At 45.9% G+C, this 275,591-nt stretch overlaps 5 protein-coding genes across 20 annotated transcripts; 2 read left to right on the top strand and 3 right to left on the bottom strand.

Moving 5' to 3' along the window:
- The first annotated feature begins 78,139 nt into the window (after nt 1-78,139).
- FOXN4 (forkhead box N4) lies at nt 78,140-97,923 on the top strand. Its single transcript, XM_031948720.1, has 9 exons — nt 78,140-78,361; nt 91,171-91,328; nt 93,075-93,193; nt 93,276-93,371; nt 93,684-93,811; nt 94,882-94,978; nt 95,735-95,942; nt 96,220-96,585; nt 97,420-97,923. The coding sequence occupies exons 1-9, from the start codon at nt 78,276-78,278 to the stop codon at nt 97,677-97,679; spliced, it is 1,518 nt and encodes a 505-aa protein (XP_031804580.1). The 5' UTR covers nt 78,140-78,275; the 3' UTR covers nt 97,680-97,923.
- A 2,850-nt stretch (nt 97,924-100,773) lies between these two features.
- ACACB (acetyl-CoA carboxylase beta) lies at nt 100,774-218,584 on the bottom strand. 9 transcript variants are annotated; one of them, XM_031948760.1, is made up of 53 exons: nt 218,566-218,584; nt 193,821-194,449; nt 175,709-175,841; nt 171,943-172,081; nt 171,196-171,305; nt 170,902-170,983; nt 170,618-170,716; nt 169,651-169,760; nt 169,443-169,553; nt 167,195-167,404; nt 164,069-164,239; nt 161,788-161,949; nt 161,107-161,270; nt 160,206-160,356; nt 159,831-159,934; nt 157,507-157,588; nt 155,971-156,116; nt 154,105-154,255; nt 148,997-149,131; nt 147,336-147,482; nt 141,670-141,858; nt 138,148-138,248; nt 136,366-136,454; nt 136,141-136,265; nt 134,208-134,321; nt 133,886-133,999; nt 133,011-133,100; nt 132,184-132,302; nt 129,863-130,000; nt 129,556-129,652; nt 128,790-128,897; nt 127,723-127,779; nt 127,503-127,544; nt 126,936-127,151; nt 125,215-125,370; nt 123,654-123,857; nt 122,814-122,969; nt 121,680-121,802; nt 121,321-121,590; nt 120,346-120,443; nt 119,219-119,339; nt 118,307-118,417; nt 117,113-117,256; nt 116,067-116,187; nt 114,092-114,188; nt 112,533-112,629; nt 108,751-108,886; nt 107,545-107,722; nt 104,517-104,629; nt 104,218-104,372; nt 103,809-103,979; nt 102,931-103,067; nt 100,774-102,376 (listed from the first exon to the last, which is right to left on the bottom strand). In XM_031948760.1, the coding sequence occupies exons 2-53, from the start codon at nt 194,438-194,440 to the stop codon at nt 102,250-102,252; spliced, it is 7,341 nt and encodes a 2,446-aa protein (XP_031804620.1). In that variant the 5' UTR covers nt 194,441-194,449; nt 218,566-218,584; the 3' UTR covers nt 100,774-102,249. The 9 variants fall into 9 exon arrangements, with proteins under 9 accessions (XP_031804620.1, XP_031804617.1, XP_031804625.1 ...); XM_031948757.1 differs by lacking the exon at nt 218,566-218,584 and adding an exon at nt 217,499-217,626; XM_031948765.1 differs by lacking the exon at nt 218,566-218,584 and adding an exon at nt 217,499-217,624 and having other exon boundaries at nt 194,353-194,449.
- On the top strand, nt 217,645-239,409 carry ALKBH2 (alkB homolog 2, alpha-ketoglutarate dependent dioxygenase). Of its 6 annotated transcripts, none has more exons than XM_031948773.1 (5): nt 217,645-217,725; nt 222,965-223,142; nt 235,619-235,974; nt 237,970-238,168; nt 239,080-239,409. In XM_031948773.1, the coding sequence occupies exons 3-5, from the start codon at nt 235,698-235,700 to the stop codon at nt 239,384-239,386; spliced, it is 783 nt and encodes a 260-aa protein (XP_031804633.1). In that variant the 5' UTR covers nt 217,645-217,725; nt 222,965-223,142; nt 235,619-235,697; the 3' UTR covers nt 239,387-239,409. The 6 variants fall into 6 exon arrangements, with proteins under 6 accessions (XP_031804633.1, XP_031804631.1, XP_031804634.1 ...); XM_031948771.1 differs by having other exon boundaries at nt 217,689-217,862; XM_031948770.1 differs by lacking the exons at nt 217,645-217,725; nt 222,965-223,142 and adding exons at nt 229,066-229,123; nt 229,687-229,799.
- Nucleotides 218,883-228,967, bottom strand: UNG (uracil DNA glycosylase). Its single transcript, XM_003761151.4, has 7 exons — nt 228,763-228,967; nt 227,874-228,074; nt 227,168-227,263; nt 224,191-224,288; nt 222,594-222,682; nt 221,703-221,881; nt 218,883-220,316 (listed from the first exon to the last, which is right to left on the bottom strand). Exons 1-7 carry the CDS (start codon nt 228,886-228,888, stop codon nt 220,176-220,178), a joined length of 930 nt encoding a protein of 309 aa, XP_003761199.1. The 5' UTR covers nt 228,889-228,967; the 3' UTR covers nt 218,883-220,175.
- Nucleotides 239,410-239,415: 6 nt separating the features above from the next.
- USP30 (ubiquitin specific peptidase 30) lies at nt 239,416-263,435 on the bottom strand. 3 transcript variants are annotated; one of them, XM_031948768.1, is made up of 13 exons: nt 263,350-263,424; nt 260,597-260,706; nt 256,531-256,713; nt 255,437-255,552; nt 251,875-251,973; nt 251,117-251,162; nt 246,963-247,057; nt 246,192-246,251; nt 245,465-245,551; nt 244,809-244,889; nt 244,498-244,717; nt 242,226-242,337; nt 239,416-241,761 (listed from the first exon to the last, which is right to left on the bottom strand). In XM_031948768.1, exons 2-13 carry the CDS (start codon nt 260,694-260,696, stop codon nt 241,515-241,517), a joined length of 1,446 nt encoding a protein of 481 aa, XP_031804628.1. In that variant the 5' UTR covers nt 260,697-260,706; nt 263,350-263,424; the 3' UTR covers nt 239,416-241,514. The 3 variants fall into 3 exon arrangements, with proteins under 3 accessions (XP_031804628.1, XP_031804626.1, XP_031804627.1); XM_031948766.1 differs by having other exon boundaries at nt 239,652-241,782; nt 263,350-263,435; XM_031948767.1 differs by lacking the exon at nt 263,350-263,424 and adding an exon at nt 261,687-262,246 and having other exon boundaries at nt 239,652-241,782.
- Between the last annotated feature and the right edge of the window lie 12,156 nt (nt 263,436-275,591).

Here is a 275,591-nt window from a genome sequence, read left to right as displayed (position 1 = left end):
ATAAATCATGAATCCTTACCAGAAATCCCTGAACTTTTAAAATAAAGTTTTGATAATTATATCAATCTGATTGGTTTCCTATGTAATCCTATATTTTGGTTCTATGCATTTAATAACATGATTCAGAGAAGAGGCCCTCCCACAGGTTTTCTCAGTCTACAAAATCTGTGATAGCAAAAAAAGGTGAAGCTCCACACTCGAGGCAGTTTCCTAGAAATAGTCCTTGGAATATGGAGACAGTTCACCATTGTGATGAAAACTACCTCCCATTATGTTAACAGAAAGTAGTCAAATGAAAATCTGGCCAGTGAAAAATAAATCTGCAAACCTGGGAATTGCCACAGTGTGAGGTATTTGTTTAGTCATTTTTCAGTTGTATTTGAACCCAAATGGGGTTTTCTTGGCAAAAATACTGCAGTGATTTGCTATTTTTTCTCCATTTTATAAATTTCTTCTCATTTTACAGATGAAGAAACTGAGGCAAACAGTGAAGTGAATTGCCTAAGATCACACAGCTAGTGTCTAAATCTGGATTTGAACTCGGGTCTTCCTGATTCCAGAGCCAGTGCTCTATTCACTGGCATGCCTAGCTGCCCTCTGGGTTGGTGGAACTTCATAAAATTATTCCATTCTTGTACTGCTAGTGGACTTATCAAAGATTCAAGGTCACTGACTCACACTTAGGGAAGTCTGAGTCAGCACCATCCCACAAAGAGGCACTGGGGGAAACTTTAACGTGAAAGACAGCTTTATATAGAAATGAACAGAAGGTTAGTGCTCCCTGGTTAGTTCTTAAACTGTAGGTTGTCACCCTTCTGCGTCTGCAAAGCTGAATGTCGGGGCTGTGAAAAATTTGGCAACAGGAAAAATTTCTGAATATTCTATATTTTTCAGTATTAAATATCCAACCAAGATTTAATTCCTTATGTAAAAATAATCAAGCAATCTATCTCATTAGAATGCAAATTGGCTTTTGTCTTTAATAAATGGTAAAATATGTATACTAAAGAATTTTTTAAATTTATAATTTTAAATTTTATTTAAAAAATAAATTTCTTTATGATTTATTATCGGTAAAGGTTTTATTTGTATGCCTGTGTTATATACCTATATACCAGAGTGGCGTAAAAATTTCTTGGTTGAAAATGAGTGGGGAGCTATACCCAGAGAAAGAACACTGGGAAATGAGTGTGGACCACAACTAACATTTCCACTCTTTCTGTCAGTATTTGCTTGCATTTTTGTTTTTTCTTCTCAGGTTATTTTTACCCTCTTTCTAATCCGATCTTTCTTGTGCAGCAAGATAACTGTATAAATATGTATACATATATTGCATTTAACATATACTTTAATATAGTTAACATGTATGGGTCTAACTGCCATGGGGGGGGGGGAGGAGAGGAAAAGTTGGAATAGAAGATTTTGCAAGGGTCAATGATGAAAAATTACCCACGCATATGTTTTGTATATAAGAAGCTATGGTAAAAATAAATAAATTAAAGAAGAAAAAAGAAAATGAGTGGTGAGTGGAAAAAATTTAAGAAGCACTGATGCAGACAATGTAGAGGTGAAAGCTAAGTATGTAATGATTCATCCAAGACTATACAAAGAAAGGAGAGGGGAAGAGGAAGAAAAAGGCTGAGATTCCCTGAGCAACATGAACATTCACATTTCTTTAAACTCCAACTCGGTTGTGCAATACCAACGGTTACCAGGTCTTCTGTTACCAAAAGAAACTCTCTCAAAACCATTAAAACTCCTTTGCCTACATCCCATGCTCTTCAAGCAACATCCAGGTTAGTAATTCTTGCGTATCATGATATCAGGAATGGGATGCAGGAGAGTGAACACAAGGATTCAGAATCTCTCCCTCTAAACCCTCCCTTGTTCCAAACTTGCTCATTTCTTTGGATTGCACCAGCATCCTTCCATCTTCCAGACTCTGGGCACCATATTGGACTCCTCATTCTCCATCACCCATATGGCCAATCAGTTGCCTAATCCTGCTGAATTATCTTCACAGCAACGTTTGCATCTGACTCTTCTCCATTCACGGTCTCAAATCCTCATCTCCTCTCACCTAGATTATTGCAACATTCTCAAAGGACATGGCCATTTTAGTCACTCTGCTTAATTCCAAATTACTTTCCAGAACAATTGTTCCAATTTATAGCTCCACCAACAATGGTGACATGAGGTGAAACCTTGGGGTTATTTTGATTTGCATTTCTCTTACTATTAGTGATTTGGAGCAATCATCTTTTCCGACTCCACTCCATCCTGCTGACAGAGTAATCAGATCAGACCATGTGACCGTGAATTAATCAATTTCCTATTGCTTTTAGAATGAAATATAAACTCTTTTGTTAATATTGCTTCCACCATCTGGTCTCAATCTATCTTTCAGATTCATTGGATGTTACTCCTTTGAGAGTTCCCTCCAGCACGGGATCTGGAGAAGACCTGTTCAAATCTGGCTTCAGACAATTACTAGCTTATGTGACCCTGGATAAATTACTTACTTCTATTTGCCCTAATTTCCACATTTGTAAAATAAAGCTAATGATAGCCCCAATCTCCCAGGGCTGTTATGAATATCAAATGAGATAAGTAAAGTATATAAATTGCTTTGCAAACTATATAGTAGCATTATTTTTTATTTTAATATGTTATTTATTATTTTTATATAAAATAAATATATTATATAAAATAAAATATTTAAATATTTTATTTATTATTCTTATATAAAAGCATTATATAATCAAGAACTATCATTATTATTATATCCATTATAACATTATCCATATGTTTATTGTGCTTTTACTCTCAATATTCCATAGTCCCAGAATGTGATCAGTTTATGTTCCCTGTCTCCCTTCAAAATAAACCATCTTCTACATGAAGACAAGAGGCTTTCCTGATCACCCCAACAAGGCTCTTTCTCTCAAACTACTTTGTATTTAAATACTTTGATGTATCCGTATTTTTCAATTTATAATTTGCTGGACATATTTGTGTATGAAGTTATTCTTTCCCCCATTAGAACATAAACATCTTGAGGGCAGTAATTGTTTGATTTTTTGTATTTTTATCCCCAGTATCTGGCAAAATGTCTAAGTATTTAATAAATCCTTGCTGAAATTTATTCTACTCCCCATATAGAGCACCAACCCTAAAGTCAGGAGGACCTGAAGCTGTGTAACCCTGGGCAAGTCACTTAACCCCAATTGCCTGAGCAAAAAAGCAAAAAAAAAAAATTATTCAATTCCCCAGAAAAGATCCCTGTCAGGTAAATTAAGCTGATGCTTGTATGAAGCCACTTTTTATGAGTTTGGTTACCAAAATTAATTCTTAGACTGTGATCTCTCTTGAGTAAATGGATAAAATTAAGTTTCTGAAACTAAGCACCTGATGCAAGATCAGATTTTCCTCATACAACCCAGTCTGAAAAAGTTGCCTGGCTTTACATATTTCTTTATTGGAATCACATTTCCTTCCAGTCATCAAAATCCATGCTTCAACCTACTGACCAGGAAGTCAGAACCTCAAATTTATCATCTCAGTTTTGTCATTGAAGAAAAGCCGTATGAACGATAAAACCTTTTTAAGTTACTATTTTCCATCAATGAAGTTCTTTTCTAGCCATTCCTAATGTGAAATCAGTGAGTGAAAGCTAACTTTTGTAGGTTATTGTTGAGTCCCAGTTGGAGATTTTTCTCTGATGAGATATTGGAGTGATTTGCCATTTCCTTCTTCAGCTTATTTTACAGGTGAGGAAACTGAGGTAAACAGGACTTAGTGACTTAATCAGGGTCATTGAGTTTTGAATCTGAGTATCTGAAACTGAATTTGAACTCAGGTTTTGCTAACCTCAGGCCTGGCACTAATATCATATTATATTAATATGCTACAATTTATACCATTTCCCAGTCAATGAGCCTCTTTTTTGTTTCCAGTTCTCAACTATCACAGAGTACAAAATATTTCGGTGTACATAGAACCTCTCTTTTTATCCCTGTCTTACTTAGAGTAAAAGTCCAGCCGTGGCTTTCTGGGGCAGAGGAGATGGACATTTTAATCACTTTATTTGCCTGATTCCAAATTGCTTTCCAGAATGGTTGTTCCAATTTATAGCTCTTCCAACATGTCTTCCCACAACCCCAATGCCCACTATTTCCCATTCTCTCATGTTTGCCAGTTGGCTGATGAGGGGAAACCTCAGAGAGGTTTTGATTTGCATTTCCTCTTATTATTAGAGATCCGGGCATTCTTTCACATAGTCACCGATACTTTGGAGTTCTTCTTTTGGGAATTCTGTTCATATCCTTTAACTATCTGCCTATTGAGTGACAGCGCTTGGTCTTTCATATTTCTGATAGTTGTCTATATATCTTGGATCAGAGATATTGGATAAAAAAGATCCTCTCCAGCTGACTCCGTCCCTTCTTATCCTAGATGCATTCATTTTGTTGGTGCAAAAGCTTTCCAAATGCAGGCAATCAAAAGGATCTAATTTTTCTTTGTAATTGCCTCTATCCCTTGATGGATTAAGAATATCTCCTCTCTAGGATTGGGAGAGCTAAGTGATTTCTTTCTCTGAATTTTTTTATGGTGTAATATTTAATATCCAGGGTGTGTATCAAATTTTCATTTTTGATGAACTGGGGTATAAAAGGTTGGTTTAAGTTGTCCCCCTCCTCCAGAACTAGAATTCCAAGAAAAAGTCAGCTCTTTTCCTAAATTCCCCTCCCAGAGCGTCCCTATTAGCAGACACTTTGTGCCCAATTTCTTCTGGTCACTTGAATTTTGCCTCAATCAAAAGAGAAAAGAAGCCAGAAATTATCTAGAGATATCAATAAATGTAAATTTAAGCAGAAAGATCTAAAGATTTTTTCTCTCTGTCTCTGTCTCTTCCCCTTTTCTGCCCCTCTGTCTCTGTCTTTCTCTGTCTTTCTCCCTTCTTCCCTCCCTCCCTGTCTCTTTGTGTCTCTCTCCTTTCCTGTATGTCTGTGTGTGTGTGTGTGTCTGTCTGTCTCTCTGTCTCTCTCTCTCCCTTCCTCTCTGTCCCTGTCTCTCTATCTGTCTCTGCTGTCTGTCTCTTTCTCTCTCTCTCCCCCTCTCTTTCCTTCCCCCCCTCTCTCTCCCTTTTCTCTGTCTTTCCCTTTTCTCTATCTCTCCCTTTTCTCTTGTCTCTCCCTTTTCTCTTGTCTCTCCCTTTTCTGTGTCTCTCCCTTTTCTGTGTCTCTCCCTTTTCTGTGTCTCTCCCTTTTCTCTGTCTCTCCCTTTTCTCTGTCTCTCCCTTTTCTCTATCTCTCCCTTTTCTCTATCTCTCCCTTTTTCTCTCTCTCCCTTTTCTCTGTCTCTCCCTTTTCTCTATCTCTCCCTTTTCTCTTGTCTCTCTTTCTCCCTTTTCTCTATCTCTCCCTTTTCTCTATCTCTCCCTTTTCTCTTGTCTCTGTCTCTCCCTTTTCTCTGTCTCTCCTTTTTCTCTTGTCTCTCCCTTTTCTCTGTCTCTCCCTTTTCTCTATCTCTCCCTTTTTCTCTGTCTCTCCCTTTTTACTTGTCTCTCTTTCTCCCTTTTCTCTGTCTGTCTCTCATGGATTTCATCGTGCCGGTTCCCAGCTCTGCGCAGTCCCAGTGTCTGGTGGGCCGCGGTTCCCCAGCACCACACGCTTGCTGGCGGTTCCAAACCGCTCTTCTCAGAGAGATTTCACACTCATTGCGCCCCAAACAGAGCCGCTCATCTCCCGCCCTCCTTCCTGCACAGGCTGCGAAATGTGGACGCAATCGGCCTTTTCTGGGAAGTTCTGCTCAGAAAGCTCTTCCCAAGATCATTTACATTCAGCACAAAGCGTTTGAAACCGAACCGCCACCAGATGGCGCCCTCGGGCAGCGAGAGTTTGGGGATGTCCCGACCAGCAGAGGCTCCTCCAACTCCTTGAGGTTGTTAATTGAGGACCCAGCACTCGTTAAACCCTCCGTTTGTGCCGGGAAATGTGGCAGGTGCTGGGAAGTGAGACAGACCCACCCGCAAGGAGTTTCCATGCTGAGCAAGGCAACAAGAACATAATGTGTTACCCACAGATATTTGTATATACATAGAGATACATAGTATTAGATTGCACCATGTGTGTTACATACACGAACATTAACACGTGCACTTGTTGCCTCCCTCATTGGGATGGAAACCTCCCCAGGGCAGAGTGTGTTTCATTTCCCATCACCCCATGCGCTGCCCAGCACATAGTGAGTGCGTGATAAAATCTTATTCATTGATGATCGAGTTCAAAAACTATGGGTGGGGCGGTGCAGTGGCTAGAGCCCCAGCCCTGAAGTCAGGAGGACCTGAGTTCAAATCTGCCTCAGACACTTCACACTTCCTGGCTGTGTGACCTTGGCCAAGTCACTGAACCCCAATTGCCTCAGCAAAAACAAAACAAAAAAAGATATGTGCATGTGTTTGTATATGCTTCTATACTTGGATTTATATGTACATATAGAGTGTGTGTGTGTGTATATATATATGTACCTTTATTTTATATATACTTATATACCACATTGTTTATAATACCCATGTATTATCTGTATTTTATATATGCATGTGTGTATATGTACATACACCATATATATGTGCATGGACATACAAACACACATGTGAAATGCGTATTATGACAGACTAAAGATCTTAGCGCACAATCTATACACAAAGAGAGGGACACAGACGGACACACTATGGGCCGGTGTGGGTTGTTACAGAGCTGGGGAACGTCCGGCTCCAAGAGACTACGGGGCCTTTTGGCCCACTTGTTTCTAGTAACTTAATCAAAAAAGAAAAAAAGAGAAATTATCTAGAGATAACTATCAATGTAAATTTAAGTGGAAAGATGGCTCTCCTAAAGGTTCTCTTCTTCCCTCTTCTGGTCCCTTGAATTTTGCCTCAATCAAAAGAGAAAAGAAGCCAGAAATTATTTAGAGATCTCTCTGTGTCTTTGTGTGTCTCTGTGTCTCTGTTTCTGTGTCTCTGTCTCTCTTTCTCTCTCTCTCTCCCTTTTCTCTGTCTCTCTCTCCCTTTTCTCTGTCTCTCTCTCCCTTTTCTCTGTCTCTCTCTCCCTTTTCTCTGTCTCTCTCTCCCTTATCTCTGTCTCTCTCTCCCTTATCTCTGTCTCTCTCTCCCTTATCTCTGTCTCTCATGACCTCATCAACTCTCATGGATTTAATTACCACCTCTATGCTGATGGCACCCAGATCTGTGCAGTCCCAGTGTCTTGTGGGCCGCGGTTTCCCAGCACCACATGCTTCCTGGCCGTTCCAAACCGCTCTTCTCAGAGAGAGATTTCAAACTCAACATGTCCAAAACAGAACCGCTCATCTCCCACCCTTCTTCCCTACAATATTTTGCACATGTTGCAAACTTTAGAAGGAACCAGCCTTCTTCTGGCCTCCCAAGGTCAACAACTCTGAGATCATCCCTGGCTTTTCCTTCTCCCCCAGTCCCCACAGCCAATGAGTTGTCAGATCTTGACATTTCCACCTCCTTGACATCTCTCCCTTTCTGCTCACACAGCCCCTCCCCCTTAGTCCAGCCCTTATTCCCTCTCACCTAGAATACCTCTCCCTTGCTCCAAGTTTCTCCCCTCCAAGCCCCAGTTTATCCTCCACACTATTGTTGACAGAATTTTTCTTAAGTACCCACCTAACCATCTCATGCCCTTACTCAATAAACTGCAGTGGCTCCCTAGTACCCGTAGGATAAAATATAAACCCTTCTGCTTAGCTTCTCACCTCCTTCCCTTTCCCAGTCTCACTGGATAGACAGGGCTTTTTCTTCTCCACCTTACTATACAAGTGGCATCCCACTCAGAACAATATTTCTAAATGCAGAAAATAAAATGCCTAGGATTTCTAAGGAAACCAACCATCCAAAGTGTAGGTCTTAGTGTAGTTTTATTTTCATTTCAATTTAAGGTGCGCTCAGAGCTTTAGTACAGTTTGAAGCTTTAATAATTGGTTAAAGCTTATTATGTAAAGCCTTAATCACATTTTAATTTAATTAGTTTAGTCTGTTGAACTGTTTTAATTTAATTATTTCACTGAATGGTTATTTACTTCGTTTAATTAATTAAAATTTTGGTTTTTTATTTGCTAGCTTATTAAAGCTTCAAACTGTACTAAGATGTTTAAGACGCCCTGTATTGAAACGTTTGTCAAAAATTAAAATTATAACAGTAACCTCAAGCATATAAGGGGGGATCGGGTATGAAGAATGGATGACAATTGGTGGACATTCTGAATGATATATAAGTGTTCTGAAGATTAAAGCTTAGAGAAGAGGAAGGACTCCCCACTGGACATCCTGATGCTCTAAGAACGGCTGGTGGACAAACACCACAAGACAAAGGATGCCTTTGATCTCCACCTACAGAGGAAGCAGACTTAGCCAAGAAGGCCCACACCCTGTAAAGTACCAAAATAAGAGAGAGGGGTGAGTGTGTAATGGAGATGTCCATGGGACTGGGCGTGCTCAGTGCAAGGAGAAGTCCCACAAGGGTGGGGAGTGAGAGGAGGGAGGTCATGAAGATGGTAGCTAGGGTTGGGGAAGAAGGGGGAGAACATTTCAGTTTATGGAAGTCAATGGAAATGACAGGATGGAAGCAGAAAGACACAGAAAGTGTTTAGTAATTGGCACACTGAGTAGAGCGTATGAAATATGATTATTTAATATAACATGAAAACTTCAGAGCTGGAAGCACTATTAAGGCTGTTGATTCACAAATGTGAGAGAGAGAGAGAGAGAGAGAGAGAGAGAGAGAGAGAGAGAGAGAGAGAGAGGAAGAGAGGGAGAGAAGGAAAGAGGGAGGAAAGAAGGGGGGAGGGAGGAAGAGACAGACACAGACAAAAACACAGAGAGATAGAGAGACAGAGAGACACAGAGAGAAAGATAAAGACAGAGATAGACAGACACACAGAGAAAAACAAAGACAGAGACAGAGAAACAGACACACACATACACACACCCAGAAACAGAGACATACACAGAAAGACAGACAGTTAAAGTTATAGAACATAAATTCTAATTCTCTCATTTAGCCACAGCTGTTGAAATTAAATGCTATAGATAACAGGGCCGGGCAATAGAAGTCATACCACCTAATGCAGGCTATCAGACTGCCACATCCCCAAGCTGCTCTCCTAGCAAGTGGCCACAGTATCTGGAAATCTATAGATTTAGAGATTTATTTTTTCAAGGTAAACAATGTCCAAACCCAAAATACAGCTGTTGTGAGATCAGTAAACTTTTATTCAGGGAAAGGAAGAAGAAGGGAAGGAAAAATCGAGAGCACATATGTAAGTTTGGTGGAGGATGCTATGGGGGGAGGTTTTTGACAAGCTAAGGAACATCAGATACTTAAGGAAGTTGAGAGCATTAAGAAAGGGAAGAGAAATGCAGATTGGGAAGCCTAGAAACCACCAAGACCTTGAAGGATATTTAGCTATACAGTCGGGAAGCCCATTTTAAAGATGAGGAAATTGAGGCCCAGAGAGAGAAAGTGTTTTGTCTAAGGTCAGATAAAGAGTAAAAGTCACAGTTGGGATTCAAAGGGGGAAAATAATAGCTCCTACCTCCCAGAGTTGTTGGGAGGATCAAATGAGTAAAGCCCTTAAGTGCTATGTAAGTGTTAGGTGGTGCAGTAGAAAGAGCATCTGGCCTAAAAGAGTTCAAATCCAGCCTCTCAGTCACTTACTAATTGTGTGACCCTGGACAAGTCACTTTACCTTGTTTGCTCACTTTCCTCAACTGTTAAAAAAAAAAAGCAGAAAAAAAATGGCAAACTACTCTAGTATCTCCGTCAAGAAATCATGAAGAGTCACTAAAAAGTGACTGAACAAGAAGTGCTAGTTATTATTATTGTTATTAATTATATCTAACGCATATAATACTTTACATTTTACAAAGATTTATATAAGTTATTTCATCAGGAAAATAACAACAAAGGTTTTTTGCAAATTACAAGAAGTTTGCTTGGAAACAAATAACCTTACTGAAAAATCCCACTGGTTACGTGAGCTGGATCCATTTTGCTATTGTGACCTGGGTCCTATTATTAGACAATTGTGCAAATCAAACAGCAAATGAGTGCCGAGCTCATTTTCAAGGCTGCCAAATCGTGGGGAACTGGAAGTCCCACAGGTGTTTCCTTTGAATTGTTCTTCTTACTTGGTCACTAAAGCTCCTCATCATCCCAAAGCATATAACAAATCTCTCTGATTACACGGACCTGGTCACCAGACCCATAGAAATCATTCCTAAATAAAGAAAACACTCACGGTCACACCTCGGAGCAAAAGCAGTAACATATAATTAAGAAATGTTACAAGAGATTGATTTCACTCGCTTGAAGTTTTTTTTCAGTTAAAGATTGTTACTAAAAATATGTCTTGATCTACAAGGAAAGTTTTTTTATTTCAGTTTAAAAAGTACAACAGCAACAATCACCTATAAAGATTTTCATAATTTTTTTCATTATTTTCATTATAATATATTATTATAATTATAAAATATATTTTTTTCATTATAATTTTCATTATTTTGGAAATATGGCATTATGTAATTTTGTTGTATTGCATCCTCAAGAAATACAAACCCCCAAAAAAGAATCTATAGGGGGCAACTAGATGGTGCAGTAGATAGAGTGCCGGACCCGAGTTCAAACCCTATGCTTCCTAGCTGTGTGACCCTCGGTAAATCACTTATTATTTATTTAATTGCCTCAGCAAAAAAAAAAAAAAATCTAGGAAGTCAAGTGGAATGGTTCTCTTTAGAGAAGACACTCAACTTGGAGTCTGTGAATTTATTTTTTGAAAATATTCGGGTATCTCTATATAATAGGTTTCCTTTATAAGTCTCTGTATTTTATTTTTTGCATTTAAGAACATGATTCTGAGAAGGGGTCCACAGCGATTCGACCTGACTGCCATGGGGGTCCATGAAATCATAAAAGTGAAGAAATCTTTCACTAGAAACAAATTTGAATGTTAAGTTTGGAAGGAAAAAAGTTTCACAAGATATTTCTGGGGGAGTTACCTCATGCCCTTTGGTAGAAGCATAGATTAACCTCCTTTTACCTCTTTGAACGACTATAAAATTTCAATTTAGATTGTTCTTAGCTCAATTCAGAGAGTTTCATGCTAAAAATTTTTAAATGGGGGAGATCTAAAATCCATTGGTGAAAAAAAAATTCTAGTTCTCCCTCTCTGAATTTTACTCTTAGACTGTAGCAAAATAAAGGCAAAAATCTGTTCATCCCTTCATCACCTTCTTGTAAAGGCTCAACTTTCCAGATTTTATACCTGACTTCTGCCCCAGGAAGACAAATGATGAGGGGAGTGATGACCGATACATTTAAAACGGTTTTCATTTGATGCTCTGAGTCTGTTCTCTCTCTAATTATGTTGGTCTATTCCCTCTTAAAAATGTCATTAATTTGATTGGGGAAATCCCTCCTTTCCTCACTTTTAGTTGTAGTCTATATGAATATGAGTCTCCATGCTGCTCTGTACCACTACTGGAATCGGGACCATCTCAGAACATTTTCTATATTCCTGAAACCCAGGGGAGTATGGTTAAACCTAGACAAGAGTTCTGGACGTGTCTTGTAGTCGATATTCCTTAATAGCAAGAAACAATCCAATTTCAGGTAAAAGTTGCTGAATTGGTTATAAGACCCTAAGAGAAATCTGAAATACACTGAATTCTCATATTTATCCACAAACATCTAGGAAAAAAAAAGGTTTAATCACAAGCCGAGAGAGAAAACGGAGCCATTCTTCGGGGCTCTTGTTTGTTTCTAGGGAATAGTATCCCATGGCCTTGTAAGAGGCTGACCGTCCGTCCTTCTGAACAGGACAGAGGTCAGGGCAAACCACTTTACTTTCCCGAATCAAAAGGGGAAAAAAAGTGAGAAAATCTCCGGAGTTCAAACATTTCTTTAAAACTGAAACTTTAAATACTAAATGTGTTTCATGGCTGCCATTTTGAAAAACATTAGTTTGCCAAAAGCTCCCTTTGATTTCTATTGGGAATGGAAATGCTCGCAGATAATCCATTGAATCAAATCTACACAAAAGACTTTTTGAAACAATTGCAGTGCTTGTGAAGGACAACATTTTTGTGCGCAAAATAAAACATTTTCATGCGCTACAATCCATTACACATATAGTCCTACATTTCCTTTCAGTAATTATTCATTAGAAAACATTTAACGTCACTGCAGATTTCACACTGGGCAGTCTACACACAAAAGAGAAGAGTTGGCCCATTTATAAGGGACTGGGGCCTTCTTTTCTAATCTGAGAAACTCCAAGGAGGTGGGGCCTACAGGACACAACAGGCAAGCTAAATTGTGCGGTTAACGGTCAAAGCCCCCCTGCCTACTTTGACACTCATTTAAAGATGACAAGGAACAATAGAGATTTGTTCTTAGCAACTCTTTCTTGTTATGTGGTGGACATCAGCTAAGCCTGGCTGCTCGATACAGGGAACTGGTTCAGATATTTTGTTCCACCTGCCATCTCTCTCTCCCCTATCCTCCTTTGCTTGTCCCCACTTTAACGCAATGAGACAGGTAAAGAATATCATTAAAAGAGTCCATTCAGCATGTCGGCTTTAATAATACAATTGCCTGTCGGACTAATATGAGGAGCTCAAACTTTTGGGTCCCTGCCAGTAATCCTGCTCCGCCGTAATAGGTTAGTAAATCATTCCCCCATCACCTACCATCCCCTCCTAATAAAAGGTCATTCCCAGATGAATATAAAAAATAGAGTTTGAGCTCTAATTTTAACTCACAACCCCATGGGACTACATTCCAATTTCTGATGGAATGCATAGATTTAAAAAAAAAGAATGCTTTTTTTCCCCAATCGTAAGAACATAAAGAATATGAAATAAAAAGATAAACAAGGATTTGTGAGCTAAATTTCCCCTTAAAAAAAATTTCAAGCTGGTATAAGTACTGCCTGAACATATTTCTCAAAACTGAAAATAAAATTTGCTTGAAAATGATTACTGGATTAGCTCTGAGAGCCGTAATTGAAATTCACACCAAAATGTTATTAACTGCTCTATGAATTCTTACTTTCCTGTTGTGACACCTAGAGTAGGGGCTCTTAACCTGAGGTTTATAGATTACACAGGGGTCCACAGATAGGTTTCAGGGGGAGACCCATGAACTTGGATGAAAAAAAAACACATCTTTATTTTTACTAACTTTGAGCTGAGATTTCCTTGAAGACCTTAAAACCATTATTCTGAGAAAGAGTCCATACTCTTTATCAGATTGCCAAAAGAGTTCAGGACATGGAAAAACAAAGACCCTTTGGGCTAAAGAATACACATTTCCTACCACTCCCATAATGCTCTGATGACAAAATAGTAAATGAAAGCCAAGAGTCTGTTGAGCTTTCCAGAACTGTCCTTTATCTCCAAGATTTCGTTTGTGAAAATAAACAAACAGGAAGATACTTGACACTTATTTCTATAATGAAATTGATATTTCATAGTCTATTTCAGGACACTGCAAAGTCAATGATTTTTTAAAAAATATACATATACAGATATATTTTTTTGCTGAGGCAATTGGGGTTAAGTGACTTGACCAGGGTTACACAGCCAGGGAGTTTTAAGAGTCTGAGTCAGATTTGAACTCAGGTCCTCCTGACTTCAAAGCTGGTGCTCTATCCACTGCACCAACTAGATGCCCCCAAATTTCCTGTTCAAAATTCAATGATTTTGAAGCAAAAAAAAAAATCAGCTGTTACTTCTGAAATGTTAACTTTAAGACATAATCTGTATGTGTTCCACTGGAAAGTTTTTGGAAACAGAAAAGTGGGAAAACCTTAAGAGAGTAAGCAAGTCTAATGTCTAGAGCCCCTATAGTTCCATTCCTTTTTTCCCCTAAGGAGAGGAAAAGGTGCTATTATTTGGCAGGAGAAGCAAAATAGAATTAGAGTCCTTTTAATATATGGCCCCTTTTGAGCCCTTTCTCAAGATTTGGTTAGTTCTTCCCTCTTCTAGAACAATAATTGATATTAAGTAAAACACTTATTTTTGGAAACTGGCACTCCCTAGACTGAGCCTGATTCTACTACTGATTAGAACGGAAGCTTTACCCTCTTCTGTTTCTCAGACCCAGGCCAGGCTGAACCTCCTTATGAGGTAACGGTAGCAGGAACTCATTGCAATGGTGTTGGAATGGATATGGACATCCAATTGGCTTTAACCCGGCTGCAGTTTAGAACTCTAGAACTCAAGTAATCTACTGCCTCCAGCCTCCACCACCGTCACACCAATTACGGATGATTTTTCATCTGTGTTATAAGAAAACAGTTTAATAGAATTTCATCATGTGAATACAGGCTCTCAGACACCACAGAAATAATGTCATTTTGAACATCAACAAGTGAGAGTAACACAGTAGGGGCTATTGATAAAAAGAAAACAATGAGGGCTAAAATTACTTCAGCACAGGAGCTCTTCACCTGGAGCTCACAGAATCCGTGGATGGATTTCAAAGAGTCTGTGAACTAACCTGTCACTGAAATCTAGAACATTCTTCAATTATTTAAAGATATCAATTCTGAGAAAGGGTCCCAAAGGGTCCAACACACACACACACACACACACACACACACACACACACACACTCAAAACCATTACAAACCCCTGTGTTAGATATTAGTGAACCAAAGAAAATTATTGTATCGTAGTCTCAATTGCAGAGATAGAAAATTCACCCTGAAGTCACCTACTGCAATAAAAAATGAAAAAATTATGGGTTTTGCTTAGTAATAAGAAGTTTAAACAAATTTAGCATAGCTGATTAAGCATCGGCTCTGGCTACCTCCAAAAATGAGGGACAGAGGAAAAGTTGTATTTTATACACCTTTAATCTATTAGAATTACTCTTCCCTGGAGTTCCTAGAATTACTAGCATCCTCTGTCTCAGAGTCTTGGAAGAGATAATGGAGTGCTGTAGAAAAGCATTAAGAAAGAAATACTGTACCTCTGAACTCTCCTAGTCACCCTCAGTTACCTCACGTCTCTTTCCCTATGACAAAAAGCATTTCACGGTCTAGGAGCCTTGCAATAGATCAGTAGAAACTATCGTTGGACAATCGGTTACCCTGAAACATGTTTTGGACAAGAAAATACGAGTCTGATCTGGCATTTCCTCTTGGTTAATTTTACCTGATTCGGCATCCCTTTAGTTGTGAGAAAATGAACTGGATTCACCTCCTTGACAGCTTTCCACAGACAAAGTTTGGTTGATAAGTTTCAAGGAAAACAAAGTTTTCTTCTTTGCAGTCATTTCAATTTTTCATAAGGAAATATGGAAAAGGTAAGTTGAAGAAGAGATAAAAGGAGAAGGATCCTACGATGTTGGGAATATTGGAGCATCAAGAAAAAGAGAAAGTGTCCATCACTCCAACCTTGAGATTTAGTGGAGCTATGGATAATCAGTGATTTACAGTTAGCCAGCATTTATCAGGTGCCTACTATGTAAAAAGCATTGTGTGGAGCAATAAGTATAAAAAGGCAAGAAGATAGTTTCTGCTTTTAGGGAGTTCCTCTACTAATAGGGAGACAAAATGTAAATAGTTGGGTACAGACAAGAAATAATACAGAATAAAAGGAAGATAAGCAACACATGGAGCACAAGCATTGAGAAAAGGCTTCTTCTCGCAGGATTTTAGTTGGAACCCGAAGGAAGCAGAAATGTACATTGAAAACATTAGTAGATGGCTTTTGCCATGCTGAAGGAAGGAGCTCCTCAGCACACACTTGAACACAGGTCCTCTTGTCCACAGCTAACAAATGAGAGGTTGTGGAGTTCTTTCCCCACTGCTCAAGAAATCTATAACTCCTTCCTTTCTCTTTTGTAATACTATTATTATTGTTCAGTTGTTTTTAGTTGTATCCAACTCCCCATGGTCCCATTTGGGGTTTTCTTGTCAAATACACTGGAGTAGCTTGCCATTTCCTTTTCCAGTTCATTTTACAGATGAGGAAACTGAGGCAAACAGGGTGAAGTGATTTGCCTAGGATCACACAGCTAATCTGAGCCTGGATTTGAATTTGACAAGAGGACCAGTGCTCTCTGCGCTCTCGCACCCCTAGCTGCACGTCCTCATTTATGGATGAGTAAATTCGATGGCAGAGGGATTAACTCCCAGAGTCACATAGGAGACAGGGTTGGAACTGCATTCTTCTTAGTTCAGAAGTCACAGTGTTTGCCCATCTCATGCTGATTCCTTTCTTTTCCTGGCAAATTCACAGAAAAAGCAACAGGATCGACTTGGGGGCCAAAAAACTAAGAAAGCACTTCTGAGTCATCATTTGAGTTGCATATACCGACTACTGAAATGGTTTCTGGTAAAATTTCCCAGTCACTGAGGCAGGTTTACACATTGCTGGCAACTTGCTTCATAGGTAGCTGGCCGTCCCAGGAGGGCTCAAGCCCACAGTGATGAGGCTGTTCACTCAGCTGCAGAGACTGTAGTTTGTTATTAGAAGAACTACTTTAAGAAAGAGAGGGAAATCTCCTTAAATACAACATACTACTGTACTACATACAATTATGACAAATGACCAATTTGGAGATTATAATTTGTTTCTCTGTACAAAGAAAAGCTCCGTGCACTGAATTTCTGCTTTTATGGTCACAAAATGTTACCACTGCTATCATACAGCATTTAAAAAAAATTTTTAAGTAAAAAATTTAATATTTTTAAAATTTGTATATATTTAAAAATTATAAATATTAAAATTTTGAATATTAAAAATACAATCTACTAGGGAAAACAAATTCAAGTTATTACCTAGTTAATCCCCTCTCACTCCTGGGGATCAATGGTTAAAACAATCCTTGGATGAACCAAAGTAAGGGGAGAGAGGAGGATGTACAAGTGATGGTGGTGGTGTTGATAGTAGTGGTGGTAGTAGACAATTATTAGCTGTGTGATCCTAGACAAGTCACTTCATCCTGTTTGCCTCAATTTCCTCATCTGTAAAATGAACTGGAAAAAGAAATGGTAGTGATACTAGTAATGGTTTTCCAATAAAGAACTTCTAAAGACCTCTAGGCAAACTGACTTGTTAGGTTGATTTTTTTTTCACATCTTGCAAAAGTTTGCTCATGAATCTATCAAACATGGTTAAGCAAGGTAGAGGCAAATGATTAAGCAACCTGCTTTTGAGGGGACATGATTTTTTTTTTACTGATATATATTATCTGTTTTTTAAACTATAGTTTTTTATTTTCAAAATATATACATGGATAATTTTCAATATTTACCCCTACAATTTTTCTAATTTTTCCCTCCCTTCCTCCCACTTCCTCCTCCAGTTGGCAAGTGATCCAATATATATTAAACATGTGCAATTCCTCTATACATATTTCCAGAAATATCATACTGCACAAGAAAAATTGTCTGATTTTTTAAAGTATAGACTCCTGCTTGAGAATCATGGAATCCATGTTGGAGCCAAAGAAAGAGTTGATAAAACCAGAAAGTTAAGGTTATAAGAAGTATTAGAGAGTCCTACCTTTATCTGACAAATACTAGGCATCCATACTCAAATCCTTATATTTCTTAGATATTTTCCAATAAAAGGTGATCCACCAGAGAAGGAAATGGCAAACCATTCAAGTATCTTTGCCAATAAAAACCCATGGACAGTTTTGATCTTTGATGATCATGAAGAGCGCACAACTGAACAATTGAACATTTACCGAGTAGAATAATATTATGTTAGACCTTGGAGAAGAGGGGTAGAAAATCTAATGTTGAGAAAACCTAGTCCCTGACTGTACTAAGCTTATGTTATTATTGTTTGTCTTAGTTTTCAAAGAGAACCAATGATATCATGTAATGGGTGATGTTTTGACTTGGGCATAAATTAAATATTCTAATTTTTACTTATAATGCTTAAAGGAGGCAGAATTGCTTAAAGTCATCAGCCTCACTCCTGAGGCATCAGAGTTCAATGACAAGACAAAAATCAGGGGATCAGTGATGGCCGGGGATAGAGTGATGACTTTAGCGTTTTCAGTATCTGACCAAGCTCTGGGCACTCCAAGTATCTGCCTTCAGCTTCAGCTGCCTTCATGACCACTGGAATAAATTGTTCTCATTCACTCATTTTGCTGGAGGAAGTCTTTCCATGCATGAAGTAGACACTTGTTTAACCCATCTGCTACAGTGGTTTGCTGGGGTATGGTGGCCACAGTTTTTTTGGAGCCACAGGTGAGATTTGGGTGAAAATAAACTCTAAAGATGTATGAGCGGCCCTGAAAAAGGCAAAGTTTTATAATGAAGTAAGTGAGAAGTAATAAGCAAAGTAGACTCCAAAGTAGCAGATAGAGTTCTGACTGCTCTGTCTAAAAATTGATATCCTTGTTTAGGATAGGTTGGCCCCTTGGTGTTGTTTTCTTTAATCGTAGCCACTTACGAAACAAAGAAAAATATACAATGCCATCCAGTCTCACACATCCATTTCTTCCGCTTTTGCAATGATGGCCCAAGAAAGATGGAAAAGTGAATTCTAGGAATCATGACTTTTAGATTGTCTGCGAGGTCTTGGATTTCATCTCCATGACCCTAAGATTCTGCTAAAAATAAAAGGGTTGGATTAGATGACCTCTGAGATCCTTTTTAGTACCAATTCACCATTCTCTGAGCATATTATCAATTAATATTAACTCAGCTGCTGCTAATCTACATCAGATTCTTGTCCAACGCCCAATGAGTCACCTTCATACTCCTGGAGAAATTAAACCATATGTCTTGATATTCTTGATATAAACAAAACCAGATATGGAGCGGTTTATCATTTCCTTCTCCAGCTCATTTTACAGATGAGGAAACTGAGGCAGACAGGGTTAAGTGACTTGCCCAGACTCACACAACTAGTAAATGTCTGAAGTCAGATTTGAACTCAGAAAGATGAATCAGCCCCGTGCTCTGTGCACTGTGGTTCCCTAGCTACTCTAATAACATTAGAGATGGTCTAAAAACCACCTCACTTAGTTGACCATTTTAAGAGATATGGAGGCCAAGAACAGCTCTACTTCAGAATGAAAAACTTACAAAATTTTATAGGGAAAAAGGATGCGAGAATGGAGCCAGAAAAAGAAATATAGCCAGAACATCCTTTAAAAGCTTTTAAAAGACCCAGCTAAGAAAAGTCATCTCAAGGTTACTTAAGGATGAAACTGGACAACAAAGAGGTGAAAAGCAGAAACAGTCTGTAAAGGTTTTTCGGCAAGTTCTTCTCATCAATAAGGAGGAACCATCACATGTGCATTTTATCATCCCAGTGTAGCCAGGAGAAGCAGCTGGAAGAGACCAATTATAGACAGAGGCTGTCTGTGGTGGAAGCAATGTGAGCTTCTGAGTGTTGAGGGACTAATATTCAGTTTCTGGAAGAGAGTAAGATACCAAAGGCATGGGGGAGAGGGGGATCTCTGATCTCATTATTTTCCTCAAAGCCAACTGAGGGAATATCAGCAGCTCAAACCATATGCTTGCTTTCCTCTCTGTATAAAAATTTTATGAGAATATTATCCAAACACAACATGGCTTATTTTATGAGAGTATCATAAGGGGACGAGCAGGCTTTTTTCAAGCAATGTTCCACAATAGAATATATCTTTATCATCTTCCAATTCACTTAAGGCATCGAGAAAAAAAGATCCCAGTGAGCTCACTGTTTGTTGACCATGAAAAACTTTTGATTTGGTAGAAGTGAATACTACCTTAGAGGCTCTTCTCCAAAATATGTTTCCCATGCATGTGTCAAAATTATTAGGATTCCTTGAAGATATAGCAATCAATGCTGAGTGAAATGAGCAGGACCAGGAGATCATTATTTACTTCAACAACAGTAATATATGATGATCAATTCTGATGGACCTGGCCATCCTCAGCAACGAGATCAACCAAATCAGCTCCAATAGAGCAGTAATGAACTGAAGCAGCTACACCCAGGGAAAGAACTCTGGGAGATGATTAGGAACCACTACATAGAATTCCAATCCCTCTGTTTTTGTCTGCCTGCAGTTTTGATTTCCTTCACAGGCTAATTGTACACTATTTCAAAGTACGACTTTTTATACAGCAAAATAACTGTTTGGACATGTATACATATATTGTATTTAACTTCTACTTTAACAGATTTAACATGTATTGGTCAACCTGCCACCTGGGGGAAGGGGTGGGGGGAAGGAGGGGAAAAATTGGAACAAAAGGATTTGCAACTGTCAATGCTGAAAAATTACCTGTGCATATATTTGTAAATAAAAAGCTATAATATAAAAAAAGAAGATATAGCAATCAAAATAACTCTGATGACTGTTGGATCATTCATATCAGTGAAGACATAACACACGGTGTTATACTTGCCAAAAGGTGTCCACCATTGTCCTGGGGAGTTCTACTGTACATTCCAAGTTGAAGAGAAATTTATTAAAGAGGATGATGGTTCTAGTTATAGATATCATTGTGTTAATCACACCAACCTTTGGAACATGGCAGAACCTCCTAAATAAGATGTATAATCACTCAAGAATATATGATCTAATTATTCACACAGGAAAAACCAAAACTAATCTGCCTCTTATTCAGATGGCATTCAACTGGTTAGCCAACCTATATGATTCACACATCACATAGATATTGATATATGTTATTATATATAAGATTATACACACGTGTATACAGACATATATACATACCTATATAGTTGCACAAATGTAGAGAGGCATGTGTGTATATTTGTCAGGGTGTGTGGACAATGAGTTGGATCCAGAATTGAATGTGAGGAGACATGCAGGTTGGGTTGCCTTTAGGGAATTAGAGAGCTCTCTTAATAACCCCATCTATTCTCTGGAAAAGGTCCATCTCTTTAACACTAATATCCTTCTGGTGGTACTATATAGTTATATAACAAGACTTACTTAAGACATGGATCACTTTCATCTCTGAGGAATAGAAGTTAAAAATCAACCAAAATTCAATGGAGAGATGCATGATGGCCATGAACAGATTTCAACATTATAAACAAGAAAAAGAAGAGAGCAAGAAAGAGTGAGAGTGAGAGCAAGAAGAGGGAGCGGGAAAGAGAGAGAGAGAGAGAGAGAGAGAGAGAGAGAGAGAGAGAGAGAGAGGCAAATGGATGATTGAACAGAGAAATAGACAAATGGGGATAGATAAATGACAGATAAGATGGATGAAAGATGTAGATGAATGGATGGATGGATGAACAGAAACTGATAAAATAGTAAGCACTTGTGTGAGGCACAGTATTAAGCACTGGCAATATAAATATAATAAGAGACACAATTTCTGGCTTCAAGGACCTTACATTCTAAGGGGGGGGGCAGGAAGATAACACATAAAAGGGAGCTGGAAAATTGAGGTGAGGGGGAAGTAGGGAGAGAAAGTACTCTGTGTCCAACATTATGAAAGTGTATCTGTAAGATTACTATACTTGAGTTTTAAAAAAAACCAGGAAGTTAAATTCAATTCCTGTAATTTTATTCACTGAAAAGTATCTCAATCCAGGTCTCCCAATATATCAATTTAGCATGAGGGGCTGTACTAATTGAATGGAAATAAGCTTTACCCATTATTTATATCATAACCTAAGTGTAGACAAACAGGTTCAAATTTTAGTGCAATTAATAAATAGCAGTATGGCCCAAATCCCTCAGCTTACCAAAACCCTCGGCAAGCTTCTCATAGTTTGAGAACTCATATCATCATCTTTGACTCTTCCTGGCCCATTACCCTCCCTTTCCTCCATGTGCACATTTATTGTGATCCCACTAAGTACCAGGTCCTGTGAGATTTGCCTCTATATGGCAATAGAAATTACTCTATATGGATGGGGGCAGAGAGGGTAAGAACCAGTAACAGGGGGAGCTAAATTCTGTGAAATGGTTGTAATTCTCTTTTATGAAAAGGTGTTCCGATCAGATTCTACCAAAGTGATGCCATATTTTGATTTAACATTAGACTATATTGATTTTTGATTCATGGTCAAGGATGGTTCTGTTGAGGGGACTGAAGTATTCCCAGTCATACCTGGCTGTTCTGTCTCCATTATTCCCCACATTTAGTCACTTACTAATTCTTGTTAATTTTATCTCCCAAATATCTCCCATATAAGCTCCTCCAATAGACTGTAAGCTTTTTGAGCTCAGGGCCTGTTTCATTTTTGCATTTGTAGCCTGGGGCAGTTAGGTGGTACACTTTGCCTAGAGTCAGAGAGACTCATCTTCCTGTGTTCAAAGCCAGCCTCAGTTGGCTGGGTGACCCTGGATAGGTCACTTCACTGTTTGCCTCAGTTTCCTCATCTGTAAAATAAGCTGTTAAAGGAAATGGCAGACTGTTCCAATACCTCTGCCAAGAAAATCCCAAATGGGATTAGGGAGAGTCAGACACAAGTTGAAATGACTCAACTACAACATATAAATGCTTATTCTTTTCCATTTTCCCTCCACCTAAGATACAGGTCTGACTTTGTCACTGTCATGCTCAAAGACCTTTAATAGATCCCTTTAGGAGAAAATATCAACTCATTTGCGGTGTTCTACAATTAGCCTCCAGTCTCCCCTTCTAGCTTTATTTCAAATCATTCCTTTAATCTTTCTCAGTTAGTTGGTGTAGTGAATAGAGTGCCAGAGCTAGAATCAGGAGACTTCTTTCTCTGAGTTCAAATCTGGACTCAGACAGTAGCTGGGTGACCCTCGGCAAGTTAATTCTACTTTTTTGCCTCAATTTCCTCATCTGTAAAATAAATTGGAAAAGAAACTAATAAACCATTGCAGTATCTCTGCCAAGAAAACTCCCTAATAGTAACTGAACTGAATATGATTTATGATTTATGAAATCACATGGGCTATGATTTTATCAGTGTGAAGGAACTTCCAGCATGGAAATGCCTTCTACTGATGGAGATCAGCAACTCATTTGTAAATGGTAGCTTTAGAGTTCCCTGGAGACACTTAGAACTTAAGGGACCTGTTATTAGTCATATGACTGAAGTCGGAAGGCTTACTGTGCCATGTCTTCTCCTCTGCTATATTGCCCTTTTGCTTATTGTCAGTGTGAAGAAAATTAGTGCTTGGAGTCAGGGAGAAGTGAATTCAAATCTTACCTTTCACAGTTTCTAGCTATGTGACCCCCAGCTGATTTAACTTCTGTGTGACTCAGGCAACTCTCTTGGACTTATTGACTAATTTATCGACTAACATTTGATGTGTTGTGGGAAGAGAAGTTTCCACACTGGGAGCTCCCTCTTCTTTCATATATTCATAAATAGATAATAGAGACTTAGGTTGCATGTATGGCCACTAAGGAGCTTATCTGGGGTTCACAAAAGCTCTGCTAGGAAAATGAAAATTAGATTGGTCTTTTCATTGGTGTTCACTCATGGCTAACTCTTCCTGCCCCCACTTGGGGTTTGCTTGGCAGAGAGTAGAATGATATGTCATTTTCTTCTCCAGCTCATTTTACACATGAGGAAACTGAGGCAAACAGAACTAAGTGACTTCTTGCCCACGTTCACATAGTGTCTGAGGCCAGATTTGAACTCAGGAAGATGAGTCTTCTTGACTGCAGGCCCCAAGCTCTATATCCACTGCAGCACCCAGTTATCCTTATGAGGATGTAACCAACTCAAAATGTTTGAATCATGACCCAGGGTGGGATTATGTCCCAAGACAAATCTGAGAGGCTCACCACTAGCTAGTTCTCAGGATGCTTAACTCTTTGGCCACCGCAACTGGTGAGGGTCATTTACAAAGCCATCTGTGTCAGTGGGGGGGGAGGGGAAGGCCTATCCCAATTAAATTACAGACTATCCCCCCAGGATATTAAAGTACCAGTGAAAAAAATCCACATGCATGTAAAAATTACATCGATGACAATGAATAATGACATATATGAATAGTTATTACACCACTTAGAACAGAAGCTTCCCAAGGGCAGGACTTGCCACTTTCCTATGGCCTCTGTGTAGAAGCTATTTTATCCCAACCCCTCCTTACACTGGGCTGTCGAGATCAATCGCCCAAAAGCCTTTCTAACAAGAGCCTGTGTCCTTCCTAGAATTACCATTTAGAGATGTCATGGAAGAACGCCAAGTATATTGATGACCCCTTTCCTGTATTTTTCATAAATACATTAATGCTTGGGAGAGTCCTATTTTCTCCCCATCTCTTTGACTTCCTCGTTGCCTAGGTTACAGTAATAGGTGCTATAGACATTGAATGGATGGATCGGTGACAGGCCGTAGCTTGAATTTCCTCTTAGTGAGTGAACCTTCTGTTGCCTGCTACTAAATTATTCTAACCAAATATAGAAATGTAAACTTATCTGCAATCTATGGAGGAGGAGAGGGCATGGGAGGACAAAGGCCACATTCTCTCAGAACTTTTTCACAAAAGACTCCGATGAACAAAAAATGTCCCGGACAGACTTTCAGAATTGGATTAGGTTCTAAAAAAGGCAGTCATTATAACACTGAAGTCCTTTCTTTCATCTTCCCAGTAAAACCTTTATTATCATTTACATACCCATGAAACCATCTCAGTTTTCACTTCTTAAAGTTATCGTTATCTCGGCCAATTTTGGGTGACTGAATTAGTGCCCCAAAGATTAAAAGAAATTTAAAGCCTAAAGATCACAAACACGAAGGCCAATTAACCCCCTAAGATTTTGTTCAAGATTAGTTTAACATCTAATAATCAAAGCACAAGACCTTTTGGAAGACTCAATATCCTTTGCTTTTTTCTGGCCATATTGTCAGGAGGGAAGTTCAACTGAGTTTCTACCCAAAAGAACAGTTAACTATCTTAATTCTGAATCTTAACCATAAGCAACTTTTTTTTTTTTCCATGCTCGCCTGTCCTATCGGCTATCACCTCAGGAATTCTTTCATTTAGCTCTCTCGCCATCCCAGCAGAAGGTTAACGACATTGAGCTCAAAGCCTCTAAGAATTCACCTTACCTTGGAATCCATCCCGAACGCCGCAAAAGCCAAGCTGCCAATGGAGATTCTCCCTAAGCCATGGAACGCTCGTTTGAAGCCCAATGAGATCAAACGCCGAGTGACAAGGTTGTGGGCTCTGCCTTACCTGGGTGAAGCGCCGTTAATAATTCAGAGCTCGTCAATGACTTCATCCTATGGATACCTGTCTCCACACCTCCTCCGGCTGCTTCACGGAGATAAGATCCGAAAACCTAACCTTGAGATTACGTTACGGCCACTGCTGATCTTTGATTAGTCAGCTACAATACTCGTTACAAACTACTGAAGTTAGCACGGGCGCCCGACTGTGCTATATTTTTAAAAATCTCTCGGGCTCGGGGCCAGGTTTACAGAGGATGGAGATAGTCTCCTACTACGATCTCTTGGCTGTCTTTGGAGAACCTTATACCCTAGACCTTCGAGGAACAGCGTGGACTGGGCAACTTTTAGCTTAATAATAAATAGACTATGGGATACAATGTCTCTTTTTTTTTCCCAGGCTTACTTCAGGTTACCCTTAAAAAGTTAACATGTGGCTATATTTCAGACTCATGAAATCATTCGTAGAAATCACAGGGGAGAGTTTAATAATTTGTTATCATTCAGTCATTTTTCAGTCATGTCTGACTGTGAATCCTTTGGGATTTTCTTGGCAGATATTTAGAGTGGTTTTACCATTTCCTTCTCTGAATTATTTTGCAGATGAGGAAACTGAGGCAAATAGGTGAAGTGACTTGTCTAGGGTCATACAGCTAGTATACCAAATTTGAGTCAAGTCTCCCTGACTCCAGGTTCTGTGCTCTAGCCATTGCATTGAATATAATAATTTTATATTATTATATTATAATAATATTACTATTGTTGTTATTCTATATTTATATTATAATAATTTACTTTGCATTTTTTCCTGAGACAATTGGGGTTAAGTAACTTGCCCAGGGTCACACAATTAGGAAATATTAAATGTCTGAGACCAGACTTCAGGACTGGTGCTCTATCTACTGCACCACCTAGCTGCCCCAATAATTTGCTTTGTTTGTCCAATTCTTCATGATCTCATCTGGGGTTTTCTTGGAAAAGAGTATAATAATTTTTATCTCGTTTTGCCCCAAATGATGAAATATAAAGAGATTAAAATGAACAAAATAAAACTGTTATAATGAATGAGCCATGATTTTTTTCAGTACCAGCATACACACGTTTAATAATGCCCAGTAACTTTAGTAACTGGATAACTATAGGAAGGGGTTGTAATAATTCACATCTGTGGGTATAACTTGTGTGATTGCTCTAATTTAATTCAATTCTAAAAACATTTATCCAGAAAGAGGAAGGGAAAGGGGAAAGTAACAAGCACTTATCAAATACCTACGATGTGTCAGGAACTGTTTAAAGCACTTTACAAATATTATCTTATTGGATCCTTACAACAATCCCAGGACATGGATATTATTCTTCTCCCCATTTTACTGAAGAAGAAACTGAGACAAATAAGAGCTTAAGTGATTTGTCCAGGATTCCGCAGCTAGTAACATCTGTGGTTAAATTTGAACTCAGATCTTGAATTCAGAGGCAGCATTCCATCCACTGCTCTCTTTGGCTTAAAGAGAGATGGGAAGCTGAGTAGAGAGAGCACTAGAGATGGAATTAAGAAGGCCTGGGTTCCAATGCTGCTTTTGATTCTTACTAATTGGGGCAGGCAGGTAGTATAGTGGATAGAACATCAGACCAGGATTTGAGTTCAAATGTAACCTCAGATACTTCCTAACTGTGTGAGCCTGGCAAGTCACTCTACCCTATTTGATTCAGTTTCCTCATGCATAAAATAAAGGAAATGGCAAATCACTCCTGAATCTCGGCCAAAAAACCCAAATGGGGTCATGAAAAAAAAAACAAACAATAACAACAAAACATAAAAATACTCTGCTTTGCTCCATATTCAGCTTCCATAGTTCTCTTTCTGGGTGTGGATGGCATTTTCCAACCTTACCTTAAATCACCTCATTGTTGAAAAGAGGCATGTGCATCAGTTGACCATCAATACAATTTAATTACTGTGTACAATGTTCTTTTGGTTCTGCTCACTTCACTCAGCATCAGTTCATATAAGTCTCTTCAGGATTTTCTGAAATCAGCCAGTTCATCATTTCTTATCAAACAATAATATTCCGTTACATTCATATACCATAACTTATTCAGCCCTTCCCCAACCATGGAGCAGCTACTCAATTTCCAGTTCCTTGCTATCACAAAAAAGGGCTGATACAAACATTTGTGCACATGTACAATACAAAACAATCATTTTAATAATAATGATAAAATATGACAATATTTATATAGTGCTTCAAGACTTGCAAGATACTTTACATCTATTATATCATTTGATCCTTCCAATAATCCCATGAGGTAAGTGATGGTATTACCCCTATTTTATAGATGAGGAAATTAAGGCATTCAGGTTATGTGACTTGTCCAGGATCACATAGCTCACAAATGTCTGATGTGGGATTTGAACTCAGGTTTTAGTGACTTCAGGTTCAGCATTTTATCCACTGTCTCATTTTCCCAAAATCACACAGCAGATAATGATCATCAGATTCAGATCCTCTGTCTCCAGAATGAGTGCTTTTTCTCTCTCCAAGGTTTAAGGGAATATTTTAAAGTAATAACAGCAACATTAATAACAGCTAACCTTTAAATGGCACTTACTTTGTGTCAGGTGGGCAGCTAGGAGGCATAGTGGATAGATTTCCAGGCCTGGAGTCAGGAGTTCAAAGACTGGAGTCTTCTTGAACTCAAATACAACCTCAGATATTTACTAGCTATATGACCCTGGGTAAGTCACTTAACACTGTCTGCCTCAGTTTCCTCATCTGTAAAATGAGCTGGAGAAGGAAATGGCAGAGCCCTCCAGTATCTGCCAAGAAAACCCCAAATGGGGTCACAAGGAGCCGGACATGAATGAAAAACAACTTAAAGCAACAACAATGTGTCAGGCATAGTGCTAACTAAATACTTTACAATTTTCTCATGTGATTCTCACAACAGAACTGGGAAGTAAATGCTGTTATAACTCTCGTTTTACAGAGATGGTAACTGAAGCAAACAGAATTTAAATGACTTTTCCAGGGCATAGTGTTTGAGGCTGGATTTGACTCTAGATCCAGTATACCACTTCCCATATACCAAACTAATCCATCCCATAAACCAAACTAATGGTGAATTTGTAGTCATATTTTGTATTCGTCATTTTGTTCCTTTAATTTCATAAAGTCATAAAAATGACTCCTGATTTACAAAAATAAGCAAATATAGTATCATTCAGCAAGTACATTTAACCCTCACTAGGTGAAAAAACTATGGCTTTTTTTCCCAACCAAGAAATTGTCATTACCTATATTTCCATTGACTTCCTGGTTACCACATCCAATGGGCTTTTCTAGAAAATCAGGGGAAAAGGAAGAAAATAAGATATCATTAAGGAAGGAGATTAGAAATAGGAAAGAGTAAAAAATTACAATGGGCTAGGTGAGGAATAATAAGAGATTTGATGGAGAAAGTTGGGGTAGAAACTGATCTTGAAGAATGACCTTGTACCCTACAGAGAGAACTTTAGATATGACACAGTAACTGTAAAACTGTATTCTTGAAAATATATTTATCTATTTGTTTCATTTAAAATTTCCCTAATTTTTTAAAACTTCAACATTCATTTTTAAAAACGTTGAATTCCAAATTCTTTCCCTCCTTTTTGTCCCTCCTTCATGCCTTAAGAAGGCAAACAATATGATATCGATTATACGTGTGAAATCACGTAAAACGTATTTTCATATTGGCCATGTAGCAAAATTAAAAACCCACAAACAAAAACAAGAAAAATTCAATCTACACTCAGTTCACCAATGTTCTCTGAAGATGGGAGAATTTTTCATCATGGGTCCTTGGGAATTTTCTTGGATCATTGCCTTGATCAGAGTAGTTAAGTCTTTCCTACTTGATCACCATTACAGTAGTTCTGTGTAAATTGCTCTTAAAGAGGGAAATTGCAAGATTAAAAAAAAAATTCCTGAAGGTTATTCTTGAAGTGTACGCAGGATGAATAGGAGAGAGAACTCAACCAGAGATAGTGTTCGGGGGGTGATGGCAAAGGGGTATACGCCCAGAGCTATGAGGGACACAGCTGCCCGAGGATAATTTCATATCTACTCTCACTCATGTACTGATGGGGTTTAAGATACGGATGGCTACAGAAACTGGTCCCTGAATGAGGGGCAGAGAAAGGAAACATAGGATCTCACAGGCTAAAAATACAGGAAGACTTAAAGAGAGACTTCCAATGAGAAGGAAAAGGGACTAACGGGACCGATATGAATGCAGCAATCCATCAAGATTTCTTGAAGACAAATAGAAGATGAAACATGGGCAGATCACTGGATAAAATAACAAGCATGAGGCGGCTCTGTAAGAATCGTGTCCAGAATGCTAAAGCTCATGATGAGCGGGGGTTACTGAGGGAAAGCTAATGAGAGCGGAAAGGGGGGTTAATGGGGAGAAGAAAAGGTTCAAAGAAGGGACAAGGCCATTGCTGGGGTTGAATGAGACAATCATGACTGAAGATGAGAAAGTAAAACTACTTAAGTATTTTACGTGATTTTCTTTTTTCCTGTTCAATATTTCACTTTTTTTCTCCAATCACAGGCAAAAACAATTTCAACATTTTTTTTTCAAATTTTGAATTACAAATTCTCTCTTTTCCTCCCTCCCCTCTTCTCATTCAGTGAGAAGGCAGAAATTTGGAATTTATACCTATGTATTTATGGGATTTTCTAGATCAGGAAGACCATCTTTGCACTGGAAAGAAGAGAACAAAAATGACTTAAAAAGGAGTGGATACCCAAGGCTATAAACAACTTGGGGCAACCAAAGCTTTGCCCAGGGAAAAGGAAGCACAGAACCTCCTTGCAATAGGAGCAGCAGCTATACCATATAAGCAAGGTTAATATTATTTTTTTCTTAAAAGGTAGGAGAATCTTTTTTTGAGAACTAATTTTTTTTTGTTTTTAATATACTTTGCTTTATAAATTCATATTGGGAGAGAAAAGTCAGAACAAAAGGGAAAAAACAATGGGGGGGGGGAAACAGAAAAAAGAAATTAATATAGCATGTGTTGATTTACATTCAGCCTCCTTAGATCTTTTTCTGCATGCGGATGGCATTTTCTGTCCAAAGTCTATTGGGATTGCTTTGGAGAACTGAACTACTGAGAAGAACCAAGTCTTTTGTAGTCGATCATTGCACATTCTTGCTGTTATTGTGTACAATGTATTCTTGGTTCTGCTTGTTTTTCTCAGGATCAGTTTGTATAAATCTTTCCAGGCCTTTCTAAAATCAGCTTGTTTATCATTTTTATGGAGCAATAATATTCCATTATCTTCCTATATCATAACTTCCTCAGTCATTCCCCAATTGGTGGGCATTTACTACTGATTTTCCAATTCTTTGCTAAAGGAAGGGAAATCTTTTTCTCTAAAAAGATAGGGAAGGAACAGCTAGTTGGCTCAGTGGATACAGCACCAGCCCTGAAGTCAGGAGGACTTGAGTGCAAATCCGGTCTCAGACACTTAACACTTCCTAGCTGTGTGACCCTGGGCAAGTCACTTAACCTCAATTGCCTTCGCAAAAAACAAAATAAAACAAAAGATAGAGAAACCTTCCTCAAGACTTAGGTGGTTCAAGGGACTAAATTCTTAGGACCCTGTCTAAGTGATTAAAAACCCCAATCCATGGGAGTTGGCATTCTTTAAAGTTGTTGGACAACCTGCCATTGTGAAAATCAATTCGTCTTTCTCCCCAGAGGTACCACCATGACCAACATGGAGATGGAAAGAGCTACATCCCGGTGAGCTGAATATTCTCTCCTTGCTACAAACATTAGGTGGTCTATAAGTTTCTTATTCCAATCCAAAGATTGGACCATTAGAGTTAGCCGAGTCATACCTGACCCAGAACCTTCTTAAACCAAGAAGATTACGGTCACCATCATGTCCCTCTACAAGGCCCATCTCCCCTCCCAGGGCAAACGTCAACATGTTGCATACATGGAGACTCAATTGTCCGGGATCAGTCACAATAGTAGCATGTAGCAGATTTGGGATGTCCCAGGACCTCTGTAGCATCCTTTCCTCCTCCAGATCAACTGAACATATTTCAAATGGTGGAATTCCCACTTCTGGCTTTGTTGATTACCTGAGTAAAGGATGAGATAGTAAGAGAACACCTCCCTACCCTCAAAGAGTTCAAGTCACCTGGCCCAGGTGAACCACAATCAAAAGATTCTTGTTAATAAACTTGAAGAACTGAAGGAGGAAAAATGGAAAGAAAACAAGGATTTTCCAAAAAAAAAAAAAATGGCATCCAAACTTAAGCCAAGGCCCCTAACTTTGGGGCCATAAAAAATTCTAGGGTGTGCCATCAAATCCGTTGTTATTGACCACCTAGAAAAAAGAAGTTCTGATCGCAAAGATCCAGCCTCGTCTCATCAGGGAGAGTTCATATTACAGAATGAGCTCATTTCCTTTTTTGACAGTGTTACTGGACTGTCACGTCAGGGCAACAGTATATATACAGTTTAACTGGATTATTGGAAAGCATTTAAAGTCTCTTATGTTATCCTAGTGGACAGGATGGAGAGAGGTGGAGTAAGCCATGGTGGATTCAGACCTCATTTTGAATGACCAGAACTCAAGGGTGATTATTGGTAGTTTGATGGGATCTTAAAAGCACCAACACACTGAATGAGCCAAGATGCAAAAGAGTTGCTGACTTCTTGAGCATTGGGTGACTCTGAGAAGCTGAAATTCCATGGAGATAAATGTAAAGTCTTATAGTTTGGTTCCAAAAATCATATTAGCAGAAGTTGGGAAAGGTCTGCCCAGGTAGCAACTCATCTGTCAAGGAGCAGAGGATTCTAGGTGACCACAAGCTCAATGTGGATTAATGGTTTGTGATAGCAAACAAACAAAAGCTAAGGTGACCCTAGGCTGCCTTTAGGGAGGTTGAGTATCCAGGACAAGGGAAGTAGAGTTCCCAATGCTTTCCCTGCAGATCCCATCTAGTGCATTGCCTTCTGTTCTAGGTACTGCATTTAAGGAAGGACAGTGATAAGATTGTGGGAGAGGGCTGTCACCTCTCTGCATCTGGCCAATCATGCAGATGGGGAGACCCTATGAAAGTTCTGGCTGCTGCGACAAAGTACCGATATGCTGAACATGGAAAAAACTTTCAGTCAATCCATCAATTAACAAGCATAGATTAAGTACCTACTATATGCCATGCTACCTACTGGAAGCACAGGATTCTTGTGAGGAAAGGACTTTGTAAACCTTAATGGAGATCTGACTTCAAACATCATATACTGACTAGCTATAACCAAGGACAAGTTGTTTTAACATATTATGTCTCAGTTTCCTCATCTGTAAAATGGGTATGATTATAATAGTACCGCCCTCCCAGGACTGTTGAATCAAATGATATGATATTTGAAAAGCACTTTGCAAACCTCAAAGTGCTACATAAATGTTAATTACAATTATCATTATTTCATTGGTTTTGAAACTGGCAGGGACCTTAGAGAGCATCAATAGAGTCCAAAGGTTCTTTATATAGAGTTCATGATTTTTTAAAATAAAGTTTCTCTGAGTGCAGCCCATCAGTTGGAGAATGGCTGAATAAGGTATGGTATATGAATGTTATGGAATATTATTGTTCCATAAGAAATGATCAGCAGGATGATTTCAGAGAGACCTGGAGAGACTTACTTGAACTGATGCTGAGGGAAGGGAGTAGAATCAGGAGATCGCTGTACATGGCAACAAGAAGATCATATAATGATCAGTTTTGATGGACATGGCTCTCTTCAACAAGAGGATTCAGACCAGTTACAATAGATTTGTGATGAAGAGAGCCAGCTACACCCAAAAAGAGAACTGTGGGAACAGAGTGTGGATCACACAACATAGTATTTTCACTTTTTGTTGTTGTTTGCTTGCATTTTGTTTCCTTTCTCATTTTTTTCCTTTTTGATCTGATTTTTCTTGTGCAGCATCATAATTGTGGAAATGTGTATAGAAGAACTGCACCTGTTTAACATATATATTGGATTACTAGGGATCTAGTACTATCACTAGTACTAGATCTAATTATTTTTGGATCTAGGGGAGGGGGGAAGAGAAGGGAGGGAAAAAATTTGGAATGCAAGGGTAAATGTTGAAAATTGTCAATGCATATGTTTTGAAAATAAAAAGCTTTAATAAAATAATAAAAAATAAAAGTAAAAATAATTGTTTCTTTTTCATTTCTCTCTCTCTGTGGTGTCTCTGTCTCTTTCCTTCTCTGTCTGTCTGTCTCTGTCTCTGACTCTGTCTCTGTGCCTCTGTCTCTCTGTTTCTGTCTCTCTCTGTATCTCTCACTCTGCCTCAGTCCCTGTTCCCGTCTGTGTGTGTGTGTGTGTATGTGTGTGTGTGTGTCTCTGTTTCTGTATGTGTGTGTGTATGTGTGTCTATCTGTATGTCTGTCTTTCTCTGTATCACATTTAGGGGGCACAATAGAATTCAGGGCCTGGAGTAAGCAGGACCCAAATTCAAATCTAGCCTCAGACACTTACTGCCACTTAATCCTGCTTGCCTTAGTTTCCTCATCTATAAAATGAGCTGGGCACAGGAATGGCAAACCACTCCAATATCTTTGTCCAAAAAACAACAACAATAACAACAAAAAAACAAACAGTCATGAAGAATCGGACACAAATAAAATGATTGAGTAACAAACAAATATATATGTGTATTGTGAATGTACATGTATGTGTGTGGGTACATATCTGTTGTATGTACACATAATATGCATATATGTGTGAAAGCATGCACCGCAACACACTTATATGTATCTAAGTGTACGTGCATATTTGGGAACACTGGCTCTCTGTATCTTGCCCAATCTGAACGTGTGACGGCCACTCGTGGGTCTGCCCTGTTACTCATCTGCAAAACGTCTTTGACCTGCCCCATTTCCATATGGGGGCCCTCTGCCCCTCCATAGACAACTTAGTGGCTCCCTACCTCTGCTCCTGGAGGCTCACCATATTAGTGCCAACTGGAGCCCACTACAAGTCAAAACTCCTGAGCTTAAGTGCTCCACAAGGCTCAGTCTCCCTGGTAGTTAGGATTACAGGCAAGTACCACCTTTGACTTCTTTTTGAATCCTATTTATTTGTATGCACTTAATAGGTGACTGTGAGAGAGATATAAAGGTTCCATAAAATGGCTAGAAGAGGCCCATGACCCAGAAAAGCTAAGAACTCTTTATTCTAGAGCAAGTCCCCAATTTTTTTAATCAAAGGGGACACTTTCTTTGGGGCATACAAGAGAAAGACAGTGAGCTGGGATTTCTACATGCTAGTTTCAGACCACCACAAGACATCCATATAGAAGAGAGTCTAAAATCATGGCAGAACATTAGAAATGGAGGCTAAAGCTCTAGATTCATTCTCCCTCTGCTGCCAGCCTCCTTTCCTTCCACTGTTTACCTTTCCTTCTTTTTTAAATTATATTTTACTTTACTTTTAGATGTCCTCCCCCTTTGTCCCCTGAAATTTACCCTTCCTTCTGAAACCATCATACAGCTTTCAGCTCATTTATAAAGTCTTCAGAAACTTAATTTAAGGTGGTTGTAAACATCTCAGTGTTTGAGAGAAAGCTAGTTACATTTAGAATTGGAAGTGATCTCAAGAGCTCGATTAACTATAAGCCCCAACTATAGTACAAATCCAAGATTAAAAAGTCCATCCACAGAGAGTAGGGATACGGTAGATTAGCCTCTCAGACAAGGTTCAGTTATAATGAGAAATTTAACCTATCATCTACATCCAAGGCAGAGTCACCCTTCAGTTCTCTGGCGCTTAAGATGTACGACTGAAGAAGCAGACATTATCATTATCATTATTATCATCATCATTATCATCTCTTAATTATAAGGACCACTTGTAGGCTGAAGGGTAAACCTTCAATTTACTTTATTTAGATGGCCCTGGGTAAAACTCTCCTGTGGATTGATACAAAGGATACTCATTCTAGGATTCTTATCTCTTAAAGGCATCGGTGTGTGAAAAGAAAAAAATATATTAAAGTTGGGATTCCGTGTAGACCATCTTTATCTCTGTCATTTACCTCCTGGCTATCCCCTGTTTCTCAGACTAAGTCTCAGAAAGACTAAGAATTCTGGGTGATAAAACAAGAAGGAAGGCAACTCTCGTTTCCTCACCATGCCTATGGATTCTGGGATTCCCATATAGACTGGGTCAAATGGAGTTTACAATCTCTGTCTAAAAGACAGGGATGGGGTCGGTCAAATTCAGTATTTATTATGTGCAAGTAGCTGCATTAGAGACACAGGAAAAAAGGCAGATAGAAGACCAAAAAGGTATGAAGAATGAAGGATGCGAAGGACTATAAAAACAGAACCAAGGATCTTTTACTAGAAGGAATGAGTTCTTGGAGTTTATTGAGTAGGAGGAGTGACATTTGCTTCAGAAAAATGACTTTGCAACTGAGTGGAAAATGGATTGGAATAGGAAGAGACTTGAGGTAGGGAGACCAAAGTATTACTATGGGAGGCTGGTACTGAATTTCGTTTTTGTTTGTTTGTTATGTCCGACTGACTTTTCACAGCCCCATCTGGGGTTTTCTTGTCAATGATTTCCCATTTCCTTCTCAAGCTCATTTTACAGATGAGGAAATTGAGGCAAATAGGATTCAGTGACTTGCCCAGGGTCATACAGCTAGTAAGGGTCTGAGACCAGATTTGAACTTGGAAAGATTAATCTTTTTGACTCTACTGTGCCATCTTAGATTTTCTTTAAAAAGGAAAGATTATCAGGAGTACCTAAATTCAAATGTGGCCTCAGTTAACACTTCCTAGCTGTGTGACCTTGGGCAAGTCACTTAACCTCAATTACATATATATAAATGTTGATCTTCCCTCCCTTTCTGGACTTTAAAATCAGACTTCCACCATTGTCTCTTCCCTCAGAATCTGAAACTTCCTCATCCTTGAACATCCTTTCCCATTCTCCCATTGATGAATTCTCTTCCAATGGCTCCTCCATTTTTTGAAAAAAAAAAAAAATCCAAACAACCTGCCTTGATTCCCTTTCTGGTCCTCTTACTCTCTGGACTGAAATCATACTCCCAGGCTAGGTACCCTCATCCCTCTATTCCTCTTCTCCCTTTTATATAATCTTCACCCATTAGAATATAAGCTCCTTAAGGGCAGGGTCATTTTGCTTATATGTGTATCTCTATAGCTTAGTGCAGAGTCTTGCACACGTATGCTTCCTTCTTTCCTTCCTTCTTTTCTCCCCCACCAAGATCTAGTGTTGCCATGGATTTGCTATTAATATTTATTAGTTAATACTCATGAATAAAATGCAAATTGGGTGGAATGATCTTGCCGTGCCAAGGCCCCAGTTGTAAGAGGAACAGTCAAGCTGAGAGATCTTGTTGCCAAGATTTAGCTAGGCTGGACAAGAGCCAAAAGTCTGGGCGCCCGGCAAAAGCAGAGCATAAACGGTCCAGGAAGAGCGAAGCTGGGACACAGGGGCAGAAGCCTTGCTCACAGGGCCGATGCTCCGGCTACCTTATCTCTGGCTTCCCTGCTAGCCAGCTGCTTCCACAGGTATTGGTTGTGTCCCCAAACAGGACAGAGATGTGTAAAGGGATCTTGCTTCTGTTTGTGCTAGAGGTGGGAAAATTAGGCTTTTAAAACACTGTACATACTGAGCTTTCAACAATGTGTCTCTCTCTCCCCGTCTCTCTGTCTGTACCCACATGGGTGGGCGAGAATGGCTGGACAAGATTCCAGTGTGGAAATTTCTTCTACCAATGAAGCTCAGAACCTTGCCTGTAACTAATGGTCTTTATGAATGATCAAGGTCCCATGATCAAACACAACAAAAGTCCACATTAGAGACAGAGATGAGGGGATTCTGTCTCTCCTGCTTAAGAGTAACCACAGTGCTTAGCATATTCGTTCAGTCATTTTTCAGTTGTATCCAAACCTTCATGACCCCGTCTGGGGTTTTCTTGGCAAAGATACTGGAATTAGTTTGCCATTTTCTTCTCCAGCTTATTTTACAGATAAGGAAACTGAGGCAAATAAGGGTAAGTGATTTTCCCAGGGTAACACAGTAACTGTTTTAGACCAGATTTGTTTCTTTTTTTTTAAAATTTAATAGCCTTTTATTTACAGGTTATATGTATGGGTAACTTTGCAGCATTAACAATTGCCAAACCTCTTGTTCCAATTTTTCACCTCTTACCCCCCCACCCCCTCCCCCAGATGGCAGGATGACCAGTAGATGTTAAATATATTAAAATATAAATTAGATACACAATAAGTATACATGACCAAACCGTTATTTTGCTGTACAAAAAGAATCAGACTCTGAAATATTGTACAATTAGCTTGTGAAGGAAATCAAAAATGCAGGTGTGCATAAATATAGGGATTGGGAATTCAATGTAATGGTTTTTAGTCATCTCCCAGAGTTCTTTCTCTGGGCGTAGCTGGTTCAGTTCATTACTGCTCCATTGGAAATGATTTGGTTGATCTCATTGCTGAGGATGGCCAGGTCCATCAGAACTGGTCATCATCTAGTATTGTTGTTGAAGTATATAATGATCTCCTGTAGAGCAGATTTGAATTCAGGTCTCTCCGACTCCAGGCTCAGCATTCTCTCCATTACCCTACCTCTGCACAAAATAATCTTCAGTCCAAGAGGTAAAAAAATACATGGTCTTCTGTAGAAAATCTCTTAGAAAAAAATTACCCATTTTTTTCTGTATATTCACCAATTATGGCTTAAATGCATACATAATAATAAATAATAAAGGCTAACATGCATTTTAGATTTGCAAAGTATTTTACAAATATTATCAAATTGTCCTTCCAGTGCTGGGAGTAAGTGAAAATTGCATTCCAGAAAATGAAATTGAGAAGCACAACTACATATGAATAAATTTAAACAGGGAATCCAGTCTGAAAGCAACAGAAGTGTTATTGTTATCCCCAATTTACAAATGAGGAAATTGAAACAGAGAGAAACGAATGACTTGTTCAGAATCACACAGTAAATGAGAATTTGAACTCAAGTCTCCCTGCTCCATGTCCAATGCTATGGGCATTATGGTACCACTTGGCTGCCTCTAAAGATGAGAAATGCATATAGATAGGCAGTTATCATGTCTTCTTTGCCTAGTTGGGAGGGAAAGATAACACCATTCTTGATATTTTGGAATATTCCATTATTTGAGATGTTATACATCTATTCCCAAATGCCTTTAACATTCTGTTGCTCCCAGACCGGATTCCCCCATATGAATTTATTCACGTGTAGCTGTGCTTCCCAATTTCATTTTGCTGTAATGCAAATTTTCACTTACTCCCAGAGAAAACTGGGTACTGGTGTGAATGAATTCAACAGTGATTATTCCACTTTCATCAATGAAGAAAATCAGTCAATTCAGACATGAGAGCAGTTTTGTAGCAATTCACTTCTATTTGTTTACATCCTTCCAGTTTTATCCATTCATGATTTCTGGATGAACTGGTTTTAGTTGTGTCATTCCAATATTCTTCAAGCATATTGTCCCCTTTTATTTTTATTATTTTGTGAGGCAATATTGTTCCTAATTCTTAGTACTCCTTCGTATAATATTTTGTAAGTGAATTTACATTCTTACTTAAGTCATCTTTATCACTCTCCAGTTGTCAAAGAAATTAAATGTTTGTTGAACAGGCAGTTTCCGAGAGCTCCTCCATCTCCTCATTGTGGAAATTGTTAAATGTCTCAAAAAATATCGATAATCAGAGTCAATATCTTTACCTTAATCCATTTCCGATAAGTAATAAATTGCTTGAATAGCTCATAGAGGAGCCATAGAATTGAAATGCAGAGTCTTCTCATCTGTATTGTTTCTTTTAACTTGGTCTTAATTTTTACCTTGGTTTTCCTCAGTTAAATATCTAAGTAGATGTAACCAATGGCCCTTTGATTCAGATCACCCAGACTAGATTTAATTTTAGGTGTTACCCCAAAAGATTCCTCCCTCCTTGGTGTCTTACTATCTCCATTCAGAATTTACTATTGAAAAATCTTCAAAAATAGCTTGTATCTAGGTTTGCCAAATACTCAGTTCCCTTACCAGCACCAAAGAGATTTTTTTTTTTAACAACGTGACAAATATGGAAACATGTTTATAAGGATTGTACACATTTAACTTGTATCTAAATTGTCTTGGGGAGGGAGAAACATTTAAAACACAGTATTTTACAAAAATGAATACTGAAAACTCTATTGGAAAAATAAAATACTACTGAAAAAAACAAGCACTAAAGATAAAAATTATATTGGGGTATAGGACAGCATTTAATTGTCTAATTTCTGGATTTGAACAGAGATCTTTCTAGCCCTATATAACACCTAGATGCCCCATAAACCATTGACACCAAAGGATTGACATAAATGCAAAGTATTATGGAGAGTGTGTAACAATGTTGCATTTATGTTATTCCTTTTCCATAATTTCATAAAGCAGTCATAAAAATTTACAATAAGGAAGATGATGGCATCTATACATGTCTTAGACCCTAATTATATGATAATATATATGATTATATGATAAAAAATAATAAAGAAGGTAGAGAAAAAATTAGGGAAGAATATTTGGGCTTAATGTCAAATGAAGGCTATAAGGACCTTTCTCAACGATTTGTCTGTTGATGCAATCCATCCACATGTAGCACATCTAAAATGCACTGCCCTTATGAAGCGGTCTCTGTACTGTCACCCCTTGAGGTGGGGAGTGTACCCATCACCGTCTCACAGTCTCCGTTTTACAAATTGGAAAATAAAGGCTCAAAGAATGACTGACCCAGCTAGTGTGTAAAAGGAATCAGGGTTCGGTTTGATTCCAAGTCTGGAACTCTTGACTATGTTACAAAGCCTCCAATTTGAGAATCAGCCAGATGACAGGAACTCTCCAGCTGGGAGAAAATCCTAAAAGAACATGATCCTCTTATTTTATGGGGACAGAACCTCCCAGAGAACAGGAAAGGGAATGGAGCAAAGGAAGGAGGGAAGGGGAAAAGGCAATTGGAAGGTTGAAGGAGAGAGAATAGGGAGTGAGAAGGTGAGGAAATGAGCACCAGGGAAAGATCAACAATGGAGCAACAACAGAAGGACCACAGGCTATCAGCAGGATGTTCTTACACTTGGACCTTCTTTAGGTTACAGAAGCTAGAACTTATCCACCCAATAGAAAAGGAAAGAGAGGAAGAGAGTTTTTCATGTACAATCATTTTTTTATTATACTTTATTGTAGAAATGCTTCTTTTATTCCATAAATTTTAAAAAGTATTAATTTACAAACATGTGTGCATATATATACATGTGTGTGTATTATGTAACCAATTACTTACATATTATCTCCTCCATTAGAATGTAAGCTCCTTAAGAACATGGTCTGTTTTTGTCTTTGTATCCCCAGAGCTTAGTAAAGTGCCTAGCACATAGTAAGTGCTTAATAAATGCTTAGTTGGTTGACTTAAAGTCATGGACAAATGTCCTGAAGCTCTTATATTGCTCTCAGGGAACCCAGCTGCTGAGGTTGCTGCCAGAGGTGATTAGGAGACTATTTGTCAGCTTCATTGAATAACAGCTGAGGAGATGTTAATTATCTCTGCAATCCCTAGTCAACCGGGGCACTGAGGCAAAGGGCAGGCTGAGCCTTCTCTGGTTCATTAGGCCATGAACCTACATGGAGGAGACAAGCCGGAGAGCAGAGTGAGGGGAGCCCATTCCCTTCTCACTCCTCAGACTGTGTATAATCCATAGTTAGCACCTTCCCAAGTCCTGAAGCAAACAAATCCCCTAGGTTGATTTTAGAAAGTATTTCCTTCCCATCTGCCCAAACACTCCACCAACACTACTGAATATCCAAGATCCACGAAAGGCATCCCCCTAATCAAGTTATTTCTTGTTGACAGCAAATCTACTGCATTTCCCCCATTTCTCCCCATTCCCTCATTCATCAGATATAAATTTGGCAAAAGCTGTGACAAATCTTGGCATTTTAATAAGTGAAAGTTGCTCAAAGGATCCAAATAACATCTTACCATAAGCAAAAAGGATTTTTAAAGGATCGTGCTGTCAGACACAGAACAACCCTCAAGAACGTGCCTGAAAATTATACCATTAATTTGACCTTAAAAAAATTAAATAAGAGTCCAAACTCAAACCAAAACACTTCTCCCTCCCATTTGGTGGAACATTATAAAGTCGCTGGTTCCAGCAGGTGACATAATTGTGACTGTACCTCTCAGGTCCTCTTCCCATTCAAGGCAGACTCATCTGTGTGTTTCTCTGTTTCTGAAAGGTTTTAGGAGATATCCCTGACAGAGAAAGGCAAGCAAAAGCTGCTTCTGGAGTCTGTTCCAGGGTGGTCTCCCTTCCTCCCAAGAAGTTTTTGGCTCTGGGAAGGCCAGGAATGTTTTGCAAGGGGACCGCCACACTGGCCTCCTGAGAGCAAATGACTTGCTGAACATTAATCTCAAGTGGAAATAAGTCCTCAGAAACACTTTGAAAAGAGAGCTAGTCTCTCCCAGAAACTCTAGTGTTTCCATTAGCAAGAGTTGCAGGGGTAAAGTCCCGGGAGAGAAAGCTTTGTGGTTTTAGAAACTTTTAAAGAAGCTTTAAAAAAATTTTTTTTTTTGTTTAGAAACCAGGAAAACCGGAAATCCAGCTTCTCATGATGTATATTTCCTAGTTTCAGTGACTGAGAAAAACCAATGCAAATCATAGCATTTGAGGGTATTTAAAAAAAAAAAGAAAAGCATCATAGCAAACAAATAACTTTCTAATTTTTTTGTGCATTTAAAGTATTTTAAAATGACGTTAGTGGGAAACCTGTCAAATGTTGTAGATGAATGCAGTGTTCTTTCGTGCCTTGAAAAGAACAGATCAGCTGTTCAAAAAGTGCCATTGGTTGCTATAAATCCACATTCAGCATCTTGTTTCCAAAGAGAAAGTCTTAGAACTGCTAAATGAAATCAGTACAGAAAACATCAGTCTCTTAAAAATCTCACGTTGCATTTTTACTTTGAACTTCCCACACAAATGTATACGAGTTATTGGCATTAAACTGCGTATAGTTTAACTCTAGAACTATCCGGCCCAATTAAAAATAATGAGGCCTGTCTCCAACTGCCAGACCCAATTAGGGATAATGGGGACTGATAGCTCCTAAAATAGATTCATTTTTCCCTGATGGACGAATTGGGACAGGGGTCTTGGTAGGGGTCATTGGGATCGGCCACAGCAACAAAACACGGGTCATTCAAGCTTAAAAGGCCTTTAAGAATCCAGTTATTAAATAAGGAAGTAGGAAGTATCTCACCTCCCAAAAAATCCCCACAAGATTTTTTTATTGCATATGATGTTAATTCATCATATGTTACATTCTTTTGCCCTCAGCTAAATATGTTTTCTTTAAAGATGAAAACTTTTTTCCTAATGATCAGACATAAAGAGAAATACAGCAGACTTCCCCATGCAGCTACTGGAACTCGTGAATTTTAGAATTTTTCTATTGAGATATTTACTAGTTATTTACAGAATCTTAATTTATTTCTTATTTTCTCATATTTCAGTTCCGAGTTGTCATCATATCAATGAGCAAATTACTTTTCTTTCCTCACTGCGCAATAAGACTTGAAATGTTCTAACTTAAATATAGCTATTAAAACAAAACACGACTAGACACTCATTTGGATTCATAGACCACAGAACTAAAAGGGAGTTGAGTGATCAAGATTTTCTATCTAGGCTGACCTCTGAAAGTTTTCCAAGATCATACTGTCAGTCTAAGATGATTTGGGCAGCACGGGAGAAGGCAGAGTTTTCCAAACTCTAAAGGAAAAGATTTCCCTGGGGAGGCATTAAAGGAATGGCTAAAACATTTAACTATTTAAAAATATAATTCCTGCCTAAAAACATTCACTTTTTCAAGGAAATCAAAGTTCAAATGATAAGTCGACAAAAGCGAGATTGACGTGGCAAACCAACCCCAACCGACAGAATGCAGGACGTTCTTTATTTAACATGGCATGTGCAAATTAGGTCAAATTTTAGTCAGCACTTGTCAAATCTCCATGCGGGTAGAATACACTTCCTTCACCATTCACTCCTAACACAGATGAGTCATGACACCAGGATTCTTATACCAACTTGGAATCAAATACTAATTGCACAAAAGTTAGAATTACCAGCATGTGTCAGATTGTTCAACATCTTTCATTTGGGCAAGTGTGACAAAATGAGTTAGTTGCCCCTAAAATGCAAATTTTTAAAAATTGAAATTACTTAAGAACTGTTTGAAATATATAATTTGAAAATATATATAATTTTAAATTTTAACAATTAAATTCAGGATATGTCCGAAATGCTGTATTGCCTAATTTTTCAAAAATCTTATCCCTTTATTTATAATGGATAAATATGTAATGATTGGGAAGAGAAATCCAGAGCTGATGGAACTGGTGAAAGTAAAAATAAAAAAAGATGGTTTAAGTAGCAGAATATGAAATCCAGAAAATGAGATCAAGTAGACCAACAGACAGATGAGTCAATAAAAATATATTAAGTACTTATGATGTGCCAGACATCGCATTAAGTGCTAGGGATACAAAGAGACAAGAACAGTCTCTACCCTCGAGGAGCTTACAGTTTAATGGGGAAGGCAATACGCAAACAACTATGGACAAACAAATTATAGAGAGGAGAAAATGGAAATAATCAGTGCCAAAGGAAGGCACTGGAATTAAAGGGAGAACCAGGAAAGGGGAATTTTAGCAGAGACTAGAAGCCAGAGAAGCCAAGAGGAAGAGATAAGGACGGACAGAATTCTAGACCAGTAAAAATGGCAGCAGTCTTAGCTTGATGAGGAGAAAAGGTCACCATGTTTGTTTTATATAAACGCATTAGATCAGAGTGGTCAAAGTACATTTGGCAGGCCAAATCTAGTCTTTCATCCATTTTTGTATAGCCATGAAAAAATGGCCACAAGCAGTGGACCAAATTTAGCGACTCCTGCTTTAGGTGCACATAGTCCCAAACCCACTCAATTGAAATGATATTTTAAAAGCATATAAGCTATCGGCAAGACATGATTTTTTTTTATTAAATAACTTTATTGACAGAACCCATGCCAGGGTAATTTTTTACCACATTATCCCTTGCACTCACTTCTGTTCCGATTTTTCCCCTCCCTCCCTCCACTCTCTCCCCAAGATGGCAAGCAGTCCTATACATATTAGATTACAGTGGATCTTGGATACACTATGTGTGCAGAACTGAACAGTTTTCTTGTTGCTCTGGGAGAATTGGATTTAGAAGGTATAAATAACCTGGGAAGAACAGAAATGCAAGCAGTTTACATTCATTTCCCAGTGTTCTTTCTTTGGGTGTAGCTGCTTCTGTCCATCCTTGATCAATTGAAACTAAGTTAGATCTTGTCTTTGTTGAAGAAATCCACTTCCATCAGAATGTATCCTCATACAGTATCGTTGTTGAGGTATATAATGATTTCCTGGTTCTGCTCATTTCGCTCAGCATCAGTTCATGTAGGTCTCGCCAATCTTCTCCGTATTCGTCCTACTGGTCATTTCTTACAGAGACATGATTGTTTTTCCAGCAAAAATTGGATTTCTTAAAATGAGGAAAAGAAAGCTTTAAAACCTATTTGTGACATCAAAAGGATTGTTTACATCACAGAATCCCTCAGCATAAAAAGCCTTGTTTTATAAGGGCAAAACATTGCCCAGGAAGCCAGCTTCATTCCTCTCCAGCTTTTTCCTCCTGTGTTCTCACCCTGGGATTTCCTCAATACCTGGAATGTTCTCACCCTGGAAAGTCCCTTTTCACACCCATAATCTCGTGAGGTCTCCATTTGGGGATGGACCCAATTTAGACATCTTTCCTTGCTAACTACTCCTCAGCTCCCTTTTGTATACCTCTCACCCAGCTTCTACCCCACCTCACCTTTACGTTATAAGGTATTACATTCAGGACGGAGATTTCTTTTTTCTCGTATTGTATCCCCAATGCTTAGCACAGTCCCCAGCAAATAATACTTTATAAATGCTTGCCTAGTGCTGCTGGGCTATGAATATAAGCTACCAAAAATATACAAAGCAACTTTGAATGCTCATTTACAGATAAGGTAGTGAAAAGAATTATCCATATTTAGAGATCTTTTATTAATCAATTAATTGAGAAATTAAAATCTTCCTATTTTGCATTGCATATGGATGAAGCAACAGCTGTTAAAGATGCTCATTTAATTACATGTACAATATGTTGTTGACACCGATTTCAGTTTAATATGCTTGACAGATTTTTAAAATGAAAAAGAAATAATGTACATGAATTTTGTTGGAACTGGTACTATCAGAGCCAATTGGTATCAAGCCAAAACACAGGTCTGAGACTTAATAAAAAAGGCGACCCTTCCTGAATTTGGACACGACCAGCTGTACCGAGGAATATATCTCATGTTTACGTAGATTGAAAACTCAGGCTTTGTCCTAGATCAGACCATTCTGGGACTGAAAACTTGAAATTTCAAGTCTGCCCGGGATCCTGGAAGAACACAACACTCAGGACTCCAATAAAGCAGCAACAGACCAGCCTTTCCCTCCGAAGTATTGCCAAGACCAGCCCTAAACATCCAGGTTGAAGTCAGGAAGCAAGTTGGACAGATGCACATACCAAAAAGAACCAATATAACGTGCTACCATGGTGACAGGGACACTCAAGATGGAAATACAGAAGAAAATAATTTGTGTGTCTATAAACATTGCCTTCAAGAGGATTCTGCTTGGGTTCACACTCAACTAGAATTCCTGCAAGAGGTGAAGGAAGAATTAAAGAATTAAAATTGCTTTTTAATAAAAATCAGAGAACTTAAGAAATGAAAAAGAAATGAGAGCCGGGGTAGCTGGGAGGCACAATGGATAGATCGCTGGCCCTGGAGTCAGGAGCATCTGGGTCAAATTTGGCCTCAAGCACTTGAGTTTACTAGTTATGTGACTCTGGGGGAAGGGGAGGCAGGAAAAAGATAAAGACAGAGAGAGGGAGCACTATGGAAAAAAGATTTAGAAAGAAAATTGTTAGCTTAGCCCAAGCAACAAACTCCCTGAAAATTAGAATGAACCAAATGGAAGCCAATGACTCTGAAGTGTTAAGACAAAGATGAAGGACTCAAAAATATATTTAAAAAAATAAATTCTCTCAGAGCAAAAACTACTCGCTTAGAAAAAGACTGAGGAGGAAAATGTTAATAATCATTAGGCTACCTCAGTGCTATGACTGAAAATAGACCCTAGATATTGTTTTTATAAAGCCTTAATGACAGCTGTCCAGATCTCTTAGAAAGTCCAAATCCAAAGTAGAAATAGATGGAGTTAGAGAGCTGAGGTATGAATTTGGGGTCTGATATTCAACAGCCATGTGCCTCCTAGAAAATCATTTCCCTTTCCTTCAGTTTCCTTATATGTAAGATGGAGATATTAAAACTTAGGCTATCTACTTCAAAGAATAATTGTGAGGAAAGGAGCTTTATGAACCTTTAAATTAAAAGGTCATAGTATTGGGGGAAAAAAAAAAAGAATAGAAAAATTTCTACTGGTCATTTCCTGAAAAGAAATCCAAAGGTTCCATGTCAAAGGAAAAAATACTGCAAAAAGCCAGGGGGGGTATAAAAAAAAAAAAAATTCAAGCACCAAGAAGCCAAAGGTAGGATCACACACGATTTAGTAGCCACTACTATAAAGAAGCAGGGAACTTGGAATATAATATTGCAGAGGGCAAAGAATATGGGTTTATTTACTTAACAAAACTGAGCATAAGGAAAAAAGGGAAAAGGCCTTTAATGAATTAGAAAAATTTTAAGCATTCCTGATAAAAGTACATAAGAGTTAAGAGAAGAATAAAAAGGAAACATGAATGAATAATAATACAAAACTAAAGAATGATAAATTGCTTACATTTAGATACAGGGACATGATACTCTTTGTCATCATGATTCATAAGAGGGATATATAAGGGTATAATATCCCTGTAGAGGGAATATAGATTAAGAGAAACAAATTAAGCAAAATCAACTCTGGGGACATAAAGATATTTGTAGCTCTTTTGGAAGTAGAAAAGAATAGAAATTTGACAGTGACTAAATTGGAGAATTGATGAATAAGTTATAGTTCATAAAGGCAATGGAATACTGCTATGCAGAACTATCAGTGTAATAGACAATCAGAATTCTAAAGGACTAATGAGGAAATGCGCTACCTCCAGAGAAAGAAGACCTAGAAAGCAGAATGAGACATATTTGTTTTAAATAATTATACATATTTGTAATGGGTTTTATCTTTCCTATTATTTTCATTTGGGGGAAGTGGTAAGAAAGGTAAGAAGGCAAATCTTGGCTGTTAAACAATTTTTAAGGAAATAAAATTAAAGAAATTCATTAAAAGGGAGAGTTATTTGCAAAATTGTGTGATGATATGGAAGCAAGGGATATTATTGGGGGGGAAAATGCTTGAACCAAAGTATTTTGGAAGATGTTTGAGTTAAAAGAAAAAGAGCCACATTTTTCTTTATGATAATAAAGCATGAATTGGATCGATTATAAATGACAAAAATATTTTATAAGAAAAATTTCCTCCTGAAATTTTCATATTTGATGGGAATTTTTGAAAAACTAAGAATTCTATATAAAGAAATAGAAGGTCCTCAAATTAATACTCCAAACCCAAAAAATAATGTAACCCCACAGGAAAAAGTTAATGCTATAGACATAACCAATTTACAAAATCATTTTCATATTTTTCAATCTAAAAAATATTTACTTTGCAAAATAAATCACTCGACTAGTATATAGAAGCAATGTTCACTTTAAAGACCTAAATATTTCTCGATATGAATGGATAAGTGTTAGAATTCTTACAAGGTGCTGAGTCAGTAGAATTGCTAGACAATGGTTATTTAGCAGGGTGCTTAACAGTTCTCTAGATGTACTTAGTACTTACTACAGTTCCACAAGATTCACACCTTTAAGAGCATCTATAAGCTAGGAGCCTCAAGCAGGATGCACTTCGGGAGATTCACAAGCCAGGATTCAGTCGCAAAGATTCACAAGGCAGAGAACACAAGCCCACTCTTCCATCTTCCACCTTTGTGCTGGCTGGAGGCTGAAGCTGGCAGAGGCAAAGGACTAGCGGCAGGAGCTCTTGGAACCAAAGAGAAAACTAACTAGGCCCAAGGAAGGAGACAATAAAGGATTTGAACTTTAACAGCTGGCTGCATTTGAGGTGATTATTTTGAACCAAAAATGCTCCCAGAAGCCCCCAAAGAAAACTGCTCCCAGAGAACAATTTATTTTAGAGAAGAACATTACAGATAAGGAGTCCATTTACCCTGAGCAAATGTGACATATTTGATCTTAGTTCATCTGAACAAGAATGATTTACAGGTACCTGTGAGACAAGATCCTAAAGAGCTGGAACAGGTTCTTTTTATGATCTTTATATCTTTAATACCATAAACAATGTTTGGCACATAATGATTGCTTAATAAATTCTTGTTGATTTGACTGATTATATATATGTTAAAACTGAAAAAAAAATTCTGATTGGATTGGAAGAAGAGCTAGGGAAAGAGTTCTCTGGTATGTTAAACAAGGCAATATGTTTTCCCACTATTAGTAAAAACAAGTCAAATGAGAATTTCTGTGTAATTTAAAAAAGATAGATAAATATAGATATTTATTCATATGTACGTATATCAATTAGTGTTTGAAAAGGAATTACAAGTAACTATGAAAACACATTTTGGGAAGTTTTGCTCTGATAAATAAGCCTACCCATCACAATATTATGATGAATATATTTTGTTATGAAAAATATAAAAGTTTTTTTTTTTTACTAGTACATAAAAGCCTGCATATTTAAAACTGGGTATAGAGTTAAATCGCCATTCCAGAAGTACAAGGACAAGATATAAATATGTACAGAATTTTAAATAAAAGACGTAACGGTTAAGACAACAATATTATATTACTTTTATAATCAAAATAAATTTGGTCATTTGTATACCGTTATGACAATATGGGCAGCTAGGTGGGAGTCCTGGATCTGTAGGAAGATCTTAGTTCAAATCTTACCTCAGATACATATTAGCTGTGAGACCCTAGGCATTCACGTCACCCTGTTTGCCTCAGTATATTCATCTGTAAAGTGAGCAGGAGAAGGAAATGACAAAACCTCTCCAGGATCTCTACCAAGAAAACCTTGAATGGGGTCGTAAAGAATTGTACACAACTGAGCAGTTTTTTTCTTCTAGTTTTTAATAGCATTTCATTTTTTTCCCCAAATACATGCAAAGCTAGTTTTCAACATTCATTTTTGAAAACTGTGTCCAATTTTTTCTCCTTCCCTTCCTTGCCTCCCCCCTACCCCATTCAGCAAAGCAATCTTATATAGGTTAAATATGTGCAATTCTTTTAAGCATATTTTCATGTTTGTCATGTTTGGACAGTTTCTATTGAGAAAAGACAGACCAAACTACCTTTAAAAGAGTGAGGAAATGAATCAAAAAAAGAAATCCAGAAAAGTACAAACTAGTGTCTACCCTTAGCACTGAGAACAATTATGGGAAGAATTTCGAGTAGGAAAGAACATTTGGGCAGGTACAAGCTGGCCAAAGACAGTGAACACCAACTCACAATGCAGAGAGGTCATGCCTAACAAATTTGATTAACTTCTTCAGGAAAAGCACAATGCAAAGTGACAGGGCCAAAGGAGCCATCTCCTCAGACTGCACGAGAACTTCTGATACCACAGCAAAGAGAAGACATTTACATAAAGCTGGTAAGACAAGAAAATAAAAATAAAGAATGGTTATCAATGATGCAGTTCAATTTTAAAAGTCTTTAAGGGACAACCAGCCGAATATTCCTTAGATCTGAAAGTAGAATTGAAAGGCTAATGAAGTCGATCCATATCTATAACCAAACATACTAGCAAATTTTTGATGTGAATTGTAACCCCATCATTAAGGGCTGATTAAAAAATACAATGAATATTCATATAAAAAGAATATTCATATTTTTAATATATTTTTTAAATTCTTAAAAGAAAAATCCTAAAGAAAAGGGGGGAAAAAAGCATTTTATTAATATGGCTTTCCCTTTAGCATGATGTTCACTTGGCATGTGAATACCTATCTTGAAAAAACACCTACTGAGGCACCCAGTTGGTACAGTACATAAGTACTGAACATGACATCAAGAGTAAAAGTTCAAATTCAGATTCAAATACTCACTAGTTATCGGACTCTGGGCAAGAACCTTGCCTCAGTCTCATCTGTAAAATGGAGATCACAATGAGCAAAAAAAGGGATTTGTAAAAATTGTCAATCTTAAAGCTCTATGCTAAACTAGCTATTGTTATCACAAGTGTGATATTTTCACATTGATTAATTTTCATGTGGCTGTAGTACAGCAAATATTAGTATAGGAAAGCAACTGGGAACATAAAGGAAAGAAATAACCTCACTGCCTACTTATTATAAAACCTGATATGATAACCAGTAAGAAAAAAATCTTAGATGATCACAGCATCACAGATAATTGTTCTGTATACCAGCCTGCTCCTCATGAAGAAAAGCAGCGACCTGTCTATAAGAGAGAAGACTCTGTTGGACCTCAAAGAACTGGCTCTGTTTCATGTCAACAGTCCTCCATGATGAACTTAGAAAACTAGAAAATCTCAGTTAGCCATGGAAAAGCATCAGCCAGAAAGTTGTACGGTGCAGGGACAGCTTCCGATTTAACAAGAGATTGTGTTCTAAAAGCATGTAACTCAATTACCTGGCATCTCAGAAAATTATATTTTAGGTGGTACAGTAGATAGAGCACCAGATAGCAGAGGACCCGAGTTCAAATCTCATCTCAGACACTTAACACTTCCTAGCTGTGTGACCCTGGGCAAGTCACTTAGCCAAAAAAAAAAAAAAAAATACATAAATTCTTCTTTAAAAAATTCAAATAACTCACGCTATAGCCTTAGTGTACTTCCCCGAGTTGCCTCGAGTTGGGCCATGGGATACAAAATATACAAAATCTATTTTCTGGATGCTGGAGCAGCCACAGCATCCACTACTTAGCTTTCTGGGTTCACCCTTCACCAGGCTCTCCAACCCCAATGTTCTCAAACTTTCTTAAATCCACTACAACAGCCACATCCCTAGACCAGCCTCCGGAAAACAATCCATTTCAATCCTTCCTGTCTCTTCTTCATCCCTCTTCCCTTCTATAACCAGTTCAGTTTTAATACAATTATTCAAAATTGCATATTGGTAAGAAAGCACTAAACTGTATCGATTCATATTCAGGTGCTACCAAGAGTTCTTAATGAGAACTGAAGATTCAAAGGCAAATGCTTAGTAACCTAATAAATCTCTAATGGATGGAATTTCAGGCAATTATTGCAGTAGTGGGAAAGATTGATCGGAAGATGCTTCTTTGTCTGCCAATTACTTATCCAGTCAGGAGAATAGCTTCTCTGGCTATTCCCTTCAACCCCCGTAAAACGAGAGTTATACTAGATGAGATGACCTGTAAGGTCCCTTTCTAGCTCTAATATTTACAAGCTTAAGATATTTGGGAGTGGAACCTTGGAATCAACTCCCCAGTTCAGTTCTTAAAGTTCTCATACCTTCTTTCCTTTTCCCCAACACCCAAATAATTCAAAAACATTTTCTCCCTTCTCTTTCCCCTCCTCTTGTCCATTAGGTGTTTATTTCTCTCTTGTTTTTTTCCCTCACTCTGTAGGGTGACCTGTTATCTGCTGCTCTTGTGGTTTCCAGAATCCCGACACCAGTACCTGGAATTGTTCTCTTCTCGTGAGCGGATGATGGTGACACAAGGAGACTGAGAGGCTGTTGCATTGTCTGAACTCTCTCCTCTTCCCTCTGCCACCAATTTATTTCATTCCCAGTCCACAAGCAACACCTGTATCAGCAAAGGCTGCCCTGAAACTCCTTCAGATGCTATGATCCACAGCTGTGGAGGCTCCCGGAGAATTGACCTGCCCCTTACAATGCACTTAGTCCTTAACAGCGACCAATTTTCTTGGAACAATTATGGCACCAGATATTTCTTACAGGAGAGTCTGACCCTACTATCTTTTGCCTACAGCCCCTTATCTTAGCCTTCTAGTCACCAGGCTCATTTGGTCTAGCAGCCTATTATAATTCTCATGTGAATTACACTTCAGGCAATTCTGCCTTAAATTTACAGCCTTCTCCAGCTCATTTTCCTTTCTCTGGGCAACTAAAAAGTGACCTTAATCACAGTTAATGAGAGTAAGAGTAGTGCTAGTTATAAGTCTTTTTCATGGAAAAGAAAAACTATATGCATCTAAAATCCATGTCTGGCTCAATCAGTCTTCTTGGGAATCTCCATTAAAATGCACATTATCTCTTTAGCCAGTCTTTATCCAGAGGTAAAACGATTTAATTTTGTGGGGTTTGTTTCTTTGAATCACCTATGTCCTCACCTGATCCCAAAGAATAAAATGAGATGGAGAGAAGGCGAGACGCTATTTAGTTACACAAATCCACCGATCCCCTGTGTTTTCTTCCTCACCCTGGAGGATCTCCAATCAAAAGAGACACACAGAGAAAGAGAAAAATACAGACAGAAACAAAGATTTCAGCAGCACCCCAAGACTTTGCCTTCAGTTAGCGAGAGCAGAATGGTACAAGTACAGGACCAGGGTTACAGTAAGGGACTGTATTATAAAAAGAGATCTGAGTGAATAGGAGCTCTTAAAATGGAAAAAGGGCAAAATTATCTCTTTTCCCAGCATATCATCAGGGAACAGTTATAGCCTTCCCCCAGCCTTCTCTTTAATCCTTCTTAGACTAAATGGGATGGAAGCATGGATGGTCTTGTTCATATGAATGTAGACAGCTGACAAGCCAAAACTAGAGTGGAGGGAGTGCTGTGCCTGATTTTTGGTCTGGAAATGATTTGTGCCCTCAGTGCAGCCTCCAAAGCTGAGACGTAACAGAATACGAATCGATTGTCCACTGATTGAGCTAATTTTGGCCCAACACCACCCAGAAAACCCAGGTCCTCCATCAGCCAGCACCGACCATCGGTCTGGGGAGCCATAGTTAGAGCAAATGGTAGAGTTATGAAAGGGGTAGATAAGTTCCCTTCCCTCAGCAGGAGACGTTCCAGGGATGTCCACACTGATGAGGAGACTGATACATGCTCCGCCAGAGCTAGCTCAGGGTCGGAGAGGTTCTGAAGGGAGAGGAGAGGGACTGGACAGTCGGACATTTCCCAGGAGTGAGGAGGTGATGAGCCAATCAAGATTTCCATCTTTTTAATACTTCATTTGCCATTTGAATCGGAGAAGTTGGGAAGAAGTAGGTAAGCACCCTGGGGTGACCAGGGGGACACCCCGACCTCCCAGAAGCTGCTCATCTCCAACCCCACCTGGCCAAGGCTGGAATCTAGCACCACCTGGTGGACGGATTTCACAGCCTTATTCCTTCCTGGTTAATTAAGTGGTCGCCTGCTTTTCTCTAGGCTGGAAAAGTGGGGTGCTCCTGCTCCGGCAACACCTCCATCTGCCCCTGGAAGAAGCAGCAAGGAGCACACCTTTTCTCGTTGCTTTGTTGCTGAAGTTGGGGGAGAAGGGCAAAATGTGGCAGGTGTCGAGCCACTTACACTAGGTAGTTTTTGTTACCCCAACAATTCTAGCAGTAGAATTGTTTTTTTTTTTAATTTAATAGCCTTTTATTTACAGGATATATACATGGGTAACTTTACAGCATTGACAATTGCCAAACCTCTTGTTCCAATTTTTCACCTCTTACCCCCCCGCCTCCCCTAGATGGCAGGATGACCAGTAGATGTTAAATATATTAAAATATAAATTAGATACACAATAAGTATACATGACCAAAACGTTATTTTAGCAGTAGAATTGTTGTCTGCCATACACAGCAGCGCTCCCACTTTATCACATTCTGGCTTACCTTGCATTTGGGGACACTATTTCAATAGGAAAATGCATGGCAAGAATCCACCATCTTGTTTATAAAACTTTAGAAAACATATGCTCCATTTGGAAACTGGCAGTTTTTAGTCAAAGAGCTTCCATGGGCACAATTAATAGTCAAATAAATGGCAGTGACAAGAACACTGCAACTTAGGACTCTAGAGAAAATCCTCATAGAAAGATCACTGGAAACGAAAAGCTGTGGCCAGCTTCCTGCTCTGCTCATGGAAACTACTTAAAAATGTTTCCTCATCTATAAAATGTTTGCTCTTTCTACCTCATAAAAGTGTCTAGAGAAAAGGGTTTTATAAATTTTCAGGTGCTAAGCTGAGTTCTGAGAGAGGGAGTTCACCATGGGCTGTTATTGTTTGTCCTTTGTTTTCCCTTTCCTTGACATCAAGGATTATGACTTGACTAGGGTGGTGTGAGTTGGACTTAAGTGAAGTTCGCAGTCGGACAAAGCTATTGCTGTTCAATGGCAAGACAAAAAGTCAAGATAAGAGGCAATGGCCTGGGATGCAAGAGATGCCCTTGGGGTCCTTGATATAAAGCATGCCAGGAGTGTCTCCTGGTCACTTTTTATCTTCTGTAAAAATTTTTGGTTTGAAGCCATGAGATAGTTCTACTAAACTGGGGTGTGGCTGCTGCCCATGCTGCAACTTCTTGAAGCCCAGATGAGAGTTGGGTATGAATTAATCCCCCTTGGACACTAGAGCCATATGGAAAAATTTGATAAGAATTATTTAATTAATTGATTAATAAGAATGATCCAATGAGTCTGAGAGTGAACTCATACTTACAGATGTAAATAGTGAGAAGAACCTTGTCAGTTCCTTATTAAAGGGTATTACTGAATTAGACATCAGCTAGACCATTGCATCCCATTTATATAAGAAAACTGAAACCTAGAAAGCCTCCTGATTTCAAATCCAGTGTTTTCCTTTTTTAAGTTAAATTTTGTCTTTTTCAATGAGCAAAAATCTCTTTTCTTTCTTCTTCCTCCCCGTCACCTACTGGAAGGGAAAAGAAAGAACAATAAAATGCTTATAACAAATATGCCGTGACCAAAAAGTATATGTCTCATTCAGCACTCTGCACTCCCTGCCAGGAAGTAGATGGCATATGTCATGACCTCTTGGCTCTTGGAATTATGTTGGGCATTGCATTGGCCAGAGATCTTAAAGATATTTAAATGTTGTTATTATAGTATATTGCATTTTTCTTGTTCTGCTTACTTTACATTAGTTTGCACAAGGCTTCCCAGAGTTCTCTGAAATCATCCCTTTCATTATTTCTTAGGCACAAGAGTATTCCATTATATTCCTATACCTCAGTTTGTTTAGTCATTCCCCAAATGAAGGGTAACTTTCCAATTCTTCACTACCATGAAAAGAGCTGCCATAAATGGTTGGATCCTTTCTCTCTTTCTTGGATCTCTTTGGAGTATGAGTGGATTTCCCAAATGAATGGGTACAATTTGCAAAGATGCAAAGGAAAACAGAAAGTAGTCTCAGCCAAAACAGATTGGAAACACTAGAAGAATGATAATAAAGTGAGAAGGATAATAATAATGATGATGATGTTGATGATGATGGGAGATTGAAGAGGTGTGCTGTGGGCTTATAATGGTAGAAAGCCTTGAATGCTAAGTGAAGAACTCAGATATTATCTTCCTTATTATTCTTAAGCAGGAGGCTACTAAATTCAAATATAAATTCAAAATTATTATCCATTAACAGACTACAAATTAAGCATAAAATTAAAAGCTTTTGAAGATCAATACCATAATGAAAATGGCGCTTAAAAAAGATTAATGTTGTACCTAAAAAATAGGAAGGATAGATCTGTGAAGCAAGAACCTAAATTCTGTGAAATCATTTTAGTATGTTATTGGAGTGAAGGGGACCAACCATAGGTCCCTGAGATACTGCATTGGAAATTTAGTTTTCAGGAAATGTTGAGAAATCAAAAAGTGATCCTGGGTTCTCATTCCTAGTGGTCCCTGAGTTGTCACTTGTTACTTGCCAGGCAGTCTCAGAGCATTGTTTTTTGCTGTTGTTGTGGGGGAGAGAGAAGAGGGGAGAAGGGAAAGGTGTGTGTGTGTATGTGTGTGTGTGTGTGTGTGTGTGTGTGTGTGTGTGTGTGTGTGTAGGGGGGGGGCGGTGTTAAGCTACTTAAACTAGATAGATTGAATGTCAATCTATACCCAGGTCTACAAATAAATAGATTCATCCCAAACAGAAATGAGTAAATACAATTTAGACTGTTTCCTGTAGGAATTTGTATGTCATCTCCTTCCTTAGCCCAGAAAAAAAGTAGCTGTTCCTTGCCTTTCTTTGCATCTTTAGTTCTTAGCACAGTGCCTGGTCCATAGTAGATAATTTTAAAATGTTGGTCGACTGATTGATTAATGGTAGTGGGAATGCAGAAAGAGAAATATGAGAGACATTAGAAAGGAAAAATCAACCAGATTTGGTGCTGCTCATTTAACAATCCATTTCCTTTCTCTCTTGGTCAGGCCATCTCCCAGGCAAGGAATATATTCCCTTTCCTCACCTTACAAGAGATCTTTCCAGATCCCCAAAGCTAAGTGCCTCCTTCCTAGCCTCCCAGCTCCTTCTCCAATTACCTTGTATTTATTTTGCATATATTTTTAAATCCACTCTTAGGTAGATTCCCCTAATAGGATGTAAGGCCTTAAAGTCAGGATCCTGTTTTATATTTGTCCTTGTAGCTCACTGTGCACAACACCCATCATGCTGGATATAATATTATATTAAATATAATATTAATATTATACCAAATATTAAAAATATTTGGGGCATGATCGATTTGATATAGGAAAACAAAAGAAAGGAATGAGTCAAAGATAACTTTGAGGTGCTAAGTAAGTCATTACATAAAATAAGCTTAGTGAAAATCACACAACTTTGTAAAAAAGAAAAAGAAAAATATAACTGGTTTTGTGACATTAAATTTAAGCGCTAGGAAGGAGAAGTAGTAAATGATGTCACTAGAGAATGAAAAAACCAGACTGGTCACTTAATAAGACTGAGAAATGCCCCTTCAGAAGCTGTCAAGGTCAACAGAATTCCAAGAAGGGGCCCCAGTGTGTTCACAAGGTGGATGCTCTGTGGGAAATTTATAAAAGAACAGGAACAAGAATGGAATATTATGAGAAAGGGTAGATAATGACTTGTACTATCAGAGGAAATACCCAGATCCACTGGGATAGGAGAGTAAGAACACAGATGGATAGCTAGATAATTAGATGGATGGATGGATGGGGATATATAGAGAAACAGATAGATGGATGGAGATATTGAAGGGGGTACAGCTTCTAAGGGAAATATAGCAGTAATCCGAGGCTCCCCTAACCTTAGAGTGCTATTGTTCTAACAATTTGTCTGTCAATGATTCTAAAGTCTCCCGGCCTTACGATAGTTCTGCAAACATTGCGGTCAGATAGATAACCTGCTAGTCAGTGATAACCAAGATCCTGTGACAATAGTGAATAAATCATCCCTCAGACCTACCTGTAAGCCATAAAATTAGCAAATAAGTAACATGAAACTCTAATCTCTCTAACTTTGTCCTATAAATTTATCTTCTTTCTCTGGTTCTTTGCTAAATCCTTTTGGAACTTAGCCCACTTCAATTGCCTTTATAATAACAGTAAACTTTGCCTCTTGACTTGGAGATGGGTTCAAGCCTGCAAAATTTTTGGAGACCTTTCACAACATCGATCTGTGACCCCAATCTCTTGGGGTCTTCTTTTGAACCTCAACAATCTATAGATACAGATATAGTTATTAGGAAATATATACATACATATGTTGTACATCCTTCGTTTCAAAAAAAATCAATGACACCATAATTTTGTGATTGGCAGTGAATTGGATTTAAGTGAGGCAGAAATGTGGGAAGTTTCCAGCCTCACTCTTTCAAAGTCAAAATATCAGGACAAAAGTCAGAACTGTGGATAGTCCCGGGAAGCCATGGGTGACCCGGGCATCTTGGAAGTCTGACCAAGCTCTCAGCACTCCAGCGCATCTCCTTCAGTGGCCTCCATGGCCGTTGGAACAAGTGGTTTTCCTCTGCCCGTTCTGCAAGGGGACGTCTTTAGCCCACCTGCCAAAGCCGGGCTGCTGCACAAGTGCTGGTTTCTTGGGGCCACAGGTGAGACCTGGGTGAAGGTGGACACTAAAGATGGATGAGCAGTTGTGAAAAGGGCTCAGCAAGCCCTCCCCCAGGAATATTCCCAGCACACCTCATTTATCTCATGTACATATATATTATACCTCCCAGCCACTCTTGCATCCATCTACAATGGTCTTGTTGTTCCTCCAACTGCCAAATCTGGACATTTTCTATGGTGGCTCCTAACCCCACCTCAGCTTCCTCAAATTCCAACTAACATCCCACCTTCTGCCAGAAGCCTTTTCCAATCGCTCCTAAATCCAGAGCTTTCCTCCAGCAGATTATTTCCAGTGTATTTCTCCTAAATAGAGTTTGCACACAGTGATTTACATACATCACATACATATATTACACATACAATTTACATATTACATATATTACCCACAGTCTCCCTCATCAGAATGTGAACTTCTTGAGAACAGGAACTATCTTTTTTTTTTTTCTTTTTGTATCTCCAGGGCTTCTTCTGTCTTTGATGCCTTTTTGAAAACGCCTAACCTGGATTTTCAGATTTTATTGTACTGGGGACAAAGGATTTTCTCAGGAAATATTCTATAATTCTCAACTTTTGCGATCCAATACTACTACTACTAATAATAATAATAACAATAACTCCAAGAACAAACCTGAAAATAAGACACTACTTAAAGTCCAGAGCTTAAGAGAAAGATTTATAACAAGGGACCAGTCACAAAGCATGTGTCAAACAATTCTGGGAGGCTCACAATAGGTCGTTCTTCCCATGACTTTGCTTCTGGAACTCTGAAAGTTTCCCTAATAAATTCAAAAAAGTGGAGTCTGGTTTCTTATTCTTAAGGTGAGGTATAATGCCCCAAATTCCCAGAGTCAGAGAAAGGTAATGTCATAGATATTCTTTGCACACTGTTTGGAGAGAGAAAGACAAAAAAGCATCACATTCTCCTTCCCTTTCCCCTTCCCCTTCTACTTCTTTTCTTCTTCTTTTTCCTTCTTTCTTCTTCTTTCTCCTTCTCCTCCTCTCTCTTCTCCTTCTGCCCCTTCTCCTTTTTTCCTTCTTCCTGTCTTTTCTTCTCCTTCTTCTTTTCTTCTTCTTCATCATATTCTCCTTCACTATCTTCTTTTTCCTTCTTTCTTCATATTTTTATTCCTTCTTCATTTCTCCTCCTCTTCTCTCTTCTCCTCCTTCTCCTTTTCCCTTGTCATCTTCTTTTCCTCCTCCTCCTCCTTTCTTCTTCTTCTTCTTTGTCTCTCTCTCTCTCCTCTCTGTCTCTTCTTCTCTTCCTCCTCCTGTCACTCTTTCCTTTTGTTTCATTCTCTCCTTCTCTCTGTTTTGCTTTCTCCTTTACTCTCTCTCTCTCCCCCTTCTCTGTTTCGCTCTCCTCATTCCCTCCTTCCTTCTCTGTCTGTCTTTCCCTTTCTCTATCTCTATCCTCTGCCTCTGTATCTCTCTTTTTGTCTCTCTCTTGCTGTCTCTGTCTTCCCATCTCTGTCTGTCCCTGTATATGCTGAATAATGATTATGATTTAGGATGAGAGAAAAAAAATCTGAGTGTCAAATAACACAACACAAATGTTTTGTGCTGGCAACCTCTAAGCATCTGGGAGAGCTATATTCAGTTCTTCTAGCTTCCCAGAAAACAACTGATTTTGTGAATGATCTGGATTATTCTAAGTTCTTCTCCTTTATATCCACAACTGAGCGATGAAGAAAGATAACAGAAAAAAACTGGTTATTTGTATAGAAGTTGTGTAAGAATCCCATAACTTTGGAGGTGTTGTATAATGTGCCTGATGTAGACACCAGATGATAGGAAGCACCAAAGTTGGGGTCCGGTCATATGAAGAATTCACAATGGCCAGGTTTATGTAATAGAAGAAGGTACAGACAAAATGAAGGGATACAACAGACATCAGGAGTGGTCGATATAAAATAGAGTTGGGAGAGCATAGAAAAAGGTTTTAATAATTAATGATGGAAAGAGCAAGTTCTCTAGAGGAACCTGCCATTTCCCTGGAGAAAGGAAGCACCCCATGAGATTAGGGCATGCCCTTAGTGGCAGGCTAAACCCCAAAAGGGACAAAGTGCTGCCCTGGCAGAATGACCCAAAGGAGGGCAGTGGCCATGGGATGGGCCATAAGTAAATTTATAGAAAGAATTGAACCTCAAGGACTTGATATAACTTGGGATTTTCACTGGATGGTTTCCAGAGAATGAAACCACTGAAATAAACTGATTTTAAGTGTCAACAGATCCTAATTATCAGAGCATTCTCTGCCTCAGAGAATAATTTTTATTCTTCAGTTTCTCTCTGTCCAATACATCCCACATTCTGGACCTCATCACGGTAGTATAAAAGGACATAATTAAGCAAAGAATCTACTTTTATTTTTAAATGATCCATGGCATAAAACAAACATTAGCTTTAACATGCTTCTTAGAGTTGTGAGGAAGAAATCATGGGTACCAATGTATTTTTTTTATTTTAAACATTACTACCTTCAAAAATACACAAATTGGTGTCTAAGTAGAACGACAACTTAAAAAAATCTCAGTCAAAGGCTTCATTTTCAGCAAAGATTAATTTCTTATGAAGTGAATGCCTCGGAGCCCATGCAGAGAACCACAACTTTGCCCTTAATGAATTAACGACCAGCACTTATTAGTTTTAGTAATTAGTTGGCTGCTACTTACATCTGCTAAATTACCATCACCAGAGTCATTACTCTTCAGTGGCTTTTAAATACAGACCTAAAAATAAATAAATAGGAATTAAAATTTAATCAATGGAAATAATTTTCACATATGTGTGTATATATATATATATATATATATATATATATATATATATATATATATATATATATATATATGCTTGTCCACTATTACAATTTCATTTTTGCTGGATGAATAAAACATAGGTATTCTTAAAAGCTGAATATTCTGAACAAGTCAGGCACTAGGACCTCCACTGTATTTTTCAAGCCTTAGTTGTGAAGGTCTTTTTGTCCGTTACATCCATGCATGTAATCAGTGATTGTTCCTATTGTAAATCTCAGATTCACCATCTGTATGCGCTAAAGGGGCTGGACTAGTGTTAATACCTAGTCCCTATGGGATTAATCCGCAATTTCACACTAAATGATTTTTAAGTATCATTTGTTACAATGATACAATATTATCATTTCTAAAAACAAACAGCTTGCATTCTGAACATTTTGATTTTTAAAAAGCGGGGAGAGTGACTATAGATTGCTATATTTAAGCAAGTTGCCACGTTGGTGCAATTTACATTCATTTTACTTTATATACAACTCTAAAAGAATATGGGGCAGAGGAAAGCTTTGCGAGCAGAAACTATGGAAGAAGCATTCAGTAACCGAAAATGCCACTTTTTGTTATGGAAGACTGAGCTCTGAACACATATTGTTAACAATACTAAAGGCTAATTCTTTGAACAATTGGTCAAATCCATCCTAATTAAGAGTTTGCATGATGAAGTCTCTGCTCTAAAGTGAAAATACAATGTTCTGCATCTGTTTTGGGCAAATGAATTGTTTAAAAAGGCCCGGTGTCAACAAAGGAAGAGTCATCAATTCAGTGACCAGCATTAAACAAAGCTGGCTTGAAGTGTGCAAAGAAATTATTCCTTTTCAAGAGGTCTTCTGCTTTTTTTTTAAGTGCCTTATTTTATTAAATCAAAGGTATTGTTCCTATTGCGTATTATGGTCTTTCTCTACGTTTTAATCTGCAACAAAAGAAAGAGGATACTTAAGTCTAAAAATCATGTCCAATCAGCCAAGGAGACAGAATTATTTTCATCTATGTTTCATGGAAAAGATCAAAATAAACGTGATGCTCTTTCCCATAGGTTTTGACAAGTACTATTCATTTCATATTTTCCCACTTCACCAATCACAAGTCTTTATGGTAGGTGAAAATGTCCTTTCTCCATAGACCATATTGTTGAAGAGGCTAAAAACTAAGAATTATGGATTTGGACTCAGTTGAAGGGAAAGTTTCCCAAAGATTGGACCTGGAATTGAGGAGGGGAGCCCCGAAACTCTCTCTAAAACTCCTGAGGGAGGGTACAAGGAGAATTTCTCCTTCAAGGAGCCTCTCAAGTGCTTTATCTCATGGCTCATCCCCAAAGTCAGAGAGAGAGAAAGTTTCAGGGCTCCCCTCGTCAGAATGATGGCTTCTCTTCAAAAGGAGGGAGAAATATCAGCAGATTTCTGGAGGTGATTAAGCACAGATTGGGTGACCACTTGTAATCTGTCATGATTTGGACAGCAAGTTGAATTGGATGATCTCTGAGGTCACTTGCAGCTTTCAACAAGGGTCAGCTATTTAGAAGCATGCTTACAGTTGGCAATACCCATTCTTTCCCTGTTTATCCCTTGAATTAAGTTGGAGTCCTTTGAAGGATTAAAATAAATAAAGGGTTTAAATAAAATAAAATATATAAAATAAAACAGGACCAAGGAAGTCATTCTCTTTAGCAAAGCATCTTCCCTAATCACAGGCTGAAACTCCTAAGGATCGGAAAATACTAAAATTTTCTCTGTTTCTTCATCCTGCTGGTCCAGAAATGGTTTCCTGTCATTCTCCCAGATGCCACTGCCCTCTCTATCTCCTCCATTGGATTGTGAGCCCCTTGGGGACAGAGACTACTTTTTTTTTGCCATTCTTTGTATCCTCAAAGCTTAACATATAGAAGGCTCTTAGCAAATGTTTGTTGACTTGATTTCAGTGTCATTCCTTCCACTCCTGGAAGAATGATATTGGTTGGGGCTACACAATTCAAACCAATGTATGAAGTTGGATTTTGTTTTGTTTTGTTTTGTTTTATTTGAGACCCTGGGATGTTCTTAGTGGATGCTTCTCAAAAATGCAAGATCCTGAAAAATAAATCCTTAACCTGCTGGTGGGTTCACTGGAATGAAAACAAGTTAAATCAGGAATTTTTAATCTCTTTAATATTTTGACAACCTTTTTTTTTTTTTTGCTGAGGCAATTGGGGTTAAGTGACTTGCCCAGCCAGGAAGTATTAAAGTGTCTGAGGTCACATTTGAACTCGGGCCATCCTGACTTCAGGACTGGTGCTCTATCCACTGCACCAACTAACTGCCTTAACTTTATTTTTAATATAATTCATTTCCTTTGTAATCTTATGTATTTTATTTTATGAAATAAAAATATTTTGTGAAAAGGGGTCACTAATGGTCTACCTCCCAGATCTGTGGAGAAGAGAGGAATTTATGGCCAAAGAAGAACTAGAGGACATTATGAAATGCAAAATGGATAATTTTGATTGCATTAAATGAAAAAGGGTTTGCACAAACAAAATCATACAACCACGATTAGAAGGGAAGCAGAAAGCTGGGAAACAATTTTTACAGCCAATGTTTCCGATAATGACCTCATTTCTAAAATATCTAGAGAACTGACTCAAATTTATAAGAATACAAGTCATTCCTCAATTGATAAATGGTCAAAGCTATGAATAAATAATTTTCAGAAGAAATTAAAGCCATTTATAGTCACATGAAAAATTCTAATTAAGACAACTCTGAGATATCATTTCATACTTCTCAGATTGTTTAAGAAGACAGGAAACGATAATGATGAATGTTGGAGGGGATGTGGGAAAACTGGGACTATAATTCATTGTTGGGGAATTATGAACTGATCCAAACATTCTGGAGAACAATTTGGAACTATGCTCAAAGGGTTAAAAAACTGTGCATCGCCTTTGATCCAACTGTGTCTGTCCCGGGTCTGTATCCCAAAGAGATCACAAAAGAGGTGCCACGTGTGCAAAAATGTCAGTGGCAGCCCTTTTTGTAGTGGCAAGGAACTGGAAACTGAGTGTTTGCCCATCCGTTGGCGAATGGCTGAAAAAATTGTGGTATAAGAATGTTATGGAGGATTATTGTTCTATAAGAAACGATCAGCAGGATGATTTCAAAGAGGCTTGGAGAGACTTACAGGAACTGATGCTAAGTGAAAGGAGTAGAAAAGGAGAACATCACATATGGCAACAAGATTATGTGATGATCAACTGTGATGGACTTGGCTCTTTTCAACAATGAGGTGATGCAAGGAAATTCCAATAGACTTGTGATGGAAAGTACCTTGTATAACTAACCAGAAAGAGAACCCAGAGATTGAATGTGGATCAAAGCACAATATTATCAACTTTTTTGGTTGTTCGTTTGCTTGTTTTTTTCTTTCTTATCGTTTTTTCCCTTTTGATCTGATTTGGATGACAAATATGGAAATATGTTTAGAAGAAACAACTTGAGGAGGGAGGAATGGGGAGAGAGTGAGGGAAGGATAAAAATCTAGAACACAAGGTTTTTTCAAAGGTGAATGTTATAAACTATCTTTGCATGTATTTGGGAAAATAAAATATTATTGAAAAAAGAAAAAGAAAAGGAGTTCCTGAGTTTCCCTCACACTGTCAAAAAGGTCCAATACAAATTAAGAACAGAGGTCCTAACTTAAGCATCAGATATTGATGCATCCTCCTAGAAAAGGGAATTGAACCTTGTAGGATAGAGAGACTCCTACAAGGTTCAATTCCCTTTTCTATGTTGTATTCTTCCTTTAAAAAGTAAGCTCCTGTAGGGAAGGCATTGTCTTTCTGCATGTAAACATATCCTCCATAGTTAGCTCAGTGCCTGGCACTTAGTAAATGCTTGTTACCTGCAGAACATGGCTAAAAATGCAAACATTTAGAAAGAATATCACAAACTAATCCTCAAATATGAATCACTGAAAGGGAGAAGGGTTTTCTTATTTGTTAAATGAGAACAATAATGGAACAATAATGAAAATGTCTCCTCCATCTATCTGTTGGGATGCTCAAATGAGATCGTCTATCTGAAAGCCCTTTGCTAAACTTAAAGTATCAGGAAAAATATTTCTTGGTGCTATTAGTTGCTACGGCTTAAATGAATGAAACATTAGTAAAGCAGGGATCAGGAGTCCTAGTGGCTGCCACCTTATCTCTAAATTGCTTATTGCTGAATCCAGTTTTGTGATTTATACAGACATAGATCAATACATAAATAGATACAGACAGACAGACAGATAGACAGATAGACAAATAAAAAGAATGAGGTCCTGGGTAATTAGGTGGGATTGGCAGAGAAAGCCTGAAGTACTGATAAGATTACTCCCTGAGGGGACTGTTAGGTGGCGCTATAGTATAAGAGGACCCGAGTTCAAATCTGACCTCAGACACCCTACATGTGCTAGCTGTATGATCCTGGGCAAGTCACTTGGCCCCAATTGCCTTGCCCCCCCCCCCCCAAAAAAAAAAAGTCAGTAAACATTTATTAGGACAGTGGCTTTCTCTGCTATTAGGAAGCTTCCATTCAATTTAGCTCTAATCCTTATCTATATGAGCTTCAGCCCCAAATGATGAGATTTAGGAGAGCAATAAACACCAAATGATGGGGTTCTGTAGCAATTCAGATATGAATAATTCACAGAGGCTTGCTCCTTTGCCAAAAGGTAGGTTTATTTACAAGATTAACTTTTTTTTTGGACGATTTACTGTCTTGTTGAAGTTATTAATTGCTCTAATCATGATCTGAAAGGATTTATCCAGCCTTTCTCTTGTGCTTTGGGAAAATTTAGCTAATCTCTCCTTATAGCAGTTTGTTAAAGTTTATTGACAATACTATTCTATTCAGAGTTTAGTGTTAAAGAAAAAAAAGTATAGTGACTCACTATAGTTCTTTATTTTATAGGAGAAGTAGGAAGGAAGGAACGAAGGAAGGAAGGAAGGAAGGAACAAAGGAAGGAACGAACAGAGAGAGGGAGGGAGGGAGGGAAGGAAGGAATATTTCCTCCTGGACAACCTTATAATGTAAGTAGTATGAGCATTATTAATTCCATTTTCAAAGGACACAGAAGCACAGAGGTCACATTGACTTAAGTGACAGAATCATGACTCAAATCCAGGTCCTTCATCCCATCCTCCCTTTCTTCTTATCTTTATTCCTACATTCTCTTTCTTTTTCCTTCCTTCCCTTCTTCTCTCCTTTCTCCTTCCTTCCTTCCTTCCTTCCTTCCTTCTTTCCTTCCTTCGTCAGTAAACAAATCCATCAATCTTCTCAAGAAACCCTCCTCTGGAGGTAGGAGAGGTCTAGACATCAAACTTTACTACTTAAAGTCACATAACTTTAGACAAGTAACTAGAGCCTTCCTGGATCTCTTCATCTCTAAGCCAGTGAGGCTCTACAAAATGACCACTGAACTCTTCAAGTTCTAAATTCAATGAATGGTGAAACTCTAACTATGCAATTGGTTCGTGTCACAAGAGACTAGTGTGGATATTAGCATTTACCAAAGAATTATGGTGGTGGTCATGTGAATGGAGAGAGGACAGATACAGGAGGTTGTGAACCTGGTTAACTAGAAAGATGGTGGTATTCTCAACAGAAATAGGGAAGTAAGGAAATGGAGTAAGTTTTAGGAGGAAGAAACTGAATTACACTTTGGAGAGGCTGAGTTCAAATTGCCTGTGGAATACTTAAATCAAGATATGGCAGGTAGGGCTCCTTCATGGCCAGGTCCCAGGAGAGAGATGAGGGGCTGATGTGTAAATTTGTGAGTTCTATGCAGATATAACAGAATCGAATGAATCTGAAGGTAGACAGAGAAGAGGACTCAGAACCCAAAGCCAAAAGTTCTGGGATGCACCTAGGCAAAGATGAGGGAAAGAGTAATGGATGATGATCCAGAAACAGAGACTGACAGTGGTCAGAGAAGGGGAAGGAGACGGCAATGTCATGAAAGCCCAGGACTGATGGGAGAGTCAGGAGTGTGAAATGTTGCAGAGAGATTAAGAACTAGGACTGAGAAAAGATCAACCCATTTATCAACTACAAGGTCACTGATAACTTCTGACATAGTGGGTTCTTTCAGCCCAGTGGTTAGTGCCAGATGACAGATTAAAGGGAACAAGAAGTGACTGGGTTGTGAGATTCAAGTCAAGGAAATTGAGAGCTTTTCCCTAAGAGCCTGACAATGAAAGAAAGAAGAATTATGAGACGTAGTTTGAAGGGACGGTAGAAGTAGGTGAAATTGGGAAGCAGAGAACTATCAAAATACATTTGCAATAGGAAAGGAGTCTGTGGATTAGAAAAACACCCTGAAACTTGCAAAGAGAGAAAGGATGATCAAAAGGGTGATCATGGGAGATGAGACAAAGGGCCTAAGCAGAAGCTTTGGCAAAAAGAAGGAAGAAAAGAAGAACAAGCATTTATTAAAACCTATTATATGCCAGGCACTGTGCTAAACACAATGACAAATATTATCTTTTAAATCTTATCTCATTCTATCCTCCCAACAAATCCTGTTAGGGAATTGCCACTACGATCCCCATTTTATAGTCACTCCAAAAAATAAAAGGCCAGATGACTTGCCCAGGCCACACAGGCTGGATTTGGACTCGGGTGCCTCTCCCCAAGCCACTGGGCCCCAGTGGTCACCTTTTCATTGAAACTGAAGAAAAGAACTTGGGGAGGGAGTACTGTCGAGTGGATTTGGTTTACAGATTTGGGGGAAAGAATTTATGATGAATGGTCTCAAGTTACTGAGACGTCCCCTACTAAGGAACTGAGTGAAATAGTTAGCTTATTGTTTTGTCCTTTGTCTTTGAAGACAATTATAACATCAGGGAAATGAGGCCATATGCAATGGAATTGGATTTCAGTGAGGGAGGGTTCCAGAAAGTCACTTTCTTCTCCAGAACCATCTGGATCCAATGACCAGATTTAGATCAGGATGATTGGAGATAGTGTCAGATGCAAAGGCACAAGAGAAGGGTCCAAAAAGATCCTGGAAGATTAGAAATTGAACCAAAACAAATAATATAAAACATAATAGTATGAATGTAAAAACCGGAGTGCCAAAGTCCAAAGAATCACAGATTGGACACAGCTGAACATTAAAACATAAAGCTTTAAATTTGTGTTTAAAACGTTTCTTGATTCCCAAATGCCCAGATTGCTAATGTCCTTGTTTCTTACATAAATTAGTGTAAGTACTTACATAAGTTATACCTAAATGTGTGTGTCAATTTTTACCTGATAAAAGGTAATGTCTTTGAGGAGGAATGGTTTATTTCTCTGTTTTTCTATCCCTGGCACTGCTACATAAGGAGCTTAATAAATGCTTGATTGATTTAGTGAGAAAGATCTGAGGACTTTATGGGGCTATTTAGGGATATACCCTGCCTCAGACTTAGTATGATTTCAAGCATGAAAGCTGCATGCATGGAGTCATAGCAGACCAAAAAAAGGGAGGTGACAGTCCTACTGTGTGCTCTGGTCAGACCACTCAGGGTCATACTTTAAAAAGGACATTGACAAACCAGATCATGTTCAGAAGTTGGTAATAAGAATAGAGATCATCTGTGCTATAGTACATACGACAAGTGGTTGAGGGAACTGGGGATTTTTAGTCTGGAAGGGATGAAGTTTTTTTTTTTAAATAGCTTTTTATTTTTCCAAACACATGCAGAGGTAGTTCCCAACATTCACCCCTGCAAAACCCCATGCTCCAAGTCTCTCTTCCACCCTCCCCTTCATCCCTCACATAGTCAGCTAGCAAGTCAATACAGGCTAAACATGTGCAACGCTTCCAAACACATCCCCATATTCTCTATGCTGTGCAAGAAAAATCAGATCAAAAGGAGGAAAAATACACACCAAAAAAACAAGCAAAAATGATCAAAAAAGATGAAAATACCATACCTGATTCAGAGTGTCCATAGTTTTCTCTCCAATGCAGATGGCTCTCTCCATTATGTCAGTAGAATTGCCTTAAATCACCACATTGTTGAAAAGAGCCAAGTCCATCACAGTTGATCATCACATAATCTTCTTGATGCTGCTGTGAATAGTGTTCCCTTCACTCAACATCAGATCATGTAAGTCTTTATGGAAACCAGCCTGCTCATCATTTCTTATAGAACAATAATATTCCATTATATTCATATACCATAACATATTCAGCTCTTCGCCAACTGGATGAACAAGGAATGAAGTATTTATTAAGCACCTACTATGTGCCAGGCAAGTGCTAAGCACTTGACAAATATTGCCTTTTGGTCTTCACAACACTGGGAGGTAGGTGCTGTTATGATTCCTGTTTTATAGTCAAGTAAACAAAGGTTAAGTGGCTGTAGAGCTAAAAAATGAGGCTGAATTTGAACTCCAGTCTTTGGGGCTATAGGGTCAGTGTATTATCCATCACATCACCAAATTACTTCCATGGAGAGAAAGCAATGGGAAGATAACTGTTTTTTAAGTATCCGAAGGGTTGTTGAGTAGAAGAGTTAGAAAGACTTGTCCTTGGGCAGAACTGAGACCATTGGTAGAATTAATTCACAGAAACCAATTCGGAATTTATTTTAAAACAATTGTGTAATCCTTGGAGCTGTCCAAAAGTGGAATGGATTTCCTCAGAAGTTGACTCAGCATTAATGTTTCTACCTTTGAAGATCTCTAATAGATCTCATCTATTAGATCTAATAGATCATCTAATAGAATAGGTTCAGGTCTAGCTTAGACTGGATGATCTTTGAGATCATGTCTACCTTAGAAGCTCTGTGACTGGGAGTCCATTTATTCTTTTTGTTTAATAATAGCTTTTTTATTTTCAAAATATATGCAAAGATCGTTTTCAAAATTCATCTTGCAAAACCCTGTGTTCCAATTTTTTCTCCCTCCCTTCTCCCCACTTCTCCCCTAACTGCCAAGTAATCCAATATATGTTAAACATGTGTAATTATTCTGTATATATTTCCACAATTATCATACAACACAAGAAAAATCAGATCAAAAAGGAAAAGAAAATGAGAAAGAGAAAAAAAAGCAAGCAAACAATAGCAAAAATGGTGAAAACACTACCTTGTGATCCACACTCCCTTCCCACAGTCCTCTCTCTGGGGGCATATGGCTCTCTCCATCACAAGAACACTGAACTGGCCTGAATCACTTTACTGTTGAGAAGTGCCACGTCCATCAAAGTTGATCATCACATAATCTTGTCGCTGTGTACAATATTCTCTTGGTTCTGCTCACTTCACTTAGCATCAGTTTACGTAAGTCCCTCCAGGCTTTTCTGAAATCATCCTGCTGATTATTTTTAATAGAACAATAATATTCCATAACATCTATATACCATAACTCATTCAGCCATTCCCCAACTGATGGGCATCCACTCAGTTTCCAATTTCCTGCTACTATAAAAAGGAGCCCATTTATTCTTTATGGTTCCTCTGACTAGAAAAGTTGCCAGGAAAAAACCCAACCTAAACAATAGGAAAATTGAAAAAGAAAGGAGAAATGGAGATAAGTTAAGTGATACTTCCTCTGATGACCTGCAAACCCTTGTTTTTAAAGTTGCCATAAGATTTATTGGGGTTTATTCTTAAACCGGTATCAATAAACCATAGCATTGATGTCTCTTTGTTATGCTCACCTCCTGGCTACTTACAAACCTCAATAAAATTCCCACCTTCTACAAGAAAACTCCTGGATTCCCTCCTTACTTCTGGGGCCTTCACTGGGCACGTTCCCTTCAAATCATTCTGCATGCAATGTTTTTTTTTTTTTTTTTTTTTTGTGCATGTGATTGATTGCATGCTGTCTCTTCCTAGATGTTGGAGCTGGGATTTTTTTTTCTCCTTTTTTTTTGTCTCTTTTTGTATTTCTAGTACTTAGTATAGTACCTGGCACATAAAAGATGCTTAGTAATCATGATCAATAACTAGTGTTTACCTTGTTAAGTATCTGTTGGTTTTAAAGCTTAGAACAGGTATTGTAGTAGAAAGAGTTTGAAACTGGGAAAAAACAAAACAAAACAAAACTCACCATTATAAAATAGGGATTTTATAAACTTGAGTAGCAAATATAAAGGGAGTACAAAAATTATGGAACAAAGACAGTGATTTTGCATTATATGCAACTGGATGGGAATAATAGAAGACACATGCTGTTTCACTTTAGTGGGCGGGATTTTAATCATTTCTGCCTCATTGGGGAAAACTTCATGTAAGATGGGGACCTTTTGTCACCCACAAGATTTCCTTTAACTCAGAGCTCCAATGAATTAGATCAGTCCTATTAGGCCCAGGGGAAATCTTCAGGGAGGCAGTTTGGGGGCTTTTTCTTCCAGAAACAAAAGGCATCAATAAAATTTATTTTAAGAGCAAAAAAAAAAAAAATATCGAGGAGGATAGGGCTCCAAATCTCTAGAGTGAGTCACTTAAAAATTCACAGGCTTAGAAAAATAATTTAAATTACTTGAACTTATGATGGAAAGGCCATATGGATACATCAACTTCAAACCAAACCAAAATGTTTCTTTCCTTTGCCCAAGTTTTCTGAAACACAAGAGAATTTATAAATTGGACTCATTTGACTTCTGAGCTTTGTGGTCTTTTTTTAACAAGTGCCCGAGGATCTAGAATTTATCCATCAATATGTTTTCAAAATATAGTTGTAAAATTACGTTGTGTTCACTTTTAGGCATTTTGAAGATTAATGGAAGTAAACAAAAACCATTTGCATAGTTTAGGAATTATTTAGCCTTTTCCTTTGTATATAAAGACCTAGGTGTTTACTATATATTTTATATAAAAAGTACCTGTTGATCTGCTCAGTTTAAAATATTGGCAGAAGAATGGATTGTATGTATGTGGGAATCTAAGATATATGAAAAAGGGGAATGGAAATCTTGTCGTCACAACCTGAATTTGACACTGGCACACCTCTTCTTCCAGGGAATGCAAGGGGGTGTCTATTTCTGGAAAAGGAACAGTCAGGGACCGCTAGTTCTCTGAGAGGGGAATTCACAGCGAACTGGAACTGGGCCAAACATCCCAGCCCGAGTTTCTCCTCCTTGCCGCCACTTTGGTGAGTGAAAAATGAAACTGTGCCTATCCTGAGGGTCCTGGGTTCTTCTCCTGGTTAACAGATGGTGGGACCATCAGCAAGGATGAGCCACAGCCCATGGTCCTCCCATGACAAGGTAAAAGTTCTCAGTCGTCAGTAAAACGCCAGTGCACAGGAGGGAGACCGGGCTTTTGTGCTGGAAGTTGGAGCTCTGGTTAAACTCAAAAGATGGCGGGATCGCAGTCACAGATCTTTCACAAACTCTACTTTTCCAAGGGAGAGAACAGCCACAGAAGCTATCCTCAAAAAGCAGCTTCCCCGCTGAAGCTTACTACCTCATTATTTCACTTTTTTTTCTCTAATCTACTATCTTATTAAATTAGATGATCTCCATGTCTTTACCAGCTCTTAACTTTGTGGTCCTGTGGGCTTTCTGATAAGGCAGAGCCAAGCTAATATAGCTCCACACATCCTTCCACTGGGGAGGAACAGAGTGGGCACAAAGGTGAAATCAGTTACTCAGGAGGGACGACATTTCGGTAGCAAGTGCAGAGCGAGAGTCCAGTGCCAGGTTTGACCCCAAACATAGTGTGAGGAATTAAGTGAATGGAGATGCTCTCATGGGAACGTAGCCTTATATCTCTTTTTTTTAAATAGCTTTTTATTTATAAATTTTATGCATGGGTAATTTTACAGCATTGACAATTGCAAAACCTTTTGTTCCAATTTTTCCCCTCCTTCTCCCCCCCTTCCCCCCATGGCAGGTTGGCCAATACATGTTAAATATGTTAAAGTATAAATTAAATACAATATATGTATACATGTCCAAAGTTATTTTGTTGCACAAAAAGAATCGGACTTTGAAATAGTGTACAATTAGCCTGTGAAAGAAATAAAAAATGCAGGCAGACAAAAATAGAGGGACTGGGAATCCGATGTAGTGTAATCTTGTATCTTACTTGTGACTTGAGACTTTATAATAACAAGCAGAGCCACAGCTCAAAGTTGCAGGTGTTTGTCCCTCCCGTTTTCCCACCACCCCTTACTTAGTATGTAAGAAATACTTCTTTTCTGCTTTGCACTGCTTTGCTGACAGCTTGTCAGATGGAAGATGCCCTTTCTCGAGAGATCGCAATAAATCCCTTTTTGCTTTTTCTTACTCTGAGTCTCTGTTTTTGTGGATGCTGTTGCCCCACACAGTTGGGAGTTTTCTAAGGGCAGGGAAGGCAAAGTATCAGTGACAAGTGCTGGAAAGTAGAAAAAGGCACTGGATTCATTGGAGGGGACCCAGAATGCAATTTTATGTCCATTCCTCACAGTCTTACCTTAAGAGAACTTCTTCCTCTCATCTGTAAAGGATTTAGCACAGAGCCAGGTACACAGTAGGTACTTAATGAATGCTTATTTCCTTCCCTACCTCTTTCCAAACAGGCTGGAGGAAGGAGATGAGAGGGATTGGATTAGATTTTCTATAAAGTCCCTTTTAGCTATGATGAGGCTTCTACCAATCCCAGAAATATACGTAAAACCTCCCAGGATCAGACCATTCAGAGTTTATTAAATCTAATCTGCTCATTTAGCAGATGAAGTGGCCCAAAGAGTGGAAATTACTTGTTCAGAATCACATAATCCATACAGAAAAAAATTATTTAATGTCTATCAGGTACAAGGCAGCGTATTAAATACTAAAGTTATAAAAATGAAAAAAAATGCCCGCTCTCAAGAAGCTTCCAGGCTACTAGGGAGTGGAGTACAGGATAAGGATGGCAGATTTCATTGGCATGGGGGCACCCAGGTGAGGAAGCAGATCTGCAATTTACAGTCTTCAAGCGTAGTTCTTCCCCTTGTTTGTGGCAGGGACCCCTGAGGCAGCCAGTCTGGTAATGCTCATGACGCCCATGGAGGGGCCCTTTCTCAGAATCATGTTTGCATAAAATACATCGAATTGCAAAAAATGAGAGAAAATACAGATGCAACTGTTTTTAGGGGATCAGCTGATCCCCTAAAGTTGATTTAAGGGTTTGAACCCCCATCTTAGAGAGCTGCCAGGAGTCACTGGCCAAGTCCGCAGCACAGAACTTGGGGCTCGGAGGCCAATTTTCTTTTTCCGCTCCATGCCTCTGCTTCCAGGAGGAGGCTGTGAGTAGCAGGATAAGCTCTTAGACAATTTGAGGAGGGAGAAAACACAAGGGGGAGGGGGGGGGGCACATGAGCTGAATCTTGAAGAAAGCTAAGGATTGGGAGCAGCAGAAGGGAGGCAGGGGTGCATTCTGGGAAGAAGGGACACTTCCAGCGCCTCCCCAGGTGTGCCCTTTTCTGAACTTCTCACTGGGTTGGAATGTCAATCAGCATTTACCGAGTGCCCTTATGGGCCCAGAACTGGGCTGGCTGCTCCGTTCTATGCCTGCATCCTCTCCCCCCGAGCTCTTCCTGGCTCTCTGCTGACTCTTTCTCCACCTTGTGCTGCTCCATCGCCCAGCTCACCCCGATACCGCTCAAAAAACACAAGTAGGGCTCTGGATATCGGCCAAGGCCTCTTCGAGTCTAAACCCTAACACTCGATAAATGCCCCCGTGTTCGTTATTCAACCACCCCACCTCCTCGCTCAGGTTCTGCTGCCCTCTCACCTTCAAATCTCCTCGGCCTCAGCTCGGGCCTCACTCAGGGCTCCCTAAAATAAAGGTGTCTGTGAGTAATCTAGGCACAGACATGAAACAAGTTTGCAGAACCGATAGTCTCTGTGGTTAGGTTCAGCAGCTGTTCTCAGAAGCGGGACCAGCAGGACCTACATCTTGCCTCCGACAGGATCGCGGGCAATTCTGGGAAAGAGGGATAAGGAGCGTCCTGGGAGGCCCGAGCTTCGGCGGCTTCCTCTCGCCTCTCCCGACTTCCCCGTCCGTAAAACGGGCACAGACCAAAGGAAATCATCACGGAGCCCTTTCTAAGTCCTGGCTGCGGGCGGCGGGCTGGGGGGGGGGGGGAGGGGGGGGTTGTTTGTTTGTTTTTTGTTTGTTTGTTTGTTGTTTGTTTGTTTGTTTGTTTTGCCCTTCGGAGTCCCCAGCGGCTTAGCGCGGCGCCGGGCCACGGTGCAGGGGTTCGTGGGGCCGAGGAGGCTCCGGGAGCGCGAGAAAAAAGGCCGCCTCCTAGTGGGATGATCTTGGTCAAGTCACTTCCTACCTGGAAAAGAGGGGCCCCAACGGCCCCCGGCTCCAGGAAGTGCAGCAAGCCACCGCACTGAGGGGGCCCTGGCTGGCAACACCCCCTCCCCCCACGCTAGGTGGGCATCAGCCCCGCAGCCTCCCGGCCTCCCCGCCTCCGGGCGCTCAGCAGCCGAGCCCGAGAGCGCACGTGCGCGCGGCCCTTCCCCCCAGGTCCGCTGGCGACCTCTGACCTTCCCCAGATCTCCCCTCCCCCCAGACCGCCGCGCGCCACCTTTCCCGCGGAACAGGAGCGGGCGAGGCGCCAAACCAGCGCGGGAGGATCCAGGCCGCCGCGGGCGGGGGGCGGGGGCTCCCTCCCACCAACGGCTCGGCGCCCGCACGCCCTCCGCCGCAGCCGCGCGCCGGACGGGCTCACCGGGACCTCGCAGGCCGGGGGTGGTGGCGCCCCCCTCCCCGGCAGGTGGAGGCGTCCGGCGCGAGCGCTTCCCCTCCTCCCCCCGGCCTCGAGCTCCTGGGCGGGCGCCGGGACCCGCCGGGCGCTGTTCTCTTAAAGGGGCCGGCGCAGGTGGTGCACCTGCCCCTCCCGCGCCCGGCAGGTGGCCCCCTGCAGTCGGTCCCTAGGGGGGCGATGAGAACAGAGGGTACATTTAATGCTTCTCGGGGTCTTAGAGATCATCTCCCCTCCTCCTCTTCCTCCCATTCTCCTCCTCCTCCTCCTCCTCCTTTTTCTTTCCTCCTCCCCTTCCTTCCTTCCCCTTCCTCCTCCTCCTCCTCCTCCTCCTCCTCCTCCTCTCCTCCTCCTCCTCCTCCTCCTCCTCCTCCTCCCCTCCTCCTCCTCCTCCTCCTCCTCCTCCTCCTCCTCCCTTCCTCCTCCTCCTCCTCCTGCCGGGAACTCCGGTCCGGAAGTTTGGGCCATCAGGGTCTTGACCCTGCCTTGACCTGGAATTCCCCTGGCTTTGCCGCCCTCAAAGTCCCCGGGAGCATCCTCTTGCCCTCCCCCTCCCCCTCCTCTACCGGCTCCAACCCACTGTGGGAGTGGGAGTGGGAGTGGGGGCGGAGCGGGTCTCCCCCGCCTGCCAGAAGCCGCCAGCAGGCGCTCCCCGGAGAGGCTGGGGGCAGGGGTGGGGGTGGGGCCTGGGAAATCAGCAATCCGCCCCCCCAGGCGCCCTGCCCAGCACACCCCCCTTCTACCCACTGCGCATGCTCTCGGGCTGGACAGCTCCTGAGAGGGAAATTTGAAAACGGTTGGGAGGCTGAGCGTGCAAAGCCGGGTCTGCGAGAGCGAGCTGGCGGGCGAGCGGGCGAGCGGGCCACAGGGCGAGCGGGCGAGCGCGGAGGGGGTTCCCTTAGAGGCCACAGTGGTGCAGCCGCAGCCGCCGCCCAGCTCGCAATCAGGTACAGCCTTTCGCCCCGTCCCCTCTGCTGGCTGCCCCGCCCTCTCGCCGGGGGCCGGTTTTCCGCGGACCCGGCTCTGCTCGGCCCGGGGCGCTTCGTGCAAAGTGCTCGGGATGCTGCGGGGCGCGGGGGGCGGGCGCCGCTCCCCAGCCGCCGCCTTTCTCTTTCGCGGCCGCCTCGCCGCAGCGCTTTGGGAAACCTCTTGGTCCCCCCTTTGCTTTTGAAATGCAGGGCGGTCTGTTCTTTTGGGTTCCCGGGGGTTGTTTTGTTTTTGTTCTGGAGGGAGTTGGAAGTGCTCCCCGCCTGGGGCGCATTTCGGGCTCGTCGCAGAGGATCCCCGCCCAGACGGTGCCTGGCAGGTGCCCGTGTCGCTCCGCAGGACTGGACAGTGTTTGTATCTGTCGGGATAGCAACGGCCCCGGTGCGCCGGCAGCCTGCCTCGCCAGCGGACGTGGGAACCGCGTCGATGGGGGGCCCGGGGCCGAGAGGTGTGGACGGCACTGCGGGGCCAGGGGCGTCCTGGGATTGCCGAACATCTTCAGGTGCTGCCCGGGGTCCGCCTTGGAGCCAGGAAATTGGGGCGCCCCTTCTCCTGGGCGTCCTGGCTGCGCTTGCAACCCCCCTTTCCTGGGGCCGGGGTATAGTGGGGGCAAAAAGTTTTTGACGGCTTCCAAAGGTGGGTGGGCTCCCAAGGGAATGGGGGGCGTCGAAGAGCTTCGACAGTGCGTTCCGTAGCTCCCCTCTTCTTCCCCTCCCTGACTCCTGTTTCAGTCTGTCTCTCTCCTTTCTCCCCCTCTTCTTTTCTCTTTCATCTTTTCTCCCTCCCCTTCACTTTTTCTTTTTCTTTCTCCCCTCATCTCTTTCCTCCTCCCCCTCTCTTACCTCTCTTTCTCTTCTCTCTCTCTTTCTCTCTCTCTCTCACTTCCTACCTCTCCTTTCTCTTTCCCTTTCTCCCGCCTCCTTTTTTCCGTTTCCCTGCTTTTATCTATCTCCTTCCATTTCCCTCCCATCTTCTCGATCTTTTCTGCCCTCTTCTCTCACCTGTTTCTCCTCTCTTTCTTCCCTTTTCTCTTTCTTCTCCTTTTTCTCCTCTCTTCTCTCCCATTTCCCCTGTAATTTCTTTTATTTCAATCTCTCTTCCTCATTTCCTTCTTTCCACTCCTTTCCCTCTTCTTCTACACACACACACACACACACACATCCATCCTCTTGAACAGCGAATTATTCATCATCTCCCTCACCTCCCTAACCAAGTTTTTGTCTTTCTTTCCCCTCAAGGAGATGATAGAAAGTGACATTACAGCCATAATGTCAGGAATCCTTAGAAATTCAGGACAGAATCTTCACTCTTCTCCGCAGGAATACAGGTGAGAGATTGTTTCTGTTGCCTTTTAGCTCTGAAAAGCCCCAGATCAGAGGTGCTATAGCATTTCCCTGCCCCCCCCCCCTGCCAAAGTGATTCCTTACTGTGGCTACCTATGGTGGTGATGCTGGGAAGGAGTTGCAGGTTTGGGGGCTCAGCCTGCTAAGGAAAGCTGTTCCTCGCCAAGCTAACCTTCCAGGCTCAGGGGTGGAAATCTCATCTGGGTTCTGGGTTCAAATTGTGTCTGGAGCCTCCACTTTTGGATTCTTGGGAGTGCTTCAGGCTTGGGACAACCTATTATGTGTTTTTAAAAGCTTCCCCAATATGTTTAATATGATTATATGTGTTTAACTTACATTAGGTTGCCTGCTGCCTTGGGGAGGGGGGAATACAGGGAGGGAGAAGAAAAAAATGGAAACCTTGTAAAAGTAAATGTTGAAAACTATATTTACATGTAATTGGAAATGACATACTATTAAGTGGGGGGGGGGAGCTTCTGCAGGTTGAAATTCCCTCAGAAACAGCTCCTCCCCTGTTCTGGGGGTCACAGGGCACCTCCCTCCCCAAGATCTGGGGGGCAGCAGAGATCACCCTGTTGTGATTGGGAGACTGGGGGTGGGGAAGTCAGTCAGACACCACCTGGGCAGTGCAAAGTTTCGAATCAGACCCCAGCCACTTCCTCCAAGTGTGTGGCTGGGCAGTTCCTTGATCCTTAGGCGTGGTTGAATTAGGAGAGTGATCAGAGAGCCTAGCTTCATTTCTTTAGTATTTGGTTTTTTTATATTTCTTTAGTATTTGTATGAGTCCCTCTCTTTGTATCTCAGTTTTACCATCTATTTTAAAACAACAGGAGGGGTCTGGGCTAGATGGTGGCTGAGACCCCTTTCCCTGTCTTTAATACTTTCTGTGGAACTCTTAGGCAAATCATTTAACCTCCTTCAGCCTCAGTTTCCTCATCTGGAAAATTGGGATAATCATAGCACCTCCCCTCAGAGGATCATGTTACCTAATATGCCTAAAGTGCTTTGGAAACCTTATAGAACCATGTAAATGTTAGTTATTATTATTGTTATTGTTGTTATAATCCCATGATTGTAAAATGGGTCTGATAATACTTGTACTGCTAATCTATTGAGAAAAAAGGACATTTACACCCCAGGGGCAGTACAGAAATAGGATCGTTTCTCTCCCATCAGCTGGGGTTGGGGTCTTGGGTGAGAGAACAGACTTCTCCCTTCCTCCACCTTTGACATTCATCTCTCCATCTTGAAGACGAGACCAAAGGGAAGTGAGCGGTGTGTCTGTGTGTGCATATGTCTATATGTGTGTGTGCCTGTATTGTGTGTACGTATGTATCTGTGTATGGTTATATGTATGTGTATCTTTGGGTATACAAATTGTACACGTGTGTGTGTGTGTGTGTGTGTGTGTGTGTTGATGTTTGTTTGCAGGGACACAGGGACCAACTCCACCATAAGGACTGACCAGGGAGACCTTGGAAGGGCTCAGGACCCCTCCCTTCATGGAAGCACCCCACTTTGGATCTGGGAGAGGGACCTTAAAGGTTGCTGGGTAGCGAATCAAGCCCATTCCCCCTTCGGCAACATCCATGATGCTTTGGTGTAATGCAAAGGCACTGGATCTGGAGATATTGAGATCTGGCCTTGCCCAAGACAAGTCCTACCTCTCTGGGCCTGTAAGATTCTAGATCCCCAGCTGGAAGGGCCTTCAGGGGACAGCTTGTCCAATATTTCATTCATCAGAAGAGCCAGAGGTCCAGGTGCCCCAAGCAGAGGAAGGATTTGAATCTATGCTTTCTGGCTCTAGAGAAAATAAGATCTTTCTAAAGGGGGCTCTTAGTATAATTTATATTTCAGTATATCTATCTATCTATCTATATATATATATATACATTCAGAAATAATATATATTTCAGTATAAGTAGCCGCCACTTAATCCTGAGAATTTTGGCTTGTGCCATTAAATACATGATTCTGAGACAGGGTCCCTGGACTTCTCCAACACCCCTGAGGGAGATGATCTCTGAGAACTCCCACCCAAAAACATGGATGAGAGTCAGGGCTGAGGATGGGGCTTAGACCCTGGGAACCGTGTCCCTTCCTTGCAGATGGATCCTGGCCCCCAGTCGTCCTGCTGGAGTGCAGATGGAGGTTAGGGGTGTCTGGCTCGGGGCCAGGGCACAGCTGTGGGAACCGCAGCCCGGGCGCTGGCCCCACGAGCCCGTGGCTGGAGAGGGCCTCCCCTGACCTGGTTCCTCTTCCTCCGCCTCGGCCCTGGGAAAGCCTGGGGATTCCGGGCGAGGAGGTTGCCCCGGGTCAGGGGAGGCTGCCACAGGCGCAGGGAGCACCAAGCGGGGGGGATGAATGAATCTGTCAGCTCCGATCAGCTCCGTTTACTCTCCCGCTGTCTGCTCTGGCGGGCCTGCCCAGGGAGGGGGTGGGGGACCCCGGCTGCCAATTAGCAGCAGGAGGGGCTGAGCACAGCCTGGGACAGGGAAGCTGGAGCCTGAGCCTTGGGAACCTCAGCCCCTGGACCCGGCCAAGCCATGGGCAGCCAGTCATTGAACACCATTTCTGTGGGCTTTGGGCCAGATGAATGAGGGCAGAGCAGGGAGAATTGGGAGGGAGATGGAACCTGTGAGCATCACTCGAGTAAATGTACGGAAAGGGCTTTGCAAACTTTTAAAGCCCCTTAGCAGTGTTTGCCATTACTGGCTGATTAATCCCAGTCTCAATAGTGATAGCTAACACTTAGGCAGCACTTTATGGCTTTGAAAGAGCTTTACCAGTATGATCAACCCTGGGAGGTGTTCTTATGCCCATTTCACAGAGGAGGAAACTGAGGCAGGCAATGTTAAGTCACTCAGAGTGACTGTGGGTTCTGGCTGCACAGGCCTGGGAAGGTTTCACAGCCAGGACCTGATGACACATTGATAGGCTGAGCTTGTATAGAAGCCAGGAACCCCAATCGACGAGTGTAGACTCGAACGTCTCTGAGACTCTCTGATCACTCTCTTCCATTGGATGAGAAACTGAGGTTCACAGGTGGAGAGTTAAAAGGGCAGAGCCTCCATTGGAACCCTAGTTCTCAGACTCCCACTCTCAGGGGCTTTCTTTTGTACACTTTGCTTTCTGTATTCGAGAAAGGAGCGCCCCCCAATAGCATCCTGGATCCTTTCAATATTATATCCCTCCTGGAGGAGAGGGCCAAGCATTGGTCTTAGAGTCATAAAACCCTATATTCAAATCCAACCTCTGAGTCTTAATAGCCGCTAACAGCCTCAGTCTCCTCATCTGTAAAATGGGACTCATGCTACCTTGAGAACCTCACCATGGGACAGCTACTGTGCTAAGCCTTTTCTCATTTCATTCTCACAATTGTTGGAAGGAGGCACTATTATAATCCCCATTTTACATTTAGGGAAACTGAGGCAGACAGATTTTTTTTTAAAGGCACTCTTACAGAAAGGTTTAGGACAAGCATTTATTAAATACCTACTATGTGCTGGGCACTGTGATAAGTACTTTACAAATATGATCTCGTTTGGTCCTTGTAACAAGTGTTGGAGGTAGGTGCTGTTATGATCTCCATGTTACAGTTGGAGAAACTGAGGCATACATGGGTTAAGGAACTTACTATTATTAGAACAGAAGGGTTTAGGACAAGTACTTATCCAGCACATAGTAGGTATTTGGATAAGTACTTGTCAAATACCTACTATGTGCTGGACACTGTAATAAGCACTTTACAAATACTATGTCATTTGACCCTTTTAACAACCCTGGGAGGTAGGTGCTGTTCCGCTCTCCATTTTACAGCTGGGAAAGTAACTCTGGCCTTCAAAGAACGGACCATAGCGGAGAGAGTGGGATAATCAAAGCGGGTCTGTTAGCCAACACTTATTAAAGAACCTACTGTGTGCCAAGTGACGGTTGTAACTTTCCGGCAGGTTGTGGAGTCCCCTCCCCTACCCCATTTCACAGAGGAGGAAACTGAGTCTCAGAGGACAAGAGTGGCCTGCCCAAGGTCAGGCGGCTTGTGTGTCTAAGGCAGCATTTGCGCCCAGGTCTTCCTGGCTCCCCGACCGGCGGGTTCTTCCGCTGGTACCGTTGGCAGAGCGGGCAGTTCTCCTGCCTGACCAGGGGAAGGGGGCGAGAAGGCAGGGCCCGCCCTTTGGATCCGGGCCTGGGGCTGCTCGTCGGCCGCGGCCGGGGCAGGGCAGCCCCCTCTCCCCCCCCAGCCTGGGCCCCAGCGGACCCTCCCCCAGCCGGCCTCTTCAGGCTCGGCCGTTATTTTCAATTGCCCTGCAGGGAGTGCCTGGCGGCAGCTGGCCCGGCCGGCGGGGGCCTCCCAGGAGCGATCACGGGAAGCTCAGCGCTTCTCGGCCTCCCCCGTGAGGCAGCAGCCGGCCACCCGGGCCGGGGGAGGGAGGGAGAGGGGGAGTGCCCCCCGCGGCCAGCGGGGGCCGTGCCCAGAGAGGCCCAGCTTCGGGGACGGAGCCCTGGACTGGGCGCAGGGGGGCTGCCATCCGCCCTGGGGACCTGGGCAAGGCTTCCCCCCGGGGCCTCGGGGCCCCGTGAGATGAGAGTTGGAGGCCCCTCCCAGCCCCGACACCCCGCGGTCTGAGGCCCCTCCCAGCCCCGACACCCCGCGGTCTGAGGCCCCTCCCAGCCCCGACACCCCGCGGTCTGAGGCCCCTCCCAGCCCCGACACCCCGCGGTCTGAGGCCCCTCCCAGCCCCGACACCCCGCGGTCTGAGGCCCCTCCCAGCCCCGACACCCCGCGGTCTGAGGCCCCCCCCCGCCCCCACCCCGGTCGAGGCCCCGCCCCGACACCCGCGGTCTGAGGCCCCTCCCAGCCCCGACACCCCGCGGTCTGAGGCCCCTCCCAGCCCCGACACCCCGCGGTCTGAGGCCCCTCCCAGCCCCGACACCCCGCGGTCTGAGGCCCCTCCCAGCCCCGACACCCCGCGGTCTGAGGCCCCTCCCAGCCCCGACACCCCGCGGTCTGAGGCCCCTCCCAGCCCCGACACCCCGCGGTCTGAGGCCCCTCCCAGCCCCGACACCCCGCGGTCTGAGGCCCCTCCCAGCCCCGACACCCCGCGGTCTGAGGCCCCTCCCAGCCCCGACACCCCGCGGTCTGAGGCCCCTCCCAGCCCCGACACCCCGCGGTCTGAGGCCCCTCCCAGCCCCGACACCCCGCGGTCTGAGGCCCCTCCCAGCCCCGACACCCCGCGGTCTGAGGCCCCTCCCAGCCCCGACACCCCGCGGTCTGAGGCCCCTCCCAGCCCCGACACCCCGCGGTCTGAGGCCCCTCCCCGCCCCGACGCCCCGCGGTCTGAGGCCCCTCCCAGCCCTGATACCTGTGGTCTGAGGCCCCTCCCAGCCCCGACACCCGCGGTCTGAGGCCCCTCCCACCTCTGACACCCCACCCCCATTGTTCTGAGGCCCTCCCCACTGAACCCTCCCCTTCCGTTCTGAGGCCCCCCCCCCTGACACCCCACCCCACCCCGTTCTGAGGGCCCCTGAGCCCGACGCCCGCCTGTAACCCCTTTTTACGAATGAGGCCCTGTTCCAGGGGCGGGGCTGAGGACTCGAGTTTCGGACCCAGAAGGCCTGTGTTCAGGTCCGGGCTCTGCTGCCCTCCCTCCCCCCGGGCGGTTCCGGGGCGGGGTTCAGGGAGCCTGCGACACTACCCGAGCGGGCCGGCCCCCACCGCGCCTTGGCCCCTAAGGCCCCCGCCGGGAAAGGCCGGGGGGGGGCAAGAGCCCCCGCGGCAGGGGCCAGAGCACCGCGGTGGGACACGGGCGCATTCACTGAGCGTGCGTGGGTGTGCGCGGGTGCGGGCGGTGCTGGGGTGCGTCCAGGTGCGTGTGGGGCGCGGTGCCGGGTGGGGGGGCGGTGTCAGGTGTGTGGGTGGGCGGTCAGGTGGTGGGGGTGTGTGCGCGCCGGTTGGTTCGGGCCCCCCTGGGGAGCGGGCGGGACGAGCCCGGCTGAGGGCGCCCAGGGTCAGTGGGCCCTCACCCCGGGCCCCGCGGGGAGCCCGCCGCCCGCCTGCCCGCGGTCACCCCTGCCCCGAGGCTGACTTAGGCCCCCCATGCGGAGTCCGGCTCGCCCAGGCGCCGGCGGGCCCGCCACAGCCGGCCAGAAGAGCCGGATCCAGGCGCCCGCCCGCCGGGCCGAGGGCACCTTAGCCGGGGGTGCTGGGCGGGGCTCAGCGGGGGCGGCGGGTCCCTAGTGCCTAGAATGTGAGCTCTGAGAATCAGGGAGGGCTTCCTGGAAGAGGCAGCCTCTGAGCGGGGCCTCGCAGGGGGAGGAGGGCCTCAGGGGCCGAAAGGAGAGTGGAGGGAAGAGGGGCCTGGGGTCCTGTGGGGCAAGGCGCTGACATCAAGGAGAGCCCAGGTTCAGAGCCCAGCACCCGCACTGAGCGCAAGCTGCGCAGGTCACTTAGCCGCTCTGGCCTCAGCTCCCCCAAGTAAGTTTGGACCGGAAAGCCTCTGAGCCCCGTTTCCTAAATCCATGGATCAGATGAGGCATTTTTTAAATTCTTGGCGCAGTATGGTATACAGTAGGCACTCAATAAATGCTTATCTCCTGCCCCTGCTCCCTGTAATTTATCTCTAGATCACTGGGTTTTACCCAGTGTTGGCTTTCCCTCCAAAATCACTGTGGTTAATGCTTGTGGAGGTCCATGAGAGCGTGACAAAGGTCACAGTCCAGTCTGGACCTGCTGGCTCCAGGCCTGGGTTAGCCTCCCCCTGCCCAGGCAGACCCTGGACCCCTGACAGCGGGTGCACGGCCTGCACCCAGTCAGCGCAAGGCTTGTAAGTGCTCTGAGGCTCTGCTCTGAGTCAAAGCGGCCACACGGAGAGCTCCGCTGGGGCCCGGGAGGGAGAATCCAGGTCTCTTCTTTGGCTCCAGACCTCCCTCTCCCCTGTTTCCCTCCCTTCTTTCCCTGGCTCTCCCTCCCTCCCTCTTTTCTTCCTTTCCTTTCCTTCCTTCCCTCTTCTCTCCCTCCCTTCTCCCCTCCCTTTCTCCCTCCCTCCCTTCCTTCCTTTCCTCCTCTTCTCTGTTCCTTCCTTCCTGCCTGACTTCCTTCCTTCTTTCCTTTCTCCCTTTCTTGCTTCCTGCCTTCCCTCCTTCCTTCCTCCCTTTTTCCTTTCTTTCCTTCCTGCCTGCTTCCTTCCCTGTTATCCATATTTAAGGGGAGCTCAGAAATAGGTAAAGGCCCTGGAGGTACAAGAGCATCCCCTCATCTCTAATTTGACAGAGAAGGAAGTGGAGCTGAAAGAGGAGGATTTGCCTAAGAGTGCACGGGGTCATGGGTGGGATTTGAATCCAAGGCCCTCAGTCTCCAAACGTATCCACCGTGCTGCCTCTCTGAGGAATCTGAGCCTCCGCTATCTGTGGGAATCGCCTAAGACCGAGACATTCTGTGCAGCCTCCCCAACCCCGGTGGGGCAGGAAACCTGGCATGGGGGAGGGGACGAGATGCTGCGTCCGAAGAAACCTTGAGCATCCTCTAAATGTGGCCCCTGGGACACAGCCCCCATGGTCCAGGCCTAGTTGTGGCTGCGCCGGGAACTAGAGTGTCCATAAGGGAGTCAGTGCTGGAAGGGGGAGCGAGTCGGGTCCCTTCATCTTGCATGAGGAGCCGAGGCCCGCAGGGGAGAAGCTGCTTGTCCTTGACCAGGCAGAGAGTAGGGGGGCAGAGCATCTTCCTGAGGGCCCCGGAGACAGGAAGGCTTCTGGGCCTGCAGGCCCTGCAGTCCCTGGCAGAGCTGAGAGGCAGAGGGGGGTCCCTGGACTCCAAAGCTCGCACCCTTTTCCCTGAGTCACCTTCTTCCACTTCATGATTCCCCTCTCAATACAAAAGGTCAGGAAGTTTGTGGGAGAAGAGACAATGGGCAGCTTCCAGAGGAGGAAACTCCCTCCACTGTAGGGGTGGGCAACTCCTCTGCCACTTGGAAAGCTGCCCCGAGCGCCCATCAGGGAGGATTTGAAGCCAGGTCTTCCCAGCTGGACCCCCATGTCTGTTCCTATGGAGTCAGTGGGAGAGGGCAGCCAGAGGCCAGGAAAAGTAAAGAACGGGTCCGGCCCTGGGACATCTCAGACCCCTGTTTCAGGCCCCGGAATCTCAGGCCCCTGGGATATCCCCAGGCCCCCAGATCCTGGTGAGGAGGCCTGAGCCCCTCTGACCCCCTTTTCCCACCCAGAAAGGCAAGAGCCCCCAGGTGTTGGGAGGACTGGTGGATTGAAAGCCAACACTGAGTGGGCGCCTGTTGGCCCGGTGCCCTGCACTTTGTCTCACCGTTCTCCCCCCGGGGGGGTCCCCTGGGCTTTCAGCAGGCCCAGAGCCTTGGGCTTCATCTGGGAAATGGGGCAAGGGGTTCCATAACCCCTGCGGATCCCAGAGGAAAGCATTTGGGAATACTTACAGGGTGGACGAGAGCCGGCTTTGGAGGAGGGAGGGGGGAGTCCGGTTCCCTTTGCCCCTGAGGGACCCCGGGGCCAGGGGGGTGAGGTCTTCCCGAGCTGTGATAGTGGAAACTTAAAATGCGGCTCTGAGGGCCAGACCGGACTGCAGGGTTTGGGAGGAAGGGGGGTCCGCCCCTCAGATCCCTGGCCGGCCCTAGCCTGTTTGTTGATTTCTGAGAACTGAGAAGGCGGCCGGGCTGTGGCCCGCCCTGCCCTTTCCTCCCAGTCGCCCAGTTTTACAGGTTTTCAGGACTGACCCCCACCCCCAGTACCCAAGGGCCCCAAAAGGAAGGAATGCCCCCCATTAAATGTTGTATCTTTCTAGATGAAGCAGGTGGGTAGGAATAAGGGAAGGGGACTGTTGGATGGGAAAGGAAAGAAGGAAGATGGGAAGGGAGAGAGGGAGGGAGGAAAAAAGGAAGGAAGGAAGGGAGGGAGGAAGGAAGGAACAGAGGGGAGGGACAAAGGTAAGGAAGAAGGGAAAAAGAAAAGAAATAAGGAAAGAAATGAGGGAGGAAAGAAGGGAAGGAAGTAAGCAAGGAAGGATGGAAGGAAGTAGGCAAAAAGGAAGGGAGAAGGAAGCAAGAAAGAAGGGAGGGAGAAGGAAAGAAAGAAGGGAAGAAAGGGAGGGAGGGAGGAAGGAAGAAGGGAAGAAGAAAAGAAGGAAGGAAATAAAGAGAGGAAAGAAGGAAGGAAGAAGTGGAAAAAAGGAAGGGAGGGGAGGGAAGAAGAAAGGAAAGAAGGGAGAGAGGGAGAAAGGAAGGGAGAGAGAAAGAAAGAAAAAAGGGAGGGAGGAAGAAAGGAAAGAAAGAAGGGAGGGAGGAAAGAAGCAAGGGAGAAAGGAAGGAAGGGGGAAGAAGAAAAGAAAGAAGGGAAGGAAGGAAGCAAGGACAGAAGGGAGGGGGGGAAAAGGAAGGAAGGAAGGAAAGAAGGGGAGGAAAGAAGAAGGGAAGAAGAAAAGAAAGAAGGGAGAGAGGAAGGAAAGAAGGGAAGGAAGGAGGCAAGAGGGAGGAGGGAAGGAACAAAGGCTGCCCAGGTGCCAGGTGCCACACTGGATGCCAGGGATACGGGGACAAGGCTGAAGTGTACCTGCCCTGGAGAGACTTCCATTCTTCGGGGAGGAAGTCACAGATGCTGGGGTTGGTGACTGAGGGAGGTGGGGAGGCCATGACATTGGGACTTTCCCATGAGCAGGGTGGGATTTCTTGGATGATTCCCCCCAGACCCACAGGTGAGAGGGAGCTTGCCCAAGCTGGGCAGGCCCTTGTTTCCGGGGGGCAGTGCAGGAGAGCAGAAAGAGCAATGACTCTAGAAGCAAGGGATCTGGGTTCGAACCCTGCCCCTGTGGTCTTGGACAATCCATTTCCTCTCTGGGGCCCCTCTCAGCCTGTAGAATAAGGATGGGCTGGTCTTGGGAATGGAGGGGCCTTAAGGTCACCCCCCCCCGGCCTCAAAGGCCCACAGTCCTGGCAAAGCAAATGAGTGCAGGTCCCGCCGGCCAAAGACAGGGTCTGGGTTCGACAGCCCAAACGCCCATGTGGCCTGGGCCTTCCCACCCTGTCTGCCCTCTTCCCATGTTTTGGGGACCATGGCACCCCCTTCCCAATCCTTGAAGGCAAAGAGGTAATATTTGTAAAAAGGGCAGAGTACACAGTAGGCACTCTGTAAATGCTGATTTCCTTTCCCCTCGTTTGCTGGACCAAGCTGCCTTGGTAAGCCTCAGTTTCCCCATCTGTAAAACAGGCCCGGTCACCCCGCTCCATCCACCTCCAGGGCTCTCCAGAAGTTTCAGGGAGAGCTGTCTGGGGCGGCGCCCACCCAGCCCCCGGCCTGGCCTTCTCTGCAGAGCTCGGGCGACCTTTGTATGTCCTTCGGGGCCACCAGGCGGCACCTGCAGCCAAAGCTCGGAGCCATGCCGGTCCCACCCACCCCCGACCAGGCCCACCCACACACTTTGGCCTCTGCCCCGGGGGGAGGGCCCGGACCCCCCGCCTCCCCGGGGGTGCACTGAGCCCCGATGACCTCACCGCCCCTGACCCGGGGGGGAGGGGGGTTTATCTGGGGGGCCCCAGTGGGGGAAAGGGCCGATGGTCCTGGGGGATTCCCGGTCAGTCGCCAGAAATTTGGAGCTGGGCAGAGGCGGTGAGGGTGGGCAGGGGTCAGGAACAGTTGGGCAGGAGACCCTGAGACAATGGGGGCCACGTGCCGCGGGGGGCAGCAGTCGCTCCCAGCACAATGGAGAGGCGGCCCGCACCAGCCAGGGCCAACTGTCGTGGGGGCCACCGGGGCCCGGCCCCCCTTTTAAACACGCCTGTTTAATTTTGATCCAGAACCCTGGGCACCCATGCCCCTTTCCTGGGATCGCAAGCTTTAGCCTGGACCAAATAACTGAACAGGGGTTGCCATGACAACACTAATTATGGTCCCAAAACTACAGTAGAGAGAGCGGAACAGAGAGAGAGAGAGAGAGAAAGAAAGAGACAGAGACACACACAGAGACAGAGACACAGAGAGAGACAGAAAAGGAATAGGGAGACAGAAAGAAAAGCAGAGACAGAGAGGGGGGAGAGAGAGACAGAGAAAGCCACAGAGAGAGGAAGGGTGATGAAAGATGGAAAAGAGGAGGAGGAACAGGACAGAATAGTAAGGAAACTGAGAGCTCTTCAAGGAAGGCAGAGCCAGGGTAGGGACTGTCAGATCAATTCTCCCCCCTCCTCTCCAATACAGCTTCTTGGCCTCTCCCCATCTTTTCTCCTCTCCCTCTCCCCCCCCCCCCCCCCTCTGTCTCTATCTCTTTCTCTTTCTGTCTCTTTGTTTCTCTATGTCTCTATCTCTGTCTCTTTCTCTTCTGTCTCTCTCTGTCTCTGTCCTCTGTCTCTGTTTCTGTCTGTCTCTGTCTCTCAGTTTTGGCCCTTTGTTCTCATGTCCGTCTTTGTCTCTCTTTCTTTCTTTTCTCTCTTCTCTCCCTCTGTGTCTGTTCTCTGTCTCGCCTTTTGCCCCTTTGTTTTCTATTCTCTGTCTCGTCTGTCTCCCTTTTTCTGTCTCTTTGTTTTCTATGTTCTTCGTCTGTGTCTGTCGCCTTTTTTTCATGTTCTGCTCTTTTTTCTATGTCTGTCTGTCTGTTCTGTTTCTGTCTGTTTGTCTGTCTTTTCTTTCTTCTCTTTGTCTTGTTCCCAGGTCTGTCTGTCTGTCTCTGTCTCTCTCTCTCTCCTTTCCATGTCCCCCCCAACCCTTTTCCCCTCCCTTTATTACCAGAGGCCCACCTCGGTGAATACTAATCAAAGATGACACTGATAAATGACCCTATTAGCGATGTCATTGCGGTCGAAAAGTTCTTTCGGATTTTCCCGGGTTCTCCCAGGAAGCCCAGTCTGTGCTTTACCCCCCATTTTAAACCAAAACGAAAGTCTTATAAGGCCCAGCTCCTGGCACATAGTAGGTGCTTAAGAAAGCTTGGTTCCCGGCCCTTTCTCCTTCCCAGAGGAGGAAGCCCAGGGAGTGGGCTCCCGGGCCCTGCCCAGCGTCACAGTATCTGAGGCTTAACCTGAGGCCCCGTCCCCCCAGCTGGCCCCCCATATCCCCGAACCCCCCTGCCTCCGCCTGTGTATGACATACTGAATATTTTGGCCTAAGAAGTTGAAGCCCCCGTGGATTGGGGGGCCCCAGAGGGGTCAGCCCAGCATCCCCACTTCCCAGATGAGCTGGGGAGGAAGTAGCAGAGCCGGCGCTTCTCCCTGGGCTGCTCCCCCTCGGGGGCACTGGTTTTGGGGGGTCCCGAGCCCCGGGCAGCCGGGCTGGGAACGTTCACGGAACCTTCCCAGAAGTATTTGGAAATGCATAAAACAAAAGGCTCCGGTTCCAAGGAACCAAGCATACTGACCTACTGAGCTGGGTAAGAAGTCCTCTGGGGCTTCCCATGAGCCACCTGTTCTTGGGAGCCCTTGGGAAGGAAGCCGGTCTCTAAGTCCATCCCAGCCCTGGTTCTGCCGCTGTGTGTGAGCCCGGCCTCTCAGGCCTCAGTTTTCCTGTCTGTTAAAGTAAAGCAGTAGCAGGAGAGGGGTTCTGTCCTGGGACCACTCCCCGTTCTGAAGCTGCTGGAGCTGAGCCCAGAGAAGGGAAGTGACCTCACCGCTGTGATCGCTGGGTCTTTAAGGTCTACGGAGCCCGTGACACAGCTTGCCTGGTTGGAGGCAGGTCCTGTTGTGGCCATTTCACAGATGAGGACACTGAGTCACGTGGGGAATGAGCCCAGGGCGCGGGCACTTCGAGGCGGTGTGTGCCCCCTCCCCACTCTCTACTCTCTTGGCCCCCGCAGGCTCATGGCCTCCGACCCCTCCCGGGCTGCCGAGGAGGAGCTGCCCAGTGACCTGCAGTCCCTCTCCTGGCTGACGGCAGTGGACGTGCCGCGGCTGCAGCAGATGGCCAGCAGCCGGATGGACTTTGGAGGCCCCGGTGCCTTGCTGCAGCAGACAGGTAGCCCGCTCTCCTGGAGGGGCCCTGAGCCCCCCACCCTGGGCCCCTTCCCCCAAACACGGGGCCCCAAAGCTCCCGGCGCCCAAGGCTTCTTCAGGGAGGAGGAGAGGCCCCCTCCCATGACCCCCTGCTGGGACGCTGGGGAGCCCCCATTTTCTGAAGTCCCGCCGGGCCGGCCCCTGCTCTGAGGCAGCAGGCCACAATGTCCCCAGGGGCCCGGTCCGACCCCTTTTACAGACGGCTCAGTGACTGAGCGAGGGTCACCCAGCCCAGGCTTCCCGCTGGCCCTTTGCCCGCTGGCACATCCCCGTGGAAGGGCCTCCTGCCGAGAGTCTCGGGACCGTTGTGGGGTCAGGGTTTGGGCCTGAGCCGGGCCTGGCTCTGGGGGCAGCGGCCCGGCTGCAGAGCTGGCCTTGGGTGTAGGGGCCCAGTGTCTTCAACTGTAAAATGGGTGGGTTTTGCTGGCCCCTGGCAGCTCAGGGGTGCCCCGATCCCCAAGGGGCTTGTGGGTAGATTTCAGGGGTTCCGTGGACTGAGATGGGACCCATTATGGCGCCAATATTTGGCATTTCATTTACTTAAAAATGTGATCAGGCCGTTCAAGAAATTCACGGCATCAAATAGCCTTGTGCTCTGGCTGGGCCCCCCAATCGGTGACCTCCGGAAAAATCACTGACCCTCCCAAGCCTCAGCTGCTTTATCTGTAAAATGGGGAGGTTGGACTCTACGGCCCATCTCTGAGTCTGGGGTCTGGGAGTCTCCTGAGCCTCTGTCCTCCTGCAGTCAGGCCCCATGCCCCCAGACGACATGTCCTGAGGCGCCATCCTGGTCCGTAGGTGGCCGGAGGCGGCTGGAAGGGTGCCCGGGGTCCTTGGGCCAGGTTGGCCAGGCCCTGTCTGGGAGCAGAGGGTGACTGAGGGCGTCCTTGAAAGTCAGGTGCGGGAGGGGCCCTGGGGCCCAGCAGAACCCCCACACTGTGGCTTAGGGAGCTCCGGGGGAGGGAGAGATGGCTGGGGCCATCCGGCCTGGGGGCCTGTGCTGGGGACTGTCTGACCTGGCGTCCTACATCAGGGGGCCCGTCCGGCCTAGCAACTTACAGGGGCCCATCCGGCCTAGCGACTTACAGGGGGGCCCATCCGGCCTAGCAACTTACAGGGGCCCATCTGGCCTAGCGACTTACGGGGGGCCATCCAGCCTAGAGACTTATGGGGGGCCATCCGGCCTAGCGACTTATAGGGGGGCTGTCTGGCCTAGAGACTTATGGGGGGCCGTCCAGCCTAGTGACTTATGGGGGGGCCGTCTGGCCTAGCAACTTATAGGGGGCCATCCCAGCCTAGTGACTTACGGGGGTCCATCCGGCCTAGTGACTTTCAGGGGGGCCGTCCCAGCCTAGTGACTTATGGGGGGCCATCCGGCCTAGTGACTTTCAGGGGGGCTGTCCAGCCTAGTGACCCACATTGGAAGGGCCTGTCCTGGCAGCCCATGGTGGGAGCCATCTAGCCTATGACCTACGCCAGGGAGCCCCATTAGGGGGTCCATCTGGCCTGGTGAGCTAGGTCAGGGTGCCTGTCTGGCCTGCGTGCCTGCACTGGGAAAAGGCCTCGGCCCCCAGCCCCCCTGGGATGCCGCCGCCTAGAAGAGCCCCCAGAGTGTCCCCGACGGCTGTGGCTCCCTCCCCACCCCCGTGGCCGTGCCGTGAGGAGGGCCCCCAGCCAGCGGTCGTTCTCTGCTTCACCCTCTCCCTAGGTTCCATGGCAGCCAGTGTGCTCACGGTGGGCGCCCCGGGCGCCATCAGCCACGTGCCAGGCAGCGTGCCCCCCCAGGGCCTGCTGGGGCTTGGCAGTATCGGGTCCCACGGAGCCAGTGTAAGTGCAGCCGAGGAGGGAGGGGTGGGGAACGAGGTCCAGGCCCCCCCTGATCCCCGGTGCCTTCTCCCTCCTCCCCCAGATGAGCCAGTACCCCATGGGGGGCCAGCAGGACCAGCCCCAGCTCTACCCGGCGCCCTCCCAGCCGCCATTTACCCTGGCCCAGGGGCCACATCAGGTACTGGAGGGGCCCCTGCAGGGCTCCCGGGGTATTGCCCCTGGCTAGGGCCCGGATACCGTCCTTCCCAGAGGTCCGAGGGGCTGGGGTGGGGGAGGGCTTGGCTAAGGCCTGTAGCCCCCCCTTAGCTGCCTCCCCTAGCTGATCCTCCTGGGGCCTCCGCCTCCAGGAAGCCTTTCCTGGCTGCCTACCTGCCTACCTCCAGCACACTGGCAGCCCCTTAGGGCCACGGAGTTTAGCCTTTTGTGGGGGTCCCCAGGTCCCGGCTGGTGACTGTCTCTCGTCTCCCCTCCCCCCTCCCTCTCTGATCAGTGCCCCCCTGCCGGAATGTACAGCGTCTCCTTCGGGGCACAGCCTCCGTTCCCCCAGCCTCGCCTCCCCGCGCACTCAGCCCAGGACCTGCACCCCAAGCACTACCCCAAGCCCATCTACTCCTACAGGTGAGCTGGGCTCCCCTCCCCCGGCCCCCAGAGAGCTCCCAGGGACACTGTTTGGGTTTGGGGGCCCTGTGCTCCCCCACAGTGGTCCAGGGGGAAGAGGGACCCTCCCCCACAAGAGCAGGCCTGGAGACCCCCGGGGACCCAGCCCAAGAGCCCTGACTAAAGCCTGCTTGTGGCCCGGCAGCCACGGCTTCCACTGCTCCTCACGAGTCCTGTGGGGAAACTGAGGCCCAAGAGGGGGAGGCGAGGGGCCCAGGAACATTCCTTAACATTTGGCATCGGTGGTGGAGGACTAGGAGTTGTCCTGGTCTGGACCCCAGAGACTGAGTTCGAGTCCTGACTCCAATGCTTAACGCCTGTATGTCTTTGACCAAGCCAACCTCCGAGCCTCAGTTTCCCATTTTGTGAAGATGAGACTCGATGGCCTCCGAGCCTCACCTGGCCTCCACATCCCGTGAAGAGCAGGGCAGGGGCGGGGGAATGTAAGAGAGGCGCCAGGAAGTAGGGGGCCTGCCAGGCCGCCCAGTCTGACCCAGGGCCCAGATCCACTCCCCAAAGCGCCCCCGACCCCCATCCTGGCTCTGGCTGAAGCCCCCAGGGAGCCAGAGCCTCAGCTCTTGGAAGGGGTACGGGGGAGCTGAGTGAGCGAGAGCATCCTGGAGGAAGGGGTAAGCATTCATATGGCGCCTACTGTGTGCTCAGCAGCGCGCTGAATGGTGTTTGAGCTCCACAACATCCTGAGAAGTTGCGCTGTTGTTTCTGAGGACGCTGGGGTCGGGGTCACGACTGGGGAAGCACCTGAGGCCGACCTTCCTTCAGACACACTTTATTAGGGCTGTGTGGGCCGGCTGGCCTAAAGCCGGCTTTGGACCTGGGGGCCTTCCTGGCTTTGGGGCTGGCTCCCTCCTGGGCCTCTCCCCCTCCCCCCATCACTGACTGGGCCGGCAGCGTCCCCGCCTCCAGCTCCCCAGGAGAGGGTGGGAGGGAGGGCAGGCTGGCCAGACGGGCCGGCCAGGCCCCGGCCTCAGACCCGAGGCCCTCTGAATGGGCCGGGCGCTCTCCTCCTTCAGCTGCCTGATCGCAATGGCCTTGAAAAACAGCAAGACGGGCAGCCTCCCGGTCAGTGAGATCTACAGCTTCATGAAGGAGCACTTCCCCTACTTCAAGGTGAGGGCGGCGGGAGGCTGGGAGCCTGAGCCGGGGCTCGTGGGCCTCCGGGCCTCTGGGCCTCCAGCTGCTGCGCATGGGCCTCTGCCTGTGGGTCCTGCCTCCCCGCCTCCGGAAGCAGCCTGTTCCCCTTGGGCACAGCCGGTCCCTGGGATGCTTTTCTTGTGAGCCACCGGGCCCCGGTTCAAGCCCTGCCACCCCCTCCAAGCTGGGGCCCCCACGGTTTGGTTGGAGAAGCCGGAGGGGAGATCAAGGCAGCAAGTGTTTATTAGGCACCTACTGTGTTCCAAGCACTGCTAAGTGACGGGGGTGCAGAGGCCAGAACCAGGCCCTCCGGGAGCTGCTCAGGCCCCGGGGAGAGAAAGCTCAAACAGGTGGATTAGTGGGAGAAGCTGGGAGTCTTCCATGGGGAGAGGCAGGAGCCTTCGGGGCAGGAAGGGGCTCCTGCAGAAGGGGGAGGCCCGGGAGGCCGGGCCCAGGGTCTTGTGGCAGGCTTGTGCTTCAGGTGGAAGCGGACGGAGGGGAGGCAGACCCGGCCGGCCCTGGCGCAGCGCTGGACGGGCCTCTGTGATGAGCAGGAGCTGCTGTGGGAAGGAGGGAGCCCCTAGCGGTGGGCGGGCGGGGGAGGGGGCAGGCAGGGAGGGAGACCCCCCTCCCATCACGGGCAGGGAGGAGCCCCCGTCCCAGGCGGGCCGGCCGGTTCTGGGGCCGGTTCTGAGCCCGGTTCTGAGCCCGGCTCCGGCCCCCGCCCGGCAGACGGCCCCCGATGGCTGGAAGAACTCGGTCCGACACAACCTGTCCCTGAACAAGTGCTTCGAGAAGGTGGAGAACAAGAGCAGCGGCTCCTCGCGCAAGGGCTGCCTCTGGGCCCTTAACCTGGCGCGCATCGACAAGATGGAGGAGGAGATGCACAAGTGGAAGCGGAAGGACCTGGCCGCCATTCACCGCAGCATGGCCAACCCGGGTAGGGCCCGGCTCCCCGGCGGCCCAGGGCGGCGGCCCGAGCTGCGTGCCGGGAGGGGCGGGCGGGTTCAGTGCCCCGGCGTTATCAGCTTAATGTCATGCCCCCCCCCCCAAATCCCTTCCCTGTCCCGGGGCATTCGGGCCAGACCCTTCCCCTTACGGGGCCTGTCGGAGGGGCCCCGGCCGCGCCTGGCCAAGCTCTCGGCCCTGCCCCGCCCCGGCGCCCCCGCGGCCCCCGCCCGGGCTCCGGGGCGCTGAGCTCGCTCTCCCCCTCGCAGAAGAGCTGGACAAGCTGATCAGCGACCGGCCGGAGAGCTGCCGCCGCCTCGGGGAGCTCGGGGAGCCCGACGCGCCGGGGCCCGGCCGCCTGGCCGCCCCGCGCCTCCCGCCGCAGCCCGTGATGACCCTGTCGCTCCAGCCCCTGCCCCTGCAGCACCAGCTGCAGCCTCGCCTGGGCCTGGCCCCCGGCTCCCCGGCGCCCGCCCAGACCCCGCCGCTGCACGCCCTGCCCGACGTGAGCTGCAGCCCCCTCCCCACCCACCACGCCCTCAGCAGGGCTCCCGTGGACTTCCTGAGCGTCGTGGGCGACGTGGGCGCGGAGGTGGACGCCCTGGACCCCAGCATCGTGGACTTCGCCCTGCAGGGTGAGCGGGGGTCCCCGCCCGCGGCCACGGAGGCTCAGAGCTTCCGTCTGTGGGGAACGGCTCAGGGTGGAGGCAGTTATAGCAGCTGAGTCCTTCAGAAAGAGCTTGGGGAGCCCCCGAAAGGGGCTCGGGGACTTAGAAGTCTCTGAGAACTGCTTAATTCTTAAGGATATTCTACTGTGTTCCCCCCTGCTCTAAGCCCCTCCCAGCCCTGACCCCCCCTGCTCTAAGCCCCTCCCAGCCCTGACACCCCCTGCTCTAAGCCCCTCCCAGCCCTGACACCCCCTGCTCTAAGCCCCTCCCAGCCCTGACACCCCCTGCTCTAAGCCCCGCCCAGGCCTGACACCCACAGATCCAAGGCCCCTCCTTGCTCAGAGGCCCCACCCACTCTCCCTGGGCATCCAGGACACAGAAGCCCCAGCTAATGGTCCTGCAGAGCACCGGGAGTGGATGGGGCGCACCTGGCGGTGTCTGGTTCTAGCTCCGCCCTGCTGTGAGGGGGAGGCAGTGCAGGCTGCCACAAAGACTCGGGATTGGAGACAGAAGCCGTTAAATTCTGAGGCTGTGACTGGCTGCCGAGTCACCTTGGACAGCTCCTTGTAACTGGGGGCCCGTTCAAGGTCCCACGAAGGGAGGGGCCGGGGCCTGCTCTCCAAGGGGACGGCCGGCTGCTGCAGGGGGCCAGAGGCCACAGACCCAGCCTGCCCCAGACGGGTTGGGCGGGGCCGCCAGAGCCCTCCAGGCTGGGAAGAAGGGCCTTGCCCTTGCCCCCTGCCCCGGGCTCTGCAGGGCAGGGAGGAGGGCATCGGGATGACGGTCCGCTTGCCTCCGCAGGGAACCTCTGGGACGACATGAAGGACGACAGCTTCAGCTTGGACGCCCTCGGGGCCTTCAGCAACTCCCCCCTGCAGCTGTCGGACTGTGACCTGGGCGCCTCGGGGCTCACCCCCGTCTCCAGCGGCAGTGACCAGTCCTTCTCAGACTTGCAGGTCACCAGCCTGTACACCGCCTACGCAGCCGCAGGGGACGGCGCGCCTTCCTCCTCTGCCCAGTACCTGGGCGCCCCAGGCAATAAGCCCATTGCCCTGCTCTGAGCGCCCGGGCTCTTGGCCTTGGTGGGCATGGGGGCCTGGCCTTGGAGGCGGAATGGGGGGAGGTCTGGTGCGTGGGGGAAATGGCGGGTCAGGAGCTCTGCTCTGCTGGAGCCCACCAGCCCAGTCCCTGCCCACGGGCGGATCCCCAGCCCCAGGGGGCCGCTCCTGCTGCTCACATGGCCCTTAGGAAGATATGGAGCTGTGTGTGTGTGTGCGTGTGTGTGTGTGTGTGCGTGTGTGTGTGTGTGTGTGTGTGAGAGAGAGAGAGACAGAGACAGAGACCCTGAGAGGGATGCAGATTGAGAGACTGAGACAGAGGAATCAACATAGAGATTGGGGGGAGGGGGCACCCACTGCGCTCTCCCACCCCAGGACCTTTGGGTACAATGTCTCCCGAGGGTGTCCCGGACTGTCACTGACCACGACTGTGTGACCGGACGAGCCTCTTGTTTCCACTCTGGGTTCAGCTGGATCTTGGCCCAAGCTGGGCTTCCAGACCCCTGAGGGGCCCAGTCGGATTTCAGGGCCCCGGCAGCTCTGTCACCCGGGCTCCATCATCAGCTTCCTCCCTTCCTCTGGACAGTCTTAATTTATTCTTCCGAGAAGCCTGATGCCCCCAGGGTGAGACCCCCCGGAAGCCTCTGGTGGATGGAGCCCAGCGGGGGTTGCTGGGATGGAGAGCCCAGAAGTCTGAAGCGGGCCTCCCCTGGGAGTTGGGCTCATCTTCCTTGAAGAAGACGAGACATTCCCTAGATTTCGTAGACTAGGTCCCCAGGGCTGTGCTAGACAGTATTACTGTTTGTAAATTTATTTATATTTATTGCTACCAAACGAGACCAAAGGAGCCCCAGCTCCTCGAGTGACCGCCCCCGAATCGCCTCGGACACAAATTGTGGGTGAATCAAGCCCCAAACTTGTTCTTTGTCCCCTGTAGTCTTATGGTTTTTTTAAAAACTGTCCTTCGCATACCATGAAACATCCCATTTTCTTGTGACCCGTAGCCACATTCAAAAAACACTCATTGTACAGTATTGATTGGGAGCACTTCCTCCCTCAGGAATCAAAGGGGCGGGCCTTCGGCCTTTCCCGTGTTTTTCAAGCTGTTCAGTTAGCATGGGGCCGAGCCATGGGAAGTCAGATCTGAAGCCTTGGACAGAGTCATGGTGCGTACAGCTTTACCCGTGCCAGAGAAGGGGGTAACCCACAATCACCTGCCCTGTTTAGTTTGCCTTCCTGTCTCCCACGATGACCCTATTTCCCCTTCTGACCCATTCTGCAGACAGTTTTGATCTAGGGGTCCCGATTTGGAGGAAGGCAATGAGAAACGAAGAGCGTGGATGAAAGTGAAAAAACAAAGTAACGAAAGCTTATCCTGTGATCCAGCACTGGCCAAAAAGATGCTGGTTCCTCTCCCTCCCTTCTCATCCTGGGGAGGGTTCAAAAGGAGGCCTCTGCCTGGAGGGCCCCACCTTTGGCGTCCCTCCTAGCACTTCAGATATCAAAACCGCGTGTCCATCCACTGGCCGGAGCGCCCCGTCTTGCACAAACCGCCTGAGACTCTTTCCTGTGACGTGGTCCAGATCACTGATGATATTTTAATCGTTTCTTAGGGCAACACCAAGCTTCTGTAAGCATAGTGTAATAGGATCTTTTTCAATAAAATGAGAAGAAAATGAATTTGTTGTTCACGAGTGTGAAACAGAAATGGATATGGCGTTGGTCCAACATCTGTAAACAACAATAGGCTATGAGAAAGTGGTTTGAATCAACACGTACCGATTGACCTTCTAGAAGAGGGCCTCAGTTGACGGAATCTGGGGTGTTTAGCCTGGAGAAGACTGAAGGGAGACTATGATGGCTCTCTTTATTCACCAGGCCCCAGTGGAAAAAGAAATTGGCTTCTTTTGCAAGGCCCTTGAAGGCAGGGTGTAGTAGCCAGGGGCAGATGTTGCAGATTTACGGCTGAAATGGAAACATTTCAAAACCAAGTTCTCCAGTATAAAAGATAAATTTGTAAATTTTTAAAATTTATAAAAAAAAAAAAAAGGAAAATAGGCTGCCTTGGGGAGGTGGCAGGCTACGACTATGAGCTAGCATCTAGATGGCACTTTTAAGATTTGCAAAGCACCTTGTGGATACCATTTCATTAGATGTTCAAAAAGCTGGAAAGTTGTGCTGTCACTGCTGTCACTCCCATTGTACAGATGGGGAAATTGAGGTAGAAGGAGAGTGACTTGCCTAGAGTCACACAGGTAGTAACTGTCTGAGGCTGGATTTGAATCCAGGTTTTCCCCTGGGTCCAGTGTTGTGGGCATCTTGGTTCTAGAGCTTAAGGTCACCTCATTAGTGGTCCTAAAGGTATATTACTATTTTTTCTGGGACAGCATTGCAGGAGGACAGAGCTAAGCTTAAGAGTCTCTTTGAACTTTCCAAAACGTGTTCTCCAAGATGGCAGACATTTGACTTCCTGGGGGACGTCTTTGGCTGGCCAAGGTGCTAATGGCGGCGTTTGCTCCCAGGGATCTGTACCCCCGCAGATCCTCCCAGCCATTGAGGTTGGTCACTGCTTCCCACACTTTCTGTTGACCCTCCAAAGCAAAGGTTGGGCTGAAGGTGACTTGGGCTTCATCTTGTCCATGGAGTCCATGCTCCTGATGCTAGAATTGGGCTTGGGATGCTGCATGGGTCGTTCCTGGTTGACTTTCTGTTCTCCCCAAGGTAGGGCACGGACATGGCATGGAAGGTGGGGGTGCCCGAGCCTCCTGATGCCCAAAAGAAAGGAGCTCTTGGTGACGCTGTTGGGTCAGAATGCTTGAAGACTAGGGAAGCACCCCATGGGCAGGAGGCAAACGTGAGGCCACGGGAATCCCCAAAGGCCCAAGGGTTTCCCAAAAGACGTGGCAGCAGCTTTACTAAGATGTCTGTCGCTGTGCCTGGTGCCATGAATGAACAAACAAATGAATGAACAAATGAACGGGTCCCGCCCCAAGTATGTATAGAGGGGTGTAAGGGACTAAAAGGGGGAGATGGGTAAGAAATCACACAGACAATTGCCTCTGATCCAGCACAGAATGAGGAGTCCAAGTCCAAAAGCATCTGAAAAACATGGTCAATTTATTGGACGCCTCCTCTCTAGTCTAGACACCCTCAGAGGGTCAGCACGACCTTTGGCCGGAGGCCCAGTGTGCGCACGTACACATTCAAAAGCCTTCATTTCCCAAAGCAGCCCCCGCTCCTCCCCCGCCCGCGTCCCCACCATCCGAGGGAGAAATACACAGCTGTTATCGGGACCCTCCTTCCCCATTCATTCACCAGAGCTTTCATAGGCTGACGCCACATGCCTCGGTCCTTGGGCATCCCTTTTAGCCAGGACTTGGGAGAAATCAGATCTCGTGGCCCTAGCAGGGGAAGTCCCCGATAAATGCCCCCTGGCATGGTACACGTGGGCAGCAAGGCAGTGCCGGCTCCCTGGACCCCCTGTCAGAACCTAAGTTCTGGCTACTGTAGGCCAGAGGCCCAGAGCTCAGGCTCCATCCGCTTCTTGTCAAATCAGAACAGCTGGGGGCCCACTGTGCCCCCAAGCCGCCCGGACTGCGGGTACTGCTGCTTTGTGCTGGCTGAGTGGTGGGTGGCGGGCACGTGCCCACCATAACAAGGCACTGATGGGGGAAGGAAGGCGACTTAGCAGCAGGTTCATTTATGGACGAGAGTTGGAGGGCACAGTAGGGATGCCCGCAATCAAGGCGGACATTGGGCGAGAGGCGCGTCTCCCCTCCTTGCACACACTCCAGCCCGGCAGGCAAGCCAGCCCCTGGGGAAGGGCGGGCAGGACGGCCCGGGACCTCCGAGACGAAGTGAAAAAGTCTGTGCTTTCCTTAGAGACGTGGGTGCCCAGCCCCGGAGGAAGCATCCGGCAGCCTCGCTCCCTCCCCACAAAGGGAATCTCGAAGATCCTGACGCCCCCCAAGCCAGGATGAGACTTCATTTGTCCTAAAAATCACCCCTCTCTAAGAATAATTCCCACAAATGTCCCTAGTGATTTGTCATTTGCTGTTCTGAAAACAATTTTTTCCTCTTCATTTAGAAAAATGAAAAAAAAAAAAAAAGTCTCCCGATCCCCTCATGGGCAGCAGGGCCAGAGCCACTGGCCAAAACCGGCTTTCCCTGCAGCCCCCTCTGGATCTGGGTCCCCAAGTCTGTCCCCTTTCCTCGGTCATGAAGGATCCTTAATGAGGAACCGGACTGGTAGTTTTTAAAAAAAGTCTGTGGACGGTGTCCTGTGCCCCCACAAGGCCCGGGGCCCACGGGCCAGGCAGCGAAGACGCCTCGAGCCAAAGCAAACACACCAGTGCCCAGCGCAAGGCGGGCGGACATCTCTGCATGAAAACGCCACACGGATGCCCTTTATTTAGAGGTCTGAGGGGCTGCCTGCTCTTCCAGGCCCGCAGAGACGCCCGGGGGGGGGAGCCTGGCGGGGGCTCCGGGGAGCGGCCAGCGGCCACCGCCGGCCGCTCCCAGGCCGCTGGCGCGTCTTCTCCTGGGCCGGACTGTGGCCCTATGCGTCCCCCAGTCAGGTGGAGGCCGGGCTCTCCATGGTGGCTAGGAGGTGGGCGATCTGGGCCCTGTCCGCGGGGCTGATGTGCTGGGTCATGTGGATCACACAGTCCACGGCAACCTCGGGGTTGTCCTGAACCAGCCTGAAGAAGAGGAGAGAGGGCGCTGGGATCGGGGGCCGGCCGCCCCCCAAAGTGGGCTGTGACCACAGAGCTGGCCCAGCTGGAAGGGGCTGGGGGGGGGCTGGCCGAGCTTCAGTGGTCCCCGCAGGGGACTGGCCGAGCTGGGAGGGCGAGCAGGAGGTGAGCACCGTGGCAGAAAGGCTGTGTAAGGGGGGTCAGGGTGGGAGCTAGGGAGGCAGGTCTGGGTTCCAAGGCCCTGAGAGCGGAACAGACGCACTCTGAGGGGGAGCTGAGGGGGAGCTTCCCACCACTGGGGGCTCGGCGCCATCTTGGGGGGACCCTCATTCAGAGGGCTTGTGCACTGCACAAATTCCTCAGTCCGGGCCTTCATGTGCCCCAAACTCAGGGGAGTCCCAAAGGGGGACATGTGCCCCCGGCAGGAGCTGTGGCTCAGGCCTGGGGGGTGGGGGGAGTGAGAGATAGAGGTGAGGGAGAGGAAGAGGGGGAGGGGAAGGAGGAAGAGCTAAGGGGAGGGGGAGAGGAAGAGGAGGAAGGGAGGGCCCCGCCCTGCTCACCCTCGGATGGTCTTGAGGACAGAGTCCCGCTTCAGGCACTTGATGTTCTCCCGAATGGCCGAGTGCAGGCCGTCCTCCTGCTGCAGGTGCTTCTCCAGCCACTCCACCACCACCTGGTTGTTGTCCCAGAGGTATCCCTGGGGAGACAGGAGGCGGGTTGGCCCGAGGCGGAGGGGGGAGGGCCGGCTGCGCGGGGGGCCGGAGCTCTGACTCTGGGAGCCCGGAGGCCTCTGGGAGACTTTTCTCTGGGAGCCCGGAGGCCTCTGGGAGACTTTTCTCTGGGAGCCCGGAGGCCTCTGGGAGACTTTTCTCTGGGAGCCCGGAGGCCTCTGGGAAACTTCTGACACTTCGGCCTTGGCTCCCAGGAGTGACGCTGGGGGGAGGGGCTGCCCTGGGAGGGGGGAGGGGCTGCCCTGGGAGGGGGGAGGGGCTGCCCTGGGAGGGGGCAGGGGCCGGGACCAGGCTCAGCAGCGCTGCCAGGTGTTGTATCACACACTTCCGGGGGTACCTGCGCCGTGTGCCCCCCCATGGAGGGGACACAAAGTTTACGACGCCCCAGGGGTGCGGAGACCCCTCCCCGCGCCCAGAGCGGAAGCGGGAGTCCTCGCCCCCATCTGCCCCCCCCTCCAAAGCGTGGATCCGTTCTCCCAGGGGGGCTCCAAACAGGGAGGAGAGAATCAGTAAGGGGGGGGCCCCATGTCCCCGAGGACGGACCCGGGGGCGGAGCCTACGCTGGCGGAGCCCCGCCCCCAGAAGCCCCGCCCCCTCGCTCTGCCGGAAGCAGCCCTGGAGCCCCCTTCCCGGAAGGAGGTTCTAGAGAAGAAGGCGGCCCGGGCCGGCCCCAGCTCCCCCCGTTCCAGGCCCAAGGCGGAAAGAACCTTGACGGCGCCCTCGGTCTCCATGAACCAGCGGCGCAGCATGGACTGGATGTGCACGTGGCTGAGCTCGCCGTTGGCCTGCAGGATCTTGTTCTTGACGATGTCCTCGAGGAGCAGGCGGCGGAGGCGCCAGTACAGGAATGTGCGCGACGTTTTCCACTCGAGAATGTCCTGCAGAGGAGGCGGAGCCCTGAGTGGGGGCTGGGAGAGGAGGGGGAGGGCCGGGGACCGCGGGGCCGTGGGGGGAGGGGCCACGTGGCCCGGGGAGGGGGGAGGGGAGACCCGGGTCACGGGGCTGAGGGATTCTCAGGGGGCGCACCCTGAGGGGAAGGGGGATGGGCTGCCCCATCACCGCGAACACCATCCCCCTCCTGCCCAGGAGCAAGGGACGCTGGGAAACTCCCTTAACTGAAATGACGCCCTTCTCCTGCATCCTCCCTGGCGTGTCGTGGAGATCCGCAAACTGCACCGCCACCTGGTGGTAGACAGGTAGCAGGTGCTCTTCCCGGGCGCGCAGCTTGCTCTCCAGGTCCTTCCGGTCCTTTTCTGGCAGATCTTCTGCCCCTGTGGTTCCAAGGAGACAGCGAGGGGCGAGTCAGCTCCGCTGCCCACGGAGGGGAGGGAGGCGGGAAAGGAGGAGGGAAGAGGAGGAGGGAGAAAAGGAAGGAAGAAGGCAGGGAGAGAAGGGCTCGGCTTTCCCTGACTCACCCAGCTGTTCCACCAATTTCATGTAAATGCTGTCAATCCTCCTCATGGTTTTTATCAGGTCTTTTTTCCGGAACTTGATCTCCACGGTTCCTTCGGGTTCCAAAACCCCGCCTCTGGAGAAACAAGAGCCGCTTGGGTAGATATCCTGTCTCCTACCTGGTACCTGGCGGGGGTGTCTGGAAAGTGGGGGTCTTTGGGAAGAGTTCCTTCCATCCCGGGAGGCAGGAGATCTGGGGCCTGGCCCTAGAAAAAGTGACCGCACTGTCCGCCCTCTCGCTCCCTTCTCAGTTTTTGGCAGTCAGACTCCCAGCCTCATCAGTGCAAACTGAGAGCAGTCCAGAGTTGTCTAAAATCCCTTCATTTTTAGACCAGAAGGATTTCTCTCCATTCCCACCTTTCTCACTCTCTGCTGCACAGGACACCGTGACCGCCCTCTCCTCCCGGACGGGGGTGGGGAAGCTTGGCTCTGCCGAGGACTGTTTGTAAGTCTGTATCGTTACTCTTGGACCATACAAAATTATCAACTTATGAAATTCAAGCAGTGGCAGATTGTTCCCCATCCCTGTCTCAAATCCTCTTTAATCAAAATGCATTTATTAACCGACTGACAGCTCTGTACTGGACACCGGGCGCTCAAGGGTACAAAGACAAACATGGAAAAGAACCTGCCATGTACAAAAACATTTATAGCCGTTCTCTATATCAGGACAAAGAATTGGAAACTGAAGGGATGCCCGTCAAATCGGGGAATGGCCGAATAAAGTGTGGTATGTGATAACATTATTGTTCTGTGGGAAAGGATGAGCAGGATGCTCCCAGAACCCGTCTGCAAAGTCCTCCATAAACAAAGTGAGATACACTGTATACAAAGTAATAGCAATGTTCTAGGATGACAGCTGTGAGAAACTGTTATTCTCAGTTCAATGAGCCATGACCACTCTGAAGGAGTAGAAGAATTCTATCCATACCCAGGGAAGAAACCGATTATGTCTGAATACAGATTGAAGCATATTTTTTAACTTTTTCTCGAGATTTTTTTTTTTTGGAGGGGGGAATCTGGTTTTTGTTTTTTGTCTTTTTTTGCAATATGACTTGTAAGGATTGAGAAACTTTTCATTCCTTTACTATTTGGGTCTTGACCCATCTCATAGCTGGCTTAGTCTTCTTATCTACATTATGCTTTCTAAATGGGAGCGTCCCCAGGATTCGGTCTTGGGATTCCTTTTCCTCCTCTCTTCCTCACTTGGGGACCTCACCAGCTCCCACAGGTTCCACTGTCACCTCCATATAATCTAAGTTTTTCCTCTCCCATCTCCAGTTCCCTATTGGATATTTCCAATTTGACGTCTACAGACTCAACACATCCAAAACAGGACCCAGATTTTCTCCTTAGCCCACCTTCCTGATCATCTCCTAGGCTGGTCATCTCAGTGTTCTCCCCTGCTCCCTCCTCTCCCTCACCTGTCATGTCCAATCACTGGCCAAATCTCACCTTAACATTTCTGGCATCCATCCTCATCACTTATATGGCTGCCATTTCTGTTCAAGCTTTCTTCACTGAATTCCTGCCTCAAGGCTCCATCCCAACCCAAACTCCTCACAATTACCAAAGTGATGCTTCTTAAGTCCAAGGCTAGACCAGGCACTCAATGACCTTCTGTGGCTCCCTATTACCTCTAGGATAAGATAGGTTGTTGAAGGTGAAGGCCTTTACAATCTTGATCCAAACTACCCTCTCCAGTTTTTTTCTGTATTACTACTGCCTGGACTCCATTTTATGGGCTAGTCCATTTTTCTGTCTGGGATATCCTATTTCTACATCTGGAATGCTCTCCTTCCTCATCTATCCCCGGGAATCTCCAGCTTCCTTCAAGTCTCAGTATGTGCTGATTTCTCCAACATCCAATGTCTTTCCTTCCCATTCTGCCTTGTATTTATTTTGCATTTTTCTGTTTATATTTCTATACATGCATTTATCTCATCCCTCCTCCACTCTAACATAAGCTCCCTGAGGGTAGGAACTGTTTTATTTTTGTCTTTTCCCCTCCAGCACCCAGCACAGTGCCTGGCACACTGGACCGTCAATAAAGGCTTAGTGATGGAAGGCTGGCTCTGTCACTCACTAGCTGCAGTGACCTTACACCCAATAAGAGTGTTAGGTTAGATTTTCTCCCCCTGAATAAAAGAATGAAAAAGCACCGACTACATGCTTCCCAAGGCAAAGACAGACCTGGCCCTTTGGGAGTCCAAATTCTAATAGGAGGCAACATGGAAGGCCAAATCTGTTCCCTCCAAGTTACCTTAAGTTTATTTGGTGCACACTTTGTGCGTGTTTATATATGTACACATTGTTCCCCCTCAATAAAATATTGAGAAGGGAGATCATTGTCTTTATGTCCCCATTGCCTAGAGTAATGCCTTGCAAACAGTAGGTGCTTAATAATGCTTATTAATTCTCTGATGGAAAAAATAACAACAGAAGCCAGAGGTATGTAACGAGATGGCATGAGCATGGAAGTAGCCCCCACAGCTATTTTATGTCGTCTGTTCCTATTGCCAAGAAGAGCTGGAATTATAAAATGTCAGAACTGGAAAAGGGACCTTAGAACATGGACAGGTAAGAATGGAAGGGATTCTGAATCAGTTGAGGAAACTGAATTGAGACTCTCAAATATGACATGAATTAAGCGCCTAATACATACAATGGACTATAGAAGATGCTGGGAAACCTAGCAAATTTCAGTTAGACACAGTCCTTGTCTGCAGGAAGTTGAATGTCAAGTAGAAGCTGTCACAGAGTCAGAGCCAGGATGAGGATCCTGATTCCAAGGCAGGGGTTCTTGACACAAGACCCTGTTGTTGATGATGGAATTAGCCAGCGCACTGGTCATTAATGCCGATTCCTCCTTGGGACAATGGTTTAAGCTTATACTATTTGGGTCTTTCTGCCCTTGGTGGGGCTACAAAAAGGCTCAGACCTGAGAGGGGCCCAGAGGAAAGGCCCTGGAGCCCCCGGGAATGTGCTCACCTGCTCTCCTTGTCTGCGTACATCTCCATGCACAGAGGGTTGATGGTTGGGTCAATGACCACCCAGGAGCCTCCACGGAGCTCAGCGTATGGGGGGATGTAGATGAGGATGGGCTGCTTGTACTGTCTGAGACCATCTACTATATAAGCTCCAAACTTCAACACCTGGTCATACATGTCTGGAGATCGAAGGGCCCCCCACCCCCAACCCGGCCAGCTTGGTTATCAAGAGCCTGGAGAGAAGCCTCCGACAGGAAGAGTTCTCCATCTCCCTCACCCCTACCTCACCCCCCTTATCCTCCTTTGCCCATAACACAATAATAGGATCCCAAGATTTAGGGGGACAGGTTATTTAGGAATCATCTCAAGTCCCTCCCAGCTCTGGAGCAAGACTTCTAGGATCTAAATTCCAGCTCAATGGATTCTGGGGGAATCATTCCACTTAAGTGTCTTAACTGTTAAATAAATCTTGCTGTCAGTCTCATGTCAGTGAAGCATTTATAAATAATACAGTCTTGTGATACACAGCTGCACAGCCAAGGCTTCTTCCATGAGGAGTCCCAGCTGCCTTGGAGGACCTGCCAGCACCCTCTCTGGCTCTCCCATTCTTTGCCATATTGAGCAGAGCCTGAGCTAGTCACCAAGGACAAGGAGGCCCAAGAATTCTAATAACACAAGAACCCCAAGTCTTCTCTCTAGATGAAGGCCATCTCAGCCTCGCCTGCCTCAAGGACCACCAGATGAGAGAACAGACATAGGAATACTTCAGGGAATTATTCCTGGGTCAATGACATAGATTGTCATTATCCCTTCTTCAAGTTCCCAGAACAAGGAGAACATTTGAATTAAAATTAATACATTAACTTCCTGAAGCAAGGGATGGTTTCCATTTTTGTTCTTGTATCACCAAAGGCTGGGATACAATAGATGCCTAATACTTGTTGTCCCATTTATATAATGCTTTGTATTTGTAAAACACACATATTTCCTCATTTGATTCTCATGAAAATCTTGGAAGGTAGATCAAATAGATATTATTCCCATTTTAAAGATGGAAAAACTGAGGCTTGCAAAAATGCAGTGAGTGACCATCCCAAAGTCCCATAGCGAAGAAGAGCTGAACCTGACTTTGGGCCCCACTTTCAATGATCACACCCCGATGCCATTCACATGTTTGCCTGGACTTGCCTTTTACTTCCCTCCTTACCCTTCATGCCCCCAGAGAATCCTCTCCAGTTGGCAAAGATCATCAGAGGCAATTTCTCGCGGTTGAAATCCTTGATAGCTTGGGCGGTTTTAAAGGCCGAGTCTGGAAACCACACCTGTCCTGCCTGTTGGATTATCTGTCAAAGATGGAAAGAGGGTTTAGACCACTTCTGGAAAAGGAAACTTCACAGGGTGGAGGTTACCTAGGCCCAGTGGCTTTGGAAATGGCAGGGAGATGTAAGAATCTCCCTCCTACAAACTACAAACATTTCTGTGATGACAAAGGCTCAAGGCCAAAGCTGAACCCCAGTCTTTCCTTCAGCCTCCCAGTTGGCGGCTTTCTGCCTGAAGTCTCTCCCCTCTCTGGGCCGTTGTCCATAGAGCTGCCCAAGCGGTCTTCATGCAGCACAGCTGGGGCCCTACTCAAGCCCTAGTGGCTTCCATTACCCCGAGGATCAGACATAAACGTCCCCTCTTGACTTTCAAAGCCCTTCCCAATGTGGTCCATACACATAGTGGCCAAGCCAAACTGTCCTTCCTGCTGGTCCTCGCACAGCCATGACTGGAATGCTCTTTCCTGGGCTCTCTGTCTTGGAACCTCAGCTTTCCTTCCATTCTCAGCTCAAATAGTATTTCCTACCTCAAGCTTTCCCCCCTCAATCGCCTTGTATTTATTTTATATATTTGTATATGGTATAATATACCAGTATATTATTTTGTATATTGTATATATTTGTATACAATGTATTATATTGTATATTCATACATATACCTCTTCTGAAACAAGATAATCTCTCTGGAGGCAAGAACTGGTTAGTTTTTTTCCAGTGCTTAACATATAGTAGGTGCCTAATAAATGCTCATTGCCCTGACTGCTTTTACTTGTGCAGGTCTTTATTTTTCAGAGCCCTTTCATGTATTACTTCCTCTAATCCTTTTGCAATTCTGGAAAATTGGGATTATTATCAGGAGTTATTTTCCTAAAACACTAGGCTGGTAAGTGGCAAAGTTAACCAGGGACAGGAAATCCAAGGATATTGACTGTTGCTCTGGTGTTCTGCTCCCCCCAGAAACAGTAAGTGGAAAGTTTGGATGGTGAGTCATTTACTTAATAGCTCCTAGCAGCATTTTGAGAATGGAGTGATGCCATTAAGCATCTCTAACATCATCATCATCATCACTCCTAACCACCCACACAACCACCACCACCATCAATATCACCATCACCATCAAGGTCATCCATATCGCCAGCAGCAACAGCACTACAGCCACTGTCATCATCACTATCGCCATCATCGTCATCATCAATATCACCATCATCATCAGTCATCAATATCACCATCATCATCAGTCATCAATATCACCATCATCATCAATATCACCATCATCATCATCATCATCACCATCATCATCAATATCATCATCATCATCAGTCATCAATATCACCATCATCATCATCAATATCACCATCATCATCAATATCGCCATCATCATCATCATCATCAATATCATGATCACCAACACCATCATTGTCATCAATATGACCATAAACATCATCACCAACACCATCAACCATCTTCATTAATATCACCATCACCATCACTGTCATCATCAATATCACCATCACCATTGCTGTCATTAATATCACCATCACCAACGTCATCACCGTCATCAATATCACCATAATCATCACCAACACCATCAACCATCTTCATCAATATCACCATCACCATCACTGTCATCATCAATATCACCATCCCCATCATTGTCATCAATATCACTGTCATCATCATCAATATCATCACCACCACCATCACCATCACCACAATCCCCACCATCATCATATCTATCCCTAAAACACCCCCATCACCAGCAGCCTCGGAACTACAAGGTTCTATTCCTCTCCTGCGTTGATTTTTTTTCCCTTCTTCTTTTGCTTGACTACATCTAACACAAATTTATTTTCTTTCTTTCACTGGAAGAGTTACCAAAATAAAAAGGGAAAGTGAGAAAAGAGGGTCATTGAAGCATTTTTAAAACGAACAAAAGAAAACAGAATGAAAATTAGCATAGAAAACCTGGATGGGAGGCTGGAGCAGCTTTGAAAATAACATGTAAACAAGCTCCAAACATGAAGAATTTGTCTCCCGCTTAGAAAGGAGAGCCCAAGCTTCACCACTCAGACCTGCGGCTTTGCGCACGATTCGCTTTCTCTTCTGTTTTGAATGTGGAAACGTCCCCTGATTTGGGATCAGAATAAAACCAAACCCAAAGGGCTCCCCCTCTGGTGGAAGTCACCCCGCATGCTTGTCATGGGCCTCACTAGGACGATAATAACCGGCTTTTCTGGCCTTCTCCCCTCCTCCAGTGCTGAACAGTCTGGGCTCCATTTGTGCCCGACCCACGAGTCCTCAGAGGGTCGTGCAGTGGGGAAGTGGGAGGAGCCCAAGCTTCTCATCACCCTGGCCAATCACTCTGCACCAAAGGACAAGGCCGAGACCCTCAGATGTGGCTCAGCCATAAGGGCTCAAGACAAGAGCCCATCTCCCGACACGAAAGCAGCTGGAGGGAAACTAGATTAACAGAGCAGCGCTGGGTCCCTATAAGGTCCCTTCACATTAGCTCGTTTAGTGATCTCGTGGGCCACCATCCCAGGGCAGATGGTCGCCCTCCTCTCCTCCAGGCTCCTGATACCCAAGCTCACCATGTCCAAAACGGAATCCATCATCTTTCCTCCTAACCGCCTCCCTCCCCTATCTCTGCTAAAGGTCCCCTCCCCCTCCCAGGCCCCCAGGCTCTATCCCGGGAGTCAGCCTAGATGCTCACTCTCTCCCCCAAATGGCCCCCAGCATCTCTCTCCAAACCCCTAATCTGGGCCCTGGTTGCCTCTTGTCTGGATGGCTACAATCACCTCCTAGTCTCTCTCCTTTCTAACCCACCTTCTACTTAGACACCAAAGTGATGTCCTGGGTTCCAGTCCTGCCTGGACTGATTAGCTGAGTCAAGTCATGGTCCTCCCTGATGTTCTCATCCGTAAAATGAGGCCCCTGAGGTCCATTCTAGCCCTAAATTTTCCCACCAACTCAAAAGAAGCCAATGGAATTTATTGCATTAAATACAAACTCTTCTATTTGGCAACTCAAGCTCCTCACAGACTGCGCTTCCCCCTCCACGCCTGCCATTTTCCAGTCTTCTCTCACAGGATTTGTCTCTAAGGTCCCGCCACCTCAGTCCATTTGCTGCTCTGAAGAAATGAAACCTCCTTTCCCACCACCATGCCTTTGCCTGAAATCCCGTCTCTCTTCCCCTTGTCTCCATGGAATCCTTTGACACCTTGTAAAGCTTTTTCCCCCAGGATGACCCAGAAGTTCCTTCATACCCCGCCCTATAATGTAAGCCGAGGGCAGAAGCTGTCTGGGTTTTTGTCCCTGTGCCCACAGCACACAGCGTGGCACAGGGTAAGCACCCAACTGGCTTCTTGCTGATTGACAATGCCTGTACAATGTGAAAAGGCAAGAGCTGTTCATGCGGAGGTCTCATGTTCCTTGCGGATCTGACAAGATCAGGCAGAATCATCTGGGCTTTGAGAGCTAAATTTGGGAAGGAAGGACCACCCTGGGGAAGGTGAAGCCCTTGGGGTGGGGGGGTAACGCCTTGGTTTGGGGGGGTGGGATTTTTGGAGTAAAAGTGTCAGAGAATAGAACTGCTACTCTTGGACCACTCCTCCCCCCGACCCTGCTCAGCTGACCCCTTCAGAGCTTTCCCCCTTCTTCCCACACTCACCTTAGCTTCAGAATCCAGATTAGCAGGATCGGCGGGGACCACCATCTCCACGGTCCGCGTCTCCACGGCAATCACCCCGACAGGAATTCCCCCCAACCTGGAATACATATGGCTGCATGAGCCCACTGGGGGAAGGAGGGCCTTCTGACTGCCACAATTGGGGTTAAATGACTTGCCAAGGGTCACACAGCTAGGAAGTGTTAAGTATCTGAGGCTAGATTTGAACTCAGGTCCTCCTGACTTCAGGGCTGGTGCTCTATCCACTGCACCACCCAGCTGCCTCTAAAATCCCAAATTTTATGGGAAGCATTTCCAGTCCTTCTTAATTCTAGTGCCTTGTCCTCTTGATTATTCCCAGCTGATTGTGTCCACAGCTCATCTGAACAGTTGGTACACATCTGTCTACATGTTGTTTTCCCATCAGGGAGCTCCCGGAGGACAGGGACTTTCTTTGTCATGCTAGAACTTAGCCTGGCAAATAGTAGGTGCTTAATAGATGCTTCGGGTCCAACTCTAATAGGACCACTGACAAGAGCATGTCCAGAAGGGGGTAGCCAAGACAGTGGCTGAGAGGGCATGAGCAGGCAGGTGGGGGGCACACTGCAAGAAGGGTCCCTGAGATTTTCATCTGCCCCTAGGACTCCTCAAAGGGAGGAGAGAGGCTCTGAAGGGTGGCCACCATATTCCCAGGCTATGGTGGAAAAGATGGTCACAGAGGGTGAACCAAGGAGAGTTCGGGAGTCTCCGTTCTAGGGTTCTAGGACAAATTCCACGAGAAAGTCATCAAGGGTCGTTCCAGAGCTTACTTTTTCTACAGTAAAAATCTGGGTCCAGGGAAAACCATTCCCTGCCTGGAAGACATAGGAACAAAGATCAAGAGTCCCCCAAATTCACAGACTGGAGAGCTTCCCTAATACCCCATTGCTCTCTACAGCATCCATCCAGTCTCTCCCTGAAAGTGTCCACTGACGGGGAGATCACTACCTCCCGAGCAAACCGTTCTGATCTTGGCCAGACCGAAGACCAGAAAGACTTTTGCCAAGTAGGAATTCATCTTTCTGTAACTTCTGTCTACAACATGTCGGTCCCGACTTTCCACTCTAGAGATGGGCTGTTCCAACTGATGAGTGACTAAAAGGGGACAAATTCACCAAATCCTGCATCTGGCCCACCTTTCACTTCAGCCCATCCTGTAGACCTGCCACCTCCCCTGCAGTTTTTGGCCCAGTCACCGAACCAGTCCCAGAGAGGGGCAGTGACAGCAGCCAGGGCCCCGCTTTTGCCAGTCCTGGGACCCCCGAACCCAGCCTGCCTCCCCTGGCCGCCACTGCTGAGAGGTCTCTCCCCTTCTTGAAGGGAGGAACCTTCTAAATGTACCTGCATCCCTGTGCCAAGTACATGACAGATGAGTCAATGCCTTTTCATTCCCCCCTGCCCTTTCCCCTCCAGGTCAGAGGGGCTCCTCTCCCCCGCCTTTCACCCCTAGTTTTCTCTCGGAGCCATTCCTTTGGCCAAAAGGACGCTCGTGGCGAGGGTGATGTCCCGTCCGTAGGGATTACCTTGCTCGGCCGGTCACCACGGTTTGGGCCCAAGGCTCCATGATCTCCTTGAAGCTGTTCTGGTCAAAGAAGCCACTTTGCCAGGATCCCTTCACAGCTGGAGAAGAGAAGGAGAGAGGCTCGAGCTCCGGAGGCTGCTCCATCCAAGGTCGGGGCCGCTGAGAGACTGAGAAGCTCCCCCCACCCCACAACTGCTGTTCAAGACCACTAATCTTCCTTCTCTCCCCAGCCCTTCCCCAATTGCACAGGGTCACTGGAACCACAAAAATAGGATCCCAAACTGGGAGATTATCGTTCATCACCTACCATCTCCTCATCATGGGCCAGAGCCCCGGATCCAATTTTGGTCCTGCAACTTATTAATTACAAATAACTCCCCCTCTCTGTGACTCAGTTTCCTTCTTTGTAAAAAGACGATCTAAGGCTTCTTCTGACTTTAAATTCTGAGTCCTCCCATCCCCTTTGAGGTGTGATTTCATGATGGGGATATTAGCCTTTTTATCCTTTCATGAGAGATAAGGCTGAAAATGAAAATATCTCCAAGGAAGGATTCAAGTTTTTACTCAGGCCTAAGTGTAACATGGAAGGGAGGGAGGGAAGGAGGGAGGATGGGAGGATCTATCACTCTCAGCTGTTTCTTTGTCTGAAGAAGCTGAAGGGGCTAGACAGAAAGATTCCCCTGGCTCCTTCCCGTGACCATCTCATTGAGGGGGGACAGCTTTTCCCAGAAGAAGGAGAGAAAATCAAGAGGTTCCCAGGTACCTGAAAGAGGGGAAGGAAGGACCAGCAAGTGAGGGGGGAGAATCAAACTTGAAAAGGGGAGACTGGAGCTCCTGGGACCAAGAATGAGAATAATTCTGAGAGCCATTTGCATGAATTTTTTAGGGTTTCCAAAACACTTTCCTCCCATGATCCTGGGGCAAGTAAGTAAAGCATCATCCTGTGGGGGAACCAAGGCTCAGAGGACACAGGAATCACCTGCAGCAGAGTTGTGTCCGGGCCACAAATGGAACCCTGCTCCCAACTCCCAGTCCACAAATTTTCCACCAAATTGGGGAACTTCACCAACAGACAATTCCCTCAACTACTGGCACAGTTTAAACTGAAAACACAAGCAGGTGATTCCTTTCTCCCAAACATTTGTGGGCAATATTTTTCTTTAAAATAGAGGAAAATGCTCTGTTCTGGCTTGTGTCCCATGTTGGGAATGGGACTGGGACTCTGCCTTTCATGTTCACGGACTCCAGAATCGTGACCTCAGCAGTGTTCCCATTGGTCTCCTGCTCCCCTTCTAGGACAAGGATGTCCTCTCTAGGGATGGAAAAAGGAGATCAAATCTCTCTCTGGGATAAGCTTTTGGAAGATTTATACTGGCCCAGAAGACCCTCAGTGAGAGGGTCACAGGGAGGAGCCAGGGGAATCTTTCTATTGAGCCCCTTCAACTTCTTCAGACAAAGAAAGAGCTGAGAGTGATAGATCCTCCCCCTCCTTCCCTTCCATGCTACACTTGGGCCTGAGTAAAAACTTAAATCCTTCCTTGGAGATATTTTCATTTTCAGCCTTATCTCTCATGAAAGGATAAAAAGGCTAATATCCTCATCATGAAATCATACCTCAAAGGGGATGGGAGGGAATAATCTGGGTAATGATGATGGGTAATTTCTACTCTGATGGAAGATTAAAAAACCCTCACTTAAAGGGAACCCCCCTCTGGGCCAAAACCTCTTTCAGCTGGTTTATCTCCAGACCCTCCCCAGACCCCCCCCCCCAAATCCCAGGGGAACTTCAAGAACCTGACAGTTCTTACTGTGCCTTCTTGGGCACTGCCTTCGGCGGAGGGCTTCTGAAACCTCTCAGAGAACTTACAGACCCTCTCAATCAATGCTCTGCACGACCTGCAAGAATGTTCTCGACCTCGGGCTTTCTTAAGAGATCAGTAAAGGTCCCTAAGCCTGGAGAGGCAGCGAGGGCTTACTTGGATGAGACCTTCCTGCTAGCATCCAGCGGGGGTCGTAGGGGGCTTTGGAAGGAGTGAACTCAATTTCTCGGTCAATGGGGTCGATAGGTGTGATGATGGGCACTGGGCTATGTGTGTCCTAGGACAGAAAAAAAAAGGAAAACTCTCCAGTCTCATTCTGAGGCACGATCTTCTGAAGAACCAAAGTAAAGAATTCATTATTTTTTCCTCCACAGCTCTCATTTAGTGTGAATTTCTATCATCCATAGCCTTCTTTCTTTGCTCTGCCCTTCTTAAACTATAAATGTTGTCTCGATGGGACTGGATGAAACCAGGCAACTATTATGAATGTCCAGAAACAGTGCGGCAAATGGTGGCGGCAGTCAGGGGATACTGAAGAAAAGGTAGGATAATAATAATAATGGGATGATTATTAATATCAACAATGTCCAGGAACAGGGAAGCAAATGATGGCAAGAGTCACAAGGTATTGAAGAGGCAGAATAATAATAATAGGGTGATTATTAATATTAACAATGTCCAGGAACAGGGAAGCAAATAATGGCAGCAGTCAGGGGGTGCTGAAGAGGAGGCAGGATAATGATAATAGAGTGATTATTGATATCAATAATGTCCAGGAATAGGACAACAAAGGATGGCAAGAATTAAGAGTGTTGAAGAAGAGACATAGGATGATAATAATAACAACAACAACAATAATAATAATGATGATGATTTTTTTTACCCTGTTTAACATATTTACTTGCCATTTAGGGGAGGGAGTGGGGGAAAGGGGAGGAAACATGGAACACAAGGTTTTGCAAGGGTTAATGCTGAAAAATTATCCATGCAGATGTTTTTTAAAATTTTAAAGCTTTAATAAAAATTTTTTTTTAATTTAAAAATGATGATGATGATGATCTGGCTTCAAGAGCTCCACCCAATGTCTTCCTGGACTAATAATAATTCATCCCCACGGTGGAGAGGGGGAAGAGACTGGAATTTGCACGAGGACGCACTCACTAAGACGAGAGGTCATTTGAGCTCGTGTTCTGTAGGCTTACCTTGGGCATGTAGGAGAGCCACTCCAAGATGGTGTAAACTCCCTCAAAGTCATCTGGAACGGTGATGTGGGAAATCCCATTAAAATGCATGATCTGCACGCCACCCAACTGGTTATTTGAGGTATAAACTTCCCGGCCGAGGACCTGGTTCAAAACCCAAAGTCAGCAAAACCCTGCACAGTGTGTGCCCCTGGCAGACTCGCGTGCGCGGGGCTCGTCCTGCTGGTGTCTGGATCGTGCGCTGGTCCAGACCGCTGGCCACCAGCGGGGCCACGGCGCTACCTGGCAGACAATCGCGGGATAACCAAGAGCTAGAACAGCCTCAGGTAAAGTCGGAGATGACCAAAAACGGGGACCTGGGACAGATGAGAGAAGACCCAAAAAGTAGCCAGGACAATTCCTGCTCATCCGTGTCAGTGGTGGAATCCCACAAGATCTAGGCTGCTCGGTGAACCTGGACCTGCTCCTGGAGCCCCAGGTCCTGGAGCTGAGTAAACCTGAACCTGGTTCTTGCCACAGACAACAACTAGCTGAGCTGTGGACTAGAGACAAAGCACTTAGCCTCTCTCTCAGCCTCAGTTTCTCCATCTATAAAATGAAAACGTTGGACTCAATGGCTCTTAAGACCCTTCTCATATCTCGAGATCTAGGAAGTTATTATACTCTGTTCCTTCCATAGAATCTCAGAATCAGGAGAGACCCGGGGGCCATCCTGTCTCATCTGTACCTGCCCCCAGGGTCACCCTGACGAGGGGTCTCCAATGAGCTGTGGAAGGACTAGGAACTCCTTGTTTCTGGCAGCCGTTTGGCAAGGCTTGAACTTGTGGGTATTTCTTCCCCAACTGAATCCTGGGATGGTTTAATACTGCTTTCTCACTCATTTCCTCCCTACCCCACGTCATCTTCCTCCCCAGGTCTGTCTTCAACTGGCCCCTGGAGGTCACAGTCTCTAAGCCCACCCACTCACCTTCATGAAACTTCCCCCCAGGATTCCCTGACAAGATGCTACATGGATTCATCTTGGTCAGCCTATCTATCAGGCCCGTGGGGGAGGAAGGATTTAGGAGAGCAAAGGATCCAGAGAAGGGCAAGCTCTGAGAAACCCCCAGACCGCCACAATCGGGGAACAAAGGGCAGACGGCGGCGGGGATGACCGTCCTCCCTGTGCCCCAGGAGACAATGGGCCCCGGTTACCTTATTTAAAGCACTCGCTCCTGTCAGGATGATATGGGAATTATCCACCTGTATCACTCGCTGTCCCAGCCGCACCAGGTAGGCACCAATTCCGATAGCCCGGCAGGTCACCTGCAGGAGACGAGACCGGGTCAGGGCTGAGAAAACCTCTGGGGGCTGCTACATCGGTCTGGTCAGTGTGGTCGGCCTCCTTCCATAGTCAAGGGCCTGGGGCTCTGCCGGGATGGGGCAGCAGCTTCTGGGGCTCAGCAGGTGACCCCCGGGGTTCCAGTGGCCAGAACCCATCTGTGGACTGCAGCTCGCTGAGGGACAAGCCCTCCTACTCCCAGCGAGGCGGCTTCTTGGGCCCAGGGCCACCGGCCAAGCCTTTGGAGCTCGGGACTGGCTGGAGCCCAGGAGGGTGATGGCCTCTGAGAGGCCGGGGACTCCAGGTTTCTCAGAAGCTTTATGAGAGCTCTCCTCACAGCCGGGTCTAGGATGCTATGGATTTTCTCTCATTTTTCTGCTGCTTCAGGAAAAGGCCTGGACGAGACACCCTCAGTCTCTGGCTTCCTTTGTGGCTGACTCGAGGCCCAGAGGCCTGACCTTCCCTTCCAAAAGGCCCAGCCCAGCAGGGTCACCTTCTCCCAGAAGGCTGGACACTGAGAAAAGACCATTTTGGCCACAACATCTCATCCTCAAGGCTCAAAGGGCAGCAATCAACATGGATGCCATGCCAGGAGGATGAGGGGGGGCCCCGGCTGGAAGGATGTCAGGACAAGGGGAGACCCCAGCCAGACAGATGTCAGGAGGACAAGGGGAGGTCCCCGGCCGGACGGCCACCCAGAGGGATGAGGGGGGACCCTGGCCGGATGGCCGCCCAAGGAAACGGGGGGGGGGGCGGCCAGATGGCCGCCCAGGAGTAATACTCACCATGCTGATGGTAATAATTTCCTCATAAGCCAGAGAGGACTCCCCAGCAATCGTGCCCGAGCCCCTCAGGTTCTCCACGCCGAGCCCATCATCCTTCCCGATGATGTCCGTGATGACGTACCTGCCCAAATCAGGCTTGCGTCAGGTCAAGAACAGACGGAGAAGAGCAGATTCCGATCCCGGCCAGGCCAGAGTGGGGAGACCGCCGGCCTGGGGCAGGACTACTGCCTGGTCCTGCCTCTTGCCAATTAGGCCACCTCAGGCCTAGCTAGGCCTGAGTTCTACAAGGTTTTGCAGGGGTTGATGTTGAAAAATTATCCATGTATGTGTTTGGAAAATAGAGAAGCCTGAGTTCTAGATCCCTCCCTGCTCACATTCTCTGTTCCAAGGTTCTGACATTGCCCAAGTCTAGAATCCTCAGCAAACCCTGGAACCCCCATGGTGAGGGGGCCCAGGAAATGTAGTACAACCTCTGGAGTCCAGAGACTTGCTTGCCTGCAAGGTCTTTGAGGGAGGGAACACATCTGGCTTCTCTTGCCTAAATGTCCCCCCTCATCCCTTGTGCTTCAGTGTTCCCCCTTCCTATGAGACACGAGTCAATCACCACTTTTTTACATGAAGGTCTTTCTTTCAGTCCCTCATCCTCATCCACCTTTTCTCCCAAACTATCTTGTCATGAACAACTCTGGCTCCAGTTCCATTTATTATGATAAATAATTAATAATTATAATTTATAATTATAGAGTCTATATTTAGACAGGTCCTTGTCTTCCCTACTAGAACAAGCTTTCCAGCAAGGAGGAATCACATCGTTCTGTACCCGTGGGCCAGCACAGGGCCTAGCACACAGTAGGCCCTGAATAAATACTTGTGGTCGGCCATCCCATCACAACAAGAGACGTTCCTATCCCGGGTCAAACAAAGTACATGGAGCCCTACAGGTGGCTCACTTTGCCCCCATGTGAGGATCTAGATCCTCCCTCCATGGAGCAGATTGCCCCCCAAAGAGTCTTAAAGGTGAAAGTCAAAGAATTCCACATGACGCTCACTTGGAGTCTATTATCCAGGGGGCCCGGAGACCACAATCTATGGGCAGAGAGGGGCCGGCCACCCTGGGCGCTGCTCACCTGGACTCTCCTTCCTCTTCCACGTGCATGCAATGGACCGAGTTCAGGGAGCTGATCTTGGTGTAGTCTTGTGGAGTCAGGTAGAGGTATTTAAATCCCTTCAAATCAAATGTACCAGTTATCCCAAGCTCCCTCAACTCCACCCTCCCACGGGTCTGCTGCCTCTAGAATGGAAACTTGGGAGCATGGGCGAGATGCTTGGGAATGACTCAATGCTCCTACTCCAGAGAGTGGGAGGTCGTGTCCCACCCCATTAACTCTGACCCCATGGCTTGGCGGGAGGTCGAGCCCCACCCCATAAACTCTGACCCTGTGGCTTGGTGGGAGGTCGAGCCCCATCCTATAAACTCTGACCCCATGACTTGGCAAGAGATCGAGTTCCACCCCATAAACTCTGACCCCATGGCTTGGGGTCAGGGCACCGATGGATCTGGGATCCTGGTCCCAGATAATCCCGCCTTCTGCAGGAAGCCTTCCTCGAGCCCTTTATGGATGATTTCCAATTTATCCTGTCTGAATCATTTGTACACAATGGTTTGCACGTCACCCCCCTTGTTAGTGCAAGTTCCTCAGGAGCAGGACTGAGTTTTTGAGTTTCTTTGTACTTCCAAAGGGCACTTAGTGTGGCGCTGGGAGCACAGTAGGTGCTTAATAAATCTTTCTTGATGGATCACCCCCCCCCTTAATATCTGAGGCGAGTCTGAATCCCCTTCCCCAAGCCCTTCAAGTTTTGGGTGCCCCCTGGGGACGCCCACATGGCAGCTGCCCCTGCACTCCACCTCCTGACTGACACTCCACAGCTGGCATATGCCCCCTCTCCCTGTGCCCGCCGGTCCAGAGGGCAAGGGCCCAGGTACCTGCTCCGGCCCCAGCTGTGTGGGCTCGCCTCATCCCTGTCTCTCTACAGACCAACCCCCAGGCTGGGACTGCACCCATCCTTTCCACCCCCCAATTGGAGGTCACCCCCAGCCGCACCTTGCAGGGGTCCTCGGGGTCGACCCAGGCCACGTGGAACATGTGCCGGATCTCTTCGGCCAGGCCGATGCGGGCCCCACTGTTGGCGGAGAGGTAGATCTTGGGGATGCCCTCGGCCCGGGCCAGCTGGGACACGCGCAGGAACAGCAGGTCCTCCTCCTGGCCGAAAGAGCCGATCCGGAAGGTGATGTCGTTGCCGATGACGATGATGTAGCGGCCGTTGGGGTACTCTCGGGTCTTGAGCAGCATTTTGAAAGCCACCATGCCCACCTGAGGGAGGAGAGAGGGCAGCTACTGATGGAGGCCGTGGCCCGGATCGCAGCCCAGCTCTGCGGCCACCAGGGATGGCTGCCATTTACCTCATTCCCTCCCGGGAGCCTGTTCATCTCCACCAGCTGCCCCTGAGAGTCCAGCACGAGCTCGGTGCAGGTCAAAATGTCCTTGGGCTGCTTTTCGGAGGAGCCCCACAGCTTGTAGAGAGCCTGCAGAGACGACAAGCGGGGTGTCGGCCCCTTGGCCCGGCCCAGGGCACACTCCTGAGCCCTGTGCCCCCGGGGAGATTTCCCCTCCCGCCCGTCCCTGCACCTCCCGGGTGCTGGTGAAGTCGACAAGGGCTCATCGGCCACCAGGACTTCGTGAGGACAGATGTTTCGCTCTGGGTACCTGTGTCAGCAGAACTTAGCAGAGTGCCTGGCACACAGCAGGTGCCTAATAAATGCCTGCTGACGACCCACTGATTAAACGCACTGCCTATTTCCACTGGACTAGACCAACAGCTATATTTGACATAATTATAAACTTAAATGCATGGGACCACTATATGGAATCCATCATCTGCCCCACAGACAGGGACTGTTTCTTCCCCACCCCCAGTGCCTAGCACACAGTTTTACCCAGTTTTATGCCCTGGGACTATTTCATATTTGTCTTCCCCACCCCCCAGTGCCTAACACACAGTAGGGCATAAAACTGGGACTATTTCATACTCATCTCCCACCCCCAGTGCCCAGCACACAGTAGGGCATAAAACTGGAACTATTTCATATTTGTCTTCCCCACCCTCAGTGCCTAGCACACAGTAGGGCATAAAACTGGGACTATTTCATACTCATCTCCCCCACCCCCGGTACTCAGCACACAGTAGGGCATACAACTGAGATGATTTCATACTTGTCTTCCCTGCCCCTGGTGCCCAGTGCACAGTAGGGCATATGACTGATGCTTAATAAGCATCAATGCTCACATTCTAATGGAAGTCAGAAGACGTACGTTGTTCATTTACAGAAGGATTTTAAGAACATAACATACATGCACATACAGGTATGTGCAGACACGCACATGAGATCCCCTAAATGACTCCTCTAATTCCATAGAGGAGTCCCAAACTCCTCCCCCCACCCTAAGGCCCCCTAAAGCACACGGTTTTCCACCTTTAGCTTCCACAGGGTGGCAGCAGTCACTGGGAGGCCCAAGACCCAAGGGCCGGGACTTGCCTGTTTGAACATTTCTGGGAAGTCATAGATGTAGGTGGTTCCCAGAGACTGAGCCTGAAATCTCTTGGCCTGGAGCAAGTCTTTGGTCACGTAGGGCGTGTTGATCAGCATCCCGTGCTGGGCGCCCTGCTTGTTCCCGAAGGAGTGGAACATGATCTAGAAAGGGAGGGAGACAGAAGCGGATCCGGGCATTCTTCTCCATCCTCTCGGATGCTGCCCCGGAGGATGCCACATGGGGGCTGGAGGGAAGGCCCGGGCGGCCCCGCTCCCCCCTTGCCCTCCTTGTTCTGTCGGCAGAAAACCAGTCACCCAGAAAGTGTGGCTCCTCCAGACAGCTTCCCTACAGGCCCTTCAGGGACACCCCGGGCTCTGTCTGACTTGCACCATAACCTCCTGGGCTATAGAGGTCAAAGGGTGATTTCCCAGCACCTTTCCTGGCCCTAATCTTAGTTACCTGGGAACAGGCTTCCTCCCCCTATTCAACAAGAAGCTCCTTTCCTTTTATACCCCCAGGGCTTTTTAGAGCCCTGCATCCAGAAGGTGATTAATAAATGTCCCCTGAATGTTACCAATCTCTCTTGCTACAATCACATATTTACTTTTCTATGTCCTAGTGAGTTCCAAAAGCCAAAGGGGATTTCACTTTTGTCTCTATTACCCAGCAGTGCCTAGCATACACCAGGTGCTTAGTGTGTATGGACTGGCTGGGTTCTTCCTGTCCCTTCTAGGGCCCAGAGCCCAAACCTCAGTTTGTCCCTGAACCCTCCACCAGGAGGGAGGAAGAGGAGAAGAAAGCCCGCCCGGCTCCGGGCTTTCATGGAGGCCGCCCCTATTGCTTACGTTTCCGCTCCTGGGATCAGTCACTTCTTTGTAAAGGCTGATGTCCAGATAGTAGCCAGACTCGTTGGTCAGGAAGAGACGGATGGGGATCGCGGTGCCAGTTGGGGTCATGCGGATGTTGATCTTGACCTCGGCCTGCAGGACCCGGAGCTTCCAGAGCCGGCTGCCGTACCTCATCACCATGGAGCGGACCGACTCCTCGATCTGCCGGCGACAGGAGACGCAACCCCATGAGCCCCCCCGCACCTGACTGCAGCCCGAGGGGCTTCCGGGCCGGGCCATGAGGGAGCTTGGGGAGGGGGGGCTGGTCCAGCTTCAATAGCTTTATCAGCCCAAGGATGAACAGGATGCACAAGCAGTGAGAGATTTCCCTCCTCAGTGATCAGCCATCCAACCCAGGAAGCTGCTCCATAACAGAAAAGAAGCCTGTGGCCCGAGTGGGTCACCGGAACTGTTTGTACAGTACCCTCGTAGGAGAAGGATACTGTCGCATGGGGTTAACGAGTTGCCAGGATCTCTCTGTGTGTCCAGAGCCGGCCTGGGCCCTGACTGGCCAAGGGCCAAAGATCTGGGTTGGAAGCTCTCTGAGCAAGGCCCTCACCCAGGCAGTGTCCCACACCTATTCCCGCCCTTATTTTACAGATAAACTAGACCAGGCAGCTGGGGGGCACGGAGGTGAGGTGGGAATCCGGGGCTCTGCTGAGCTGGGCAGCCCGATCCCTGCTTCTCGATGCCCTCCCTGCCCGGGGCCGGCGGGATTCAGCCAGGCTCCCACAGAACCCCCAGGCTGGGCCAGCCCAGGGCCCCCTCAGGATGGCCAGGAAGCAGCACATCCCAGCCGCCGCCACACAGCCTTTCTCTGAGTGCAAAGCCCCCCAGGCTTTGTGCTGTGCCCTGGATCCCCCTCACTGCCAGACCACCTAATGGAGCAATCCAAGGACCCCTAAGCCATGGCACCCGAACAGGACAGATGCGCTTGCCATCTATGGCTAAACCTGCCTGTGGGGACGCGCCCCCACCGCATGAGTGTGAGCTTCTGGGGGGGGGTCTCAAGTATTAGTAATAATATTAATACTCAATAATGAAAATGTCAAATTATCCATTAATATACTTAACATTATTATAAGTTTTAATATTAAGTATAATTAATATTAATATATGAAATATATGAAACATAATTTAATAACATACTTAATATTAAAATTTTAATACTTTTTCCTTCATTCATCTCTGCTCTCACTATTTACACCAACTAGTTCCACAAGGGCTTAATGTTTATATCAAACGTCAATCTCCAGGCCAGCAATTCCTCTCTTTTAAGGAAACAGAGGTGATCTGGGAGCTCCCAGTGTCGGCCAAGTGGATAAAAGTGCGGCTGTGGATTGGGCCCCAGACGCCTCCCTGCAGCAGGAGGCTGGCGCCTTCTTACCACAAGGAGGAAGTCCCATTACCTGCCCATTGGCAGCGCTTAATTAGCTGCTCCTCAGCCCTCCCAAAGGGAGCAAGAAGATAGAATGTGTATGGTCAGTCCCCAACGCCCCCTCCCCGCCAAGGGGCAAACCTTGGAAGGGTCCATGATGACCGTGGGCACGAAGTTGAGGAAGATGTGGTTGCAGTCGGTGCGTACGCTGGTGTTGTTGAAGGCCACCTCCAGCTCGTCCATGGCTTCCAAGAGCAGCCGCTCCCCCTCGTTCTGCAGGTACTCGAAGGAGGCTTCCTGCCGGGGGGACAAGAGCTCGGCCATCAGGCAGGGGGAGGGGGGGCTCGGGTGGGGAACGGATGTTTCCCTTTGTTAAAAAGGGAGTGCGCTTTGGACTGACGGGGGGAATAACCATGCTGCCCCACATGTATATGTCATTATTATTATATGTTGTTATATCACATGTTATTACATACTAATAGTATCATATATTCATATTGTGTGTAATTATTACATACTAATATTATATATTATTGTGTATAATGTTTATATTATATATAATACATATATTACATATCATATCATATAATGTTGTGTATTATATTATATATTAATATTACATATTATTATATACTAATATAATATATTATATATATATATATGTTATATTACTGTTAGACATTATCACATTGCATAATAATGTATATTATCATACATACTAATACCATGTGTAATGCATATTAATATATTAGACATTATTGCATATAATTATATACTAATATTATTACATGTTACTATTCTATATAATATGTTATATTACTAGGTTAGACATATATTACATAACATTGTATGCTATATATGGTATTATGTATAATAATGTTTGATAATATTGCTATATTAGACATCATATTATATGTATTACATCATCATATACTGATATTGTTATGTTATGCATAATTATGTTATGTTATGTTAGACATTGTCACATTGCATAATATTGTATATTACATATACTAATATTATGTATAATTATATTAGACATGTTCATATCACACAATATTGTGCATTACATTATTATGTGTTAATATTTCATAATTATTATTTACTAATATTATGTATAATGTGTTATGTTACTATGTAATACAAATTACATAATATTGTATATTATGTTATTGTACATTAACATAAAATCATATACTAAAGTTACTGTATCTTAATATTATGTGTATCATGTTATCTCACTGTTTAATATATATTACATAATATTGTGTATTACATTATCATACACACCATTATGTATAATGTGTTATAATATTACTATATGACTATTATAGCACATAATGTTGTATATTGCATTATAAATTAGAATATATCACATTCTCTAGTATATTACAATATTAGAATGTTACATTATACATTATATTGCATATACATATTATACTCCATTATATTATATGTATTATTATTCCCTCTCTGTGCAACACGGGATGAGGTGCTTAGTGTCTGGGCAAGAGTTTCTATGCCCGCAATATTCAAGTAAAATCTAAATGACAAATGGGGAGAGAATTTCTAAAACAAGAATTAATAAGGAGGTAGTAATGATAATAAATAATGATAATAGCTACCATATAGACCTATCTAGAGATAATTAATAATAAAACAAACGATAACCGCCAGCATATACCTAGAGCTTTCAAGTGTTTGCTACAGATGCTCTCTTTTGGCCCTTGGGGGAAGACGCCATTATTACACCCACTGGGTGGGTGAGGAGCGAATACGTGTCTGGGGCAGGACCAGACCCTCCTGAGTCCCAGGCTCGGCTACCTCTCGGGCCCGCTCCGAGTCCCCGCCCGGTGCCGTACCTTGGTGATGAGGTCCGAGTGCCTGATGATGGCGCGGATGAAGAACCGGTAGTCGGTCACTTCGGTGCCCTCCTTCACTCGCGCCGCGCCCAGGTACAGGTGCATCTTGTGGTTGGCGCAGGGCACGGCCTTCAGCTCAAAGTTCCGCATTCGATTCAGCTCCAGCTGGAAGGCCAGGGCGGGCTCCAAATGGCGGTAAATCCTGTCTTCGGCAAACTGAAGAAAACCACAGTGTGGGCAAAGGCGAGGAGGTAGGAAAGTGCTGGGCATTCAAGGGGACAGCACCATGCCTTGGGAGTCAGCACCAGGGATTTAATCCCAGCGGTGCTCCCTGAACCCAAGTGACCTTAGGCTGGTATGTCCAATCCCATCCCCGGGTCTCAGGTGTCTCATCTGTAAAATGGGGGACTGGAATAGGTGACCTCTACGAGCCCTTCCCCTGTGACCCCAAGAAGAGTCTGGACGGCTTGGTGACCACTGGCTCCCTGTGGCAGGGGACAGGCGGGAGGGCGCCCACCCATGTGGGCGCCACATTCTAGCACATCAGGCCGGGACATCTGGCCGTACCTCATCTCGTGCTCTGAAGGTGAAAAACTTGGGAAATTCTCTCTGCAAAAAAGAAACCGCAGGAAAGAAAATCAGTCCAAGGTCAGGGACCCAGGGTCTGCTTTCTCTGTATCAGGCCCAAGTGTCCACAGGCCCCCACCTCCTTTCCCCCAGGCCGACCCCTCGCCAGCCCAACGGGTGGGACTGCGGTCCCAGGCTGTGAAACGAGCCACCCGCTCACCTCCTGGGCGATGAGGAAGGTGATTCTCCGGAGGCCGTATTCCACAAGGACGAGCTTCTGCATTCAAAGAAGGTGGCAAGTGAGTGTCACAGTCTAGGCAGGACATGGCCAGGGACCCCGCTGGCAACAGCTCCGCAAAAGGCCCAGAACCCGGCACAGGATGGCCATGGGCAGACAGAGCGAGCTGGCTCTCCGCTGCCACCCTAGCTCAGGCTAACAGAAAGCTGGGAGCTGCTGGACTCCAGAGAGCCTCCAGGGAGGGGGCAAGACCGACCCGGACTCGAACCAGGCGCAATCCTGGCAGCACCTGGTTCCTGAGGTCTTAAGGCCCCAATCTGTGGGACAGTCACAGTTCTGTCCCAGGAGAGGAGGGGCTGAAATGATTCCTAAGTCCACTCCGCAGAGGGGGAAGCTGAAGCTCAAATAAGTGAATTCTCTGTGGTCAGCCCTATATGGCGTGGATCAGAACTAGGTCTCCTGCCTCCATGCTTACCCAGCACCACCCCAGCCCAAGCTGCCTCAAGAACCCTCATTTGTGGCTATGTCAGATCCCTCTTTATTTCTCCCTCAGCCTCATAAACTGCATCTAAGACACAGGAGGAGCTCCATAAATACACACTGGGTGAAGAAAAGTGCATAGTGCCATCTGTATACATGCAGACTAGGCTGACATACAGAAGCCAGTTTGGGCCAGAGCTCCGGCCTCCCTGCCCTCCAGGGGCACCATGACAAAAACACCTTGTGAACCCCAAAGTGATGTAGATGTGGGAGTCAGGGGAGTACAAGGAGATCTCATCAGAGCCCCCAACCCCAAGTCTCCCAGCTGTGGGCCTAGACACGGGTGGCCTGAGTTCTCTGCTATAATAGGGAGCAGAATGCCCCCGGAGCTAGCTCCCAGCAGGGCCCAGGAGGCTCTGGCAGACCCACGTCAGCCTGATCATGTTCTCTGGCCCTACTTTAACCTAAGCCCTACCCCTGCCAACAACATTAAACCAGTGGAGAAGCTGCATCCCCTTAAATCCCCCCCCCATCCCACAGGAGCCCGGAAGGTACAACCCAGTCAGCACCTTGGATTGCACAAACGTCCGGAAGATGGGGACCAGCTCCTCGTCCTCCAGGTGGTCGGCGTACTGGATGGCAACGTTCAAAATGTGGATGGGCTCGTCCTTGAGGCACTGGGAGTCAGAGAGGGGAGTGAGAGAGAGTAACAGAGAGCAAGAGCAAGAAAGAGAACAGGAAAGGGAGAGGGAGAAGGAAGGAGGAAAGGACAGAGGGAGGGAAGGAGGGAGAGGGAGAGGGAGAAGGAGAGGGAGAGGGAGAGGGAGAGGGAGAGGGAGAGGGAGAGGGAGAGGGAGGAGACAGATAGCAAAGAAATAAAGGGAAACACAAAATCATGGAGGAGAGAGAAAAGAGAGACAAAGAGATATAGACAGAGGAGAGAGAGAAAGACAGAGACACACGGAGACAGTCACGAGGAGAGAAATAAAGGAATGAGAAAGAGACAGAGATAGAGATAGTGATGGAGAGAAACACAGACAGACAGAGATAAAGGGAAAGATATACAGAGAGAGACACAGTCATAGAGGAGAGAGACAGAGAGAGAAAGACAAGACAAAGAAGAGAGAGACAGACACACAGTGACAGAGGAGAGAGAAAGAAAAAAAGAGACAGATACAGACAGAGATAGAGACAAATGGAAATAGAGACAGACAGACTGAGATAGAGACAGAGATAAAGGCAGATAGACAAGAGACAGGCAGGCAGGGAGGGAGGGTCGGCTGCTCCCCCACTCTTGGCCAGGACCCTCCAGAGGATTCCTTGCCCAGTGCTCACCTTGCAATCCTCTGAGTAGAGCATGGACCGCGCCTCGCTGAACAGTGGGCTCTCCTTAGCCAGGTTGGCGAAGCAGGAGATGACTTCATCGAAGTTTCTAAGGAGGTACAAAGCAGTCGGGAGGGAAGGTCAGGGGCTTTGCAGCCTGACCCGGAGGGGACAAGCACCCGTGTGGGGCACGAGGCACAGGGCATCGATCGGGTGCAGTTCCTGCCCGTGTGTGCCCGTGTGCCCGTGTGACTTGTCTGCTCGGCTCTAAGGCCATTTTTCCAGCCCAAGGTTCTAGGGGAAGCTGCTCTATTGGTACCTGACAAAGTCCTCAAATCTGTGGAAGGCGACCATGGCGCCCATCCTCTGGCAGAGGGGGGAGAAGCCGCTGTCCATGAAGAGCTCGGTGCTGTGCCGCAGCAGGTCAGGGTTGTTGATGCTGACCGGAAGAGACATTCTGCAGAGAGGACCAAGAGACAATGGTCACTGTAGGGCCCCGAGGGCAGCCACCAAGGGATCCATCCAGACAGAGAATCCTCTGAACGTCACCCTTATTATAACCACCCTGGGAGAGACACAATGGCATGTGGAGAGCGGTAAATAGGCTCTCATTTGATCCTCATAACTACCCTGGGAGGCAGGTATAATTATTATCCCCATTTTACAGATGAGGAAACTGAGGCAGACAGCTGGGAAGTAACTTGGTCACAGTCACACATCTAGCTGCCTGAGGCTGGATTTGAACCACAGCTCTATCCTTGCTAAGAGTAGGGATTTGTCAAGTTGGGCCAACTTCCCAGTGGTCAGAAAGTAAGTTTTTGTAACTTCCTTCCCCTCTGGACAGAGGAGGTCATTCTGCTACTACTCTGAGTTTTCAAACAGACTCAGCAGCTTGCACCAGGCAAGAACGCACCTCTGAACTTTTAGCAGGTGTAGGAGAAGGATGATGGATTGAGAATCAGGAAACTCGGGTTCGAATCCCGCCGGTAACAGTTACTAGCAAACCACCTGACTGTTCTAAGCCTTGACTTCCTCACTTGTAAAATGGGATGATAATATCTGCAATATCCACCTCACTCGTATCTGTGAGGCTCCCATGAGAAAAGAGATATAAAATGCTCATGCTGCCTGTGTCCCAGGGTTGGCACAAACACACTACAAGGGACAAGAGATATGGGGAAGCATTAATGTCTGGATGCACCCTGGATAGGTCTGAAAGTCTGCACGTATGAGCCCCATTAGCCATTTCATAGTCTTCCCTGGGGGGAATCCCTCCTTTTGCAGAGGTAAAAACTGAGGTCTGGCGTGGAGCCAAGGAATGACTTGCCCAAGATAGTACAAATAATAACTTTTGGAGCTGGAACCACACTGCATTACACGAGATAACAGCTTTGGGGATTCACCCTTCTGGCGTTCAGAGTGCCAAGGTTTCCAAATGAAATACTATTAAGTTTTAAGCTGCCCTACAAGGTTAGGGTAGTTCTGGGCCCACAGACAGAAGATCTGTTCTGGGCACTTCCTGCATATGGATAGAAGTTCCCAGAAGCCCCTCTGGGTGTGTCACACCAGAGGCCCTCTGCCCCCCATTCTGTTGACACAGTGAGGCATGTGTCCCAGAAATCTGTGCTTTTTTCCCCCCAAGAAGGAGAATTAGAGACACCTGGTGAGGTGAGAAAAGCACAGGATTCAAAGTCAAAATGACCTGAGTGAATTCTGCCGCTGCTATCTCACTCCCTTCTGGAGAGGACGCCTGTGTGCCTTCGGGCAGATCACTTCACTTCCCCAAATCTCAGTCTCATCTGTACATGGAGGCTCTCTAGATGTTACCCTCCCTCCCTCCTGGAACTCCTGCTCCATTGAGACCGCACCACATACCACTCACCAGGCATTTGTGGGGCCCCTGTGCTCCAAAGAATTTCAAGCCACAAGTGTTTGCTCTTTCCTTAATTTCCTGAAGGATCTAGCAAATCCCCTCACCGTTCAAAGCCGAGTTTTCCTCACCTATGAAAGGTGAGGACCTCTCCCCTTCTCCAGCCCAGATAGTCTTAATATTGCCATTAAAACAGAAGCATTCTCCTTTTAAGATTAAAAAAAATCCCAGAGGATTAGGAAAGCTGTTTCTCAGTTTAGAGACCATAAGTTCACCTATCCTGTATGAACCCTGTAATTACCAAACAGATGGAAAACAAACGTCCCCAAGAGATAACCCCAGCTCCAAGCCGAATCTTGGGAACGCATCTGATAGCCAGGAATCAAGGGAAGGAGGAGAAAGAAAGAAAAAAGGCCAAATATTTAAGAGACAGGGAGATGTTAGGTTCCAAGAACCACACTCTACCTGACCAGCAAAGAGGCGTGTGCTCTGAAATAAGATTGTGGAAAAATGAGACAGTGAACTAAGACATCACCAAATGTCACAGGGAGAGGGGACGCCAGCGGATCATCCCATGTCCCCCTCCAAAGACCACAGAGAAGCAGTTTCACAGAACGACTCTCTGAGGAGCAGTGATGCCATCCAGAGCTCTGTGACCCTTCTTATAATCAGAGAGCCTGTGTGCTTTGGTTGGGGAGGCAGGGAGGTCAGGGGGTGATCCTCCCCATGGCTGGTGCTGGGGCCACAGCGAGGGAGCAAAGGGTCTATACCTGTTCGGATGAGACGAGGGCAGCATGAACTGGAATTCCACAACACAGGTGCCATCAGGAAGCTGCCGGTGCTGCAGGCTGTTTAGCTCGTAGGCAATGTAGCCTCTTCGGACATACACCTAAGGTAAGGAGAAACAGGAGGTGGGGTCTCTCAGATCATCCCACATTAAACCAACTAGGCATTCTCCCATTTGGAAAAGATTTGCCCTCCTTGAAGGTGGGAACAATCTCATTTTTTTACTTGTATTTTCTGGACTCAGCATAGAGCTTGGCATACAGTAAGCATTTAATAAATGTTCATTCATTCATTCATGCCCAGGAGCATCTCCTTGAAGGCAGGAACAATCTCATTTTTTTAAACTGGTATCCCCAACATTTAGCACAGAGCTTGGCATACAGTAAGCACTTAATAAATGTTCATTCATTCGAGCGCAGGAACATCTCCTTGAAGGCAAAAATAAACTCATTTTTCTACTTGTATTTGCTGGATTTAGCACAAAGCTTGGCATATAGGAAGCACTTAAAAAAATATTCATTCAGGAGGAATAACTAGGAGAGGGTCAGAATTTGGGTGGAGAAGTATCCCAGTGACAAGAACACTGGGAGTGGGCTCTGGGACCCTCTAGAGTCCTGGCTGGGCTCTAGAACACCCCCCCCAGGATTCTTGCCACAAGGATCCTCTTTACCCAAATTCTGACCCTCTTCTAATTGTCCCATCTGTAAGATGGGAAGATTGGGCTCTGTCTAAGCCTTTTCCTGCTTGCCTAACATGTGATGCTCTGGGGTTGGGGGGGGGACGACATGCATTCAGCTGGCACAACACTCACCTCCAGGGATGCCATGCAGACCACCTGGTTAGCATGGTAGAAAAAATTGGGCAGAACATCAAATATGGTGGTTTCAGACAGGATCAGTTTCTGGAAGAAAAGGAGAAAGGAGTCAGGAAACCTCCATAATTCACCACAGAAAACAAGAAGCAAAACTGGTGGATGGAAGAGGCCAAAAGACACCCACTTTTTCAAGACATAAGTTAAGAGAGACAGAGGAAGGATGTGCAGGTGGAGCTTGGGGAAGGGCTGGCTCAGTTGGTGCTCTTGGGTATTAATTGGCCTATCTCTCCTCCCATGGCTGGAACATAAATTCCACAAGGCTGGGGACATTGAACCTTTGGTACTCAGCTCAATGCTCACCGTATACAGCAAGGGCTTAATGAATGCATGAAACATAGATAGTAGTAGTGTCAAGAACCTGGAAGCCCCAAAACAAACGTATCTAAAACATATTGTCTCTTAATAGTGTGAGAAAAAAGTACAGTCTAATAGAAAGTACAGCCTTGACAACAGATAGCTGCATGACTTAACCCTGGAGCCTCAGTTTCCCTTTGGATGTCATCACAGACATTGTGTGTCAGTGTTACTCTGACCCACCCTAGGAGCTCCTGCCAGACAGGGTAGGAGCAGGAAGAGGAGTGGGTCCCTTCTCTTGGGAAGTAATCGATTCTGCTGCACGTGATGGTAAAATGGATTCTGGGTAACAAGTCTATGGGAAGAGGTCAGTATATAAATGGATCCCACCATCCATCCATCTACCCCAAGCCCATCGATGCTTTAAAACATCCCAGCGTCCGTCCCCTAAGTGCCAGAGTGGAAGGAAGGCCAATTTCAGAAACCACAGCCAGAGACTTTTGGGAAACAGAGCTTACCTTGAGGTTTTCTGGGCAGAACTGGTGGCCATACATGTCAATGGCAGACAAGAAAATGGATTCTACTTGGTTGTGTCTGAGTTCATAAGAGGGGAGGTGGGAGGCGATCAGTACCTGAAAGGGAAGCCCATGAGAACACGTGCCTGCAGGAGGAACCCATGAGAAGCAGACTGGCTACTTCTCTCTGCGGTAAATGTCTCTGCCAGGCTGATGAGCTCACAAGGAACGAGAGAACCATGTCTGAGAGGAAACTGTTTAGCGTCCCACGCAAAATCACGTGTGCACAAGAGGACCCAAGATGGCATAAAGCAAGACCACCTACCTGTCTGGCTCTTAAGGCTACTTTGCAATGTTCACTTTTGCTCAATTGGGTGAGTTCACCGAGAATGGAGAGAAGCTCATCGGTCAATGATGGATCTGGACCACACAGCTCATCCTTTGGGAGACAAAACACATACACAACATGGCAAAGTCTTTAAAGTGGATTTCCTCGAGTGAAGGAGTTCTTTTTTGTTTGTTTGATTTATTTTTCTTTTTATTTTTTTGAGCGTAGGAGTTCTTAAACTTTTGAGATAAGTTTTTCTGGAAGTGGGATGAAGCCTAAGGATGCCTAAGAAATGTGTTTTTAAGTGTATAAAATTCTATTGATGACAAATAAAATTTGTCATCAATTATATTTGTCATTATATTATATTTTGATTATATTGAAAACAAAGTTGCAGACCCAAATTAAGAGGCTGGGCCCTCGTGGCTGAGCAGACTCCAAGAATGGTGACACTACAATGCACTCTTTGTCATCATATTCCCCTCTGGTACTGCTACATATACTTGGCGATACCATAATGAGCATCAAAAAATCCTAATCCAGAACGTGAAGGCTAAAAGAGACCTTATGGTTCATCTATAATCTGACTTTCTTGGGTGTTCAGACAGGGGGAGGAACTTGCCTAAAGTCACGGAATGAACTACCCAGAGAGTTGGGACTAGAACATTCCAGCATTCAATACAACATCCTTTCCAATTCAGCTATAGTCATTAATGGCCTGCAATATTTTAAGGGTGTGAGATACAAAGACAAACACAGGACAGTTCTTGCCTTTGAGAGCCTCATAAACTACAATAACAAAATGGCACCCATATAACCAATGATCAGTTCTACTAAGCCATCTTTCCCAAATAGTCTCACCAATGTTCTAAGCACACTTCCACTGGTTCTCAAGACACAGCAGATCTCCCGGATGGGTCACCAAATGATAAGCAAGGACAAGTTTTTGGAGAATATCAGAGATGGAACCGATCAGTTTCTGAGTGATATCTCACAGAATCACAAATTCTGAGTGTTGGAAGGGACCTTGAAGGCCACCTAATCTAGAAGAAACATCCCTTCTAGAGCAAGCCTGACAAGGTTGTCCAGAAAAAAGAGAGTGTGTGTCACTTTGGGACAGTTCTAACATTTAAAACAATTTTCATGACTTCGACCACTTTGCAGCTTTCCAGATCGTCCCTTTCTCTAGTTCTGGGGTCATATTTCCCTCATGTCTGACTCTTTGTGATCCCTTGGGGGCAAAGATACTACAGTGCTTTGCTATTTCTTTCTCCAGCTCATTTTGCAGATGGGGAAACTGAGGCAGTGAAGTGATAGCCCAGATCACACAGCTAGTAAGCCTGTATGAAGGGGAATCGGCCCATGCTCTTTGCCCTATGGCACCACCTAGCGGCCCGTGCCATTCAGCTCTTTGAATGCTTGAAGCTCCCAATCAGGTTTCCCCCCACCACTCTACCCCGGACCCCCAATTCCCTTGCCCACTTAAATCTCTTTTGACTGTTTGGATTGAAAAATCTTTTTAAAAAAGATGCAGAATTGGTTTTAAGAGCCAAGGCCAGGAAGTGCGATTCACAAATCCATCTGAGGATGTCCATGATAGGTTAGAGCACATGGTGGAAAATCCTATCCCTTCACCCACTGCCTATGGGACATCTTGCAGACATCTCCCATTGAACATGTCCAAAACTGAATTTGTCTCCCCCTCCCCTTTCCCAGTTTTTCTCAGAAAGTTAGTAAGTGCTGGGGGCAGGATCTGAATCCAGTTCTTCTAATTCTCCACTAAGCATGCTCTCCCTGGGTGGGGAGGACAGTGATTACTGGCTCCATTTGGTAGAGGAGGAGACTGAGGTCTGGGGAAGCTGACCCACCACAGAAGGTCATCAGAAAAGAAGCCCCACAGGCTCCTTCCCTCTGTCTTGGAGGGACTTACGATTAACATGGTCACCAGCTGGTTCTTCTTGGCCACCTGCGCGTGGGAGAAGATGCAGTTGAGCACAGGTGACATGTCTGGCTTAAACTGCTCCCGGAGGTTAATCACGCACTTGTCATAGTGGGCTGGAGGGAGAAAGATGCCACGTGAGTAGACTTGGATTTCCTTTTCATCCCGTTACTGGCCTCTAGCAGAAAGAGGTGCCCCCCCCCATCCCAGCCTTGCCTTGTTGGAAGTGATGTTCCACTTGCAGGTATTTCCTTAATAAATCTAACACCACGGTCTTCATGTAGCCCCGAGTTCCACTCCGGTACCTGGGTGAGAAAGGAGGGCATTACTGCCGGCCTTGGGGTCAGAAGCAGGAGACTCCTGATGGTCCCTCCTCCCAAGAGCTCACAGCCACAAGGATCCTAGGAAGTGATCTCTTGCAAATGCCATTGTGTCGTGTATTTACTCAGCTGCATGCAGTCTCCCCTATTAGGGCAGTGTTTTTTGTGCGCCATATTTCATGTCCTGAGTGCCAGCCACTGGGGACGCAAAGCATTAAGGAGCTTACTAGATGCTTGTTGATAGACTAACTATTGATATTATGCCCAGCCCAGTGGAATATTGTGTCGAGTTGGTAAAGCACTAATACTCTCCAGTTGTGTAAAGATTAAGGCCAAAAAGAGAACAGTCAGGGAACGTGGCTGGATAACATGCCCTCATTTCATGAGAAATTTCACTCTGACCTTCCCAACAAGCTGGGAGGACAGGAAGGATAGGGACCGTCATCTCCATTTGGATGAACTGCAAGGAACACAGTGACCTGGGTCCTCAGAATGCCCCCAAGAGGGGCCACAGCTAAAGAATTGGCCTCTTCTGTTTCCCCTAATAATAACTGGCAATAGTTCATATTTAGGAAGCATTTTAAGATTTCCAAAGCACTTTAAGTTATTTCACCTGGAGCAACACTGAAGGGTGTCATTATTCCCATTTTACAGATGAGGAAGTTGAGAGAAAGAGAGGTTAAGTTATTTATTCATAGTCAACAGCTACTAAGTGTCTGAGGTAGGACTTGAATTCGAGTCTTCCTGACTCTTAAGTCAAGCATCTTACCCATCATGCCATATAGCTACATAACAGAGTTTAAAGGTAGCCAGGTCTAGATAACAAGAGGCCTGCCAGAGCTCTCCCTGGAATCCTAAATTCCTAAATTTTCCCTGTGATAAAACCAAACCAAAAACAATCTTCTAAAGGGAAGGGGAGTAAGGGACAGCTTGGAGAGAACTGGACAGGGAACAAACTGGAGTAAACGCATGGATGGGCTGTGGGACTTGGGTGGGCAAGATGCCTTCACTCCACAAGTCTCAGTTTCCTTCTCTGGATCACTATTCCCGGGAATACTATTCCCGCTCCCTAACTAACAGGGTTGTGACAAGGTTCAAATGAGAGGGGAGACATAAAATGCATAAGGCAACAATAAAGCCTGGCACCATCACCCCAAGGTAGTCACACCTGTGATTTCATCGCCATAGCAACACTTGGAGCAGAAATTCTCTCTGTCAAAATCCATCAACAATCCATCAGGCGTTTAAGAGACAGAGAAAGCTGCCTGGGATACTGAGGTTAGAGGAGTTCATAGTTCCGTGGCGGTATGGGGCAGAGGCAGCAGCTCTTCCTGACTCTGCCCTGGGATACACTGAGGTTGGCTGCATCTTTTTTCCTTTTAAAATGTTTACACAGTAATGAAATTTGCAAAAATAAAATATAAATAAAAGCTTCTGGACAGACTGACTGAAAAATAACAAAAGTCTTGTTTGCCACAATAGGGATTTGTTGATTAGTAAAGAATTCTGTCACAGAGGACCCATAATAGCCACATATGCTCCCTCCGGGGATGGGGCTGGGCATTGCTTCCACTGTCCCAGCCACTAGCTAAACCTGCTCCTGACAAAGAGCACGGTGGCAGGGTTTGGTCGCCATCACATAGCTCCAAGGTTCCTTTGCCAGGGGGTCTCGAGTCACCTTTGCACTAGCTGCACGATGCTCTGAGTGTTCATGAAGAAAACTTCTCGGTCCGCTTTCCGCTGGAGAGTTGCAGCGTGGCTGTCCAGGATGTTGGCGATCTAAATGGGGAAGAAAGAGCTCATCTAACTACTCATGTCAAGAGATCCGGGTTCCTAATTGTTAACCAAATTCTGGATTCCTTCTGAAGAGGCAGTAATGAACTCATTAATTCTGAGTCCAGGTGTTCAAGGAGACCGAGCTTTCCAGGAATAGAGGAGAACAGAATTAGAGAGGTTCAATCCCTCCCCATCTGCTGACAGTGATCCCTTCCATCCCTTGGTTTTCACAACATTCTTTCTCCCTGTGCTCTCATTAGGGTCCCAGATCTGCTGGGTTGATCTAGGTCTGAAGACCATCCCAGGTAATTGCACAGAGGTTCGCTGTCTAGGCAGCAGCAGCTCCTACTAAAACGAGGGACTGAAGTACATGAATAAATGAGAGTGAATGAATGAAGCAAGCTACAAGATCTGCACTTCTTTCAATGGTGGCCTTGACTGCCCTTCCCTAAAGCAAATATGGGGGGGGGGGGTGAGAAAAGTAGCAAGCCCCTTTCAGCCATACAAAAAGAAGATGGGCAATGATAATTGCCTTTTCTCAGGTAGAATCTGAAAAGGCGGTTCAGGCAAATTGGTCCCTCTTCTCCATGAGGAACTCCCTCTGCTGAGGCAGATAGTGGCCCCTCCCCAGCTCTAGGACATTATCAAGGTTATCCTTCCCCTCTCATCACTCTGTTGGTGACACTCTAAGACTCTCTGGTTTGGAGGGGCCTGCCAGGCCTTGAGTCACTGCTATGGTCTCCAAGAGCCCAGATCCTCTGAGTACCATGGCAAAGTCTCAACATAGGACCTCAGTGAAGGAGCAAATATACTTTATGGCTTATAAAGATCATCAGCTTCAGAAGCCAGGAGACAGATCCACATCTCACCACAGATAAGATAAGTTCCCAGTGGGCATAGGACTTAAACATAAAGGAGGCATCACAAACAATTCACTCTGAAGAGCGTGGAAGAAATTCCCTTTCCAATCTATGGAAAGGGGAGAGTTCACACTCAAACAAGGAAGAGAGAAAATAAAACAGACAAGTTGGATTCTGTACAACTCAGAAGTTTTTGCATAAATAAGTTCAATAAAACTAAAATTAGAAAAGCAGTAACTAAGAGAAAACCTTTGCAACAAGATATGGGTCATATATATGTGCGTGCATGTGTGCAAATATGCATTGCGTTGGGTGACATACACTAATAATACACACGTATTATTGGCATAAATAAAAACAAAAGTATATGTATACATAATACATAAAATGCAATAATGATGTGTGATTAGACAGATGTATGCTACTGCATATATCTGCACGTGCATATTATGCATATTGTACATAATATACCTGTGTGGGAATACATATATGTGTACAGCTATATACACACAATATACATATATAACACACATAAATATACATAGGCCCATACCCATAAACCTATACACAACACAGCACCACACACAGCTATGCCTACAAGATAATGTATTTACAAACAATGTGCATATGTGTACATATATGCATGCATATTAAAGACACACATGTGGACACATAAAAACAAAGCACATGCATATGTAATGCATGTATACATATACGATGCACATATTAAACGTCATGGACATGTGCATGTTACACATGTATGTACGTATTATACCATAATGCAACCTACATAAACATGCATGCACATATATGTATATACATATACATGGTATTGATTCGATTCTGCCAAAATAAGAGCCATTCGCCAATTAATAAATGGTCAACAGTCTTCAGAAGAAGAACTCTAAGCTATTAATATTCATTTGAATGAATGCTCCAAATCTCTAGGAATTAGAAAAATGCAAATTAAAGCAACTCTGGGGCTCCGCCTCAAACCCACCATATTGGGTAAGTTGGCACAAAAGGAACGTGATAAATGCTGTCAGGCTCTGGGCAAACCAGCGCAAGAATGCACGGCTAACAGACCATTCGGGAAAGCAACGTGGAACCAACTCGTCCAAGTCACTAAACCGTGAATAGCCTGGGATCTAGCCAGATCACAGTTAGCTCCATGTCCCCAAGGGACAAAAGAAAGAGAAAAAAGACCCAGATGTACAAAAATACTGATGACCAACTCTTTGAAGGGTTACAAATTAAGCCACAGGATGCTTTTTGTTGTAAGAAATAATGGACGGAAAAATCTGTAAGAACTGATGATAAGTCACCTGAGCAGAATCAGAAAAAACAATTTCTATAGTAACGACCCTGTTGCAGAGACAAACAACTTAGGCCTCAAGCAGTCTGTTCCATAAGCCCGAAGGAATGATGACAGAGCCACTAACTCTCCTCCCAACGGAGGGAGCTGGAAGAACGAGATACATATTTTTTAGAGATGGGCATTGTGGGAATTTGTTTTCCAAGAGTTTTGCTTTGCTTTGCCTTTTCCCCAATGGAGTGAGGGAAGCAGGGAGAGAAAATTAGATCTTTTGTTCACTGGAAAAATCATTTTTTTAATTTAAGTACAAAAATTTCAATTAAAAGTTTTGTTATTTTTTTAAAGACCACCGCCACACAATGAGTGGAAGAAAAGACTACGTGAATTGACCTTTTGGAGCTGGAAGCACCTTTGAAAATAATCTAGCCCAACCGCACCACATGAAGGAAGAGAAAGGAGGCCCAGAGCTGGCCAGAGATACGGCCAAGTCACGCACCAAGTGAGTGGCTGAGCAGAGGCTTGACCCAAGGTCTTCCAGTGCCTGGTCCAGAGCTCCCTCCACTACTTCACAGTCACACTAAGTACAAATGATAAATAAAGCATTCAGCTTGGCCCCCCGGGGCAGACCAGGTGTTCAACAAACATCTGTTCAACTGACGAGCACTAAAGATGGCTTTGTATTTTGCTCTATTCTTTTGATAAGATGCTATTTTTTTTTAAAGTGCTGTCTATTTGATCAAGATCCAAACCTTCTAGGGAGCTCTTTTACCCCTAAGTTTTTAAAGTGATGAGGATCATCCTACCAGAAACTAGTTGCTTCTGAAAGTTTGGCAAAAACTTGGAACAAAGACAATTCAGGGTTTACCTGTGTTCATACTAGATAGATACACAAGTCTCTGGATCATGAAAGATTGAACTGTTGAAATCCCAAGGTGATTGTGAAGAAGGTACTTGGTAAATGTTACAAAAGTCTCCAGTTCCAGAAAGCTCAATAGCCTCCAAGGACTGGCCCAGCAAGAGCCCGGGAGATCGGGCTGCCCCTGCCCACAAGGACAGTCACCGAGTGGTAAGTTAACCGTCTAATAAGGACTGGAAAGGATTGCAATCTCTAAATCTGTGGAAGGAAGGCCCTGTGTTGATAAGATCGCAAGTCTCCTGACATTTTCTATCAGAGGCCAGATATAAGAATCCATAACAGTTTCGGGAGATGTCATAGGATCACCCGAGAGCCTCCCTCCACACTCTTTACCTGCTGGCTGGGGAACTGGCACAGCACAGAGGTGATGTTGCTTGCATACTGGGCCATGACTTTGCGGACCGCTTTCTCCACAGAGGGCGGGATCCGGCCAGAGACGCTGGTCATGATCTCCTGGAGCTCCAGAAGGGGTAGGGAGGGGGACCGCAGGGTGACCATCAGCTTGTTAACCCACTCCTTGAGCTGAAAGAGACAAAAATCATTCACGTTCACGGCCCGTAGAGATGGCAGTATGATGCTAAGGGGCATGTGTGGAGTGCAATTTTGGAAGATTGGGCAGGTTCATCAAATAACCAAGCAGAGAATTCAAGCAGAATTGGCTCTCTTCACTGGAAATGCACACAGGTGGGTCCTGCCTGTCCTCCCGAGTTCAGCTCAGGGAATTTCTTTCTTCCATGAAGCCTCTCCCTCTCCTCCCAAGGACGCTAGTTCACACTTGTCTCTTCTCTAAGCATCTGGTACAGGACTGCATTTTTTTCTGTTTTTCATTAATCTACCTCATCTTGTCTCCCAAGAGACTAATGGCTCTCTGGAGGTAAAAACCACATCATTTGGTTCCTTTCACAGCACTTAGGACAGTATGAAATACAATACCTGTGGAGGGGGCTCTCAATAAGGTCCCTGCTGGGGGGTTTGGGGTATTATGGGTCAGTCTGTCTCAACTAACAAGATGCTTTTGTTAGCCTAGGAACTGAAGCCATGGATTTATAGTTAGAATTGCTATATGTATTCTGGCGGCATGGGGGCACTAGGTGGCAGCATGGCATAGAGAGCACCAGCTCCTGGAGTCAGGAGGGCATGAGTTCCAATTCAACCTCAGACACTACTAGCTGTGTGACCCTGAAGAAGTCACTTTACCCTATCTGCCTCAGTTTCCTCATCTGTAAAATGAGCTGGAGAACGAAATGGCATACCACACCAGTATATTTGTAAAGAAAGAAAAAAAAGCCTAAATATGGTCATAAAGAATTAGATGTAACTTTAAAATGACTGAACAACCAAACAATACTGATTATATTCATCACGGTTCTAGAAAATAGCTCAACATGTACCAGTATTCTCTCACTTGTCTGACCACCACTAATCTAGAACTAGCATGAAACTATAATTATATATCTTATGTAAATAGTTGATTAAAGTACTTTTTGAACTTGGTATTAATTAAAATACATTATTTATTAATTAAAAAGGAATGCAGGTTATATATATATGCATACACACACATATATATACATACACACACATATATTGGTTTCTGGACATTTGTCTCATAACTGATAAAACTAGATGTTGATTATAACCGAAAATGTGGTCAATTTCAATTAAATAAAATTGAAAATTTTTGCATTAAGAAAGATTAACATAGGATAAGAAGAGAAACTGTCAAATGAGGGGGAATCTTTGCACATCAAATATCTCTCATAGAAGTCTGATATCCAAAATATATAGGAAATTGACCCAAATCTTCATAAGAGCCACACCATTCCTCTCCCCTCCCAATAGATTAGTGGCCAAGAGATCTGGGTAATTTTAAATTAGAAAAGGAAAAAAACCCTCAACAACTATGTAAAAATGCTCTAAATAACTTATAAGAGAAATACAAATTAAAACAAATTAGTAAAGAAGGTTTGAAACAGAAACAATTAGTATTAGGCTCTGGGAGGATAGGGGCAAATATGCTATTGGTGGAATTCTGAATTGGTCCAACTGGTCTGGTTTTCAATTGATAAACATTTATTAAGTACCAGACATTGAGCTAAGCACTGAGGATACAAAAAGAGTACAAAAGGCAGTTTTTTGCCCCAGGGAGCTTATAATCTAATGAGGAAGACCACATGCAAATGTGTACAAAGCAATGTATATATAGGATAAATGGGAAATAATAGAAGGCAGGCACTAGAATTGAAAGGCTGAGGAAGCCTTTCAATTAAAGAAGATATTTTAATTTGAACTTAAAGGAAATGAGAGAGATCTAAAATTACAAAGTGTGGAGGAAAAAGAGTGTTATAAGGGGGATAGCCCAGAGAGAATGCCCAGAGTGAGAGATGGAGGGTTTTATTTGTAGAAGAGTCCAGAGGTGGCTAGTGGCTAGAAATCAGAAGGTACATGGTGGGGGGTGTAGGGTGTTAGAAGGCTGGAAAGATAAGAGGGGGCTAGATGGGATATGAAAGGAATGCCAAACAGAACATTTTGTAGTTGATCCTGGAAGTGACAGGGAATCACTGGAATTTACTGAGCAGGTTGGGAGTGATGGTAGTGACATAATTAAACTTAGATTAGTGGTTGGAGTATGAATTGAAGTGGGAAGAGACCTGAACTAGGGAGATCTACCATTTTAGTAATGGCTACTGTAATGGCCCAGGTGTGAAGTGATGAAGGACCTGCACAGGATGGGGACAGTGTCAGAGGAGAGAAGGGGGCATGAGAGATCATGCATAGGTGAAATCTATACTAAATACTGCACAGGTGAAACTGATGAGAAATGCTGCAGAGCTGAAACTGATGAGAGATGTTACAGAAGTGAAACTGATGAAAGATCCTGCACAGGTGAAATCTACACAAAATACTGCACAGGTGAAATCTACACAAAATACTGCACAGGTGAAACTGATGAGAGATGCTGCACAGGTGAAATCTAGGAGGAACACTGCACAGTATTTCTCCTGCACAGGTGATATTGATGAGAGATGCTGCAGAGGTGAAACTCACAAGATGTCATAGAGGTGAAACTGATGAAATATACTGCACAGTCAAAGATGAAATTGACACATGACATAACTAGAGCTATGTTTATATGATATCAAAAACCCAGGAAAAAGTGATTGTCAGATTATCCAAAAAGAGCACAATGCCCACAATATAATAAACCATGCAGGTGGATTAAAAGTAATACTATGACACCATCTGACCACATTACTCCTCTGCTCAATCATTCCAGTGGCTCCCTATTGTTAAAGGTCAAGTCAATTCTCGGAGAGCCTCCACAGCTGTAGATCATACATCGGAAAGGTTTGCAAGGCAGCCTTTGCTGACATAGGTGTTGTGGACTAGGAATGAGATAAATTGGAGGCAGGGGAAGAGGAGAGAGGTCAGACAACACAACGGCCTCTCAATCAGAGAGGTCAGAGAACAACTGCCTCTCAGTCTCCTTGTATCATCCTCTCACAAGAGGAGATCCATTCTGGGTTGGATCTCCAGCAGCCACTGTTAGGTGGCTCCCATGTGTTCCAGCAGCTCTCCCATGAATTCCAACCTATGGCTTCCGAAATTAAATACAAAATTATCTGTTTGGCATTGAAAGCTCTTCAAAGCTCAGCCCCTTCCTACCACTTGAGTCTTTTCACACTTTCCTATTTCATATTCTTCCATTAAATGACTTGGTCTTCTGACTATTCCATGAATAAGAGTATCTATCTTTTAGCTGTTTCTAGCTGCTCCCATCCCTGGAATACTCTTCCTTCTCTCTTACATCTACTGATCTTCCTAACTTCCTGTAAATTGCAACTAAAATCTCACCTTCATCAGGAAGCCTTCCTTATTCCATCTTAATTTCAGTGTCTTCCCTCTGTTCATTATTTCCTATTTTTCCAGCACATAATTTGTTTTGCACCTATTTGCTTGCATGTTGGCTCCCCCCATTAGACTATCAAGCTCTGAAGGAAGAAACTGTCTTTGGCCTCTTTTTTTTAATATCTGCAATGCTCAACATAGAGTCTGGGCATATAGTAGGTGCTTAATAACATTTCTTGACTGGCCATAAAGATGATCAAAAGCAATTCAGAGAAGCATGGAAAGCCTTCACTGACCTGGTGCAGAGTAATAGCATGAACAAAAATATATGCAATGGCAATGATTATATAAACAGAAAATCCCACAGATAGATGACCTCAGATTCCTTGCAGTGATTAGCTCTGATCACCCATCTCAAGAGAAAGGCAGAAGGATTATGGAAAGGAGACTCCTCGAGTTTTTCATGTCTGGCTAATCTCATTTTTTTTTTTTTGTTACAAGGAAAGGCTTAATTGTTGTGAGGTGAATGGGGGGTACTTCCACACGGTTTAGAAAGTGATTGTGGCATAAAATTAATATAAGAGGCACTAGTAAAAGAAAAGAGATGAATTTGGACATCTCTGAGAGAGCTTCTAACTCCTTCCCCCTATTGATGAAGAAGCTAAGAGAGGCCACAGGGTGAAGACCCAAACTTAAGTCTCTGGACTTTAGGCCAGGGTTCTTTTCCACACTTGCCTTGCCACCCAGGACATGTTTTCTTTCAAGTAATTTTTATTATTTTCTTTTGTTCTTTTATTCTTTATTTTTCCAAATAAGTCAAATTAAAAATCATTGAATAAGTGGGACATTACCCGTGGTCCCATGATCTCCTTCCCACTTCATCCAAGAAGGTTTGGAGAAGAGGCCCTCTCCTCCATCTTCTCTGGGGCCAAGCTTGGTAAGATTAATGTCAGTCTACAATGCCCATTATCTCCACTCACATGAATCATCATCTAGATGTATCGGTTCAGACAAGTCATCCTTTCTTCTCCAGATTCTTAACACATGCTATTTCTCATCCCACTGAACTATTCCATCTCTTGCATTCATGGACTAACCTTGTTGAGAAATTTCCTGATTGACATAAAACACTCCCTTCCCCCACCCAGAGTCATTTTGATTTTTATTTCTCACATTACTAGTAATATGCAGCCTTCTTTCAGGTAATTGTTAATCATTTGCAGTTTGGGAGTGGGTGGGGGAAGGGAGTGTTTTATTATCTGTTCTGGAGTGATTTTTGTTTTCCTATGCTTGTTAGTTGCATATAAATATTTATATTGTGGACGTCATGCTCTTTTTTGGATACATCTGACACAAAGGGTTTTTTCTTTCATCCATCACTTTCCTCCTTACCCTAGATACACTAAATTTGGTCATGTTAAAGTTTTAAAATTCCATATAACTGAAGTGATCAACTCTCTTTTGTAAGTAGCTTCTATGGCCTTTGTTTGGTTCAGCATTCGTCCCCTGACACAGTGGTGGGAGCCACCTGGTTTGGTTCTCCTCGACTTCTTTTAATGGTCTGACTTTTAACAACCAAGTCAATGCTCCATTTTGAATAACTTAGCAGGATTTCTATTTGTGTTTTAAACTGAACTCAACTGTGCCATGATACACATGGACCACCTAGAATGGTGGATTCAAAGGGAATTTATAAGTCATAGGGAGAAAACCTGTCCCACAGCTGCCTGGTGGGTCAGGGTTAATGGTGAGGAAATAAAAGAAGCAGTTCTCCAATAGCATGAGAATGTGTGTGACTGTGTGGATGTATATATGTGAGAGTGAGTCTATGTGAATATATATGTGTGATTGAGTGTACTTAAGTATATATGTGTGTGATTATATTGTGTGAGTCTATATGAGTGAGTCTATGTGAAAGCTTGTGTGTGATTGTGTGAATTTAAGGATATATGTGTTGTGTGAGTGTCTATGTTAGAGTGAGTCTATGGGAAAATGTTGTGTAATTGTGTATATTTAAGTATATATGTATAATTGTGTATGAGTCTACATACAAGTGTATGTGTGGGTGTGTGTTTGGGTGGGTGTGTATATAAAATGTATTTTCATCTCTTAATCTGAGTGAGAGCTCAGCAAAAGCCAGCTCTGCTCACCTTGGTGCTGAAAATGGGTTCTGGCAAACAGTAGCCATTCATGACGTTGGTCAGGTTCTCCAGGACATTGTGGAAAACCTGGTGCAGCTTCTCTCCCATGATGGGCAGAGTTTGCTGGCAGGGCAGGTCCCCTGTGTATGGTTCAGCCTGGAGAGAAGTAGAGGGAGAAAAGGTCAGAGGTATGTGACCCAAAAAAGCCCATCTCCTGTTCTACCTGGGCAAGTCACCAACTCCCCTGTAAAATGAGGGAAACGGGCCATATTCCTGCCATTTTATAAATTGCTCAGTGCCATGGGCATTGCAAACTCCACACCTCTCCCCCACCTTAATTTCCTCTTGATTCCCTAAAGATGGGGTCCAGAATGGGGTGAAAATGACTAATAATTCATATAAATCTTCCCTTTTATAAAGGTTTAGTTTTAGTACAACCCAGTGACGGAGCTCACGTGCCTCCAAAAGAGAAATCCATGAATCAACCACCTACTTATCCATTCACTCTGTAATGTTTGCTGATTTGGCACTTCCTGTGGCCCCTCCCCAGGTTCTACAGCTGTGCCGGGGGCACAGAGATGAGTAAGGGAAGCTTCTACATCCGTGTGGCCAATGAGTGGAGCACATGAGCAGGAAGACCCTCTGCATGCATTATTTCAAGAAAGCAAAACCACCACAGCCGTTTAGGAAAGGGGAGCAAGGCAGAAAGTATAACTTGCCCCAAAAGGGAGTGGGCTTCCTTCACTGGAGGGTTTTCAAGCAGAGGTTAAGGGGAGTCCTTGCCAGGGATGTGATGGATGTTTATGTGGGGAGAGGCCACAGGATCTGTGGTCACTGAAACCCAGCTGCTCACTACCCAAATGGCCCTTTTCCTTCCTGAGTCTGTTCCTCCTCTGTAAAATGAAAGTCATGGAGGAGACTGCCTCAATGTCATTGAGAACTCACATCGTTTGCTGGATTCTTGGAGACGATAGTCTCATTCAGCCCTGGGACCAAACCATGGATCCATTTGGTCCCAGTAAATCTCTCCCTTTCAAATAAAATATCAAGGTCTCATCAGGCTCCCCAGCAGATCTTGCTGTTTTATCTTGTTTTGTTTTGTTTTATCCTGACACAGTTTTCTTTTATTATCCTGACTCAGTTTCCCTAAATTATCCTTCCTCGGTTTCTCTGAATTCCTCTGCCTCAATTGTTCTGCTCAAACCTGCAAAAACCACCCTCTCTTTTAATCATCAGAATATTTAATAAGGATAAAAGATCTTATATTTTAGAATATCAGAGTGCCTCTCCCCATCTCAATCTATTAGAATATCAGATAATGTCTTATCAAGATGGCTCTCCCCATCTCCGGGGTACCTCCCCCCGACCCTGTCAGAGTCTCGTTCTACTCTCAGCACCCTGACTCTGCCCCTGCCTCAGTCTACCCCCTGAGTCTGAGCCATGTGTATATATGTCACTGAGAACTCACATCGTTTGCTGGATTCTTGGAGACGATAGTCTCATTCAGCCCTGGGACCAAACCATGGATCCATTTGGTCCCAGTAAATCTCTCCCTTTCAAATAAAATATCAAATACTCTCTAATCTCTATCTTGCCTCAGTTTCCACGGCATTACAACCTGATCCCAGCATCTCTAGGAGCTCCTGAAAACCCCCAGCATCATCACTCACTGCGTGGACTTTAGAAGGATCGTCCAGCTCCAGCCTGGCTATCATACAGCCTGCTTGGAGCACAGCTCCTGGCCGCTTCACGTAGTAGATCCGTCCATCTTCCTGCACACTCAAGGTCATGATCATCTTCATTACCTAGGTTGGGATGGACAAAATGGTAAGGAAAAGAACTCCAGGACCTGTGCATGCAATAAATAGCCCCCCCCCCCGGGACTGGTGACCAGTGATATGGGACAGACTAACACAGAAACCGATTTCTAGGAGGCCCTCAGTGCACACACCCCAGCTGCTGCTGCTTCTATGACCACTCGAATAAAAAACCCTACAAATTAAGATTCAGGGAAACTGATGCCCAAACTAGGGCCTTTCTTTGGGAAACATCATCCTCAGTTTCAGGAAAAAAAATAAGAAGAGCTTTTTTCCCCCTGAAAAATCATGTACAACCTCCATGTCTTCAGAGGAACAGCAAAGATACCAGGAAAAACATGTATGTCTGGAAAAGATGCAAAGTTGAGAGGAGGGCAAGAACAATAGGTAGATAGCAATCCAAAGGCCACAAGAAGAAAGTGGCTTTGTTCTGAGATTCCAAGCTTTCAGAAGTGATTTTTGGCTTTATCTTGACTCAAACCAGACCTCCACAAACCACACACATACACTACTTGCCCCCCTCTTCCAGCTGCCCTTTATATGTTGGCTTCCATCATTTGAATGTAAGTTCCATGAGAAAAAAGAACGTCATCTTTGCTCATAGCCCAGCACTTAGTGTATTATCTGGCAAGTGATAGCAAGTGATTCATAAAGACTTGTTCTGTCTATTTATATATAAAATAAATAGGTAGATGATTAGATATATAAATAGCTATCTAATCATTCATCTATCTAATCATCTATCTATTTATCTATCTAATCTTCCATTCATTTACCTGGATCTATCTATCTGATCATCCATTCATTTAATCATCTATCTATCTATTCATCTAACAATCTATTTAATCACCCATCTGTTTGTCTTTCTATCTATCCATTATATGTATATATCATCTATCCATCATCCATTCATTTATCATCTATACTGCCTCTCATCTCTATCTTTCTCTAGTGGCTCTGGACAATTCTAAGACACAGTCACTGAGAAGGGGGCCGGCCAGCCTTGGCAGAGGAGGCTCCCTCCCTGAGCTTCCTACGCTGATGAAATTACAGGGAAAATATGAAAGACGCAGAGGGAGAGGAGCGGAGGGAAGTAAGTCCGGAAAAGGAAGGAACAAGCCGGACCGTGCAGGGGATGTGCACACGAATTCGACCATGGTCATTTTTAGAGCAGTTCCACAGGACCGGCCCACCAGCCATTTCCTTGTGTATGTATGGCATCCACAGGTCCCATATCCCCCACACCCAGGTCTATGAAGGGGCTGGAGCATTTACACAGGCATTCTAGACAACAGAGTGCCACAGTGTGCCATTTTAAAATATTCTTTCCATTGCTATCATCCATAACTGCTGTATAAATGGGCTTGTTGGTTCTGATCATTCACACAATCTCAAAAGTCCTGGGTTCTAGTCCTAGAACTTACTAGTTACCTACCCCGAGAAGAATACTTAACTACTTGTTCCTATTTCTACATCCATAAAAGGAGGGAGGTGGGCTTGATGGCCTCTAAGCTGCCCACCAGCTCTAAATTTTTGAGCCAAGTGCCATGATTGTTTAGTTCTTCTCTAATTCACATACAAAGCCTTTTTCTTATAGGACATGACGTACGAGAATTATTCTCATATTACAGATTAGGGAATTGAGACTTAAAGGGGTGAGGTGCCCGAAGACCCTCGAATCAGAGAGGATTGGCTAGTCCTGATAAAAACATCAGGGCCAGACTTGTCAAATTTGCAGAGGAGTTCAAGTTGGAGGCAGCTAAGATCCAAGGAGGCCTTGATTGTTGGGAGCATAAGGCTGTCGAATAAAATGGGATTTTAATGATGACTCAAGATTCAGAACTGAAAAGACCCTGGTATTTCCAGATTTTGCAGACAAGGGAGCCAAAGCTTGCAGAGGTTCAGATATGTGCTCAAGGCACATAGTCAGGAACAAAGCAAGATTTAACTCCAGGTCTTCTCATCCCAAATCCATCTTCTTTCTTCCTCATCATACACACTATGGCTCCAAAAAAGCCACTTTACAAAAGGCATCAAGAAGAAAAGCCAGACACAAATCAATTAGAAAATGGCATGGGAGTGAAAACTGAGGAAATGGGGAACAGAGAGAATGGGGCCCAAATAAGGTGATGCATGTGAATCTTGCTGTGTCTAACTGTAGTTCTCCAATACAAGGGAGAATTCTTTGGAAGGGGAAGTTACAGAGATTTTGTTTTTTAAAGTATATCCTTAAAACACTGTAGATAAACCTGGGAGTCTGAGTCAGCCACAAGCTAAAAAGTGAGTCAGCAGGGTGACAAAAAGACCAGTATAAACAGGGGCTGCTGCCTCTGCATTATCATGCTCAGTGGGAGTGACACACTTTCAGAAGGCTGTCAGGACAGTAAAGAACAAGCAGAGGGTGACTGTGGAGCGACTCAGGACTATGCCATATGACGGCCCTTTCAAGGACCTGGGGACATTTGTTTTGTGGGGAGAAGAGATTTGGAGTGGACAAGAGGACTCTCTTCATGACCTTGAAGACTGGTCCGAACAAGAAATAGAGAACATTATGAAATACAAAAATGGATAATTTTGATTACATGAAATTAAAGACTTTGCACAGACAAAACCAATGCAGCCAAGATTCGAAGGGAAGCAGAAAGCTGGGAAACAATTTTTATAGTCAGTGTTTCTGATAAAGGCCTCATTTCTAAAACATATAGAGAATTGATTAAAATTTAAAAGAATTCAAATTTTTCCAATATTGGGGGAAATGGCCAAAGGATATGAACAGACAATTTTCAGATGAAGAAATTAAATCCATTTCTAGTCATATGAAAAAATGCCCAAAATCACTATTGATTAGAAAAATGCAAATTAAGACAATTTTGAGATACCACTTCACTTATATCAGATTGAGTAAAATGACAGGTAAAGACAATGATAAATGTTAGAGGGATGTGAGAAAACTGGAACACCAATGCATTGTTGATGGAGTTGTGAACTGATCCAGTCAATTGGGAGAGTAATTTGGAACTATGCCCAAAGGGCTATCAAACTGTGCATACCCTTTAACCCAGCATTATTCCAAAAAAATCATAAAGAAGGAAAAGAATCCACATGTGCAAAAATGTTTGTAGCAGTTCTTTTTGTGATGGCAGAGAATTGGAAACTGAGTGGATGCCCATCAGCTGGGGAATGGCTGAACAAGCTGTGGTATTTGAATCTAAAGGAATATTATTGTTTTATAAAAAATAATGAGCAGGCTGGTTTCAGAAAAGACTTATAAGAAGTGAAGCTGAATGAAGTGAGCAGAATCAGGAGACCATTATACATAGTAACAGCAATGATAATCAGCTGTGATAACTTAGCTCTTCTCAGCATTACAATGATCCAAGACAATTCCAATAGACTTGGGTGGCCATCTGAAGCCAGAGAGAGAACTATGGAGACTAAATGCCAATTGAAGCATAATATTTTCTTTTTTGGCTGATATCTTTTCAAAAATTTTTAATACACATTACTTTATGAATCATGTTGGGAGAGAAAAACCAGAGCAAAAGGGAAAAACCATGGAGAAATTTTAATAAACAACAGAAAAATGAAGTGAACACAGTATTGTTGATTTACATCCAGTCTCTTTAGTTCTTTTTCTGGATGCAGAGGGCATTTTCTATCCAAAGTCTCCTGGGATTGCTTTGGAGCACTGACCACTGTGAAGGACCAAGTCTCATAGTTGATTGCACATTTTTGCTGTTATTGTGTACAATGTATTCCTGGTTCTGCTTGCTTTGCAAAACACCAGTTCATGTAAATCTTTCCGGGACTTTCTAAAATCAGTTTATTGTTTTTTATAGAACTATAATATCCCATTATCTTCATGTACCACAACTTGTTCAGCCATTCCTCGATTGATAGGCATTTATTCATTTTCTAATTCCCAAAAGGGCTGCTACAAACATTTTTGCATATGTGGGTCCTTTTCCCTCTTTCATGATTTCCTTGGGACACTGGCCTACTGCTGGATTCAAAGGGTATGCAGAGTTTGATAGCCCTTGGGACATAGTTCCAAATTGCTCTCCAGAATGGTTGGATCATCTCACAACTCTACTAACAATGAAAAGTGATGTTTTTACCTTTTTTGTTTTGTTTTCTTTTTTTTAATGTGGTTTTTCCCTTTTGTTCTGACTCAGAAACTTAGAACTCAAATCTTACAAAAATTATGTTGAAGACTATTTTTACATCTAATTGGAGAAAATAAAATATTATTAAATGGAAAAAAGACTGGTCAGGAGGAAGAAGGTTTGAGCGTGCTCTACTCTACGGGGAAGAGAGCAGGGAGCCAACTGAAGCTGAGGACCAGAGCTCTCCAAGAAGGCAATGCACAGCCTCAGGAGGTCTTAGGGTTTCTGTGCCTGAAGGTCAGGTAGCAGAGGCTGGACACCAGCTATCAGAGAAGTGAGAGGTCCTGGGACAACTGCTCAGGGCTGGGGGGGAACCAAAGGGCCTTTCAGAGACTCCCACCTGAAATTCTCTGAGATGTGGAGCCATGGACACATTTAAAAGGATACTGCCATGTTTTTGTAACTTACAAGGAGCCATGGACAGATAACCTTTGTGGCTCAAAGCCCTATAAAGGGAGATGCTACCTACCAAGGAGTGTCTTCATGGGAGGTCAGAGTTACATGATCAGGATGTGGCTGAATTTTGCCTGGGCTCGATATGGAACCGAACTCGGGCATTCTCCTTGGGAGTTCCCATAGAACTCATGGGCTCAAAGCTGAGCTTCAGCCAGGAGAAGCCTGGCCCTTTGGGAAACCATAAAGCTAAGAGGCAGCTTCAGGGCAATGAACTGCTCTGTGACCTCAACCCCAACAGGAACACTCGCCCCAAGAAGGGCCAGACAGGGCCCAAGGACCACAGGTTCCAAGAACAGCCCTCCCCCCAAAATGGACACAGCCCTTTGGTATTGTGGGTACCTCCATTTCTGCATAGGTGGTTCCGGTGGTCAGATGGCCTCCATCCTCCACTAAGTACTGTACCAGTTTTCCCGCAGAGGGAGATCTCAGGATGGTGGGATCATTCTCCTTCTCAAACACACATGTCTTATTGCCAATGGTGATCCGGTAACTGGTGGAGACAAGGAAGGAGGTGGGAATGGGTTTGCAATCAGCCAAGGATGCGTCCAAAAGAAAGCCTTGGCTCATAATTATCCCCCAATAAGTTTATCTATTTCGCCGTTAGTCCAAATCAAATTGAATCCCAAAAACTTCTGCCCCTTGAAAGCACCTGCCACATCTAGACCAGGGCTTCTTCAACTTTTCCCACCCGTGACCCCTTTTCATCCAAGAAATTTTTAGGCAACTCTGGGTATGGAGATATATAGAATGGGTGTGCAAATCAAACATTTACTGATATTACTAATAATAAATCATAATTTTGCGACCCTTACATTCAGTTACATGAGTCCATGTGGGTAAGCAAGCTCCAGTTTAAGAAGTTTTGGTCTACTGGCCATCCTCAGCAATGAGATCAACCAAATCATTTCCAATGGAACAGTAATGAACTGAACCAGCTACGCCCAGCGAAAGAACTCTGGGAGATGACTAAAAACCATTACATAGAATTCCCAATCCCTGTATTTTTGCCCACTTGCATTTTTGATTTCCTTCACAGGCTAATTGTACAATATTTCAGAGTCTGATTCTTTTTGTACAGCAAAATAATGGTTTGGTTATGTATACTTATTGTGTATCTAATTTATATTTTAATATATTTAACATCTACTGGTCATCTTGCCATCTGGGGGAGGGGGTGGGGGAAAGAGGAGGAAAATTGGAACATGAGGTTTGGCAATTGTTAATGCTGTAAAGTTACCCATACATATAACCTGTAAATAAAAGGCTATTAAATAAATTAATTAATTAATTTTTAAAAAAAAATTAGAAAAGTTCCCAGAAGTGACCTGGGACTTTCCTCATTTAAAAAAAAAAGAAGTAGTAGTAGTTTTGGTCTAGATACAGATGGCAGCCTAGGCTTGGTGCCTCCTAACAATGAAGGCTGCCTCAAAGTGGGTTGGGAGGGGACTGCAGGATCCCCATCTGGATCCATCTGGATCCCTCCCAATCCTGAGAGTCAGACCCAAAGCCCCAACATCAAGGCAGGCCCTGGGGGCTCTGGAACCTCTGGCTGGCTCTTGGAAGGCTCTTGTCTCCTTCCCTTTCAGGTGCTACCAAAAACTGTGGCCTGAGTGGGAGGCAGGGATCTGAGATGGGACATCTGCGCTTGGTTCTGAGCACAAGGGGGCTTAATGCCTGTGAAATGGACAGGACATCGATGAGAGGCAGAGGATGGGGATGAAGCTCAAAATGCTTCCCTCTCCCAAGAGTCAGAATGTCTACACAGCCCCAATGTTCAGGATGTTAAGCAGCAACATGAAAGGAAGGAGTGGAGCAGTGGAGCACCCTGGTTAGGACCCAGAGGCCCTGAAATCGAGGGCAGCAGGGAAGTCCCTCATGTCTTTCTAATTCCCAGTCTCCCACCCACAATCATGAAGTTCAAACTAGACTCAAGTGAGAGCAGGCAGAGTAACTGCTATTTGAGTGGTGGCCACATAGGGAACAAGTTAAAGATCAGGGGAAGGAGCCACTTCCTCTCTCCAGCAGGATTGTAAGCTGCAGTCTGATTGATCCACCAGGAAGGGTCCCTGCATCCCCCACAGAAGGCAGGCTCTGGCCTTTTCTCTGCTAAAGAAGTGTTCACGGTGTCTTTGAACCTGAACTCCTAGGAGACACCCTCCCCCACCCCCACCCATGTAGCATCCAGGGACCATCCTGGTGACTGACCTGTCGATTTCTTCCTTCATGTACGTGGTGTAGCTATTACCATCATAGGACAGCAGCAGCCCGCCATCATTGAGCCTGTGGGCATCTATTTCGATGTGACAGTTGTTCATGATGAGAACAAACATGGTCAGGGATTGTCGGGCAACCTGGAGAGACAGGGCGTTCTCATTGGGCAGCAGCACCTACCATCTTCCATCCCCAAGAAACCTTTGTGGGGATGGGTACCCCAGGGTCAGAGCTGACTTTTAGAAGGCCTCCTGGCTCTGACCACTGAGTCTTCTGCTCTGACTCATTCACAAAGGGATGAGGGGTCCCCAACCTTTGCCCCCTGCTTGGTGGCCAGAGAAGACCTGCTGCAGTCCAAGGTTGGAGAGCTGCAGTAGATTTCCCATCCCTATTTCTACTTGTGTCGTGGCCAAAGATAACTGAGCCCTGACCCCCAGTTGGATTCAGAGGCATCAGCAACAGCCTTAAACTAAAGAGAGAGAACCCAGAATAAAGGACATGGGACTGGGCAATCTTGAGCTCTTGAACCAGTGCCATTACAACCAATAGACCATCCATATTCTGGTGCTCACTCCAAGAGGATTCCTGCCATTCTAGACCAGATCTCTTGCTCTCTCAGCATCAGAACCCCAGAATCTGAGGGACAGAAGGGTCTATGGAACCATTTAGAAAAATCCTTTCTACCCCATGCCCAAGAGGGCTTGTCCAACCTGCCGACATAGTCCTTGTCAGTTCCAAATAACTGGCCTTATAATCTACGGCAGAGTTCATGACATGCTGAGGCAGCCCCCTGAACTCTCAGGATTTTCTTTTCATTACAAAGCTTTTTCTTACCCAGACTGCTTTGCTACTTCCACCCCCTTGCTCCTGGTTCTGGACTCTAAGGCCAAGTGAAACAAACTTAATCTACTTTCTATGTGTCAATCCAGCAGATACTCGGCACATGTCCCTTCTCCAATCTAACCATCCCTTCTGCTTTCAACAGATACTCATGAGGGTTTCACGGGCCTTTGCCGGCCTGCCCTCCCTAACAGGGACTGAACAAAAGCCAAGAAGATCCTGGAAAAGGAGAAGAGATTTGCTTTCTTTTTTAAAAAATCCCAAAGGGGAGACTTATTAAAAAGTCCCCGGAAGGCAGGCTGCAGCTGGAAGAGGTCTGTAAAATGGAGAGAGAGATGAAAAAATAAAGAGAATGAATTAAGGACTTCTCCAAGCTCCAAGGGGAGCTAAGACGTAGGATGCAGCGTGGGGGGTTCAAAGACCAACGCCAAGCCTCCTTCTGCTAGACAGCTGCCCCACAGGCCGAGCCAGGATGCTACATGGGACACAGGCCTTGGGCAGTGTGCCTCCCACACACCAAAGCACTGGTTGAGTACTTTCACTGAAGAAATACACCACAAGACAGCACAGGCTGTTCCCGTGGCCCAGTTCTTTCTCACAGTCCTGTTTTTAGGGCGCCATGGCAGAATTCAGCTTTCAGATTCACTCTAGTGTCAGGATAGGGTGTGGGGGGAAGGAGGTGATCTTTACCTTAAGGATATACTTCACCCCTCCATAGATCAGCTCCACATCCACGATGTTCAGCAGAGAGTCTGCTGGAAGAACCTGGCCCCTGTAAGACAGACAGAGACCTTTCAGAAGGGGCTGGTTTTTCAGCTCCTTCAAAACCAATGGGGCCATGTCTTGGCCAAGACTTGTTCCAGTGTTCTAATGGGGACAGCAGCGCCACTGAGATTTCTGCACAAGGGGTGTGGGAGTGTGTGTGTGTGTGTGTGTGTGTGTGTGTGTGTGTGTGTGAAATGCATTCACCACAGGGATGGGAGAAGACTTTCCGGGACCCCAGTTTATCACATTTGCTAAGTAACCATCCTCCAGGTAACATATTCTGGGAAAGTGAACACTTGGGCTTTCCAAGGAACCAGTGGGATGAACTTTGGTTTCCTTATCATTCAGTTACCTTTGAGCTAATAACGAAGGGATAAAACAGCCTTTCCTGGTCTTTTGATTTGATAATGGCTTAAAAGGAAATAGAATAAGCAAGAATTCTGTGTGTGTGAGCAGGTGTGAGCACCCTTGTATCTGTTCCAAGCGCCAGCACTCACCAATTTATAACGGAATGAGGACATAAAAGAATTTAGAAAGTTTCTCTCTGCCTTTATTAGAGACCCTGGCAATCCCCCAGTCCTTTGACATCACGCCGAGAGTTCAAAGTCACCATTCTGCCCTTAACGGCAGACGGCCTTTTCTCACAAACAATATCCTGTTTCGTTCACTCGGTCATCAGGGCTTTCATGGAAGCATCAGGGAAACAGGAAACCTGTGAAAACTCACAGCTCTGAGGAGTCCAAAGATCAAGGTCTGAGTCGAAACTTGACCCCTTATTAACCGAGTGACTGTGGAGGTTTTACGGAGCCACTCCAAGCCTCAGTTTCCTCCCCTGTAAAATGTCCTGCATGTCTAGTATTTCCAGCTTTCCTGAGCTACTCTGACGGAAGAGCTTTGTCAACAACAAAGTGCCAAGAAACTTGGCCTATCATTTAACTAAACTTAATTACACAGTATGTTTGGGGAGAGAGACAAAATAAATAAGATGGGGGAGGGAAAGAGCTTCCAGGTAAGAGAAGCCCAGGTGAGACACTGAGAGGTGGGAGCAGCCTTAGCAACCATGGAGGCTGAGGGCGTCCTTTTACAGAGGAACAAGAGGATGCTCAGAGAGGACCAGAACAGCTCCAACTGGGAGAGTAGATGAGGGAAACTAAGGCCAAGAGAAGGGAAAAGATCAGTGAGCAGTAGCACTGAGATTTAAACCCCAGTTCTACAACTCCCAGGGCAATGCACTTATTTATAGATAGATAGGTAACTTTATGTATATATGGCAATGTATTTATATGGAGAGACGGATATATTTGTATCTATTTCTATATGACAATGTATATATACAGAGATATTTGTATCTATATGTGTCAATGTATTTATAAAGAGGTAGATATATTTATATCTATATTTGTCCAATGTATTTCTATAAAGAGGTAGATACATTTATATCTATTTATATATATCAATGTATTTATAGAGGGAAGTAGATATGAGTAGATATATTTGTATCTATCTATATATATATATCAATGTATTTATAAAGACAGGTAAATATATTTGTATCTATTTATATATGTCAATGTATTTCTAGAGAGTAGATAAATTTGTATCTATATATGAATGTATTTATAGAGAGGTAGATATATTTGTATCTATACATAGCAGTGTATTTATATTGTGGACATATCTATTTATATCAAGCAATGTCTTTATATATGTGCATATATGTATGTATGAGTATATAAAGTTATATGTGTGTATATATGTATGTATATACATATATATGCAGATTTATATATAGACATGTGTATGTGTATATATGTATGCATGAGTATATTGTGTGTATATAAACATATTCATGCATACATATATTTATAGTGTATTGTACACCTATGTGTTTGTGTATATATACACATATACATTTTTATATATGCAGATAGATACATTGCTATAATACATAAATATATAAATTTATCTATGTAAATACATATACATACACCCATATAATTATATATAAATATATTGCAATATATCCATCTCTTTACATATATCTATCTATATAAATACATATCTACATACATGTGTATATACATACATAAATGCACACACCCACACCAGTGCATGCGCGCGCGCTCTCTCTCTCTCTCTCTCTCTCTCTCTCTCTCTCTCTCTCACACACACACACACACACACACACACACACACACACAGGCAAGAGGAAGCACTCAGGTCTAGTAACGAGCGAGCACGCTCTCTACCTTTCCAATGAATGAAGGAAGTCAGTCATGCAGGTCCTGAACAAGGCGTCTGCAACGTTCAAGGCTCCACAGACCACCCCAAGCATGATGTCAGGTTTCTCAGCCTAGGAGAGAACGACTTTTCAGTGCTTTGCGGGAAGGGCTCCCCAGATTATAAGAGCTGGGGAATGAGAGGGGGTCTCGGTGGCTGGGAGTCCAGCCCCTCTGTGGAAGGATTATACATCTAACCTCCCCAACAAGTGATGGCCAGCCAGCCTCTGCATGGGGACCAGCAGGGATGGGAGCTCACTACCTCTCCAGGATTCTGGGAGGATGAACAGAGGCCTTGGGCCCCAGAGGAGGCTCCCGAAGAAGCAGGGTGCACCTGCACCTCACCTGTACCCTCTCAGCAATGAGGTGATCCAGCCAGCCCGTGTCGATGTCATTGCTCTGGAAGCTCTCTGTCTCCAGCAGGTTAACGAGATACTCCACTGTGGTCCTGAAATCTCCTCGGATCGACAGCTCCTTCAGGGCCACCACCATGTTCCTTAGAAACACACATTTCCCAAGTCAGCACAATCCTCTTAATATCTGCTCACTGAGCCTCCCAGCTCGAGGGTGTCACTTCACTACCTAGAATGATCGGTGCCAGCTGAAAGAGGCCTTATCACAGATCTGGAGCTGGAAGGGACCTTGGGGACCACTGAATCCCACCCATTCATTTTACAGAGGAGGCAACTGAGGCAGGCTGAAGTTAAGCAACTTTTCTAGACATAGACAGCAAGTATCTGAGGCAGGATTTGAATGTGGGGTTTTCTGGAGTCTAGTGCTCTCCCCAAAGGCCCCACAGATGCTCTAGAAGCATCTTAAGATATCCCTTTGTCCTCCGCCCATAATGCAGCAAACTAAAATAGCGAGCTATGGGCTCCTGTCCTCTCCTCCCTTCTCCCACTGACTATTTCTGAGTATTATACAAAAAGCATATTCTTCATTAGAAAGAAAGGAGGAAGAAGACAGGAGAAGAAGAAAAAAAGACAAAAAAGAGGAAGAGGAGAAAGAAGAGAAGGAAGAAGAGCAGGAGGAAGAGACGGAAGAGGAGGGAGAAGAGGAGGGGGAAAAGAGGAAGAGGAGGAAGGGGAATAGAAAGAGGAGGAAAAGGAGGAAGAGAGGGGAAGGAGGAAGAGAAGAGGATGAGAAGGAGGAGGGGGAAAGAGGAAGAGAAGGAGGAAGAAGAAGAGAAGAATAAGGACAACCAAGAGAGAAGAGAAGGGCACGGGGCACAGCAAGGGGTACTGACGAGACAGCTTCTTCTCGGTTCTCTCCCCAGGAGAAGCAGTGACCAAACTGGGAGTCGGCAAACTCATGCAGGCCCCCAGCGGCCGCCACGCTGAAGTAGCCCCATACGTTCTTGCTACTGCGGAAATTCAGCTCCTGGACGGTCCCAGAACTTGGCTTAAAACCCTGGAGGCAGAAGGAAAAAAACTGACTAAGGAAGGGGTCGGGACAAAAACTTAAACTCATTCCCAGCAGGCTGTGCCAGGCGCACGAGCCATTTAACAGAGCTGCTGGCAGATGCCCCTTAATTGGGCTGGAAGGCTTGGCTAGAGCTGTGAGGCTCACACCCCGGAGGGAGGCCTGCCTGCTCAGGGGTCGGCCCCTGGCCAGCACAGCCCAGTCTCTAAGCAGGGACAATGCAGGACGAGAACAGTTTGGTGTCAGGAGAGCCCTGGATTTGGATCCGCTCAAGATGTAGCAGCTCTGTCCCTAAGGAGACCTATCTACCATTAAACTCCTGATCCTCAGTTTCTATAAAATTTGGAGAATTATTAGCAGCACCTGTTCTGGATAACTGGGACAAGAGGAAAGGGAACGAGACCACATACATCATAAAGCGCTTTATAAGTCCGCAGAGAAGTGTAAGTACATGTTTTCCCCCTCCTCTGGGCCTCAGTTTCCCCACATTTTCAGCCCCTCTTGCCTCATCTGGATTTTCGCTGGTGATCCTGGCGGCGATCACGTGGCCTCTGGGAATAGGTGGATTGATGGGGTTTTCAAAGGAAATGGGCGTGACGCCCCATGGCGACTCTCCATACAGGATCCGAATGTCCTTCAGCCTGTTCAGAGGCACTCCCATGGCAATCTGCAGAGGAAGGAGAAAGGTTTGCCCATTAGCCTCTATAGTGCTCAAATAGGCACGTCCATCTCTGGACCCACGGGTTAGACAGGCACAGAGCCTGGGAAGCAGGAGGCCCCAAGTTTAAATCCTTCCTCAGATGCTAGCAGAGCTGTGCAATCTTGAGAAAATCATATCCCTCTCCTTTTGGGCAGACAGTAAGAGCGCCCAGCCTACGTGACTGTTGGCGAGCATGAGGAGGAGGAGGAGAGAGCCAGCAACTACACGGTTAAAGAAAAACCGAGCAAAAGTCAGTCTCTACCCTTAAAGAGCTGGACAAACCCAAACCAGCCGATACAAAACTTAGGTAAATGTGGGATGATACAATCGTCTAAAATGCACCCAGTACCTCACGAGGGCCAGGGCACAGAGATCCAGATCAGGGACACGCTCTCCGCCTGGAAGAGCTCCTGGTTCACAAATGCTAAATCGGACCTGGCGATCCAGTGGGAGAACTGGGGGACCCAAGGGGCTTGGAGGCCAAGGAAATCCTTAAGGAGAAAGTGGGACGTGGAGGAAAATCATCTTAGCTCTTTGGGGGGATTTTAAAAATTATTATTGTAGCTTTTTATTGGCAAAATATACGCATGGGTAATTTTTCAACATTGACCTTGCAAACACTTCTGTTCCAACTTTTCCCCTCCTTCCCTCCACCCCCTCCCCTAGATGGCAGGCAGTTGGGGGGATTTTTTTAACCTAACCAAGCTCACTTAGGACTCAAGGCCAGCAGGGCCACTTAATGCTAGACAGATTATTCCCCAAAGAAATTCACCATGGGCAGCAGCTCGCCTTCACTGATCACCGACACTGATGATTTGTAAGCTGCATCGCACTTGCTTGGAGGAATAAGTGGGCATTTAACAAGCAAAAGTTTCTGTATGTCAAATGTTATGGTGTTTAGTGTTGGGGATAAAAGCGGGCATTTATTGAGCACTTATTGTGTGCCAAGTGTTCTAATGTTTAGTAGTAAGGATAAAAGGTGGACATTTATTGAGCACTTATTGTGTGCCAAGTGTTATAGTATTAAGTACTGAGGATAAAAGGAGGCATTTATTGAGCATTTACTGTATGCCAAGTATTATAGTGCTGAATGTTGGGGATAAAAGGGGGTGTTTAGTGTGTGCAAGTGTTTTAGTGTTGAATATTGAGAATAAAAGGAGACATTTATTGAGTACTTACTGTGTGCCAAGTGTTATAGTATTAAGTATTGAGGATAAAAGGAGGCATTTATTGAGCATTTACTCTGTACCAAATGTTAGTGTTGAGTGTTGAGAATAAAAAGAGGCATTTATTGAGCATTTACTGTATGCCAAGTATTATAGCACTGAATGTTGTGGATAAAAGGGGGTGTTTACTGTATGCAAGTGTTATAGTGCTGAGGATAAAAGGAGACATTTATTGATCATTTACTGTGTGCCAAGTGTTATAGTGCTGAGTTTGGGGGATAAAAATGTCATTTACTGAGCACTTACTGTATGCCAATTTGTTGTGCTAGCTACAACACCAAATGTTACAGTGCTGAGTGCTAGAGATAATAGGGGATTATTGAGCACTTATTGTGTGCCAAATGTTACTGTACTGAGTGTTAGAGATAACAGGGGATTACTGAGCACTTATTATGTGCCAAATCAGTGCTGAGTGTTAGGGATAAAAGGAGATTATCGAGCACTTATTGTGTGCCAAATGTTAGGGATAAAACGGGGCATTTGTTGAGTACTTCCTGTGTGCCAAATGTTACAATGCTGAGTGTTGGGGACAGAAGGGGGCTCATACTCTGATGGTGGAGGGCTCAGCTACAAGTTAGAAGAGAAGGCTGCAGCAGCTAAACAGATGTAAGGCACTTCGTTTACTATTACCTCCATGGATACCGAACCATTTGGCAGTGCTAAGAACTGATGTGTCCTTGGGGGCACCAGCTAGGTCTCCTTTATCTCTCTTCCTCAGTGCCCAGAAAGAACAGCCTCTTACTGACTTTTGACAAATGACCAAAGGAATGAATGTAGTCCGATGTATACGTTCCCCACCTCCCCAGACAGGTGGGGAGCAGCTCTACCCGTCCCCCAATCCCCCAGAGGAGGATGCTCACCTGCAACTGAGCAGCCGGCAAGTTGACATCGGCGATCATCTCTGTGCAGGGATGTTCCACCTGCAAACGGGGGTTCAGTTCCAAGAAATGGAAGTGGCCATCTTCGCTATAGAGGTATTCTACGGTCCCCGCGCTCACATAGCCCACCGTCTTGGCCAAGCGCACGGCACACTGTGTCGGGAAAAGCCAAAAAGGGAAGTCAGAGAGATCATGGAGTTTTCTCTGCTCAACAGACCCTGATGATATAGCCAGGTACCAGGACGCTGAGCTCACACGATGCCTCTCCGCTAGCTTACGACCAGAGCCCACAAGACATGAGGGAAACTATGAGGGGGAGAAAGCGGGGGGCTCGGAGATGCCATGTGAAGAGGGATGTTTTCCCACGATGTGGTTCACTCATGCAGCAACCACCCAAGGTGAAGGAGGGAGACACATCCCCCCAGCCCATTAATCACAGCAGCACATGAGCATGGCAGGAGCTGGCCAGTCACTGACTCTTTCCCTATTAGGCGGCTGAGGGTGCCAGCGAACCTGGCCTCCTTGTGAAGTGGTCATCTTGAAGCCCTCTGGGGAGAAGGAGCTCGCCAGCTCGTCAGGCAGCTTCTTCCACTTTGGAATGGCTGACACGGAACTGATACTGCCCTGCCCCTGCAACTTACACCTGGTGCTGTCCTCTGGGGCCACAGAGAACAAGATTCATCCTTTTCCTGCATGTCCCCTTGCTGGGTGGGAAGTCATACATTCAGTTTTCATGCTCCAAGTGGAGTTGAGTGGCTCTAATCATTGGAAGAGTCAGTGAGGTCAACCCCAAATTTCACGTCCTTGCCAGGGACCCAGCAGGAGCTCTCTAGCTCGAGTCCACCCCCAAACCTTTTGGTCTCCTCCTATTCTTCTGGATGTAGCAACCAACTTAATGCCGCCATTGCTACAAGAAAAGTCATGCTAATCTACTGGCCTCATGCTCCATTCTTGACCTTTGTGATCTCCTAACAAAACTCCCTTCTTGGGACACCATTGCATGGATTGTCTTCTCATAGGTGAATATAAGCTCCCTCAGGGCAAAGGCTAGCTTGCTTTTTTATTGGCATCCTAGAGCCTAGCATATTGTAGGGCATATAGCAAGTACTTTAATAAATCCTCCCTCTCTTTTTTCCTTCCTTCTTCCTTTCCTTCCTTCCCTTTCTTCCTTCCTTCTTTCCTTCCTTCCCTTCCTTCCTATCTTTCCTTCCCTTCCTTTTTTTCTCCCTTCCCTTCCTTCTTTCTTTCCTTCCTCCCTTTCTTTCCCTCTCTCCTTCCTTCCTTTTCTTCCCTTCTTCCCTCCCTCCCTTTTTCCTTCCTTCCTTCCTTTTCTTCTCTTCCCTTTTTCCTTCCTTCCTTCCGTTTGTCCCTTCCTTCCTTCTCTTTCTTTCCTTCCTCCTTTCCTTGTTCCTTCTTTCCATTTCTCCCTTCCTTCCCTACCTTCTTCTCTTCCTTCCTTCTTTCCCTCCTTTTTTCTCTCAATTCCTTCCCTCCTCTAGAATGATTTTTTCCCTGAATGATGGTTCCTTTATTCAACATGCTTAGTAAAAGGCTTCTATAACCTGCCCTAACCCCTCTAAAGATGGAAGCTCCCTCTGTCCTGAAGCCATCCCAATGACCTTTGGATAGTTCTCATCATTAACAGAGCCTCCTTGCGCTGAGCTCACATTTGCCTCCATATCACCTTTGCACACCAATCCTTGATCTGGGATCAAGGAGACTATTTAGTTCTTGCACAAAAGAACCTCCCTCCATCCAACCTAGAAATTGCCTTCTCCATGAAGACTTTGTTTAAAGGCCCCCAGTGTAGGAAGCTGACGCTCTCTGGAGGCACTTGTTCCACTGCTATAGACCTTTCTCCATTGGCAAGTTTTTCCTCCTGTCATATACCTTTGCTATCTTGGCTATTCCCTTCTGGACCTCCCTTCCTAAAACGAGGGCCCAGAACCGAGCCCCATATTCTAATCCACAGTTGACCACAGCAAAGGGAGTGGGATTGGAATCAGAGGTTACAGATCCAAACACCACATCTAATGCAGCTGCAGGGCCCCAGGCAAGTCCCTTCTCCACCTCCCTCTGCCTCAGTTTTATCATCTGTAAAAAGAGAAAGGGCTCAAAGGCCCTTTCCAACTCTGAATTTATAATCCTACAAGCCTTTTGAGTATGTGCAAAATCCTCAGGATGCTACCGTGCCTTTCTCCAAAACACAAGGCTCATCCCCAAATTTTCTGATATTCTATTTTCTACTATCGTGGGTTGGATGGATAAGAACAGTTAAATTTCCTTCAGAAATTAGTTTATCTTCGGGGGCTCAAGAAAGGACAAGAGGAAGACCTGATCTCAAAGGACTGGGAATTTATTTTTCACCCGAGAAGTTTCGGAATTCATCGAGAGGCTTCCTCTTGAAGGGGAAGTTCTCATCTGGGGCCAAACAGGTGGATGTCCCCACTTCTTGTCCACCACCAGGACCCTTTTTTTCATCTCACCCAGAAGACTGAGCTCAGCACAGATATGGTTGAAGCCCCTTGCCAGGATCTCTCTGGGACCCTTCACAATAATTCACAATAAACATAATTTCTCCCTTGAAGAAATGTCGACATTCTCTGGGATTTCTAGATCTGAGAATGGGCTTTATCGGCGCTGTGTAGAGGATTCCAAAAACCCAAATCTTTCTGACTCCAGCCAGCAATGGTATGTAACCTTTCCGATACTGGTCTGGTACCATCTACAAGACTGTGAATTCTATTATTCTCAGAATAATGTTTTTAAATAATTCATAGAATGTAAATTCTAGTGTGAGGTTAGTGAAATGGATCTTTTTTCCTACCCAGATTCACAGATGCTCTAAAATCTATCTATGGAGTTCAGGGGTCACACCCTCTCTCTCTCTCTCTCTAACCAGTGGAGGCCCAGAACAGAGACCATTTGAGCCGGAAGGCACTCGACCTCAGCTGGAACACATACAGAGTGATTTTAAGTGACATCATGGCAGCAGACCCAGGCCCAGAAGCTCAGTGTCCCTATTCCCAAGCCGGAAGCTCTTTATCGAAGAGGAACGTCCCCCTCGGTTTGACTCCTCAGCAAGGCTCTCCAGCCACCTGCACTCACCTGTTCCATGTGCTCAAACACCATGGGCATGGCGATGGTAGCCGGCGCCTCCTCTATAATCTTTTGGTGTCTCCGCTGTATGGAGCAGTCTCTCCCAAAGAGCGACACAGCATTCCCATACTGATCTGCAAGGATCTGGACTTCCAGGTGCCGGGCGTGCTGAGCCAGCTTCATGACAAAAATTGGTGAGCCCGGGATCTCACTCTGCACCTGAAAGGAAAGCGAGGCCACTTATTTTGAGGGAGCTGAGCCCCAAAGGGCAAGCCTTCCTTGCAAAGAGGTCACAGCCCTCAATGGGTCCAATTTTTAAAAGATACGTGTCACATGGATAAAGCAAAATACTTTACATGTTCAAATCTCTTGCCTTCTTGGGGACAGAAGTGGGAGGAAGAAAATAAAAACTAAAAAATAAATAGTTTTTTAAAAGAAGAAAAGTTTTACACACACACACACACACACACACACACACACACACATACTCACCCATGTGTATGAATATAGATGCCCCTTAGATACTGCCATCTCAAAACTTAGAAAATGCTCAATCTGGGGGTGGGTTTGTGGGATCCCAGAGACTCAATGATAACTACAGCTAGCACATCTGTAGGACTTTAAAGTCCACTAAGTACTTTAAAAATGGGATCTCCTTTGCCTCCCAACAATCCTGGGAGAAAGGAACTACAGATATACCCATTTCAGAGATGAGGAAATTGAGGCAGGAGGGAAGTCACAGTAACTCTCCCCTCTAAATCTTCTACGATGCAGGTGAGTTCCTTGTTCCTCCAGCAAGGCCTTCATATCCTGATTCAGGGGATTTTCAATGTACCTGAGATATTTTCCCTTCTCATTTCTGACTCCTGGCTTCCTTTCAGTCTCAGCTAAAATTCAGCCTTTACACGTCTTCCTCAACGCTGGTACCTTCACTCTGAAAGTCTATGTACATGGTATGTATACATACACAGAGAGACACACATATATACATATGTATACATATATAGACATACACATAGGGACTGTCCATACATATGTGTATTTATATATAATGCACTGCTCATACACACATGCACATGCGTACACGTGTGCTGTCCATACATGGGTACATGTACATTAATGTGTGTGCACACACATGTGAACCTATACAGAGAAGCTACACGTGTGTGTGTATGTGTCTATATGCACGTGTGACCGGCTAGATGGGTTTTGACGGCATATGTGGGGTTTGCACTGTCTCCTTCCTCAACAGAAGGGCAGGAACCTCGTTCTTTGTCCCTCAGAAACCCAGCATTTGGCGCCATTCTGGGCAGGAAGTGACCTGTTTGCTCCCCACCCCTGACATCAGAGCTCTCGGGATGATCAAAGGATAACAATATCTGGTGAACAAAGGGACTTCCCAGGTCTTCCTCTTCTAGCCATTCTGTTTAATACCTCCCTAAAAGGGATGACCCATCCAAGGCCATGTCCAAGGTCACTGACAGAGGCAGAACCCCAGACTCTTGACTCCGCAGTCAGCATTCTTTCCACTGCCATGTTCCGTTTTCCCAATTAATGATTCAAAATATAGAGACAACTATTATATAAAAAGATTCCTCTGATCACGATCAGATGACAATATCTGGAGAACGAAGGGACTGCCCAGGTCTTCCTCTTCTAGCCATTCCATTTAATACCTCCCCAAAAAGTAACGACTCATCCAAGGTCATGTCCAAGGTTGGTGACAGAGACAGAACCCCAGACTCCTGACTCCCCAGTCAGCACTCTTTCCACTGCCATGTTCAGTTTCTCCAATTAATCATTCAAAATATAGAGACATAACTATTACTTAAAAAGATTCCTCTGATCACCATCATTTTTAATATCTCCTATAAAGTAAACAAAAACAGACTGGATAATATTTTTATTAACCTCAGTCCAGCAACAGAAAGAGTCAAGAATAGTGGAGCAGGATCCGTGTTTTATAGCTGGAGGATCTGGGTTCAAAACCTGACTCTTTGACTTAATAGTTGCATGACCTTGGACAAGTGATCTCCCTTTCCTCAATTTCCCTGTCTGTAAAATGAAAGAATGATAAGGCAGCCTCTGAAGTCTCTTACAATTCATAACTTATGGTTGTACTATCTTTAACACACACACGCATGCGCACATGCAGCTTCTATGATCCCTCTTGGACAGGGTTAAAGAGCATTAAGGCCTTGAGAACACTCTCCAGTGCCATATCAAAAGGCCAGCTATCGAAGGTAGAGGCTCTCACCTGTCTGAAGAGGTTCGGGAAGTCCTCAGCACTCTCAGCTTTCCGGATCCCTTTGCCTCCACCCCCTTCAGAAGCTTTGATCATCACCGGGAAGCCAATTTTTTCTGCAGCCTGAATACAAAAGGCAAAAATATCCCTTTGAAAAGTAAGAAAGCTCCCAGGCCCTGGAGCTGACCTGACTGAGCTGGGGCCCCGTGAATGGATTTACCTGCAAACCTTCTTCTACGTCCTTCACGCAGCCTCTGTTATACATTTCTGGAGGGACACTGATTCTCTTCATTTGCTGGAGATCCTCTTCCTGCCAATCCACAACAAGACCTAGAGGCCGCAATGGAGGAAAGCTTAATGAAGGCTTGAAAAATAAGGGATGAATCCCTGGAACCCGGGAACAAGGGGCTTCTAATCCTGGGGTGGGAGGCGGGGACAGGACAAGATCCTGACGAATCCGTGCAGGCCCTCGGCCATCTATCATTGCTATGCTGATTGTCAATCCCTTGACAAGAAAATCACAAATAACTGGGAGCCTGTGATTGAACTCTTGCTTTGCTTATTTTTGAGAAGATGCATTCAATTCATAGAAACTGCTTTTTAAAAGTCCAACATCCTATGAATTTAGAAAACCAGGATATGACATTAAGTGAATGAGATCAGATCAGAGGTGAGAGGCCCAGTTTCACAAAATCCACACTTTCCTGTATCTGAGTCATTTCTGGGGGTCTCCTCCCTCCACATGAGCCATGGGCCCCTCCACCACCCAGCAGAGCAGCCTCTCCCCCTTGTGCTTCTATGGGATAATAAGATCTTTAAAGCATTCTCCTTACAACAGTTGATAGAGAGAATGCAAACACGATTACACCCATTTTACAGAAAAGGAAATAAACCTATTTGTCAGTGGTCTACACTGGGGATATTTGGTTGAGTCCATCTCTAGGATTCCTAAGGCTGCCTTCTGCAGCCCAGAGTCATATACCTGTTGCTGAGCTCAGGTTCCCATCAGCCCCTGCTCCAAACTTTTCTAGTTCACCATTAGGAATGGACGTGGCCAAAGTCACCATCCAGGAAGCCACAACTGGCCCGGGGTAGGGAGGGGGACAACATGGGAAGGGGGGAGGGGGACAACATGGGAAGAGGGGAGGGGTCCCAGGCCCCAAGCATCACAATGAGTTTCATCTTACCACTCCCGCTCCAGGGTAGCGTAGGAATCTGCAGGGTCTGGGCAACTATGGTCGAAGCAACCTTATCTCCCAGTGCCCACATGGCTCCACTGGGTGGGCCTAGGAAGGGAAAAGCATCTATGAAGGGCCTACAATGGGCTAGGCCCTATAGCGCTCTACCAACGTGGTCTCCCTAACAGCCCCGGGAGCCTTGCCAGCCCTCTACATCCTCACCAGGAGCCCAGCTTAATGTGGGGCATCTCTGCTTGGCACCCGCTTCCCAGACATCCTGAAGGGGGCCTTACCTAAGAAAGCAATGCCATGCTTCTGGAGCAGTTCTGGCAGTTTAGGGTTTTCCGAGGCATGGCCCCAGCCAGCCCACACAGCCTGAAAACAGAAAACACGTCGCATTTACCCGCCCTAACTTTCACCAAAGGTCGCACCATCTCTCTGCCCAGCACCAAGGGCCCCTTGGGTTTCCAAGCCTTGCCAACGCTGATTTATCGGCCCATGGGGAAGACGTGGTCCGCGGCCAGGACAGTAACAGGCCCACAAAGAGAGCTGAGGCTCCCGCCCCATGAACCTGCCCTCGCCATTACCTGCACTGGGAGTCGCTTGGAGATATCCACTATGAGCTCTACGTTGGCATAATTATTATTGTTTGGCCCTCCCGGAACAGGGACATAATGATCTGCCATCTTGATGTACTCTGTCATTCAAGAGGAAGGAACACCAGTTACTAGGCAGTAGGACCTAAGGCGGAGCTTGGCCACATGGAGGGGAATCAAGTCCCTTGCTCAGGGACAGATCCCAGATGGAACACACACACACACCTGGGGTTCGGTTTTAGGGGCCCCATTTTATAAGTCAATTCAGTAGAGAATGAAGGAAGGAAGGAAGGAAGGAAGGAAGGGAGGGAGGGAGGGAAGAAGGAAGAGAGGGAGGGAGGGAGGGAAGAAGGAAGGGAGGGAGAGAAGGAGGGAGGGAGGGAAGGAGGGAGGAAGGGAAGGAAAATTTGGAACACAAGGTTTTGCAGAGGTCAATGTTAAAAAAATTATCCATGCATATGTTTTTGAAAATAAAAAGCTTTAATAAAAAAATTAAATTTAAATATCAGTGTGATTATTATTGATGCTATAAAGTCAAAACTATGGATAGAGAGGCAACCATGGAATTGAGACTTGGGTTCAAGTCCACACACTGGCCAATGGTGTGAATCTGAGCAAGATATAACGTCTCTAAGACTCAAGCTGGTGTACACTGGCGGTGGGAGCTTCCACACTGGGAGTCCCTAGCAGGAACAAAGTCGCCCACAAGTCTGGACCGCCTCTCCTTCCACTAAATACCTGCGTTGGCTTTGAGGTCTTCTGGCGTGACCATGACCACGAAGCGGATGGCCCTCTCATTTCGAAACATCTCATAGGCCCATCTTCGAATGGATCGCATACACTTGACAGCAGCAATGCCATTATTGGCAATGAGAACCTGAAGGTAGCGAGACAAAGGAGAGCCGTAAGGATCTGGGGCATCCGAGGAACAGTCCAGCTCACCCCAGCCACCAGGCAACTTCACGTGGTGCTGATACTACAGGGATCCCAGAGGCCATTTATCCAGATCAGTGACTCAAACTTTGTTCTCAGTAACTTTATACCATTAAAAATGATTAAGGATCTATCCAGAGAGTTTTTGTTTATGTGGGTTATATTTATAGATAATTACCATATCAGAAAGTAAAACTAATTTTAAATTTGTGGACCCTCTGAGTTTCAGAAATATCACACACACACACCCCCGCCCCCAGATTCTCTGGCCATACTTTGAGAACCACTGATCTAGATAACCTCCCTAATGAGGATGAAGAAGATAAGTGTATTGATTCAAGGTCATACAGGCTGTGATTCAATGGTAGTATTCCAACCCAGATCCCAAGACTCCAAAGGCCATGCTTCGGTTCCCATCCTGGTAACAGGACGCAATTTACTTGTAAAATAAAAATTAAAAAGCCCTCACTTCCTATCCCATAAGAGTTGGTGTAAGGCCTAGAGTAAACTATATATATATGTGTATATCTATATACACATACAAATATAATATAAATTATATAAATATTAATAAATATATGTAAAACTATAGATGAAAGCAATTATCATTCTATGGGGTAAATATTTTAAATTTTTTTAAAATATTTTTTAAAATATTTTATTTCATTTTACTTTTTGAAATAGTAATTTTATTGAAATGAACACTTCAATGATCCATGAGTTTGTCACTGTATCAGTACTCCCTTCACCCAGGATATGACCCTTCACCAACACATTTCAACCCCTTCTCTGAGTAGAGACTCTCAGGGAAGTATTATTATGGCTGAAAAACTCATCCCCCTGTTGCCGTAGATTTGGTAAGGTCAGTCTCTAGGACCCGGTCACCCCTTCATTGAAGGACCATAACGACTATTCCCAATGATCCATGCTCTTACAGAGCACTTATTTGAGATTATATAGGTAGCGATTCAATGGCAGTATTCCCACCCAGATCCCAAGACTCCAAAGCCCATGCTTTGATTCCCATCCTGGTAATGGGACAGAGTACAGTATAATATAGAGCACTGCTCCCTTTTCTGTGTAATATCCAGCCCTCAGACAGAGGAGCAAGGGTGATAGAGAGAGGGGTTGCTGTGGGGCCTGAGACACCCAGGTTCAAGTCCATGGACTGGCTGTTTGTGTGAATCTCATGGTGGAGGAGAATGGAAGCCATGGGCCGGGAAGTCAGAAAGTGGGTTCTAGGCCCATTCTTTCCGTGGGCCTCAGTTTCTCCATCTCACCAAGGAAGGGTCTATTCATCTGAATGGAGTCTGTTCTTAGGGGTGGAGTCATGAGTTCTGGGAAGAGAGGAAGATAAATATAACAAGCAGAGTGTGACCCACTCTGACACTCCATAGATGCAGACCCCACTGTCCAAGCCCTCTGGGCCTTGGAGGTGCACATCCTGGGCTCAAATCCAGTCTCGTTGTACTGTGTTGCTAACGAGATTCCAGGTTGGAGTTTCATTTTCCTCAAATTCCCCCGTTTTATGCTTTGGTAGGGATGTATCCCCAGGGACACCTTGGGATGGACACCGCGCCGCTTAGCTTTCATTTTAGTGACTGGATTAAAGGCAGAGACAGCATGCTCATCAAATGTCCAGTGAACCCAAGCTAGGAGGGACAGCCAACACATGAAATGGCAGAGTCCGGATCCAAAAAGCACGAGGCTAAATATAAGGTGACATTCCATAGAGAAAAATGTCAAGTTTTACGCTTGGGTTCAGAAAAAAAATCCATTTCATAAGCGGAAAACTGGGGAAGACATACTAAGTTTTATATGAAAAAGATCTGGGAGTCTCAGTGGACTGTGAGCTAAAATTAGATCAACAGGTTGACATGGCTAGCACAGAAACTCCCGTGACCTTGGATTGTCCTCAGAGAGGCAAAGCTTCCAGGCACAAGGAAGCGATTGTTTCCCGGACTCTGCCTCCCACCCCCACCCCTTAACCACTTCTGGAAAATGTTCTCAGTTCTCTGATAAGCTGGAATGCATCCAGAATGGTAAAGGTCTTTTGAGTTTGTGCCATACAAGGGCCTGGGGAAGCCTGGCCAGAAGGGAGTCAGGAGAGCTGGCTACAAGTACCTCCGAGACTAGTAAACCTTGTTCAGAATGGTCCCAGATCAGAGAAGGGGGACGAGGACACAAACAGTCCAAAAGCTCACAGATTTGCAGGCCACCGAGACCCCCAGATCATTTTCAGACAAACTTCTAACTTCCTGACTGAGATGTCAGGGGAAACTTCCCTGACAATAAGGAAAGGAGCTAGTAGAGGGCTTTCCCAGGAAGAAGCTGGATGATTGCTGGTCTAGGGGGAAGTGAAGTGGTTCACTCAGTCACAAAGAAAATGAGTGTCAGAAAACAGATATGGATGGAGGACCTCTAACTACAAACTCAATGGGCTTAGCTTGTTCTGCCACAGACTGCCTCATGTAATCCTACCAAGAGAGGCTGGAAATGGCCCATCCCATGATCTGGCTCTCACATAGCTCTCAAACCTGGCAGGGGAGTCTGGCTGTAGACATGCCCAGGAACAAGGGAAGGTCAGCTTGCCCGCTTTGCAAGACTCAATAAAATTGCTGGTTGATCCACAAAGTTTGGAGATACAAGGGAAGAAAATGTGTTTTATACAGCTCGATGAAAATCTCCCTGGGGCAAACCATATCCCTGGAGCCATCCTTGGTGAGGATGAAGACTAAAACTCACATCTCGAGTGATGGTGCTCCGGTTTACATGTCATCCTCACCACGGCTCTGGGAGCGAGGTGGTCCAAATAAGTACAATTAGCCCCATCTCATAGATAAAAAAAACTGAGCTCCAGAAAGATAATCTGATTCACCCAGAGCTAGTATTTGCACCTGAGTTTCCAAGTCTTGTGTTTTTTTTCAGTACATGGTCCTTTAAAGGAGTTACCTTTTCTGGGCTCAAGTTCTTAGGAATAGGGAGGGTCTCGTTGTTGACGACAGGGCCTGACCTGGGGCATCAAGTATCTGTCAAACCAGCAAATAAGGAAGCCCTTTCCAGATATGAATTTGAATCTTCCAATTCAAGCTTCACACAGGCCCGGCAGAGACCATCCCAGAGACAAATTCCCTGCCTTCATGCAACTTACACGATAACATGGGATACAGAACTCCCATAAATAGCCTTAATGAAAGGTAGAACATGTTACATGCAAAGGAGGGATGTCCTAAAAGAAGGAGTGCCATCCTAGAGTGATTCTGAGCAGAAGAAAGGAAAGATAGAGTGATGATGCAAAGCACCAGAAGGGACAGATGAGAAGTGTGACCGCCACATTTTACACAGCCAATGAGGGGCAAAGTATGGATCGAAAACCAGGATCCCCGACTCTTGATTCAGGGTGCTTTGCAGCTGGGGGAGTGCGAGAAAGGGAAAAGGAAAGGAAGACACAGAGGAGGAGGAGGAGGAAGAAAGATGAAGGGCAGGGGGAACCCAAAGGCACCCCAGCAAGAGAATGACCGAGGCTTCTCAACACCACCACTGAGGCTGGGGGGAAATGGAACTTAGGTACCTTTTCAATAACGTAATTCCCCCCAAAGCGAGTTACAAACTCAGCCGGAGAGGCGACTGTGAAGTCCCGATGAAGGTCCAATTTCTTCTGTTCTCTTCCTCTTTTTACCAGGTGCAGTCCTGACATGCTAGGCCTGAAAATGAAAGATAAAGAAAGGCATCAGCACAACTTTGGAGGTCCCAGCTCTATAAAGCAGGAGAGTCAACACTTGGGAGCTCAAAGAGCAACTGCCATGAGGCAGCTACCCAGGGCATCAAGAACATCTGGAGCTGGAAGGAACTAGAGCTATCTGGTCAACCCTCTCTTATGAGGTGAGGAAATGGGCCTGAAAGGAAATGGGCCTTCACCTGTCCAAAGTCCTGTGGCTAGCAGAGCAGAGGGAGGCTGAGAACCCAACTCCTCTGGCTCCCAAGTCCTTTCCATTGTGCTACCATGGGCTCTTCCATACTCAAGGCTGAAAGGCCTTGGGATGCTGCACAATCAGCTGCAGAAGGGGCAAATTTGCAGATGAGGCTCTGTCTCTCTTCTCCCTTTTTCTATCTTTGTGACTCTGTCTCTCTAACCATTTTTTCTTCTCTAGAATAAAAATACAGGTGAGCTAATACTCTCTCTATCTCTCTCTCTCCTTCCTCTCCCTCTCTCGGTCTCCCCCAAGGGTACTGACACAATATTGTGATTTGAGGTTCATAGACCCAACCCTCCTTCCAGTAGGGGAGACGTCAGGGGGCCAAATCCAAGGGTATCATGTCACCCACTACCTTAGCGGGATAGGGACCAAAGGAAGGAAGGGTTTCCAGTTAAAGGGTTGGGTTAAAATGAAGAACAGATTCATGTTGTCCCAGGTAGTATCCCAAAGCCCCAGGAGGCAGATGTCTAGTAACTTTTCCTTAAAACAACAGGAAAAGAAAACCACCATTTTCCAAATACACCAGAACGGCAGGAAGGGCACTAGTGAGAGTGAGGAGCCCTGGGTTCGAAGCTCAAAGGAGCTCCTAGCTGGACCATTAGCTCACTGTTCGCCTGTGGCTAGCTCAATTTCCTGCCCTGTCCAAGAATGGCAGAGGACTAGCATCGGTTGTCCAGTACAGGCGCCTCACGGGAGAGAGGAAGAGGCAGATGTGCGCGCGGTCAAACAGACGGCGCACAGCCGAGCTGGGCTTCCAAGCCAGCTCCTCCTTGTCTTCCGGGATACCCTCCATCCTTCCACATTCTCCACTGAGGCCTAGATGTCTTCTGGGATCGCTTCCGGGACTAGGATTTTCAGCCTACGAGACTGGTCTTGATTCCAAATAAGTACTAATTATTACCAAGATTTTTCTGGAGGTGGAGCAAAAAAGCGAGTTTCTAAAGCTTTCTATGTTGTTAAAATAATATTGCGTGTTTTTCTCCTAAATATGCACACTCAGTATTGTTCTATAATAACTAGTAAACCATGTCTTTATTGAAAACCAACAATAATGGACTAAAAACCACAGCAAGTCTAAAACGGGGCGGGAGGGAATCTTCTGATCATAGCATGTCATTAGAAGGGACCCCAAAGAACAGAGGGAGAAGTGACTAAGACAAGTTTCACAACTAATTGGTCAAAGAACCAATATGTGAGAACCTGGGTCCTTAAACACCAAATTCAACATTTGTTCTAATTACATCCTGCTGCCTCGCACAAAATTCCACAAAAACAACAACAAAACCATTTCTACAGTTTCTTAGATTTAAAAAGCACTCTCCCTACAGCAATCCTATAGGCAAAGGAGAGGGTGCAGGGATTATTGGGCCTATTTTAAAGATGAGGAAACTGAGGACCATCCAGATGAAGAGACTTAACCATTTTGCCTCTAGTGAACGCTGGAGCCATTTTGGAAAACTCAATCACACATTCCCCAACTCCCAACCACCGTCAGCTAAAGAATACAGGCTGGGATGAGAAACTTTAGCATTTGTCAGGACACGGGAAGAGTCTTGTGACAGCTAAGTGATGCAATGGATAGAGTGCCAGTCCTGGAATCGGGAAAAAGAAGGGAGGAAGGAGGGAGGGAGGAAAAGAAGGAAAGGAGGAAAGGAGGGAAGAAGGAAGGGAGGGAGGAAAGGAGGGAAGGAAAAAGGAAAGAAGGGAGGGAGGGAGGGAAGGAGGGAGAGAAGAAAGAAAGGAAGATGGAAAGGAGGGAGGGAGGAAAAAAGATGGAAAGGAGGGAGGGAGGAAAAAAGATGGAAAGGAGGGAGGGAAGGAGGAAAGAGAGAGAGAAAAAAGAGAGAGGGAAAGAGAAAGAGGAAGGAAGGAAGGAAGGAAGGAAGGAAGGAAGGAAGGAAGGAAGGAAGGAAGGAAGGAAAGAAGGAAGGAAGGAAGGAAGGAAGAAATCATACATTTAGATGAGTTAGTAATTTATAATAAATAAAGTGGCTGCTTTCATTTAGCTTTGGCACCCCTCTCCTCACAAACAATAGCTGAAGTCATGGTGAGCCGTACCTGCCCACATCCATCCCATCTTCCTCAAACATCAGGGCCCTGGGACCCTTTCAGGATCAGTAGTGTATGAGACATGTTCTTATAAGGGCATGGGTCTCAGAGTTTGGAGTTGAGTTTGATCCAGTTCTATCGCCTTCTAAGAGGGACTATAGTTTTAACTCCTTTAATCCTCAAGTTTCCTCTGAGAAATGGGAGCAATAGCACATCACTTCCATTATCAGGATACTGCTTTGTCAAACAGGACGGGTGCTACAAAAACAAGGGCCTTAGTTATCATTTACAGGCCGTCCAGCAACTCAAGGGCTTGTAAGCTCCTGGGCAAAGGTGCCGCCACATCCACACGCTGCGGGCCACAATCACCCTCCACCTCCTACCAGGCCACCTGCGGCCAGAAAGTGTTGTGCTCCTGCTGATGACTAGGCAGACACAGTCTCTACCCCTAGAGCCGCACCTGAAGTTTCTCCAGGAGAACGCAGGCTTCCTGAGGGCAGGGACGTGTGTATTTCTAGCCTGGCAAAGATGTTTATTGATTGACAGATTTCCAAGTTGATAGGAAAAAACAAAGCTTGTTCTCTGTTGACATGGCCTGTGGGTGTCACGACGTGAAGGTCAGGAAGATAAATGATCACACATCAGGTGAAAACTCCCCCCCCCCCAGCTCGCCTCAGCCCCCAGGGCATCAATGACTCTCACAGGGATTTCTAACGATCCTGTCCTTCTGCCATCAGGCCTCATGCCTGACCACGGCCTCCAAGAGCTGAGTCCCGAGCCCATCGAACACCTTGCCCAAGCTCCTTGCTGCATGAGGAGGGGCATTCCTATTTCAAGCCAAGTACCAAGACGGGCGGTTATTTTTATCTGTTTTTAACTTGAAGTGCAAAAGAGCCAAGTGGGGCAATAGTTAAATGACCAGAATCACCAGATGGAGGGAACCCAGAACTCCAGGTGTCAGAGGCTGGCGGGGCTTATGGATACAGAGCTGTGAGCGTCAGAGCAAAGGGGTCTTAAAGACCCTTTAATGCTCAGAGGTTGGGGTTCTGTGAGAAGTGAGGAGTGTACCAATGTTATTAAATATATTATTTCCTAAATAGTATTAATACTGAGCTTTCCTACCTCTGACAGTCTATAATACATGGCTGAGAAGGAATTCTTTTAAGTATTAATTTCTCATATTGTTATCTAATATTAAATGCATTCTGTCATTAATACTGAACTCTCCTACCTCTGTCTGTAACACATGGCTTGATAAGGAATTCTCTTAAATATATTAATTTATTAGAAATTATAATATTGAATTTATTATTAGTATTGAGGTTCACCTATCTCTGACAGTCTTATCATCTGTTTAAAAAAAAAAAAGTACACTTTTGGCCACTTCTACAAAGGGTATTGCATTAAGCCACAGGTCACACTCAGTTTCCTGAAGGAAGAGCAACGGGAAGAGGAAAGGAGCTCTCTGGGAGGTCTCACACTCACCCAGCGCATGCATCACTCCTCCCTCTGTGAAAATAAGGGGCTCAGGTCCGGCACCCTGTTCCTCTTCTAATGTGCTAGCAGCCCAAGAAAGGACATGAATGAAATCTGGGGAGACGGCTGAGAGGGCCAGAAAGCCTGGCTTTGTTTAGTAAATAGCTAACCCTCTCATTTGACAGAAAAGGAAACTGAGGTCCAGGCTCCTATACCTAATAAAAGGCAAAAATGAAACTAGCCCCTAGGGCTCCTGAGTCCTAAACCAGAGTTCTGCCTCTCTCTGCAGTCAAGATGACCGCCAATACCCAGCACTGGAATACAAACAGTGAGTGGCCCAAGATAGGCTGGTTGGACCTGGGCCTCTATGACCCATCTTGGGACAAGCTCTCTCCATCGGTAAAAATGGAATAATAATGCACCCCCTTTTTCAGAGGCTACTTTGGGGACATCTACCCAATTAAGTCCTTTGAAAGAAGGCCTGCCTGACTTTAACATATTTAACATGTATGGGACTACCTGTCATCCAGGGGAGGGGGTGGAGAGAAGGAGGGGAAAAGTTGGACAGAAGTGAGTGCAAGGGTCAATGTTGAAAAATTACCCACACATGTTTTGTCAATAAAAAGCTACAATTAAAAAAAAAGGAGGCCTGCCTGTCTCCTTTGGCCTAAATCTCACTCCTCCTCCTGTGTCCAGCTCAAATCCAGTTTCCTTAAGGAAGCTCTCTCAGACTATACCGGTCCCTACTGAGCTCACCCATCCCTGGAAGACTTACAGTCTGTACCACATGGCTTATAAGGAATTCTCTTAAATTTATTCATTTCTCATATTATTATCTAATATTAAGTGCATCATGTCATTAATACTGAACTACCTCTGATAGTCTTACTATCTATAACACATGGCTTGATAAAGAATTCTCTCAAATATATTAATTTATTATAAATTATAATATTGAATTTATTATTATTATTGAGTTCACCTATCTCTGACAGTCTTATAATCTATAAAAAACAGCTAGATAAAGACTCCTCTTAAATATATTAATTTATTTTATTTTATTAATACTGAGCTCTCCCATAGTCTCACAATTTTTAACACATGGCTCAAAAAAGAATTCTCTTAATTTATAATGTTATTAAATATATTATTATATAATACTAATAAACTGAGCTTCCCTACCTCTTACAGTCTGTAATACGACTGATAAAAATTATCTTAAATGCATTGATTTATTAATTATATAATATTAAATGAATTATATCATTAATACTGAGCTCTCCTACTTCTGACAATCTGTCTATTAATAGTGAGCTCTCCTACCTCTGACAGTCTTACTGTCTATAAAAATGTGGCTTGTTAAGGAATTCTCTTAAATATATTAATTTACTATATATTATAATATTACATTTATTAGTATTAATACTGAGTTTATCTAGCTCTACAGTCTTATCTGTAAAAAAAAAGGTGGACAGATAAGGAAATCTTCTTAAATATATTAATATATTACATTATCATATATTAAATTTATTATATCTTATTAATAGTGAGCTTTCCTACAGTCTCACAGTCTGCAACACATGAGTCAATAAGGACTTTTCTTAGTTTATTACATGCTGTTAAATATATTATTATATAGTATTCACATTGAACTTTCCTACCTCTGTCTATACACATGGTTTCATAAGAAAATTTCTGAATTGATTTATTATATAATGTTGTTATATATATTATTTATTATATACTATTCATATTGAGCTTTCCTATCTCTTACTGTCTGTAACACATGGCTTGATAAGGAATTTTCTTAATTTATTATATAATGTTATTAAATATTTATTATATAGTATTACTGCTAAGCTTCCCTACCTCTTAGAGTCTGTAACTTTTATATTATTTATTGTATAGTATTTATATTTAGCTTTCCTACTTCTGACAGTGTGTAACTCATGGCTTGATAAGGAATTTGCTTAATTATATGTTATTAAATATATTATTTATTATATAGAATGGCTACTGAGCTCTCCTACCTCTGAGATTCCTAGACTGTAATACATAGTTTGATAAGGAATTCTCTTCAAAGCATTAATTTTCCCTTTTCCAGACTCGGCTGCATTTCTGGGAGGGCAGAGTCTCTCCCAAACACTTCTCCCCAGTCCCCCAAAGCACTCACTCCAAGAAATCCCCAATGAGAGGCTTCCCCACATGCTCAGCAGAGTCACTGTCCTCCACTCATGGGATTTTTTGTGGGCTCTGGCTGCACGGTCCCCCCTGTGGCCATCAGCCATTGCTGTCACCTTAGGGATTCAGCCCTGCTCTCACTCCCTTGGCTGTCACCTTCTGTACAGTCTCCTACCTGGGTACAGCAAGCACTGGGCTTTCTGAGAGTCTCTCATCTGGACCCTAAGAATTTATTTATCCAGATGCAGTGGAAACAAAGTTGCTCCCTTAACACCCCAAAAATGATTTCCCCCCAAAACCCTGGGTGCTGATAATGTGCCCCAAGAAGAAAACTTAGGATCTTGCAACCTATAGATGCAACATCAGGGATCCAAAGGACAAACTGTCCAGAAGAAAAAAGGGGGCTGGGGACACATAGGAATAAAAAAAAAAAAATCAATCTGCTTTCATTTTGAAACACTGCGTTGTTCTTTTTTATATATGATTTCTTATCTATTATTTGAGAGGGGGAAACTGCTGCTTACACACAGTTTTTTTTCTTTTCCAAGAGAACCCCTGCTAACTAATATCCCATGCAATATTAGTTTCTGGGGAAACACTTTTCTGGGTGACCATGACGAAGCCCCTTTCTAGCTCTCGGACTAAGGAAAATACAAGTACTGAGCAACACGTCAGGAAGGAAGTTAATTTCTTTATGAAATTAAGAGCTGTTTTAATTTCATAAGCCAAGTGCGGGGGGAAAAAAAAAAAGCTTGAATTGAGCCCTGTCAGTCTAAAAAATTCAAGTGTGACAACTGTGCCCCCTCAACTATTCCCACTCCTATTTACAGATCATATCCTCCTCCCCCCCCAAAGTGAACCCCAAGTCTGCCCAATGGAAGATTTTCTTGTAGACTTTCCAAGTGGGTACATGCCCACTCCAAGCCTTCCATGATGCCTGAATGCGGCATGAAGGTGACCCCAAAGGACCATCGTGGAGCCCTCGGCCATGCCAGGCTGGGGATGAGGCTGCTGGTGGCCTGATGAGGAATTTTCTTAATTACATATTATATATATAATTATATAAATATATATTACATACATATATTATATATTCATCTATTATTTATTATATAGTATTGCTCCTGAGCTCTCCTACCTCTAAGAGCCAGCCAGGGAAGCCAAGAGCGGCTGATTGAGAAGGCTCGCTCACCCCTGACCTCTAAGGGATGAAGTCTTGGACTCCTCATAAACCAGCCAGGAAGAGAATTCCCTTTATTTGGTCATTTACGTCCAGCTGGTTCTGTCCTTGGGTTCACAATCAAATGATGGTTGGTGGGTCCGCTGGCCAGGCAAATCCCACGCCACCAAAGTCCCTAAGGAGGCTGGCCCGACTTGCAGGGGATGCAGCGGAGCCAAGGGCAGCCCCCCACCTCCCTTCAAGGCCAGGGTGGTCTTCAGATCCCGCCCCCTGGCCAGGGGCGCCGCACACTGAGCCATCAGCTGGAGCAGAGGGTCCAGGGCTGGCCCAATGGCACTAACTGAAACACACAAAAGCCAAAGCAAAGGGGAGAAAAGGCTGGTGTCACTTACTTGCCTCGGGGGCCCAGGAGACATCCCTTGCATTTTGCAGGGCTCATGTCTACACTAGGGAACAGCTCCCGGGCTCCCCACAGGGCCATCAGCCCCCGGCAGGCGTCCTGGCCTCCAGGCACCGGTCCCAGGCAGGAGGGAGGGAAGCAGCGCCCAGGGCCAGCGGCTTCCAGACAACATCCAAGCGAAAGAGACGCTTCCCTTTAAAAATCCATTACTCGCCTGCCAGGGAGCAACTCTGCCTCCTCCTCCTCCTCCTCCTCCTCCTCCTCTTCCTCTCATCTCTCCAGGCACCGACACCTACTGAGACTTGAGCCGGCCTCCCCTTCCATTCTGAAATAGGACCTGCCTCTAAGTTTCCAGGGCAAGGATCCACCAGCCTCCATTTCTTTCTGCTCCCCTCCCCCCCAGCCCAGTTCCTTCCCATTCCGGAGGCGGCGCAGCAAGGGGCTCATTAGCAGCCCCAAGTGGTGCCCCTTAGTAATTCTCCCGGAGTGACCCGGGCCAAACCGAAAGCAGCCACAAGTGCGGTGAGCCGAGCCTCCCGGAGGCCCTGAGAAGACCTGTCTCCTCAAAACTGACCGGCACAAAACTGACCAGAAGCTCTGGCTCTCCCTGCAGGGGCCAGGGGACTGTTTGCCAAGAACAGACAATCGAGGGGGATACTAGGAACATCCCGCGAGCAGAGGCTCCTCTGCAGGGCAATTCCCCAACAGCCAGAACCTTCCCCCGGCACCCAGATTTCTAACTCAAAGATTAGCGGTGCAAAGGTTATCACCCCATTTTACAGAGAAGGAAACTGAAGCGAAAGTTCAGGGAGGAGATGCCATTAGCATTGTTTCAATCGGGTCTGACTCTTGGTGAATTTTCTCAGAAAGTACACTAAAATAATTTCTCATGTTCCTCTCCAGATCATTTTACAGATGGGGAAACTGAGGCAGACAAAGTGAAGTGACCTGCAGGGTCACACGGCTAGTAAGTATCTGAGGGTTTCCTGACCCCTGCACGCTAACCACTACGCCACTTCGCCACCCAGATGTGAACATGAAAATATAACCATTCTATTTCAGACCTAGAACTGGACAGATCCCTCATTTTATAAATGAGAACACTCCATTCGCTAATGGAGGCTGATATCCTACAATGGCCAGTTCTAGAGCTCTCATTTCTGAGGCCTCCTTACAAATGGAAGAGACCTCTGGGACTAGAGGTCAGCCCCCCTCAGTTTATTATTAAAGAAAGACTGGGGAGGGTTGAAGTTATTTAGAGAGGTTGAAGTTACTTAAGAGGGTGAAACAATTTTGCAAATGTCAGGCAGAATTTGAATTCAGGACTTCCTGATTCTAAGCCCAGGGCTCCATCTACTCTGCCAGAGTTGAATTAGAAGGACCAATCCCACCACCTACACGACATCTCTCTAAATTTTTCCTTTCCAGATGGAAGTGATCTTTCTTGAATTTGCCCTTTATTTACCCTTCAAGTATTTGTAGTCTTGTTTCATTTTAATTCAATATATATAGACATATATAGAAATATGTTTATATCAATAGATAGCTTTATATGTGTCCATAAGCATGGAGACATGCTATATACATATCTTATATCAGTACATATCTTATCTCTAGAGGGCACTCAAACCCAGTCCTTATGTAACAATCTCCTCTCCAGTTGATAGGGGAAGCTAGGTGGTAACAGACCTGAAGTCAGGAAAACTTATCTTTCTGAATTCACATCAAGCCTCAGACACTTCCTAGTTGCTTGACCTTGGACAAGTCATTTAGCCTGTCTGCCTCAGCTTCCTCATCTATAAAATAAACTGGAGAAGGAAATGACAAACCTTTGCCCAAGAAAACCCCAAATATGGTCATAACGAATGTCCCGGAACATGATTTAAAAATGACTCAACAAAAATCCACTTGATAAAAATTTGGTGAGAGAATGAATTTTCATTCTGAAGACTCTAAAGAGAAAAAAAATCTAAATGCTGAATGATTCCAGCGTGCTGGCAAACAACTCTGCCCCCAAATCGTACGCTTCTTCATGCCCACTTTTTCCTAGATTTTACTGCACTGGGTGTAAAGTACTTAAAAGCTGATAGAAAAAGCATCCTATAAATACTAGTATCCAGTTGAAATTAACCCCTAAATACATTTCTTTCAAAGGGTGAAAAGTGCCATCTGGAGGGATAGGAAATAAATAAATGGATGGAAGGTGATGTTTGACTCAGCTGAGGCGGTCGGATTAAGGTGCTAGCTAGACTCCGCTGGAAAGGCCCTTAGAGGCCATGGAGCCCACTCCCCTCATTTTATCAGGGTCTAGAGAGGAAGAGGATTTGCTCCAAGTCACACAGAGAAACAGGGTCAGAAATTAGAAGGAAGATCCTTTGAGTCAGTCTTATTAAGTACCTACTGTGTGCTGGGCACTGGCCTAAGCAACGAAAATCAAACACAGACCCTCTCCTCCAGGAGCTTCTCTTCATGCAAATAGCTGCGTACAAATGAGATCTCACCGAGTAAATCAAAAGCAACTCTAGAGCGAAAGCACGAGAATTCGGGATTCCAATTTTGTTTCTAAACTTTTTTGCCAACTGTTTTTAGTCAGATATTTTCCAATGTTCCAATTTTGCCAAGTCTTGAAGTAGACAGAAAAGACTAAAAGCAGAAGACTTGGATGCCGGAAAAAAGCAGCCGATCTGGTGTTAAGTATATAGCTTTGGGCTTTTATTGGCCCGTTAAGTTATTTGGATGAAACAAAATGTGGTTCAGCTTATGAAGTCCAATGACAGATATTTATGGACTTGGGAGCCAAAGGACCTGGGTCCAAATACTGAATCAGACAGTCCCAGGTTGTGAGAATTTTGGACAATTAATTAACCTCTCTGAACCTCAGTTTTCTTATATGTGGAATGGGCAAATACCAGCTAACCCAGAAGTCTGTGGTGCAGAAAATGCTAGTGCTATCACTGAGTGTCCTCATAATCATCATCATGATTTTTTTTTTATAATTCTCCAGAGCCAAATTTCCATCATCAGTGGAAAGAGGAAACAGTCATTTCCACTTTTACTCAGATATCATGGGGGATCTTTTCCCCTTTTTTGCCCGTCCTTTTCCCTCTGATCCAACAGGTGGGGAAGGGAGGCTGCTAACAAACTGCACTCCTTGGGGCCCTTCAGTCAGGGCCCTGCATCTTCTCTTGGGGGTCAAAGAGAAGCTGACTCTCACACTTCAGAGTGGGATAGAGGGCAGAAATAAGAAACCATAGTATCATACTTGACCCTTCCAAAAAAAAAAAGTGCTTATTATGTCCATTTGACAGATAAGATGAGGCTAAGATCTGGAATGGGCCTTGCTCCTTCTAGGCCTTGTAGGAAGTGATGATCAAGGTTCTGAAGACTCAAACCCAAGGTTTTCTACTCCCTAGTCCATTATTCTTTCCATTACACCAAAACTCCTTTTAACTAATTCAAGACTGAACAAAGTCTGTGTGAGTGCCAAGCATTTGGATTTCTTGTGAACAGTTAAAGTTTTGCTGCAATTTTGGCCTCATAGTATTAGTCAAATATATCCAAGTGCCCTTATTAAGTAGCTAAATTCAACTTGATAACACAGGGGGGAAACATAGGTCATTAAAGAAAAAAAAGAAAGAAACAAGAAAATTAACTGAGGATTGATAGGGCAGAGAGCCCAGCCTGAGAATCAGGGGAGTTCTGAGATCTTGTAAATCTGGGGGATTCAGGTTCCTCCTCTGTAGAATGAGAAGTCTGCACCAGAGGGTGGAACCTTTATGGATCTTTTGGTTTGGAACCAAGTGTGGGGAATGACGCCTCCCCATGCTTTGGGATGGGGAAAAGAGAGATGGCCAGATTGGAAGGTGGGAGAGGCTATCAAAGCCACGCAAGGTCAGAGAAGGAAAGCAGCTTCAAGAGAACATGAAAAGGTCTCAAGTTCATCAAGACCAGACATTGTGCATTTTTTGGTCCCTCTATACTCTTAGCAATCACTGGGGCAGCTGATAGAGCACCTGCACTGGAGTCCAAAAAGACCTGAATTCAAATCCAACCTCAAATCCTTACTAGGTATATGATGCTGAGCAAGTCACTTAACCCCAATTGGAACTTAAGCCCCCCCAAAATTATTGAGGACTTTTCCCAAAGTGGGTTATATCTATTGATATTCATCATTATTAAAAATTACAATGTTAAGATTCATAAACATGTATTAAAAATTAGCATACTTATATAACCAGAAAAAAAAACAAAAAATTATTCTCTCAACAACAAAATTAAAATGTTAGTATTATTATGAAAATGGTTTTGGCCTCTTGGAGTGAAAGAGTTTTGGGGACAAGGGTTTCTGGACCACACGTTTAGAACTGTCAGTCTGGTTTAATAATCACAACCAGACCTCTGGAAGCAACAGAGCTGTGGCAATAATTCCTTCTCATTACAACAATGTCAGCTAGGTGACTAACCAAAGGGTGCAGGGAGTCAAAAAGACCCAAGTTCAAATCTGACCTCAGACACTTAATAGCCATGTGATCCTAAGCAAGTCATTTCAGCATTATCTGTAAAATGAGTTCGAGAAGGAGATGGAAAATCACTTCAAGAAAATCCCAGATGGGATCACAAAGAGTCATACACAACTAAAACAACTATCAAATGAGGTTATATCTGTAAAGCATTTTACAAACTTTAAAGAGCTATCTAAATATATCATTATTATTATTATAGGATAAGCAAACGTACCTCTCGTAGAGTAAATAAATAGTATGTTTTACAAATATATGTATTATTTTTTTCAAATGGATGCAGATATTGTTGTGATGACCAAAATAAAAAGTTCCTTTTTCAAGTTCATGATGCCTTTTTGTCCCCAGAATACTTCAGGAATGGTTACTAAGAGAATAATTACTAACTATCACATGGGAGTCTTCCCACTCAGAACTTCCCAGTGGGAACCACTGACCTCATCCAACCTCTAACTTTACGACTAAGGAAATCAAGGTCCAATAGGAGGCAGGGTCATACAGTCAAGGACACATGAGGTCCAGCAGAGCCAGGTCCAGAGCCTGGTCAGGCCACCAGCCCCCAGGCTCTCATTCAACAGTAAGTTCAGGTTGTGTTCTCCTGGGTGATTTAGTCAAAGAAGTAGAAGGCAGAATCTCATTGGGGAAGATCATGGAAAGATGGCAACCGGCCTGATCCAGGGCCTCTCTCCATTCTGGATGGTCAGCCAATGAGTGTGGAAGAAGAGCTACCTCTGGGTCAAGTCCCAGGCCCTGAAGCTGCATGGAGAGTGGATCCTCAGTCCCACTCTTAGTTTGAGGCTCTCACCTCTAAAGACCCTGAGGACCCCACTCAGCCTCCTAGGGGATACGTCCATCCCCATCACTTCCCTGCTGGAAACTGTTCTTACCTCAACCACCAAACAAGGAGTTAAGAACTTAGAAAGTGAACAGGAGGGGGAAAATAAACAAAGAAAGTTGACTTGGCACTAGTCCCTCATTGAAACGTCCTCCCCCGCCTCCTCTAGAAGCTGATAGCCGTCCCTTAAAGGCACAGGCCAAGGAGTCCAGCAAATGGGGGCTGGGGTCATATTGAGGGTGGACATTCAGGACACGGGGGCTCGAGACCCTGCTCCGATTCTCGGGGAAGATTGCTCTGGCCCTTTGTAAAGCTAAATCTCGAGGCTCAATGGCAGGTTAGTCGTGGGACTGGGAATAAGTACCTTCCGGGCTTGGGGGCTGTAAACAGCAGGCCCTGGACTGGACCGGACCGTCCCCAAGGTCCAATGCCCAGCACTGGCAGCCTATGACTTTAAATCTCTAGACAAAGTCTAGTGTGGCCTCTGGGGACAGAAAGACAGAATGATTTTTCTCAGCAGCAGATTCAAAAGAAAAGCAGAAATCTGACCAGTCAGTAAGCTCTCTTCAGGTTAGGAAGAGCAGCGGGTGGAAAAGGATGGGAACTGCCAGGGCCATCTCCCCCATGCCCTCCTGGGCAGCTCCTGGGCAAGGGTTCCTCCGTCTGGGCAGCCACGGGCCGGGTGCTCAGCACAGAAAGACCCCCCCCAACTCCGCCAAGAGCAGGGGTAGCCCGGCCTTGAAGGCTCTACATCTGTCGGCCAGATCACTGCGAGCAGGAACCCCGTCCCCCTGCCCCCCAGCCTGGCTGCTCCCGCAAGTGGCAGGGCTCCCCAATATAAGGCGACGGGTAGAAAATAAACAAGTACAGCCAGCTGCTAAAGGGGAAATGGACCGGCGGGCACTGCCCACGGATCTGACTGACACGGCACAAAAACAAATGAATTTGAAGATTGAGCAAATCGAACTTTTGGTGGCAGCTCTGCCCTACCTAGCTGAGTGTCTTTGACCAAGTCTCTGGGTCTCAGTTATCCCATCTGAAAAATGGGGCATAATAATGCCCATTCAGATCATGCCATGGAAAAGTAATCTGCCAGCTGTTCTGGCTGAACGAGAATGGTTCTGATTCTCAGGCCTGCTGAGCAGCAGGGACGTGGCAAGGACGTGGCAAGGGCAAGAGGCCAGAAACTAAAACACATGGGCAGGAATTCCCACGCTTACTATATGTGGCAAACCAGCCCACTTCTTGAACCTTAGCTTCTGCCTCTGTTACATAGGAGAGTTCAATAAGGTGAGCTGTTCAGGAAGCAGTTCAGGACCACAGAAAAAAGGCAAGATTTGGAGCCCAGGGCTCTGGGTTTGAATCCTCCTGAGGCCACTGAAATTTCTGGGGGACTTTGAGTGAATTACTTATCTCTCAGCCTCAGTTTCCTTATTTGTAAAGTAATGATTATTTTAATAATAATAATAAAAAAAAACCTGAAGTGGGTAAAACTACATGACTTTGAAGGCCTCTTATCAGCTAAATCTATGATTCAACAATCCTTCCACCATTCAGAGTCCCAAAGACTGAAATAGCTTATACAGCATTTAATTCAACTCTCTCATCGTAAAGAGAAACTGAGGCTCAAGGAGGTAGGTGGCAAGCCCAGGATTTGAATCCCGTTAAGTAGCAGAGTTCAATAAGGTGAGCTCTTGGGAAAGCAGTTCAGGACCAGAGAAAATGGGCAAGATTTGGAACTCAGGGCTCTGGATTTGCATCCTCCTGAGGCCATTAAAATTTCTGAGGGACTTTGAATGAATTACTAATGTCTCATGGCCTCAGTTTCCTTATTTGTAAAATAGTGGTTATTTATTAAAATAAACCTGAAGTGGTGGGACTACATGACTCTGAAAGCCTTTTATCACACTAAATCTACAATTCAACAATCATTTCTCCATTCAGCATCCCAAAGATCGGTATATCTTAGAGAGCATTTAATTCAACTCAATCATCCTAAAGAGAAACTGAAGCTCAAGGCCAGGATTTGAACCCAGATCTTCTGCTTCAGCCATTCATGGAGTCAGCACGGAACAATGCAGAGCATGAGAAACTTTTAGTCATGGATCCCAAGTTCAAATCCTGACCCGGCCGTCTCCTACCTGCTGGACCTCAGACCTTAGTCTTTTTCTCTGGAAAATGAAGGAGATGGACTAAAAGGCTTTCCATCCCTAAATCTTTGATCCTGGGTTCCTTGAAAGTCAGATTCTATTTTTGTCACTCTAGAAGGGACCCCAAAGGCCAGGAGTCTGTCTCCTCCCTGCACAGAGAAGGAATCTGTGATCCCGACCAGGTCCAGAGGCGGTCCCACTCACAGAAATCAGTGGCAGGATTTGAATCCAGCAGTTGCCACTCCCGATCCAGCTGCTCCGTGGCCGTTGGAGCCCGGCAGTCCCCACCCACCCACCGGCCCCTCTCCATGATCTGTGCTGCTGGAATAAAAAGGCCGACCTTCAGGCGGTGGCGCCGGGTCATCCCATCTGGAGCTGTTGGTAACCACGTGTATGCTTGCTGGGGCAGGGTTGGCCCCTGTCCAGCTCAGGAGTCCGGCCTGAGCCAGGGACGCCGTCACACGGACCACGGGGCAAGGAGGAACGCAAACACGAAGTGCAGAGAGTCGGATGGCACAACGTTGGCCTTCGTTTCAAGAAGAGCTCGGCGTGGTGGGGTGCGATGGGGAGCCCTGGACTCCTGGGCCTGGCTTCCAGCTCCAGACACCGGCTGGAGGATGGGCTAGCCCTGCCTGAACCTCAATTTCTGCATCTTATGATAAAATCTAATCTCTCACAGGGCCGTGAGACAAGATCAGGTATGTAGTGCATTTTACGTTCATGTAAAGCACTTTTATTACCTATAATATACATATTATATAAAATAATGTAACAAAATAATACATATCTACAATATATAAAATATAAAATAATAATATAATAACATATAATATATAAATAGGAGCATTTATATAGTGTTTTTTCTAAATTTTCGCTTTAGATTCTTGATCCTGAGAATTAAGTGCACTAAATACCTCCATTTTACAGAGGAGGAAACTGAGGAGGACAGACCAGAATCACACAATAGGAGCCTGGTGAAGGATTTGAACTCAGGTTTTCCCGACTCCCACCTACTCCGAGACTGCCTCACTATCTGCTTCAAGATGTAACCACGGGAGACCATCCTAGACTCTCTTGTGTCCAAAGGTGAGAAGTACCCGTTCCCAGCACCTCCTAAGGACTCAGGGCAAAGCCCCCAGGGCATCAAGACAGCCAGATGTCTCTCTCCAGGGGTTCTCAAGCTATGGTTTGTGAACTTGTATGTAATTCACCCTCCCGAGAAGGGTTCCTCAGAGACCCAGAGGGACCCACCCAAAGCTGGAGAACCCCAATCTACACCAATACCCCAATTAATTTAAATCGGCCGCTTTTCTCCCACAATAATGGAACTCAGTAAACTGAGACACTGAGGCTTCTGGAAGAGGTATTCCTGGGAAGGAGGAAAGTTTCAGGCCCAGTTAGGGGGCTCGAGACCCGAGACTGGGCCCGAGAGGCACCAAGAGAGCAAGGCGGGTAGGTGGGACAAAATGAGTGCAACAGCATTGATCTCCCTGGGGGGCTGAGCCCGACCCAGAAGCCTGAAGACTGCCCCGACAGACAGCACACGTCAGACCTGGGCCCACAAGCCCAGCCTATTTGCGGGCAGGAACCAAGGTCCCCAAGGGCTCAGACTGTCTACCCTGGCAGCCCTCTGACCCAAGGAACTCTTTCCCTTATGAGGCAGTGTCTTCTATTTCTGGACAACTCTAATTTTTTTTCTTTTAGATTTCCTATTTTTGAAGCAATTGGGTTAAGTGACTTAACAGATCCTAAGCTAACTAGGAAGTGTCTGAGCTCACATCTGAACTCGGGTCCTCCTGATGCCCCCGCTGGCGCACTATCTAGACAGCTCCAATTATTTAATTCTAATTAATCAAGTTCAGCAAAATGTTTTTCTCTCTGCTGCTTCCCCTCCGTGTTCCTTGCAGTGCCCTCTGAGGCAAAATGGATCAAAGGTAAGACTTCTTTCCCATATTTCTCCCCAAGTCTTCTTGTCTGCAGATCCCCCTGCCTTCAGGTGACCAAAGTCGCCTGTAGGCCCTCTCCATTTCCCAACATCCATCTAAAACTGTGGCTCCCTCCCTAAGGGAAAGTACCTGTGGAGAGAGAGCCCTTCTCCAAACCGAGATGATCACACAAGCAGAACTCACTCCGAGACCAGAGCAAGGGGGACAACAGCGGTCACGAGGTCTAATGTGCCTCATTTTACTGAGGGGGGAACAGTCCCAGAGATGGGAAGGGGCTTATAAAGGTCAAAATCCTGGGATCCCAAGTCATCAACACTCCGGCCAGTGCGCCAGGCTCAAAGTGGTGGTCCTAAGTAAGACTAGCTTCAGGGTTCAGAATGAACACGGCAATCTGTTCTACTCCAAGACTGAGCCAGAAGAAGAATCGGAAGCACCCTATTTCTAGGAGAGAAGGGGCAGCCACCATCCTTCTCGTTTCCTTGGTTATGGACCTGGCCCAGCCCTCCTTCTGGGCAGGAAACAGACCAAGGCCTGCTTTTCAAACAGGGGCTCCTACAGTAATCTGCGGTGTCCCGAGCGACTCCCATCAAGGCCCAGGTGAGAGTTCAAGGGCAAGGTGACTGACCAAGCACGCTAAGACTTAGCCACCGAGCGCCAAGCCCTGCCTGGTGATTCTGCCATGTTTATTCAGTGACCGCCTTGTGCTGGTGGTCCAAGGGGATGACCCATAACTAGAATAGGAGTTTCACCTGGGGAGGGACCAAATCTTCCATTTCCTTTACACTCCCCTCCCCACCCCACCCTCCAGTGGTCTCACAGAGCTGTGGGTATACAGTAGGTACTCAATAAATTGCTCATTCATTGACTGAGACAGGGGGAGGGCCTAGTCCTCCAACTAGTCTGACCATTCTCGTGAGGGACCGGGCCTCGGGCCAGCTGAGTAAGCACATTGGAGAAAGTATATTTTACCTCATGGTTGGTACAGACATTTCGGACTCAGTCATGGACCGAAGGGAAGCCGAGTCAAAAGACAAAGAGCCAAAACTTGACCGGCTGCTCTTCCTGGAGGAAGCTCTGAACAATCCATCAGGGGTTTCGTCATCGGAAGAGTTGTCATCAAAGGAGCCCAGGATGAAATTGGTCATCAGCTGCTTTTTGATCTGGGCCCGTTTCTGGTCTTCCTTCGAAGAAGATTGGAGGCGCTTTCCCTGAGAGCCCGGAGGGGAGGATGGAGACCCTGGACTCCCTTGCCCCTCCAGGCCATTGGCCTGAGGCTTCGCGCAGCTCTCGGTCACATCTAACGGTGGGCATGTTTTCGTGTGCGGTGGCGGGCGAGATGTCAGTCGCTTCGGGCCATCGGCGGGGCCTTCGAGGCACGCTGGCGTGTCGAGTTGCAGGCTGGCTGCGGGTGACTGATTGTCTACATTTTGGTGGACTGGCTCCCCTTTGCTGACACAAGTTGAAAAAGGCGCCTGGCGCTGGGTTTTGGTTTCAGACTTACTCTTGGTAACAGACTTGGCATCCGCCATGATGCTCCAAACTAACCATAAAAAAATCAGGTACGAGAACAGCAGGACCAGCGGGACCATTCAGGGATTCTGTAACAAGCAGGAAAAGAATTATTTAGTACAGTTATAAAATAAGATTTTCTTTAAAGAAATGGAAAAGCTCTAGCTGTGTGACCCTGGGAAAGTCCCTTAACCCCAATTGCCTCAGGAAAAAAAATGGAAAAGTAGCACAAAATGGAAAGAGCCCTAGGCTTGAAATCAGAAGGCTGGGATTTGAACCTTGACTTAGCTACTAAGAGCTGTGCAGTCACAGGTATATCATGTAGATCCCTGCAGCCTCAGTTTCTGTCTCTGTAAAAGAGAGACAGTAAGTCCTTTTTAGGACTAAGCCTACGATGAGGGACTCTTGCCTTTGTCCTTCCTATAGCTAACTCTGGTTGGTCTGTGACACTTTTCTGTGGATTTAGTCTGCCAGTCAACGGCAAGCTCACGTCTCAGGGCATATTCCCTTAATGGCTTAACTCCTTTCCTTGGTAACTCTATCGCTCTCCCAAATCGATTTCATATCTACCACTCCTGGGGCTTATTTTGCCTCCTCATTTTGTGTGTGACTTCTCCTAAATAAATGTACCTTGAGAGAGAGAACAAGGAAGACAGAGAGAGAGAGATTCAGATGGGGGGGGGGGGGGGGGGAGACAGAGACAGAGAGAGATGGAAACACAGAGAGATAGAGACAGAGACAGACACAGAGAGGAAGAAAGAGAGAAACAGAGAGATAGAATGGGACAGAGACAGAGACGCACAAAGAGAGACAGACAGAAATAGATAGAGAAGACAGAGACAGAGAATGGGAGAGAGAGAGAGTGAGAAACTCACATTTATAGGATCCTCTAAGGGATACCAAGGGTGGTAGGGCAGGCACAGAGCTAGTTAATGCCAGGCAGGATTAGGACCCATTTTCCTGAGTCAAGGCCCACAGTTCCATCCACCATTCCGTACAGCCCTATACTACATGCTCTATGGAGAAAAGTGAGCTATCAACAATAACCACCACCACCTGGATGTGGACTCCAGGGTCCCGGGCCCTGGTCCCACTCATGCTGCTGGTTAAGTCCCCTGACTTAGGGAAGCTCCATAACATTTTCATAGGATTGGGAAGAAGCTGAAGAAGTTAGCGGATGTGCAGAAACCAAGGTGGGCCAGACAGGAGTACTCCAGATGGCCACAAAGTGAGCATGGGGAAGGTGAAATGGCACAAGGGCTTAATCTCTGGAGTCAGTCACAAGATGACTTGCTGGGAGTTGGGGAGGGTGATAAAAAATCACAGGAACATGAAACTGAGATGGCATCTTCTGGCCCCTTCATGTGAACACTGATGCTTAAACGATTAACATATTTCCCCAAATTACACAAGAAATTACAGACCCCAAACTGAAAACCAAGTGCGCTGATTTGAAATTGAGCTCTCGCTATATGGCATAGCCATGGGTCAGACTAAATGACCAACTCAGAGTCATTATCTCTCTGTTTAGTTATGCCCGATTCTTCATGTTCCCATTTGGGCTTTGCTTGGCAGAGATCCTGTGATGGTTTGCATTTCCTTCTCCAATTCATTTTACAGATGAGGAAACTGAGGCAAACAGGGTAAAGTGAGTTGCACAGGATCATACAGCTAGGAAGTGTCCGAGGTCAGATTTGAACCGACTCCAGCATGAATGTTCTATCCACCATGCCATCTAGCTGCCCCATATAACTCTTTACCTGAGCCATGGTACATCTTAGGCTTTTTCTTAAACTCTGAGAGATACCGGATTGTGTGACTTTCTCTCTTGATCAATATATTCCCTCCTTGTGTGTAAAATCATTTCCTTTGCAGCTCAAAAATTGTATTGCATAGAACCACAGATTCAGAGATAAAAGGGACTTGAGCGGCTAATGCAGTCTAAGCTTCTGGGGTGAGAGATAAGGAAACTGAGAAATGGGGCCATGATCTTTTCAGGGAATGTCAGAGGTGACATTTGACCTGAGGTTTGCTCATTTCAAGTCTAGCATTCAATCCACTGGACCAAGGTGCCCTTCTGCCCGTGTCTCAGAAGTTAAGCCAGGGCAGCTAGACGATATAGTTGATAGAGCACCCATGCTGGAGTCAGGAGGAACCGAGTTCAAATCTGATCAGGGACACTTAACTAGCTATGTGATCCTGGGCAAGTCACTTAACTCTGCCTCAAAAAAGAAAAAAAGTTAAGTTAGCACTAATGTTAACTATCACATTCTGAGAGTAACTCACTTGACACTCCAAGTGTGCCTTAGTTTCATTATCTGGGAAACAGAGAGAGGAGAGGAGAACGAGAGGAGAGGAGAGGGAGAGGGAGAGGAGGGGAGAGGGAGAGGGGGGGAGAGAGAGAGAGAGAGAGAGAGAGAGAGAGAGAGAGACTGGAAATCATTCTTCCCCCCCCCCTTCTCTTTTTATTTTCTCAATAGTATTTTATTTTTCCAATGACACAAAAAGATAGTTTTCAGCATTCATTTTTGTAAGATTTTGAGCTCCAATTTCTTTCTTCTTCTCTGTTCCCTCTCTCCTCCCCAAGACAGCAATCTGATATAGATTATACATGTATGATACTTTAAGACATATTTCCATTTTTGTCATGTTGTGAAAGAAAACTGCAACCAAAAGGGGGAAAAGCACAAGAAAGAAAAAAGCACAAAAATGAATAAAAAGGTGAAAAGACTATGCTTTAGTCCATTTTCAGTCTCCACAATTCTCTCTCTGGCAGCGGATGGCATTTTCCACCCCAAGTCCATTGGACTTAATGGAAATCATTCTTTTGCAGAGCAAGAGCTATCTGCATTTCAAATCTCCTTTCTTATCCTAGAACTTATTGGGACTTTACAGATCATTTGACCAAACCCATGACTAAAGGAAAAAACCCTTTTGCACATCCTGGAGAGCGGGTCATCTTGTCTCCAATTAAATACCTCTGGGAATGGGCAACTCACTACTTATTGAGGAGTTCCATTTTAAAATAGCTCTGATAGTTGGGAAGTCCTTCCTTAAACGAGCCAAAATCTGCCTCCACGAGCTTCCCCCTGTGTTCCCCAAATGGTTCTAGATTTCTCCTCTGGGGCAGAACAAATCTAATTCCAACCCTCAATTCACTGTATCATATCTGTCCCTCCCACGCGGTGTCAAATGCAGCCAGCTGAAAGCTCACACTGCCAGGAAGGAGCAAGGTCAGTCTAACGTTAGTGGTTAGCAACTGACATAAGACTTGCCAACATCTTCTACCATCCCCTTCCTTCTTGACCTAAATTCCCAGAGAGCATGGCTTCTTGGAGGCACAACGACGATGCCCCACTGGCAAAGGGGTACCTGCTCCTGAGGAAGGTCAGGGGGCCTCTGCATTAGAGGCACAAGGACCTTTGAACTGAGAAAGGATCCCTATACCAACCCCAAATATTACCGCCACCCCCCTCCTTGCTCTGTCTTCTGGGGCCAAGCAGAGCAAACCTATTCCCACGACCACCTTCATGACCAACTTTCCAATGCCATTGGTCGCCACCAGGACTCCACTAAGTCTTTTCTTCTTCCAGGTCAGACAAGCCCAGTTTCTTCCCATGATCCCCACAGGCCACGTTCTCAAGCTCAGTAATCATCTGGCTCTAACATGGTGCCCTGGTAAGCTGGTACTCTCAGGGTGTTCTGACCAGGACAGATGACGGAAAGACTCTTATCGCCTCACTTGTCACCCAGACAAACGGCACAGGGGTTGGTCTGGCATGAGCTGTTCCTGAGGAAGCCAGCCTGGTTTCTGGCTATCACTGCTTCTTTTGTGGATATTCAATAATCATGCACAAGAACCAAGAGGCCATTGCCAGTGAGTAACAGAGGCGCTAGGCCCTCAGCCCAGTCCCTGGGATCTGCAAAGCTGTCGTTTCAGACATCTGAAATCCCCTCGAGATCCAGAGGGGGAAGACGTGGGAAAGGGAGGCTCTTTAAAAGCCTCAAGCATGTTGTGTGCCTGTCTGGGAGAGGGCAAGCAGTGGGAGGGCAAGCTGGGTCAGGGAGGCAGAGCCAAGTTGGGCACCCAGAGGCAAAGCATCTGAACAGAGACTGTGGGAAGCAGAATAGCCAGCAAGGGGAGGGGTCCCCGATTCCAACCTCAACAGCTTTCGAGGGAAAACAGGAGAAAGGGGGTAAAACAAATGAGAATGCGCCTAGGTGGCTCAATTATTTGGACACAGACTTTCCTAGAATTAGGTTATCCTATGGCTATTATTAAAATCAGTTTGCCTTTGCAGAAGACACAAAAGTTCACAAAGAATATGGGAAAAAACACATCAGAAGTTAAGAAAAATTAAAAGTATTTTTAATTAATTAAATTTAATTTTAAAATTTGCAAAGTTCTCTCCTTACAACTACCTGGTGAATTAAGTAATAACAATTATTAATATATCCATTTCACAGAGGAGATAATTGAGCCTCCGGGAAATGAAGGGGATTACCATCCCCAGCTAGGATGAGAATGGGTTCTGGAATAAAAATCTTTAGACTGGGAGGTCAGTTATCTTTTCCATTACATCCTCAGCTAGTGGAAAGGGTCCCACCCTCATTTAGTTCAGGAAACCGAGTCTCCAAAGATCAATCATAGCTAACTTTTCTAAAATTCTCTTCACCTCCTTAACTTCTTTCTTGTTTATTTTGTGTTTAGATTTATCTAGTTCTGAGAGAAGGAGGTTGAGATCCCCCACTAGTATACTTTTGCTGAGGAAACAGAGTCTAAGAGAGGTTGTGGAGGTCTGAATTATGAGTTAGAGGTCTCAACCTCTATGGGCATTGTCCTTGCCCATAAATGTTCTAATTTAGAGTGGCAATAAAGAGGAATGAATGAATAAATAAATAGATAGAAAGAGAAAGAAAGAAAGAGAAAGAAAAAGAAAGAAAGAGAGAAATAAAGAAGAAAAGAAAAGAAAAGAAAGAAGGGAAGAAAGGAAGAAAGGAGGAAGGAAAGAAAGAAAGAAAGAAGAATACTTCCAAGGAAGTATTTTATAAACCACACATCCACGAGAAGAAGTGTTCCTGAGCCTTCTACTCTCAAGAAACTCCTGGCATCTTTGCCTTATCCTGTCTCCTTTCTACAAAGAGATTCACTGGGAAGCAGCCGAAGTGTCCATCCAACATCAGAGATCAGAAACAGTCCTATTTGACCAGGTTAGAGGGGAAGAAGTGGATGGAATAAAGAAGCAATCACCTCTCCCCCAGTTCTAGCCAGAGACCGAGAACTCCAGGCTGTGTAGCAGGAAGAACAAAGCAATTCCGAGAAGGGGAAATCCGGGTTCTCATTTCTGAATCTTCACGAATTTCTGGTGATCATGGCCAGGCATCTCACTTCCCTGTCTCTACCCCTCACCAAACCTATGTAATCCCACAAGGACCTCTGCTTTATCAGGGGCACACCGGAGGAAGGACCAATACCAAAGCCAGTGATTTCTCTGCCTTGCCCAGAAGACCACAGTCTCAACCAGAGCTAACATATCAGGTAGACCGGAGGCCTCAGAAAGGCAGACACAAGCCTCTGAAGAAAGCCTCTTTTCAGCCCATACTTTTGCCCTTCACTGACCTGAAAACACCAGGACCCATGGAAGCTATTTTTATTTATTGCAAAATGAACGCTGGCAACAGCTGCCAGTTCCATGGCCGTGATTTCTCATTGACAAAAGGAACATGAGCCAATACCACAGCAAGAAAGGAAATCAATGGCTGGGAAGAGGGGATTTTAGAAATTTCTGATGCTATCATACTTCTAAAGACTTAAGGGGCGAGTAGAGGGAGTGCATGTTAACTGATCACTGTCTGTCAAATTAGTATCCACAATAATTCTGATTTTAGTCATTTTCTCATCATGATCTCAAAGGATGGTTCCCATTTCAGAGATAAGAAGTAAAGGCACTGGTCCAAGGTTGTGCAGCCGCCCAGAATGCCTGGGTTTTCTGTGTGCTAGTCCAATCTGTGTTCACCATTAACCATCAGCCTCCTCTTCCCCCATATAGTAACAACTATTTGAAGATCATTTTAAGGTTTACAAAGCCCAGGAAGGAGAAGAACAGAGAGATCGAGCTTTGGCTCAAAAGAGAGCCTGACCCCACCTCTGCGTCCATGGCCAAGCTCCCTTTAGTTACTCCACCAGAGGAGCGCCTGCCCCGTAGGAACAAAGACCAGACTTACCGAGGTGGGCCCCGCTCATACCATCCTGGGACTGGGCTCCCCAGTCTCCCGCAGCCACGCCACAATGGCCACCTTTCTATAGGGAGCCTTGCCTCTGTATCAGGCCATGTGGGAAGGATCTGGGTGAGGGCAGGCTGGCTAAGGGGTTGTGAAATCCAGCCAGTTTCCACTGAGGATAGTTGTCTCACAAGTATTCAATCAAGTCCTTCCTTCAATCTTGGCCTCCCCCAAGGCCAGAAGCCCCAGCTAATTCTGCTAGGAGGCCTGAGGCCCTGAAGGTGGGAACACCTGCTTCCCTAGCTCAGCTGGCCACACCTTTGGACCTTAGACCTACTTCATACACACATGCCCATAACCCTGTTGAAGGCTTTTCATCTTTCCCGGCTCACACTTTACCAGATAAAAGTACTTGGGGAGATAGGTCCCTGACAGGCAGGGCAACCCCAGCCCAAACTGGACATAAAACCGGCGAGGGGTAAATGGGATGGGGAGAAGCAGTTCGTGAGTGGCTCCGCTCCCAGGCCACTGGCCAGCAGATGGGGCAACCCCCAGTTTACACATTCAGAGACACAGAGTTCTGATCCGGACTCTTTAAACCGTGATCCCATCTGGGTTCCTTTACGCAGAGAGGCAAGCAAGCTACTGGGGCAGTCACCGATCTACAGAGCCCAAAGGAACTCGGGAGGTAGGGGGAAGAGTTCTAAGGGGCATTACAGGTGGAGCTCACTCCCTTTGAGATAATGATCAGCCCAGAGTCACAAAACCTTAAGTAATTCATTATGCAAATGAATAAAAACATTTTTATTAAGTGCTTACTCCATGCAAAGAGAAGAAAAACCTACTATGTGCCAAATACTATATTAAGCACTTTTTACAAATATTATCCCATCTGATTCTCACAAAAATACTCTGGAGGTAGATGCTATTCTTGAAAGAGGAGGAGAGAAAAGGCAGTAAGTATTTATAAAGCACCTACTAGGTGCCAAATATTGCACTGAGCACCTTTTTTTTTTTTTAACAAATATTATTCTATCTGATCCTCACAAAACCCTTGGAGATAGGTGCTATACCTCAAAGAGAAGAAAAGAAAAAGGAATATGTATTTATAAAGTACCTACTAGGTGCCAAATACTGTACTAAGCACTTTTTACAAATATTATCCCATCTGATCTTCACAAAAACATCCTGGAGGTAGGTGCTATTTTTATCCCCATTTTACAGTTGAAGGAACAGAGGCAGACAGGTAAGTGACTTGGTCAAGGTCACACTGTAACTGTTAGAAGCCTTATTTGAACTCAGGTCTTTCTGACTTCAGGCTTGAGGCTCTAGCCACTGTATCTCCTAAAGAGCTATTTCCAGGGGGGTCTTAGGCCTTTTTTTGCATACTGGACCCCTCTAAGATCATGATAAAGCTGACCTGTGTCAGAATAATATGCAACCATTTATTTTTTTTTCATTTTTAAAATTAAAATTTTTTTCAATTCATTCGTTTTAAAGAAAAGGACACTAGGTTCCAGTTAGGGGACAGAGTCTTGCTTAAGGTCACACAGAGTATCAGAGGCACAGTCAGGACAGAAGCTCGTCTCATCACTGTAGAACTTTCAAACTTTTCTGTACAAAGGCTACTCCATCAGGTCCAAATTCTGCTTGCTATTCAAGGCTCTCCACAATCTGGCACCAATCTAAACTATATCACAGCCTGACAAATTGGGCTATGTTCTTATTACCTAACCACCACCAGGCTTTTGCCAATGATACTAATAATAAAAATAATTGGCATCTAGGTTTGCAAAGTGTCATATAAAAATATTATCCCCATTTTCCAGATGAGGAACTGAGGAAAATAACTGGCATCTAGGTTTGCAAAGTGTCATATAAAAATATTATCCCCATTTTCCAGATGAGGAACTGAGGCTCAAACAGGCCCCTCTCACCCACACTGGACTTTATCGAGTTTTTGTTTTTCATCGATATACTTAGCATTGGGGGGGGGATGGGTGGGTAATTTCATCAGTAAAGAAATCACCCTAATCTGAAACCATTTTTGCAACTTATACTCATGAAAAGGAAAAAGGGGAAAGCCTTTTACTGGGAAGCCCTTGTTTGGGGCCGTTCAGTTTTGTACATGCCAGAGGGAAGATTTCAAGCAGATCTTCCTGGTTCCAGTCCTGGTCTCCCCAGGCTGTGCTGTGCAGTCAGTAGGGCCTGTTAGTGTGCATGGTTGTCCTACTAAGCCACAAATTTCAAGGGGCAGGGGTCTTGTCATCTAAAGAGAGCATCTCCTTCAGGACCTGGGGGGGGGAGGGGCTTTTATATAGTTAAAGTAGTTATAATGCATTACGGAAAAAATCCCAGGAGGGAGTGTTCCCAACTGTCACTCACCAAGCACAAGCTCTGCTCAAATCTGCAGATTTCCTTCCAAACTCTCTCCTGGACTCAAGAAATATTTAACTTTGCATCATGGCTAGTTATATTAGTGGTTTGTCTCCCTACACACTAAGCAGGATACCCAAACCCTCCGTTTTAAAGAGGAAGAGAAACTGACTTCCTTGACAAGATCATAAAGTATTCTGAAGTCTCGGAGATGGAAGAGATCCTAGAGCTTCTGAATATGGGGTAGAACTTAGATCTCCTTGCTAGGCAGTCAGTGCTCAACCAGAGGTTGCCTCTTAGTCCCTCGTGGCTCCCCAGTACCGTATTCTTATTATTGTTTCATCAAAAACTGCCAGAGATCATCAGTTGGGTGCAGCCCCATTCTAAACCCAAAGAACGAGGCACAGACATTGAACGCTTCCTGCCCAAATGAATGAAAAATGAACCGAAATGGTTACCATTGGTCACTCTCATAAGTCACTGCCCCAAAGGGAGCTGGTCACATCACTCAGAAGATTAATAACAGGCTCCCCTGGGCAGGCTTTCAATTCTTCAACCAGAGATGAGGAGATAGAGGGGAAAAGAGGGTACTTAAAGGGTTAACCTCCAGGTCTGGGGCCCAGGCCAAACTCATTCCAATGTCTAACACTTCCTGGGGCACGCACAAAACCCTCTCTGTGAAAGCTTGTATTCTTGGAAAGGCTGAGGTGGTGGAAGACTCCCTATTCTCCAGAGAGGGAAGAAGAGCTGATGAGGAAGAGAGGTTCTCAGAAAGTCAGGTAGGTTCCTGATAAGAATGTCCAACAAGGAAATTACTGGAGATCCCAAGGCAGACTTGGTCAATGTTGACCCAGATCTCCATTGTGTCCATTACCAAATATGACAAAGGAATCAAATAAAACAGAATATTTTTCTTTAGAATTCAGATTCTTCTAGGAGGTAAAGCATCAGAGAAGCCTAAGTTTCTATGATTCAATTAAGTTTTTTCACCTAAGGACGACTCTGCTCCAAGCATTGGGTCTTAAAGCTAAGAAATAATTAAGCTTTTTGAGGGAAGAAGTAATTAGAAGAAATAATTTCTAAATTAGTTATCCTTTTGCTACAATTTTGCTTAAATTATTTTATCAATATAAATTACATTGAGCTATTTTTGGACACGCGACCAAAAATGTCTGGTTCTGTTTAACCTGTTTTTGTGCCATGGGTGGGATCAGAGAAAGAACACTGTGCTGATCACCAGTGAGAAAAGAAAGTTTAAACAACTTGAAACAACCTGACAGGTCTAAATGACGATGAAGTGTTTATGTTTGAATTGGAAAGAACAGAATATCATTCTATCAGAATCCTATCCTTTTCAAAGGTTAAGGAGAGAAGAAATAAAGACAAACAAAATCTTGAAGAAAAAAACCTGAGAGTTGGGAAATACAGGGTCTAGTTGTGGCTCTGACCCTAATAGGGTCTTCTTTTCCTACTTTATTGCTTCCTGGTTTGGGTATCAAGACTATATTTATTTCATAAAAATAAATTTCTCAGTTATTCATTTTTGTATTCATTCCTCTTGAAATGATCAATAGAATTTACTTACAAATCTGGGCCTGGATCAGTGGGTTCCTCCACCCCCAAATCATTTTCAGTTTGTTAAATTTCATTTTCTGAGACTGGATTGTTTAATTATCTATCTCTTGTTTTGTTAATTTGGTACTTTATAATTTTGTAAGAAATTATTTATTTTCTAGAAATAAATCTTAACAGCTTTCTTTTTTTTACTTTGGAAGATCACAGAGTGCCAGGGAACATTGTGAATTGTGAAAAAAAAAAAATTAACCATTTTAAGTGGAGAATTAACCATGAGTTCCCAGTGTGGGGTGAGGCAGAAATTTAATTTTTCTGTGCTCAAAAAATCATCTTAGATTTAAGGCTGGAATGGACCTTTAGAAAATATATAGTCTGATCTTTCTATGTGGCCCTGATAAGGAAAGTGACATGCCCAAAGTCATGGAGTCTTTTAGGTCAGAGTCACAATTGGACCCAGATTTCTGAATTCTCAGCACACTATTCATTCCCCTATCCTACCAATAACATCAGGCTCAAAAACAGATTAAATGAAAGCAGACAATAGGAATTGTTCCCTCCCCCCATTAAAAAATTTTTTTGCTTGAAGCTTTGGGGTTTTTTTTAATGGAGAGAAAATGGAGAAGAAAAAAGAGGCCTGATAATTAAAAAATAAAACTGAGTTAAAATTGGATCAAAGTAGTCTGGGGCAATTATGGATGCATCTTATTAAGAGACATTAACATTCTACATGTTACTTTCACATTAAGTGGTAAAATCATGTAAAAAATAAGATTGTTTTAGATTTTCTGGAGGGTAGTGACTAGAGTGTTCTGATTTTGAATTCTGCTTGGTAAACTAGCTATGTGACCCTGAGCAAGTCAGTCTCAGTTTCCCCATCTGTAACGAGGATAAAATGAACACCCACCTTCCTGGGATGTTATGAGAAGACAATAGGCTAATATATGTTATGGCACTTTGCAAATCTTCAAACTGCTAAGCACATATTATCTTTATGCTTATTTTATAATTCTTCTATGATTTTTAAAAAATTACTGAGTTGCAATTGAAAGATATGAAAGTTTTTTGAAGGAAAAATAACTGGTTAGTCAGAGTCCTAGAATTTATGCTCAGTATTTTTTTAAAACACTTCAAGGTCTCAGTGAAGACTGAAACCCATCAGTAGCTCTTCTTCTTCCAGAGAAGCTCTTTGTAGCACATGGGAGGTCTCCCACTAAGTCCAACAGTATGTTTGTTCATGCATCAATAAACAGAGATCATCAGCTCACACCTGAAGCTCCAACGGTTCAGTTATCATTTGTAAATGATCTACAAATGATATGATTCTTAGAGCCCTCTTGACCTATTTTCCCCCTAGCACCTTGGAGGCCAGTGTGGAAGGAAGTTTGTGAATGAGAGTTATTTTTATTAGAGCCCTCTTGACCCATTTTCCCCCTAACACTTTGGAGGCCAATGTGGAAGGAAGTTTGTGAATGAGAATTATTTTTATTAGAACCCTCTTGACTCATTTTCCCTCCTAACACTTTGGAGGCTAATGTGGAAGGAAATTTGGGAACGAGTTATTTTTATTAGAGCCCTCTTGACCCATTTTCCCCCCTAACACTTTGGAGGCTAATGTGGAAGGAAGTTTGGGAACGAGTTATTTTTATTAGAGCCCTCGACCCATTTTCCCCCCTAACACTTTGGAGGCTAATGTGGAAGGAAGTTTGGGAATGAGAATTATTTTTATTAGAACCTTCTTGACCCATTTTCCTCCTACCATTTTGGAGGCCAATGTCAAAGGAAGTTTGGGAATGAGAATTATTTTTATTTTTCCTTTTATTCACGATTTGCCACGGCTAAATAATCCATTACCGATAATGAGTCTTCAGAAGTATAGAATGGTACTTAGTTGCCAAAGTACTAGAAAAGAAGACCTCTCTAGGATTGCTGCAATCTAAACATGGGGGTGTTTTTCTATTGGGAAGAGCTTAAATAAGATCCAGAGCTTAGAGCAGAACCATCCTTACATGAAAGTACTGAGTCACTGGTTAAACCAGAGAAAACAAGTCTTGGGCAATTCACACCGGCTTGGACAAGGCATTCCATCCTAGCTAGCTCAGGCCACGGTTCACCTTAGATTCATAACAGTGGACTCCCAATTGGTCTTCCTCCTTCAAGCCTCTTCCTCTTCCAATCTATCAGCACTCGGGTGACAAAGTGATTTTCCCAAAGTGCTAATCTATCGTACCTATCACTCCCCTACCCAATATATCCAGGGGACTCTCATCTACAGAAGTCAACTATAATGTTTGCCTTCCTATACAATCTGACTCTGCCCTACCTTGTCAACCTCTGGAGCACAGTCTGGTCCACAATCTGTGCACATCCTTCCGTCCAAGGCTAATGTATGTCAACATATTTACTCCGTGTGACCTTGGGCAAATAGTTTAACCAATCTAGTCTTCAATTTCCTTATCTAAAATGGGGGACAATAATAGCACTACCCTTCTCAGGTTGCTGGGAAAAACAAATGAGATAAAACACTTTGTAAACCCAACTTGTATATACCCAGAGATATGTAGCTGTTGCTCCCCCAAGCCCATTAGAATGTAAGGAGCCTAAAGACAGGGATCTTTCTCTTGTCTTTATATTCTTGATGTCTTGTACACGACCTATTAAATAGGCACTTAATATTTGATGACCGATTGATAGTTTCTCATATACAGCACAGCAGAAAATGCTCAGGATTGGGAGTAAGACTTGTGAATGCAATGCAATAATACTACAAATCCAAAAAGTAAAGATGAAATTCATTGCTTGCCTCCTGATAGAAAGGTGATAAACTTAAGATGCAGAGAGAGAAATACATTTTTGACTAATATGGAAACTTGTTTTTGCCAGCCTATGGATTAAGGAATTTCTTTGTTCTTTTTTTGTGGTGATTGTTCTTTGAGAAAAAAATAACTATAATAAACTTGAAAAAAAAAAGATTTGCGTGCAGAACTGGAGTCAGAAAGTTCAAAACCAGCTTGACATTTACTATAGTTGGGCAAGTCACTTCACCCTATTTGCCTCAGTTTCCCCATCTGTAAAATGACAAACCACTCTAGTAACTCTTCCCCAAACAGAGTCATGAAAAGTCAACTAGAAAATGACTGAACCACCATCTTTGAGGAAATGGACTCAGTGACCCCTGGGTTCCTTCTTTAAGCTCTGCTCCTCTGATCTCCTATCCTGTCCTTGCCCTGACTAGATCTCGTGCCTGATATGTCCTCCCTCCTTCCTCCCTGCCTATGTCTCAAAAGCCCTCGTGCCTTCCAGATTTTAGCGCTTCCTTGCTCTCCGTTCAATCCCTTCACCTCCTATCTGTGTGCATATATAGCATATATCCCTACCTATGTACTTATATATGTCTTTGTTATTAGAATGTAAACTCCTGGACAGCAGGGACTGCTTTTGCCTCTTCCCCTTTTTGTATTCCTAATACAGACCCTGATACATAGTAGGTGCTTATAATACAGTCCCCGATACATAGTAGATGCTTATAATACAGTCCCCGATACATAGTAGGTGCTTATAATACAGTCCCTAATACATAGTAGGTGCTTATAATACAGTCCCTGATAGGTGCTTGATAATGGCTCATTGATTGAAGAAATTAAGCCAGAAAAAGAACAAGGAAACTTCATTTCAGAGAACTAATCATTTGGAAATGAGAACAGGTTTGGAATTCTATAATAGTGAACATGAGCCTCAGGGCTGGGCCACTGTAACTAAGTATCTACCAAGCACATAGCCTTACATACAATGTTTATCAAGAGGAATGAATGAATGACATTGAATGAATATATGAATTATAGTATGAATCTATATGTATATATAAATATACATATATACATATAATATGTGAATTATATTATAAATGTGAATGGTATTGGAAACCAGCCTCAAATTGACCTTTTTGGGGGAGAGAAAGATAATATGGACCCTGCTAATTGATAATAGCTCAGTGCAATCTTGAACAAGCCTCTCCTTTATCTATAAATGAAGGATTGGGGCTAGAAGCCATTTTTCTGAAACTGGAATCTTCATCAGAGTAGGAGAGTGGGAGGGAAAGGATGGGGGAAGTCCAGCTCTGGGCAACTGGAAAATTGATAACTTCATGCCCTGATCCAGACATCAGAAGCTTAAACCAATGCCACCCATGTGCTGCCTTTTTTTTTTTTTTTTCTTCACTGGGAAAATCTTTAAAAGCTTCTGCTGCTCAACCAGGGGACCCACTGTCTTCCAAGACTAATTTTCATGACATGTCCTCTGAACTCCCATGTGAGTGAGCCTGGGCCCTTCTCTAAACCACTCTGAACCTTTCTCCATCTGTAAAATGGGCTTGTTCATTCCTGCTCTATACTCTTCATGTGGCTGTCACTGAAGACTTTAAAGCTACATATATATATCTATATCTATCTATCTATATATAGATATAGATAGATAGATAGATAGATATGGAAGTTCCTGTAAGCCTCCAATTAGAATTAGAAAGCTCTTCCCAGAACCTCACTGAGGGAGCTGCCCAAGCTCACCATTTCTTCGTTTCTGAGGAGGCAGCATTCTCCCTTTTGTGCGCTGCCTTCCCATTAGAATGCGAGCTCCTTGAGGGCAGGATCTGACTTTAGCTTGTTTCTATATCCAGCCTGGCACACTAGTAGGTGGCTAACAGATGTTTGCTGACCGGCCAAATGATGGCTAAGCACTGGAAATACAGGTGCAGAAAGTAAAGCCATCCTTCACCTTTACCCTCAGACTCGGAACTGATTTGGAACCGAGTGTTCTTTCTTACAAAGCCTTTTCACAAGTAGCTTATCTTCAGAACGGAACCTTTCCAGTGAACTAATATTTCTACCATTTGCTAGATGCTGGGTCAAAAATACACAAAGCAGTTTGTGTGACTTTGGCTCCTAAAATCCATAAAATGGGGACAGAACTCACCCTTGTCACGGATGTCTCAGAAGAAAATAGTAAGGGCAGTAGATTGGGGCAGTGTTAGGAAAAACGGGCTCTCCTAAAGAGACCGCAGCTGCTGATGGCTCCTGAAGTCATCAGCCAGGTTAAGTTGACTGACTCACTTTTTTCTCCAGGGCATTGGTCTTGGGCAAGGTAGCTTACCCTTTCAGGCTTGCTCACTGGCCAAATAAGTGTAATAATCTCTGCCCTGCTGTCCCTGTGGGCTCATGGCCAGGAGGAAAGAGGTATAGATGGAAATGAACCCTGGACAAACTCATGGTGGCCATGGAAGTAAAAAGAGGGCTAGGTCTAGAGCCAATCAACAATTCAACAGTCATTTATGAAGCACCTACTGTATACCCAGCACTGTGCTGAGCAAAGAAAGGTAAAACTAGAGGGCTGGGTCTAGAGTCAATCAACAAGTCAATACTCATTTATGAAGCACCTACTGTGTGCCCAGCACATACTAAACAAAAAGAAAAAAAAAAAAGCAAAATTGGTGCCTTTGCTTGAGGATCTCCCAGTCTCTATGATATCAGACAACAGGATTGGACCCCAGCTCCTTACTGAACTGTGTGACTGTGGACAAGCTATTATAGACCCACAGAGTCACCAACTCCACAGGGTGGTGGGCAGAAGAGTATAAGCCAGCCTTGGGGTAATATGTAAAGGAGTTATTCCTTATACCAGGCTGTTATTTTTCTTTTCTGCTTCTCAATCTAGTGAATTTCCATTTGTCCTGAAGAATAAGTTAGCTTAGGAAGATCAGGAAAATATTTTTTGGTATTCCTGAAAAAATAATGCCCCCTCCCCCAAAAAAATATTCTGGAAATCATTCATGGAGTCTTTCTTGGTTTGTTTTTCTTAGAAGGGGAAGAGCTTTCGGAAGCTGATAATGGACTGGCAGCTTGTCGAAAGCAGAAATTGGGTTTTTTAATTCTCTGTATCTCCAACATCACAGTAGGGGCTTAATAATTGTTTCCTGACCTGGCCAAACAGGTAAAAGAACACTAAGGTTTGCCAAATTCCTGCTTTGTGTATATTATATAACATATAAGATATTGTAATATCCTCTCATTGGTATCAGGTGTGGCTGTTCTAAGGGATACCCCCCTCTTTCAGTTGAGGAAATGGCTCCTGAAAGCTAGTGGCTTTCCCCAGGGTCACCTTGTTAATAATTGTTAGTGGGATTGACCTCAAGTCAAAGGTCAGCATTCTAGGAACCTACACAAAACAGGAAAGCTTGAAGGAACCTCAGGATGGGTTAGTTGAGAAAGTGGGCCAGCTCCCAAGAGGTGGGCTTCCCTCTGCCCCCAGAAGTTGATGCCATTTCCTGTCCTGGGACAATTAAAGTCCCAGAAATGCTCATCAAGAGAGACAAGAGTAGGGACAGCTAGGTGGCACAGTGGTTAGAGTACTAGCTCTAAAGTCAGGAGTTCAAATCTGACCTCAGACACTTAACACTTTGTACCTGTGTGACCCTAGAGGCAAGTCACATAACCCCAATTGCCAGAGAGAGAGAGAGAGAGAAGGAGAGAGGGAGGGAGGGAGGGAGGGAGAGAGAGAGAGAGAGAGAGAGAGAGAGAGAGAGAGAGAGAGAGAGAAAGAAGGAGAGAGAGAAGGACAGAGAGAGGAAAGGGAGAGAGAGAGAGAAAGAGAGAGAGAATGAGGAAGGAGAGGAGAGAGGAGCAAGATAATCATAGTGAATAGCAGGAGAAAACCGATGGGGACTGCCTCTGCCCAGAATATCATTCAATAAGCACTGTTAATTTTTTCTGTTTCACTGTGTTCCAGGGTCTGTCTAATGGTCTATTAATTAGAAGTTTATTGACCAAAATCATTTGCTCTAACTATGGATGACCCCCCACAGTCAATCCTTTCCCCCTAATGCTCCGTGGAAGTTCTGGGACTTCTGGTTTGGAAGGAGAAGAGGAAGACTTAGAAGAGAACTCAGAATTGAAAGACAGATAGACACCACCTATTTCATCCCCTTCATGTTACAGATGGGGAAACTAAGGTCAGAAGCTGGAAACGGCTCATCCCAACGGCCCCTGGGTGGCCAGGATTGGAAGCCGGGGGCTCAGGAGCCGAGTCTCCCTCCCTGGTCTCTGCGCCACGTGAAAATTGGCTAAATGGCACTAGCATTTTAACATTGAGCAACAGGGACCCAAGGGAGCCACAGATGGACAACAGGAAGGCGTGGGGAGGCTGGGGTAGAAGATGATGAGGAGATAAGAGAAAGGGAGGAGAGGGATGTCAAAGATCAATTCTGCCTCTGATTTCAAAATGTTGCCCAAGGCTGCCTCTGTACCGGGGAAGAGGGGAAGGAAGCCCTGGCTATTGCAGCTTCTTCTTCCTCCTCCTCCCTCAGCATCCCAGAAGGAGAGCTCCTGGGGGAAGGGGCATGATAACACTGCTCACAGCTTCACCCTCACCCATTCAGGCCATCTGTGGCCTGGGCTGCCCAATATCCCATCACCCCTAGTTCTAAACAGCCAAGGAGCTGGAGGCACAATCCCTCTTGTGACATCCAACTCGGATGGCCAACAGATCAAATCGATATTGCACCTGCGTCATAGGAGCAGATTTCGAGCTGGAAGGGACCCTACAAAACACCAGCTCTGCCACTTTACAGGTGAGAAAACGGGGGTGGGGGGGGGGCTGCCAGCCAGGTAGGAAACAACAGATGCTAACTCCACAATCAGAGCTTTCTTTCCCATGCCCTCCCCCCCCACTCCCAAACTCTGGGGAACGGGACATCATTTCACCCTGGAGCCAGAACTTTTCTGAAGGGGCTCTGCAGGGACCTCTCAGGTCTCAGCTCCCAAAGCCCTGGATGGGCCTGGGGGAATCGGGCACTTCCCACCCGCCCCAAGGGGCACCAAGGAAGCTCAGGCTGGATCCCTCCCAGAACGACCCCCGGTGGGGAAACTCAGGCTGGATCCCTCCCAGAACGACCCCCGGTGGGGAAACTCAGGCTGGATCCCTCCCAGAACGACCCCCGGTGGGGAAACTCAGGCTGGATCCCTCTCAGAATGACCCCCGGTGGGGAAGCTCAGGCTGGCCAGCGGCCCCCCAGGGTCCCTCCCAGAACGACCCCCGGTGGGGAAGCTCAGGTGGGATCCCTCTCAGAATGACCCCCGGTAGGGAAGCTCAGGCTGGATCCCTCTCAGAATGACCCCCGGTGGGGAAGCTCAGGCTGGATCCCTCTCAGAATGACCCCCGGTGGGGAAGCTCAGGCTGGATCCCTCTCAGAATGACCCCCGGTGGGGAAGCTCAGGCTGGCCGGTGGCCCCCCAGGTCCTTCCCAGAATGACCCCCCGGTGGGGAAGCTCAGGCTGGATCCCTCCCAGAATGACCCTCGGGGGCTGGCTGGATCCTCCCAGAACACGTAAACCCAGGCTGGATCCCTTCGAATGACCCCCGGGGGGCTCAGGCTGGATCCTCCCAGAACGACCCCGGTGGGGCCAGGCGATCCCTCAGAACGACCCCTGGTGGGGAAGCTCGGCTGGATCCTCTCGAATGATCCCCGGGAAAGCTCAGGCTGGATCCCTCCCAGAACGACCCCCAGGGAAGCTCAGGCTGGATCCCTCCCAGAACGACCCCCGGTGGGGGCTCGGCTGGACCTCCCGGAACACCCCGGTGGGGAAACCCAGGCTGACCCCTCTCGGAAACCCCGGTGAAGCTCAGGTGACCCTCCCAGAACACCCCGTAAAACCAGGCTGGATCCCTCCCAGAACGACTTTGTGGGGAAACCAGGCTGGATCCCTCTCAAATGACCCCGGGGGGCCCAGGCGGCCAGGGCCCCAGGGTCCCTCCCGAACGACCCCCGGTAAGCCGGTGGATCCCTCTCAGAATGACCCCCGGTGGGAAACCGGTGGGTCCCTCCGAATGCCCCGGTAGGGAAGCCGTGGATCCCTTCAGAATGACCCCGTGGGGGCCGGCGGATCCCTCTCAGAACGACCCCCTGTAGGGAAGCTCAGGCTGGATCCCTCTCGGAATGACCCCCGGTGGGGAAGCTCAGGCTGGATCCCTCCCAGAATGACCTCTTGTGGGGAAGCTCAGGCTGGATACCTCCCAGAACAGCCCCCGGTGGGGAATCTCAGGCTGGCCGGCGGCCCCCCAGGGTCCCTCCCAGAATGACCCCTGTGGAAGTGGTGTTTCTTTTCAACCCCACGGGCTAGAGCAGTTTAGAAAAGCTGTGGATAGTTTCCTGGCTCGGAAGCAGAACTTTTCCTTCCCAGAAGTGCCCTCCGAGGCTTTCTGGGGCCAGCCAGGAGCCCGGGAGGGGAGCCCCAGTAAGATACCCATTTATAGTAAGCAGCAGCAGGGCGGGTTGCCCAGTGGTGAGGGTGGATCTGGCTTTCTTTTTAATTAGGCATAACAGGACTCAACTTTCCCCTGGAAATCTCAGCTCCAACGAGAGAAACACTGTTTTTGCCAAGATCAGCCGCGCTCCCCTTTCCCAAGGGCAACTCGGCCTTTGTAGTGGGCGAAGGGGAAGCGGGGGTCCCCCGACTTACCGGGGAGGCGGCCTGGCTCGGGACCGGCGGCTTGCCCATGGTCAGCTGGGGAGCGCCTGTGGCTCCCGGGCGCAGCAAATGTCACTTTCTGATGAAAGGGCCCCTGCTGGTTAAAAATACCCTGGGAGCGCTTAACCATTGGAGGCCTGAGGGGCCGCCCTCCCGAAGCCCCGGAGGGGCCCCCAGCCCCCAGCACGGGCAGACTGGCTCCTTCCAGTGAAGGGCCAGCTCGCGTGGGGCAGGGGGCGGCGCGGAGCCCTTTAATTGGCTTCGGTTTTGTTCCAAAGATAAAGAGGAAATGGAACCAGAGAAAGCGCCCCTGGGCGGCCAGACGCACGTTCTCCGGCTGAAAACAGATCCCAGCCCCTCCGAGGCGCCCACCGGTGGGGGGGGGGGGGGGGACACTTGGCTCCTGCCTTGCCCCCCTGCCTCAAAGGGGCCAGTTTCCCCCAGCACGGGCTTTAAGGGGTTAAGGCTTCCTTGTGTCCCCAAATCACCTGACTCTTTAATCATTATGCAAGTACCCTCGGACTTTTTCCTCTATGACTTCCACGTGTTGGAGAAAGGAAAAAAACAAGCTCCCAAAGGAGCCCTGGCCAGGCCCAGCCTGGGTCCGAGCTGGGATTAAAGTTAAAGGGAAGCGTGTGGGACAAAGGTCACCTTCCCGCCGGGCCGGCCAGGGCTGGGCCCGGAGTCCCCTCAAGGGCACGAGCCTTTCCTGAGCACCGGCTGGGAACCAGGGGGAGGAGGCAGCGCCGGCCCTAATAAGGTGCTGGCCGGCTGCTCGGCAGCTCCTCAAACAGCTGGGGCTCAGAGAGGCCAAAATTGGGACCGCAAAGCCCGCCTGTTCCCACCCTCCCATTTTACCGGTGAGGAAACTGAGGCTGGAGCATTCGGTGACAAATAGGTAGAGGGGCTCAGGGCAGGAGGTTTACCCAGCAGCGTGAACCTGGGCAAGTCACTTCCCTGCACTGTCCGTCCTTGACTTCTTGGTGAACCAACTCTGGGCTCCCCGGTGTCCCCCAGCCCTACGTCAGCCCAACTCTCATGCTTTCGCCCCGGTGCCCCTAAAAAAGTTAGACATCCCCCCAAACCTCAAGAGGCCTCTGACTAGCAAGCACCTTTCACGGGGCCCTAATTAACTGGCTCATCTACCCTTGCCATCTTTCTTCAAAATTCCCCCGGCTTCCTCTTTCCTGCCCTTGGTGAGAAGCTTCCCTTCCCCCTGCTCCTCCATCCCTCTGGCTCTCACCCTAACCCTGCCATACTCACAATTCTTTCTTCTCCCTTCTACAGCCGAGGATCTGGCCTCATCCTCCTGCAACGGGTCTGCCCAGTGACCAAGTCAGGAAGAACGGCTCCTTCTCCGTCCTCGCCTCAGACCTGACTTAGCGCAACACCACAATTGCCCCCTTCTGCCTCTCTCCAGGGCCCCAGGTCCCAAGAGGGACCGTCTTCTTCCTTTTTCCTTAAACACTATCTGAGGGAGGCTGTGGGCAGCGCAGTAGATAGAGCACTGGCCCTGGGTTCAAATCTGCCCTCAGATACTACTTATTAATACTCTGGACAAGGTCTTTGACCTTAACTGCCTCACTGCCCCCATATATATACACAAACACACACACACACACTATTTCCTGTAGTGATCTCATTTAATTAGCACCCACTGCACATGAATCTCAGACCTATCTGCCAGCTCTAACTTCCTGATCGCCAGTCTCGAATATCCAGCTGCTTATTGGGCATATCAAGGCAAACAGGTGGTGGAGGGAGAGAGCAGGCCTTGAAGTCCGAGGGCCGGAGCTTAAATCTGCCCTCAGCTGGGTGACCCCGGGCAAGTCACTTCACCTGTTTGCCTCAGTTTCCTTGCCTGTAAAATAAGCTGGAGAAGCACATGGCAACCATTCCAGTATCTCTGCCAAGAAAGCCCAGATGGGGTCATGAAGATCGGGGCAGGATGGGAATGATCAGCAATTGCCATCTCACCCCCCACTCCTGCATCCACTCCAGAGGTTGCCATTTAATACATTAGGAGCAACTAGAAAAGCCTGCGGCCGGTTCTGAAGCCCTTCCCAGAGCTCCTCTCTCCCCTGCCCCAGCAACTGGTCTGTGACACCCTAACCCCTCCCTGGGCGGCTACTGCCATGGTGCACAAAAACCCAGGCGGATTCTCCCACCTCCAGGCATCTGCCCTGGTCTTGCCCCTTGCCTGGAACTCTTTCCCTCTGGCCTGCCTTTAGTCTCAAGTAAAATCCTGCCTCTGCAAGCAGCTGTTTTCCCAGCCTCCCTCTTACTCCTAATTTAACCTCTTGTTTTTTGGCCCCTGGAGAACAAGCGCGGGATTTCTGTGCACTTGCTTTCCAGGCCCCTGGCACACTACAGGCGCTTAATACATGCTCCTTGCTCTGCCTCCAGCTCTCTGACTCCACTTTTCGGACATTAAGCATTAATATTTGCTGAATTAAGCACTGAGTTTCCAAGAAGACCCAGAATAAAGCATCCTTTAGAGCTGGGGTGGGGGTGGGACGGGATGGAGGGCCTGGGAGTGAGGGTTCAGGTGCTGACTCCATCAGCCTGTAAACACTTATTAGCCGCTTACTGTATGCAGCTACCGAGGCACATTTGGGGAGGTCTGCTCCGGAGAAGCTGGTTTGCTCAGACCTGCAAGACCTCAAAACCAACCCCTTCATCTGATCCTCTGGGCTGAGGGACTCCCTCAATTCCCCACAGGCACCAGTGGCAGAAGGGGCCCATCCCCCTCTCTCCCCCCTTTAACTTAGCACAGCGGGCGGGGGAGGGACTAGAGAGCCGGGCCTGAAGTCTGGGAGACCCTCACTTCAAATCCGGCCTCTTGACACTTCCTGGCTGCGCGACCCTGGACAAGTGACTCCGGCCCGGTCTGCCTCAGTTTACCCCTTTGTAAAATGGGGACCCGATTCCCTGGAGGTTGGGTGGGAGGATCAGAGACCACTGTAGGGCTCAGCACGGCGCGAGGCAGAGCAGTCGCTGTATCAGTGACCCTAATTCGCTAGGAGGAAGGCGTCCCATCCCCCGGACCAGTGGGCTTCCGACCCCACGGGCGGCTCCCGGTCCCAGCGCTCAGTGCCCGCTCTGAGCCTCCCCCAGAGCAGCCGGGAGTGGGAAGGGGGAAGAAGCCGCCTCCCCCTCGGCCCCGCCCCGCGCCCCCTGCAGGAGCACTGACTTGGGCTGGGCTCGGGACTGAGCCCTTGCCTCTCGAGCGTCCCCGAGGAATGGGGGTTGGGCCCCCCAAAGTCGCCTCAATGCGGGGAGGCGGGGCCCTCCGACTGCAAACCCATTGCTCAGACAGCTCGAGGGCGCCGGGCTATTTACAAACAGGGAAACTGAGGCCCAGAGAGCTGCAGGCTTGAGGGGAAGGTCCAGCTGAGAGCCGCATGCCCCCCTCCCACCCCGCCCCCCCCCCACTCTCCCGCCCCGGCTTACCGAGGCATGGTGGAAGAGGGGCGGCTCCCCCTCGGGGGACCGGAGGAAAGGGGTGGGGAGGGAGGGGAGGAAGGAGGAAGGGACGAGGTCGCCTCGCTTAGGCCGGCCCTTCCGGCTTCGCTGCCTACAATGGTTGCCATGGCGACCCCGCCTGCGCCCCTGACCCCGCCCTGAGACTCCCCGAAGCTCTCCCTCCGAAACCTTCTCAGGCTCCCTAGTGCCGCGAGGTAAGCTCAGACTTCAACCTTCCCGCTCCCGCCCATCAGGCACGGAGGTGTAGACCCCATCCTCTCCCGAGGGCTGGCACCAACCGCCCCCCGAACTAGCCAGGGCTTGTTCAGAAGACGGCCAAGAGATGCAGCGGGTCAGCATTTTTTCCGGGGCTCCGGGGTTAGTGGGGGCGGGCACTGGGGACCCAAGGAACACATAAAGGTTGCCCTTAAGGAGCTTGCAGTCTGAAGGACTAAACCGGGAACAGCCAGGGGATTAGTCCTAGGTAATCCGAAGGAGTCCGGATGGAGGGGGGCTGCTCTAGTGGCAGAACCCCCCCAGCATGGGCAAGGAGAGCCGTCTGCACCCCCCCAACCAGACTAACCCTCCCTCCTTCCTCAGACTCCCCGGCTCCTGTTGAGGGCATTTCTGCCCCCTCCTAGGCCTCTTGTTCCAGTCTGCTGACCCCCAGGACAAACCTCTCCTGGCTGACTGGACAGAGCCCCAATGCCCGATTGGGCACTTTCTGGACTGCCCCACCAGGGCGTCGGAGCTGAGCCTGCCTTCATTGGGCCATCTTGCCTCCCCAAATCCTCACCTGCCAGGCTCACGGTGCCCACTTTGCCACTTTTCCCCACCCGAGGTTACCCTGCACTTGAATGCTTCCAAGCCCTTTGGAGGTGGAAGGGCATCCCCGGCTCTATTTTCTGCTCAGCCCCTCAGAGCCAACTGGCACCCCCCACCTTGATGTGCAGACCCCATCAGAACCTCCGCTCCCGAGGCATGCTGGGCTCACATTAGCACCCCAGTCCCTGGCAGGCTCTGGCCCCTACAAGTGCTCAGTAAATGTGCGCTACCTTCGTTCTGGTCGCTGGCACCCCATCTCTTCAGACAGGCCTGCCCCACTCATCCCTTTAAGGTCACTTATGAGCCATGGTCTCCCATGTCCCCTCCGCGTCTGAGGCTGTCCTATGTTCTACCAAGTTGCTTTTGTGTGTACAAGTTCTATCTCCCTGGGCAACCTCGCCATCTTGGACTTCTCTCGAGGCCGTATCTCCAGACAGGAGGACCTCAGGGTCTTGGGGGGTGCGCACTGCAGGCATTAGTGAACAGGGATCGAGTCGAGGGCACTCTGGCCACTCTGGGACGAAGCAGCAGCCCGAGCACACTCAACCTCAGGAAACAGACTAAATCATCTTTTATTATCAAAATTCGGCCAACAGCACTGTAAGCCACAGCTGGTTTTAACAAGATTAATGGATGATTCTTGCACACACACACACACACACACACACACCAGACAAAAATAATAAAAAACTAAAATCTGTTTTGCATAAATGATTTTCAAATGACCAAAAAATGTAAAATCAAATGTAAAACCATAAAAATGACATCTCATTTAACTGGCACTGCTTTGAAAAAGTCCCAACTGTGAGACAAGCTTATAATAAAGAACAATTTTCCCCAAAAGAAAAAAAAAATCCACTTCCCTCTTCAACCAGATCCTCGAATTCCTAGCTTTTAACCCCCAAAATGACAGAAGAGCGCATTCAATCACTGGCAAGTTTCCTACGGAGGCTTGACTACTCCCAGCATGCAACAGCCCTGCAAAGTTCCTTCCTTTAAAGGCAGATTTGCATTCTGGAACTGCCCAAGAACTTCACCATCGAGATTCTATCATCTCAATGGAAAAAGGGACCAGGAAAAAAACCACTTTTCTTGGCCAACTTGTGGCTGACGTTTTGAAATGCTCAGTAGCAAACATCTCAAATTCGGGATCTTAGTTAAAAGAAAATCAGGGAACCCTTTCTCTTCTCCCACCTCAGAACTCTTTGTACCCAATTCCAGCGAAGGGAACATCATCATCAACCGAGCAGGAGGCGGCTCCCTCTTTACCCTCAGATTCCCTCACCACAGAGAGCTGAATAAAACTTCCGGAATCACGTGTTCCGTTCTCTCTCCTATTCCCTTCAGCTTCCAGGTGCAACTTTCCTTCGGCAGACTCCTCTGGAGTGTAAAAGAACCTTCTGGCTGTTCAGAATAATTTGTTTCCCTTCCTGATCGCAATGAATTAAAATACATCTTAATAAAATGACAAGCCATCCTCTGACGGCTGAGCAAGTAGACCACCTGCACCCATATATCAAATGCAAACTAAACCCCTTTTTGCCCCATAGAAAAAAGGGGCATTCTTTTTTTCATCAACCACAAAGGTAATGGGAGAATAATACAATGGAGGAACATCATTAGGAAGAGCCAGCCATGGGGCCAGTCTGCACCCCAATTTTCTGGGCAAGCCCTCTAGGTTCCCTGTCCCAAGCTCAGGGCGCCAAACGGTTACCCCAGCACCAGCCTCGTCGATTAGTTTTCAACTGATACAACCCCCCACCCCCACCCCAAGCCCTCATCAAAGAGCTTTTCGTAGCCAAGGTGGATGGACTCCTCCTCCAGCTTGGCTCCAACGTCTTCAAAGAGCTTTCCAATCGACGGGCTTCTTGCCAGACTTCTTCAGTAACTCATTGGTCTTGGAGAAATGCCTGCATCCGAAGAACCCTCTATGGACAGACAGTGGAGAGGGGTGGGCCGTCTGCAGCACATGGTGGCGCTTCTGCAGAGACGAAGCCGAACATGAGACTCACTAGTCAGTCTTCCCATGAGACCTTAACGAGGGTCCCCGAGGGACAGGGGAAAGAAACATTTTGCCCCCAATCGCCAACTAAACACGATCAGTACTTGAGGAGATGCTTCCATGAGCCTCTAAAACTCATGAAATGGACCGGGCAGGTTATTGGCCTCTGCCCAGGCCCATTTTACAGAGGCCACTTGTTCACTCAGAGGCTGGGAAAAGGGTCTAATTTCTCCAATTACATCCCGGTAGCTGTGACTAGCACCAGAACCCAAAGGCAGGGAGGCTAGGGATGAAGGCCAGGGCTAACCCCTCAGCAGCCAGAAAATGCCAAAACTGGGAAGTAGTTTCTGCTCTCACAGTCCTGAAGGAGCAGCAATACAAGAGTCCAGAGGCAGGAAGAGATAGACATTTACTGCCTCGTAAGACTTTTTTTTTTTTTTTTTTTTTAATTGTAAGTTTATTTTTAATACACATCCTTAAAAGATTTCTGAACATACTCAGGAGGGCCAGGCCTGGGACTTGCTCCAGCCTTGGCTATGAGCCTATAACCTGCTCACTTTCTCACTTATTAAATGATTTTCACAAAACTATTCCTTTTTTTTTTTCCCTGGCGGGGGGAAGACAGTGAGGTGAGATGAAGAATACACACACCATAAAAATCTCTCCATTCCCTCTCAGGTCTTTTAATTTGATAGTGATTTTAAAATGGCCATTTTTCCATGTAATATTAGAAATAAAAACATGAATGAACTGGCTAAAATCTGACTGATACAAGAATCTAATTTCTAGCCTTAGGTTTCTATTATCCAAAGACAGTAAGTCACCAAGTACATTTACACAAAATATAATGTTTAAGATGATCATTTTATACTCCTAATTGTAACATATAAGGAGATTGGAGGATCCTTTCCAGCTCAAAATCCATGAAGTTTTCATTCTGAAAATTGCTATGCTGATAAAATACTTGAATTCACCATCAGATCATTTTATTTTGAAAAGCCGTGAGGGATTACCCAATCCATTTAGAAAATGCAATGCAGTAGGTAGAGAACCAACATTTGAACTCTACTTTCAGGTTCAAAGTGGAAGCCATGAAGAAGCCTATAGGCCCAGGAAAAAAATCTGTACTCTCTTGTGTTTGGGACCCTGGGGGAACACACAAAGCCTAAGTCTGCCGGGCAAACACCCACTTGGCACCTGCACTTCTGAGAGATTGTGGGGAGCCCGTACTGAATAAGGAGCTCCCCACAAGAAGAGGACACGGCCTTTGGATGGCGTTTAAAGTGACAAGTGGAGATCGCCCGCCCAGGGCCTGGGGCTTCTCCCATTGGACAAGGGACAGAGAAAGAAGCAGAGGTCACCTACCCTATCGATGGAGATGCCTTTCTTCTGGGCATAAGCCCCCCAGAGCATGAAGACGAGGCCATTCAGGTTCTTATTCAGCCAGGACACCACGGCATCGGTGAACTGCTCCCACCCTCTCTCCTTATGGGAGTTGGCCTGGTGGGCCCGGACCGTAAGCACAGCATTGAGGAGGAGGACGCCTGTGCGCAAGCACCAGAGAGACCCATCAGTAGCCGTCAGCCCCAGGCTGATTCCCAGCTCAATAGGCTCCCTCATGGTTGTTCCAGGCCCTGAAACGCCAGGGCCTGGAACACGGGGAGAGAAAAGGGAGGCAGAGGAAGTGGGGCAGAAGGGGAGAAGAGGAGGAAGAGGAAGGGAACAGGGCCTTAATAAATGATAATCTAGCGCCCAACTTCTTGACTGCAGCTCAAGATCTTGAATAGGCCCTTGAAATTTTGGTTCTCAATAAATGTATGATTTGCACACCTATTTCATGCGCCTGTACACCCAGCATTGCATAAACATTTCTTTTGTGAAAAGGATTCAGGAGTGGCAAAGGTTTCAGAAGCCTTGGGCCAGTGGAAGGTGCCTCCCTGGTCACTGACAGATGTGTCAGCAAGAGAAAAACCCCGACGAGCCAAGCGCCAGGCCTGTTTCCTTCCAACCTAACTTCAGTTCATGAGCTCACAGGCTCTTAGGGATGAGGGAGCCCAACCTCATTTAATTTGCTGAGATTGACTCTGGTACTTTCAAACAAGCCATACACGTCAGAGTCGGACAAAGCCAGTCTGAACTTCTTAGCTGTCTCATCAGTGATCTCGACTTTTTTGGGAGCATAAAAACTACAACTAGGATAAGCCCCTCGTCCCCTCTGCCCTCCCTGAATAACTAACCCTTAAGCCGAATGCTTACCCTGTCTGGCCCAGCCAGACAAATCTCCATGACCAGGATGGGCAAAGTCTTCTATGTCTGTGGACAACTCTTTATAAATATTTTCCAAGCTGAAAATGAGATAAATGCTTTAGTGTCCGAGTTTCAAAACCAATCTAAAAAGATTATTCTAAAATAAAAACATTAATCTAAAAATATTAAAAAAAAACAGGACACAGAGGATGGAGTCTGGCCCTGGCGCCGCATCCCTCACCACCTGGATAACCTGGGGGGTGGGGCCTGCCTCATCGCTTCTTCTGAGACGCAAGTGTTCTCACCCACGAAATGAGGCTTGACTAGAGCTTTGGGAGTCCCCGCTAGTTCTCACTCTCACTCTATGATCCCTTTCTCAGTGACGTCAGAGGGCAGATGATGAAACACTGAAATGGCCCTACTGCTGGAGGTGGATTTCATCATTCAGCCATGACTGAGGAAAGAGAAACAATGGACTATTCTCCTCCTCAACTGGTTGCAGAATGAAAGACAAATAAAACCCCTTAAGAATGAGCAGCCCCAAAGTTGGGAAACAAGGTGAGCTGCCACATTCCCCCATCCATGGGCTGGATTTTTCATAACCTAACACATAATAACAGAAGAAACAATACTTGGGCTGGGAGGCCAAGGACAGGGTTCAGGTCCTGCCTCAGGCTAGGGGTGTAGGTCAACATTTGGGGACACAGTTTCCCTGTCTGTAAAATGCAGGAGTCACAGGAGGGGAGAGAGGTTAAGCTCAGATGGCCTGTGTGAGGTCCTTTCTAACTCCCCCTAGACCTTGGATCTCCCCCCCAACCCCCCCCCAAGAGCAGCTTTCTCTAAGCCCAACCCTCAGTAACAATCCAAGGCCCGTTCCTCATTGTCTCAGCTTGAGAAGGGACCCTTGGAAGGCATCGAGCATACCTGAAACTGAACTAATAGCTCTGGTCACAGTACAGCCCCAATCAGGTTAACTGTTGCCATTGGGCAATGTATGACAGAATGAAAAAACGCATTAAGACTAAAGTTAATTTGAGAATTACTAAGTCAACATGTGCCAGGCAGGAATGGGTTGTGGCGCAAGTCATCCTGGCCTAAAGCCCCCCAGGACCCCGCCACAAAAGGAAATCCTTCCACTGAGGACGCTGATGAGGCCATTTTCATTTACATTCATCCCAATTCTGTCTCTCCACAACTTCTACCACATAGCCGGCTCCTTGATTTAGCTCCCAATCCCCAACAAGAAGAATCTCCAGGTCTTCACCAATGAACACTCTCAGTTCCCAGGAAGCTGGCATGGTATGGGCCCTGCAGGAACTCACGAATCACTACCCTCCCCTAAGATGGGCCACAAGAAACCAAACAGCTTACCAGGTGGGTGCAGTAAGCCTTCCCACCCGAGGAAGGGGCTGAGACTGTTGCTGCCTCCTATGGAGGCACCACATACGTCTCTCTTCCTCTACTGGTACCCAACTGGTACATCTGACATTAGATCTCATCTCAGGGGAACCTGACAAACTCAGCATCTCGAGAGGTGCCCCAAAGGAGAGGAAGAGGGGATCCTTTCGGTGAGGAATTTTCCGTCAGCCAGAGAAAGGAATCCTACCTCGGAGGGGGTGGAACAGGCCTCTGAACACTGAAGCTGAGTCCATGAGCTTGATTGGGTCCGTGATACGGGTCCTGCCCCAAGATGACAACTTTTACCTGTACATGCCCAAATTTGTCAGAAATTAATAAATGAGTGATGTGATTTTTTGAAGAAAAGAAACAATGCATAGATGAAGTGACTTTCAAGGATCTTCCAACTTTAATTATAGACATCTGCAAAACTCCCCGGTGCTCCTACTTCTTCCATCCTCAACCAAGGCCAATTCCCACCAATTCAAAGCATTCAAGAAATGACTTGACTCAGAATGACTCTTCTTTATCCAACTGTATTCCCTCACTTGTGGATACTTTGAAACAAGCCAGGATAAAGACACATTCAGATGGGAAGCATATATAAGTATAACATTTAAAATAGCACAATCTGATTAAAAATTGGAAGTGGTATCCAGTTCCTTGGATTTTCTGACTTTCTCTTTCCTGAAACCTGAGAAAGCATCAGTTTGGAGAAGATAAAATGACCTTAAAAAATAAATTAATATTTAAAAAATAATAATGCTTACAAAACATGCCTTTTATGATATAGATGGGCAAAAGGTTCCACGTGAAAAATCAAGGTGGGCAGAACACAAAGTAGCCAAATCCAAAGATTTCTTAATGAATTTTAGTCACTGCAGCCCTTTCGATTTGGGGGATGTGAGTCATTAGTGCCCCTAACAAAGGGCAAGGAAAAGAACTTCTTTGTGAGGGAGGCCCTTCCTTTAAGACAGATAACGATAGTTTTCTGTTTACTGTTGCCAGTATTGGTCTCTAAACTTAGCAGGAACTGAATAAAGCAAGCCTAAAGAAAGGACTTTAGAGATCAACAGTGGTTTAATTAACCATTCATGTCTGAGTGAGGAATAGTTTGCAAACTTCCACCTGATACAGGAAAGTAGAGCACAAATCCTAAGGGGGAAGAGAGGGGATTCTAATACAACTATTCTCAGGGTCTGAGCTGGTTTCCAAGTCTATAAGGAAGACAATACAATTCTTGAGGATTATGACCACCCCTTCCTCAGGTATAAAACCAGTGTTCTATGAAGGGAAGAGTTCACTTATTGTACACAGACATGATACAGCATAAGAGTATAGCCACAGTCAGAATAATTGATCATTTTAAGCAGTCTTGTGAGTGTCTGACCCCGCAGCCAGAAAAGGCAGCTGAGAAATCAAAATTATTAATATTTTCTTCACTCAACACAAAAACCTAAGTTTACAATGATGCGCTATTTTTTCAGGTTTTGACAGACATATTTAACAGCCCCTTACTGAGCAACTTGCTCAAAAAGGGCTAAAATAAACCACAAAGGGAAAAACCATAGTAGTCATGGTCACCAGAAACCTAGTTTCTCCTGATGCAGAACCAAGCATAACTCATTTCCAAAGAGCATTTCAACAACCAGCTGAAATTAACAACCAGTTACCTCTCTTCCTTTAACTCAAATCCCTGGGGTTCCAGTAAAAATACTAAGTAAAAGTCTAATCAGGACTGAACAAGAGTTACTTTTCATTCCTATACACTAGAGGCTATAAGTCATTTCTTTTCAAGACCCACAAAGATTTGGGGGCTCCGGTTGTAGTCAGATGTCTGACTTGAAACCCTAAACAAGCCTCCCCAAAACCTCCAAACTGGAAGGAGTTAATGACTATCAAAATATTCTTATGCAATCGGCTGTGACAGGCGTTAAGGCACAGGTCAACCCTGGTGCAACAGCTTCCTATAAAATAGGCCATCGGTTACAAATGTCTTGAACAGCAACTACCACAAAGCCAATAGGTCTATTTTGCACAGCCCTCCCTCTTTCAAGTCCAACTGAATTGCACACCATGGCATCTCCTCCCTGCCATGAGGGTCAAGAACAAAGGACAAGAACTTAGTCCCCACTGGGACTCCTGGATCCAGCGACAAGGCCTTCCTTCTCTGGCATTCTCTCCAGTTCACCCTGTCGATTATTTATGAGTCCATAGCTGTTGACATGTTGACTCCCTAATTGGACTGAGTTCATTGAGGACAGGGGCTGACTTCTGCCTTTCTTTGTATCCTCACTAAGACACTAAGTCTGTGTTTATTGGCTGACTCAGAGACCATTCAATCCAATACTTTCACTTTACAACTAAGGCAGAGATTCTATCTTGTCTGATAAGGGCCATGTCAACAGACCAACTGGCATTTATTAAGTATTTACAATGTGCTAATTAGTGGATACAGAAAAATGAATTAGAATAATTTTTTTTTTCTCATGTAGAAACAATCCCAACCCCAAGGAAGTCCTCAGAGGTCACAGAAAAGTTTCTTGGACTTCAGTTTCTAATAATGGTCTTCAAATATCTTGCAGAAGGCTGCTGAAAGGCTCAAATGAAAAGTGTATTTAAGTATACAACTATAAAATATTATCTAATTTGCCTGTCTGTGTTTTTTAACTTCTATGTGCTGAAAAATTTGGCTCAAGTTTTGAAAAGCAGTCACCTGAATAACCTTCCATTGAGAAAGTCAAACTAATGTTTTGCCGAGTTTTGTTTATCTATGATCATATTATTGCTTCTGTGATCATATTATTGCTTCTGTTTATATTTTATCTTTATGAACTTATTCAATTTGGAACTTTTTTTTTTTTAAACTGGACTTCTAATTGATGCAGTAAATTCTCAATGAGGAAACTCCCTTTACCAATACAGATGTAAAGCCTGCTGTCCTGCCTACTTTCTAGATGTAAAAATACAAGGAAAAAAAATTGGGGGGGGAAAGGAGGCAAGAGAAGGCAGGAGCTGGAAGAAGCCTCACCTAATACAAGAGGAGGATCTTCAGCTGAATTTTTATCAAACTAAATTCCATGAGCCAGAAATGGCTCTATCTAGGGATAGAAGCCAACTCTCTATCCATTCCCTCTCCTTCCTGAATTTTAAAAACCTCATCCATTGCTCAACCTTCTACTTACATCTCTAATTTCACACAGCTGTGTCCAGGTGAAGACTTGGTCTGGAGGTGGATAGACCGTATGACGTTTCCTTTCTTCTGCAACAAATTCCATTAGCTGATTTTGATTTGTTTAAAAATTAAAAAAAAAAAAAAAAAAAAAGATTGGTTAAGAACATCCTCATTGACTACCATTCTCTTCAGAAATCCTCCAACTTCAAAGGTAAATTATCTTTTCCAACAGAAAAACACAAAACAACAGTTTTGTGAGCCTAGTTTTTAAAAAAAAAACTCACTGTAACCTCGAATATCTGCAAGTCCTCACAATTGAGCAAAAACCTGCCTTGTTCCGGGGCAGGAGCAGGGTGCCGTTTCAAAGGGGCGGGTCATAATTTGTCAATCAGATGAAATTGCTGGTATTCTGATAGTTAAACTGGACAATCCTTTCCCCTAGTGGCTGCTGCTTATATCTGACAGGTCTAAACGGAATTCTTTGAAATGGGTCCCTTTAGGAATTAAGGACGCTGAAAGTTTCGAAACAAAGTTAGCCGTGTATAGTAAAAAGGCAATGACGTCTTTCTGCGAAGTACAGCTTAATAAAGACTTGCTAGGCTCCCCCCGGGTGCAGGACCGTGCCGGTCCTCCAGGGGCTCCCAATGTATGGGGTGTTAAGGGAAGGCTGCAGACAACCAGGCCGTCCAGGCACGATAAGCGCCCCGCCCATTTACCTTCATGAAATAGGGTTTGCTGAATTCCGCGCTAAGGGGCCGCTTCCAGCTTTCCCCGAAGCCCCCCGGGACGTTGCGGGAGGCGAGGCGGAGCAGGGCGGCTTCCTTGTTTTTCTGGATCCTCTCCAACTGCTCGGGGCTCAAGGGAGACGAGGGGGCTGCAGGCTCGCCTCCGGGCCGGCTTTTCTTGGGTGGGCTGGCCTGCGGGACGTCCCCAAAGAGGCGGGGGGTGATGAGGGGAAAGAGGCAGGGGCGCAGACCGAGGCCGGCCCTGCCGGACCCCACCAGGGCTGGGAGAAGGGCTCCCATAGCCCCTCCCCGCGGCTGCTCTCGGGTGGGACTTCACCAACGGGACCACCCGGAGGGAAAGAAGGGGCTGCCGGGGGGGCGGGGAGAGGTCTGACGGAGGCTCCCTCCCACCCGGGGCGCGCGCGAGCCCGCAGAAGGGGGACTGGGCGCCAAACTTCTAGGAAGGGGAGGGGAGAAAAAGGACTCGCTGGAGTGGGATGAGGGAAGGCAGGGGCCCAAGTGCGCATGCCTGGCCCCGCCCTCGTGGCGGGACCGCAGACCCACACATCTACTTCACGTGGACATTTCGCGGCAAAAACAGGAGGCGGGCGGCGCAAGCCCCGCCCCCTCGCTCCGGATTGGACACCGGGTCCGGCCACGCGGGGGCGGGCGGAGCTCCGATTGGCTCAGCCTCTCTGCCATTGGCTGTCCCCTCGCGGAGCCGCGCGCCAAAGAAAAGGGCAGGCGACCGCTGGAAAATACCTCGGGTTTCGGGGCTCGCTGGCTACTAGTGGAGCGGTCGGGTCCCGAGTCCCTCTCCCCAGCCCTGGAGGCCGCGCGCCCTCCGCCCCCCTCCCCCCCGGGAGCCCTCCCTCCTCACCGAGGCATCCTGGCCCTCCTCCGCCACCGCCTCCGTGCCGGGCTCCGCCGGCAGCTCGGCGCACGAGCGCCGCTTCCTGGGGGCGCTCGGGGAGAAGAAGGAGTGCAGGGTCTTCTGCCCAATCATGGCGGCGGCGGCGGCAGCAGCAGCGGCGGCGGCAGAACCAAGCGCAGCCCCACCACTCCACCCCCCGACCCCCGACCGACCGGCGCGACCGCTTGGCGCCAAGCGCGGCGCGCATGCTCCGGGCTGCCTTTGTAGCGTGGGCGAGAGGAGGCGTGTCTAATCTGGCGCGTGCGCACCGAGGAGTGCTAGAGACCCACGTGACTGACACTGACCGAGAAGGGAGCTTCCCAAGCAGGTGGGCCGGTGGGGGGGAGGGGGCCCTGCGGTGAGGGAGCGGCCCCGCCCCTGACGCCCGGCCTCCTCGGTGAGCGCCGGGCCTCAGTTTCTGCCGCTGCTCTAGACCTAGAAGGGACGCCTGGTCAGCCCCTTGCTTTTTTACAGCTAGGGAAACTGAGGAACTTTAGGGACTTGCCAGAGCCTCATGGCTGGGATGGATTTGGACCCGGGTTCAATTTACAGCAAAATTTTATCAAGCGCCTACTGTGTGCTAAAATACACACAGAGGGCAAGCAAGCGCTTGCTCCGGGTACTAAAGGTGCTCTCAAGGAGCTTGCACTCCAGTGGAAGAGACGACGTGCAAATAAATATATGCGAAACAAGCCCTACACGGGTTAAAAAGTAACAGAGTTAAGGAGGTTCGAAGAATCAATTACCGCATAGTAAGCACCTACTGTGTGCCGGGCGCTGTGCGAAGGGCTGAGGATATCAGGAAAAGGTCAGACATCCATGTCCTTAGGGAGCTTAGGTTTTCTTGCACCAAACACGACTTTCCAGCCTGACCTCTAATGTTCTTTGTAGCCCTAATCCTCTACTCCAAGATCTGACTTCAGGACTTCGCTAAAGCTGTGATTCTAAGCGGGCTCTGACACTCTCTCACGGTTCCTCCTGGATCTCATAGGAGGGTGCATGGGGTGAGAATTCTAACGTGGAACTCCACTTCGCGGTGAGAGTCCTCTCCGCTTCTCTCTGGAACTTAAGAGGAAACTCACAGAGAATCTCTTCCTTCTCTCCCCTCCTCCCCCTCCCCACTAAAAGGTTATTGTATTTTCTTCCTAAGGGCTAAAGATTGTTCTTTCGTTTCTTGGGGGAGGGCGAAGGAGGTGAGCTTTGTTCTTTTATCGAGCCTCAGCCCAATTAAATTTTGGAAGTTTCTGATAGGTTAGCCTTGAGGAGATGGAATTTTTCTGAACTCACCCCTGGGAATCCCTGGGGCTCCTCCCTCAGATTAAAGAATATAACTGAATTGGAATCGTTCTTTTCTATTGAAGGGAGCATTTCCCCCGGAAGGCTTTTATTCAATCTTAACGAGATTTCAGAATTTGTTACCTCCCTTATTTCCCTTAAGAAAAAAAAAAAAGCCAGAGGGAGGCTTTTCTCTGAAGTCTGGTCAAGAGAGAACCAAGTTAATAATTTTCTGTTTTATTAAAAAGTGTTGGCTCGCTGCTCAGTCCTCCCCAAGTCTTGGCTGGCTCCTGTATCAAACAATTCTAAAGACTTTCAGGACTGATTTCCTTTAGTTGTTTTCCCAGTGGAAATTGTTCCCTGATTTCTCCTTCTCTGTATAGCTTGTTCCTATTAGTCTTTCCAGGTTTCTCTGAATATATCCCTAACTTTCCTCATCCCAGTGGATCAGACCCCTCCTTTTCCTTCCAGGTCTTTGCTGTTGTTAGAATTTGGTTTTTCTCGGCATCTTTGACCTCCTGTAGTGGTTGCCTAGCAGTGGTGTCTGGGGGTCAGAGGATGGGAGAAGAGAGGAGTGATCTGTTGCAGGGATGGGCTCCTAACGGTGATAAAGTCACTGGAGGCCTTGAAGTATGGAAGGAAATAGATTTTAGAAAGGGCCTCATCAGCAGGACCGAACCCCAACTTCTGGTACCTACCATCAGCTGGTGTCTGCATCATGTTGGTCCTTAAACGACATCATTTGGTACCAAAATCCACATCCCAAACCACATGATTTGGGAATGATTTTTTTTTTGGCATGTTAAATGCCTTCTGGGATGTCTAACCTCGGGATGATAGCAGAAGGTTGCTTAGATGGGGGAGGGAAGCAGGGGGAGAAGTGCATCTGAAAAGGAGAAAAGCTGGGGAAAAGAGGGAAAATACTAGGAGTATTAGAGAGTTTGGACTAGGAGGTAAACTTGGCTATCTCAGGCCCGGGTTAGATCAGAATAGAAATTATTGGAGGGAAATGATAGGAAGGGCAGGGACTGGACTAGGGATTTCTTTGTGAGGAACACCCTCTACCTATATCTGGATAGTCTCAGTTTAAAGAATTGCCTAGGGCGTTGAGAGCTAATGACTTGGTCAAAGTCGCACCATTGGAACCCCATGTGCCAGATTAATCCATAAATACTTTTTAAGTCCTGAAAATGTGGGGAAAGATCTTCTTTTCCTCTATGAGCTTATGATCTAATGATCCCAATGATTCACTAAATCCATTAGAGGAAAATGGTTTCTTTAAAATTAGTTTTCCAAATATTATTGTTCTGTAAGAAACAACCAGCAGGAGAAATACAGAGAGGCCTGGAGAGACTTAAATAAACTGATGCTAAGTGAAATGAGCAGAAGCAGGAGATCATCATACATGGCAACAAGACTATACGATGATCAATTCTGATGGACCTGGCTCTCTTCAACAGTGAGATGATTCAAACCAGTTCCAGTTCAGTGATGAAGAGAGCCATATATACTGAGAGAGAGGACTGTGGGAACTATGGGTGGATCACAACATAGGATTTTCACTCTTTTAATTGTTGTTTGCTTGCATTTTGTTCTGCTGCTGCTTTTTTGTTTTTTACTGGTTTGATCTGATTTTTCTTGTGCAACACAATAATTGTATAAATATGTATATAATGTATAGTTCTACCATGTTTAACATAAAAAATTTTAGTTTTCCATGTCTGTGATTTTAATTAGAATACAAAGACAAAAGATTTTTCTATTTTGGGGAGGAAAAATTATCTAGGGGAAGGAGTCCACAGGACTGGCAGACTGGCATTTTGTCCTAGGAAGTCTGAGGGAATGGTGTTTGGATATTTTCTTTTTTCTTTTTTTTTAAATAGTATTTTATTTTTCCAAATACATGTAAAGATAGTTTTTAACATAAAAACTTTGCAAAACCTTGTGTTCCGAATTTTTCTCCCTCTCTTCCCTCTCCCCAAGCAATCTGATAAAGGTTAAACAATGTGCAGTTCCTCTAAACACATTTTCATATTTGTCATGCTACACAAGAAAAATTCAATCAAAAGGGGGAAAAAAGACAAAAAAAAAATACTATGCTTTGATCCATACTCAGTCCTCAGGGTCTTCTCTCTGGAACGCGGAAGGCTCTCCAAGTTTATTGGAATTAACCTGAGTCACCTCATTGTTGAAAAGAGCCACGTCCATCAGAACTGATCATCACATAATCTCGTTGCTGTGGACGATGTTCTCTTGGTTCTATTCGCTTCCCTCAGCATCAGTTCCTGTCGGTCTCTCCAGGCCTCTCTGAAATCAGCCTGCTGATCCTTTCTTACAGAACAATAATATTCTATGACATTTATCCCAGTCATCCCCCATGTGGCCCTGGTTCCCAATCTAGGGGAGAGAGGGTGCACGTCTGACCTTTTTTGTTGTTTGTTGTGCCCGTTTCTACATGACCCCATTTGGGGTTTTCTTGGCAGAAATGCTAGAGTGGTTTTCCATTTCCTTCTCATTTTACAGAGGAGGAAACTGAGGCAGAAGGTTAAGGGACTTTGCCCTGGATCACCCAGCTGGAAGTGTCCAAGGCCGGATATGAGTCCAGGCCTCGTGGCTCAGGCCTGGCACTCTAGCCCACTTTGCTCAAGTGCCTAGGTGCCTAGTCCCACCACCGCACCCTCCTATTTGGTAAACTGGACCTTTTATCTCCAGGTTCAGATAATAGATCCCATGTTTGGCTTTGTAGGCTTCTCCCTTTCAGCCCCTCCTTCCCCCCTCTGCGCCCGTCTCCTGGCGGTCTGTGGCCATGTATGTGGTTTGTCCCGGTCATTTGCCTCTGCCTGGGCCCTCTCCCTCCAAGCAGGATGATCCTTGGCCTCTCTTTGCAGCCCCAGGCGCTGGCCTCCTGATGCCTTCATGTCCAGCCCCCAGACCATCTGCCTTGATGTGCTCCCATACTCCTGCCATCCTGTGGCCTTGAGGGCTCTTGCCTGTCACCCCTCCTGTGGGGCGAGTCATCCTGGCCTCCTTCCCCCACCTTAGCCTTGGAGTCCCCTACACTCGAGTGCAGTGCTCCACAGTAGGACCATAGTGCTCCACGGTAGGACCACAGTGTTCCGCAATAGGACCACGGTGCTCCATGACTTAAAGAGTTGTGGTTTGTCCTTCCTTCTGGACTAATACCATCAGGGAGCCCAGGCCATGACCTGCGAGAGTGCAAGATCTCTGTCCCCCGAAGCCATCTGGGGCCAGTGCCCATATGGCGCTCAGGACGACTAGAGATGGTCCCGGAGGCAGTGGCATCCTTTGGTCACAGACAAGCATGGGGGTCCCTCTGCCAGAGGTAACACAGGGAAATTGGTAGCAGAGGCTTGAGGCAGGAGGCCCACAAGGAGCCTGTAGTCATGGTACCAAGAGATTGTCAGGGTCCCTGTCGACCAGAACTCAGAAAGCAGAAGGCCATCCCTGGGCCCCATTTGTGTGCTCCTGTGGGGAAAGCACAAGGCCTCCAGGGAAGATGCAGCCAGGGAGACTTGGGGCACAGGGTCCCAGGAGGGAGCAGGTGGAAAGGGGGCTCAGGCCTGGGAGTCAGGGATGGGGCATTCTGGAGCCTCTGACACCAGACTGTCTCCTCTTCCTCCCCTGGTGATCTATCAGAGCCCCGGGAGCAGCTCCCAGTGAAAGGGGGCAAGTGCCTGGGGAGGCGGCTAAGTGGTTAGAGCACTAAGCTTGGAATCAGCAAGACTCTTATCCCGAGTTCAAATCCAGTCCCAGACACTTCCTGGCTGTGCTTTCCCCCCTTTGGGGTCGGCTTTCTTATCTAGACAGCGAACTGGAGGAGGAAATGGCCTCCCTCCAACGTCTCTGCCAAGAAATCCCAGATGGGGTCACGGCCATGACTAATGGACTGGACAGCAGCAGCGCTTCTGTGATCCGAGTTTGAGGCCCTTACTCCCCACCAGACCCTCATGGGCGCAAGGCAAGTCACCTCAGCTGTTAAATAAGGGGGCTAGGCCCTTTGGGGTCCCTTCCGGCACAGCCCATGGTCCTAAACTAGGTCTGGGCTGCAGTCCTGACCCTGGCGCTTAGTCTGGCGGGAGCCTTGCCCCCTTTGCAAGGGGAGGGCACCGGACTGGATGAGCTGGAGGATTCCTGGAGATGGACTTCCGGCCCTTCAATAACAGAGCCAGGGCGCAGGGCCCCCAAGGACGGGTAGGGGGAGCCCGAGTGCTTTGCTAGCCCGGAGGGCCAGGTCTGTGAGCATCCTGGAGGCTGGGATGTGACTGAGCCTGAGGTGGAGTAGGGACTGATTTGGGGTGCAACTGGCTGAAAGATACCCTCAGGGCCCCAGGCAGAGGGGAAGTCTCTTTGTTATCTGTGGGTGTATTAAAAAAGGAAAAATGCTTAGTGTTTGAATGAGAACTCTGCTTTGGATGCCTTGAAACCCTAAGTACCACCCCTAGAAAGCTGTCACTATTTGAGGTGGTGGGCATAGTCTTTCAGAGAGGGAGAACCGGGTGCTCTGGAAAACTGCTAAGAATGCCTGCTAATTAGCCCTTTTAGTAGTGGCAAGGAAACCCAGAGGATGCCCGTCAGTGGGAAAATAGCTGAGTAAGTTATGAAATGTGAATGTAATGGAATATTATGATTCTTTAAGAAATGAACAAGTGGATTGCAGAAAAGCCTGGAGAGACTTACAGGAACTGATGCTGAGTGAAGTGACTAGAATCAGGAGATCATTGTACATGGCAACAACATGATAGTCAATTTTAACGGATGTGGCTCTTTTCAACAATGAGTGATTCAAGTCAGTTCCAGTGATCTTGTGACAGAGAGAGCCATCGAAATCCAGAAATAGTTCTTTGGGGACTTGAGTGTGGATCACAACAGTTTTCTCACTTTGTTGTTTGCTTGTTTTTTTGTCTTTCTCATTTGTTTTTCTTTTTGATCTGATTCTTTATGTACAGCAAAATAATTATGGAAATACATATAGAGGAATTACCCATGTTTAACATTTACTGGATTACTTGCCATCTGGGGGAGGGAGAAAAAAATTTGGAACACAAGGTTTTGCAAGGTGAAAGTTGAAAACTATATATGTATTTTGAAAATAAGAAGCTTTGTGTAAAAAGAAAAAAAAAAGAATGCCTGCTAATAATAGCTAGTATTTCTGTGGTACATGAAGGTGTGCAGAGCACTTTTCAAATATGATTTCATTTTATCTTCTGTTATTATCCCCACTTGGTAGACAGGAAGCAGAAGTGGAAGGGCAGCAGCCTGGTGTGGGGGCTTCTAGCAGGGTCTGGACAAGGGACCACTTCTACATGCTGTAATAATGGGTTCCTTTCTTATATGCACTGACCTGAATGGCCACTGGGGTCGCTTCCAATACAGTAGAGTTTCAGCCATTCTCTGATTGATGTCCTCCCTCAGTCCCAAGTTTCCAATTCCTTGCCACCACAGAGAACACTAGGATTCTCTAAGAGTGTGGTTCTAATGCTCTTTTTGATGGGTCTCTTTTTTTTAATCCTTCCTCATTCTCCCACAGGTTGTTGCCAACAGGGAAGACACAGGTGAAGTTTCTCCATCCTTTTTATCGGGCCTACTCAACTTTCAGAGAACGGCAGATGGACAGATTCCTGGTGAAGAGAGCTGCAAGGTATCCTTCAGGACAAACTAGAGATGAGCAGGAACAAAGTCACAGCTTCCAGGGAGAAGAGGAAGAAAGTAGAAAGAAGCGACCCAGGAGGGAAACAGCCGGGAAAGATGGTGACTTGGCAGCCGGCTGCCCCTGGCGGAAGATTCGGGCTGAGAGTTTGGATTGTGATTACACTGTCCTATTTGCCAGGGAGGAGGCAGATGAGCTTCTCCAGAAACTGGAAAAAGAAGTGGAATATTTTGAAGGTAATCACTAAGTTTTATGGGCTAGCAACTCCTTTCTTTTTAAGACTTGCCAGATCTCTTGGCCGTAGCTTAAGACCAACAGAATTCTAGTTCTCACAATTTCTGGATGCCACAGGGAGGGATGCCCACCTAATCACTTTTTAAAGTTTGCCTAACTCCATTTTTTTGCATTTTCTCCAATGTAGGATAGGTTCAGTACAAATTCTTCTGTTCTGGGAAGTACAGTCTTTTCATGACATCAGAATGTGTAAGTCTATTAAAAGTGATGATCCCAAGATTTAATCCACAACCCTGTGGAAAATTGGAAACATTTATTGACCAGCCAGAAAGTCTGGATTCTAGAGCTCACCTTTCTTAGGTGGAGTATCTTGGGCTCCTTTGCAGTGTGGTATTGACTGTAACATTGTTCTCCTGGTTCTGCTAACTTCACTCCACATCTGTTCATACAAGTCTTCCCGTTTCCCAGGTGAAACACCCTTTTTGTTGTTTCATACACCAGTGGTAGTCCATTTTGTTCAGCTGCTGCCCGTGAAAGAGCACAAGATCTAGTTTGGTACAGAGAAGTCTTGGGGGCATGTCCAGTACTTGTATCCCTGGGTCAGAGCATGTGCACAGTCCTGTCTTCTTTAAAAGCTCAGTCCCAGTGCCAACTTCTGGGCAAGACCTCTCCTGATCTGTCTGATCCCTAGTGTTCCCCTTATCCTGTCCCCATTTTTCTTCTTTGTACAAGAGTTGGGTTCTAAGCTCCTTCCCAGCTCCAACATTTCCTATCCCAAGCTCCTTTCCAGCCCCTGATATAGTCTGTGTTCTAAGGCCCTTCCCAAGTTCTCAGACCTCTCCCAGCTCTGACAGATTAACCTGTGCTTCTCTCTTGGTCTTCCCTCTGAGAGTACATATACCCTGGTTCTTTGACCATTCCTCAAGGGCTCATCTTTATTTTTGAAATCATGTGATTTACCCTCCCCTTGCCTTCCTTTCTGGGACCTGTACAAATCCCAGCCACTTCAGAATAACAGAGGGTTTTGTTTTTTTTTTTTAACTCGGCTATCACAGCAGACCCTCCAACTTTCTCCTTTGTTTGCACAGTGGTGGATGGCATTGGCAGCTTCTCCAGGTTTCAGTCTTGCTGCTTGTTAAGTGACAAATGAATATGAGCTTTCCTTTGAGGGCCTGGCCTGTTTGAGGAGCGGCCAGCGGGTGGCTGCCCAGCTCTGAGGTCACAGTCTGCAGCTCAGAAGCTCTTCTTTCCTACTCTTTATTCCTTATTCAGTTCAGCTTTACGTTTCACCAGAGACTATTAAATAAATGTAATAATCACAGCTTGCATTTCTGTAGCACTTTTAAGTTTTGAAAAGTGCTTCACAAATATTTAGTTCTTAGCCTGACTTTGGAATGTAGGCCCTATTATTATTATTCCCATTCAACAATGGGGGAAACTGAGGCAAACAAACGGTGGTTTGGTGGCTGGCCCAGACACACACAGCTAGGAAGCTTCCAAGGCTGGATTTGAGTTCAGACCCAAAGTTGCCTAAAGTGGAACACTCACTCCTTGAGGGTAGGGGCAGCAAGCAGAATCCCCTTGGCCTGCAGCAGGTGCTTAACCAATTACAGCAAGAGAAATTGAACTTAAGTGGATCAAGAGAATGGATAGGGCTCTTCTGGCTCCAGTGGTCGGTTCTGCTCAACCCTTCACAAGGACCAAAGTCCTGCCCTGATAAAATGCGGACACAGAGAATCAGGGGGGGTGACTTGAGGTGCAGCAGGCACTTGAGGCTACACGGAGTGGAGGGGAGGAGGCTGGCGCCCAAGGGAGGCGAGGGGGATGTTGGGCACCTATTTGGCTGGCTGGACATGCGAGGGAGAGGGTGCGAGTCTTACTTCCAATCAGCCTTCATTGCTCTCTTTTCCCTGAGTTACATGTTCATTCTGAGCTGAGCCAGAGGAGAGCTGCTGACATGAATTTTTAAACTTAATGACCGAGTTTTCTTTCAATAGGCGATCTTGCCAGAGTTCTAGTGTTTGGCAAATGGCACAAGATCCCAAGGAAACAAGCCACTTATGGGGACCCAGGGTTAACCTACACCTTCTCAGGCCTCACCTTATCTCCAAAGCCCTGGATCCCAGTCCTGGAGCACATTCGAGACCGTGTGGCTGCTGTGACTGGACATGCCTTCAATTTTGTACTGGTCAACAGGTAACAGAGGGAAATGTCAGTTGTTTTAAGAAACGTGGCCAAGGAGCAGCTAGATGGCCCAGTGGATAGAGCACTGACTTTGAAGTTAGGAGGACCCCAAGTTCAAATTCAGCCTCAGATACTAATAGACACTTCCTAGCTCTATGACCCTAGGCAAGTCATTTAACCCAGCTGCCTCACAAAAAAGAAAAAAAAAAAACAAACAGAAAAATGTAGTGATACAGGATCTGAGGATCACCCATTGGCTTTCTTTCCATTGACTTCAAAGCCAGTAGAAGAAACTGATGACACTAGGACCATTTCTAGTTTCTGTAGTGAAAAACACCTTTAAAATAGAGCCTTGCATGCTATCTGCATTTGTTGAATAGGATGGAGACAAGGCCATTCCCTTGTCTCTTCCACTGATTATCTCCAGTGATCCCAGTTTTATCTTGATTGTTTAGAGTTGTTTACTTAGGATTAACCTGTGGGTTTCGGGGAGAGCAGGGACCATCTTGCCCCTTCCCTTGATCTCCAACACTTGGTCCAGTGCCCAGCCCATAATAGGTGCTTAAAAAATGGTTAACCACTGAGAACAAACAAGGTGAAAGTCTTAAATGGCCTCAGAGTGGGCTTTCCTGAGCTTAAAACAAATTTATTAACTCTATAAAATTTGGGCAGGCTAATTTCTAAGGCCCTTCCAGCCGTAAACAACTAAACTTAGAAAGCATCAGGACTTTCAGTCTTTCTCCCCAGCCCAGCCCATATTGAGGTCTAGAAGTCCTTGCCACTGGGCAAGCCCAGGTCTTGACTCCACAGTCCCAGGGCACTTTGCTCTCACTTCTAAGCTGCGCTAAGGAAAGGCTGAGACTTGACGTTCCTGGAGGTTAGGATTACACAGAAAAGACAGGCAGAATGTTTTCCCCTTGCAGGTACAAAGATGGCTGTGATCACATTGGTGAACACAGAGATGACGAGAGTGAGCTGGCTCCCAGGAGCCCCATCGCCTCTGTATCCTTTGGAGCCTGCCGGGATTTCTTCTTTCGCCACAGAGATTCCCGAGGGAAAGAGGCCTCCCGGCGTGTTGATATGGTGAAGATTCAGTTGGCCCATGGGAGTTTATTGATGATGAACTACCCAACCAATGTCCACTGGTATCACAGTCTCCCTGTCAGAAAAAGGATTCTGGCTCCACGGGTCAATCTGACATTTCGTAACATTCTCCTCTCTAAAAGATAAATGCTTTTCTTAATTCTCATTAAGCCTCGTTTTTTTTTTTTTTTTTTTTGGACATTAAGTCCATTTTCCTTGGGTTCTCTGTCAAGGAGGGGCTATAACTGGCACTTCAGACAGTAAACAGCATTTGACACAAAGCACAGTAGTCACATAGAATGAAAGCTTTAAAGAGGATGAAATAGCACATGTTGATTTATTAAAGGACTGCCTTTCATACTTTCATTTGTCTTTGCAATGAAATAGGAAACTGCAAAACCACTGCCAGCTTACCTTTTCTAATAAAGTGAATCTTTATTGCCATAATCCACACAGCAGGTACAAACAGATGTTCTCAGCAGATCCACAAAACCAGTGTTTTGTACTGTAAACTATTCATTTAATTTAAATCTTTGCCATAAGGAACTAAGTTAATTATTTACCCCAATCTCAAAATCAGCCCTGGCTTTGATGTGATAACTGCTAAGACATTAGAGAATTGTCAGCTTTTACAAAACACAGTTAAAGGTTTTTCTCTGCAAACCGCCTTTCACCGTTATCTACCGTGTCCTGAGCTTCTGACCTGCAGAGAAATGCTCATAAAAACCTCCACATTCCAGTCTCACTGAGGTACTTTTCCAAAGGAATTTCAGCAGATGCCAACTTAAGAACAGAGTTTAAATCTGTCTGGGCTCTTGCTTCCCTGGCCTGGGGCAAAGCAGATCCATTACATAGTTAAAACCACCTGAGGTGAAGGAATGAGCTGAGCAAACCCACAGCCGGACCCGTCAGAGAAGTGCCCCAAATCAGGCCTGTGGGCCTCTGCCCTGGCACTCCGGGCAGCTTTGGTCTGTGGAGCCAAGCCAGGGAAGAAGGCCTCACCTGGAAGTTCTTGGACAACTGCATGGTCTTGGGCAGAAAGATTGGTAGAAACAAGTTTGGGCCTTACCTTGTGAGGCCTTCTGGGTGGGATCTGGCCCAAGTCCTACCTCCGGAGAATTTGCAGTTTTAGTGCAGACATAATTCTTGTTTTATTTATTTTTAAAAACTTTCACTAAGCATAGGCAAGCCTTGGGCAGCTAACAAGTTTTTCACCCTTACAGTGCCTGGACTTAAGAACTCTGAAAAGAGGCAATAAGAACATGATTAAATTTAGTATGTACTTTTACTCTGTGCCTAATAAATATCTATTATAATAGTCTGATGAGTAAAATGTGCATAAGAACATGTGGGAAATGAGTTCACAATGTAGACATATGGGTGAGGACAGTGTTGGGGGCACAGACAGCTTTGCAGCAGGGTGAGACCAGCCTGAATTAGCCTCCCTGGTGACCCAGCTTCTAGCGTCCATACTGGGCCTGCCCCTGTCTCCCACCCACAGTGCCCTGTGCCAGGTCAGGGCCTAGGATGAGCCGACCAGAGCAGGACTCCCAGAAGGGACAGACACCTTCTCGTTACAAAGAACAAAGCAGGTAGCATGGGCCAGGTCCTCTTCCAATGTAGAACGACCCGACCTGTGGACGTACAAAAGTGGGGGCTGCACTGGTTCCTCCACTAAGGAAAAAAGGAGCTAAGCCTTTCAAAAGGTCTTTCTTGGCCTCACTGAGTGGCGTGGATTTTGGACGTGACTCCTTACAAAAGCGACTGGCTGGACCGTAATCACTTAAACAAGGGGAAGGCACTTCTTTTAAATTGCTGCCTTTAATAACTATGGAAATTCTCACTCACGGCTTCTACAGGCCTGCTTTTTAAATATAGAAATCTGACCTGAAAATTTTTTTTATAATTAGGCAAAGTGAATCTCCTCTTACAACTTGCAATGCACACATCCAAAGTGGCTTCGGGTGTCCAGAACTCTGCAGGCCCCAGTGTCAGAGAGGGCTGAAGACATCTTGCAGACATCACAGATGCTTTCTAATGGCACAGCACTCCCGAGTCCGCCACTATCAGACTTGCTTCCAGTAGCTTGGTTTGGGCATGGATCGGGAGTCGACAGCTCCAAGAGAGCTCTCCTTCACCACCACACCGGAATGTCGAAGAACTGGAGTCGGGCTATTTTCATAATGTATACAGAGAAAAATTTAGGGTTTTTGTTTTTTGTTTTTGTTTTTTTCTGAACAGTTCTGAGCACTCTTGTTAGGCCTGGCTCTCAGTTTCACTCTTCAGACTTGTATTCCTGGCTTTGGTGTTGCTGGGCTTTCGAAAGCACCCGCTCATAAAAGAGCAGATAAGCGCTTGAAGACAAAACCTCCTGCAAACTCGCCTTTCGAACGGTGTCATCCGAGATCCATAACCACTGGCTGCTGGTAGACAGAGGGTTCTTAGCAGAAGGAGGGGAACGTCGATAAGTCACAAAGTGACCAGAATGCATGTCTCCATGATGGACCACAACAGCCATCAGCCTGAAGAGGTACACAGAAGAGCTGAAGGCCAAGCAAACGAGAGTGGTCAGTATTTAACTTTCAACAAACACATTAAGGGAAATCACAGGACTATAACATTTTGAAGTAGAAGGGACATAGCGCCCTTTTCAGATGAAGGAATGGAATCCCAGAGTGGTGAGTTTTAAGTTGTCCAGGACACAAAAGCAGGAAAGAGTCTGAAGACTGACAACGGGGCTGACCCTAGCTTGTCTGAATACAGTTTTGCACCATGAAATCCATCTTAAATCTAAGGGAGAACTAAATTTCTCTTTGGATCCTCCTGGATATATCTGGAAATGCTAATTTGCTCTTAGAAATAATCAGGGTTAATAAGCATTTATTACAGACCAGATGCTAGGGATGTAAAGACAAAAAATGAACAAGGTTGGGAAAATTCCCAGCAGCCTAGGATGCACACAACAAATGGGTCGGCAGCCACTTACCTATAGTCAGGAACACCTGGGAGAGAGAAAGCGCCTGTGGTTGGCAGCAGTGTTGGTGAGGAGCAAGCCCCATTGACGAAAAGTGCTTTGGTCCTGCTTGGCTGAGCAGAAGCTGCAAGAGAAAGGGGTTTTGGGTAATTTGGGGGCAGCAGTGCCCTAGGCAGCACAACCACATGCAGGATCATCAGCTCTGATGGAAATAATCTTAATCTACAAGGATCTATTAGATAAATTGTAGAGAAGACAGAAAAAAGATGGTGAGGAGAAATTTCTTATGAGAACTGTCTCAAAACTTAATTTAGGAAAAAGCATCATAAAAGAAATTATATAAAGAATAAGCCTAGAGAAAAGATATAAAAGGGATAGTTTGAGAGGAGATGAAGAAATTATTTATGTAAATTTAGGGAATAAGTTAACTCATTTTGAGGAGAAATAAGAATAGAATTACCTAGACATTTTACTCGGGATCTAGATTAAACTGAAGAGTGAAACTGTATCTAAAAGAAGAAAAGTTCTCTGCTACTAGAGGTCTGGGGCAACTCTGGCTGGGATCCTTTGCAATGCCAAAATGTTTTAAATTATTGTCCATGTCTGATTTAATTTATTAATAAATTATACATTTGGTAATCTGAATATTTAATCATAAGAGATTAATGTATTCAACACATTTTGTTGTTTAGTTGGTTCCTTGTTCAGTCTTGTTTGGCCCTTCATGCCCCAAATTGAGGTTTTCTTAGCAAAGACAATGGAGCAGTTTGTCATTTCTTTTTCCAGCTCATTTTTTAGAGATGAAGAACTGAGGCAAACAGAGGTAAATGACTGGGCCAGGGTTACACAGCTAACAAATGTATGAGTCTGGATTTGAACTCATGAACGTGAGCCTTCCTGAGTCCCAAATGCAGAGTTCTAGCCATTACAGCATCCTTTAGCTGCTCCATTCAATATATTTAGAGCTAAGAATAACTACTATTAGAAAAGGAATTTCTTCATTCAATAAATAATACTAAATGAACTACATAGGGGTTTGAACCAAATATTTAATGAGAAAGGGACTGCAGGTTTAATTATTTATTCCAGAAGTTGAGATGATACAATCATTATACATATTAAATATGGGAACAAATGTAGAAGAAGCTGAGAAGTTACTTATAACAGAATCAGATCCCAATAGTTTTTGCTATCTAAGTATATACAGAAGAGAATACAAATATATACAAGGTAGCCGAGGGAGGAAGACAGTAACAATTTGGGGCAGCAGGAAAAGTGTTATGTCTAAGGGGGAGCTTGAGCTGTATTTGAAAGAAGAGTAGTGATGATAGGAAGAAGTAAATTTCAGGCAGGAGGAGTCAACCCAAAGGCCCAGGGCCAGGAGATGGGGCACCCGGGGTGGGGGTGGGGGTGGGGGGGTAAGTTGTAAGGGCTTTCAAAGCTAATCAGAAGCCCTTCTGGATGTACCAGAGGCCATATGAAGCCAATGGAGTTGAGGACATATGAGAGTGACCAGGCAGATCTGTGCTTAAAGAAAATGGAATAAGTGAGGAAAAGTCTTCAGGCAGGGAGCCTATGGGAGGTCACAGCCGTTTTTACACTGGCTGGATGAGTCAAGAGCTGGGTTCAGATGGAAGATCTGGCACCTGCTTAGATTCATGGGGTGAGGGAGAGCCACCGAGGAATGACAAGGAGCTTTTAACAACAGAGATAATGAGATCTCAGATCAACAAGCTGGCCTGAGGGAATGAAAGTGTGACTGGGCCTCTAACAGCAGTGGTTTGGTTTGGTAAAGGGAAGGATCTGGGAGGAAAAGATAAGAGCTCCATTTTGGTCATGGTGAGGGTGAGACATCTCTGGGACATCTGGTTTAAACATCCAGCAAGGCAAACTACTGAAAGGAGGCTCAGTTACACACCTGTGTATCATCTATACCTGATAGTTCAATTATTATCAAATTAAATTATTCACTTAAAAGCCCAGTGCCCCAAGCACTCCTGGTGCCAGGAAGTGGCAGCTTCCACAGTAGGAGTTTCCTGGCCTGATGAAGTCACAGGATCAAAAGTATTAACCCAACTCCCCCCTTTTGCACCATTCTCTAGCAATTAGTGGCCAAATCACCGAAGGGGAGCTGGGAACTCAGGAGGTCAGAAATCCTGCTGGATTGGTCACCCTGTGCCCTCCACTTTCCCAGCAGACTCTCTGGATGATGTGACCCCATGCATCCGCAGCCCACTGCTTTTCCTAGAATGGCCTCCAATACAGGAGTATTCTGGTCAGGTACCTGACGTGGGGGCTGTCATCCCATCCTTCACTTCCAAGACCGTCACAGCATTCTCTTTCAGTTTGGGATTGTGCTGGTGTGGTTTGCAGCCGGGGAGGTGGTATTTATAGATGTCCATGATCAGGAATTCATTAAACTGTACATGTTCATGACGTTTCAAAGGTGTGCCCTGGCTGGACCAGCTCAGTCTTTGCAGATGGATGCACAGACACTGAGGAAGCTGCCGGTACAAACAGGACAGAAAGAGGACAGCCCTTGAGCCTCTCCTGTACCACAGGAACAGTCCTTCCCACTCCTGGGCATCCTCTTACCTTCCCGAGCTTTAACTGTTTGACAAACGTGGTTCTCTGGTGTTCGACCACTTCCCCATTCAGGGTCCCTTCCGCCTCAATCTGAAACAAAAGATGACATTCCATTGGCTTCTCCACAAAATTAGGGGGCGGAAGAAGAGTTGGCTCAGTCCCCCTGGACTTTGCAGTAAGTTGCTCAAACTCTGAGTTATCTTCCTCTTTTTTAAAATTAGAGAATATTAAATTTGCCCCACCTATCTCATAGGATTGTTAAGACATGAAAATAGACATAAATGTGTTTTATACATCGTGAACTGCTGCACATAAGATAGGGCATCTTAATTTTCTCTAATATCAGACACTGCAAATGAGGTCAAGGTTATGTTTCTTCAAGTGTGCTGCTGACACTGAAGGGATCAAGTTAACTTGGGAAGTGGAGGTAAGCCCTCTGACCTCCACCTATTCTAACTGACTGTCCCATCACTTCTTGGTTATTTTCACTAACCTCATCACCAGCTAATCAATAATCAATCGCCAGGGTAGAGGCAAAGGCAAGATGAAAAATCAATTCTATCCTGTCTGGCCAACTATCATCGTCTCTGGTTAATGAGTGAAAACAGAGGTAGCCAAAAAGAGCTGATGTTGGGAGAGGGACTCCATGAGGCAGGGAGAGATACCTTGGTACAATTGTCACACACAACATCCCTGACTGATTCTGAGGAGATGAAATGATGAAGGCAGTGGTCCAGAGTCAAAGGGCGGCCCTAGAGCAGGAAAAAAGAAATTCACTTTTATCATACAAAGTCATCCATTTATAAAGGGGCTTAGTAGATGGAACTCATAATCCCATATAGCTGTCTTCTAGAGAGACAGAAAACAGGCCTCTGGTGAATGCAAAGGAAGTTTCCTCACATCTGTGGAGCTCCCCCTCCTGTTGCAGACACCCTAACCAGCCACAGACATGATCAGAGTAAAAGGGGCTGGGACCGAGCAAGTCAGAAGCTTCTCATCTCTGCTGGATGTGCTGACATGTTGGAAAACAGCAGCCAGGCAAAGCAAACTCTAGATTTCTACAGGGCCAAGTGACAATGCAGGGGACCAATGGGGTATAAATCTCAGGTAGGGGAGGAAAGGGAGGTAATCATCTGTCTTGAAGGACAAGCTTAGGTCAGAATTCTTAAGAGGAGATGGCTAGGTGACACAGTGGGTAGAACACCAGCCCTGGAGTCAGGAGGCCCCGAGTTAAAATCCAGCCTCAGACACTTAATAATTCCTAGTTATGTGACCCCAACCAAGTCACATAACTCAACTGCCTTGCCAAAAACAAAAATAATGATCCTTCAGAGGTCCCTCCCTTCCAAATCTATGTTTCTACAAATCAGAAAAAGCAAGCTCAATACCTACCCACGTGGCAGCGGGGATACTTAGGGAAAGACTGTCAAAGGTATCATATCTCACAGGACTCTGAAAAGAAAAAGGCAGAGATTCCACAGAGCAGAAGTTCAAGCGAAGGCCTCCCACAACATCCACCAGGAAGCTGTGCTAGAGCCTGAGGACAAGGGGGCAGGCGCCCTAGCCTGGAGAAGCCTCCAAGGCTGCCTGAGCGCTCAGAGGGGCACGGGTCAGGCCAAGGGCCCCTGTAATGACTTCCTGCCCTGAGAGTTTGGGTCTGCCCAAGCCGAGGAGGTATCATGATGCCTGGGGAGCCATGGAGCTGCAGCTGGCAGGCTCGCACGTTCCCAAGCTGTGCAACCTTGGGCAGGGAGTGGGGGTTTGGAACATGGGGGCTGGGCCGGATGACCTCTCGGGACTCTAGTCCCTGGCCTACAATCCTGGTCTACTTATATTTGACCCAGAGCTATTTTTAAAGAACTCCACCACCCACCTAGCAGAATCTGCCAATTCACATTGTGTACAGACCCAGCCTAGACTCAAAATCCTGTCAGTTCTTAATGGTGTCTCTGTTAATGTAACAGCAAGTGCACCAAGAGCTAATTCATGTACCTCACCGGGCACCAAGGTGCCAGGACTGGCTCAATGGGAGCATGAGACGGACACCGCATCTCAGCGGGCTCAGGACGAGAGAAAAGCTGCCTGGCCGAGTCTGTGAACCTCCTCAATATGGGGCCCATCCCTCTCTTCCGCCCAAGAAAATACCCCAGACATTTTCTTTACCTGGTGCTCACAGTGCTTGCAAACCATGTTACTAGTAAGTCTCCCATGAAAAGGATGCTGAGATTTCCAGGCGCTGGACATGGGGTGAAGCGCTCCTAGAACAGAAAACATCTTTTTATCCTGTAATCATCCTCCTCAGAACCCCTGCCCCTTCACTCCATAAGGAGGAGTCTGTAATGGATATCTATTTTCCCATTAATTTCCACAACACTACTGACATGACATTAATTTTTTTTTCCTCCAAGACAAATCTTATTTTAAAATAAAACCTAGCTTTTTAAATACAAGAGAAAAATAATTTTAGTACTATGAAATCAGAAAAAAACTTTAAAAATACTTGTTTAAAGATACATACAAATCAATCAGCCAACAGCATTTATTAAACACCTTTTAAGAATTTAGATGCTACACCGCTTGGTGCATATATGTTTAATATTGATATTGCTTCATTATTTATGCTACCCTTTAGCAAGATATAGTGACCTTCCTTATCTCTTTTAATTAGATCAATTTTTTTTTTTGCTTGATCTGAGATCAGGATGGCTACCCCTGCTTTTTTGACTTCACCTGAAGCATAGTAGATTTTGCTCCATCCTTTTACCTTTATTCTGCATGTATCTCCCTGCTTCAGGTGCGTTTCCTGTAAGCAACATATTGTAGGATTCTGGCTTTTAATCCATTCTGCTAATCGCTTCCTCTTTATGGGGGAGTTTACCCCGTTCACATTTATGGTTAAAATTACCAATTCTGTATTACTTGCCATCTTGTTAACCCCTATTTATGCTTTTCTCCCTTCTTTCCCCCTTCCCCCCCTTCCCAGTATTAAACTTGTGAGCACCACTTGCTTCTCACAGCCCTCCCTTTTTAGGATCCCTCCTCCCCACCTTAGAGTTCCTCCCCCTATCTTACTCCTTTCCCTCTCAGTTTCTGTATTCCCTTCTGCTTAGCTTATTCCTTCCCTTTTCACTTTTCCCTTCTCACTTTTCAATGAGATGGGAGAAGTTTCACCATATATTTTATTTTGTTGAATGACCATCTTCTTCCCTGGAAAAAGATGCTCATTCTGGCTAGGTAAGTTATTTTTGGTTGCATACCGAGGTCCTTAGCCTTTCAGAATATCATATTCCAGGCCCTTCGATCTTTTAATGTGGATGCTGCTAGATCTTGGGTGATCCTTATTGTGGCTCCTCTATATTTGAATTGGGTTTTTCTAGCCGCTTGGAGTATTTTTTCCTTTGTTTGAGGGTTCTGGCATTTGGCCACTATATTTCTTGGTGTTTTGATTTTAGGATCCCTTTCAGTGGGTGATCGGTGAATCCTTTCAATGTCTATTTTACCCTCTGTTTCTATGACTTCTGGGCAGTTCTCTTTGATAATTTCCTGGAAAATAGTGTCCAGGCTCTTTTTTTCATCTTATTTTTCTGGGAGTCCAATGATTCTCAGATTGTCTCTCCTAGACCTGTTTTCCAGGTCTGTTGTTTTCCCCAGAAGGTATTTCACATTTTTCTCCATTGTTTGGTTTTTTTGGTCTTGCTTGACTGATTCTTCTTGTCTCCTCTAGTCATTCAATTCCATTTGTTCTATTCTTATTTTCAGTGAAGTGTTTTCTTCACTCACTTGTTTTATATCTTTTTCTAATTGTCCAAATTGTTCTATGGAATGTTTTTCCATTTCGCCCATTTTATTCTTTAGTGAGGTATTTTCTGTTTCCAGTTCACTAATCCTATTTTTCAAGGATTTTATTTCTTTATCCATTCTGTCTTTAAGTGAGTGGGATGACTTCTCCAGACTCTCTTGCCAAGCCTCCCTCTCCTTTTCCCATTTTTCTTGTAGCTCTCTTGTGAGAGCCTTTTTAATTTCTTCTATGAGATTTATCTGTGCCGAGGAACAGATGATCTCCTCCTGTGGGGATTCACCTGAAGATAATCTGTTTTTAGTCTCCTCAGGGTTTAGAGTCTGTTCTCTGTCTGTATAAAAGCTGTCAATCGTTAAAGTCCTTTTTAACTTTTTGCTCATTTTGTCAGAGAAGAATCAGAGACAAACTAGCAAAGAAAAAAAAAGGAAAAAAAAACCACAAATGGAATCTGCTTTTTTGTGGGGAGGGGCTGGGTGGCGTTACCGAGCTTCCTCTACAGACTGCGGGGGCAGCAGTGAGGCACTAGCAGGACTGTGCTGCCCCCGCCCTCTGAGACTCTGAAAGCATGCTGAGATGCTGTGGGGGAGGGGTGGCCGGTCTCAAGGAACTCCAGCTGTTTGGGGTTGTATTCTTCACCCCCGGTGTTTTTAGCTTCTCTGCTGGGCTACTGACTTGCTGCCAAGGCAAAGTATCCAATCCTGTGGTAAAGCTCTCCCCACAGAGACAGCTGAGATCACACCCCAACCCCCCCTCCAGTCTGCTCGGCTGTAAGCTGGCTGTGAGCTGCCTGACGAGCTCCTGCTGCCGCTGCCCTCAGCCTGTGCCCGATCTAAAACCATCCCGCCCTCGAGCAAAAACAGACCTTTGCTGGCGAATCTCAAGGATGTCTTCTCTTGGTAACTGTTTGTGGGTTTTTTTTCAGTCAGGCATTAATTCAGAGGCTTGTAATGAGATGGATTCTGAGAGAAAACATGGAGCTTACACAGCTGTGTGCCTCCTCGCCGCCATCTTCATTTATTAAACACCTAATGTGCACCAAGAGTTTATGGAAACTTAAAATAATGGTGCCTCAAAGTCTGAGGCAATATTCATCTGGCTAAGGAGGGCAAAGGCTCCCTTCATACTAGGTTCTTTCAAATGATCTTGTACAGATTGTAGAACTGAGTGTCTTTGGCTTTGGGGCCTGGTTTCTTTTCCCCTGACATAAGGAGCATCCCAGTGGCAAAGCTTCCTCTCCCAATGCACACTGGTACATTATTCTGTAACTTCCAAGATTATGGAAGGTCAGAGATGGTACTTAAATTCAGGATTTCTTCACATTAAGGGCAGTTTTCTAACACCCAATTGCAGCTTTTCATGATTAATGGGTGTTAACATTTTCTTAATCATCTGTTTGGTACTTCAGAGGAAAAGTGCTTTATCTTACTGAAAAGAGATGTCTGTGGTCCTTATATTGTTTGTTACAGAAATGAGTCTGATAAATAATACATGATCTCACCTGTATTATAAAGAGCTAATTAATGGTTTTCTTTATTATAAATTCCTTTTGGTCGAGGATACCAACTTCCTAAAGATTTTTATTCTAAAATTCCAGTTGTCTTGAAGACTCACTTAGAATTCCTGGACCTCACTCTGTTGCTGGATTAAATTCAAACTAGGAATTAAATTCCTAAAGGAAACAATCCCTAACCCCAAAGAATTCTCATTCTATGGTAAGTGAGAAAGAGAACTTCAGAATCTAAAAGACAGTTGAAAGCTGGATTTTTACAATTTCTGTCCCCAACATGCCTATGACAAAATGAAGAAGGAGCGTTCATTATTAGGAGACTAACTTCTGAAGGAACAGGAGTTATCCATTTCAGAAGAACTGGATTCTTTATTTGGGGGAAGGGGCAAAGAACTACTACAGCTATAGAAAACAAGAGAACTTTTATCTGACTTTTTAAACAATAATAACTGAAAAATAAAGTTTCCAATTAGTACAAATGTAACTAATTTTTACCTCTTTAAGAGTTATTAACAAAGTCTATCCGTGATCAGAGACCTTATAGCTGGAAGGGTCCCCAGATGTACTAGAATTCACAGCCTCACTTATAAATAAGGAAATTTGGGCCTAGAGATTAGGAGATTTGTCCAAGCTTATTAGTAGGGATGAAATTACCTCCTCACTTCAAGCACCTGAAATATCTGGCATCAGAGTTGGCTGACATCAAAAGGTATATGCTATGACTGACTTACGTCAACCATTTATCCTTCAAGGAAAACACAAAGCCACGTTTGAAGCATAAATAGCTTTACTACAGGTAAAGTGGGCAGGGGGACGAGGGTGGGCTGGCCTCCAAGATGCTTCCAAGTTCTGAAAGTATTCTGTTCGAGACATAATGGCCAAGGTCTTTTAAAGTCTCCTGGGGAGGAAGCCCAGTTGAACTGCATGGCCCAGGGAGACTGGCCAACAAGGTGATGACCATATCTAGAAAACAGAAGTGTCATGTGACAGATACCAAGAGAAAATATCTACCTCGTATTCTGCAGCTTATTTGCTGGGGAGTCATTTCTTGTTGCAGCTATAGAGAAAAAGAGAAAAGAGACAAACTGTTTACACCTTACTCCCAAAATGCAATTCTATCCACTGCCACTCCTCATCCCACACTTGAACAGACTTCCACACGGACCTCAACACAAACTGACATCAAAAAATCCAGAAAGCCTCACCTTTTAAAATAGTTTGAATTGCCCTCAGTATATTCATTTCCTCATTCGTTCATCCAACAAATGAAAGAATACTGACCCCCTCTCAACCTCCCCTCCACAGCCTCTCTCATGGATAAGCATATTCCCCTGCCTCCCGGGACCACCCGCTTCACTCGGTGCTGGCTGCTGGGGATCTCATCTCGGCAAGCTTTGCCCTCTGTCCAGGGGCCACAGCACTTGCTTTGGTTAGTGCCGGGTTTTCCTCTTCCACAGCATCCACAGGAGCCCAGATTTAGAGTCAGAAGGACAGGATGGACCGGGATCACCCAAGTCAGCTCTCATCCAATAAACGAAGAAACTGGGGCTTAGTGAGACCCACTGACTTTGGAAGGGCTCAGGACCCCGGCTCCCAATACTCTTTCTTCTGCTTGTGAACAAGGATTTATTTTAAAAGAGTTGTGAGATCCCCCAGCTCTGGATGGACGCTAACCTCAGGATTAAAGCTGCGCTTCTCTAACTGTGCTTTCTACATTTATACCCAAGTATCCACTACATATAAATATAGGAAATAGTCTTTGGCTTTACCTCCAAAGATTGCATGTCGAACAGATGTGCTACCCGAGGGTGGCGATCTCTCTCATCCTCTAGAGACGATGTGATGACGTGGAACAATTCATGTGCGTCCTAGCCAAGTGGGATAGGTCACTCAGGGGGGGACAGAACATCAACCACCCCTGCCCCACCTCCAGCTGACTGTGTAAAACCGAGAGCAGCGGCCGAGGATGGGCTTCCCTCCAGCCAACCAAGGCCCAAAGCCAGGCCCGGCAGCACCCTCCACAGCAGCGGTCTCCAGGCTTTGGAGTTGGGGCACCTTTATCAGGGCGCACCCCCACTAGGTGTGTGTCTGGCTACACATTGAAGACATCGATACTGTCAGTAATTATGTGCATCATGATATTGAGATACAAAATATAAATTCAAAAGGAAAACAAAGCTGAGACAGTCGGATGCTGAAGCTAACAGGGTCACTGAGCTTCTTGACTACGGCAAGGGCGTGATCAGCCCCAAGCTTTAAGAAGGTCCTCAGCCACCCGAGACGGGAAGGGCCCCAGAAGGAGCCCAGGGAGACCATGGAAGGGAGGGGTTTGGAGGGTCCGAGCCCCTGAGAAAAGGGGACATTCCAGAGATGTGGTGGGAGCAGAAATCACAATGCTGACCCCTGGTTAGGTCAGTGGAGGGACAGAGCGGTGGTACCCCAGCCCTGGAAGGGGAAGGGCTTGGGGAGAAAAGAACAGAAGGAGAATAGGGATGCAGAGACTGGCCCTAGCATCCCTGCTCACGGGACAGCCGTCACAAAGGAAGGAGCCCTCCTCACCAGACGGCACTAAGTGAGGTCAGAAGGGTCCTGATGTAGTAGGGGCTGGGCTGCCTGACCTCTGCAAACTGGTGTGGGGGCTTTGCTGACAAGTTCCCCAGGTGCTGGGGACACAGAAAAGGCCAAGTGGTCCCTGAAGTCAAGAAGCCTGGGGTCTACCTGGAAAGGCGGGATTGAACTGGATACAGCAGGCATTTAATACATGCTTGTTGGATTAGACTGGTTTGTGGAGGGTTAGGGAGTTCAGAACTGTTCTTTCTTGGGTCCTCTCAGGTGTACTGAGAGCTCAGATCCTTTACTGACAATCTCTCAGGGACCTGCTCTCAGATGATGCTGGGAGCGGTGCTTTTAGTTCTTGGATTAAAAATAGTTCACCATTTTACGTACGGAAAACATTTAACATGTAACTGCTTCATTTAATGAGGATCTTTTAAACAATTATAGATGACCTCACGAAAGGTCTACACCAGAACACTACAGCCAGCTGTTCCCATTACAAGTAAGTACAGAGTATTTAAAAATAAGGGAAGGAAGAGTTCCGGGCTCCTTCTTGCCAGGCTTTCACACACAGCATCAATGATGCTGGGGAAGGATGGGGCTCAGAGGCCCCCACAGCTTCCCAGCACCCGAAGCAGGATGGGGTGCCTGGCTGCCACCAGAGCCCCGCTGGCCCTCCCTGCCTCCCTCTCCCCTCCTCTCACTGGGGTTACGGCAGGTGACAGTAGGACGCCCCTAACCCAGAGGGTGTGGACAGGGCAGAGCCCAGGCTTGCTCCAGGGGAGCTGTTCCAGAGCCCAGCAGACCACTGCCTGGGGACTGGACCTAGCACAGAGGGGATAGAGGACCAGCCTCAAAGTTCTGTTGGGTGATCCTGGGCAAGTTACTGTAGCATTCAGGGTTCTAAGCAACTGAAACGGGGCGGGGGGGTCAGGGGACAGAGGGGATGCTGAGAGGCACTGGCGGAGGACATTTTCTCCATCTGGAATTCCCTAAATCAATACAATCACCGAGGCGTTTGCCTCTGCCTTTTCCTTATAGACACGTCAACTCAAAGCCATGGAACTCTGAACTCCCTCGATCCAACCTTCATCTCCCTCCCGAGTTCTGGTCCCACATCACCAACTACTGCCCGGTGTCTACACCTGGCCATCAGCAGGCATCTCATCATTGCCAGGGGGGTCTACACGTGCCTCTTAGCAGGCATCTCATCCCAAGCTTATCCCTGTCCCAAACAGGCTTGTAACCTCTCCCCACAGTGCCACGCCCCCAACTCCTGCCTCCCCCCACCTTTGCGCAGGCTGTGGCCCCTTGGCTGGAACGCACACCATCCCCACTTGTCCCTCTCTAGATACCTCACTCTAGTGCTTTTCCTGCTCAGATGCTAGCATCCCCCTTGAATTACTTTGTATTATTTTCTTACAGACACAAATTCTGTGTCTACCTCTATGGAGACATCTTGTTTCCCTGAGAATACAAGACAGACTTTCTGCTTTGCCTCTATATCCTCAGTGCTTTGCCTGGCACCCGGGAAATCCTGGTCAAATGCTGGGTGATAGAGCACCTGGTCTCTCCCCTCTCCAATCCCTCCCTCCAAAGGGCTGCCCAATTGACCCTCTCCTGCATGTATAATCAGACCGAGTGTTTTTGTTTTAAATATGATAAACAATGTTAACTGTTTTCCTAATGCCAAACCATTCTTGCGTGATTGAATTTGGTCATAGTGAATAACTTTTTAGAATGGATTAATGCAGGGTTTCTTCATTATTTATTGCTATATTCTTTTTATTTCATCTCTCTTCTGAATTCATCTTGTCCATTTGCTTAAAACTCTTTTTTTAATTAGGTTAACTAAAAGTTTATAGATATTATTTGTTAATCTTTTGTTGTCCAACTTATCTATTTCTCTTTTAACTTTCAAAATTTCCTCTTGTGGGTTTATTTGTTGATTTTCTCATTCTTAGTTCATCAATTCTTTCTCTTTTCTGTTAATGGTCCCTTTTCAAGGACCTAACTTTTCCCACAAGGCTTTTTGAAGACTTTATTAAAACACAGGTCTGATTTATCCCTGACCTATTCAGGAGGCTTCCCAATGAATTCCAGGATAAAATACATGCTGGACCCCATGCCACACAATCCGGCTCCAATTTACCTTTCCAGACTTCCCACTCTTCCCTCCAGCCAGACAAGCCTATGGGCTGCTCCCTGCACATATGATAGCATCATGCTTACCTTCCTGCTTTGATAATGGATATTTCCCAGACCAGGAACTGCTGTTTTCCTCACTTCTGCCCCCTGGCCTCCCTAGCTCCATTATAGCCTCATTTCAAAGGCCTTCTCCTACATAAGGTCCTTCCTGACCCCTCCAGGTTTTAGGATGGACACAAACACAGACACACACAACTTCCAGTAGAACATATGATCCTTGACAGCAGCATCTTTTTGTCTAACCCAAGCCCTGGCATATAGAGTAGGTTTGTTTTTTTGGCTGAGGCGGTTGGGGTTAAGTGACTTGCCCAGGGTCACACAGCCAGGAAGAGTTAAGTGTCTGAGGCCAGATTTGAACTCGGGCCCTCCTGACTTCAGGGCTGGTGCTCCATCCACTGCACCCCCTAGCTGCCCTAGAGTAGGTTTTTAAATAAAAGGTTATAAAATTGAAGGGAAAGCCTCTGCCAAAAGCCAGAGCTGCCCGTGGGCAAGGCCCAGGCTGACCTTCCAGTTGCTCCTCAGTGTGGAGCAGTCACGCTTTGGAGCAGGGCTGTGCCCACTTCTCACCTGCTCCTCGAAGGAGGAGATCTGCCACCTGTACATCCGCAGCACCTCCAGCAGGCAGCCAGCGTCCAGGACGTCCTCCTCCTCCTCTCCGCTGGCCACTTCTTGGCAAGACAAAGCTGGTGAGACAGAAATGATGTATAGGTCACGGGTCCATGGGATTCCGACGGATCAGAAATCAAAGCGCTTGCAGGGAGGAGCGCCAGAGCCGGCCTGCAAACCTGAGCACGCTAGGGAAGCCATCATTGTGACTCCCCCGTCTGACCTGTGAACTCTCTGAGCCTCTCCCATTGGTCACTGCCAACAGTAGAAGCCTCTCAACAGAGAGGGGTGGCTGTCCCCGACGGTTTACTCCTTAACCACAGGTGGAATCAGGCCTGACAGACAGACAGGAAAGGCTGTGGTTCAAATTCATGGGGCTAACAGGCTTGGAAGAACGCACAAGAAGGCCGTGGGCCATGCCTGAATTTGGTATTTAAGCTGCAAGATGCTGAGCAAGGCCATCACCCTCGAGCAACCTCATGGGAATGGTGAAGGACTTGGTAAGGTAGCTAGCCTGTCAGAGACTTCCACAACTAGTTTTCCCAAAAACCTGGTGTTCTCTAGGGATTCCTCAACCCCATCTTTCCATGATTTCTTCCTTAATGTCCATTTTTCCTCTGGATAAAAATGTCAGGAGGCAGAGGTCGTAGCAATAACATGATTTGCTGAGGACCCTGTGGCCCCACTCTGGTAGAGAGGGCTGGGCGGGGTTTTAAGCCCTAATCCTGCAAGAAAGGGAGAAATACCAACACACTCACAAGGACAGAAACCTTTGCCTCAGTGACTCCCCTTTATTCACCTTATAACTTTTATCTGGAGGGGTGAGTGTGGAATAACGGTCAAAGGGTCAGCTCAGAGTGAAGTCAAGATTATTCACAAGTCAAAAATCTCTTGTAGAAGAGAACAATTTGACTCACTGGAGGCGAATAAGGTGCCCAACATGGACAAAGCACATTCCCCAAAGACTTTACAGCTTCCACAAGCGATTCTGAAAAAAGAAGGGACCTCAAAGTGGAAGAAATGCCTGCCCCCTTATTTCTCCCACAATTCCCTACCTTTCAGTAGGCGCAGCAGAGTTAAGGACAAATATTGGGGCTTAGTGGTCTCTCTCTGATCCGCAGGATATTGGGCAGTGAATTCCTCCAACCACTTGATGAACGTAGGACAGGCAGAAAGGCCTTGCAGCAAAGAGTTCATGAAACAGGTGTTTCCTAAGTTGAGAAGACCAGGAACAAGCCCTAGGGAAAAAGGACAGAGCAGTGGGTCAGCCATGACCATCACTAGGTCTTTATTCACTTGGAGAGAACCTAGATCACAAAAGGAGGGAAACAGAACTTCACTGGATGGTCTCCAGACCTTCCTCATGTTTGTCAGAAAATGTTACAGGAAAACGGCCAAAGGTACTCTGAAAAAGGAGTTTAGAGACAGTCCTGCTTAGAATGACGAACTTGGGACCTGGGCTAGAAGGCCAGAATCGGGATGAAAGGCTTACGGATAAAAAACCGTTTGTTGCTTACAATTGTATTTTAGAAGCCAAATCACTCGGTTATTTAAGCCAATAAAACTGAGAGTGGAGAATTTCCACTGTCAAGAAGATTTTAAAATAAAAATATTATGAACTTTAACAATCAACAGAGAGAAATACTTCAGTACAATAAACAAAAAGGAGGACCATATAGAAAATTGTTCATTTTTGTTTATATGGGTTTTTTTTAAGTGTATATTAAATTTAACACTAATTAAAACACTTCCCTGTTCGCATCCCATTCTGAACTTCCCTTCTATGTATCTCTGAATGGTTTGCTAATATATTTCTTTTTTTCCCCCATTATTAACACTTCTTCTGTAACCCTCCCCCCAAGCTCTCCCTTATAACCAGCACCAGTCAAACAAACCAAGTCACCATCACAGTGGCTTCAGTGGATTCAAGTCCATTCCCCGCCTTTCTGCTAAAAGGGGGGAACCCACCTTGTGGCCATTCTTCTGAAGTCTTGGTGGTCCCTGAATAGATCACAGTTGTATTTATTTTCCTTTACACACATTACTGTAGTTGATAGACAGCCATATTTTCTCCTGCCACCTCCGTAAGCCTGACAGGGATGAGGTGACCCTCAGACTGCTGTGAAGTTTCAGACAAACTTTAAAAATTCCAAAAAAAGAGAGAAAATACCCTAGCTTGTTGGGAGGAGAGTAGAATAGGATATTTAGGAAGGTTGGTTTCCTCTTATCCCCATTTTATATAATTGAGGATCCTTGGTCTGTGTCAGGAAGCAACTGGGACCTATTGTATAGAACTCTTGGAATCTAGCCTGACAAGTCAAGTGAAGTCTCTCATTTCTCCTCAGTCTTTTGTAAACTGCTCTACATCTCCCCATTCAAGCTCCACATGCCAATTCTATTGACCTTCTTGGTCTTCAGCTTTGGACGCTGTTCAACAGACCATTCCTGCATGGATTTTGAAAAATAAAAAGGTATTATGATAAATAAACCTTAAAAACTTTATTTTCTTTGATTTCACTCTCTCTCACCTTCCCACAGCTAAATAATTATCAGGTTACTATTCCTAACATCTAGTTGGCTGCTAACCAGATTATCCTGTCCCTATTCCTACTTTCTAGGCTATTTCCAGGAGTCAGAATTTCCTATCTCTTCTGTTAATTATTTTTAGTGTGTATTATGGCTGGATTTTAATGCTTCCGTCTCTGAATTAATTTATAATTTATCTGAACACCCTGTTTCTGTAATAGCGCCAGGTTAATAACTAAGTAACATATATTCTTCAGCACGTCCATTCAGAAGATGTCTTATGTCTTTCAAATACAAATTTAACAAAAATTCAGCTCTGTATTTCCTTTTCATTTAACTTTGTTCAATTTGTTCAGCCCTGAGAGAGGATATTCAAAGTCTCTTATAGTGATTGTATTATCATCATTTTGCAACTCAGTTAACTTTCCCTTTATGAATGGATGCCATGCTGTTTGGGTATTTAATAAGGCTACTGTTTCCTTGATAGCTTTAGGTGTAACATACTTTCTGCTTCTCTTATTTTCACTTTGTCTAATGTTCACATCCCACTTCATGTGCTGCCTGTGACCTTTTCTTTTCCTGAGGCAATTGTGACTAAGTGACTTGCCCAGGGTCACCCAGCAGGGAAGTCTTAAGTGTCTGAGACCATAATTGAACTCAGGTCCTCCTGCCTTCAGGGCTAGCGCTCTAGCCACTGTGCCCCCTAGCTGCCCCCTGCCGGTGTGATCTTCAGTGATGTCACTTAAGCTCTGCAGACCTCAGTTTCCTTGTTTCTAAAATGAGGGGATAGGACTAGATTTTCTCTGAAGTTCCATCCCAGATCCAGGATCCTGTGAACACACACTATGCTGCAGCCTTACACTAACAAATGAAACGCCTGCTGGGTTTTTTAATCGCCTGATATAAAAGTAAGTTTTGTCCGGGGCGCCTTATTTTCTTTCTGGATAATGCAGCCAATGAACAGAGTTTGTATCTCCCCCTTCTTAGTTTCTAAATTTCCCTTTTTCTTACGAAGTTAACCTATGTCAGTTACAACAAAATAAAGTAAAGTACGGTTTTGATAGCTATTACCCCTCAGTGACGTCCCTGCTCTGGAAGCATTTATACAGGGTGGGTCAGTGGTTAGAGTATCAGGCTTTAGTCAGAAGAATCTGAGTTTAAATTTGACCTCAGGCACTAGCTGGGTGACTCACTGAACCCCGTTTGCCTCAGTTCCCACATCTGTCAAACGAGCTGGAGAAGGAAACGGCAACATGCTCGAGCACCTCGGCCAAAAAATCCCCAAACGGGGCCAGAACAGCAGAAGTCTCTACTTGGGGACAGGCATCAAATATTATCTTGTTCAGCCCCACAACACCCCTGCTGGGGGTGCTAGGATTAATCTCCTCTTACAGTGGGGGAAACTGAGGAAGCACCGGGCCACTGGCTAAGAAAGGTCTGAGGCTGGACTTAAAGCCAGATCTTCTGGACGGCAGGTCCGGCACCCTAGGCCCTGTGGTGTCTTCTAGTGGCCCCCAGCCCCAGGCCCCTCCTGCCCTGCGGGTCATGGGTCCCCCCAATGGAAGCAAAGGCACCCTCGGAGTCCCTTCCCTCACACCCTGTTCTGGCCAAAGAGAGACCCCATGGACCCAGGCCATGTCCTGCTCCAGGCCGGACACTGAGAACCGGGTAGGGGCCCGAGGAAGAAGTCCTCCCAAGGAGACCAGGCCGGAAAGGCCGTAGCTCGCCTCCCTGGTCCCCAGAGGATGGACCTGCGGCCTTTTCCTCTATGCCAGAAGGAAGGGGATCAAGCTAGACCGCAGTCACTGACCGGAAGCCAGACGGACCGGATGCTTCCATTTTACAGATAAGGAGGCCAAGGCCCGGGGCCGCTAAGTGCCAGACTGGGGACAGACCTGGGGCTCCAAGGAGCTTCAGCAAAGAGCAGAAAGTGAGGAAAAACAGAAGCCCGGCCTCCTCTCGGGGAAACCATGGGCCCGAGCCCTCACCAGGCGGCCAACTGGGGCGCCCCGACCCCTGGGGAAAGGTGCTCTGGGGAGGGCCCACGTCAGACCTTCCCAGATGGAGGAGAGGGCCTGAGGAGCGCTGGGAGACAGTGCCGGGCAGCGATGCCCACGGCCGGCACAGTGCCCACGAACAGCATGGGGCAGGGGCTCTGAGGCAGCACCACTCCTGGCGCAGGGTCTTGGGGCTGGTCCAGGTCCGAGTTAGGACTGGCACCTGGGGGGCGCTGCCCTGGGGCCCCTTCTGTGTCCACTTGCAGCCATGCTCCCCCGGCAGCATGGGAGGGCACCATAGCTGGTTCCGAGCTCGGAACTTGTGCGAATTGTAGAACTTTTAGAGAGAACAGGGAAAATCAGGCCCCGAGCTCTCCCTTGCCTCTCAGCGATGAAGGACACGAACAACGAGCCACCAGAATCCGAGAGCCCACTTCCGAGGCATGTGATGAGGCGCGCTGACTTTGTTACAGGAGGGTGGACAATGCGGAGAAAATCACTAGGAACCGACTGCTTGTCAAGCCCTGCGGCCCCCACCCCACATGGCGAGTGTGCCCGCGGTCTGCTTGCCGGCCCAGGCCCCCGCGCTGCCCCTTACCTTTCCTGCGCTTCTTCCTCTCCGTGATGGGGCCCCACAGCACATAGATGCCCGCCGCCAGGGCCGCGGCGACCCCCCCGAGCACTCCCCAGTTCTTCATCACCTTACACCTAAGAGAGGAGACAAGGGGGCATCGTCAGTGCCAGCAGGCACCGGCCCAGACCAGGGGCCCAGCCAGGCCGGCAGAGGTGGGACCCCGGGAGGGCTCCTTCCTGCCCCAGAGCTCCTGCTGTGCGGCACTCGTGCACCTGTGCAGCCCTTTGAGAGCTCGGAGGAGCTCCTGGCCCTCCCGTTCCCAAGCGGAGGAAACTGAGGCAAACAGAGACAGCAGCATCCCCAGGGCCACCCAGCGTGCCGGGATCGGGGCAAGCTCCAGGCCCGGGGTGCCATCGCCCGCTGCCAGAGGCAGAACCGGGGCGAGCTCGGAGGCCACGAGGCGGCCCCTCGTTTCCAGATGAAAACCACGGCCCTTCCCTCACGTGCCTGAGCCCACAAAGGTGACAAAGGGCAGAGCTAGGACTCGAACCCGGGTCCTGGGCCTCCAAATCTGCGCCCTTTTACTGTTGACCACCACTGCCACCAGGGGTCAGCCCAGCCCACTCAGAGGGAGGGAGGGGGCCACAGGCCTCCAGAGCTCTCCTTTGGCAGGAGCCATTTCAGAAAGTTCTGCAAATATTGACAGAGAACTCTGGTGTTTGGGGTCATGGTGTAAAAACTGAACTGCACCTTCCAGGAGAGGGGGGTTGGGGGGAGTTCAGCGGGGAAGGGAGGGGAGAAAAAAGCAGGGGGAAGGGGAAAGAGAGGAAGGGAGGGGGGCAGTGAAGCCACTTTTAGAAGAACCCAACAGAAGGCTCTGTTAATTAGTATGTAAACCAAAGTACCTAGAACAAGTCCTGAGCCCCAAATTGGGAGCAGGGGCAGGACAGGGAACCTGAGTGCCCGGATCAGCTGCCCAGAGGCCCACCCTACGTGATGGCACCGAGTGCCCCCTCCCCGAGCCCCCCGTGTGCTTCTACCACTGGCTCTCCCACCCCCAGCTCTGCCAAGCCCTGCCTGCTGCCCCCCAGGGCGAACGCCCAGACTCTCTCACCCCTTCAGGTGGATGTTGGGGGGGTCCCTGCAGGAAACAGAGGCACGGCTGGAGCTGGCCTGGGAACACGGGCCTGGCCCGAGGGGAGGGTCAACATTTCTTTCCCAGAGACCCTATTCTCCGGACCCTGTGACTCCTCCACAAGTGGGGAGCGCCCCGGGACCAGTCTGGGAAGTCAGAACTCTGAAGCCAGCCTGGTCGCCGACCGCCAAGACTGACCAGGAAGGAAGCAGCAGCCGTCCCTCTGGGGTGACCTTGGCCAGCGGCCCCGGGTCAAAGGACAAAGTGCGCGGGGCTCTCACAGGGAGGCCTTGGGTGAGCGTGGCAGGGGCCGCCCCACAAAGCCTGAACCAAGGCGCGAGCTCAGACCCCCAGGGTCTCTTGCAGCCTCGGCTTCCTTAACGCCAAACGAGGCCCCTGTGGGCTCCCGAGGGCAGAGCTGGGCCGGGGTCTCCTCGGGCAGTCCTGCGGGGCAGGCGGCTTCCTTAGTGCGGCCTCTGCAGCTCCCGGGCAGTGCCCCCAGCCCCATGGGGGTCTCCTCCCTCCCAGGCTAAGCCCCCTCACCCCGTGGGCACGGGGTCCCAGGGAGTGGGGGGGGGGGGAGCGGGGGAGGGCGCAAGCAGCGCGGGCTCTGACTTGTCCTGGAGGCGAGCGTTTATGAAGCCTCCCGGCGTGCACTTGGAGCCACGGCCAGGCCGGGCCTGCCCCTCAGAGGGAGGACGGAGTGACCGGCGCAGGCCCGAGCTCCCCGCCTGGCTCTGGGATCCCCGCGGGGCGCAGGGGGCAGAGCTGCTTCCTGGGGGCTGACTCCGGCCCGGGCGGCCCTTCCCCAGCCCGACTCCCCGGACCGGGCCGTCCTGGAGCCGGGGGAGCGGGGGTGTCCTGCGCCTCTCTGGGTGGGAGGGGGGGGGAGCTCCGGGTCTAACTCCGAGCCCCGTCGGAAAGGGAACTGCGGCAAAGGGGCCAGACCCCCACCCCGGAGAGGGAAGACCCGAGTTCAAATCCAGCCAAGACGCGGACCAGCTCTGTGGCCCCGGGCAGGTCCTGGCGCCTGTTTGCCTCAGTTTCCCCAACTCTAAAATGGAGGCCAAACGAGACCAGGAGCGTAAACGTGGGCACACAGCAGGCGCTGCATAAATGCGCGTGCCTGAGGCGCTTAATAAATGCTGGTTCCTGAGTGGGTCTCACTGAGAGCCTCTGGTCGGGCCCCAGGCATCCAAGGCCGCACAGAGACTAAGCGCGAACTCGAACCCGCGCCTTCCCCCCCCTCCCCCGGCGCAGCCCGCAGCCAGCCCCAGCTTCAAACAAGGGAACTGGGGGGGGGGGCAGGGGGCGGAGCCAGAGCTCCCAGCGCCCCCTGCGCCGGCCCCACCCCCCCAACGCACGTCCCCGGCCCCGCCCTCGGGGTTCGAGCTCCGAGCCCTCGGCCCCGCACACCTCCCGTCCCCCCCCCCCCCCCCCCCCCACCCCCCCCCCCCCCCCCCGGCCTCTGCCCCTCCCCCCACCGGCGACCCCGCGCTTGCGCGCCCCCTGCGCCGCGCGCCTCCGCCCCTCCCCCGCTCCGTGCTCCAGCCGCTCGGCTTCCCGGCGCCCCCGCCCCTCTCTCCGCGGCTGCGCCCTCGCGCTCCCCCCCAGGCCCGGCTCCCGAGCCAGCCACACTGACCTGAGGACGGCCCCGGCCCGCAGGAGGCGCCGGAGACTCCGGTCCAACGCCGCCGCCGCCGCCGCCTCAGCGCCGGGGCTGAACATTGCCCCGGCTCGCTCCGAGGGGAGGCCGCCCAGCCCAACTCCCCGAGCTGCCCCCCTCCCGCCCCGCCCCGCCCCCGCGGGGCTCGGCTCTTTTGGCTTAGGGGAGCGGGCACTCAGAGCCGGGGGAGGTGGAGGGGACTCGGGAGAGAGACGGACCGGAAACAGGCTTCTGCCGGAGGATAAAAGTCGAAGGACAGCAACCCCCACCTTCCGGCCTCCTTTAATCCCGCCTTCCCTAGCAACGGGCCCGCGCACGCGCCGTAGGCTCGAGCGCTCGTTGCTACGAAGAGGACGCGGGGTGGGTGGGGGTCGGGGAGGAAGAGAGCGGAGAACAACTTCTGCGCAGACTCCGAAGCTTAGGGTTCCGCCCCCCCGTGGGAGGAGCCCCGGAATCTGGAACGCTGTGGAACTTTCGGAGGGAGAGGACGCCTCCCCTGCTAAAACCTAACTTTTGGCGAAAGCCGAGAGGCCGGCGCCGCGCGAGCGGCCTCCGCTAGCCGCGGCCGCCGCAGACCGGCCTCCACGCCGGCTTTTATTTACTCTGGGGCCGGGCGGCTCCTCGCTGCGGCCGCGCCGTTATAAGCATCCGCGGGCGGAGGAGGGTCCTGGAGCCCCAGCCCTGCTCTGACGGAGAAGTTAGGTTAAGAGGAGCCGGGCGGGAAGTCCCACAAGTGGAACAAGGTGGAAGCGCGGGCTGAGGGGAGGCAAACGTGCACAGGAAGGCGATAAGCAGGAGTGGGATCCCGGCCTCCCGGATAAGGGGGCGTCGGGGCGGAGGTAAAAGAGGCCTGCAGTGGCCCGGCAGTGCTGCAGAGGAAGGGAAGGACGCCCGCCGCGAGGCCCAGCCCAGGAGTGTTCCAGGAGAGGGCCGCAGCGGGCCCGGGCCCTGGCACCTTCTCTCCCGCCCCCGGCAGGCAGAACGGGCCATTGACACGGCAACCACGGGCCTTCCGGCGCCTGCGCAGTCCGAGGGCAACGGCAACCCCGGCCTCCCGATGCCCTGCGGGATGAGAGACACGGCCAACGAGGGAGCCTCGCTGGGTACCCCCGGCACTTGGAGAAGCACAGAGGGAGCGCAGGCTGGGCTGCACCAAGTGTACGTGCGGCAGTTTTCACTGGCCCGATACCACAGCGGCTCGTCCCACCGGGGCACGGAGAGCCGGAGACCCGAGCAGAGACTTCTTCTCTCCCCTTCTCTGTATGAAGTCAGGGGATCGCTGACCAACTCGGGGAAGACAGAGAGGCCGACAGAAAGCTTGTCACCGGACTTCCTAAGGAGAACAAGAGCCTGGGGGCACGCCAGCATCCTCGAAGATCACCCCAGCCATAGACAGATGTGGGCGCGTGTGTTGGCTGCTGGGACGTGATGGATGAAATAGATGGCAAACCGAATGCTGAGCTCCCTGAAAAATGGGGAGACCGGGGCAGCTGGGTGGCGTCGTGGACAGAGCGCCAGCCCTGAAGTCAGGAGGAGCTGAGTTCAAATCTGTCTCAGACACTAAACCTAGCTGTGTGATCCTGGGCAAGCCATTTAACCCCAATTGCCTCAGCAAAAAACAAAACAAAGAAATTTAAATATGGGGAAAACTACCCAAAGAGACATAGACAAGGTAGAAGCATCATGACCCCTCCCCACCTTGAGGGGCCAGTCAAGGCCACTTCTCGGGTAGGGTGTTAAGGGGTGACCAGAGGCCCCCAAAATAAAAAGACACCAGAGCAAAATGCTTGATGCTCTGCAGGAACCCCAAAAGACATCTTGGGCAGGTAGATGGCCGTAGAAAGGTATGGGGGTATCCTCATAGGGATGATTGCTAGGGATCTAAAGGGTATAGCATGTACATAGAGTGTGATCTGTTACCATTACATAGACAATGTAATGTTAACTGAAAAAGAGTGTCATGGTACAGGAAACAGCCCTGCTAGTCAGGACTACCCAATGGTTTTTACCAAGGGTCAGCTGCAGTGTGGGTCCGTGAACAAACAGGGCACAGGGGACAACAATGAGCCTTGTCTGGCCTCCGTGCCACAGGGAAAATCATTGAAGAGGCAGAAAGGGGTATACCTGGTGTGCATAACAAAAGTCACAGCCCTTCCACCACCAGTTACATAATGGAGACCCTCTCCCGATCAGCCAGGGTTACAGGTTACTGCCAGGGAGTTTGGATCAGGTGACTATTGCTGCCCACAACAAAAACACCGCTAGGTGTATAACACCTTTCTGTCAAGTCCTATGTAGGGTACCCCTGGGAGGTGGCCCTCCATCTCAGCACCCTGGGGTGCCATGTGCAACAAGGCTGCTGTGGCAGTGAGTCCTTTCAGTGGCCCCTGTAAAGGCAAACACAACACATGTTCCCTTGGCTCCCTTTCCCATCAGTAGCTCTGGGGTACGTCCCTCTGGCCATCCGTACGGATGGGTGGGAAGGAAAGTGTCTCTGGAGGCATCACAAACACTTGTCCCCTTCTAGGACACTGCCCAGAGGTACCCACTGACTGCATCATCTCCTTGGCAGATGGGCACTTTCCCTTTCATGTTGGGAGAGGCCCTCAGCCTGTACCATCCCGGCACAAGCCTTGAATGGCTCACTCAACCATACACATGCAAGATCCTGTGGCCTCAGACACTCACAGGTAACAGCTACTGTGTTTACATTCCCAATATTAGCCATAACATTGCAAACAAAATGGCACAAGCATCATACAATCTAACTAAATTCACACCAATGTAATCGCTGATTAGCTCAGGTCTTTGCCAGAGTCCTAGAGTGCCATTTTACTGACTATCTTGTGTCTTGCTACTCTTTACTTTTGCTGTTTGTGTTGCTTTGGGGGTTTATGCTTACAAATGGGACGACTCCTTCTGGTCACACCCCAAAAGGCCCTAAAATCCCAGGGTCCTTGAGGAAGAATGTATGGGTAGCTTTCAGGGGTAGAATGTGGAGTTCCTATTGGTGAAAGCCAAGAGAGCATATGGTGATTAGTACATGATCTTGCGTGTTTGGACATTTACCCAGCTACTTCCCCCATGCCACAGTTCTAGGTTTTGGGCCCAGTACTAAGCTGGGAACCAAGACATTGACCAAATCCTTCCTTTGTCTTCTATAATTATCGTGGGACTTTTAGGGAGTCTTTGTGGAAATCCACTGTACCTCCAGTCACCGCCCCAGACTGCCCCAATTGTTAGTATACAAATGATTACCAAACTACTTGTAATCATCCTGGAGCTTCCAGTCTCTTTCTTCAGTATCACTGTGGAAAGAATTTGAATATTTCGTTCTGGGCAAAGGACTCTGTATATGTCACCTTAACAACTGCCCAAAGAGCTAGTTATCTCCATTTTGGAGTTGAGGAAACTGAAGTAGACCAAAGTGAAGTGACTTGCCTAAGGTCCCTCCAGTTAATAAGCATTTGTGTTTTAATATTCACATGCAGATCCACTGAATCACCTCGCTTCTTCTAACAAAGTGATTTAGTGGTATGGAAAGGTGATAAATAGATCAGGAAAGGCCTCTTATGGGAGGCGAGCCATGATGGGAGCTAGAGATGCCAAGAACTGGAGTTGAAGAGGGAAGCATTCTAGGCGTGGAGGACACATGAGTTGAGAAGAATGTTGTATGCAGACTAGTCTCAATGATGCTAGGAATTGAGTGGCTGGGAATAAGATGAAATAAAAATAAGCTGGGAATAAGGTGGAGATATATGAAAAGCATTACGTTCCAAACATAGGACTTTGCATTTGATCTTAGAGAAAATAGGAAACCATTGAAATTTCTTGGGCAGGGGAGTGAGAAAATCACACCTGTGTTTTAGGAATATCAGTCTGGCAGCTGTGAAAAGGATGGATTGGAAAAGGGAGAGACTTGTAGGAAGGGGACCATTAAGAAGGGTACAGAAATGGTCCAGGTGGGAGGTGATGAGCTCCAACTAGGATATGACTGCTTGAGTAGCAAGAGATGGTGAAAAGATAGCACTGACAAAAATTGGCAACCCAATGGATATGGGAGAGTAAAAAGTTAAGGATGAGATCTAGGTTGTAAACCTGGGTAATTGGAAGAATAGGAGTTCCTTCCAAGAAAATAAAGAAGTAAACAGTATGGATGGGGGTGGTTCAGTCATATCTAACTCTACATGACCCCATTTGGAGTTTTCTTGGCAAAGATACTGGAGTGGTTTGCCATTTCCTTCTTCAGCTCATTTTATAGATGAGGAAACAGAGGCAAACTTAAGTGACATGCCCAGAGTCACACAACTAGTAAGTGATTGAGGCTGGGTTGAACTCAGGAAGACAGATTTTCCTGACTCCGTTCCTGGCATTCTCTCCACAGGCTACCTAGCCGCCAGAGGGTGGGTTTAGCAGAAGAGGTGCTAAAGCTGCTGAGAGAGCCAAGTTAAAATAAGAAAAGATGAGCGTGCCTAGAACAGAGGCCTGGAAATGCACCCATCAGACTTCAAGCGGCCACATCCGGGATGTGGGTGATGACTGCAGATTTAGAGCAGAGAATGTTGGCACTGGGAGAGGCCTTAAAAATGTCAGTACTGGAAGAGCCCTTCTAAAACACTAGACATAGGATGGATCATCAGCAGTCTCCTCTTATATTCCCTGTACTGAACAAAGACGTGCAATGGAATTCTGATGCTTCCTGGGTCCATTACAGATTTATATTGATAATTGCAACTGGTCTCTCACCAACAAAAGGCAATCCTTTCACTTTTTCCTAATTCATCTCTTGTGCAATGCTCCAAACCTTCTCTTCAGATTGAGAAAATAGATGGATACCCAGAGCCTCCTCTTCCTGAGTCTCAATATCCCCCCTTCTTTCCTCCTCTAGTCATCAATGAAGATGTGACTCTTTTCCTTATCAAGTGCAACTTCTATTCAGAAGATCCCAAATTACACCATCCAAATATGGCAGAGAGATTGAGAAGGATTAGGACTGGGAGATAGGGGAATCTGATGGAGCAATTCAATTATTAACTGAAGAGATTAGTTTCAATTGTAATGAAATGAAAACTAAGTTCAGAGACTGGAAGACTGCATGATAACAGAAGTGAACATATAGCAAGTGAAGATATATTTTTCAAGGAATTTGAGAAAGGGATTTTTTTTTTTTAAAGGGATAATGGAAATGGGAATGTTTGGATGTAGTAGGAAGAAATCAACTGATAGGGAAGGAGAAGGAACCAATTGATAGAAGAGTTTGAAGGTTCAAGAGAAGAATGATTAAGAATGATTCAAAATGCAATCTGTGCAGAGAAGTTAGATAGCACAGTGGATAGAACACCAGCCCTGAATTCAGAAAGACCTGAGTTCAAATGTGATCTGAGACACTTAATACTCCTAGCGGTGTGACCTTGGGCAAGGTCACTTAATCCCAATTGCCTCAGCAAAAAAAAGAAAAAAGAAAAGAAAAGAAAAAGGAAAGAAAAGGAAGAAAAAAAGAAAAAGAGAAGAAAGAAAAGAAAATACAATCTGCTTGAGAAAACAAAGGATAAATAACAATGAGTAGAAAAGAAAGAAAGAAAGGGAAAGGAAGGAAGGAAGAAAGAAAGAAAAGAAAATGCAATCTGCTTGAGAAAACAAAGGATAAATAACAATAAGGAGCAGAATCTAGTACCCACCAAGAGTTCGCCATGGCAAAGAGAAAGACAGGTGTGTCTGGATCAGAGTTTCTATTTTGACTTTATCAAAGACAGGGATAAATGAATGACAATGCCCAGGATTTTGAGATGACGGCAAAGGGAAGGAGGCACTTATATTGAAACAGTCTTAAATTATTTTTTAAACAAAAAGGCAAAGTTCTTAAGCTGAAAGAAAGGAAGAAGATGAGATATGGGGAGGACAGAGAAGTTTTGGAATAATTTCTGTGGAAAGTGAAACAGGTTATCAATTAGGAAGGAAGAAAAAGCCTCCATTACTGCAGTAATCTTGCCACCCATCTTGGACCCAGTTGGCTCTAGAGGAAAGAGTAAAGCTGGTGACTGCACAGCTTTCCCCCACTTAAATCCAATTCACTTGCAAGTCATAACATCACGTTCCTGATGTCCCGACAAGCAACAAACAAAGGAACAAATGAATCAGTTAGCACAGTTGTAGGATTTCCAATAATTTCATTCAGCAACCCCTACATAGGAATTAGAGATAGATGGTGGGAGAAATCCCACCAAGAGAAGAATGGAACAAAGAGAAGGGGGCAAAGGAATCAAGAGTAGAGGACAATAGAAAGTTGAAATTGAGGGATAGCTGAGCAAATCATGCCACAGAAATGTAATGGAATATTATTACATCATGGAACAAAAACTTGAGGAATTCATGGAAAGGCTCATGAATTGCTGGAGTAAGCATAATCAAGAAATGCAATGTTAATGCAATGAGGGCAATGAAATAAATGAATCAATCTGCTGAGTTTGCCCAAGTGTCAACATTCCCAATTATGATATTGCATATATGTGACCTGAGGTTCTCAAAGACGAGGTTATACCTGAGAAATATCAGTTTTTCCAGGTCCTACTGAGCTGGGCAAGTTTGAGTACAAACTTGGCAATGGATGTGTGTATGTCCTGCCAGGGACTCGCTCAGAGAAGTTTATCATCTGAGATATCTAGATTCTCTATTTTAGTGATATCTTTGCCAAAACTTGGCTATAACTGCTCACCCAAGTCCATAAAACATCAGCAGGCATGTCAGCTAGTACAAATAAAAGAAAAAAAAAATCTTCACATGACATTTTTTTTTTTTTTCATATCCTTGTCCCATTCTTTCCCACCAGACTGTCTGCTCAAGTTATTGTCTTCATTGCCTGGTGCCCACGACAAACCTGAGGTCTAGCCAGTCCAAGTACAGCTGCCACTGAATAATAGATGTTTTTATAAATAGTGATGTATTATTAATTTATAGTGGAAGTGGTGCATTGAGTGGCCATTCCTACACTGTACTGCCATACATCAGGCAGAAAGAGAGATCTCCTGGATATCTGGAGACAACTAGGTCACAGGGTCAGAGTCTCAGAAGCATGGCTATTGATGTGCTAATGTAGTCTAAAGCACATGCTTCTTTGTTCCTGGGGAGAGAGAAAACAAATGATATCCACAAACAGTCCAAAGTCTTTTTGTTCTCTCCTTGGATTTTAAGGAGGGATTTAGAATTATGACCTCAAGATGGAACTGGGGAATAACTGAAATTTGTTGAGAAAGGGAGCAATAGATAATTCAGACCTTCAGAATTGTCCAAAGGATCCAATCTTGCTGGATCCTCCTCTGAGTGGATATTGCCATGGCCAGGGAGCAGAGTTGGAGTCTTTGGAATTGTCAGATTCACTTTTCTGCATAGATCTGGCCAAGTTTCTCTGCTCAGAGGTCTTCATTGGTCCCTTTTGATCCCCTGAGTAAATTCAAACCCCTTTTATTTGGCATCTTTACCTGTTAGGCACAGAGTATCATGTGTTCAGAGGGGAAGGCTCTTAGAAATTCAGTCTCTTTGTCTCTGTCTCTCATTCTTACCACTCTTCAAAGTCAAAGTCAAATGTTGTCTTCTCCAGGAAATCTTCCCTGATGCCCTCAGTTAAAACCTTCCCCCTCCAACCTTACACAGCCCTAATCCACTTGTCTTATGAAACTACCTTATATCTATTATTATTATTATACCATAAGCCTTAAAGGCAGAAATTTCATGTTTTAATTAAACTTTGAATCACCACCATTGCCTAGCCCAGGAACCACAATCATGGCTGCTCTATGTAGCCCTTTAAGGCTTGTGAAGCATTTTCCCACACGTTATCCCATTTGATCCTTACAACACTCCCATGAGGTAAATACTACCCAGGAGGTGAGCTCGATGGTAACCTGACAGTGTCTGGAAAACTCTCTATCCAAGTGGTTGAGCCTCTGTCTCCTTTCAGGCTCCTTATTTGGAGGCTCTGCTCCATGGCTTTGAGAGTCCTGCCAGCTCTAGATAATAATCTTTAAGAGATCCATGATCTAACCCCGATATTATACAGATGAAGAAAGTGAGACCCAGGGAGGTAATGTCATTCACATATGGTCACACAGGTAAGTAAGTGACAAAACTAGTATCCACAACTCCACATCCAGCTCTTGTTCTGCTGGACCATGTCCCCTCCCCAGGGGAAATTTTTATTTCTTAAGAATAAGGGCTTCCTCTGAGAGCAGCTCCAAAGGGCTAAGTAGTTTTGTCCAGGCAGGTGTGTCTGAAACAGTTTCCGCTTTGCCTCTTCTATCACCTAAGGATGAAATTAAGAGCTTGGCCCAGGCCCATGGGTGGAAATAGAATGAGTCACTGAAAAAGCAGTGACCCCAAGGGTCTGGGCCTGAAACAGGACTTGGGAAGAGTCCAAGATGTCCTTGTTAACTCATCTCTCCATGCAGCTTCCAAAATTAATTTCCTAAGGTAACAAATCTGACCATGTCACCAGCTTCTCTTCCCTCCATATTCAATAGTGACTTCTTGTTTCTGGAGTTAAATACGAAGTCCTGTTTTTGGCATGTAATATCTTTACAATCTGGTACCAGCTGTCCTTGCTAGACTTATTAATTTTACACACACACACACACACACACACATACACACACACACACACAAACTGACCTTATTCCTTATACATGACCTCATCGTCAATCAATCTTAGTTCTCCCACCTCAGCAGTAGCCTCTGTCCTTCCAATTGGAGAGTGGAACTAGGAGCTCTAAAATCTCCATTTCAAGATAAGGGCCAGCTCAGCTATCTTCTCACTTCCCATCTGACTATACTATTTAGAGACTTCTCCATTAAGCCCTTGACTCAGTTTCCTACTCTTCCTCATTCCCCTTTTCAGCTCTCTTTTGTGAGCTGTCTTCCCCTCTTAGATTATAAGGTCCTTGGGGACAGGGGCTACCTTTTTTTTATATTTGGATATTTAGGGGGTTAGCTCAGTGCCTGGCATAGAGCAGCTTACTAAATATTTATTGGCTATTTTTGACTTTACATGACTATCCCCCATGTCTGAAATTTGCTTCCTTCTCACCTCCATTTCTTAGAATCCTTTAGCTTTCTTCAAGTATTTACCTTCTGTAAGATGCTTTTTCAGGTCACCCAAGGTACCAGGACCCTTCCCCCCATATCACAGTTTCTCTTTTGTATTCATTCCCCCCCCCCCCACTTAATAGGTTTTTTTTAAATTTTTTCTAATTACTTGTACTTACATGTAATGTAGTTACATTTACTTTTGTAAGATTTTGATTTCCATTTTCCCTCTCTTTCCCAAGATGGCAAGCAATCTTATAAAAATTATATTATATATTAAACATATTTGTATGTTAGTTATATTATGAAAGAAAAAGCAAAACAAAAGGGAAAAAAAATCAAAGAAAAAACTCCCCAAAGTGACAATAATATGCTTTGATCCACATTCAGATCATGCTTTCTCTGGATAAGGATAGAATTTTTCATCACGAGTTTTTTAGATTATCTTTAATCACTGTATTGCTGAGAAGAGCAAAGTCTATCAAAGTTGATCATCACATATATATATTGATTTTCTATATACTTAGACATGTGCATATCATCTCTCTCATAAAATATGAACTCTTTGAGGGCAGGACTTATTTAACTGAGTTTTTGTGTTCCAAATCCCTTCCAAAATCTCTAGTCCTTGTTCATATGAACTGCAAAAAACCAAAACAAAACAAGAAAACAATTTTGCCTATCTTATATTTATGCATTTTGGTTTTTTAGCCTCAATTCAGAATTTTACACTCATTTGTTAGATTTCATCTTATAACTTTGGGTTTTTCATGTTTGTTAAGCTCCTTTTGAATCTCCATTCTTTTTCATGATGCATTAAGCAGAATTGATAAGCATGATTCTAGTCATTCAAAATGATTCAGCTAGCCTTTATTAAGTGCCTACTATGCTAGATACTAAACATAAAATACATAAATGAAACATATTCAGGCTTCAGGAAACTCACATTCTGCTGGGGGGGACCCCACAGATCAATAAGTGAATACAAGGAAATTTGAAGAAGAAAAGCACTCTAACAACAGGAAAGAACAGAAAAGACTTCATGAAGAAGATGGCGCCTGAGCTAAGCCTTGAAGAAAGTATGAGAAATTCTGGTGGAAAAAGCACAGGATTTAGGTGCTAGATGATCCAAGAATGCAGATTCTACTCCTTGCTATATAACCTGTGCAACTTTGGGGATGTTTACTTCAAATCTTTCAGCCTCAGTTTCCTGAAACATACAGTTGGGTTGGACCAAATGGTCAGTCTTTCCTTCTGGGTTTAAATCTATGATCAGAAGTCTAAGAAATGAGAAATAGAATGTGTAATTCAGGGTGTGGCTAACCAGTCATCCAATTTAGCACTAGAAGGGACTTTAGAAGTCATCAACAATCCCAGAATTTTGCAGATGAAGAAACTGAAGTTAAGTGGTTTCCCCAAGAATAGGATGGAGGGAGGGATTTGAACCCAGGCCTTCATTATCCTCAGTTCATTTCTCTATTAATTCTACCATTGCTGCCTTTCCACAAAGGGAAATAATATGATATAAACCTCCAGGCAGTGGAGCTAAGAAAAGTAGATTGAAATCAATCCATCAACCAGTATACTTTGAATCCATGGGAATGTATCCAACTTTAAATCTACTTAGATTTTCTATCCACTATAGAAAGATGTGGACAATAGCTCATAGTTCTGAATTATATTCCTAAAGAGCATTATGAAAGACTGTCAAATGCCTTTGAAAGATACCTTGAAGGTACCTTAAGAACATGTCTCTGTTCTACCCATTTGATTACTCCTCTTAGCCAAGGAAGTGAGTTTAATTTGGCATGGTTTGTCCTGAGTCAATCTGTACAGGCTCCTACAGATACTGCTTTCTTTTTCTCATTTTAATATTCTGTTTAATATTCCTTTCATAATGTTGCCAGGCTTAGATGTCAAACTTACGAGCCAGTCACTTCCAGAAGCCACCTTTCCTCTCCCCCATTTTTTTGAAAATGGAGACAACATTGGTCCATCTTCAGTCTTCTAGGGACTAGAAACTACTGTTTCATTTCACCACTACCACCACCACCACCATCACCATCATCACCATCATCACAATCAACATATACAATAACTGGATACCTGCTATGTGTGGGATACTGTCCTAGGTGCTAGGAAAAAAAAGTCTGATCTTAGACCATCAGGTGTGGGAATTGGAACAGGGGCTTTCTCTTTGGTAATTTCACCTATTTGGGGGATGGCCATGTGAGAAAGGAATGATGGGTTATGCTTGATAGGATTTGTAAAGAGGTTCCTATCCTTGCATATGCAGTCATCCTAAAAGGTCAAAGCCATCCCAACCCAGGCAACCTGGGTTGATCATGTAACCACATCCTAGATATCTGGAGAAATTTGAGAGTTCAGTAAGACCAGGTCCTGGGACTCCCCTTGATCTTGCACTTCCCACCTTCCTCAGTTTTCTGTGTTATACTTGAATTGAATTCAGAAGAGGGAGGACTGGGTCCAGAATTCCTCTGAAATAGCAAACTCCCTCTATCAAGGCAGGGAAGTCTCTTCTCTGTGGTTTATAATCTTAGAAGGCTGCCTGAAGCACTGAGAAGTAACCAAGGTTACATAGCCTGTTGAGGCAGGATTTGAACTCAGGATTTCCTGACTACAAGACCAGCTGTCTTTCCACTCTAGTACAGGATACTGCTCCTCAAATTCAAAAGAGCAGTAGGAATTATACAACCATAAACCTACCCCAAAGCAGCCCTATATAGCTATATGTATATGTGTGTAAAGTATATATACAAAACCAAAACAATCCTAAAGCTGTGTACAATATTATGTATAATATTTTATGTATAAATATATAGATTATCCATATGACTATATTTATATACTTACTAAGTGTGTGACTCTGGAGTCAGGACGACCTGAGTTCAAATTCGGCCTCAACCACTAACACTTCCTAGTTGTGTGACCCCAATTGCCTCACCAAAAATAAGACACAGACTGACAGACAAAGGACAGTCTCCCTTGAAGAGCTTACAATCTAATGGAAGGCACAACATTCAAACAGCTATCAAAAGGAAAAATAGGAGATAATTTATAGAGGGAAGGCATTGGAATTAAAAAGTATAAGAAAAGGGTTTCCTGTAGAAGGTAGACTTTTA

Source organism: Sarcophilus harrisii, chromosome 1, assembly GCF_902635505.1.
Source record: "Sarcophilus harrisii chromosome 1, mSarHar1.11, whole genome shotgun sequence".
NCBI lineage: Eukaryota > Metazoa > Chordata > Mammalia > Dasyuromorphia > Dasyuridae > Sarcophilus > Sarcophilus harrisii.
The sequence above is the reverse complement of the archived record's forward strand: the minus strand, read 5'-3'. Positions and strand labels throughout refer to the sequence as shown.

What these genes read in the sequence shown, in the direction of transcription:
- FOXN4 (XM_031948720.1), top strand. Translation starts at nt 78,276, where the DNA reads ATGATAGAAAGTGACATTACAGCCATAATGTCAGGAATCCTTAGAAAT. An exon ending in TGCCTTGCTGCAGCAGACAG is followed by an intron (nt 91,329 to 93,074) that starts GTAGCCCGCTCT and finishes CCCTCTCCCTAG; the next exon opens with GTTCCATGGCAGCCAGTGTG. An exon ending in TGGCCCAGGGGCCACATCAG is followed by an intron (nt 93,372 to 93,683) that starts GTACTGGAGGGG and finishes CTCTCTGATCAG; the next exon opens with TGCCCCCCTGCCGGAATGTA.
- ACACB (XM_031948760.1), bottom strand. Translation starts at nt 194,440, where the DNA reads ATGGTCCCGCTGGTCCTGCTGTTCTCGTACCTGATTTTTTTATGGTTA. An exon ending in GCTACCCTGGAGCGGGAGTG is followed by an intron (nt 169,761 to 170,617) that starts GTAAGATGAAAC and finishes TGCGGCCTCTAG; the next exon opens with GTCTTGTTGTGGATTGGCAG. An exon ending in AGATTTGAGGACTTTGTCAG is followed by an intron (nt 129,653 to 129,862) that starts GTACCAATAGAG and finishes GTACCTCCTTAG; the next exon opens with AAACTTCGATGAAGTCATCT.
- UNG (XM_003761151.4), bottom strand. Translation starts at nt 228,888, where the DNA reads ATGATTGGGCAGAAGACCCTGCACTCCTTCTTCTCCCCGAGCGCCCCC. An exon ending in GCAAACCCTATTTCATGAAG is followed by an intron (nt 227,264 to 227,873) that starts GTAAATGGGCGG and finishes AATCAAAATCAG; the next exon opens with CTAATGGAATTTGTTGCAGA. An exon ending in AAGGCATCTCCATCGATAGG is followed by an intron (nt 220,317 to 221,702) that starts GTAGGTGACCTC and finishes TCGTCTCTGCAG; the next exon opens with AAGCGCCACCATGTGCTGCA.
- ALKBH2 (XM_003761152.4), top strand. Translation starts at nt 229,002, where the DNA reads ATGCTCCGGGCTGCCTTTGTAGCGTGGGCGAGAGGAGGCGTGTCTAAT. An exon ending in GAAGGGAGCTTCCCAAGCAG is followed by an intron (nt 229,124 to 235,618) that starts GTGGGCCGGTGG and finishes ATTCTCCCACAG; the next exon opens with GTTGTTGCCAACAGGGAAGA. An exon ending in AATTTTGTACTGGTCAACAG is followed by an intron (nt 238,169 to 239,079) that starts GTAACAGAGGGA and finishes TTCCCCTTGCAG; the next exon opens with GTACAAAGATGGCTGTGATC.
- USP30 (XM_031948766.1), bottom strand. Translation starts at nt 263,435, where the DNA reads ATGTTCAGCCCCGGCGCTGAGGCGGCGGCGGCGGCGGCGTTGGACCGG. An exon ending in CGGGCCGGGGCCGTCCTCAG is followed by an intron (nt 260,707 to 263,349) that starts GTCAGTGTGGCT and finishes CTCCTCTCTTAG; the next exon opens with GTGTAAGGTGATGAAGAACT. An exon ending in TCTGCTGCGCCTACTGAAAG is followed by an intron (nt 255,553 to 256,530) that starts GTAGGGAATTGT and finishes CTGTCTCACCAG; the next exon opens with CTTTGTCTTGCCAAGAAGTG.